Consider the following 270,219-nt stretch of genomic DNA (forward strand, 5'->3'; position numbering starts at 1 on the left):
GACCAGCTACAGACCTGGATTATTTCTCTTTTCCGTTCCCTACACATCTCCAGCTAAAAACTTTTTTCACCTGTTAACGCTCCTGCAAATTCTGATACTCAGTTTCCTGCCAGCGTCTTCATAGCTCCAGTAAGTAAGGTGTCTCTGCAAACACAGCTCCTATTTTTGCCTAAACAATAATGGCCGCGCAAACCTTAAGGTTAATTTGTCCCAAGCCCGAGGACCGCGCCTTCCCACAAGGGAGGCGGGACACCTCCGAGGAGAGAGGAGCTGCAGTGGGCGAGAAGCCTCTAAGGCCGGACCCTGCTGGGCCGCCCAACCGCCCGGGCGCCGTCCGCGCACCCGGGAAAGTCTGTGCTCCCGCCGCCACTTCCGGGTCCGCCTCTCGGCGAGCGTTGGAACTCGCTTTCCCAGGAGGCCCCGCGGGGTCCCCGGCGCCTCGACCCCTTGCTGTGCGGCGCTCAGCACGCTCCGGGTCCTGTCACAACTAGACCCGCAAACGCGGCGTCGGCCCCGCCCACTGCTCCCAGCTCCTTCCCCGACTCCCGCGAGTTCCAGTCCCAGCTTCCAGCTCCCCAGCCCCGCCCTCAGTCCCGCGCGCTCTCCCCGCCCCGCCCACGTCCCCTCGCGTGCGGCCGCCGCAGCCAATGAGGTTCGGGGCCGCGTGCGCAGATTCAAACGGCGGCTCCTGAGGGAGGCTGGGCGCGAGATTCGGCGGTGCGGACAAAACCCTGCAGGAGGCTGCGAGCCCTGCAGAGCTGCTCGCTGCGGAGAGAGGGCGGGGGTCGGCTCCCGGGGCAGAGCCGCTCAGGGCCGGCAGCAGAGGGGCTGAGAAGAGGCGGGAGGGGTCGGCGGCGGGCGGGAGCGCGCCTCCTGACATGTTGGGGGCGTCTCTGACCCGGCCAGGCCAGGGCTAGTGGCGGCGCTCCGGGCCGGGGGCGGGTCGCGGTCCGCCCCTCAGTCCCTCCGTCCGGCCCTACCGGGGACGTGCGTTCCGCGCTCGGCCGCCTGGCAGAGGGAGCTTGGGGAGCGGCGGGAGGGTTGGGGAGAAGGAGCTTTCGCCTGAGGCTGGAGGAGGCTGAACTGCGTCCCCGCCCAGCCCGCGCCTATGCGGTACTGGAAGGATGGCGAAGAGGTCGCGCAGGTGGGTGTGACATCCCTTTCGCCCAGGCCTGTCGGCGCTCTCTCGACTCAGATTCTCTTTCCCTCCCGCCGCTTCCCCAGCAGGCCCTCCCCAGCTGGGGCTGAGGTTTCCCCTCCCGCTGCTCCACAGCAGCTTCGGCCGGTGTGGCCGGAGCGCAGCCGGGAAGTGGGGCGAGCTGGGGACCCGTGTTTAAGACGCAGAAAGTGAGTAACATGCCCAGGTTGCTTTTTTGAGGGGGTTCTCCCCACAGCGCTCGTCCAGACGCTCAGTCTCTACTAGCTACTTCCTGGTGGGAGGTTTCTTGCCAGGTAACCTTGCTGTGAGATTTCAGGGAATGCGCTCTACGGATGGGAGTGATGGTGGCCTGCCTGGGCGACTGGAAAATATTTCGTGTTCAGGGAGGGACTCTTATTTTCTAAGTTACTGTACCAGTTAAAATAAGAGCTCTGTGATGAACTTGGGCGTGACCCCCCCACACCCCTACACCCCCCCCCCTCCTTCCTCCGCCAACTTGCCACCTGGAAAGGTATGGAAAATAATTGAGAGAGGAACTTTTTGATGTTTTCTGTAATTACCGTAACCCTGGGCTCAGCTTTATGTATATGTTTTAAAATATCTTCTACTGGGACGATGTCACACTGTTGCTACCTACCAGTAGTTTGATCCTAAAATAAAACATTGTACTTCATTCACTTACTATTCTGAGTGTCCGTGATTGGCTCTGACTGTATCTAAATATTGCAGAGATAGGGCACTTCCTCCCCACCCCCCAACGTGCGAGGATGATTCGTGTGTCTAATTTATTAATCGCTTTAGTAACTGCTCTTAATGTGTATTAACATCTAGATGATTAGGGTATCTCTTTAATTGTCAATATTGTAAGAAACCTGAAAAGATGTTTGATGGATGTTCCAAATGGTTTTATCTAGATCAGCAGGCTCAAAATCTTAATTGGAGGTTGAAATTTAGTACTTGATTCATTCATTGCAGATTTCTGTTAAAAATTGGCAGTAACTATTCATAGTATTTGATGTCTTATTTATTAAATATCTGCTGTTTGTAAGATATTTTTGCAGAAAACAATATAATTAAGCCTCTGTTCATTATTTTGTGGCAACTACAATATAGGGCAGATTTTTGAGGTGGAACAAATGTATACACACACATCAATCCACCTCTCTAGAAGAGTTTTTAACTTTAGCACTATTGCTATTTTGGATCAGGTAATTCTTTGTAGTGGGAGACTGACATGTGCTATGGAGGACTTGTAGCAACGTCGCTGGCCAGTAGATGCTAACACTATGCTACCTGCATATGACAATTAAAAATGTCTCTAGATACTGTCAAATATCAATTGGGGAGCAAAATCACCGAGGTGAGGATCACTGTTCTCAACCATCAAGAACCCAAGACTCAATTTTCAGGAAAGGTAGATGTTAAAAGCTAGTGTAGTTCTAATTGCTGAGGCTTTTTCTGTAGAATTTTTGAATACACAAAATTTAAAAAATGTCTTCATTAAGCAAGGTGAGAAGTAAATCTATCAATTCAATAACAGATTCATTTATAGTCAATGTGGGGCATGATCTATTTATAAACATTGATGTTAATCTTAAAACAGTTTCTTGGCTAATGCTGTCATCAGCATTTAGTTATGGTTAGACATGGATGTTTGAATATCAGAACCTTATCTTCTCCAAATGGTTTCCTGTCTTTCCATTTCATAATTTGTGTATGCTACATAGTAATAGACTAAGAAGAAGAAATTATTTAATGATGAATTTGCTTGTATAAGTTATTTTCTTTTATTGACATTACTGTGAGCTTTGAGATCTAAGCACTAATTATACTGTTGACCTATTCTTCGTCAGCTATGTAAGTTAATTAAACTGTGTATTATAGAAGGATTTAGAGCCACAGGTCTGGAGTAACTAAACATGGTGGGGTGAAGCTAGAGAATGTAGTGAAAAATCATCTCTGAATGCTATATTTCCTAGGGTCTTCATTCTTGAATGTGTTTCATACTCTGTTAATATTTGTTGTGTAGGTAAATATGACTTATTGCTCTTAGAAGATAATAGAATATGAAATGTTTTGAAGAGGGAAGTATTTTTTGGGCTAAGTCTAGTTTCATATCTTTTGTCTAAATATCAATAATAAATATGAGCCTAATTATAGTTCAAAGAAAAGGGAAATAAATCAATTTAAGAACACTATACAACCATTTAAGTATTTGCGTGAAAACCAGTCTGCTGTAGAAGAGTTTTGCATAAGACCACAGGCATAAATCCTGTACTATTTCTATATTATCTGAAAAGTGAAAAACTGTTAGCTCAGGTATGACACAGCTGATAAATGTTAACTCTTCAGATCTTAAGATAACTGTAGTATCTCTGATCTAGAATTATATAAATAAAAGTCTCATTTAAGATTGTGATTTTAAATAGTTTTAGATCTCACTGGGGGTTATGGTGAAATAACTTTCAGGCAATACTAAAATTGGTGTATCTGTCATTAACATGTATTTGATTTTTAAGCATATTTATGTATCAAGTAGTAAAGATAGTTTTCAAAAGTCCTACCCTTATTTATAAACTTTATAAATGACATTTAGAAATTAGGAAAGTTATCTTAGTAGTAAAAGATTTAGGTATTCACACGTTGAGATAACCTGTGACTGTAGTTTTTACTACAGATAAAAACCAGTTTTTTTAATTAGAAGATCTTTTTCAGTAGTGTGTGTGTGTGTGTGTGTATCGGAGGCAATTTTAGTATGTTGTTTAAAAAAATGGGTGTTATAGATAAAAGAATACTGAAATGTGAAAAGTTATTTTTTAATCAGTTTTGTCATTAGGGATTTTTTTTGAGAAAGCAAGAAAACTTTATATTTCAGCTTTCTCTCTGTTTTGGACCCTTTTGTAATCGGTCATCTTTTCTCATTTAAAAGTATACGCACACTAATGGAATAAAAGATATGTCCTTGCATTGTTTTTATTTATAGGTAGTTATGTAGAACTCCCTTCAGTATTTTTATCAGTATTGGCTATGTATAATGGTTTTTAAAAAAGTCGAATTTGTTCTAATATAATAATGCTAGTTTGCAGTCCAGAATAGGAAACAAAATTGTCATGTATGCAGTACATCATATTAACCACTGGGCGGCCTGATTTCACTTTATTAAATCAACTTGGGAAATTTCACCTTTGAATTCAGTTGGACTTAAAATGCCCGTTACCCTGTCAAGACAGTTTAATGAAGGTGTATTTTTTTATTATGATAAAAGTTTTAGAATTTATGGGTTTATGATTTAAAATGTGATCAAATTGAATTGATTTTATTAAGGCAAGTTTTATGGAACTACTGATATTTCTCTCATTTCAATCTGGTAGTTTCTTTTCAAATAAAAATAAATTAAAAAAATTCTCAAATTCTTACTGTGACTACATTTAACTCCTTTTAGGTGGTATTACTGGTGTCCTAAAACTGAACTTTACCCCACTGTCTTAATGTTGTCAACTGTGAATAGTTTGCATATTATTTCACAGGAAAAGTTATGACTGTCACTTCCTATTTAGCTTACACCCCAGAGCAAAGTTTCTTAGCCATTTTCCTGGCCTGATGAGTCATAAAATTTGTGTGTGTGCACTTATTTTGCTGTTTCATATTCACTCTAATCACTTTTTTCAATCATAATCTACAAAAATCTATTTGAATATAATACTTAGGTTAATATTAGGAAATCGTAGAATAAATATCTTACTTTGACTTAAAAGATTAGATTGGCTGAATGATTATGGAAACCGTATAATGACTTCAGATTTAGAGACCAAATACAACTTGTTTTTTTTTTTATAGAGGCATGTTTTTATTTATTTTTGTTTTGTTTGTTTTATACATGCACTGGGTACAGTCAGAAGCACGGGAGGGTGAGAGAATTCACCAGAGCCAGAGCGGGGAGCAGAGCAGGCAGAAGGACCGAAGTACACTGCTGAGGGGAGCAGCAGGAGGCAGGAGGGGTCTGCATGCCATGTGGGACCCTCTTCCGGTGCAGCTGGGGATTGAACCGGCGCTGCAGAGGCCGCGGGCAGCTTCGCAACCCAGCGCTCAACTGCTGCGCCACCGGGGAGGCCCTACAACTTCTGTTTTTGCTTTGTGATTGGAGAAATAATTTGACCTAGTTTTGCTTTCTTCCAGATTAGTAACCCTAGGCTAGAAGTGGTTTATTTATCTAGAGGTCAGGAAGTTGATTTTACAAAACTAATACATATTACTAGCATTGGTTACTATAATACAGAAGTATTGTAGTCTCATTAAGTAATGAGACTTTTTCATTGTGAAATGATTAAAGTGGAATAGTGCTGATCTTTCTTTTGAGGTTTTATCCTTTTCCTTTTTTCTGGGCAAATTATAGGTAATTGGCGAATGTCGTAGCTAGTGATACTGATCATTTTGTAGGCTCTTTTTCTGCCATGCTTATTTAAAAGTTACATCATCTTTTCAATAAACAAATATTGTAATTTGATGCTAAAACTAAGTAGTAGTTAGCTGGATAAATTCTAGGAAATTCCCAGTGGTAGAGAGATTATTCTAAGAATTCTACTTTACTATACCCTTACATTTACTCACTCAAAAAACCCAGCTTTCTGAACATTGACTGGACTGTATCACTCTAAAACTGATGACTACTGATGCAAACAGAGAGTGACACCTCATGTAGAAATAGAAATTTCTCACAAATCAAGTATGTGGTTAAGGCAGGTTTTAAAGTTAAAATTAACAAGTTTTCAAGAAATTTACACCTTGGAAACTAGTCTTTTGACCAAAGTAACAGTTTTACATTTCTTTCCTTAAAATATTTTGATGAGAACCTTAAGGAGAATTTCATACATATTAGATGTGATATAGATATTTTTCTGAGAACTCTACATAGCCAAGTCCCAAAATTCAAATTGTTTTGATCTCTAAATAACCTAATTTTTAAAGTAGTCTTAAATGTGCTGTTGTGGAAGCTGTTGGGAACTGAAGGGAAGGAAGAAAAGGAGGGGGCCTGTGAAAAGCACAACTGAAGAATCTTTGGGAAGTAGGAAGTGGATGTAGGAAGTGGTAGGGATACTAGGAAAGGTAAGGTAATATTAGGAGGCATCCCACAGAACCCCTCTCTGCTAAATATTGTTTCAGCAGGTGTTGCTTCTTATTCTACCACTTCTTTTGTTTTTGGATTTTGAAGTCCCTTTCTTAACAAATGGGAATACTTTTCACCTCTTCCTAGATGTCTTTTCATTTGCTAAAAAATTTTCATTCACTTGAGATCAACTTTAGTGAGAGAAGTGGAAGTTTTGATTGGGTTGCAAGGGAGTGAGGTAATTGGAAAGCAGTAGATATTTTAGTGACAGGTACAGTTCTTGGTTCTGAAAGATGAACATTTTAGACTTGGTCTTTGTAGTTCTGTCTGAGCTTACTGTTTGGTTAGAAAGGTTGGCAAGGGTGATAAACATTAAGAAGAAATGGTAGATGCCACGAGTTACATACAAATTGGACAGCAAACTTCAGAATGGTGTTTATTTGATTTTAGTAACATTCTTAGAAATTTGTGAAGTCAATGGATCTCCAGTTTATCAGTTTAATCTTGGCTAATTAGGTGATATTTCTGATGGCTGAAGATGACTATAAATAATAAAAATAATTTTCTTTAAATTTTTTTTTTGGGCAGGGAGAGCTTAACAAAACAAGCATATGGAAGTAGGACTGGCATATTGTAACAAGTAGAGATTGGTTTTAAGGAGAGAACTTTGCAATACTGAAGTTATGGAACTAAAGCAGTTAGATAAATATCATAGGTAGGGAAAGGGGATCTTGATGTCTTTTTCACTCTGTCAGGAAGAATTTTGGTTCTCTGGAATGACAAATGAAGGGAAATTAGAAATTTCTGCAAAAGTTGACAGTATATATTAAATCTAGGCCTTTATTTTTTAGTTTTGTAAAATTAAAACTATGTTATTATTAGGAAGTGTGCCCATAATATATATATTTACATATATTACATTATAGTCAAAGAAATCATACTTCTGTTGTTTGAAACCAGAGTGAATTTTTGGAAAAGAGTTGAGTCTATTAAAACAAACTGATTTTTAATATTGTTAGGCATTCAGTCTGTGCACATAATGCTAATATTATGTGTATACATACTCACTAGATTTTGAAGACTACTAAGAAAAAAGTACTTTTTTTCTATGAAGTACTTTTTAAATGTTTTTCTCATTTAGTTTTACCCTTAAAGCAATACAATAAGGTAGGTGGTATTCTCATTTTATAAACAGGTAAACCAAGACCCTGAAAAGTTGGTACATGCAGAGATACAAAGTGAGTGAAGTTAGAACTAGGACATAGCTCTGATTTCAAAATGTACTTCGATTTTTCTTTAGTATCTTCTAGCATGGTAGCCTCTTCCTTGTTTTTCTAGTGTTTGTAGTACAGTGGTTAAGCAGTGGGTTTTGGAGTTCAGTCATGCTATATTTAGGTATCATTGTGAGCAAGAAATTACTTTCTAAGACAAAATTTCCTTTTCTCCAAAATGGGAATACTGTTGCTCTCCTCTGATGATCTGGGGATTTTAAAAGAGAAATTTCAAAGGCTCCCACACTATATAATCCTTGAAAGTTTAAATAAATATTAGCTTATGATATTTTTAGATACTCATATCTGTAATTCTCTACTCAAAATACTTTAATTTATCACTAGAGGATGTCATACTTATGGCTTCTGTTCTTGGTATGCCAGTGATTGATGAAACTGTGTATCTATTCTAGACCTCAGTTGCTTTCTAGATCTATGTTCAATAGGAGAGTCAGTACACATGACCATTAAATTCTTGAAATGTGACTAATCTGAATTGTAACTATAAATATACATTAGATTTTGAAGACTTTACTAAGATAAAAGGAAAGTGAAATATTTGATGATTATGTTGATTATATGCTAAAATGATAATTTTTAATATATTGCGTTAAAACAATATTATTAAAATTACCTTTTCCTGTTTCTATTTTTTATGTGACCTAGGAAATTACATGTATTGCTTGTTACTATGTGTCTATTGGACATTGCTTTTTTAGAATATCTAGATATATTTTTCTCAATATTTAAATATATGTCTCAAGTGCCTTGAAATCAGCTATTCCAAAACTATTCTCCCCATTTGCTCCTTCTTTCCAATGTTGTTTCTCCCTCTGTTCCTTATTTGAGGGAAGAGCTTTATTTAAGCTCCCCAAACCAGAAATTTTGGCATCATCTGTGATTCCTCCTCCCTTGTCTTATATCTTTTGGTTTCTTTTTAATATCTCCCAGTTTCATATTCTTTCCATTGCTGTTACCCTTATCTTAGTCCACTTGTTCTTTCATGGTTTCTTGTATTTTATTACACTTAGAGCTCTTCCAGTCAAGGATGTAAAACATAGAATTCTACCCCATTTTCTTAGTAGTAGTATGGTTTAATATTAAAAAATGAAAATATTGGTTTCATCTGAATTTTTTAAAAATAGTACTCAAGCTTTATTTACTTTTTAAAGATTTATTTATTTATACAAGAGCTGGGGTACAGGCCAGAGGCACGGGAGGGTGAGAGGATTCACCAGAAACAGAGCAGGGAGCAGAACAGGCAGAAGAACTGAAAGCATTGCTGAGGGGAGCAGCAGGTGAGACAGGAGAGGTCTGCCATGCCATGTGGGTATCTCCCTGGCTGGCCGGAAATTGAACCCGTGCTGCAGAGCCTGCGGACAGCTTCACAGTGCTGTGTTCAACCTGCTGCGCCACCGGGGAGGGCCTCAAGCTTTATTTTTAAAAATATCTACTCAGTATCTCAACACCATTTATTAAAAAGTCCATCCAAAGATTTGCTATTTACTACAATAATTTACCAAATTCTGATATGAAATTTTTTATCTCTGAATGAATTCTGTTCCATTGATCTGTTTTCTGTTCAGGTGCCAGTACCATTCTGTTTTATTAATTTTTTCCCCTGCAGTGTATTTTGATATTGGGTAATGCTAATTCTATTTTTCTTTTAAATTTTCTGGCTATTATTGCTGTTTATTTTTTCTTTTTTCATCTGAGTTCTGTTATCTTATTCACTCTGAACTTAGTATTTTTATTCATTTAATTTTAATTTATAAATTAATAGATAACCTTTAATAATTATTTTCCTAACCATAGATCTGGTCTGAATGTTTTTCCATTTAAGTGTTTCTACCTTAATACTATTTTGCTGCTTACTATACCTTAATCTTGTGTGTTCAGATTATTTCTACATATTTTAACCTTTTTTTATAGTATTGTTTATGAATCATTTCTTCTGTCTCTTACCTGACTATATATTGTACTTATACAATATAAATTGTATAAGTATAAAGGCCCTAATAAATTCTTATTGGGTTATTGTGAACAAGTACTAAGTGGTCTTCCTTTGTCCATTTCTCCATATTACTTGCCAGTGGTTGTTTTTAAAAACACAAGATGCTTTGTCTTTTACTCCCTTAGTTAAATAATTGTTGTTGTTTTTAATTCTCTTAACTCTTTATGATAAAGGTCAAAGAATAAATGCCAAAGTCCTTAGTGTGGTATAAAAGTTATCACTTGGTCCCTGGTGGCATATTTAGCCTCATCTTTCTGAGTGAGAACAGCTCTCCATAGTATGACTTAATTATTTTATGTTTTGAATAATCTCATTGAATATATCTTTAAGTCTGAGTGACTTCTTCACTTGTTTTATGATTAAATTCACAAATTTAAATAAGATTCTTGATTTCACAATTATGTTTTTTTTAAGTGAGGATGAGGATGATGACCTTCAATATGCTGATCATGATTATGAAGTACCACAACAAAAAGGACTGAAGAAACTCTGGAATAGAGTAAAGTGGACAAGAGATGAGGTAATCATTTGATAAGATGTACTAATTCACACTTCTATTTATTGACTAAGAACATTATAAATAAGAAAGATAATTTAAAAACAAAACATGAGAACAAGTAATCCATCAAATGACTTGCACATCATTTTTCTTTAACCAGAGGCATGAATAGCTGGCTGGGGGTTCTCACAGAAACTCTGTAGTAAATGGGAGAACTTGTATTATATTGACTTCAGTCCTTCTAAAAATGGCCACTAGATATGACATGAAAGAATTGGAGACTTGTCTATATTCAGGGACACAGGTCTAGGGTAAGGGAGAGCTTTCTTAATTTTCATACCTGTTTTAATAGGATGATAAGTTAAAGAAGTTGGTTGAACAACATGGAACTGATGATTGGACTCTAATTGCTAGTCATCTTCAAGTAAGTGAAATATTGTTTTAATATTTTTAACATGAAAGATTTAGGCCATTGGGTTAATTTGCTGTTTTTCAAAATTGTGTCTGCATTACTTTAGATTTAGATTTCCTTCCTAAGAACATCTCTTTTGTTCTGGTCCTCATGTAGTTGCCAATGGCTTAGAAGTCTCATTTTCTAGTAATTAGTTTATCTAGGGGCCTAAAAGGATTATTATTGTAGAACAAAAGATACTAAGTTTGGATTGGGCTTTATAAATATTTGTTGATATATGTTAACATTTTTTAAGAGATGCGAAGTATACTAAGATATTTTAATAGCTAGTAAAGAAAATTAAAAAAAGATTTGTTGGAAAGTTTGACTTACAGTACTTATTTTGTAACATGTCGATTTAAAAAATAATACCACTCACTGTACTACTGCTTTCAAGTACTATTCATTAGTGTGTAATTTTGTAATTTATAGTGTATTTTCACATGTATTTTAACCTGTTCTTTCTGCAGTGTAAATACTGGGATATAATATTCATATTTGAATTTCTGTATTGATTACTTTGAGTTTCAGAAGCCATGTTATCTATGTTCTTTCTATATTGTCATGAGTCCTTTTAGCATAACTTGAAAATTAAGACCAAATAATGAAAAGAGCATAACTTTCAGAGAAAGTCTGAATTGTGTTCAAATGTTAGCTCTACTAACTGTTTGGTCCCTTTATCTATAATATGTAAATAATCATACTTGTTTTCTAGTAATTTTGAGTGAATTCTAAATAACATAAGATGTTTGGTACAGTTCCTGAGATTGAGCAGGTTTTAGTAAAAGGAAGTTAAATTAGGAAAGGTATTTATATTAGTTGTATCAGCTCAATTTCAATGTTATAACAACAAATAATGTGAACAAAGGCGTGTTACAAGAACACGTAGGAACAACCTGATTATTTTGAAGAACATGGTAACTTTAAACTGGATCGGCATTATTATATAGAAGCCATAAGTGAAGATTCTTAATTTGAAAAAAGAAAAATTATTTGAAGTCCAATAGGTAATAAAGACAGAGAAATTGGTAAACAAAGTACTTGTATTTATCCCTTTATATCTAAACTATCTTTGATCTTCTATATGGACTAATTTTATAACTAATGAGTAAGTATCACTATCAACAGCCTTGTAGTACATAGGAATTAGCAGGTTATTAATTGACTAAAATAAAGCTTCATTTATTAATCATTTTTGAAGTTTGAGATGTTTCTACATTAGGTTTTCTTATCCTGATAAATTCATTTTTCTCTTAAGTTTAAGTGTTTTAACTGATAATATGTGTGTGTGTGTGTATATATATATATATATAAAATATGCACATCTTCTATATATGTATATCTATATATAGTTTTTTCTTGGTAACTTGAGGGACATCATTTATGAACACTCTGTAACTACCATGACAGTAGTCTAGCTTTTTGAATTGTATGGGGTTATGTGATGCTGCACTACAAGAATCCAGACTATTCTGTTCTTTGAATTCTTATGTCTGACACATACTTTTCTGCTGTTCCTCAAGTTTAGATACATTTGTTTATGGCAGAATCTGTATTGCTTTGCTGCTTGCTGTGTTGTAAGGTTTAGTATATAGATACATACCTTAATTTCAAATATATATTGTTTTAAAGCCATGCCAATGACTAATTAAAAAACATAATTGAACACAGGCATATAAAATATATGTTATTGAATGCATTATTTTTGAAGACTTTGTTCTTAAGATTAGAAGACATAAGTTTGGGTTGACTTGCTTTTTCGGTAACAAAAAATGATCTAAATTTTTTCAGAATCGTTCTGATTTTCAATGCCAGCATCGATGGCAGAAAGTTTTAAATCCAGAATTGATAAAAGGCCCCTGGACTAAAGAAGAAGATCAGAGGGTAACATGTTCCTATTCTTTATTTTCACTGTGTAGATGGACTAGCTGTTTTCTTCCTAATGCATTTTTTTTTCTTTATTGAGATGTAATTGACATATAACATTGTATTAGTTTCAGATGTCATAGCATAATGATTTGAAACTTGTATGTGTTGTGAAATGATCACTAAGTCTAAGTCAACATTTCATCACCAGACTTAGTTATATTTTTTTTCTTGTGATGAGAACTTTTAAAATTTACTTTCTCAGCAACTTTCAAATACATAATACAGAATTCTTACCTGTAACTGCCATGCTGTACATTGCATCTCCATGACTGACTGACTTATTTCATCACTGGAAGTTTGTGCCTTTTGACCTCTTCCCGCATTTTACTCACCTTTCTATACACCTTGCCTCTGGCAACCACCAGTCTGTTCTCTATATCTATTAACTTAGCTTTTGTTTTCATATTTCATATGTAATGGAATTTGTCTTTATCTCTCTAATCTATTTTACTTGGCATAATACCTCTAGGTCTCTCCATGTTGTCACAAATGGCAATATTTCAGCTTTTTTTATGACTGAATAATCTCTCTCAATATGTGTGTGTGTGTGTGTGTGTGTGTATACACACATATATATTACATAGATATGTAATTATTTTCTCCTTTATTTATCCTATGATGGACACTTAGGTTGTATCCATGTTTTGGCTATTATAAATAATGCTGCATTGAATATGAGGGCGCAGGTATCTTTAAACTTAGTATTTTGTTTTCTTCTGATAAATAGCCAGAAGTGGAATTGCTGGATCATATTGTAGTTCTAGGTTTAATTTTCTGGAGTATCTCCATTTTGTTCTTCCTCAATGGTTGTGCCAATTCACATTCCCATAAACAGTGTACACACTTTCTCTTTTCTCCACATCCTTACTAACAATTGTTATTTTTTGTCTTATTGATATTAACCATTCTAACAAGTAGGAGATCATAGCTCATTGTGATTGTGATTTGCATTTCTTTGATGATTAGTGATATTGAGCATATTTTCATATACCTATTGGCCATCTGTATATCTTTGGAAAAATGTTCAGATCCTCTGCCCATTTTTTAAATCAGATTTTTTTGTTTGCTATTGAGTTGTATGCGTTCTATATACAATTTGTATATTAACCCTTAACAGCTGTATGATTTGTAGATGCTTTCTCTCATTCAGTCGGTTGCCGTTTCATTTTATTTACGGTTTCCTTTGCTGTGTAGAATCATTTTGGTTTGATAAAGCCCCATTTGTATATTTTTGCTTTTGTTGCCTTTGCTTTTGGTGTAAGAGCCAAAAAATCATTGCTAAGACTAATATTAAAGGAACTTACTGCCTTCGTTTTATTCTAGAATTTTTATGGTTCCAGATCTTTCATTCAAGTCTTCAATTGATTTTGAGTTAATTTTTGTTAATTCAGTAAGATAATGGTCCATCTTCATTTTTTGCAGGCTGACTGTCCAATTTTCCCAGCATCATTTATTGATGAAACTGACCTTTTTCCATTCTCAATTCCTTTGCCATAAATTAACTGTCCATATATGCTTGGGTTTATTTCTGGGCTTTCTATCTGGTTCCATTGATCCATGTGTTCACTTTTATATGAGTTTCATACTGTTGGATTACTGTAGCTTTGAAATGCAGTTTGAAATCAGAGTTTGTGATGTTTCCAGCACTGTTTATCTTTCTCAAGATTGCTTTGGCTATTTGGGGTTTCTGTGGTTCCATGCACATTTTAGGGTTGTTCTGTTTTTGTGAAAAATGTCATTTGAATTTCGATAGGGATTGCATTGAATCTGTAGATGGCTTTGGGTAATATGGACAATTTAACATTTCTTATAATCCATGAGCATACAATATCATTTATTTGTGTTTTCTTTGATTTCTTTCATTAATGTCTTATAATTTTCAGTGTATAGATCTTTTACTTCCTTTGTTAAATTTATTTCTGGGTATTTTATTCCTTTTAATGCACTTTGCACTTTCATAAATAGGATTATCTTCTTGATTTCTCTTTCTGATAGTTATCAGTACATATAAATCCAACATATTTTTGTATATTGATATTGTATTCTGCAGCTTTACTTGAGTTTGTTGATTCAAAATTTTTTTGATAGAGTCTGTAGGATTATCAGTATATAACATCTGTAAAGAGCAACAGTTGTATTTCTTCTTTCCAATTTGGATATCTCCTAATACGTTGTTTTAACTTATAAAACATGTTTAAATCATTTTGGTTTTATTCTCTTAGTACTGCTTGTATAAGAATTGAAAGGTTAGTGTCTTGAATTGTTTTTTCTCAATTGTTAAACCCAATGTTATATATATGAGATTTTTTTTGCATGGACAAAATACTTGTTATCAGTCTGGTTACCATGTTTACAGCTTAGATATAGTTTCTTATTGGAAACTGAGCTAACATTTAGAAAACAGAATTTAATTTTTTTATTTGATAGCATGATATATAGTGTCGGTATTCTTAACTTTCTCTCATGACCTATTATGAACCCTCAAATAAGATATCAGAGCAACTGTACCTAAAGGGTTGGATGATTTCAAAACGATCATAATTCTTTGTGTTATAAAAGCTGAGAATGGGAGAGTTTCTGTCCTCCATTAGGAATAGCCCTTTAGTTCATGCACTTATTTAACATAAAAGTTGTTAATATTTGGGGAATTAGAACATTCTTCCTACTACTCAAAGCAAAACAAGTTACTTCACTAGGCTCACATTTGATCTGATCTTGATGGACAATGACAAATTTTGAAATATTTGATCTGTATCCTTTCAGTTTGAGAAAGGAAGAAATAAAAAGATAGTAACTGTATATCCTTCCTGCTTCCATTTATTTGGCTTTTAGCTGAAGCTCTTTTTTTTTAAGAAAAAAGAATAGAAAATGCATAAATCTCAACAGTTTTACTGTTATTTTAAATTATGAAAACTAAAATTCCAAGTCACTTTAATTAGTATCTTGTATTTTAGATAAATCTGGGATCAGTTTTTGAACTTGGTGAATGTTGAGGTAATATTTATTATTAGAATTGTTTTTATATTAAGTTTATAGTTGTGGCTTGACTTTAATACGTTTTTTAAAAAGTAGTGTCTTAGCAGTGGCAGGAATTGGGACTGGAAATTAAATAGTCAACACATGATTAGTGATTTTATAAGGATATATGAAATTATCATTATAAGGATATATGAAATTAACTTCCTGTAGAAATAGGAAACAGAAACTCATAAGATAATGTAAAAAGTAGTATCTTGGGGTTTTTTTTATATGTTTTAAAATTCTGTTAAGGTAACACTTTTTTAAAAATTGAGATATAATTGACATATTAGTTTCACCTATATAATATAATGATTTGATATTTGTATATTAAGGTAATGCTTTTTTAAACTTTGTTTTTCTGTTTCTTAGGTTATTGAATTAGTTCAGAAATATGGCCCAAAAAGATGGTCTTTAATTGCAAAACATTTAAAGGGAAGAATAGGCAAGCAGTGTAGAGAAAGGTGGCATAATCATCTGAATCCTGAGGTAAAGAAATCTTCCTGGACTGAAGAGGAGGACAGGATCATCTATGAAGCACATAAAAGATTGGGAAATCGTTGGGCAGAAATTGCCAAACTACTTCCTGGAAGGTGCTTATATAAATGTATATATGTTTTTCTGTACTTAATCTTTTTTTTTTAAGATTTATTTATTTATGCACACAAGAGCTGGGGTACAGGCCAGAAATGTGGGGGGTGAGAGGATTCAACAGAGACAGAGTGGGGAACAGAACAGGCAAATTGACTGAAGTACACTGCTAAGGGGAGCAGTGGGCCAGTCAGGAGAGGTCTGCTGTGCCATGTGGGTTGCTCCCTTGCGGGCTGGGGATCGAACTCAGGCTGCAGAGGCTGCGGATTGCTTCATAGTGCGGTGCTTAACCCCTTAAGCCACCAGGGAGGCCCCTGTACTTAATCTTGATCATTATTGTGTCACTATTAAATATATTTACAAGCACCCCGTGATTTTTATTTGTAATTAAATATTAGACTGCATAATACAAGCAACCCATTGGGACTATTTGTAATAAACTATGAGGTGAGGGATAGAATTGCTTTTTAAATGATATATTTTATAGCAGCAATTTAGTCAATAAAATGATGGATTTTTAAATTATATGAACATTTACTACACTCCCAAAATCATGTTTATATATCAAAGCCAATTGTGCAGATCTTTGTATGCACTTGACTGAAATGGAATCTAAATTGACAAGCTTTATTTTGTTTTGGATTTTATGCATAAGATTGGAAAATAACAAGTACACTCACCGAAACAAACTGCTATGAAAGTGATTACAGAAAATTCAATTCTTAATTAATTATGGTATGATCAAGTCATGGAGTAGTTTATTCATCCATGTGGCTGAAAAAAATTTCCCTCACAAGCAGAGATGTATACTACAAGTGTAGTAAGTATACTACACATTGTACTGGTTCAAATATTTCCTAATAGTCTATGATACAGTAGACCAAAAACCTTGGGAAAATCTGTACTTCACTCAGAAATAATGCATTTGTTTTTTATTGCCATAATCTTTATGTGGTATTTCATAGTTTGTAAAGTGCTTTTACATATATTCTTAATCTTTATATGCTTGTGAAATATGCAAACAGTGCTGTTTTTTATTTTTTTATTGTATTTTTTTTTATCGAGGTAACATTGTTTTTTAACACTGTATATGACTGCTGTTTTTGTTTTATAGATAAGGAAATTAGAGCATAGTGTTAAGTTTTCATCTGTTACTGAACCTAATCTGGGCACTTCTGTGTTTCCAATCTCACTTTTCTTACTCTTCATAAAACCTAGCTTAGTACCTTAACATAAAGTAGTTTTTCAGTAATTGTATACTTTATGAAGGGTGGAATTCATACTACAAGTAATTGTAAAGATTTACATTTTTATAAAGGGAGCCATAGGTTATAAAAAGGGAGCCAATGGACTTTTCTTCCATAGATAGTTTGTTCCAAAAAGTAAAAAAAGTATGCTGAGATTCTGTAATTCGTACTTTACTTCTCATGACCATGTTTATTCCTGACTTTTAGCCCTTTACCGTCACTATGACCTTTTTCTACTCTTATATGGCTGACTCATTCTTGTCATTCAGCTTTTAGCTTGACTGTCATCTCACAGATGCCTCCCTGAACCATGTAATCAGAATTACTCTATTTCTCTTATCCTACTTTGCATAATATTTTTCTTTCTTCTTCTTCTTTTTTTTTTTTTTTTTTTTTATTTTTCTGTCCTTCCATGCTGTCATGCTGCTGGTAAGAATGATAGCTACATGAGGAGGGACTTTCTTTGCCTTATTCACTTTTATAAAATCTTCAGTGCTTGCCACTATGCCTGGCATATAGACATACATTAAAAAAGTATCTAATTTCACCACTTAAAATTTGTTTTAAGCACTTTGTATACTTTCTTTTAAAACTATACACTTTCATTTCTTAGGACTGATAATTCTATCAAAAATCATTGGAATTCTACTATGCGAAGAAAAGTGGAACAGGAGGGTTACTTACAAGATGGAATAAAATCAGAACGATCTTCAACTAAACTTCAACACAAACCTTGTGCAACTATGGACCATTTGCAAACCCAGAATCAGTTCTACATACCTGTTCAGGCACATACTTTTTTAATACCTTTATTATTTTAAAATTTTCTTCCTTGCTATATGGAAAGGTGTTTGGTTTCTTAATAGGGCAAATACAACATGTATTAAGGGGGATATAGACTTTTAAATTTCTAAACTGAAAATAAAAACAGGCTATAACTAACAGCTAAACCATTAGTGGAGGTTTATGTCTGTTGTTTTGATTGTTAAATATTTTGGAAACTAACTCATTAAGATGTTTCCTTTCATAATCTTTCATTAGTTAAGAAATGTAGTATGTGCATTTCTTAATACTATCATTCTTTGCGTCTTCATTTAGGATTAAAAACTAATGGTCTTCTGTGCTTTACAATCTATTATAATTTCTTTTTAAAAAGTTTTTGTTTTATTGAAATATTGCCTGTCTTTAACATGTAAATGTATACAAAATGGTTTAAAGGAGGAAATAGTAAATAATCATTCAAGCCATCATTTTGAGAAGTGTGATAAATAATTGGTCTTTGGCATTCTGCTTTGCTTTTCCTTCTAAATACCAATCAGTAGATTGGCTTCAGTCTTTGTTAGGGTCTTTAGAGTAGAGATTACCTAAGCTCAGAATAGGGCAAGCTCTGTTTCCTTAGAGTGAATTTTCCTACCTGCAAGAAATTAGCTTAGGAGTTTTTATAAGGTTCATTATATATTTTCCTGTTTACCTGTTTCATGCCATTTTTCATGTTGAGCATTTCTTGTTTCTTGTCACATAAGATATGAAGAGTGAGTCAAGATTTAATAGTATCTTCCAAAAGATAAAATTTGACTAGGTGTTAAAAATCTGTGTTAGTAGACTTCAGATTCTATGTTAAGTCCACTGATGGACATTATTTTTTAGACATAATTTTAAAAGAACCGCTTAAAAAAAGTAATGGCATTTTTAATTTACAAATTAGAAAATGTGATGACAGTGTGAGTTATCTACTGATACATAATACCTTAAGGTTTTTTATTGTCTGTTTCTTTACATTTTTCTTTAGAGTCCTAGATTTCAGCAGCATAAACTGAAACATTTTCCTTCTAGCTTAGAAAGTTTATTTAAATTTATTTTTTTAACTCATAGAAAGATAATTTTAAAAACTTATTGGGCCAGGGGAGTGTTTCAATGATCTAAAAATATGTTGTAAAGATAAGGATATTTCTTATACTTTAAGAATTGTTTACCTTATTTTACTGATTTTTTGAAAGGTTGATGTTCTAAGGCAAATAACAGAAGAAGCCTCTGTTCTCATTATCTTTCTACCCAGAGATTAGCATGGAGTGGTGGTAGGAGTTGAAAATATGAAATTGAAACACTTGCTTTAGATGTCTTTTTGAGTGCTTCATATGAATCAGATCCTTTTCTGAAAGATAGGAACACAATTGCTTTGTCTTTTCCAATAGATAGAGCAAAATGTCTAATAGTTGATTAAAAAATATTTGATGGCTGTTGTAGGTAGTAGGAAGACTGGTTAATCTAGGTCAAGTAGTTTTCATATTTCATCTGGGAAAAGATAGGTCTTTCTTAAGTGTCAATGACTTTTAATCAGTAAATTCTAAGAAAGATGCAGTTATTGGATATATTATAATAGGTATACATTTTAAAAGTTCATAAGCTACTTTCTGAGTTTTTAATGCTATATTGGTAGAGTTTTTGTGTTTTCCCTCAGAGTCAAAAAATGTATATAATATTGCATGTTATGATGTTTATGTTTTAATTTTTAGATCCCAGGTTACCAATATGTGTCATCTGAAGGCAATTGTGTAGAACATGTTCAGACTTCTGCTTTTATTCAGGTAATTTTTTATTTATAACTACCCCCCCCCCACCAGCCAAAAATGCTTTGGAAATGTATTTTTGAAAGTCTATGCCTCTTTCCTTATTTATAAAACAAAACTAGAACAGAAATAATTCTCTCTGAATATCATCTCAATAAGCACTAAAAGTAAGTAAATAATACCTGTTTACTTTGAATATTATAACCTTACAGGAAAAAGCTGGTAAGTGTGTTTGAGAAACGTAAATTGTACAAATGTAACGTAGTTAAGAGCACCAATAAGGTAGTTTTTTTATTCCAACTTAAAGTTTCATGTTGTGAATGAACACATTTTTGCTAAATTGGATAGAATATGTATGTGTTAAGTTTCAGTAAATTAAAACATACTCCAAACATAACAATATAAGTTTTTAAAAATATATTTAAATTTCCGAAATCTTTTCTTTCAAATTGAAAATATTTACCAGTAGCTCATTAAATAACAAAGGAATTGTGATAGTGCATATTTGGAATTTATCAGTGTTAGACTTTATTCGAGAAAAAATTTTATGTTACATAAAAGAAAATAAAAAATTAAAACACTGATTACTAAGTAGCTAATTAAGTAGCTAACTAATTAGTAACCTGTTTTTGTCTTTTTACTTAATTATTTTAGCAACCCTTTGGTGATGAAGATCCTGATAAGGAAAAAAAAATAAAGGAACTTGAATTGCTTCTTATGTCAGCTGAGAATGAAGTCAGAAGAAAGCGAGTTCCATCAGTAAGAAATAAGTTTAAATGTTTAGGTTTTACTGTTCTATGCTTTATATATTTTTACTGTTTTCATTGACATTGACTTTCATGTTGACAAGTGGAAAGCATATTCAGTATGACTTCAGATTTAATATGGACTTAAAATAGTTTCTGATTTGCAAATTTGAGGTTGCCTGGTAGAATATGCGTCTCTTTGAATGTATTTTACAACATCCTGTATTAAGATGCTTCTTGAGTCATAAATGTCAAGTTGACTTAAGCTGTGGTTTAGATTAGGCTTTGGTTTCTTTTTTTTTGACATTCCATGTAATGATGCCTTTAATAGAAAAAAATGAAGTTTGTAAAAGGATTTAATAGATGAGTACAAATTTATGTGCTCCAAAATTACTTTTGTTGTCTTTGAAAATTTTTTCCTATTTACTATGTTTAGATTTCAGTAAATTGGAAAAAAATTAATAGCAGTATGGTAAAAGGGGACATTTAGATATTAGGCTTTCTAAAGAAATTTTTATATGGATGTTGGGTTTTGGTAACCAGGTTTGAAAATTATTGTCTGAGATTGGGTTGATGAGAGTAGGTAGGAGTATTAAATTAGGGTAAATGGTAATCATTCTACCTCAGTTAAGAAGGCTATGATAGATGGGCCTTTTGCTTTTGAAAGGGAGACAAGTTACCAATCTTTTTAACTTGCTTTCTGAAGCTGATTCTCATCAATATCTGTTTGAAGAAGGAGATTGGAGAGTCTAGTAAAGTTGTTACCCTCAGTAGAATAGACTCCATACACATATAAAGTTTATTCTTCTTAACAATTATGTGAGAACAGTAATTGCTGTTTTAACTGAGTGTCCATTATGTTCCACTATTGTAGGTGTTTTATATGTATTCTTAGTTATTCTTATATTAACTATGTTCTAGCTCGTGGTTTATTGTTAGGGATTCAGATTTAAGTATGTATTGATTGCAACCCTATATTTTTTCCAGTAGGTCCAGTAACGTCTCTCTTTAAATCTTTTTCCCACCTGCAAGTTCAATTAAAATACATGTAATTTGGAAGCTATTTACAGAAAGGGATTGTAAACTCAGAAGACAACTAGGCTTATGATATAAGATTGTTTTAATTTATTTTTAGGAATCTTTCAAACATGTGGAATTTGTTATGCAATAATGTTGAAAACTTTCCACCTTAATTTAAAACATAGTATTTTGTTATTATGAATCTCTAGCACATTCTAGTAATTTTGATTTTTTAATAGTAATAGGTACCATTTACTCAGTGCTTCCTATGGCCTGGGAAATGTGCTTTTTTACATTATGGTAGCTACTAACCACATTTAATTTTAAATAAAATTTTAAAATTCAACTCCCATTTGCACTAGCCACATTTTGATTGCTCATACCTGTGGCCCCATGTTGAGCAGATTTATTTATATATTTTTTCTTTTTCCAATAGTTTCATTGCGATATAATTGACATATACCACTGTATAAGTTTAGGGTGTATAGCATAATTATTTGCTATATATATGTTGTGAAATGTTTGCTATGATAACATCCCATCCATCATCTCATATAGGTAACAAAAAAAGGAAAAAGAAAAAAATGTTTTTTCCCTTATACTGAGAACTCTTAGGGTTCAGTCTTCTTAATAACTTTCAAAATACATGTTGTTTCTCAATCATGGGTCTTTGAGGTCTCTTTTTTAATGAGATATTAGGAAGCTACAATCATATGCTAAGTAAATTGCTCAGTGTACATCTGATACAGATCCTGACTTTAGAGGATTTACTCTGCATTGGGACCATAGACAAGAAACAGGATACAATGTGATAAACTATGTCACAAAGTTATTTGGGAGTACATAGGAGAGTTGTCTAATTAATAATTAGATACTCTGGGGAGGGCCTATGGGGGAATTTGAGCTCAGACTTAAAAGACAGGATATGATTGTGTATTAACAAGGTAGATGAGTTAGGACACTGCTGTAAATGGAACAGGTGAAAGTATATAATCAGATGGAATATTTTCTAATATTGAATTGTATCTTAAAAGTTTCCCTGGTCAATTGGTAGGGGTGAGGGGCATTTTAGATAGGGAATAGCAGTACTTGTACCCCAGAGTCAAAGACTAACTAATCAGGGAATTGCAAGCACTATAGTACGAAGAGGGTTGGAAGATGAAGTTTAAAAGGTAGAAAGAGGCCAGATTCTAGGAATTTATGGTTTATATTGTATATTCATACTTGTTTTATCTCGCCATGATTATAGATTAAAAAAATTAGTTAGAAAAAAGAAGTATGGTCAAGATACAAGGTTTAATGAAAAAAATTTATATCAATTTTGCAAGGGACCATATATTTGTCAGTATATTTTTAGCTGATATATTGTGAAATATGTTGTTCTAGAAAAAAATCTCCTACTTAAAAATCCAAATTTTTGCTTAGGTTGAGAATGACAAAATAATACTCAAATTTCTTTTGTATTTTTAGCAGCCTGGAAGCTTTTCTAGCTGGTCTGGTAGTTTCCTCATGGATGATACCATGTCTAATACTCTAAATAGCCTTGAGGAGCACACTAGTGAGTTTTACAGTATGGATGAAAATCAGACTGTGTCTGCGCAGCAGAATTCACCCACAAAGTTCCTGGCCGTAGAGGCAAATGCTGTGCTGTCCTCTCTACAGACCATCCCAGAATTTGCAGAGACTCTAGAACTTATTGAATCTGTAAGTCTGAAATCACAATTTTCAAAAACTTACTTTTAGTGACATGGTTGATGTTCAGAAACTTTAGTGGACCCTGACCAGTTTTATGGTTAGCATCACTTTGCATACCATACTTAACTTTTGTTCTATTTTGCAGTGACTTCTGGCAAAGGCTTTTTTTTTTTAAATATTCTTTCTCAGTTTTATACCTTGTATAGCATTGTTTTTAACTTTGTACAGATTTTTAAAAATTAAAATTTTAACAATTCACTTTTTTATTTCATAAATCATACAACTATATTAGAGAGGGTTGGAAACTAGAGAAAACTGCAAAGAAGAAAATTAAGATCCTTCATAAACCCAGAGTTAATAATTAGATGTATTTCCTTTTAGGCTGTGTTCGATACATATAAAACACACGTATATGCCTAAATTTTAATTTATTGGTTTTTTTTTTTTTTAAAGCCAATGTTCTTTTTTTTAAAAAAAAAGATTTATTTGTTTATTTATACAAGTACTGGGTACAGTCAGAAGCACAGGAGGGTGAGAGAATTCACCAGAGCCAGAGCAGGGAACAGAATAGGCAGAGGGACTGAAGTACACTGCTGAGGGGAGCAGCGGGCGGCAGAAGAGGTCTGCGCGCCATGTGGGACCCTCGCCAGCAGCCTGGGATCTAACCGGCGCTGCAGAGGCTGTGGGCAGCTTCGCAGCCCAGCGCTCAACCGCTGCACCACCGGGGAGGCCCCTATTATTTTTATTTTTTAAACATCCTTGTTTATTTTTTCACGATATAGGGCTTCTCCCCTCAGGTGAGATTGCTGTAGTTTTTCCACCACCAAAGCACCCACAGTCCTCTACCATATTCCATTGTGTTCCCCTCTCTTCTGTTTTCTACTCTCCCCTCTTCTCTCCCCATCTCTTCTCCTGAATGTCTCATATCTACCATCTACTTTCAAGGGTAGGTCTCTCACAGTTTGTCTTTATCTGATCCTTTGTTTTTTTTTTTTTTTAGATTACACATATAAGTGAAACCATCTTTCTCCATCTGAGTCACTTCACTTAGAATAATCCCTTCTAGTTCTGTCCATGTTAATAAAAATGGCATGAGTTTATCTTTTTTCATAACTGAGTAGTATTCCATTGTGTATATATCTGTATCTATATAGATATAGATATATCATACCTTGATCCACTCATCAGTTCTGGGGCATTTAGGTTGTTTGCATATCTTGTATGCTTATATTTTTAAACCCAATATACATTTATGCATTATGCTTGTAGACTTTTTTCTCCACATTATATCATGAACATGTCTGTGTTCTTGTTTTTTAAGTTTTCAGTGGCTTCATAGTATTCTATGATATGAATGTAACAAAATTTATCCAATATATAGTTATTAATGGACACTTAGGTGGTGTACAGTACAGTTTTTCAGTTTTACAAATTACAGAACATATTACATAAAGCTTTGTGCAAAATCTTAATTATGTCCTGAAATTAAACTAATCTCCTAGATTAAAGTATATGACTGTTTTGAAGGTGTTTCATATACATTACTTAATGATTATGTAGAGTGATAGTATTTTTTCAGATGTGGAATATATGATAATTGTACTCTTTGATAATTATTGAAAATAATGTGTTCCTTTTAATTTAAAATACTTTGGCATTCAGCTTTAGTTACTGGATTAGTTGAAATATTATTTTGGAATGTTGCAAATTGGAGTTTTAGTAAAACTATAATCTCTTCCTCTCAAATGGTCTTGCTTTAAAAATGATGGGCAGGAAAAGTCTATTTCTACTGATAAAAATGAGTAATTAACTATTAATATTATCTTTCTTTCAAGATCAGATTTAAAGAGGTGATAGAATTACTTTAGTTAATAATTTATTGCAGGATCCTGTAGCGTGGAGTGATGTTACCAGTTTTGATCTTTCTGATGCTGCTACTTCTCCTGTGAAATCCACCCCAGTTAAACTAATGCGAATTCAACACAACGAAGGAACCATGGAATGTCAATTTAACGTTAGTCTTGTACTTGAAGGGAAAAAAAACAGTTGTAATGGTTCAGACAGTGAGGCTGTTCCTTTGACATCACCAAACGTGACCAAGTTTAGCACCCCACCAACCATTCTCCGAAAGAAGAGAAAAATGCGAGTGGGTCAGTCCCTAGGCAATGAACTTGGTGACGGGTCATTCAATGACGGCAATAATACAGCACTAAGACACACACCGGTGAAAACACTACCATTTTCTCCTTCACAGGTAGTAGTGTTGTTTTTGTTTATGTTTCCAAATGTGGATAAGATAGATTAAATTAGATCTTTAATATATTAGCAATTTATTGTTTGCTAAATCATAAAGATGAATAATGTGTTTGTATATAATTGCTTACTGTAAGATTTCATGTGTCAGAAGGTTTTCCAGGGATATCTGAAAGTACCTATTTCTCCTGTAGTTATGTCTTTGGGCAGCAGATAGTTATATTAGGGCGATTTACCTGTTAATGAGTGCAGTGTTCCTGGCTGTGTGCTAAACATTTTTAATTCTCTTTCAAAGACCCTTCGGAGGTAGGTGGAATGAAATTCGGAAGTTAAATGGTTTGTCCAAGGTTACAGTTAGTAAGAGATGGAACTGGTATTTATTGAAAGTATCTTGACAGAAGTTAAAAAGTTTTATGGGATAAGAAAATTTAATGGTCAAATAAACTTGGAGGATCCTGGAAATTATTGGAGACAATTACTATTTTGACTTTGGGAAGATGAGTAGGATTTGGCAGTATACAACCACTGTGTTCTCTGAAAATTGCCCCTCCACCCCATGCTTTAGGGGATGCCATTTACATAGACTACAATGTGAATAGTGTTCCCCCAACTCCCACCCCAGCCTCAGAGTTAAAAAGCATCCTCATAAGGAGAATCAGATTTGGGCACACTGCCAACTTTTGCTTAAGTGTAAAGTTTAGGTGTAAAGTGACTGGAAATGTGAGACATGACTACAGAAGATCTATTTACTTGTCAAAGACTTTGGATTGCATCCTATAAATGTGTACCCTTCTGCAGGGTTTTAAGAGAGTGACTGCTAATTTTAGGGTTAAATGTATTGCAGATATCAGGAACCAGAAAGTGATGTTAGAATTCATTCCAGTTATAAGTAACCTTAAAGCAGTTATCACTTCTTCCTACCACTGCTTCTAATTTGTTGGCTACAAAAATAAAGCAGTATTTCACAGTTGTAAGTAAATTAAGATCTAATGAATAACTTGTGTCATTTGGAAAGTGGACTCTGATATCAATTTTGACTGCTCAAAGCTTGTCAGAGCTGTGTTCTAATAAATAGGCAAATTTGCCAGGTAGCTATATTTTTGTCATATAGCACTATATGAAATTTTGAATTCAAAATATTCTCATAGAAAGGGGACTTATGATCGCTTATTAATAAAATAAAACTTAGTACAGCAGCTATTAGTGGTATCTATAGATTCCTATTTGATTATACCCTGTTTAAAAAATTTTGTATTTTGTTTTTTTTTTTTTTAAAGATTTATTTATTTATGCATATAAGGGCAGGGATATAGGCCAGAGGTTGCAGGGCGTGGGTGGGGGAAGGTGGGTGGGTGAGAGGATTCACCAGAGACAGAGTGGGGAGCAGACCAGGCAGACTGACTGAAATACACTGCTGAGGGGAGCAGTGGGTGAGCCATGACCCACACTGCTGGGCCATGTGGGTCAGCTCCCTGGCCAGGGATCAACTCTTGCTGCAGTGGCTGCAGATTGCTTCATAGTGCTGAGACTTAACCCCTTGCACCACCAGGAAGGCCCCTGTATTGTGTTTTATAACAGTAATAAACAAAAAAATTCCTGCCCTTACGGAGTTTAATTTACACTGAGTGAAATATAAATGTAGTATTACCGATAATTCTTTGCCAAGAGGAATGGGGAAATAATTTTTTAAAATTATCAGTTTAATAATTGTGTAGGGATTTTGCCAGCCTAGAAAATATTTCTAAACTCTCTTTTTCAGTTTTTCAATACATGTCCTGGAAATGAACAAATTAATATAGAGAATCCTTCATTTACATCAACCCCTATTTGTGGGCAGAAAGTTCTCATTACAACTCCTCTTCATAAAGAAACAACTCCCAAAGATCAAAAGGAGAATGTGGGGTAAGTAGGTATTAAATAATTTTTAGAGAAAAAGGGAGCACACTTTTAAGAGTAGATTAGCTTTTTTCTGTTTATACACTGATCATAATCCCTATGCATATGGGACTCAGAATAAGAAAAAAAAACACCACCTTTTATTCTATCTCTAGGAGACTGAAAACCAACAAAATGTAATGTAAAACTTTGATCTCAAGCAAAATAACATTTTTAGTACTTTTCCTATATTAGTCTTTTTTGCTGTTTTTTAGATAATTGGGTTGGAATAAGAATTAGTTTTATCAGGCATTCTTTACAATACACTGTAATGTTTAAATAAAGCTTGTATATGTGCAGAAAAATGAGTGTGTACTTTAATCATGATTTTGCTTTCCTTAACTCATGAAATCAAATTTTGACTATAATACCAATATCTAAATGATTGGATAGGTTTAGAACACCTACTATTAGAAGATCTATATTGGGTACCACACCAAGAACTCCTACTCCTTTTAAGAATGCACTTGCTGCTCAGGAGAAAAAATATGGACCTCTTAAAATTGTGGTATGTATACTTTTTTTTTTTAAAGAATATTCCTGATTTTTAATAAAACATAAATTGTGATTTTTCTTAATTTTTCACATTTTAAAGATGTTCTCTGATAAAAAATTTTATCTCTTGATTTATGTGTTTGAATTTATGTTAATCTTTTCCTTTGATTTGTAAATAAATCTTTGCTTGACTTATACTGAATTCTTGTATCATCTAGAGAATGCATATCAAGTGTCACTGTAACCCTTTTTTAATACTAAAACTTTCCATTTAGTAGGTACCTTTAATAGAAACCTACCTTTTAGTTGTGGTTACCTGTAGTAGAATAAAATATTTTAATATTTTGGTATACATATATACTTTCCTAATGATATCGATGAAACTGATTGGTCAGGAGACTTCTCTAAATTTCAGTTTCCTCTTCTATGTGGTAGAGATTATAAAACAATCCTAGAGGGTTGTGAAGATAAATGAAGTAATAGAAATAAAGGAATTGGTGCTGGATTTCAAGTAGTATGTGTTTAGTTGGTGCTATTGTGTAATAGTGGTGGCAGCAATAGTAGTTTATGAATTAATAGAGGTGAGAAGTGTTTTCTGTGGGTGTATGTGTGTATAAAACTTTGAAGTACTTTAGATGAGCCATGGGCATTCAAATTCTAGGCTGATACAGATTTCTGATAAATTAGGCTCATTAGAAATAAAATATATTTAAAATATTGGTTACATCAAGGGTACTTTAGTTATGTTCTATTTTTAGTCACATTTTGAATAGATTAATAAAGTCTGGCTTACTTGATTTAATCAACTTAACACCTAAAGCCATGTCACACTCTCAAATCTTCTAGTCTGTTTTTGGAAGTTTGGTTTTAAATGGTACATACAAGATTGGTCAAGTCTTTTTGTCAGCTTAGCTCTATACTCTTGTGAACAGTCACAATCTCTCTAGCACTCTCGAGATTTTTGTTTATGCATATACACATAACAAAAATGAGATCACATTTTATGTACTCTTTGTAACCTTTTAAATAAGTTATTATTACATTAACAAATGTATATATTTATTCCATAATTTAAAGTTTGTGTAATATTTCATTGCATCAAATTACCTAATTGATTTAACTAAAGTGTTTCAGTATTTTGCTGTTTGTTTTTAAAATTCATCATTAGGGCCTCCCCGGTGGCGCAATGGGTTGAGCACATCACTGTGAAGCTGTCCACAGCCTCTTTAGCACGGGTTCTATTCCCTGCCGGACAGGGAGATTCCCACATGGCAAGGCAGATCTCTCCTGTCTTGCCCGCTGCTCCCCTCAGCAGTGCTTTCTGTCCATCTGCCTGTTCTGCTCCCTGCTCTGTCTCTGGTGAATCCTCTCACCCTCCTGCACCTCTGGCTTGTACCCCAGCTCTTGTAAAAATAAAATAAATCTTTAGAAAAATAAAAAAAAAAATCATCATTAATCCAGCAAATATTGACTGAGTACCTAATAGGTGCCAGGCACTGACTAGGTTTTGAGGATATAATGTTGACTCTGTCTGATATGGTTCCTCCCATAGGGGTGGGTAGCCTAATTGGTGTAAGACAAATAAACAGTTATTTGAAGGCATTTGAAAGTTTCACAGTGCCTCAGGTCATTTGGTCAACATTTAAATTGAATAAAAATGATTATTTTTGGGCCTCCCCGGTGGCACAGCGGTTGAGCGCTGGGTTGCGAAGCTGCCCGCAGCCTTTGCAGTGCCAGTTCGATCCCCGGCTGCTTCCCGGCCACTGGAGGAGGGTCCCGCATGGCGTGCAGACCTCTCCTGCCACCCGCTGCTTCCCTCAGCAGTGTACTTCGGTCCTTCTGCCTGCTCTGCTCCCCGCTCTGGCTCTGGTGAATCCTCTCACCCTCCCGCGCTTCTGACTGTACCCAGTGCTTGTATGAATAAATTAAAAAAAAAATAAATAAATAAAATAAAATAAATCTTTAAAAAAAATGATTATTTTTGCAATAAGACATAAGAAATGAGGTTTTTTTTTAAAGATTTATTTTTATATAGGCATACAAGAACTGGGGTATAGGCCAGACGTGTGGGGGATGAGAGGATTATATATATTTGTTTTTAAGCAGAATTTTGTTATGGTAGTAGGTGTTTGATATAATTTATTTTTTTTTTTAACCTATGGGGTATGCTTAGCTATTTAATATAAAGGTAGATATATAAATTTTGAGACTGTTTAACTATTCAGCTCACACTGAAGTTTCTGTCTTTCAGTAAACCTGCCCTTTCACACTCCAATACAAAGACACATACCCTCCTGTACTCCTACCCTTCCCACCCCTCACATGCGTGCATGCTTGCACTTTTTCAACACTTTGTCTCAGCTCTAAGTTTAAAGCTAGGTGTACAAAGAATGGTACAGATGAAAAAGATGTGATCAGTACTCTTAGGTAGTTCACACTCTTAATGGTAAGAAACATATTAATTAATAATGACACACCTAATGAGTACAGTAAAAGAATAATAGCTAAAGTAGTCCTGATTACTTCTTTATTTCCTATTTTTATATAAAAATGCTTGGTAAGTAATCTCTTGTCTGTTTAATTCTAAAGATCCTGATTGAAGCAGGAACTATAATAGCTTCCCCCAAAATGGAATTTTTTGTTAGTAGCCTGAAGTGAAAGAAGTGCTATGCTTTCTTCACTTTGTCCAGTGCCTATAATGTGTAATATTTTTTTTTATAAAACTGATTATTTAATATAGTTGGGTATCTATAGGAACTGGGAAGAAAATTATATAGAGATGAGAATCTATGAAAAATAGGTTTCTATATATGGGGAGAAAGGAAATTGCTATAAAAGACATAAAAAAATTTTTAAAACAATTTAGTCACAGCCACTTGCCTTCTTGGAAGAAGATATTCGGGAAGTTTTAAAAGAAGAAACTGGAACAGACATATTTCTTAAAGAGGAGGATGAATCTACTTACAAAAGCTGTAAGCAAGAGGTAACTTTTAGTTTTATTGTTAATAGAAGCCATAATGTGTCCAAGTGACATTACCATAAAGTTTCTATTATAAATTGTTTTATTTTAGCATACTCCTGTGAAGAAAGTAAGAAAATCACTAGTCTTAGATAATTGGGAAAAAGAAGAACCAGGTACTCAACTGTTGACTGAAGACATTTCAGAGATGCAGGTTTGTAAAGAATTTTTTAGTTAATAGTTGCTTTAAGTTCTAGTTTGTTACTTGTTATGTGGCCAGTTCATTAGAGACTTATGAAAAGTCCCCTTTAGTAGTATTCTGCCTAATTCATAGAAAAACTATTAGCTATAAAGAATATTTACTTATTGTATTTTATATTTTTTTGTTTTGAGAGGAGTAAGCCCTCTTACGTATGATGTCAAAAAATGGCAATTCTGAAAATGTTAAATTTAACTTATCTCTGATTCATTTATGAAATACTTAATTTTACTACATTACTAGAAGCTATATCAGAGCCAAAAGCTTTCTTGGAGGGAAATGAATAGGGCTTCCACTACCACTTACTCAGTAGCCCCTCAGTTTGTCTCCATTTTAGAAGTAGTTATTTTTTTTCCTCTTTCTTTTTTCCTCTCGTAGTCAGAAAATATATTTACAACATCTTTATTAATGATACCATTATTGGAAATACATGACAATAGGTGCAACCTGACTCCTGAAAAACAAGATATAAATTCAGCAAACAAAACATATACATTTAATAAAAAGAAACCAAACCCTAACACTTCCAAAGTTGTCACATTGGAAAAGAATCTTCAGGTATGGATTTCTGCATTTCTTTTAGTGATTTGATTTTTTTTTTTGTTTATTCAATTATCACTTTGGACTTATTGGTCACAAATTATGCATTTTTTAAAATTCAAAATTGACTACAGTAACTAAATGGTCACCATTATTTTGTCCCTCAAATTAGATTGGAATTTTCAGAGACTCATCATCAGGGTATACATATAAATTAAACTATTTAATTTGTAGCCACAGACTCTTCTGGTGATTTCTTAAGCACAATTTCTTTTTTAAACTGAAAATATCTAAGTCCCTTCTGGAACCTCATCTCCTAATAAGTATTAATAGCCTTAATAGCTATTTAGGAAGAGTAAGTGGTTGGAAGCAGTTTTAGTTTGATTTTGTTGGTATAATTGTTTCCAGTGAATTTTTTGGCTCAGAAATTGTAAAATAAAATCCTTTTTTCCCCCAGAGCTAAGTACCTAGTATGTAGCTGCAAATGAAAGATGGAAATTTTTTTACTTCATTATCTCAAGAGTTCAACCCAGAGAATTTTAGAGTTAATTGAGAAGGGAAGTTTTCTTCTTTATACCGGCAGCATTGGCATTCCTAACATTTAAGCTTTCCTTGAAAACATCTTTAGCTGTCAAATGTGGTCACCTCATCTCTATCTTGAGCTGCTGCTCTTCAAAGAGCCATGTACAACATTCATTTCATGCGTCTAAATTGATTTGATTTCCCAGCATTTAACACAAAACTTTTCAGAAAAATTTGTTACAGAGCAGGTATTATCTATAATGTAGTAACCTTTGTAAGAAGGGAAAAAAATGATGAAACAAATGTAAACTTGACTTTGGTTATGAATTTATTTCCTAATTTGTAAGACATAAAGCATCTTTGGCTCATTTTTTGACATTGCATCCTCTCTTTAAATATTTTGCAAAATGTTGAAGCAATAAAGACATTTCTTTCCGTGTTAAGATTGATTTGATTGGGGGGATGTTGTGGGGGTAAAACTTTTAAACTGCTTTCACAGGCCTTTATACAATATAGATAGCTGAAAAATGAACTTTAAGAAAATTGATTATAAATATTTCAATATGTATTTTTAAATTGTAACATTTAAAAAGAATCAATGCCATTATCAAAATATTTCTACAGTAATTATGATCAAATAAACAAAGTAATTGACTTTTAAAACCCTAATTATGCAGTATTATGGGTAGTTATTTTAGTTAATTTTCACATCACTATTAATATTTTCTTCCTAGTCAAATTGTGAATGGGAAACAGTGGTGTATGGGAAGACAGAAGACCAGCTTATCATGACTGAACAAGCAAGAAGATATTTGAGTACTTATACAGCTACCAGCAGCACTTCAAGAGCTCTAATATTGTAATTGTTATTAAAACTGATGAAATACTCCACTCCCTTAATGTATACGATGCTAAATTAGGTTGCAATGAAATTTTTGTGAATGGTTTTTAAAGTTTTAATACAGCCCTAAAACGGTTTGCATCTTTTTTTCATATTGGGCAGCAGAAAGCCAAGCCACTAAGTAAGGGGAAGGCAGTTTCATAATATATTTTTTAAGAGATAAGATTTTTTAAAATGATTTTTAAAGAACAGGATGGAAAAGTCATATTAGGATGTTTATGAGCTTCTAAAAGTCAATTCTCATATCTTTTCTTCAGAAGATAGGTGTCGCTACTCTTGATGGCTGCGGTTTGGTTACAAATAGGTTTATAAGTATATATGATTTCTGAAATTAGTCTATGTATGGGGAAGCAGCATGGTTTTATGAAGTACTTTTTTGTCCTCATGCTGATCTACATAGGCTACCATTTACAAAGAAACACATAGAAAGGAATTTAAGGAAGGATGGAAAATTGCACTACTAAAGGTATTTTTCAAAAACAGTAAAAGTAACTACAGTGTTAAAATGTATTTATTTGAATGTAGTACTAAACAAAAACATTGAGAAGTGTTTTTTCCTTATTAGTAAAAGAGTCAGTATTTTCATAAATCTCAGAAGAGCTGAGAGTTTTGTTGAATGTATTGTACAGTATGTAGGAGCAGGAAAACTTTGTAAATTGGAAAGAAGTCTGTTTTTATAATTTATTTTCATTTTAAAAGCTTAAATGTAGATATTTATACCTATACAGAGAGTTTCTAGAAGCCAGTATTGTTGCCTCATATTACAACTGACATAGTAAAGAACAATTTTGACTTTTAAGTATGAGACAGTAGTGAGTTATAGCTGCAAAGAATACAAAATCTATACTGTATGTCACATCTACCTAAATATTGCACTATGCCCTTTAAATCATGTTGGTTATAAAGTAGTTCTAAAAATGTACTAAATAATTTAATATTTTCTTTTTAAATTATATGGGGGGTCATATAAATTAATCTGGTGATTTGTATATTTGTTTGAAATTTTTGCATTTTGTTTAAAAATATGGTACTTTAAAAATATGGTCCCTAAAAACAGTCTGCACTTAGTTTACTACATTTACTCAATGTTTCAGAAGTAGAGAACATTATCTTTTATTTATAAAAATATTTTGTCCTTTTGTAAGTGTTTTGTGTTTCTGCACAGGTTACAACAATTGCTTCAGTTGCCTGTTTTAGCTGTTTGCACTTATTTTATTTCTTTTTGAAAGAATATCTTTATTTGCTTTTGTGTAGAGATTTTATGTAATTTTTTTTGAAACATATAATGGTGTGCTGTCAATTTAAACACTGACAGGTAAATAGAATTGTACACTGTAGTTTTAATTATTTATAATTGACACACTCTCTCCCTCTCCACTCCTGAAGTATGCTGCTATAGAAAATAGCAGAATCGGCTTGCTGCTATGAGAGAAGGAAAGAGCGACCACCACTTGCACTGTGTGAAAAGATAAAAAGCAAATGATGGCAAGTTCTCAAGTTAACTTAATGGAATCAACCATTACCAGGCAAATTCTTGCAAATACCAAAATACTATGCCTTAAAAAGAAAACAAAAAAAACAGCTTAAGATTTTCTGATGTTTTATGTTAGTAGAAATGGAAATACTAAGTATTTTAATTCCTAGCTCTTGAACAATAAACCTGAAAAGGGTTTTAAGCTCTTTAAATCCATTTGCTGGTTTTTGCATGTTACATGTAGTGAGAAGTAAGGAAAATGTGTGGTACTAAGATTATGCCTTGTTGATAACAAATGGATGAACCAATTTGAGTCTTAGCATGTTTGTTAAGTATATGTTGATTGCTTCCTAATTAGTGAACTTCTCACAGAAATTTCACTTTGTAAAACCAATGATTGTAGTAAAATCATACTGGATCATTTCAATTTCAGTTACCTTGAACTAATAGTACATAATGGTTTTTTTTTTTTTTTTTTTTTTTTTTTAGTGTAGCCCCTTGCTGGTTTATGTACATAGTCTCCAATCACCAAAGTCTAATATTTTGGAAGAGCTATATATTTTTAAAACATAATTTTGCTTGAGCATTAAGTTATCTCAAATATAATATATTGACAGATAAGCTTGGGCTTTTTGGACATAGTATATATTTGGTATTGGTTGAATCTTCCAGTTAAATGCTTTGTTGCTTTTTGCAAGGAAATTTTTAATGTTAAACATGTCAGGCATCTTAAGTCACCTTTATACTGTTGTGTTCATTTGAATTTCTTTCAGTATGTTATATAAATGCCAGACAAACATGTAGCAGCTATACTTGCATGGAAACTGACTACACATATATAGTACTGCATTTCAGTTAATACAGCAACTACCCTGACTAAATTGAGTTTTTTAATGGATGGAAAACCTTCCCATTGTAAGAAAATCTTGCATTCAATGTTCACATACAAATAAACAGTAAAAATAAAGTATCTGTGTACAACTGATTTGGCATTGCTCATTTCACTTTGTTTTATGATATTGATTGAAACCTTTATGACTTATCCCAACATTTTGTTCTTAAGGCCTAAATTTTTCTCCTTTAGAGTTTTCTTTACAGGTGACTTTATGTTAAAACAAATTGACCTTTTCTCAAAAAATAGCAGTGCTTGTATTTCTTGAGCTCATTCGGAGTTATATTTTCAACTGACTTTTAGATATTTCCATACAATTCTTGTGTCAACACCTTAAGTTGCCTTCCCTTCTATTGCCCAGTGAGAAATCTCCTCCCCCTCCCTAACTTTCTAAACTGAAATCTGTTATAAATTCTCAACTATTGCTCTAATTCCATTCCTTCATCTCTTACTTGGATTATTGCACTAATTGCTCTGATCTCCATTTTATAGAAATACCAGGAAACTGGTGGCATCAAGGTGTCACCTGGGTAAGACCAACTGATTCACCCAGGTGTGTGTGTGTAAAGTATTATTTGCCTTGGTGATTCTTCAACCAGATTTTACCTTTAGCTTCCCAGACTTGGAAATCTGATGAATTAACCCACTAAAGATGAGCATACTTTCAGAAAATGGCTTATATCAAGTTTGTGAAACCAGATACTTGAAACCAGAATGCAAGTCTATTAATTTACAGTGTGAAATATAACCTGAGAAAAAAAGTACATTCTCTCCATATATGTAAGCATGAAGAAAGAAATATAAAAACACACATATCTCTCCTATTTAAGGATTTTTCATAGTTGTTGCCTAAATAATGATTATTCTTTATTTTGTAATCTGGGCCTGGTGACTTGCATCCTAAATTATGCATTCAACAAATATGTTTCATGCCCCCTACTTTTATGCCTGTGTTTATAATGTTCTTCCTACATGGCTGCTTTTATTTATCTCCCTCCTTAGCCTGTTAAAACCTTAACTTTAGCACATATATCTATGAATCATTTCCCCATGATCCTAGGGCTCTGTAAAACTTTCCCACTATACTGTGTGTTTTGAAGAGTAGTGAGTCGCTATTTATAGGTTCTGTGTTAAAGAAATCTTAGTGTTAAACTGAAAGAATTTATTTATTTATGCATACAAGAGCTGGGGTACAGGCCAGAGATGCAGGGATGAGAGGATTCACCAGACACAGGGAGGGGAACAGAAAGGCAGACTGAAGTACAATTCTGAGGGGAATAGCAGGCGAGACAGGAGAGGTCTGCTGCGCATGTGGGTTGTTCCCTGGCTGACTGGGGATTGAACTTGTGCAGCAGAGGCTTCAGATTGCTTCATAGTTTGGTGCTTAACTCCTTGTGCCATCAGGGAGGCACGGGATATTAATTTTGTGCAGAAGATTAGAATAGCTCTTAGTTATCTGCGTGAAACCAGTTTTGTAGTCAACTTACTGTATTTCATTAAAATCTTTTAGCTCATAACTGTAATTTCCTGCTCAATTTATCCATTTGTAGAGTGATAGACTTTGCAGTCAATCAGACCTTTAATTATAATTTAAAACATGATAGTTTTTTAAGATTTTTTTTTAAAGATTTATTTATGCATACAAGAACTTGGGTACAGGCCGAGGTGTGGAGGGTGAGGGGCTAGAGGATTCACCAGAGACAGAGTGGGGAGCTGGCAGACTGAAACACTGCTGAGGGGAGAAGTGGGGGAGACAGGAGAGGTCTGTGGTGCCATATGGGTAGCTCCCTGGCTGGCCAGGGATCCAACTCATGCTGCAGAGGCTGCAGACAGCTTCATAGTGCTGTACTTTACCCCTTGAGCCACCAGAGAGGTCTGAGGATGTTTTGAGATGTGAAAATTTATTTTTAATTAAGTATTGGGGGGTAAAATGAGCCAAGTGGAAATTCCATCAGAACTTTTATTTTTTCCCTTTCCTTGTCACCCCCCCTTTTTTTTTTTTTAAGATTTATGTATTTATTTATACAAGCAGTGGGTACTGTCAGAGGCGCGGGAGGGTGAGAGAATTCACCAGAGCCAGAGCGGGGAGCAGAACAGACAGACTGATGAAATCCACTGCTAAGGGGAGCAGTGGGCGGCAGGAGAGGTCTGCGCGCCATGTGGGACCCTCTTCCGGTGGCCAGGGAGCAGCCGGGGATCGAACCGGCGCTGCAGAGGCTGCGGGCAGCTTCATAACCCAGCGCTCAACCTCTGTTCCACGGGGGAGGCCCTCAACCCCCTTTTATTGATGAAGAGATAATGTTTAAGATGTGAAATATGTGAGTAGAAAACCAAGATCAAATGTACCAGGAAAAAAATTATTCTTGGCTGACTTGTGTTGGGAAGAGTATTTTTTTTTTTTTTAAGATTTATTTATTTATTTATACAAGCACCGGGGCACAGTCAGAAGCGCAGGAGGGTGAGAGAACCCACCAGAGCCAGAGCGAGGAGCAGAACAGGCAGAGGGGAGCAGCAGGCGGCAGGAGAGGTCTGCGAGCCATGTGGGACCCTCGCCCGGCTGCCGGGGATCGAACCAGCGCTGCGGAGGCCGCGGGCAGCTCCACAGCCCAACACCCAACTGCTGCACCACCGGGGAGGCCCGGGAAGAGTATTTTTGAAAACTTTTTAGTATCTTAGCATGAGTACATTAAAAGCTGCTGAATTTTAGCAAACTCAGGATTAATAGCAGCATAGTATATTTCTTATTTCTGAAATTCTTAGACCTGGTGTGCTTACTTAAGCTCCAAGTACAGAATGTTCTGGTTTGAGTGGATTTTCCTGGCCTGCACAGGGAGGGAGGGAGAGAGGGAGCGAGAGGGAGAGAGGGAGGGAAAGATGGAGGGATGGAGGGAGATGGGCTTTATTCTGATTTACTATAATTTTGCCAAATGTAGCCCAAAAGATGTGAGGAGATTCTGATATTTCCTAAGCCCCAATACAGTTAGCACTTTTTCATTCAACTAACAACCAATATTTAATTTTGTGTTTATTGTACCTGGTTCTAGGTATTGGGAATATAATATGATATACAGGACATGACAACTTAAGGAAGATAGGACTTTCTAGAAGGGAAGACTATACACATGTGACAGAAATGGCATCTCTGGCCAAAAGAGATAAATCCAATAGCTAAGATTTGTAGATGCTCCTTTGTGACTAAGGGGATGGGTGGTCACTTCAAAGATATTATGGATTCTGCCCCCCGCACTCCCCATACTATGGAGAATTGTTTGGGCTAGGTGGCTTGTTGGGGTCTTGTACCACCCAGAAAGTTCATAGGCTAAAAGTTTGAGTATACAGTGTAGCAGCTGCAATCATCTGCCAGTGATATACATTATTTTACTTAATCCTTCCAACAAAATTCCTTGTGGAGTGTGTAGCACTTAGCATAGCCCCTGTAACTATACGAAACACAAAGGATGCAGTAGTGCACAAAAATAAGCAGCTTTGCTGCCATGCTTACATTCTAGGAGGGGAATAGCACTTTAAGTGCTATTAAGAAAAGAAAAACAGTCCCAGTAGAAGTCGATACAAAAGAAAATACGTTATGTTTGAAGTGAGAGCATATAGATCGTTAGGTTGGAGACAACTAGGTAAAGAGGGTTGGGGAATCACAGTTACAGACCCCATAGAGGGAGCGAACATTCCGTATTCAAAGACCTTAAGGCAGCCTGACTGCAGTAGCAAGATAGGTGGAGGAAGATGGGGCAGAGAAGGCTCCTGAAGATGGGGTAGACCTGTAGGCCATATATTTTCTAGAAAGCAGACTCTGATGGAGATTAGCTTGCAGGAATGTATTAGGGAGTGCTCTTGTAATCAGCCCCCGAGGAAGAGAAGGAAGCAGGATTGGGCAGAGAGAGAAGCTGGGCTACAAAGCAGTGCCAATGAAGGCCCAGCTACTCCACGGAGAACTCTGAAGCTTGGCTGGTCCTTCTAGTTGTCCAAGTGAGGTGGGGAGACCAGGTCTTTACATAGGTTTATGATTGAAGTGGGTGTAGGGGCAGGAATGGGCACAGTGCAGGTTTTCTGATCCAGCAAACGGGGTAAAGGAGGAATCCTGGAGCCCTCAGTGGCTTTTGCAGGTCTTTAATTTACCAAGCATATTGCAGGTGGGGTGCTGGGGTGCCGGGAGGCTAGCAAGCCTCCTAACCTCCAGCAAGTCTTCACTCTATCTGGGCTCTCCGGCATTTCTTCGTGGCTTTGCTTCTCTGCTCTCTCGTGGTTCTCTCTCTCTCTCTCTCTCTCAGCTTCTGTTCATTCTTGGCTTCTGCTGGTGTCCTGTAGGATAAGGAAAAATGTCAGGTTTTTCTGCCCTCCCGCCATCAGGATAGATGATGGATCCTTGTCCTGAATGCATGCCTGATGGCGGGCACCTGGAGTAGGGTGTGGGCATAGGTAGATGGGATTCACCTGGGCTGAGACTGGGCTTTTAAGGGCGGCGTCACGGGGACTCCAGTAGAAGCCAAAAGAGAAGCCAAGAGAGAAGCAAGAGAAGCAGAAGCTGAGAGAAGGCCGGAGAGCCCAGAGTGAAGACCTGCTGGGGGCTGGGAGGCCTGCCAGCCTCCTGGCCCCCCAGCACCCCTGCCTGCCATATGCCTGGTGAATCCCAATAAAAGACCTGCAAAAACCCCTGAGGGCTCCAGAACTCCTCCTTTACCCAGTCTGCATGGGATCCTAGAAAACCTGCTCAGTGGCCATTCCTGCCCTTAAACGTCCCTGTAGAGCAGGAACGGACACAGTGCAGGTTTTCTAGGATCCCATGCAGACCGGGTAAAGGAGGAGTCAGAGTCCTCAGTGCCTTTTTTTGGAGGTCTTTATTGGGATTACCAGGTACACGGCAGGTAGGGGTGCTGGGAGGCCGGGAGACTGGCAGCCCTCCCAGCCCCCAGCAAATCTGCACTCTCTCGGCTCTCTGGCCTCTGCTTCTGCTTCTTTGCTTCTCTCTCGGCTTCTCTTCGGCTTCTATTTGTTCTTGGCTTCTTGGCTTCTGCTGGTGTCCCCGTGACGCCGACCTTAAAAAGCACAGTCTTAGCCCAGGTGAATCCCATCTACCTATGCCCACACCCTACTCCAGGTGCCCGCCATCAGGCATGCATTCAGGACCACAAGGATCCATCATCTATCCTGATGGCGGGAGGGCAGAAAAGCCTGACACTTTTTACCTTACCCTACAAGAATTATGGCAAGATGGTAGCAGAGTGAAGACACTGGACTCCCCTTCTCCTTTGTCCTGTGTACAACCAGGTTGCAGCAGAATAAATTCAAAAGCTGCTGAAGGAAAAATGCCCAACCAAAGTACACACTAGGAGCAGCAGACTGGTAAAGGAATAGGAAAAGCTGTAAGTGAATTGTGTTTCCAGTACAACCTGCAAGAGAGAGGGACAGCTGCTGTGGGGAACGCAAGAGAGAGGGACACTTGCTGTCTCAGGGGCACGTGCCCTCATGAGGGACTCCTGACACTCAGCACTGCACTGGACAAGGAGGCATGCAGAGTTCCTGCCCAACACAGAGGGCGCACTGTTGGAGAACTGTGGGAGCACATGTGCACAGCAAGGATTACTGGCTTCAGCTTTGGGCTCTCAATACAGAAAATCTGGAACCTAAATTGGTGAGGAGACACAGTTTGGATCACCTGTGCCTCTTCTTAGACGAGACTACTCAAGAAGGCTGGGATAGTCAAAACACCTGTGCCCTCCCCCTCCCCCCTCCTTATAGTTAAAACCAAGGCAACAATTGAACACTTGAGTAAAGCCTCTTAACAACAGGAGTAAACACCCCAGAATAAACCTCTGTGCTGAAAAAGAAGAGAGAACAGTTCCAGGCCTGTGACCCCATATCAACTAAAATCTGTGCCCAGTGCTGCATGCAGTATTCAAAAATATCCTAGCGGTGGAAGCTGACACAGATCATAGAAGATACTTAGACTGAGGAGAGCTGGCCTAGTGGGAGGATCATTGTGGATCAGGGATCACTGTGGATCGCCACTACCCAATTCTGGTACCTATAATACATTAGGAAGCTTGAATCTATGATGCTTACAGGAGGTGATTCTTTGGTACCCTTATTGCCCCAATGCTTTTTTTGAACTTACTAGCTCTTGGTGATTTCAGTTCTCTGAATACATCAACAGGTGCAAAGGCAACATTCTGAAAGTTTATCCTTATTACAACCCAGAGCCTATAGGATATCAGATAAAGTGCAACCATATAAAATTGGTCCCTGGAAGGAACTGTTTTAAACTGTGGAATAAGTGATTTAATGACAACTTTCAGGGTTCATATTTAGACTTTCTGTAGCATTTTGGAAAAATTGCCACAAAAAAGGGTGCCTCTTAGTAAGGAAGTAGTAGCAAGAAATAGTTCATTGAAATTCTTGTGGATTACCAACAAGATAAAAATGACTGTGGCAGAGCCCCTGTGGTATGGAAGAAAGCATTTATATCCTGCTAAACTGGATTTCCCTCAAGAGATTTGTAAAAGCTGAATCATTGAAGGTGGTGAGTCCCGCTGATGAATTAGGCCACCAGAAAGACCAGCCCTGAGCAGTGTGCTTCTCCAGTGGGGCGGAAAACTGACACATCTCCAAGCTTTTGTTTTAACAGAGACCAGCTTGGGCAGGAGATTCAGCTGAGACTGCTCTGAATCAAAAATTACCAAGTTATGAATGGGCCGTCTGCTCACAGGTCAGAGCAGTTGAACCTCTTGAATCCTCTAACATTTTCTAATTGCTTCAATGCATAAAAAAATAAAGTTCTTATTAGACATTGTTTTTAGAAGAAATAATTAAGGGGAAAACCCAGATAAAGTGTAGCTTATCTAATTCCTATTTTAGCTATACATTAACTAGAGGTTTTGTAATACCTAACAAAATCTACCAGTCTAAAAATCCATTATGAGTGACATAAAGAAGGCAGACATAGATTGTTGAGCTATCACAATAAACCTAAGCAGAAGAGAACTGGGCTCCACAAGGAGCCAGAACAGCATGTTCCATACATAGCTTCCACCTCCCCATCATTGGTGTCAAGGGGGTAATAATCAGCCTGTGAGGGGCCCCGTGGATTCTATTGCTGGTTTCTGCATTATTTCATTGCTCCTCAGAGCAATGCTTTGCAAGTAATTATTGTGATTCCATTATAGATGAACAAACTGAGGACCAGAAAAGTTATACAAAGATTTTACTGGCAGAGGTGAGGTGACCTTACTGTAAAGCAAATGCAGCTTGAACTTCAGAATCCCCACTAACATGGATCCCTATGAGTGTAGGAGTCACACAGTGTGTGTGTGTGTGACTGATTTGGGGGGTAGTTAAAAGGGGGACATGAGCATTTCTGGTAAATTGCCTGAAGAAATCTTAGAAGAAAAGATCAAAACCTCCAGATTCCAAAAATGTTTTGTGATTTCCTTCTTCATTCCAAAAAATCTTCGATTCTGCTCTCAATTTTGTATCCTTAAAGAGGGAGCCCCATATTGTAAAAATTATGGGCTCCATAAGACCTTTATCTGCCTTGCAGATAGGTGATAAGTGACAATGTTCTGAACTTGGAATTTTTGATCCCAAGACCTGTTCTATTTTCAGACTATTTAGAAACTCAGGAAAGTATAAATAGAAAATGAGGTGAAAAAATAAAAGCAGAGGATGAGAACTATAATGGCAATAATGTAAAACCTTTGTGCCTGATAAAAGACTGAGAGGAAATACTTTCAAGCTAGCAGTGGTTAAATTAAAATTTGTGAATTATTAGAGACTTTTTTCTTTTTAAAATCTTGCCTTTGAATTTTTACTGATTTAACAAATTATAATATTAGATGTTCAAGTTTTAAGTTTAGGCCAAAGTTTTAAACAATGCCAAATTATCAGTAATAATGATTAAATTCTGGCAAATGGTTTACTTTTTCTTAAAGCATTAGTATCTAATTTATATTCTCTTGGTAGAAGAAGTAAGATTGAAGTTTTTTCCAAATACCACTAGGCTACTTGTATTTGCCAACATATACCAATATCTGCTGCATTTAAATGAGTTTTCTTGTTTAGAGAAATAGAGCTAATATTGTTTATCCTTCCTCTACATTTGGTTTCTGGAGGTGGTGAAGTTAGACAAGGAGTCTGGAGGCCAGAGGCCTCATCCTAAGTTAGATATCAGCCTAAATCGGTTAACTTATAACCCCTCTGAATTGCAGTCTCCTCTTTCATAAAATGGGAACAAGCATATCTTTGTTACTAATCTCTGAGTTAGGACGAAATGAGAAAATGAATACTTATATATATATCAGCTATGGAATTGTCAACAAAGGGGAGGGATTCTTGTTGGCCAAAAGATCAACATTTATTAAACCAGGAAAACAAGATATTCTAAACAGAAACCTGCTCAAATTCTCAGAATAGTGTCCAACTAGCAGAGGGAGGCAAGGATGATGAGGAGGGCAGGAAACCACATCTGTCTCATGCACAGCTGTAGTTCAGCCTTGTAGTGTAGTCCCTGGTATATAGTAGGAACTTAACTATATGCAGAATAAATGTATACATGCATATATGGGAGATCAATTGAATTTTGCTTTACTCCAATGTTGGGTTCCAATGCTTGAGGGTAATTTTGATCAGCGACTATGGAGGAATTGCATTTTAAGCAGGTAAACAAGAATGAGGCAAGGTTGGAGAATGGAAAGTTGAAGATATTCACAGGGAATGACACTTGGCTAACTTTGGTTCAATTGTAGAGTGCAGAATAAGACATAGTACAATGAAAATGCACATCAGGGTCAAACCCTGTGGGTTTTTAAAATCTTGGTAAGACATTGAAATTTATTCTAAAGGAATTGGGAAACTTATATGTGTCTAAAGATGATCAAATAATTATTTTTAATAGAGTAATGTAACATGTAAATATTATATGCACTTGTATTATTCCCCTTAAACAATAGAAGTTTATTTTGGCAACAGAATGATAAAAGCCAGAGATTTGCTCACTCAGTGCCTCTTGACCTCAAGTTGTATTGCAACTAGTAACTCACATTTATTCCCATTTAACCAATCAACAAACACGCTCATTGAGTACATCCTGTGTGGGCCATGAGTTGAAACCACAGGTGCATAAAACAAAAGTAAAGATTTATATTGCTTAAATTTCCCTAAAGAGGCCCTCCCTGGTGGCGCAGGGATTAAAGACGGTGCTATTAGGCTATCACCAGCCACTGCAGCACCAGTTCGATCCCCGGCTGGGCAGGGAGCAACCTATATGGCACAACAGACCTCTCTGGTCTGGCCCACTGCTCCCCTCAGCAGTGTATTTCAGTAGATCTCCCTTTCAGTTCTGCTCCCCATCCTGTCTCTGGTGAATCCTCTTACCCCCGGCACCTCTGGTCTACACCCCAGTTCTTGTATGCATAAATAAATAAATCTTTAAAAAAATAAATTTTCCCAGAAAGATGGACATATATATGTGAAAAACTTAGGAAAAAAACACATGGTATTTCTTTCTGTGTACCAAAATAAGGGGTACAAAGTGCTTTAATAGTTCTGGGAAGATGGGCTGCTGGATCAGAAAAATTTGCAATAAAGTATATTTTGGGGGGCCATAAGTATATTAATAAGTTTGAGCTGCTATAAAAAAAATACCATATAGTGGGTGGTGTAAATGATAGAAAATTATTTTCTTACAATTTTGGAGGCTGGAAAATCCAAGACCAAGGTGCTGGCAAATTCAGTTTCTGCTGAGAGCCTCTTTCTGAGTGAAGAAAACTGCCTTCTGAATGTGTCCTCACATAGCCTTTCTTCTAGCTCGTGCTGAGAGAGAGAGAGAGAGAGAGAGAAAGAGAGAGAGAGAGAGAGAGAAAGAGAGAGAGAGAGAGAGAGAGAGAGAGAGAAAGAGAGAGAGAGAGCAAGCGAGCAAGAGATTCAATAAGATGTGGGGAGACACATTCAGACATTCACTTCATAACAAGGAGCAACACTTGAACAAAATTCATAGATTTGATAACAATTGTATCAATGTTAAATTTCATGATTTTGATCAGTATACTATGGTTATATAAATTATTATCTTTGTTCTAGTAAACACTCACTGAAGTATTTAGGAATAAAAGAACATGTCTTCAACTCTCTTAGATAGTTGAAGGAAAAAGTGTGTGTGTATACGTGTGTGTTTGTGTGTGTGTGTGTGTGTGTGTCTAGGGAGAGAGGGAAAGAGAATGATGATGCAAATGTGGCTAAAATGACAGCTTTGACAAAGCTGGTTTGAATAGCCATATGAAAGTTTCTTATACTATTCTTGCTACTTTTATTTTAGTGCGAAGTCATTAAAAAAATAAAAAACTAAACAAAATATTTGGGGAAGTAAAAGAAGGTTGAGATGTGGATGAGGTAGGAACAAATACAGCCCTCCCTGTTGTTTCCAAACATTGAGCCCCTAGTGGAGCTCTGATTCCTGTGCTTTTGAAGGCCTGTGCTTTGTGTCCTTGTCTCAGCTCCCCTGGAGTTTGCATCAGGTTTGTCTCTGCCTTCTCCCTGGGCCTAGAAGAGCAATAGACCAGGAGCAGGCTGGTCACGTTCCAAACCCCAGAAAATATGTGAGGTCAACAGGGAATCATACCAGAAAGTATATAATGTCAACAGGGAATTATAAATGTATTTGGGGGAGAGGTGTAATGATAATCTCTCCATTTGCTGTAATATCTGAGCACTGCAGATTAGATCTATCAATAGCTTACCTGTGTATTTTGAGTCCTTAAATTGGTTTCTCTTACTATTACTTTTTACCACGTGGTTATAAAGGTGAATTTCTCTCAGGTTTGCTCGTGGAACAAGAGTGGTATAGGAAATTATTTCTCTAGGCCACAAAACAAATTAAGAGTGGGGGACAAAATAAGAACATAGACTCTCTGAAGTTCCTTAGAACATTGCATCATATTTTATTGTCTAGATTCTAGTATTCAGTTTGGGATTGTTTTCATCAATATTTTGAGTTAGGTAAAGAATTAGGAAATTTTTTCTCAGTCCATTGCCTATATGATAGACCATGCCATTTTGAATGAGGATATGCTCTTATTTGAGAAAAATAGGTAGGCATAGTAAGTTTTAAGTAAAACAAAATTGAAATAACTTATAGTCATTTATTTTGAGAATGTTTGGGGGTGTTCAAATAATAATCTTTCTTTTTAAAATAATAAGGATATTCTTATTTGGGAAAATATGCCATACTCTAAACGTATCATTTCTCCAAATTCCCAATATTTTTGAAGAATTATAGGTCTTCCTGGAAATAGAAAAGTTTGGAAATTACTCCTTGAATTCTGAGATCAGAAACTCTGTGTCTATAGCTTTCTGCTAAATGGTTCTAGAAAAGTCTCTAACTTTTACTTTCTTCAGGTACTGCTTTCTATCATTGATTTTGAACATAGACTGTGGCCTGTGATCTAGGACATTAAGCCTGATGAGAAGTTAGTATTTAACATTTGTTGCCATTAATTTGGTTTTTAAAAAAAATTTTTTTGTCTCATTGATATTAGAAATTCCACTTATATTAGTAAGTAGGTATTTAATTATAAGTTAAATCTATTAGAACATGGTGGTAGTAATTTCAGGGCAAGCCATGAGAGTGTCCTTTTTGGGTTCTGTAATGAAGGAGAAATTGACCAGCAAATTTCAGCCCAGAATCCTCATCTAGAATGTTGAGCTGTGGCAAATACCAAAGGGGTCTATGGGAAAACAAGGCCCATTACAGTCCCAGCAGCTGCATGGGTTTTCTTCTCTTGTAATCCATAGAAAATGACTTTAAATGACAAGGTAGGATGTCTACTTAGTAACAACCACAAAGCTTGAGTAGTTGGCTGATGAAGCACAATGCCTGAGGGAGAGTGATAAGAGAAACCTTGGAGGCAGAACTCTGCTGGGCCAGGCTGTGTAATTAAATCATCACATATCAGGTATCATTTTTCTCTTGCATTGTAAGGAGAGAGCAATCTCATCTGTGAACATATTTTCTCCCTTTTCAAGAAAATATAAGATGGAGTGTGTCCTGAAAAAAAAAATACTAAATTACTGTCATATTTGAGAATATAATTATTTTATAACTTCCATTTACATTTTTAAGAGTTTAGATGAAGTAATTTCCTGAGACATATAAATTATTACAAAATTGAAAGAGAGAGACTGAGAGAGAGAAAGGGATTGTATGTTTGGGGATGTGATTGTGTATGTGCATTAAATCATTCATGTTACAGGAAACTCAAGTTATAAATGATTTCTATTATATAAATACAATTAATCCAGCTATTATAATATTGTACGACACTGAATTTACTAAAAAGAAAAAACACTTCAAATGAAAGGATTTCGTGGTATGTAAATTATATCTCAAAGGCTGTTAAAATTAATTTCATTTTACTTGTATGGATAACCAATAAAGTAATAACAAAATTAGAAAATAGGATCAAAATATTTTTAAAAGATATTGCTCAGTTCACACTTCATGTAATACTGTAGGACTGTGGTGGGATGGTCAAAAGCGAGAATCTGATTCTGAACAACTTGAAAAATGTGAAAAAGTTTTGAATTTTCAGCTTGCAGACGGCTCTGAATGCTTTGATTCAAGTAACACCCCCAGTCTGTACTGTGATGAGTTTCAGTTCAGAGGTGCGATGGGAGAGAATTTTCAAGGGTTGTTGTTGACTTGACAGTAGCTATACTGGATGACCATACAACTTAACCATCCAAACAGGAACAGTTCGGACTTGAAATGTGGTGCTATTAATAACCCCCCTGGACAATAAGAACAAGCAAATCATATCCACAGTTTCTCTAGCTCTAATATATGTCCAATAATATAGCAATTATTTACAAATAACTCTTGGTTGGTTTTGGAGTCAGAAGACCTGTATTTACCTTTCTGAGCTCTGTTTTCCTCAATCCTAAAATGAAGAACCTTCTTCCTCCCCTTGCTCCCTTGTTCTCTCCCTTCCTCCCTCTGTTTAACATCTATTTATTAAGCCCCTATTATTTTGTAGATTCTCTAATAAGAATTCAGGAGATAAAACATAGTGGTAACCCATTCCTAGCCCCAAGGAACTCCTGGTTTAATTTTAGAAACAGATACATGTACCCAATTACACTTCTTGTGCTTAGTGACTGCACCTCCCTCAGCTTTCTGGAGGGTGTGATCACTAAGTTAAGTCTTGAAGTTAGAATAGGCTTTAGGCAGGGGTGGGAGAAGCTATTTCCAGCAAGAAACTGAAGCGCATCATGAACAGCATTCTGAGGTGAGAAACTCTGCAGGGCAGCCTTCTCGAACGAAGGTCTTTGGTCGATTCCTACCTCACCTGGGGAAAGTTTCCCACTCTCAGCGCACCCAAGGGTGGCTAGAGGCCAACATGCAAGCACCACTGACTTTGTGTACAATTTGTCTTTGCCACCTTCCTACCTCTCCCCAAACCCCTAGCCACTCCCCTCACTCCAGACCTCTGGACAATTGAGTCTCCCCTCTCTGACCTCTCACTTTCTCTTCTCTCCTCAGATCTCCTTGCACTCCCTGCCTGCTCTGTTTTGTTTTGTTTTCCCCTTCTAGAAATACCTCATCACCTGTATTTTGCTTTCTCCTTGCAGAGGGTGAGCTGTCTGACTTGCTCTGGCTGTCCCTCCTCTTTAGCCCCCTCCTTGTAGCTTTCACCCACACTACTCCTTCCATCCCTTCTCTCCCCCACATCCTTTAAAACGTCATCATTTACTTCATTACTTGATCATTCTCATTGTCCTACAACAGTTTTGAAGTCTCTCCCACCTTAAAACAAAACAAAACAAAACAAAGCAAAGCAAAGCAAAGCAAAGCAAAACAAAATCCTTCCCTGGATGGATACCACCCTCCACACTACATGCTTTTCGTCTATCACAGCAGAACCACACTTCCTCACCTTCCTCTTATTCTGATAAACTTCTATCTTGCCAAAACAATGCCACTTAGCTTTCTAACTTTATTAATTGCCCTCTCACAGGCATGTGAAAAAGCCAGCTCTCTTCTCAGAACTACTCCCTTCACTTGGCCTCTGCAATTCTGGTTTTTCTCCTATTTTACTGGCTGCCCCTTCTGGGTTTCTCTTCCTGTCTCCTTCTTCTCCTGTGTCCAACTTCTAAATACAAGAGTCCCCAGGCCTTGGGCTCTGGAACTCCACTCTTCTCTGTATTTTTGCTCACATGACCTCATGTAGTCTCTGGTTTTAGATGATATAATATCTTCTTTAAGTAAATGATAGAACTGTCTCCAGCATTCATTTTTTTTAAAGATTTGTTTTATTTATTTATGCATACAAGAGCTGGAGTGTAGGCCAGAGGTGTGGGGTGGAGGTGAGAGGAGTCACCAGAGAGAGAGTGGGAAGCAGAGCAGGCAGATCTACTGAAATACACTGCTGAGGGGAGGAGGGGGCCAGGCAGCAGAGGTCTGCTGTGCCATGTGGGATGCTCCCTTGCCAGGGATGGAACTCATGCCTCAGTGGCTGCAGATAGCTTGGTAGTGTGCTGAGACTTAACCCCTTGCACCACCAGGGAGGCCTTCCAGCATTCATTTTAAAATTTCTTATTATACAAGTAACATATGTTCTATTATAGAAAATACGTAAAAATCAGAAAATACAGATCATCAAAAATAGGAAACCAAAATCAGTCATGAACTCAATACGCAGAACTAATCTGTTAGTCTTGGTGCATGTACTTTTCTTCATATACACCTAAATGCACACATATGTATACACAAATGTATACATATGTATACATATATAATGTATACATATATAAAATACCAGAATAGAATCATACCGCACACATTATTTTGAAACCTATTTTGTAACATAGGTCTCCAGCATCATCTTTCATAACAACACTGCATTTTATAGTGTGGCTTTTCCACAATTCTTGTAACCCAGCGCATTCTCAATTATTAGGATTATTTTCCAGCTTTTTGCTGTTATTCTAAAAGGTGGTGCTGGGAATCTGCGGCAGCTTTTTCTCTGGGCCCTCTGGATGGCAGCCCAGGCTGTGTTCCTAGGACGGCGAACTGCCCAGGCAGAGGCGCGCACTTTTGAATTCACGTCGTCAGCTCTCCAGGGGCCCGGAGTCCGCAGTCAGCCTTCGGAGCAGACAGTCCACCGCACCACCTGTCAGTCCCGGGCCCATCCGGGGCGCCCCGTGGCGCGGGGACCTCTGGCCCTCGGCACTGGGCGCGACCTTTGTCCTCCTGCCTGAGCGACAAGGTGCGGGCAGGATCGAGGGGTTGCTGGGCTCCTGGGCCAGCGCCTGCCAGCAGCGTGCCCCGTGGGGCGGCGGGGCCACCTCGGCCTGCACCGCCCAAACGCACAAAACCCTCCTGGAGAAAGGCGGGGGCGGGGCTGGGCCCGCGGCCTTTGTGTGCGCCAGACACCAGATGGGGTGCAATTAGGGACGTGCTGAGCAGGTCAGATGGCAGGCCCCGCGTGGACCTGCTGCTGCTGCTGCTCTAGTGCAGACATTTTGGCGGGAAGAGAAAATTCTTAAAAAAAAAAAAAAAAATCCAATAAACAAAACTCTGTGACAGGCTCTTTGGACAAATGTCTTTTTGACTCTGTGTGTGCTTGGGGGCGGGGTCACCGCTCAGAACTGGGCTCTTTTCCTTCTGAGATAAAAGTCATTTGCTCTGTCAGATTTGGGCCAACAAATGAGGGGGAGTTTCCATATGGCCTTTCAGGGAGCACAGAATGGAGGGAGGATTGCACTCTGGTGAGCACAGGCGGGCCATTGTTGCCAGGACTCTGAATGCAAAGGATGTCAGTGAGGGAAGGATTTGTGCTGGGTGCAGAATGTGTACATGTGCAGAGAGAAAGGAGGATGATGAGAAAGGGGGGACAGCAGGACCCCCAGAGGAAATCCCCCAATTTACATCTTAGCTCAGTGTTCCTGGGCAGAGCAAGACCTGGCAGGTAGGAGATGGGAGAGGCACGCTGACCAGGGGTAGATGTGCTGTATGGGTGATGAGGGGTGGTGAGAAGTAGGGGGGCACAGTGATATTTTGTAGTCACTTGCCCTATGGCCTTTGCCACCTGGGATGGCCCTTTTCTTCAGCTCTGAAGCAGAACTGATTATGTAATGAACAGGATATTCAGGCCTAGGCTTGGGCACCGTTTAGATAAATTGACAAATGCCCTGTTGCGATTTGAAAAGAATGTCTAGTTCCCCAACACAACTAGCCTGGACCAGCAAACATGATGGAGGACTGGATGGAAGTCTCCCTCTGTCTTCTGTACATCTGCTCCACTGACTCACCCTCTTCAAGTCTTCTAGCTGCTACTACAGAAGGCTCCTGTGATATCCACAGTGTTGATGCCAGGTCCGACACATTGGCATATCTTATCACTTAAACAGGGAACAGTGTGTGCAGGTAATGACACTTGGCCCAGTACTATGGGAACATGAACAACTGGGGAGGTCTGTAGTGAGTACAAGAGAGAAGACAGGTAGATCAGGCTGAGAGCCCAGCAGAGGGGCCCTACCGTAAGGCAAAGAGAGGAGGCACTCCAAGAACCACTTTTAAGGGGACTCCAAAAGTCACTTGTGACATGTTTGCTCATAGAAGCCTGCTTGGATTCCACCTTCCTCCCTAGCCCCACATTTCTAAGAAACCATCCTGGATAATATACACAGATGACCCTATATGTTTGGGTGGTGTGTCGTTAGTCTTCTAAAAAGAGAATAAAATCAGTGTGGGACCAGACAGGATAGAGTCATGGCGAGTCCTTTGCAGTTTCAGGAATTGTCTCCTGGAGAGAGGGGCTCTGGGCTTGAGTCCCACATCCACTTTTCTTTCATGGTGTGAACTTGGACCAGCCCTTATTCCACTGATCCTGCTCCCTTATTGTTAACCAGGAGAGAATAATATCAGGTAAAGAAGGATCAAGCTCTGAAAAGACTAGACGATGATGACAGTGGTATTCTTTTCAATACTTATGGTGGTATTTCCTAGGGAATAAATTCCCCCTTCTCCTACTGCAACAGATAGGTACCCCTTCTTTTCAGAATGCTGGTATCCTAGGATTATATTTTCCACTTACTATTTTTTAAAGATTTATTTTTTATTGATTTATGCATAGAAGAACTGGGGTGTAGACCAGATGTGCAGGGGGTGAGAAGATTCACTAGAGACAGAGTGGGGAGCAGAACAGGCAGATCTACTGAAATACCCTGCTGAGGGGAGCAGTGGGCGAGGCAGGAGAGGTCTGCTGCGCCATGTGGGCAGCTCCCTGGCCGGGAATGAAACTCATGCCACAGTGGCTGGTGATAGCTTGATAGCTCTGAGGCTTTAACCCCTGCACCACCAGAGAGGCCTCTTTCCCACTTATTTTTAAATCTCTGACTTTGAAGGGTTCGGTAACCGTTTACCACATGAGGTTACTTATCACTTCACATGTGGCTTGGTTTGAATTGAGATAAGCTCCAAGTGTAAATACACACCAGATTTCAAAGAAAGAACAAAAGAGAAGGTAAAACGTGTCATTAAAAATTTTATATTGGCTACATGTTAAAATAATATTATCAATACATTGAGGCGATTAAAATTAATCACTTTTTGCCCTTTAAAATGCTTCTAGAAAAGTTGAAATTACATATGCAGAGTACGTTAAATTCATCAGACACTGCTGGCCTAAATATTAAGATAAAAACTACTTTCCTATGGTTCAGCCCTCATCCTCTCTCCTAAGGCTGGCTAGGTGGGTGCACAGAGTGATCTGATATGTCTTCATCTTATTCTTGGAAGCGCAGTCTTTCTGGCTTGAGTTCTCTGACATCAGGTTGCTTCAAGTCTTGCTTTGTTCCTGTAAATCAAAAGCCAAAGCATGACTCTGCCCTCAGTTTACTAACTCTGTTCTGGAGACAGGCGCTCCGGCTCTTACACGGTGTATTTTAGCATAGGTAATAGAAAAAGCCAAAGTGTGAAGGCTGATCTGCCAAGGACTTCCAGTGTTTGACACCTTATTTAACTGGCCATCTTGTTTCTCTTTTATAAGTTTAAATCAAAGCACAAGATACTTCAGGCCTGAGGGGATATTTGGATATGGTGAGGCCTATGGTCGTGACTTGGAAAAGGTGACTTCCTTCTTGCTTTGAGCAGCGGAAAGTCCTGAACACTTCATCTGGAGGGACTTGACTCCACATACGGTGACTCTCTGCAACGATTGCAGTGAGAATAACTCCTTCTCACCTCCATGGGAAGCAACTGAGCGTGTCTCACTTAGTTCCCATCGAGGAAGTGATTTCACACCAATCTCTTTGTATTTTAGTGGAGGCCAAGTAGAATAACTTGCATTTTCTTTACTCTAAAATTCTCTTCTAAGCAGTTTAAAGTTCCATTATATTTATGCCTTTTAGAGTGAACACAGGCTCTCGGAATACTGGGTGGGATTCAGGCCAGGTGGGGGGACACCCAGGCTGGGTCCTGTGGTGGGCCTCCTGCTCCTGCCAGCAGAGGTATTATCATGCCCATGACACCCATGAAGGCCCTCTCCTGCCTGCAGCCCACAGTGAGGATGGAGGGGGCCTTTTCTGGGCCGGCAACAACCTGTGGATGTTGGCAACAGAGAAGCCCCCACCAAGGGTGTAAGGGTGCTAGGGACCTTGCTCCACCTTTTACATTTTTTATACACACACACACACACACACACACACACACACACACATATATATGTTTTTAAAAGATTTATTTATTTATGCATACAAGAGCTGGGGTACAGGCCAGAGGTGTGGGGGGTGAGAGAATTCACCAGAGACAGAGTGGAGGACAGAACTGGCAGATTGACCAAAGTACACTGCTGAGGGGAGCAGCAGGCGAGACAGGAGAGATCTACTGAGCCATGTGGGTAGTTCCCTGGCCGGTCGGGGATTGAACTCATGCTGCCGAGGCTACAGATTGCTTCACAGTGTGGTGCTTTAAGCCCTTGTGCCACCAGGGAGGCCCAACTTTTTATATATTTTTTTAAAAGACTCTACTTTAGCTTGACCTACTGTTGCTGGACAAGGCAGGCAGCCTCTGCACTAAGTAAGGGAATTGGCAAAATGGATTCTACTGCTCCATTCAGTTCCAAGTTCTGTGACGCTAACATGAGAAAAAAGAAAGAACGGGCTCAGGGGAACCAGGTTCACAGAAAAGGGGACTGAGAGTTTCTTTTTAGAACAGCATATACCCAGAACTGAGTTCAGGTGAAAAGAAATTGTCAAGTGGGTTTTCTTATCTGATCATCCTCTACTGTCTGATGATAAACATGCCCAGCGATAATCATCACAAACCCAGATTTCGAGAAATCAATGCTTTAATACTTCACATCAAAACACATGTGCTCTGTGGCTATCTTCCTGGGAACAGGAACTTTCAGACATGTCCTCCCTGGGGCCGAAGTCCAATCCAACCTGTTAACTTTGAGATGCTGAGCATCTGCTGATTGCATGGTAGGTGGAAGTTGGGCAGGGGGTGGGGAAATGGAAGGGCATGAAAGAAGAGGATAATAACTATGTCTTCAACAAGGAGTGGTAGGAAGCAACAGGAGCGTAACATAAATTTGTGCCCTTTGCTCTCACTCCCTGACTACAAAGACTACCTGGTATATAAAACTATAAAGCACAGCGATGGTCATGTCACTGCTATACTTAAAAATCTGCAGTGACTTCCTGCTGCTCACATTTGGGCATTTGGGGCATCTCTAACCTAACTCCAAGCCTTCCTTTCCAGCTAGCTCTCTCTTATGTCCCTCAATCAGGTGATCTCATCTCCTCAAAGAAACCCTCATCTCCCACCTTCCCATACTTTCTCTGGGCTAGATGCTCTTTCTAAAATGCTCTATTCCCATAGCTACTCTTGAAAGCATAGGCGTCATTCAAGGCCTACCTGTTTCTGCTGCCTCCTTTATAAAGTCTTCCTGGATTTCCTGAATCAGTAATTTTCTTTGTTTTTTCCCTCGGCCCCCCTGAATCAGTAATTTTCTCTCCCTTTTCCCATCAATGATAGCCTTTGGTTTGTATCTCTCTTGATATTACTTGCTTTCCACCCACTCTTATAATTATTTGTGCACATATATGATCACACATTCATGTACCTTAGAACATTTAACTCATGTAATGCACTTAGTAGGTAATCAACAAATGTTTCTTTTTTTTAAAGATTTATTTTTTTATTTATGTATGCATACAAGAACTGGGGTGAAGGCTGGAGGTGTGGGAGGTGAGAGGACTCACCAGAGACAGAGTGGGGAGCAGAGCAGGCAGATCCACTGAAATACCCTGCTGAGGGAAGCCATGGGCGAGACAGGGGAGTCTGCTGCGCCATGTGGGTAGCTCCCTGACCGGGCATGGAATTCATGCTACAGTGGCTGGTGATAGCCTGGCAGCGCTGAGACATTATTTAGCCCCTGTGCCACCAAGGAGGCCCTCAACAAATGTTTCTTGATCCACATAAATCTGGCACTGTTGGTAAGACAGTGCCATGGGACAGCTGCACAGCAAGGTGAAATGAAGATCTAAGAGCAAATGGCCTCAGATCACCTCAAAGCACAAAGGCTTTATTTTCTAGAAATGAATATGCTGGTTGCTTGCCAGCCCTGTCTCCCTCCCAGAGAGGACCTATGTTTTCTCTTTCTCTTTTCTTCTTTGAGCTCCACACACCTGCATCCCTCTCAGATTGAATAAAGGAAAAACTGGAAATACAATATGCACTTAAGGAAAGTAAGTAGTAATTTTGAAAGATTATTTTTGTGGTTAGGCTAATCTTACAATACAGGGAGTTTAGTTTTTATCACTCTCTCTGTTTATCACTTATTTAAAAACAACAACAACTATATTTAAAGCAATCCTTTGGGTTGCGTGCTCTCAAACCAGTGCTTCTCAAACTTGAAAGTGCACACACACCAGCAGATCTTACTACAGTACAGATGCTGATTGAGTTGGTCTGATTGGAGTCTATAATTTTGCATTTCTAATAAGCTCCCAGGTGAAGCCTAAACCTCACCTGGAGAAGCAGGGATCTAGGCATAATTTTCAAACTGTGTGCAGTAACTAAGTTTCTCAAATAATCTTTCCTACTTCGAATTCTGTTCTTGAGGCTTGTATAGCAGATTTCGCTTTTTTAAAAAAAGATTTATTTATTTATGCATTCAAGAACTGTGGTACAGGCCAGAGGTAAGGGAGGTGAGAGGATTCACTAGAGACAGATTGGGGAACAGAACGGGCAGATGTACTGAAAAACACTGCTGAGGGGAGCAGCAGGTGAGACAGGAGAGGTTTGCTCTGCCATGTGGGTACCTCCCTGCGGATAGCTTCACAGTGCTGTGCTTAACCCTTTGTGCCACCAGGGAGGCCCCAGATTTCACTTTTTAAAAGCTATGCTATATATTACAATAACCTCTTTGAAGACAGAAGCTATCTATATCTCTGTATTTTTGTTTATAACCCTCATACTGCTAGCATACAGTGTATCTTCACTAATATTTGTTTAATGAACAAATGAGTGAATTAATGAGCAAAGCAAAACTAGAAGACTGTAATCTGGGTCAGAGTTGTGTCCCTTAGAGAAAGCTGAGGTGTTCTTTAGAAACTCCCTCAGGAGCTGACCTCATCACCTACAGAGAGAGGATTTTTGAATTGACTGGATCGTATACCCTGCTAGATGCATAGGCACCTGGTCACAGCTTTGGATGTGCAACTATAAAGGATACACTCCATAGCACACAACAGTCACCACACACAAGGTATTAGGATAATTAACTTCTGGGAACTTCTCACTACAATCTGTGTAAGTATTCTGTGGAAAGTATTTTGAGTCAAACAGACTCCATCTTGTCTCTAACTGCCATGTGGAGAATTCTGGATGAATTGCTGAGTGCAGAGTGACTTAGCAACTCCCTGTTTTCTCCTTAATGACCACTAGGAGAGAAACAGGAGGTCCTCTGCTGTCTCTTATGGAAGACCCCGCACTCTAGCTTTCTGTCTGAAGGCTCTTGTCAACCAATCATTAAAAGAAAATGAATTTAAGAAGCAATCCACAATTTCAAAACAAATAGTCCAAACTCAGACCACTTACCCTGCATGACTCTTCAAGATCTCCCTATTTTACTACCTGGTGGAACACTCTTGGTTGTGAACCCACATCAGGATCCCTATTCTCAAACAAATATTTTCTTGATTGTATTACAGCCTGGGGCTTTATCAGTCAACCATTTATTCAAATAATAGTTACAGAATCCTTGAGTTCCAGGCTCTTAGCCTTTCTTTTGTATTTCTCCTTCTTTGTTTCTTTTTGGTCACTTTCAAAAATTTTGGCACCGTCTGTTATATCACATGCAGAGCTGCTATGAGGGTTTTCTGTTCTCTTCAGAACTCTTCTTTCTTCCTAGGGGTCCTGTATCTTCCCCCATAGCGCGGGGGGTGGTGAGAGGAATCACCAGAGACAGAGTGGGGAGCAGATCAGGCAGATTGACTGAAATACACTGCTGAGGGGAGCAGCGGGTGAGGCAGGAGAGGTCTGCTGTGCCACGTGGGTAGCTCCCTGGCCGGCTGGGGATCGAACTCATAGGCTGTGGATTGCTTCCTAGTATGCCCCAGAACTCTCTCAAGATTTTGTCTGTAGACTTGGAGCCCAGACTTTAGTCATATGCTAAAAATTGAGACTCTGGAAGCCTAAGTATGCACTGAAAGCATGTGTCTCCTTAACAAGACTGTCTGGGCTGGGAGGCTGTCAGTGGCACCTGAGTCACTCATTCCTGAAGTAAAACTTGAAATGTTGGATGGAATTTCTCTTTTTTTCACTCATACGACTTAAGTGAAAGGGCACTCATGCCACTCCGTGAGTATGACACTGAGGGTGGGGCTATAACTTTTAACCACCACTAGTCAAATTATTCCCCTTTTCAAGAGGGGTTATTGCTGGTCATGCTCTTATGGGCATCATTTGAGAACATTTCAAGAGCTTTTACCTTTTTGTATTAAATTGAAAAAGTGATTTCATGCTTCCTTGTCTAGTTCTTCAGATACACTGTAGGGGTGGGTCTTGGATGAATCTAGGGTCAATACAGTCACAAACACACCTAGTATTCTGTGTGACCTTAGGTAAGTTACAGAACCTCTCTGAGCCTACTGAGAGGACTACCTGAGAGGACGTATGTGTGAAAACGGGCCTGTGCTATAGGCAGCCACTCCCTTGAGACCTAGCCTTCCCTAACATGGCTTTTTCATCACAGTCCTGTTAGGGTTTTGAAGTGCTTAAGCAATTCTAGAAACAAGTTGAATACATATTACAAGCAAATATTCAGCAATTGCATCTGCATATTTAAATAAAGGTGCCTTTTAGAATTCTTTTTTCTCTCTGGGAAAACATGGGCCACAGGGAAGTGAAGCGAGAGTGAACTTAAAAATGAATGAAACTCACTGGTTGAAGATTTTGAGCTAACTGGACCACTAACATCTGAATGCCCTGTGCTGGTTTATAAAAAATGCCTGCCCCTAACTTATGATGATCTCTGGAGGAGGGGTCCAAATCTGCCCGGTCCCTTCATGGGCGGGGAGTGAGGGTGTGTCTCAAGAAAGGAGATGTAACTTGAAGTTAACTACAAACTAACCAGGCGACTCCTGAAAGGATTTAGACTTTACAGTGACTCAACTGCTTTTCTTAATCCAGTGAGACTTATTGATAACAGATGGTGTGCTGGAGAGCTGGTCTTCCTGCTCAGGTCACAGCTCTTCCCTCAGGACACCCTAGACCCTTTTTGGCATTTGTCACACCTGTTGTTGGTTTCTGCAAACAAACCTTCTTTTAAGCCTGAAGGTAGTTAACTGACATGTCCCCAGGAGATTGGGGAGATTTTAGAATTAAACTCTAATCATATCTGCTTGTGGCCTCAGGGGGTTAAATCACAGTATATGATTAAAAGCAAGCAAGAAGACTGATTTTGATAATTCTGCAACTGATATCTGGCACTGATTATTCAGAAATACTGATGGTCTCTACAGGGAATGCAAAATGAATGAATCTGCTCTGTTAGGGTGGAAAGCATTTAATCCAGGGTACTTGTTTTTTGTAAGAAGTATTGTGGGGACCCCACTATACCTGCGTTTGCCTCTGCTTTTTCTCCTTGGAGCAAGACATACTCTGGTATCCCATTTCAGTCACGGAGAGCACATAGCATTTTGACTATTGGTTTGACACAAGTACATTTGACACAGCCTTTAAAAAAGGCTTTAAAAAGCCATAATGTCCCTTTTAGTATTCTTTTTTTAAAAAAAGATTTATTTTGTTTATTTATATGTGCAAGAGCTGGGGTATAGGCCAGAGGTGCAGGTTGGGAGTTGGGGTGTGTGTGTGTGTGAGAGAGGATTCAGCAGAGACAGAGTAGGGAGCAGAATAGGCAGATCCACTGGAATACACTGCTGAGGCGAGCAGTGGGCCAGACAGGAAAGGTCTGCTGTGCCATGGGCATTAGTTCCCTGATCAAGGATCAAACTCATACTGCAGTGGCTGCTGATAGCTTGATAGTGCTGACTCTTAACCCCTTGCCCCACCAGGGAGGCCCACCCTTTTATTATTCTTCATCTGGTTTATTACCCAAAAAGTAAGACAAAGAGCTTCATTCATCTCAAACTTGTTCAGTCAGTCCTTGAAGCTCACCTCGATGCTAATCTTCTGGATCTCCAATGATTTGGGGATTGGCACTGAGCAGGGTACTAGACAGGCCATGGACAGGCAGTGACTGATGAAAAACCATAAACAACAACACAACAGTTTTACATGTACCCCACGTGTGCTCTCAGGAAGGGCAGTTGCCATCCTTAGTGTGTCTTTTCTCTTCTGAGAATCCACTTGGGTCCTGAGGGTTCTATATCTCATGCCCTCTGGTTTTGCTCTTGGAGTTGCAACATCCATGTTTATGACTTTCCATTAATGGTAGATTGGCAAGCACCTCTGCTTAGTGTTAGTTTCTTGATTATGTCAACTGAAAAATTTTTTAGACACTAGAGGGGATGGAGGGAAAGGAGGGATGGATATTTGACACAATATGATCCTTTTTTCTCACCAACAAGATGTCCAGAAAATGTTTACATTTTGTACATATTTCCAAATTTTTTCCTCAACACAGATCTTATACATGTTTTATCAGTTCTCATATGATGACATTTTGGAGAATCCCCTTGTCATTGGGCAAGGGAAAATGATCCCTGCCCCTTGGCCTGATCCCAACTCCCCCCACAAAACCAGCAGGTAAGCCCCTGTCCACTACTTCACCCTTGTGAGTCAGAGGCATGGAGTGAGGGGTTCCTGCTCCTAGGCTGTGGAGTGGGCTCTTGAGACAACTTTGGGCAAGATTGAAAAGAGGACTCAACAGACTGTAAGGGCAGGCAAGGAGTCAGGGTGTGCTGATTAGCGAAAGAGCAAGGAAAGAGTGTCTGGGAAGATCCCTCTGAGCATGAAGAAGAGGCTCAGGGAGGTGCTGGGGCTGCGAGTCTAGACAGGCTTTAGGAATGGGCTTTGAGAACAGGGGAGTTAAACTTTATTTACTGAGAAAGGAAGGAGAGTGGACTTGACTAAAGTCCCTTTGCTGTTGCTAATTGCGGGCCACGATCAGCTGCAACCCCTGGTGTCCCCGGGCTAATGCCCATCTCCAGTGTGAACCTCTCATAGCTCTGTGCCTACAGCTCCAGGTTGACCCCTTCTGCTCTCAAGATCTGTGACTCCCTTTTTCTTCTGGATCTTTTAACTCACCTTTTTCTCACAGCAGCCAACTTGATAAGCTGTGGAAAGATAGATCAGAAATGCCCTATCCAGGGCCTCCCTGGTGGCGCAGCGGTTGAGTACTGGCTTGCAAAGCTGCCCGCAGCCTCTGCAGCGCTGGTTCGATCCCTGGCCACTGGGTGAGGGTCCCACATGGCGTGCAGACCTCTCCTGCCACCCGCTGCTCTCCTCAGCAGTGTACTTCGGTCCTTCTGCCTGCTCTGCTTCCCGCTCTGGCTCTGGTGAATTCTCTCACCCTCCCGCACTTCTGACTGTACCCAGTGCTTGTATGTATGTATGTATGTATGTATGTATGTATAAATAAATAAATAACTCTTAAAAAAAAAAAAAAAGAAATGCCCTATCCAAATGCCCAAAAATAGATGACTGGATCAAGAAGATGTGGTACATATACACAATGGAGTATTACTCAGCAATCGAAAAAAAGATAAACTCATGCAGTTTGCAGCAACATGGATGGCGCTGGAAGGGATCATGCTCAGCGAAATAAGCCAGAAAGAAAAAGAAAAATACCGGATGGTCTCACTCATAGCAGGAATTAAAAAACCTAAATAAGGGACCAGGAAAAAGACTAATCATAAAAAAGTAAAAATCAAAATCAACAAGCATCTATAAACCAGAGACACACTATGGGGGTAGGGGAGGGGAAGAGGGATTAGTGTCAAAAAAAGGTAGGTGGGAACTGTATGGGGACTATAACCAAGATGAAAATTTATACATGGTGCAAAAATGAAAAGTGATGTAAAAAATACATAAAATAAAAGTAAAAAAAAAAGTTATTAAGAAAAAAGAAAAAAATGCCCTGGCTGGGGTAAATTAGTGAAAAACAAACAAACAAAAAATGAAAGCAATAATCTGAGGAAGTTTATGGCAGCAGGTGTCCAAGCCTAAAGTCACCAGGTATTTTAACTTCTTAATAAAATGAATTAACTTTTTACTGTTTTCCTCTCCATTTATACTCCGCAACTTTTTTCTAACTCCTTTTCTTTTTTGAATTTTCCTGATGGCATCCAATGACAGTCATTTGCTGCTTTTTTTCTTTAAGTTTCCTCTAACTTCATTCTCCATCTGAGTTCGTTATGTGTGGATGGAAACTTGCTTAATGAATAAACATTTTCAAACTGAAAAGCTACAGAAGTTTCAATGAGAAAATTTGAATGTACACTCTCATTTGTGATATTTTAGTATCACCTTGGTATTCTGGGCCCTTTTCAGTGTCAGGATTATTGATACTTACGATGGCATAGGTGACAAATAGACAAGAATATCTTTAATTGTCTAATAGGAAAAGAATAGAGGAGGATGGACTATGTAAATGATGTGCTGGTGCCAATAGAAATATGTAAATGATGTGCTGGTGCCAACAGAAGAGCAGATTGGACAGTGGCTGGTACAATGGAGATTTTGTAAGTTCAGGTAAAAAGTGGGAAAGCTGCAAGCTCTCATCTCTCTAGTGTGATAGCTTTGCTGCTGTGGTCAGTACTGCATTCCTGTTGTATATAGTGAATTATATTCTGCAAAAAGAGTTCAGTGTGTTACTAAAAGCAATAGTGTAATTTGGATTTTACTGGTGCTTCAGTTTTATCTATATTTAATTTTTGTATTCTTGTTTTTCTACCTAATTGTGTGTCTGCACATATTTAAGTTGCCTTAACATAACAATAAATTGAGTCGATGTTGGAGATACAAGTGATTTTTGTTCTTTGAAAGGGGTCTGTGCGTTACTCATGTTCGAAAAATGCTGCAAGTACTACTGAGTCTTTTCCTTGTATCAAAAGGTTCAGGGCCTGCATCTCAATCATTTGGGACTTGACTCCTGCTGAACGCTAATGTGATAATGGATTAACACGAGGATATCTTTGGATAATGTCCACACTTCCCAGACATCTGTCCTTTCCACTCAGAAATGGCCTTGGCAATTCTGGGGCAATGGGCGATCTACTTCAGCCTTGTGGGACTGGGGGTTGGGGTGATGGCTGTCTGTGGGGCCTCTGTCAATGTCTCTTCCTGAGGCAGGTGCTTTCACACAGTTGGTGAGGTGGGAGTGCTGAAAGGGTATTTCGTCTGTACTCAAGAGGGTACAGTACCAACTTCATTTTCTTTCTCTTTTTTTAAATTGAGGTGACATTGGCTTACATTGTTGTTTGTATTTTGGAAGTACAGGATCCCCTTCTTCCGGTGCTGTTACCACAGTGCTCCCACCACCAAAGCACCTCTTGTCCACCGCCAGTGTCCATTGTGCTCCCTCCCCACTTGTGCTGTCCCACCATACCCTCCCCCTCTGAAAGTCTCAGTTCTATAGTTAGCTTTTGAGTTCGACTTTATCTGACCTTTTGTCTTGTTCCTCTGTGTTTTCCATGTAAGTGACACCATTGACATTTGTCTTTCTCCTTCTCACTTAGCATAATTCCCTCTAGCTCCATCTATGTTGCCACAATGGCATGAGTTTATCTTTTCTTGGTTGCTGCCAACTTTACTTTCTCAGGCAATCTAATTTCCAGGAAAGAGATGGATTGTTTTGATTTCTTTTGGGTAAATTGATCTACAATTAACTTTTAACTCGCCAAATATTTTTTGGGTTCCTATTTTAAAAAATGATCATTCTGGCTTATTTTGCTGAGCATGATCCCTTCCAGCTCCATCCATGTTGCTGCAAATTGCATGAGTTTATCTTTTTTGATTGCTGAGTAATATTCCATTGTGTATATGTACCACATCTTCTTGATTCAGTCATCTATTTTTGGGCATTTGTGTTGTTTCCAAAGCTTAGCTACTGTAAATAGTGCTGCTATAAACATAATGGTGCAAGTGCCCTTTTGAATTAATGATTCTGTGTCCCTTGGGTAAATACCTAGGAGTGAAATTGCTGCAGCATATGGAAGCTCCATCTTTAGCAGGTCTCACTCATAGCAGGAATTTAGAAAACCTAAATAAGGGACCAGGAAAAAGACTAATTATAGAAAAGTAAAAATCAAAATCAACAAACAACTATAAACCTATTGGGGGGTGGAGCAGGAGGGATTAGGGTCAAAATAAGGGGGGTGGGAATTGAATGGGGAATATAACCAAGATGAAAATGCATACATTGTGCAAAAATAAAAAATGATGTGAAAATACATAAAATAAAAAAAATTATCGTGTAGTGGAAGGCTCCCCTTGCCAACATGTTGGGTAATTTGCTGTCCTTACCATGTATATTTTTGTACCATAACTTTGCATAACTATGTAGTGCTTATTATCCCCATTTGATAAGAATCTGAAATGAAAGCCTATATACAAATTATAATCAAGATCCTTCTCTCTTCCTCTGCCTGCCATCCCCTTGGTTGACTGGGGCTGACCTGCATTGCCATTCTTCAAACCCATTGCTAAAGGGTCCAGACATCTTGCTCAGGAACGCTCCCTACTCTCCCAGTAAGAGAAATCTCCCTGAACTGGTTTCTTGGTAACTTTTCTTCAAGTCCTTTCTAACTGGCTTATCCTTGGAATGCCTTCAGCCCCTGTTCCTTTTCTTTGCAAGATTTATATGCATCTTTCAATATCCAGCTCAATGTCCCCGAGTTCCCAGGCAGGAACTCACGTTATTATTTTCCCTTAGCAGTTCATAAATGCCTCAACTGTAACCTGGCTCGTGTGTTCTGATGGTTTATGACTTTGCCTTCCACCAGATAGCTATACTTTTTTAGGAGCTGAAACTTTTCATTTTCTATCCCCGGCATCCTGCACAGTCACTGAATAGCCAGTTTATCCTGTTTGAAATCATCCCACTTTCTAATTCTAAGCTTCTTTAAGCTCCTTCTCTTTTGTCCTTTTCTCTCTGACCGCCATTTCCAGTTCTCACATCCAATTCCCAGCTGACTTTTGCTAGCTCAGATTTCCAAACCTCCTCTTCCTCTTGCTTACCCCATCGCTCCCACTGAGGCACTGTTAAATTCTGTGTTTCATTAGGATATTTGCTTTTTGTGGTCATAAGGAAGGCAGGGATTATATTTCAAAACAAAATCTTAAATTGTGAAGGAAGTTGTGCTTCTTAAATCCAAATCTAATTCTGAAATTTCCCAGCACTATACAAGTTACTTGAGTGAGAATTAGATCCCTGGATTTTATTAATTGCATTTCTAGGCAGAGGAAGGTGACTAGAAGTGTTCCAAGGCTGGAAAATGTTCTCCTATCACAGTCTACCTGTTTTGTTTTGTTTTGTTTTGTTTTTTTTTGTCTGTGTTCCTCCCTCTCCCAGAACATATGATGCAGTGATGTTATGTGAGGAGTTCAGGGCATTGACCTCTGCGCCCCCACACTGTTTGTGCTGTTGCCCTGGACACTGGGATCACAACCACTGTCTTTCGCAATCAGATTACTGCTGAGTAATGCACTGGCTCACTCCTCCTGGCTCCCTGGAACATCAGACAGTTTCTTTTTCTTCTGAAAATTAGCTGTAGTTCTTGTCAGGAACACCGAAGGAGTTTCCATCCTTCTCTTGGTACTTAGAATAAAAGACTGTCCAAGTTAGGACATTGCGAATGAAGAAAATACCAGTGCCATTGCTTCCGAGCCCAGAGCAGCAAGGAGGCACAGGCTTCACCATGTCACAGTTGTTTGGAGATGACGCTTTAGAAGCCTGGACATTCCTAGGGTGGTGATGCCACCATCAGGTTGGGCACTTGCTCATACCACCCTCCCACACGTTTTTCCATCAGTATTAACTAGGGCCAAAAAAGCTCCTGCCTTGTGGAGCTGGAACCCAGACTAGAAGAACGATATTTTTCTTTACACTGATTTTCTGTTGCTATGATAAAACATGATGAGACCCTTGCAGGCATTTTTTGTCCTGGGAGTGGTAGGTAGGGGTGGGGTGTGAATGCCTAGCAGTGGAGAACCTATTCTTATGTCACCTTTTCTGCCAAACTCCCAAGCGGAGGTCAGAGGTCGATGGGTGTGAGCAGACCTTGGGTGTGTGGATCCAACAGGAGGAAACTCTCCATACCCAGGGGAGCTCAGAGCATCTGGTATTTTCCAACAGCTTCACTAGGGTGTGGTCAAGCTTACCAAACATTTTTATTTTGGTGCCCATACCAGTAAAAGACCATGAAAATATGCCTGGTAGGTTTCTAACCCAACACCGCATTTTTCTTTTTTGGGAAGACTTCTTTGTGCACTTGTTATTTTAAAAAACATTTAGAAAATAATGCCACACTTTCAGAGAATTGAAAGCTTAGTGCAAAGAACGTTTCTCTCAAACCACTAGTCAATTGCATATATATTTGTTTTTTTCTCCCAAAAGAAACCTATGTTATATTAACTTTTCCTGACTTTAACAACCACTATAATTAAAGTTTAATAATATCACTTCTTTTTTCTTGTTTTTTATAGTGAGGATTTGAAATTTAGATTTTTTTCTTGACAATCTTATCTTTCCCCAGTGTTATTGAGATATAATTGATATAACATTGTATTAATTTCAGGTAAAAAAAGTAATGATTTCATATATGTATATAATGTGAAATGATTGCCACAAATTTTGTTAATATCCATCACCATAATTATAAGGTTTTTCCTTATGATAAGTACTTTGAAAATTAATTCTCTTACCTATTCTGTATACATTTATATTCCATGAAAATACCACCACAATAATAGCAGTGACTTTGGAAAAAAGGATTGAGATCAAAGGCAAGGGAGGAAATGTTCATGTTTTAATGAACAGCTTCTGTAATATTTGATTTTTTTTTTTACAATGAGAATATGTATATATGCATTGCTGGTTTGTTTTAAAATTCAATGAAAAGCTAAAGTGACAACGAAAAAACATTTTTAAAGAATAAGTTCCTGGTAAGATGTCCCCTATAAAGATATTCCTCTACATAACCCCAACAGATCCACTCAATCAGGAAACTAATATGGATTCATGACCACCTTCTATACACATACCCTGTTAAAGTGCCTCCAGCTGTCCCAGGAATGTCTCCTATGAAAAGGACCCAGCCCTCCTCCTCTCTGGGTAACTGTGGCTCTGCCCCTCCTTACTCTGGCCAAAATTTAGAATTCAGTTTACAAATTTAAAGTTAATATGTATATTAACTCCATACACACACACACACACACACACATTAATACACACACGCACACAAATTCAACCAAGTAAATTTAAAGCTGTAATTGGTTTTCTTAGTTAGTAATTGGGTAGCACGCCATGGAACAAGTAGAAAGGAACTCTGGGAAGGTATACAAAATGAAAGGATTTTACAGATAGAAAGGAGGTGAGATAAAGAGGGAATTATTTCAGGTTCCATTACCTTTGGTCACCTTCCCACAGGGGATGGAGGGGTGTGTTAGGCAGATGGTCTTGTTAGTGCTGACCAGGAAATTCCAAGTTGCCTTGGTAAGGGTTATATTTCTGAGAGATGTTGAAACTGTAATCAAGTCCTAGTGTGGTTACATAAAGCCTTACTACAAATGACACCATTTTGGTCCTATTGTGCCTTTTTATTTATTTATTTATTTATTTATTTAGTCATTAAGATTTATTTATTTATGCAAGAACTGGGGTGTAGGCCAGAGGTGCAGGGGGTGAGAGCATTCACCAGAGACGAGTGGGGAGCAAAACAGAACTGAAATACACTGCTGAGGGGAGCAGCGGGCGAGACAGGAGAGGTCTGCTGCACCATGTGGGTCACCTCCCTGGCCGGGGATCAAACTCTTGCTGCAGTATTTGCGATAGCTTCATAGTGCTGCATCTTAACCTCTTGTGCCACCAGGGGGGCCCTTATTGTGTCTTTTTAAAACATATATATTGGTATATATAGGTTAAAGGAAGGGGAGGAGGTTTTTTATTTATTCATTTATTTATTTGTTTGTTTGTTTGTTTTGTTTATACATGCACTGGGTACAGTCAGAAGCGCGGGAGGGCGAGAGAATTCACCAGAGCCAGAGCGGGGAGCAGAGCAGGCAGAAGGACCGAAGTACACTGCTGAGGGGAGCAGCGGGCGGCAGGAGAGGTCTGCGCGCCATGTGGGACCCTCCTCGGGTGGCCGGGGAGCAGCCGGGGATCGAACCGGTGCAGCAGAGGTCGCCGGCAGCTTCACAACCCAGCGCTCAACCGCTGCGCCACCGGGGAGGCCCAAGGGGAGGAGGTTTTATATGTGTGTGTATTTATATATATACACGCATGTATAATACATTATTGCATACAAAATTGTAAATTATATATGTATATGATTTATTATTGTTTTGATATAACACCTCCAAAGAGAGTTCAGGCTTTTTTTTTTTTTTTTTTTTTAAAGATTTGTTTTATTTATTTTATACAAGAATCAGGGTACAGGCCAGATGAGTGGGAGGGTGAGAGGATTCACCAGAGCCAGAGCGGGGAACAGAACAGGCAGACTGACGAAATACACTGCTGAGGGGAACAGCGGGCCCAGCAGGAGAGGTCTGTTGCGACATGTGGGACACTCGCCGGCCAGCCAGGATCGAACTGGTGCTGCAGAGGCTGCGGACAGCTCCATAGAGCGGCGCTCAACCGCCTACACCACCAGGGGAGGCCCGAGAGTTCAGGCTTTAATTGAGATATTTGAGGAAGTTTTGCCCCCCCCCACCCCCAGCAGTTGACTTTTTATGATAAGCTGACAGTGTCCTCATGTGAGGAAGTCCTGGAGCCAGGGTACACGGCACTTGCTGCTAGAAGGGCTTCCAGGACAGGTACCTGCAGTGCACTCTGGCAGCAGACTGCCTGGGTTCATCTCCAGGCCCGCTACCAATAGCTGTGTGACCTCAGGCATGTTAATGAGGTCTTGAAGCCTCTGTAATAGAAGGTGGTACAAATAAGAACTATTTCACATCACTGTTCAGAGCATTGCACAAGTTAAGGCTATTTAAGCACCTAGCACAGTGCCTGCCTCAGGGTAAATGCTCAATAAATGTCGGCTCCTTTTAATAACAGCTGTGTTTATCTAAATGGAAAGAAATCTACTACACCTCAGCCGGTGAGGTCCAGGAAGACGGGTGCTTCAGGCAAACAGCCCTGGGCACCTGCGGGTGTGTATTCCCAGTTTCAGAGGCCAGGATGGCTTTCTGCTCTTCCTCTTCTTAGACTGGGGCAGCAGAGACTACACAGCTAGAATATCCAGGCATCCCTTCTCCCTGTTTCCTGCTTCCTTCCCCACTCTCCACCCCTCACCACATTCTGAGAAAGAACAAAGCAGCAGATGGGGGAAATGAAACAGGACCAGGCTGAGCATGTTCACAACAGCACCCAGCTCCTAGCAGCTGCTGATGCTGAGAGCCTGACCATGCCCCAAAGAGGGATATTACAAATAGCTTTGCCCTTGTTCCTGTTTCTTTATGTTGTGGCAAAGGAGCAGGTCCCTGAGACTGAAAATCCCTGCCACTGCCCCTTCCCTAGCCTTTCTTGGGGAACGGCGATTATCAAGCCAACAGGGAAAAAAAAAGCTCCATCCCTGATCCCAGCCTGCTTCTAGTAACTCCATCCCTGCTCCCAGGCTGCTTCTAGAACTATAGAAATGATCCATGAAAGTATAGTCTTCCAGCCTGCTTCTCAACCAGCAACCTACTCTGTTCCACAGGGCAGTGCCTCTGGGACTTTTCATGACAAACTGAATCCCTGGTTTATTGGGGGATGTAAGGTTTGTGTGAAAGACTGGGGAGCTTGCAATCCTGATGAGGTCACTGTTCTTTGAGTTATTACCTTGCTTTCTTTGGCCTGAGCAAGCAGCAGGAATGCCTGGAGCCATCCCTGTTTATTTGTGAAACATTGAATCTCTGCCTAGTTACGCCCAAGTAGGCCAACTTGCCTCCAGACCCGATCCCTCAGTAGTTCTCCAGCTTTTATTCCTGTGGATACCTGTGCCTGTTACCTGACTCTGAATAAGAGGGGTAGGCAATGGGGGGTAAGGGCAAGCTTCCCTTCTCGGGCCTAGTGCCTACAAGCAGGGCCTCTGATCTCCTGAGCCAATGTGCTTTGTAGGATTTATCTGAGGGCTAATTTTGCTGGCAGGGAATGTTGGCAAGAATCCAGGGGCAGCATTTGTCAGGGAGTTCCAGGAGAGGGAGAGGAGAGTTTGAATTCACAGTGAAGTCAAAGGAGTGGTCACTGCCCTCCACTTCCTGCCTGGGAGCTGAGGACCGTTGACATGCGCTGATGTGGCTGGGCATTAGGCCACCTCAGGCTGCACTGGCCTCACAGGCCACATGGGGGGAGCAGGTAGCCTGGAGCCCCTGCCTGCCAGTCACTGACAGGCCTAGGAACTGGCCCCAGGTTCTATAAATGATTCTATTTTGACTGACTAGCTCTTCAGCCCTCACTCCTGTCTTGAGCTTCCTGAGTCACTTCTCACCCCCAGCTCTTCTTCTTTCTGAATGGACTGAATTATCAAAACACCATATGTTAGAAGAGCAATTCACAATTTATAAAGCCCTTTTATATACCAGCTGTCTTTTGATTTTTCATCAGCATGTAAGGTAGACCAGGCAGGTAATTTAACCCATGCTTCACAGAGAAGGAGAAAGGAGGCTCAAAGAAACTTAAGGAGATTGACTAGGAGACATACACACTACACACACAAAGCCACGTGCAGCCACACACAAACACATGTACACTGCATGTCAGTGAGGGGTTGAGTCTTAGAACCAAGCTTCCTGTTTTGAGTCTGGTGCTCATCTCACCACTCACTAGGCCATGGTATATGGCCCTGTTAGATGGAACCCCACAGGACCACCTACAATGACCATTTCCTTTCTTCTTCATGGAGGATGTTTGCTTGTAGGGAGAATCCAAGGATTCTTGCACCTTGAATCCAAGGAACTTAAAACACCTGTGGGGGTTAAGCAGAACTCTAGACTAAGTACAGAAAGTTGTCTGAAATTGCTTCCCTATTTGGGTCCTTTCTAACCTTCCTTTTTTTAGAATTTCATTCTGTCCTTTCAGCTTACCTCCTGATTCCTAAGAAAACCTCTTGATTCTTCACTCACCTGCTCTAAGGCATTTGTCTGCTAACAGCTTAAATAGGGTTATCCCTCCATAACTTACACTTACATTATGTGGGCTATGCCTCAGCTTTCAAGACAGGCATATTCAAATGCATTGCCTGCAGGAGGAAAATATAAATTTTTAGCAACTGGGATAGTCTAGACAAATGACCAGTAGTTGAAAAGAAAATGTAGTATCTTCCAAGTATCCTAGAAAATATTAAATAATATAATCAGCATTAATATGCAACAGGTATGCACCAGTATAACTATGCATGTGGGGAAATGTTGGAATGTTTCCACACTGGTTGGTAATTCCAGCCCAGAGCTCCATCCCACACCCTTAGCCCTCGTGACCCAGCCTTTCCCCTGGCACTCTTGCAGACCTCCCCATGATGGAGGAGTAATGTTTGGGACTATGGAGGAGCAAGGGGCCTCCAGGAATCACTCAGTGCTATTCCTGGGTGGCACCAGGAATTAATCAGCAGCTCCTGATGAATAAGACACAGCTATATCTAAAATCACATGTCATGTGGTTCAATTACTTCCTAAGTTCTCACAGCCGATGAGCATTCCTGGCAGTCAGGAAAGTTCAGCACATGGGGTTCCCATGAGGGGAGGCCTTTCATGGGGTAGATTTGGTGAGGGACCTGGACTGGCAGAGGATACCGTGAGGGCCCAGAAGTCAAGATGCAGGATGTGGGGAAATGGGCTAAAAGAGCAGAAAGAAAGTCTGTGTGTGTGTGCCCGAGTGTACTGTCTGGGAGAGCGCGGGTGTGAGGGGGTACTGAGAAACTGACAAGTCTGCTCAGCACAGTTTAGCTATAGCCAGTACTAGTCCTGAGTGAAACAAAGAGAGTATTTCCATTGTTTGCTTTGCCTCTTGCTCTATATCTGAGCATTGTCACCCAGAGAATGTGATCATACTTGGAGCACTAGCTGTGACATGTGATTTTAGATATAGCTGTGTCTTATTCATCAGGGGTTGCTGATTAATTCCTGGTGCCTCCCCGCCCCCAGGCCAACATCCAAATTGCTGGGCTGGATAGAATCATGAACTCCATGGAGTCTGTCATGAACAAAGGCTGGCTGATGTTGGAGTGGGTTTTATCCCTGAAGAATGTTAGGGCCCAAGTGATCATGGATTAGAAACTCAATTTGCTCTTCTGTGGATAGAGTCTGTGCAATGTTGGTCAACACTTCCCCAGAATTCCAGGTACTGCTTCTTATTTGGGGCTGGGCAGGATCCGGATCCCCCTCTCCTTCTTGAAAAAGCACAGGCCCCTCTTAGACCAATAGGCCAAGACCTGGGTCCTTGCACTCTGGGGGATGGGAGCTAGACTCTTAGCAACCTGTGCTCTGAGGGCCAGTCCAGAGCTCAGGATAGGTCTCTAGGAGCCTGAGGGAGGTGGGAAGGTTCTATAACATGGGGTGATATGGGCCTCTCTCCTTGGTTCCTCCATAGCCCCAAAGGGCTAGGAATCAGGTTATACAGGCCCAGCTGCCTGTCAGTGTCTGTGTCAGACATCAGATGCCTTCTGTGACCACTCTCTTGGCACATTAGGCCTTTCCCCAACCTACATGCTCCTTTCCAACAAAAGATATTAATTGGTGTGAATCTGTCCCAGGTCCAACGTGACTCCCCCACCTCCATTTCTCCCCCCTAGGCACCGGCCTTGTGTGCTGAACGAGACCTCTCTCCTGTGCACCGTGTGAAGGATTCACAAAAAAGCCTCCCCCAAGAGGCTGGGACTCTTATAAGAAATAAAAAACTAAGCACAATTCCAATCCTTAGGAGAGTCATCTTTTTTATCTGTTTTTCCTTGCTTGTTTCTTGTTGTCTGCCAGTTCAGAGGCAGAGACATGTCACATGATTCCATTTAAAATTGGGCTCTGGCTGGTGCTGTTTTTTCCTACCCACTGCCCATCTGCCTGCTTTATGGGCAATCCAAGTGCTGGGTAGGCTGGGAGACCCAGAGAACACACAAGAAGAACTGAAATATTCAACTGGACTTGGTCCTGACAGAGGTGATTTTATTACCCTCAATGTCCTGGAAACCCCACTGCCTCTAGCTTGAGGAGACTCCAGGCTCTGTCACTATCAAAGGTGTCTGTTAGTTAGCCTCAGTGTCCTTCTGCAAGTGGCTGTGACTTGAGTCATGGGGAGGACCTCCAGGCAGGCAGCTCATGAAGTGGGCACAGAGAGGAAAGGCTGTGTCTTCCCTGCTTGGGCAGGGATGGCAGAGAGATCAGCAGGCTGAGGATGGCCACTGGACCCCCTGCGGTAGGATCTGAAAGGTCAGCATGAGCAGGTAGGAGGGTAATCTCTGAGGGGACAGGCTGTGCCAGGCCTGAGCAGGGCTGATGATATTAAAACCAGACATTAGGATGAAAAGTGCATGCTAGGTTCTCTCTCAAAATCCTTTTAGTTTAGGTAAAGAAGCAATAAAGGCCAGATGCATCATTCTTTCCCTTTGTGAAAGCAGTCTCTCTCATTCGATGAGGAAGCCTCAGGCATATGCTTGTGGTAGTTTATTAATGTCACAAAGTATACTTTATTTTTATTTGAATTTGCCGATTAAAATGTTCTATACAAGGTAAACACTTCATCATAAAATATTTAAATTAAAAATAAATAAGTTCCACTCTACATGAATCTCCAGCTGTCACATACAAATAGGCAATATCAATTATCAATTAAATACATTACAATAAAGTCTTAGGACAGGTCTCTCACAGGTCTGGCAAAAAATCACCTGTCTACTCCCTAACTTTGTTCTGGGCCCCATTTTCTATACAGTACAAGCCTATTAGACAGTTGTTGAGACTTGTTCATCATTGAAAGAGCCCTTGACGCCAGCCTCCAAATCATGTTCTGATGGGAGGATTGGGGGTTCAGTCAAAATAATGGCTGAATGGCAGATATTGGCAACATAAAAGGCCGGAAGCCCAGGTCTCTTACCCACTGCCAGGTCTTCTTATGGTTCATTTGGATATATGGAAACTGGTTGCTTACACAGTAAAAAGTCTCACATGGCCACACAGCAGCAGCATATATATAACAGTTGAGTCTGAAAGTGGTAATGTGACTAAGTTCAAGTTCTTCTTTGTATCAAGACATGACAATTTTCAATCTAGTCTTAGGCTAAATTTCACCATGGAGTCTCTGGTTTTGTTACACAGTTGAATTAATTTAGGCTTCTGAATTATAAAATAAGCCTTTTGTGGGCAGAGTTGCAACTGCAGGTAACAACTATGCGAGGCCTCTAGTCCCCTCTATAGGCCGGAATTACTGTTGACCACATCTTTATCTCAGATTCCATCTCCATACAGCTCCCCAGGAAGCCTCTGCTAATCAACTGTCTTTAACATTTGAGATAAAAATTATTTTCTAACCTCTGTGAAAGAGATGTAACACAGGAATTGAAGCTCGACATTCATATGAGTTAGATGCTTGCAGACTAGTCATTTAAGTGCTTTAAACGGATATCTCTTAATGGGTAAGGCCACCTAATTCGTGAGTTAGAGAGATCAGGATAATGTATGTAAAGTGCTCAGTGTCATACCTGTCGCATAGTAGGCATTTAATAAATGATAGTAATTATTATCATAATTATATTATCATTTTAAGGCTACTGATATTGACACTGGAATTTATGAAAACATTTCCATTGAAAGAAAGACAGTATAATACTAGGTATTAGGTTGAACCATGTGAAATTGACAATTGCTATACCAGCGGTAGGGGCAGTGACTTGGTGGGGCCTATCCTATATCATGTCATAGCCCGTGTTAAATACAATTTACTTATACAACATTCTTTGAATGGCAAGTAATTAGTTAACATTGTATTTTTATAGATATTTATGTAAATACATTGATTTATGCTTTGAAGTCTTTTAAAATACACGAAAACACTTAAAAAAAAAGAAAAAACAAATTTGCCGAGAGAGACTTTCCTACCCCTCAAAACTTTCAAATCAGTTATTAGCAAAAGCAATACAAGTAGTACGGAAAAGTTGAGAACCTAGTTCCATTATATGGCATCTAGTCAACACAGCCTCTTAAGGCCTTGGCTTCTCCTTCTGTAGACTGGGAATATTTGTGCTATTTCTATAGAGATTTTGTGAAGATGAGTGTACATTCAAAAGTTTGAACCATAACACACCCAGGTATTAATTCAACTAGACTATGCCACTTCAGAAAACATTAGCATCCAACATTTCATTTTAATTATGTCTTTTAAAGAAAAACTGGATGTAAAAGACTAGCAAATTCATGCAATCATGCGATCATGCAAATGATTATCAAAACTGATCTTGATAATATTCTCGAGTATTAGAAGGACTAAGTAAATACATAGTGTTTTGTCATTAAAAATCGTACCTTGTCAAGATGAAATGAATGTGACAGCTGGAAGAGTAAGAACCACTGTGTGTACAAGTGCTTCAAACTTCACGATCTTAGGTTTATACCAGAAATCACATATATTAGAACGATTTACAAGGAAGAGAGAAATTGCTCACTTCCTTCCTTGGAAGTCTTTAATATGGGTGGAGAAAATTTTATTTTGGTGTGGTTCTGCTTAAAGACGTGGATATAAACTTTATAGTCTCCTAAAGCCATTTTCAGATCAATGGCTTTAATGATTCTAAGAAGGAACAGTTTTCTTTTGCCTTCAAGGGAAGTTGTTCTCCTGTGATCTACACCAAGGTGATTGGCTAGTAAGGGAGGGTGATGTGTTTGGACCCGCTACTAGTCGAGGTGGTTGTGGCTCAGTTCCAATCTGGAAGATTTTTTCCCTGTGTAGGGAACTTCGGTCAATGCAGGGCACCTGGGGAGGGTCAGCTTTAGTCAGCCTCAAACGCGCTGTTGGTAGCTCCCACATATTCTGACTTCTTCTTGTGCCTTGTCCACATTTTTCGTAGGATGCTAGGGACACCGCAGGAGGCACTTCCTGTCAGTGGAAGGGAGGCTTCTGCTCCTTGGGGAAGTGTTGGATAGTCTTCAGTCATCTTCTTGAGATGTCTGGATCTAAAAGGGTGGGGGTGAAGGGGGCAATCACTTTACTGAGTCAGACTCTTAATTTCTGCCCCTGAGTAGAGTCACCTGAGCTCTACTTCCTCCTGTGACAGGAGCCCTGTGGTAGAATTCTGCTTCCTACTTACTGTGTGACTTCTGGCAAGTAACTTAACTTGATCACCATCAGTTTCTTCATGTGCAAAATGGGGATAATTTCATGTGACTCATGGAACTTTGGGAAGGAGGAAAATGAGATAAATAATCTGATACATTGCAAGCCTCACTAAATGTTCATTTCCATCCTTACTTGCTCTCATTAGATGAAAGACTCAGTCTTTTTTTTTTCCCCCAATAGCCAGGGTCCAGGAACAGATTGAAATGAGACTGTCTGAACTTAGAAAGAAAGGTGTCTTTTAGAATTGTTTGCAATATGGATCCAAGAGATTGATCTCCATTAAGACAGTAAAGTTTTTCTTGGCTTATTTCCATACTCAGCAGCAAGTATTACTGCTCAGAACAATTTGCTACTAGGATTTAATACAATTCAAACAAGTTTTTTGCCTTTATCCAGTGCATTGAGTGACTTGCTTTTTATAATTCTTTCTAGATGACTTTCATCTAGTAGGACTTTACATCAATCTCTCCCTCCCTTGTTCCCACACAAATTTCAATGTGTGTGCCACTGATATTTTAGCCTACGGTCCTCATACATGCACATTTGACATGTTCCCAAATATATATTTTTCTGTCTACTGGATATTAAGTGTTTTTTGAAATATGATAGCATAGTTTGTGCTAAGTTCTTCACACATTACTTCATTCAATGCTGACAATAACCCCTGAGCAAGGGTACTATTAGCATCCTTTCTTTTTTTAATGAAGACATGGAGGTTTAACTAAATTGCCTAAAGTCATAGCAAATTATTAGTAGTGCCAGCCTAGCAAGCAGATCTGAGCCAAGAGTCCACACCCTTCATCATCCCTAAGCCACTTTTCTGCTCCCTGCAGTATACAGGACTGTGGTGAAGCATAAATGCATATGTGAACTGAATTGGAGAGTCTTGCTAGCCATCTTCTTAGTGAGGTGAGGGGGTTACTGGGTGATTTACTCTCTGCTATTTTAGCTGCTGGTTCTGCATTAGAGTAAATAGTAACACAGGGGTTATAAATTTAAAACCCTGTATTTTATGTACTTCTTTACCTTTGGGTAGGGGCACTTACCCTATTTCATAAGGCATTTCTGACTTAGGGTGCCTACAGGAGATTCTGAATATGGTCTGTAATTAGATTCATCTAATTAACCTAAACCCTACCGGATGATGCCTTCCAGGTCTAAAGACCAGCATTAATGAAAGGGAAATCATCAAAACCACTTCCGTATAATCCCGATGCTACAGAGGCCCAGGTTGTTGCCCTCAATAAAAGGTAATTTACAACTAGTATGGATTTTTTTTTTTTAGCATCTTGAGGGTCTGTAAACCCAGCTATCTAGTGCGCTTCTGCCTAAGAGCAGGAGTGGGTGGGGAGCCCTGTGGGTGGCAGGGCTGGGAAGTACAGGTCTTACCCTCTTGTCAGGACTGCTCCATTCTCTGAGCCTGTGGCTGCCGCCTCCTGGAGGGCAGGAGCTTTCACTGAGATCCGGGCAACAGGAGGGATCTGTTTTGTGAGAAGGGGAAGGGAATGTGAGGCTGTAGTTATGTTCCCAGCTCTGGCACTGACTGGAGCCATCTGAAAAGGGGAAGGCTAAACCTACGGCCACAGTCCTCACAATTTTGTGGGCATCAGAATCCCCTGCGGGCTTGTTAACACAGTGCAGGTGCCACTCTAGCTTCTTTTTCTTTAAAGATTTATTTATTTGTTTATTTGTTTGTTTGTTTGTTTATTTATTTATTTATTTATTTATTTATTTATTTATTTATTTATGCAAGCACTGGGTACAGTCAGAAGCGCGGGAGGGTGAGAGAATTCACCAGAGCCAGAGCGGGGAACAGAACAGGCAGACTGATGAAATACACTGCTGAGGGGAGCAGCGGGTATGGCAGGAGAGGTCTGCACGCCATGTGGGACCCTCCCCAGCAGGCGGGGATTGAACCTGCGCTGCAGAGGCTGTGGGCAGCTTCACAGCAGCGCTCAACTGCTGCGCCACAGGGGAGGCCCTGCTCTAGTTTCTGATTCAGCAGTTACAATGTGTGACTACAGGGCAGACTGAGGCTAGGTTGGCAGCCTGTTCTTTAAAAGTCCTAGAAAAAGGACTCCACTTTATCTACCAACGTGGCCTTCTGTACATGTACATGTACCCGCAGTTCCAGTCCCAGCAGGGTAGGTCTTACCTTCCCCAGTGCTCATGCCCAACTTCTCACCTTTACTCAGGTATTCCTTCACTTCATGCTGAGCTTCATCTCTGCCTGCCTTTCAATGCCACTTCCTCCGGGAAGCCTTCCCTCGGGTTGGTGGCCCAAGTTGGTTTCTCTGTCCTCACAGTACTGAGCACTCAAGTGATATGTTCTGGCATCCCACTGATTCTATCCAATTATGGTTCTCCACTTGTTTCACATGCTTGTTCAGTGTCCTAGTCCCCAAAAAGGTCGCAGGACTGTGGCAGTCTGGGACTTAATCCTGCCGGTGGCCCTCCTCAGCTCTCCTAAAGGAGGCGGCAAGTGCTCAAGAAACATGCACTGAATTGAAAATTAACAGATGGCTTAACTAAGTCTAAGTCCAGAGTCCGCTCAGTCAATGAACACAAACTTTGCTTTGTTTCTCTACCCCAAGTCCCATAGAAGGCTTAAGGTTACCACATTCTTGGAATTGCTGGGAAATTCCAGGTCAAGAACCGTGATTAACCATCCCTGTTCTCTCCAGTTAGTCAAAGGTTGTGGGTAGAGTTACTGTGCCACCTTGTGGCCTCTTGGGAGCTCTCCCTCCTCATCAAGCCAATGGGGGGTGGTGGGGTGGTGGAGGGTGTGAGGGGGGTGGGTAGGGGGGTTAGAAAGGGACGTACACCTACGCCCTCCTTAGCTCAGGAGGAAAGACCCGTCTTCCCCACTGCCTGGAATCTAATTTCCTCTAGAGCACTTCCGTATTGAATCAGATTTAGCTGTGCAGGTCCTGCATTGCTCTCCCACCCTGGAATAATAGGGCCTCAATGAACCACAGGATCCTAGCCCTAAGGTCTTGGGTCCCAAGGAAACTGTCAGTCACACTGCCTCTTCATCCACTGTGTTATTATTACCCTCCTCTCTTTGTACCCATGTCCACACCATCACCCTATTGCATCCCAACTCACTCTGGGCTCCCAGCTATAGCTCCCTCTCTGCAAGGGCCCTGAACCCTGTCCAGTGGACAGAAGCAAGTAATTCACCCTCGTCTCCTTAGCCTTGGTCTTCCTCTGGGCTCTGCTGTTCAAGATGTCACAGGCTTACACCCGTCCCTCTGTGGCAACAGCACAGCCACCCTCAGTTTCTTAGTACTAGGTTGGGGCCGGGGCTCCTAACACAACTGTATGCCCCCTTCCTGACCTTTGTGCTGTTTTCCTAGTACATGATGACCTAAATGGAAACCCTGGATTAGAATTCTTGCCTAGGCCAGGCAAAGTGCTCATATATCTGCCCATTTTGTTCCATAAGGATGTGGAAGGGGTTGGCCCAGACAATCTCCCCGGTCTTTCTTAGGTCTCATGTGGTGTGATCCATGAATTTTGAGAGTTAAAGCCCAGGATGGTGGAACCAACTTCACCTACAGCCACAAATCCAGCCTTACTGGGTTTCCCTAGAGGGTGAGGCATTCTTGCACAGAAGAGAGAGATGCATTTTTCCCAGAGGGATGCTGAGCTAGACCTGCATATGGGCCACCTGATCCCCCTTTAGGTAAGGACCAGTGTGGGGCAGGCAGTGAGTGACTCTCAGTTTCTTTTGGTGTGCAGAGACTGTGGAGGGTTACCTGACCCAAGGTCATGAACTTCAGTGTCAACTCACATGTCCTGATAGAGTGAGGAGGAATCATTAAGGCTTAGGCATGTAGGTCCAACTTTGGATGATGAGAGTGGGCCATACTTGCCCCAGGGCTCTCATGGAGGTTTGGGGCCTGCATGGCCATTCAGAGGGTCCCTCTGGCCAAACCCTTCTCCTGTCATGGGTGCTGATCCCTAACATACAGCTCAGTGCCTGCTTCTGGAGAAGCTGGCCTGTAGCAGAGGTCCTCCAGAGATGTCCCTCTTGAGATGGCAGGTGTTTCATGTCACAATGCTTGAAATGCTCACGTCTCTACCCCTGTAGGTGCCTCCTGGAAATTAGTCAAGCATTTGTACCTGGAAGAGGCCTGCCATAGAAGCCACTTCTTTCCCCCCAATACTTGAGGTGTCTGCTAGGTCATACCTCTTTTAGTTCGCCCGAGGAGCTGAGTTTCTGGCAAGAAAGAGAGCAGCAGCTAGTGGTGTGCCACAAGCTGGGAGATTTTAGGAACAAAGAACTATCAGGGATGCTTTCTAATAATCCTCAGCTGAGAACAAAGGACACTTAGTCTCTCTTCCTGGCACAGACAGGGCAAGAAGTTTAAAGCCCAACAGACACAGTTAACCAGGCTCATTTTACTTACCAAAGATTTTCCATATGCTCGATTCCCACACAGATTTGATGATTTGGGTTCAGAAATCCCCACTGCAAAGTTGAAAAAATAAGACATTACTCAGTGGTACTCTGTGTTCTGCCTCCCCCTAGTTTTGCATCAATTATCTTGTTAGCTAATCAATCACATACAGGGAATTTCTAAAGGCCTTTGTACCAAGTAGCAAAATCAGGCAGCAGGGTTAGGCAAAGGAGCAACTGCCTAGTGGGTCACCAGCACCCCAGCACTCTTCTGGGAGGACTAGAACTAAGGTCTAATAATATTATTTGTGGGGAAGCATTTGGCACTTTGTCTGGGCACAGAAGGTGCTCAGAGAAAGTTCCTTCAGGACCTCCTTCCTTTCTAAGCGTTCTAAGATCAAGAATTCAGTCTTCATAGCTGGGCTCAATCATTTAACCTATTGCTCCTGGCTACCCCTCTGTGAAAATGAGCAGAGAAGTCCTGTCTGGAGTGAGAAGCATAGCCTCACAACTGGAAGGATGGAGGTTACCAGAGTTCCTGAGACATTGGCTACACGAGAATCCTATTGATAATGCCATTACAGGTTCCCCCCACCCTAAATACACACCCAAATGTACAGTATTCCTATTTGGTTATGTTTTGGGTGTGGGAATGCTCAAAATTTTTTCTATGTAAATTAATGGTGACAGAGTTCCAGACCCCAAAGATAATCTCCCAAATCATACCAAATAAGAACATGTCACTTTTGAATAGCAGGGAAAGCCAGTATTCCTGATGCCTGAATTGCTTCTGAGACATTTCTATCCTGAAGCCTATAGCTTCTGAGAATCCAGGTGTTGAGCTGAGGGAGCCAGTAATATGTGGGGGAAAGTTGACTTTTAATATAGTCCTCTCTTGGGACAGATGTTCCAGGATGAGCCCTATTTTATCATACTCTGGTATATAGAAATAACTCCCTTCCCTCCATGGCCAAGGAAGACAACATCTTGATACCAGTTAAATGAAAAATTTAAAACTTATCAAGATAAAGTTATGATGTACAGTGTTCTAGCATATGTAATAATAGCTTGCATTGGGAGTACCTGCTAAGAGCACTTAAAATGAATAAACATTGTCTTGTTTAATCCTCACCACAACCCTAACAGGTAGACATCAAAGTAGTGCCCTCTTTCTAGATGTGGAAACTAAAACTCTAGAGATAAGAAAACAATTATGATAAAGCCAGGTATGGACATCCTAACAAATGTCAAATTGACCTATTTCGTGGTCTTGCAGGACTGGGAAAACTTTACTTAGGGACCCTCCCTAACCCAGTATGGGAGGAGTTTGCCAGGTGGAGAGACTAAACAGTGTCAGCAAAGGTTTGAGAAAATAGAATATCATGGGATAGTTATAGCTCAGGGTGTCTCTGGAATGCATTGGCGGGGACAAGAGGGTCCTGGGAGATAACCCTGGAGAAGTGAGCAGAGAATGGGTTTTGGAGGGCTTTGAGCATGATCTGAAGTGGCTGAGAGTGGAGAGGACATAGTATTAAAGCAGAGACTGAAATGGCAGATTTCTGCTTCAAAAGGACTCTTTGTGGGAGATGGCTGGCGGCTGAGGGCCAAGGTTGGCTGCTGCACTCCAGAGTTGAAGGAAGTCCCAGGCCAGGTAGTGTGAGCTGGTACCAACAGGGAGAGAAGAGGCATATCTAGGAATTGACAGTATTTAGTGTGTGAAGTGGCAGGTAAGGACAAGTGGCAAGTAAGGATGTATTAGAAACATCCTGGCAGCTTGCTGAAAAGATGGATTAGTGACTCTTGATGTGAAGGGAAGAGATTTGAAGGTGGAAGACAAGTTCTGTTTGATCAAATTGATGATGAGGACATCAAGGTAGAGAGATCTTGCAGGGACTCAATTCTCCCAGGCCCAGAGGTAGTTGTCCTTTCAGGCGTCAAGGATTGCTGCTCAAGGGCTCACAGTGAAGAGTTTCTCAGCGGGGCCTCTACCTTGAGAGTCCTTGCAATTTCCAAGAGTCCTCAGAGCATTTTTCTTCCCACATGAGAAGGCTACAGCGTCAGGAACTTTCCCTTAGAGCTCAGAAAAGAAACCAGCTCCCAGATCTCACATCCCTGGAGACTCACATCCTTCTGACTTGAGGAATGGAAGGCCCAAGATCAGTGCCAAGCCTTCCCCGTGGAGAAAGAGCAGTGGGTCTGGCTTTGACTCAGAATCCCTCCCTCTCTCCTACTGCCTCTGAAGCCTGTCAGATTGGGGGAACTGATGGAATTGAATCCATGCCCAGCTCAATCTTCTTCTTTTTTTTTTCTTTCTTTCTTTTTTTTTTTAAAACCTGACTGACTAGCACATCCCCTGCATGAGGAACTGACTGTCACGTGTTGGGAAGATTCTCTCTACTTCATAATTTACTGATAAACTAACTCAGTCTAATCTTCCACAAGCTACTTAGAAAGGGAAGAAAGTAGCCCCTAAAACCAGAGCGTTGGGAAGATGTTCTTCTCTGGGAGAAAAAGGCATTAGAGAGGAAATTAGGAGATCTGAGATTTAATTTTCAGTTCTGTTGTGAACGAGCACTGCAATCTTAGTTTCTATGGTTGCAGTTTCCTCTTCTGTAACTTGGCAGGGGGTGATTGCGGATCAGCAGTTCTCTACCTTTAGCATACATTGGCATCACCTGGGAGGTTTGTTAAGCCATAGACTGCTGGGCTCCACCTCAAAGTCTCTGATTCAATAGTTCTGGGGTGGGATCCCAAATTTGCCTTTCCCAGCAATTTCTGTTGTGATTCTGCTGCTTCAGAGACCCTACATTGAGAACCACCCATTATATCATCTCTAAATCCTTACTAATCAATATGTTGTTCTGGGACAACATCTGGAAGTGTCTTGGAAACAAAATCTGGGACTCTAACCAGTCTTATTTAGAATCTGCGTATAAACTCATCAGAATCTGCATACAAACAAGGTTCCTATGTGATTCTTTTGCACATTAAAATTTGAGGTACATGACTCTAAATTCACTTTAAGATTATGTAGGTAAGGAGATTCTCTGATGACTCAAGGGGCTCAGTCTCAGCACTATCAAGCTATCAACTGCCACTGCAGCATAAGTTCGATTCCCAACCAGGGAGCTGACCCACATGGTGCAGCAGACTTCTCCTGTCTGGCCTGCTACTCAGCAGTGTATTTTATTTAACCTGCCTGTTCTGTTCCCCACTCTATCTCTCGCGAACCCTCTCACTGCCCCTGCACCTCTGACCTACACCCTAGCTCTTGTATGCATTAATAAATAAGTCTTAAAAAAAAGATTATGTAGTTAAGATAAATACTCTTTTTCTCTTTCTACATACACATGCACCCACCCACCCACCCAAATATAGAAACAGAGAACATTATATCTCCTTTTAATTTGCAAGGCAGATTGTGGTTTTCCTAATGTTTTCATTCGACTGACATATGTGTATATATAATCACTCAGCTAGAGAATAGATCTTGATTTTTGTGTTCTTATATGTAGGCACATAAGACTAGGATAAGTTGCTAGTGATCAAAGAAACCTTAGCAACCAGTGTCCATGAAGAAAGGAGAAGATGGATGGATGAAGTGACATATTTAAAGGAGCCTTATTATCAGTTCTTGTAACATGCAAAATTGTGAACATCCAAAAACTTTAAGGACATCCTAGGGCTTCCCTGGTGGTGGAAGGGTTTAAGATGCAACCCCTGAAACCACTGCAGCATGAGTTTGATCCCCGGCCCACCAGGGAGCTATCCACATGGTGCAGCAGACCTCTCCTGCCGCGCCTGCTGCTCCCCTCAGCAGTGTATTTCAGTCAGTCTGCCTGTTCTGTTCCTCACTCTGTCTCTGGTGAATCCTCTCACCTCCTGTACCTCTGGCCTGTATCCCAGTTCTTGTATGCATAAATAAATAAATCTTTAAAAAAAAAAAAGAACATTCTAGCTTTCTATTGTGTATCTTTGGAGTTAAAATACACAACGTTAGGCTGGGGGCATAACAGGAGTTATCTAAGCCAGCAATTAAAGCAAAATATCCCAAACTTCAGTGGGCGAGACCCAGATTTTTGTAACTCGGGGTAGAAGTCACTTTTAAAAATAGTGTTCAAGGTAAGATGATCGAGTTTGTAATTTTCAAAACAGATGTGTCCTAAGTTCTTTTTATAGATTGTTGAAATAGACTGTCATTCAAATTTAAAACGGTGAGAATTTAAGATGGCAGTATATGAAGTGTCTGTATAACCACACAACGTACATTCTGCCTGTAAAATAAAATAAAAAAAAATTCAAGCTTCTTTTGCACCCGGAGTCATGTCGTTGCTGCTTTTCTCTTCCCCAGAACAGAGTGGTTTCATCTCCTTCTGAATCCAGTAGGGCTTCCTGTGAGCAAGACGGTAGATGATAACATCTTTGCTCATCGCACACCCAGAAGGGAGTGTTTTATAGGTAGAAAGTGTTATGTGCTGCTGCTGTAGCTGGGGTCGAGAGCAGGTGCTTAGAGTAGGAACCACATCGTCCCAATGCCACCGTGACAGGGACGCCAGCGAGGACACAGCAGAGAACACACAAGCCAGGACATACACCCTACCTGGCTTCTCAAAGTGGATCATCATCCCCTCACTTCCTGCCCCAGCCCCCGGGAGGTTCCTGGCCTCCAGCTGTATGGATGCACTTACCAGACCTGGTGGGGACTTTCGCCTGGTGTGGTCCTGGCTGCCTTGTGGTCTGGAACCTGCTGGACCTGCGGGCCTCTAAGTCGCTGCGGTCCCTACGGTTAGGCAGCAGCTCCAAGGGCCTGGGGGCGTAGAGGTCTGACTCGATCACCACCTGAAGGGGGGAAAAATGCCACTTAGCTGGTTCCCTTCCTTGGTCTCAGGACCCAGGCCCAGGCTGAGGACCAGGACTGCAGCATTTCTGATAGATCTGTACAACCAGGGAATTTTTGAGCCTGCCTTATTCCAGTGAATGTCAGAAGCAGTGAGAAAACTTGGGGGTAGGACACTGGCCAGAAATAGTTGGCTGTTCAAAATGTCAAGTGATGCCATGAAGTAGGAAAATCAAGCTATTGGGGATTTCTCATCAGCAGTTCCTTCTTAGAGTTAGAAACCTGGGCCATAAGACCCCAAATCCAGGGAAGTCATCAGCCCCAGGGGTTGATGTGGCTTCATACAGAGCAGGCTATTTGAAAAGAGGCGTGTTCTGGAAATCTGGATCTCACAGTCTTTGTATCAAAGTGGACTCCCTTGTTTGTTCAGAGGAGGCTTTAGCAGAGGAGGCTTTTGCTCAGAGGAGGCTTTAGGAAGACCTACAGTTTCTGGGTTCTTTAATTTTGAAAAGAAGGAAACTGGTAGCAAAACAGAGCAGTCTCAGTTCCCAAATGATCCTTTTCTTCCACCTTGCAGCAGAGTGCATGGGTCAGGGTGGAGCTGAAAGAGGAATGGCCACTATATGTGATTCAAAAGGTGGAAATCCCTGTAAGCCAGAACAGAGTGCTACATGCCAAGGCATTTTTGGTAATGGCACCTTGTTGAATAGTTATTTAGTGTAGCCTATTAAGAGAAAATATGCTTTTTGTTATGGTCCACCAAAATGGGCCTTAACAATTATAATAAAGTACTCAAATTATTGAAACCATTTAAATGTAAAAACTGGATAATGCTGTATTTTATCTTAGTACAAGGAGTGAGGAAGGGAATCTTTGCAGTTTTTGGCCCCTGGCCTGCTTGTTTTATACATGTTCAGGATATGGGGGTAATTCAAGCTGAATTTCTTCACTCCTTTGAAGCTGGAGGTTAGACGCTCCAATATTACACTGAGGCTTCTTTGAGGTCTGCATTCACATACTGGCTTGCTCTTTTCTTCAGCAGATACCTTGTGAGGCGCCATCTCTGCCAGATCCTGGGCTCTGGGAATGTGTTTGTGAGTGAGGTGAATCCATCTCAGCCCTTACAGTCCAGCCTTTGATGGATCCTTCTCACTAGTACGCAAATAACCATGTGTTACTTTTGGAGGACGCTGAAGCAGGTAAGACTGAATTTTCAAAACCATCATAATAGGGTGATATTTCAATTCAGTGTAGAAAAATGGGCCCTTTAATAAATATTGTCGGAATAAATGTCAGGCCACTGGGAGAAATGGATCCCTCACCACACTTCTCATACCAAAGTGAGTAACAAGTAGATCAAAAATACTTGTAAGAACTGGTCCAACCACTATGGAGAGCTGTGTGGAGATGTCTTGACCTGCTAAACATAGAGCTTCCATATGATCCAGCAATTCCACTCCTAGGTATTTACCCAAAGGACACAGAAACATCAATTCCAAAGAGCATCTGCACCCCTATGTTTATAGCAGCACTGTTTACAATAGCTGAGCTTTGGAAACAGCCCAAATGCCCAAAAATAGATGACTGGATCAAGAAGATGTGGTACATATACACCATGGAATATCACTCAGCATTCAAAAAAGATAAACACATGCAATTTGCAGCAACATGGGTGGTGCTGGAAGGGATCATGCTCAGTGAAATAAGCCAGAAAGAAAAAGAAAAATATTGGATGGTCTCACTCATAGCAGGAATCTAGAAAACCTATATAAGGGACCAGGAAAAAGAATAACTATAAGAAAGAAAATATCAAAATCAACAAACAACTATGAACCTGAGACACTCTATGAGGGGTGGGGGCGGGGAAAGGAGGGCTTGGGGTCAAAATAAGGGGGTTGTAATTGTATGGGGAATATAAAAATAAAATTTAAATAAAAAATACTTGTAAGAGTTAATTCATGAAAACCTGGAATTGAATATAGTCCAATACAATGCTTATTACATATAATGGGAAATTATCTGTATGTACATAGAACCCGTACAAATCAAGAAAGAGGAAAAACCAATAGAAGCCGCCCTCAGTCACTGGGAAAAAAATTTAATAAACATGTCTGGGTATGAATGTTAACTAGAAATATCGTGGTGATTATTTCATAATCTAGATGAACTTCAAACCTTTTAAGTTGTACACATGAAACTAATATAAGGTTATATATCAGTTATACCTCAATAAAAAAGAAATAGAGCAATGGGGACAACATGAGCTAGCAACTGACAGTAGAAGTACATATGACCAAGAAACAGGAAAAGATGCCGAATAGCATCCAAAATTAAATAAATGCCAATTAAACAATAATTGTTTTGTTCCCTTTATCAGGTTGTCAACGAAGAATGACTTCGTTTGGGATCAAGCAGACCTGAACTCAAACCCCAGTTCTGATACTTTGGATTATCTGGACAGGGGTAAGTCCTGCTTATCTTGGCTATATCGGGCTGTAGTAAATGTCTACATTAGTGAAGATTTTAGCAGCACAGCCTGCTCTCTTTCTTCATGCTTCATATTTATCTATAGCATCAACAAGCAGTTCGTGTCTCCCAAAGAGGAAAATAAGAGAAGCTGTCATTCTTAGTTTAGAAAATTAATATCTCAAATTTGGCCTTATCTGGGTTAAAAAATTAACTCTTCTCAGACCGATTTTTGGACCCATACCCAGACTTATTCATTCTGTGCCTTGGAAGAAAGCTGATGATCATTCAGGAACATTTATGATCAGTTCCCTTTCTCTTCTGGGTGCTACAGAAGGTGCTATTTCTGTTAGGTTTTCAGCAAGCCTTCAGGGCAGGCTGGGAGTCTCTCCCCTTTTCCTTCCTTCCTCTTAACACTATGCTCTGCCAGGATATTATGCAGAGGACTGGAATTTCCTGGATTAAAGGTAGTTCATTCTTAGACTGACATACTGCCTGGCCTAAGGGCCCTACCCTTAGGCCTATGAATGTAAATCTCTAGCTTGAGCAGGAAAAATCTGAGCTTCTTTACCTGACACCGAAAGGGTTTTAGATAATGGTCTTTCACAGATATTTCTTATTTCATTTTGATGTTTTCAGGATCCTTTCAAGAAAGGAGGTGTGGGGAATGGTGTGTTTTTAGACCCACTTTGATGAAAGAGAAAGTAAGGTGGATGTGAAGCTGGAGAAGTCCCCGGGGAAGAGCCAGCATTTCCTCTTCTGGAAGGGAAGCAAATGTTTCCTTTCAGGGACAAGAAACACCACTGTTGTAATTCTTTCTCTGCATCTGGGTGTGGGAGAAGAGAGAGGAAGGAATGGGTGGCGAGGCATTAACTGCTCAGCCCAACATCTGGATGTAGGGAGAGGAGGAGAGGAAATGAGGCTGGCTACTTCCCAAGTCATGACTAGTGCGTCTTCAGGGTATCTTCTCCAGACCCCAGAAAGATCCTTATAGAGGGAAAGGAAAAAGGAGAGGGCCTGACTGGGAAATTTTCCTTTCGTAGGTAGCCTGGTGTTTGGTTCTTATTTCCCACAATGATGAGGCTGCTCATGCCAAGGCTCCTGGGCTGTACATTAGACCCACACTAGGGAACAGACAGCTAGAGATGGAACAGTGTGTGGCTGTGCCCTGGGTTCAGTAGAAATTTTTTTTTTTCATAGGATGCTACAGAGAGGGGAATCTCTGACAACAAAGCTGTGCAGAGAGGAAAGAAAATTTGGAATGGAAGAAAACTGACAGAGACATGGTAGCCCAATAGGTAAGAATAGATACTAAGAAGAACTTCAGCCAAAGGAAGTCATAAACGTTGGTCCATTCGAGTACTGAAAAATAGGGGCAATTTTCTTGGGCAAGAAAATCAACCACAATTGCTTTCAGACAACCAAGTTAGAGAAGACAAAAGAGAACTCAAAGGGAAGTGGAGAGCTAGTTGCATGAGGAAAGAAGATCCGAGACAGTATTTCCTCTTTGGGACTTATTTTTCCATCTGCAAAATGATGGTCTCTTCTAATTTGAATATTCTGTGCAGCTGGGGCTGAGATTTATAAGCAAAGGATGCGCTAGGCTGTTAAGGGAAATCAGCTATTCAGAGAAATCAAAGGCTAGAGGGGATTTCTAAACTGTCTCACCTTTGATGATAAAACCCTAGCTTCATATTTTTGTTATTAAAAGCAATTTTTATATGTATTCATATACTAAAGTCATATCTTTTTCTTCTGAGTGAAAGTATTTTTGGGAAGAAAAGTCATAAACTATGAAGATGGCAATCTTCATCAAAAATTTCTGCTCCTGGGATCCTGAGGGTGTGACTCAGGGAGACTGTGCCCCAGGTTTTGTCAGCTTTGTGTATCTAATGCCAGTGACTTCACTGTCACCACTGAGAACTGTCTCTTTTGTTTATATTCAACATCCCCTAGAAATTATAATGATTTTGTTTTCATTTTAAAAGCTTTCCTGGCCATCAGTTTATCCTTATAAAGCCAGTGTTGGGATAATGAGTGATTCAGAGAGGCATGAGGTTAAATATTCAAGGCAAGAACTTGGTAGAGGACTAAATATTCTTATTTCTCAAATTCCTGAGTTGTGAATAATTTGTGCTCCTTCAAATTCAGAATAATGCCAAACTCAAGCTCTTGACCTAAAGTTCTATTGTGAAACTTTTCTTAAATTCTCCATCACTTACAGATAACCCCTTCCCTTTCCTTTCTGTTTCTACCCACTCCCCAAATACTCCCCAAGAGTATTTTTCTTCAAGACTGTGGATTTAAGTTTTCAAGGATCACAAGGAAGATAATTTCTTCCATTACAACAATGTTCCATCCATCAGAAACTCTTTTCTCCTTGTATAAAATATTCCTCACAGCCATTTGAGGAATGGCTTTCAACATGATCAGTAAGTCTATGAAAAGATGAAGAGTCATATTAGTAAGTAAAGAAATGTAAATTAAAACAATGCTTTCACCTATTAGATTGTCAATCATTAACAACGTTGATATGTAACATGTCAATTATATCTCAATTAAAAAAAGAAAGAAGACATTTAGTCAGATGATAGGAACATTAAAAATCTCTATAGCCACTGCCAAATTGCTAGTAACTTCCCCCACCCCCCCACCCCACATCCCTTTTGTTAAGAGGCACTAGCAATTTGGCAATGGCTATAGAAGTTTTAATGGTCACGTCATTTGACTAAATGTCTTCTTTCTTTTGACAGAGACATAGTTGACGTGTTATATTTATTGGTGATATGGTTAAATTATGAATTTAGAGAGCTTCAAATTTGGTTTGGGTAAATAAATTATAGTACATTTATACAATGGTGTATTATATAGCCATTATAAAGAGTGGAGTAGATGTATGTAAAGATGTTCAAGATTTACTGTTTAGTAAAAAAAGCAAATTGTAACAAAGCATGTTATCAAACATAAAGTATAATTTTTTTAGTATATGGAAAATTTTCACTGAAAAATGCCAATGTTATTGAATGCATAGCATGTGTTAGGCTGTGGACTAAGCACTATGTATATGTTAAATCATTCATTTCTTCCAGTGGTTCATGATATATGTGCTCTTATTATCCTCATTTTAATGCTAGGGCAGTTGAGTCACAGAATGGTTAGGTCCAAGGTCACATAGGTAGATATAAACTGGGACTTAATTAAGCTCAGACAGTTTGTCTCAGGAGACAGCATTTCAGGATTTTCTGATGCTATATTTTATATCTTTGTCATGTTTGAGATTTTATAATGGGCACATAGAATTCTGGGAATTTAAAAAGTAATAAATGTATATAAAAACAGCAATGACAGGGCCTCTCTGGTGGCACAAGGGGTTAAGTCTCAGCACAATGAAGCTATCAGCAGCCACTGCAGCACAAGTTCGATTCCTGGACAGGGAGCTGACCCACACGGCCCAGCAGACCTCGCTCATTAGCTGCTCCCCTCAGCAGTGTATTTCAGTCAATCTGCCTGTTCTGGGCCTCCCCTGGTAGTGCAGTGGTTGAGCACTAGGCTGCGAAGCTGCCCCCAGCCTCTGCAGTGCCAGTTCGTTCCCAGGCCACCAGTGAGGGTCCCACATGGGGCGCAGAACTCTCCTGCCACGTCTGCTGCTCCCCTTAGCAGTGTATTTCGTTGGTCTGCCTGTTCTGTTCCCGCTCTGGCTCTGGTGAATTCTCTCACCCTCCCGTGCTTCTGACTGTACCCTGTGCTTGTATAAATAAATAAATAAATCTTTGGGAAAAAAAGGGCAACTGTTAAAAACTAAAATTAAAAAAAAAAAAAATCTGCTGTTCTGCTCCTGGGTCTGTCTCTGGTGAATCCTTTCCCCCTCCCCCACACCTCTGGCCTATACCCCAATTCGTGGATGCATAAATTAAAAAAAAATCAATCTTTGGGGGAAAAAAACAGCAATGACAAGTTTCCATCTAATTACCAGGACACTTAAAAAGATTTTTTTTTTGAAAATGGAGAATAGGATTTTAAAAATTGAGATGCTTATAAGTCAAAACTGTGTTCTATGAAAATTGCCAGAGAAATAGAAACTCCAATATTACCAAGAAGAAACAATAAGCAGTTTAAAATAAATCTTTGAAATTAAAATACAAAGATGCATTAACAACTTTTATAACGCGAAATCTGTATATAAAATGAAAACTTCACAGCATCATTAAGCTCTCAAGACATGCAAATTAATTTAAAGGTAATGCATATGCTTATTAAAATAGCAAAAGATATTGCAAAAAGTAAAAGTTAATGTTGGTGATATTAGACATAAATGGAAAAACATTATTTCAGCAACTGTTCAGAATTCCTAGTAATATGTAAAAAAAAAGTAAGCAGAAATAATTAAAAAAAAATTCCACATCTCGCACAGAATCTCTCATAATAGTAAGAAGGCAAATATTTGATGAATGGGTGGATAAAAGAATGGATAAATGGATGGATGGATGGAATTGTTCTTATTTTTTAACTGTTAATTTTACTTTGAGGTCTATGCATCAAGAAATTAACCCAAAAGAAAAGAATAATATTTTGTACAAATGAATTCATTGCACTGCGATTTAAAATAGTGGGAAAAAATGTAACATTGTAAAGGCCAAAAATAGGAGAACACCTAGGTCAGCGATGCTATAAACACATCATTGACTATGCTTGCATAACAAAAAAAAAAGTGATGGTAGGTATAGATATAGATAGATAGTATAAGATTTAACCTCTGTGTTCAGGGGGAAATGTAGAAGAGGAGGTCCAATTCAGAGCTGTTTGGTGTTTGTTGACATTGGTTAATTATTTTGGTCAACTGGAGGACAGAGAATTTAACAATAATGACATAAGATATAGAAAACTTCCTGGTTATGGAGAGCAGGGAGAGAGAGTGAAGAAACTAGACTTTGCTTTTTTAACTGACTATTATCAAAAGGATCAAAACTGAAGTGCCTTACATTCTTGGTCAAGATGTGTTGAGAACTTTTGACTCTTCTTCTGCCTGGACTGGACACTGCAAAGAGAGAGAAATGGTTTTAGAGAAGGCCTGTGAGGCTGATGTAGCTACAATAACAATCCCAGAATGGGGCAGGAATATAGACAAGGGGGAAAGAACGAAGAGGTGGGGTGCAATGGCAATTTTAGGTGTTACATGGTCAAGTGCACCAAAGTTCATAGCAGCATTATTTGTAAGAGCCAAAATGTGGAAAGAACTCAAAGGTGGTAAGTGGACAAAAAAAAATGTGCCACATACCTAATATTTTCCAGCCTTAGAAAGGAATGAAATTCTGACTCATGTTACAATGTGGATAAACTTTAAACACAATAAGTTAAGTGAAATAAGTCAGATAGGAAAGGACAAATATTCTGAGTCCACTTTTATGAGATACCTAGAGTAGCCCAGGGAAAGACAGAGGAAGTAGAACGGAGGTTACCAGGACCAAGGGGAGGAGTGGGTGGGAAGCTATTGTTGGATAGAGTTTCTGTTAGGGATGATGAAAAAGTTCAGAACTGGATAGTAGTAATGGCTGTGCAACAATGTGAATGTACTTAATGCCACAGACTGTGCACTTAAACCTGGTTAAGTAGTAAGATTTATATCATGTGTATTTTACCACAGTTAAAAAATGCTTAGAATATCAACTGTAAGAATGTAACTTGGTTGGGAAAAGGTGTGTATTTTGTTGAAAATGGAGACACCAGTCATCTCTTTCTAAATTGTTTCTGTATGATTTATTTGGAACTGAAATCTCACAAGGTCACTGCCTTGTCTAGGATGAAAATGACTTCTTATCAGATAGGACATTAGATGAGCATGTGGTGACGTTCCAGAGATCACCTGCAGTCATGAAACCAGGGGCATAGCTAATAGCCAGGGCTTCCTTTGACTTGGATGTGAATCCTAATGTGGCCACTTGCCAGTTATGTGACTCAAGCAAATTACTCACCCTGTCTAAGTCTTGCTTTCCTCATCTGTAAGGCAAGGGCAAGAATGGCATCTACTTCACAGGGCTGTGGCAAGGATTAAATGAACTAACCTTTAGAAACCCTTGGCCAAGTGCCTGGCAAAGTGTAAGTTCTCAGGAACTCATGGTGTTTTTACAATGTCATTTTTTTCTCTGCAACATGAGAGCAGGTGGAAGGAATAGAGACTGTAACATTCTGGAGACTGTAATATTTTGTTAAGATTCTCTTTCTGGAGTTTTCTCCATTTCCTCCTCTGCTTGTCCTGGCCAACCTCTCCTCATAGTTACCTATCCCCAAGGGAATTATTTTGAATGTTGTGGTACTGCCCAGCCTAGAATCAAACCCAAGCTGATGTGCCTCAGGAAATAACTTCTGGTACAACTTCTTGGTAAAACCACAGCTTTTATCTTCATATTTTCTGTGAATTGTGTCTATGAAATCTTTCCCTTAAAGTGCTCTTTTTCTCTCTAGAGAGTAAAAATACACACTTGTCCTCAGTTACAGATGATCTATTTATAGCGTGTGCCTTTAAAATACATAAGAAATACCATAACATTTGCTGTTGCCATGTTTTGGTGAGATATTAAGATGACTTGGATTAAAAAAAAATGTAGATATTAGGTTGAACCCAATACATGTCTGTGTTTGTGTGTTGGAAAGAAGGATATAATACAACAATAATAAATGTAATAATAGCTTTCATGGAGTTTTACTAGGTAATAGTTTGTTTTCTTTGCCTTTCTTTACCTTTCACTCCTCACAGAAGCTCTAGTAAGTAGGTACTCTTCATTAACTCCACTTTCTAGATGGGCATACCGAGGGGTAAAGGGCCACACTGCTGACAGTGAAACAGTCCTATGCTCTCTTTTTCTTTTTTAAAGATTTACTTATGCATACAAGAACTGGGGTACAGGCCAGAGGTACAGGGGGTGAGAGAATTCACCAGAAACAGAGTGGGGAGCAGAACAGGCAGAGTGACTGAAATACACTGCTCAGAGGAGCAGCAGGTGAGACAAGAGAGGTCCTCTGCACCATGTGGGTCACCTCCCTGGCTGGGGATTGAACTTGTGCTGCAATAGTTGGAGACAGCTTCACAGTGCTGACGCTTAACCCCTTGTGCCACCAGGGAGGCCCCAAGTCCTACACTCTTAGCCACTAACCCTCCACGGAACTTTGTACGGAAAATCTTGCGGCCATGGCATGCTGAATAAACATGGTTAAACTAGCATTTGAGAGAGGACTAACCATGAGTTACTAATTCTCCGAGTCGAGAAGTGATAACATTGTTTTCTCTCAGTGACAGTCTTCATCTTCAGCTTGATGGCTTTGGAGAAGGCAAGATGAGGCAAAAACAAGTAGAAAGAGGTGGACTTCATCCACTTACGGTCTAATGTAAAACTACAACTATTCCTTTTCTGAGATAACTTGTGAGCAGTGAAATTTCTACGAATATTGATGAATACTTGGTTTAATATTGGGAGGTGGCCAGGAATAAAAATAGCAAGAAAGGAATATAGAATTAACTAGTCATCTTTAACATATTTATTGTTTATTTATTGTTTTAAATATGGAATAAAAATAAAGCTCATTTTGTAAATGATGTATTTAATGGTGTTTACTTCACGAGGTGCTGTTCTAGATACTTTATATATTAACTGTAGGATGTAAGTTCTCGTTCTACCTTTTATAGAAGTAAAGACTTAGGCTCAGAGAGGTTAAGTAGCCTGCCACAGGTCACACAGCAGAGAAGTGGCAGTATGCTATGCTAAACAAATAGTCAACAGCCCTATTTTGAATGGTTTGATTCAGATGAAGTGTTTCATTGCTTCTGAAATGCACACTAAGTTTTGTTTTAAAAATTCATTTGGCATTGACTTTTTTTCTCCCTTTAAAACAATTTTAAGTGGAAAAATACAGAAAATAAGCATCTTTTAAATTTTCATACTTGCTTCCAATTTGTTTTCTTCTCGTGAAAAAGAAGTAAAACATTACAGGCAAAGTTTCAGTTCCTTTTCTATGCTCCCCAGATCCTGCTTCCCTCCCTCTTTCCTCAGGGTACTAAGATCACTAATATTATCTGTAAGATCGTTGGCCTATGTTTTCATACTTTTCTTTAGATATGATTCATACATAATGTATAATATTGTTCTGAATTTCTAGATTTAATAAATGCTATTCTACATACCCATTCTTTCAGTCTGCCTTGTTTTTCACTTAATATTATGCTTTTGTGACCTGCATCCATACACACAGATCTAGTTCATTCCTGTTGTCTGCTGTGGAGTATTCCATAGGATAACACCACATTTTATCCCTTTCCTTCTTTGTGAACATGTAGAGTATTTTCAGTTTTACCCTAGTAGAATCAAGGTCACTGACCATCCCATGTGAGAGTATTTATCTAGAAGTAGAACTGCTGGGTCAGAGGATCAGCTTTGACTTGCCAGGTATGGTTCAGAGTCTCCAGAGAGAATTTCACTTCCTACATGTGGGAAGATTCCTTGCTTTTTTATCTTTCTATTTGGCAATAGATGCCTAAAGCTTAATTTATGTTTCACTGGCTACCTCTTTGTGGCGAGACTGAGTCTCTCCCTTCCCCCTGAGCAATGGCCCTGTCAGTGGCTGACACAGCAAGAAGAAAGGAATTGTTTGAACAGGGAGTCACAACACCAGCAAACATACAGCCCACTTCATTCAAGTCTGACAATGAGACAGGGGCTAAGCCTGAATTCTGGGCTCTCCCAACAAGACAGGGGCTGCAGGGAGAGGACAGAGCAGCAGGAGAGGAGGCTGAGCTTTGGAGGGGAAGAGGGAACTATCCAGGAAGCTGACACCTGGGGTCAACTGAGCTCTCACAAGAAACCCTTGGGGACTTGATACCCTTCACCTGGGGGCACAAGGACTCACAAACTCACACTTTTGGATAGCATTAGTTCCAGGCTAAATTTGGGAGTGTGGCCCGTGGGCCTGTGTAAAGACTAACCCCAGGTTTGGGCATTATTTGACCACTTCAATGGACTTTAGGCCACTGCTGGGCATATGTCCCTTCACATGTCATGGCACAGTTAGAAATCATACTTTTGAGCCAGCTGGTCCTCCTTTCAGAACCCACTTGCTTGCTGGAGAAGATGAAAGAATCTATCTAGCTGCCCTGGGAATTTCGCTTTCATCTCTGCTTCCTAAAACAATGACTTGCTGTCACTCTCATTTGACATATTAAATTAAATTACGCCAAACAGGGAGTATTTAACTAACCTCCTTTCTTCCTTAATGGATTGTTTCTCAGTGATTGATGTTTATTCATGTGCCTCCTTTTCAGAAACAACAACAAATATCAAAACAGAGAACCCCTCGGAACTCAGAGACCTAAAGGGAGTCCAGAGTAAAATGGCACGTGATGGTCCTCTCCCCGCTGCATAAGGTGTCTCTCTCATTAAGAAAACAGTCAAGGTCAATTTTACTCACCCTTGGAAGGAATCACCGTAGTGAAAACTTCTATATTTTCATCACTGCAGCTGTAAATCTGATGCATCATTTCAACCTTTTTTCCTCCAAAAGTGCCTGGGAACCGGAGGCCTCTCTCTGAACCCCTAGCCGCGAGGTTTCCTAATCCAGTCTGCCTCAGGGATCATTGTGCAGGTCCACAAAAGACAGGCTGGTGCTGTGATCTCATCTCATTCCAGAGTCTTCACTGCAACATTTTCTAATCCCATCTGTCTTTTTTTTTTTTTTTTTATGAATCCTATTATTGCAAACCTTTGATTGAGCGTGGAGGCTACAGTCCCCTCCCAGTCAGGATGTATTTAACATTTTTATTTCGCTGTGTCTGCCGCAGTGAATTTGGAAGTCTTTTGTGAAGTGATGATGAAGTGAAATCGCCTACTCGCCAAGCTTGGCTGGAGAATTTCACCAAAAAGGAAATGTGAATTTTGGTACCAGCTATTCCCCTCTACATTTCAAAATTGAAGGGGCTTTTTTTTTTCTGAAGAACTAGATATTCAGTAGTTTGTCATGTGTTAATTTGGCTTCCGTCAAAGTTTCTATTTTAAACAAAAGGACTGTTTCTCCCGGAGCGTGTTTGCCTCACGCCTGTAATGACAAGGCTGACATTTCTACGGAGCTTCATGCTTAGTCTCCTGGTAGAATCTTCAGGTGCTGGCAGGGACGTGGTACCAGGTAGTAGGGAGACACTCAAAATGCCTATTAGAGAAAGGTGTATTTTTTTTTAATCCTAAACATCCTAATATTTTGGGATTCTGTATTTTGTCCCACATATTCTTTCTATAATATCTATATAATATAATCTATATGTCTATACAAACACAAATAACATGACTGAAACATGTGAATTTTGTCAGTCATTGTCTTTCCTTGCATCATTCAAGATTTTCTTCTTCATATTTATAATGATGATGATGTAATAATAATAATATAGTTGCCATTTAGTAAATGCTTGCTAAGAGTTGGGAAGTTTAATATCTAGTCTAATCTAATGTCTACAACTACCCAATGAAACTAGCTATTTTTTTTTTTTTTTGGCCATCTTTTGTGTGAAGAAACTGAGGCGTGAAGAGATTAACTTGCTCAGGATTAAAATACCTAGTTCATAGCAGAAGTAAGATTTAATCCCTCGCTTGATTCCAACGGCAATACACTTAGTCACTAATTTAATTTTATTTTTCACTTTCAAAGCCTCTGCTCCCAACTCCCACTTTGAACCTGGGGAAACTGAGCATAATATTTTACACTTGGACTTGGGTTTCTATAGCAGAAAAATTGGGGGCATTTATTTATCAGTTAGTTGTCAATATTACACCTATGTCTCTGAGAAGTACACCCAGCCACAGAAGATAGCCTTGGGAGGCCATGTTTAATCTCTGAATTTGGCCTCTTGGGTACATTTCACTGGACCAGAGGGGACTCCTAACTCAAACTGTTGCCCCTTGGAAATGGAAACTGGGCCTTGGTCTGGGACTAGAGGGGTGGCGTAAACTCTCAGGATCCAGGGTGGGACTCAGTGCTAATGCAGATAAAGTTGAGTGGAAGAACTGGAAGGGCCTGAGGCTGAATGCAAATCCAGCATAAAGGGCTTTAGCTGGGGAAGGGGAGCAAGTATTTTCAATGTGGCCCCCATTTGATGGTTTTGTTGCTATGTGCACACTCAGATGAGGGCCAGTGGGAAGGATAGGGGATTGCAGATGAGATGAATGTTGGGAGAGAGAGGGGTGGGTTGTGGGAGATTGAGAAAAGGCAAAAAAAGGGGCAGAGATAAGGGAGGGAGAAAATATTGCCGTATATTGATAGTCTTTTATTTCCTCCCTTGTCTCTTCCTGTCTTAGAGTCAGTGAGATACCTCAGTTTCTATTTAATAAATTTCCCTTTTTGCTTAAGTTTATTTAGGTTTTGGTCATTTAGATAGACTTGTGTCTATAAATTTTATAACCTCCACAGCTATAAGATTTTTAGATAATATAAAATTTAGAGGCATACCTAGGACAATAGAAAGCAATATCCAAAATTATGCTGATAGACTGCTAGTAATAAAACCTACAGATGAAATTTTAGACAACTAAATGTAAACATCACATTTATAATTAAATAATTTTTTATGAAATACAGAATTGGATGACCTGGTTGAGAAGCAATTTATCATAAAGAAACCTGTGGTTTTGCTTCACCCCATCTTCATAAGAGGCTGCATTAATGAGCAAGGGCTAAAAGAGAAACAAATGTAGTTTCAAGGACTTGATACTAAATTGAAATTAAGAATCCTCTGAGGTACTGAGAAGTCAATTAGGGTTACCTGAATTTAATCTCAAAACTGGATTAGGTTTCTCTAAGAAAGCTGAAACCTAATCAATTAGATTTTATTGTATTACGTCTAATGAATACACCTGAAACACAACTAACTGAGCTAATGCAAGGAAACGTAGCAGAGAAAAGTAACTATTAAATCATATTTACTTGTTTGAAATACTTTAAAGATGATACATGCTTATCAGAAATTTAAAAAGATAATACAGAAAAAGTGAATAATACTTCCCCTAATCTAGTCTCACTTCCTAAAAGCAATTGTTTATAAATTAGTGAGCACATTTTCCAGGTTTTGCATATATATATACTTTAAAAAGCAGAAAGGTAGTCACACTGTACATACATAAATGCATGCACTCATGTGTGAACATATATTTTTAAATAACTGTGCAGGAGACCACAGCATTATAAGAATATATCCACTTCTTTCTTGGTAGACCTTCAGTTTATTTGCATTAAAAAAAAAATTGGAAACAATGCTGCAAAGCACTTCTTCAATATGTATCTTTATACCTGTCAATTAACACTTTTATAAGCTACATTTCAATTGAGGGAGTAGGGGTCATTGTATATGCATGCTTATATATTTGAGGGAGTTTTCCATATTGCCTCCAAAAATTTTCATTGGTTGATACTTTCACCAATGACCTTTGAGGAGCTCATCCCCCATACCGTTGGCAATACTGTTATTTGTGGGTGTACGAGGCTCCTTTCAAGTTAGGCAAGAGCAGGACACTTGATGGCCCTAGGTATACATCACAGGTATGACTGGGAACTCCCAGGGGCGGCGAAGGGGTAGGATGGGAGGGGTGGGGGAGGGGAGGTCATCGACTGATCAGTGGATCGCCTTGTTAATAAGATTGAACCATGGGTGGGGGTCGGGAGTATATCAGTGGACTCATCCTCCCTAAAGCCCTAAATCTGGTATTCAGTTTGACTCACCCTTTTCTCAGTTAATAAAAAGGCCAGGATCTTGCACTTGAGCCTCATACTGCATCCTTCAGCCTGCTTCACGACTCCTGTTTCTTTTCGTTATCAGTGAGGTGTTGCTAATGCAACAGTTATTCATCTTTTTAATTTTTTGCACTCTGAGTTAGGAATCCTCATCATATTATATAGTTGAGGTCCTTTTATTTTACAATTGTGGAGGAGTCAAAGGCTGAGTCCTCATTTTGGAATACAAGCTCTATAATCTCTGCACAATAGTATATACTACATTTATGAGTACTGGGGCAACCCTTGTCCAGGATGAGGTTAAACCCAAGGAAGATAGAGTCTGTCCAGGTCTGGGGTCCTTTTCTCCCAGGTTTAAGGAATTAACTGCTGAGGGTTCTATATACTGTTAGCACATGGCTGGCCCCTTACTTCCAATTAAAAATTTTGCTTTTATTCACAAGGCATTCAGTTAATGTCAATGGAACACTCTGTTCCTCTATTGAATATTTGCAAAGTGCCTGGCCGCCTGTTTGGCTAATGGGAAGTGGCACTGCCTCTGTTTTTCTTTAACCAGAGAGCTCCAGTTTTCCCTGTAAAAGCACTAGAAGAAGCCTGTACTGACGAAATTCCATTCAGGCTGAAACCTAGGGAATCTTTTCAGACTTTAATATACATAGGAATCAACATGGGGTCTTGTTTAAATGTGGATTCTGATACTACAGATCTGGGGTAGGATCTGAGAAACTGGGTTTCTAAGGAGCAGCTCCAGAAGTCCTTGTTCCTATTCCCAGGATGCATTTTGGCATTTACTGAAGAGAGCAGATGGATGTATTAGAATTACGAGGAGCTCAAGTCCCCCACCAGATTAATGCAATATGATTCTCCAAGGGCCCAGGCATAAGTATTTAAATATACTACTAATGATATTATCATATGCAACGACGTTTTAGATGGAGTGAGGTGGTTCTCAAATTGTCCCCAGGCAGTAGCATCGGCACAACCCCGGAACTGGTTAATTTACAGATTCTCAGGCCCACTATGCCACTAAATCAGTGATAGAGCCCAGAATTTTTTTTTTTTAAAGATTTATTTATTTATTTATACAAGCACTGGGTATACTCAGAAGTGCAGGAGGGTGAGAGAATTCACCAGAGCAGAGAGCAGAACAGGCAGAAGGACCGAGGTATACTGCTGAGGGGAGCAGCGGGCGGCAGGAGGTCTGTGCGCCATGTGGGACCCTCCTTAGGTGGCCAGGGAGCAGCCAGGGATCGAACTGGTGCTGCAGAGGCTGCGGGCAGCTTTGCAGCCCAGCGCTCAACCGCTGCGCCACCGGGGAGGCCCGCAGCAATTTTTTTAAAGAGCTTTCCAGGGCCTTCTGATCTTGACTAGGTTTGAAAACCCCAGAAGAAAGAGGAGTGCTCTTTCCAGAGCCCTCCTCAAGATCTGGATCCAGGCTCCTTTACCCTGGATGCATATCAGACCTGCTAATATGGGCTGCATGGCTAGGCCCCACCTGCATTTTTTTCTGATTCAAAAGATCTGGAGAAATCACCAGGAGTATGTGGTTTTCAGAACACCAGAAGATGTGGATTTAGTGACTGAGCAGAGGGGCAGCAGCCGCCCAACATGCATGGTGACCTGTGGTCTCCTGGTTTGTACTGCAACATGTCCATTCATTCCACCTTCATCAAACCCCATCATATGCCCGGCACTACACTGATAATATTACTGCATGACTATTATGCACCAGATCCTTTATATGTTAGCTGTAAAAACAATATTGCAAGGCAGCATACTAACACTATATTTCAATAGAAGAGAGTCCCTCACCTGGGTCAGGCATGATTCCAGAACCTGAACTCCCCCAAGATAGTCTTTTTAGTCTTGGGAGGCACCAGGCTATGGGTCTTTGCATTTCATCTTTAGGGGTTTGGTTAGTGAAATTGGAGATAAATCTGTAATTATAGCAGTCATAGTATTCTCCTTTCAGTTCCTCTGAGAGTGAGAAGCAGTGATGATCTTTAACTCATGCAAAATGATGTTTTTTGTGTGTGAAGACTATGCTTCTTATCAGAGGGCAGGTGGTTGGAATGAATGGTGGTCAGATAAAATACAGCATACCTACTTAAGTTTTAATTTAAAATAATTAGCAGTTTTTCCTAGTGTAAGTATGTTTCAAATTTGCATGGGTTATACCTGGACCAAAAATTATTTGTTGCTTACTGAAATTCTAATCTAACTGGGTGTCTTGTATTTTTCTTTGCTAAATCAAGCAAGTCCATTGGTGTGGGCTTTCTGGCTCTGGTAATGAACATTCTCTATTTCCTGTGCCCACTGATGCTCCGAGTCAGAAGCTGGAAGCTAGAGCTTGAAAAGCGGTAGAAGACAAACACACCAGGTCTTATCAGGCTCTGCAGTAGTCAAGATAATCAGACACGACTTAGTCTAATAATATTTTTTTAATAATAGCACTTCTTATGTGCCAAGCACTAAGCTATGGATCTTTTGCTCACTTTTATTTAATTCTCACAACTCTATAATAGGCCTGGTTCTCATATCAATCACAAGGCCTCAAACAGCTTAATGATGATTCTATGCAAGGTTTCTTAACATTTGGGCCAAATAATTCTTCATTGTGGGAACTGACCTGTGCACTGTAGTATGTTTAGCAGCATACCAGACCTTTACTGACTAAGTGCTATTAGCATTCCCTCAGTTATAACAAGTAAACTTATCTCCAGACGTTAACAAATGTTCTCTGGGGGGCAGGGGAGAGGGAAGTGGTTCATCCCTCATTGAAAAGTTTTATACTTATTAAGATGCTGAGCCAGACCAGAGAGGGAGGGTGGGAGTGGCGAGCAAGAGGTCTTATGGACTGTCATGGAAGGTTATTTGTGCTCTGGTGGAAGTAAGGTGCAGTAACATACATCTGAGGGGTGTGATACCCCTAAATTATATATAGTGTTGTAAACCAACGTTACCGCAACAAAATAATCAAAAAAAAAAAAAGTTGAACCAGGATCAGAAACCAGGGAACCTGCCCCAAAGCCTGTGTTTGTAGATCCTGTAACAATTTCATCCAAGAAAAAGTTCGGGAAAAACTTTTGCTATCATATCACATTTATTTGCAATAAATTTTTTTGAAAATGTGCTGTAAAGCTTTTGCATGGCCAATTGTTGCAGCTTATTTTGCTGACACAGAATTGTCTACGGTTCAGCGTGAACACTGCGTGGGACTGTGAAGGCATTTAATGCAGTTGTTGAATTATGGCATAAATGAGAAAGGACCAGGTTTGTTATGGATTGCAGGTCAAGTTCATAGCAAACGGATTTTGAGATGAAATTGGCATGTAGGAAGTTTGCTGGTCAGTGCACTTAGGATCATCACACCTGTGGGAGAAGGAAGGAAGTAGAATCTAAAAAAGGAAGTAGAATTCAGCAAAGGCTTGGTTGCCATGGAACCCCAAGTAGGGATTTAGCCAATCCCATTAAGGAAATCTGAAGCTGGGTAGACCCTTCAGAGTTATCCCAGTTTAGGAGAAGGTGGTATGTTTGTCCTTCCAATTGACCTTCTGCTTCACTGTGACTGGTTGGAGGCCATCGTGGGTTGCCACATTGGACAAAGTGGTCCTCAGTGGAGGGCAAGCAGTAGGGGAACTCATTTGTGAACTATCAGTCACTGACACTTAGTTTGGTCAGGTAGAACCTGGGTATTGACTATACAATCAACTCTGGATCAGGAGAAATTAAATTTTGGATCTATAAAATCTGACATTCAAGGGAGATATTATGTGATCTTGTCCCTTGTCTGCTGACATCTGGGGCCTGCACAGTCTTTCAGTTCCTTTAGGATGGCTTGTAAGACGTACCGTTCCCCAGTTCATGCTAAATCACTATAGCAAAACTGTCCCATATATATATACTCTAGCCACATATGTAATTTAAAATGTTATAGTAGACACACTTAAAGCATTCAAAGAAATAAGTGAGATTGGCTTTAATAATGTATTTTATTTAACCTAATCAATCCAAAATATTATCATTTTAATATATATCAATATAAAAATCATGAAATATATGAAATTTAAAATGCTAAGTCTTCAAAATTGGGTGTGTATTTCACATTTACATTATAGCACATTTTAATTTGTACTACTTACATTTCAAGGATGCAACAGCAATGTGTAGCTAGTGGCCACCACATTGGCCAACACAGATCTACAGTTTCTCTCACCAGCCAAATCTTTACATTGGCTTTTGGATTTTGCACTTGACACTCTCAATATTGGCATCACCTTTTATTGGAAGATTCTGCAGGTGGGGAGCTGCAGTAACATCACACTGAGTACTAAAGGCTTATTTATTTGTCCTTTTGCCTTCAAAAGGCCATGTGGTAACCACAGTGCCCAGCATAGTGTTGTGCAAAAAAAGTAGATTCTCAAGTGGTTTTATCTTGAATAAATTATATCAGTACCCTATTTGCATGTATTTAGGGGGTGGGTGAGGAGGCTGTTAGGGGCATGAATTTTTCTCCCCTCTTCCCTTTAGGTTTTCCAACAATATCAGGATAAATGGAGATAAACCTAGAGTTTCCTCTGGGGAATACAGCTGAACTTGAAAAAGTGCCCTGTGATGTATTAAGAGGATTTACTTAGAAGAAACAAACTGAAACTAGTCCGTTGCAGAAGACATTGTCTCTTCCCTTATTGGTTTTCTGTCCCATTGTCCGTGAATTTTCCTTTTCTTTGATTGCAGCCAATAGATTAAAGTACCTAAAACTGAGCTCATCAGTGAAAAGAAGCCACACAATGTAGAAGTTATGGCACAATAGGCAACTCAGTACAGTGGAAAATAAAAGGGGGGAAAGGTAGCGAAGGTGGGGTCTGTTTATAGTTTTCCAGCACAGTGATTTCTGGGCTCAGGGCGTGGGTTGTAGGTGATGTGGGTTTCTGAAAAGCCACAGTTGGTGTTGTTGATCTTCTCCCTCTGAAATGTGTTACATTCATATTTGGTGATGATGGTCTTTGTTAAATACTTGAACTGTTTGTGAACATAATTTTTTCTTTTTATTTATGATAGAATTAGGCAAAAAATGCTTACGCTAAACCACAGAAGCTCCCATTTTCTAGTTATCTTCAAATTAAAAATATCTCTTCCTGGGGCTCCCTGGTGGTGCAAGGGGTTAAACACCACACTCTGAAGCAATCCACAGACTCTGCAGCACAAGTTCGATCCCCGGCCAGCCAGGGCCAGCCAGGGGAGTTCGATCCCCGGCCAGCCAGGGCCCCGGCCAGCCAGGGGAGCAACCTACATGGCAAAGCAGACCTCTCCTGTCTCGCCCACTGCTCCCCTCAGCAGTGTACTTCAGTCGTCAGTCTCTGTTCTGCTCCACACTCTGTCTCTGGTGGATCCTCTCACCCGCCACCCCACATCTCTGGCCTGCATCCCAGCTCTTGTATGCATAAATAAATAAATCTTAAAAAAATAAAAATATTTTTTCCTTATGAATAATTTAAAACTTATATGAAAATGAAGACTGTAACATAATGAACCCCAGGTTTCCATCCCTCAGTTTTATTAACACGATCAACTCACGGCCAATCTATTTTTTGCCATACTTATACCTACTCTCCCACACACTTTATTTTGAAACAAATTTTGGCCATTATATATTTTATCTGCAAATATTTGAGCATGCACCTGAAAGAGTTTAATTTTTTAGCTTAGAAAATGATTTTTGTCTTCCCTTGCCACCTCTGGTTTCTTGGTGAGATCAGAATTACAAATCAAGTTTCTAGGTTCAAATTTATGGTAAATTCTTAGGTATTTAAACGGTTGGTGAGTTAATGACATGAGCAACCAGAGTTGCTATTAGCCCTTGATTTATGAAGCCACATGTTCAGCTTGTATGACGGATGTCGTTAACATCAGGCAGAGCGGGCCCATTCATCTGTCTCTGCCCAGTGCTTTTCAGTCATGAACACACTCAACAGATGGGGAATTTCATGGCCACAAATGGAATTGTTTATCCTCTCATTGTTCCCATGTCAGCAATCAAACTAAATCCATTACCCACCAATAAAAAGATCAGCTTGCTGCCAGTTCAGCCATGGAAGGAGCCGAAGCTATGTTGAGGGGATTTAGAGTTTTAGAGGGGATAAAAAAGTAATAAGAAGCCAGATAAAATTAAGATCCAGAGAAGAGTTTGAATCTCTTTTTTAAAGCTGAAGGCTTTAAGGGATTTAAAAGGAAAGGCCTAGTAATTCAATATTTTCTTTAGCAAAAAATATACTCTAGAACCCCCTGATTATAAATATTGCATGGTTTTTATCATGTGTTGATGGCTTTATTATCTCATTAAAAAAATCAAAAGCTCTCAAAACAGGTCTTGAGGAAGGAAATATTGGATTCATAATAGAAAAGCTGCTAAAATGTTAATGGTATTACTACTGGTAGGAAGATTTTCTTTTGTACAGATAAATAGTTACCTGTTATTTTTAAAGTCTCTCATTAGCTCAGCTAGGGGGTTTTGAGTACAAATACACGTAAGGGGAGGGTCCTCGTTTGTGTGGACCCCCCAGGCTGTCCTCCCAACATTCTCAAGGGACCATGACTGCAAAAGTGGCTCCTAGAACACTTTTTACTAGGCTGTTTTCATATCAAGATGTAATAGGCAAAAGACAATATTTCTGCCATATGTTGGTTGTAACTGAATATGGTGGGCATGCAGGCTTTGCATTTATTCACTCAAAACATTTGAGACTTTGGCTAATGAAATATATTATCTGAGTAGAAAAAAAAATCAGACTTGTTTTACTCTCTTCTGTCTATTATACTCTGCTAATACTTACTGATAACTTACTGCTGTATATGCCAACAATTGTGCAGGTGATAAAGATGTAGAGATAATTAAGATAAAGTCTTTACCCTCTGTGAACTGATTGGGAGGGAGGAAAAGACAAAATAAATGATTGGACTTAGAGTAAGGCGTATCTACAACACGGAGTGATAGGTAGAGGCATGCAGATGTTTTGGGAGTTCAGATGAGGCTTCCAATGAAGGTTTCTTGACTTTTCTAGAGAGGAGTGTGGCCAGTGAAGGGACTTCCCTGTGGAAGACAGAAGCTTGGGCAGGGAGGCAGAGCTAAGATGATGACAGCCATGCCTGTGGACAATGAGAAGTCACTGAGGATTTTTTTTCCTTTTTTATTAAAATAATATTGGTTTGAATGTTATATAGGTTTCAGCGTATATGGCCTTTTAAATGAACAACTGTGTGTATTTGTACTACATTATGTTTGCCACCAGAGGCCTAAGTTTCCAACCTTCACCATTCAACTGGTTTCTTTTACCTGACTCACCACTGCCCCCCCAAACCACTGTTTTGTTTTTATAGTTTGTTTTTGTTTCAGTTAGTTAAATAGTTTGATTTGTTTCTTTATGTATTACTTATGAGTGAAGTCATAGTTTGTTTGTCTCTTTTCCATCTGACTTATTTCAAGAGAAAGTCATCATTAGACACTGTGTTTTATTGCAACTTAGAGATGAGAATGGATTACAGGGGGTTAAAAAAATGGAGGCAAGGAAACCATTAAGAAGGTGATTGCTGTATTCCAGATGAGCCATGGTGGGCCACGGGATGTGTGTGTGTGTGTGTGTGTGTATTGGGGTAAAGAGGAGAGTATAAGAATAACTCATAAGATTATTGAAATGACAACACTGAAAAATACATAAAGTATTTAGCATAGAACTTGTTGCACAATATGCATTGAGTGTTAACACAGTTTTGTTTTCTCCCCTCTTTGGGAATGTGTAAATCCCAATGGGCATAGATAGCACAAAGTGGGGTGGAAAAAAAAAAACAGGAACAGTAATAAAAGGCAATAGATTACATTTCAGTAATTAAAAAAAGAAGGAACTATTGAAAGACACAACAACCTAGGTGAATCTCCAAATATTTATGCTGAGTGAAAAAAGCCAACCGCGAAAGGTTTCTGAGTTAAAATGTACAAATATTAGAAATGGAGAATAGATTGGTAGTTGGCAGGGACTGAGGAGAAGAGAAGTGTCTCTGGATCTAAAGGGTAGCACTGGGCATCTTTGTGATAAAATGGCCCTGTATGTGGACTCTGGGGGTGCTCACATGAACCTGCGTCTGTGATGATGTTTCCTAGAATTAAGAACACAAACACAAATGAATGCATGTACATTGAAGAAATCTGGATAAAGTGGATGGATTGAGTCATTGTCAATTTCCTGGTTGTGATCTTATAACTGTGCAAGAGTAGGGGAAACTGAGTGAAGGTATTTGGAATCTCTCTGTGTTATTACAAATGCACGTGAATTTTCTACTGGGAAAAAGAGGGGTGCCCAGGGACCCCAAAATGCTGAGGGGAAAAACTCATGTTGCCCATTTTAAGGGTTTGTGCCTATCCGTATGCATAAAAGAAAAGGTTCAAAGGGAATTAGAGAGAGGGAGAACAGTAGGGGGAGAAGGATTTCAAAACAGACACTCTTAATCAAAATCTGAAATCAACAATCCCCTCATGGGCAAACATACAGCCGAACAGGCAGGGCCCAAAACAGAGTGGCTTAGGCCCAAGGGCAGAGCTACCAGGAAAATGAATCCAAGGCAACCTCTCTGCAGGAGACACAAGCAAAAGGCTGTGCAGGGTGCAAAGGGCTGGGATAGGAGGAGAAAATCAAAGTTCATCATGTACCACCCAAACTGAATCCACCAAGAAGTCAGGATGGCAGATGCCATCCTCCCTTGAGAGTGGGATCATCCTACTTGCCAAAGCACTGAAACCAGAAAAAAAAGCGGCAGACAGGTCCCAGCTGAAGGGCTTCTCTTGGGGTCTGAGCAGAAATAGGATCCTCCTGCAGAGGGGCAGACAAAGCCAATAGGAAGCAGAAGTGGGAGACTCCCCGCAAATGCCAGCCAGCTCTGTCTTTTAAAATCTCCCCAGGCTCTGCTTGGCCCCTAGGTTCCAGTTTGTTTGCTTGTTTGTTTATTTATTTATTTTAAAGATTTATTTATTTTTATACAAGAGCTGGGGTGGAGGCCAGAGGCGCAGGAGGGTGAGAGGATTCACCAGAGACAGAGCGGGGAGCAGAACAGGCAGACAACTGAAATACACTGCTGAGGGGAGCAGCAGGCACGACAGGAGAGGTCTGCCACACCATGTGGGAATATCCCTGGCTGGCCGGGAATCGAACCCATGCTGCAGAGGCTGTGGCCAGCCTCACAGCGCTGCGCTCAACCCGCTGAGCCACCGGGGAGGCCCCCCTAGGTTCCAGTTTAAGAAGTCAGGGAAGTGGGGTGTTGAGATTCGTACCTCTCCTACAAATCTATAGTTACCACAAAATAAAATTTTTTTTAAATATAGAGAAATATGAAATATTAGTTTATTTATAATTATCTCTTTCACTATCCTATAATGAATACTTAATCAATTACTACTTAACCTAACTTCTTGTCTAAGTGACCAGTTGACAACACACAAATGTCTCTGACTCCCAGCCCATCCTGATGTTTTTCCAGCATGTTTCTGGATATATTCCAACAAGGCACCAGGCTTGGCGCATCAACATAACCTGACACTCCAAAAACACTGAAGAGTTGAAAACTCTTTGCACACACATATTTTTAATCTGTGCTTTCTTTCATGTTGCTCATTCTTCCTGGATGTCTCCCTGACTTCTTACCTCCCATCTAACCCCAACTTTCTTTAAACATGCAGCCCAGGAGTCACATTATTTATGAAGCTTTCCCTGACTTGGTTTTAAAATGACAACCTTTCTTTTATCTGCAATAGGTCTTGGTTTAATGCTGTGTTTAGCAAAAGCATTACATAAAGTTTGACACATATAAATAACTTTAAAACAATTGTTAGCTTTGACCAAAGAGCACCCTGGAAACCCCTAACTTGCACACGCTGAAGGGGTCTGGACATCCATGTGCACAAAAGCAAAGTGGAAGATCTTTAATAGAATTGGTGTGCATAGAGAGAGAAGAAAGGATGTTCTGAATAAAACACACAGTTACCCAGCCCTCATGGGTAAATGCCCAATGCCCAGCCAAAGAGGTTTGGCCAAAAGCAGGGCCCCTGAGGCCTGAACTCTTGCCACAAGTCTAAGGCACCTTTTGGCGGGGAATGATTTGAAAGGGGCAAAGAGACCAGACAAGTCTGGGATGAAAGGAGTAAAATTAAAGTACAAATCAAGATAATGGCTGCCATTGCTAGCCTCCCCACCTATCTCTCACCCGTGTGTCTTTTTCAAGTTTCCTAAGTCTCCACTCCCCAAATCCCCTTCCCCCTTTAGGAACTTACTATATCTAGGTACTGAGCTATGTACTGAGTAAATAGTGGTTAAATGAGATGTAAAAAAATGAAGGAAAATTAGCCTGTTTTTCTCATTTGGTCACTTCAGTCTGTTGGTAATATTTGGATATCTCTTCATTTATATCTTGACTTACATCGTTTTCTCACACACAATGCTTTGTATAAGGCTCACATGAGTCCCCATAAACGTTACCAAACTTGTTATGAGACTAATGTGCTTAATTTTAAAACTTTGAGAGTCTCCTGCATTAAAGGAGCAACTTAGACCCTAGGAAGGGATCTTGATGGGAGTGGTCCCCTCGTGTCACTGACCTCCTTCCCAGTGAAGCAATTCTTTCAGAGACTCTGATGATTCTAGAACATTCTTAATAGAAAATAACATTTATATGTTGCTCCTTTGAGTCTTTTCTTTTGTTGTTTTCTTAGGCAATACAAATGAGGCCCTTGAATGTGATGATATTAGACCCATAGGCTTAGGGGCCCATAGAAGATCTCAGGAGAAAAAAAATGTGTGGCAAAGAAAGTAGACTGGGTACCTATCTTTCACTTAAGAGGCATTAATATAACACTAAGGTAACTTTCATAATTTTATTTTAAAATTTTAATATGTTCCTGTGAATTCTTAAGATATATTGAAATAAAAGAAAAAACCACAGTTGAAGTTGACAGGTCTGCACAAACAATATAGCCTGGTCCATTCATGTGAACTTTGTCTTATTTTTTGTTGCTCAGCACTCCTATATATTTCGAAGAGAAGTAAGACTGAAGAAGGGAGCAATGCTAAAAACAATAATGAAATACATAGGATTTGACAATGTGAAATTAAGAGCCGAAAAAGTCCATATTCTAATGAAAAATTCAATTCGGGGACTAACCTAACAAATTAATTTATAATATGAAAACAGCAACATACACATTATTCATTTATTCATTCTATGTTATAGGTAGTAAAAATTTGGAAGTAACCTTGATAAAAGATAAATTATTAAATTCCTGTTCAGTAAATTATTTTGTTCCTCTGAATATAATGGTTATTAAGATTATGTGACAACATAATACTTAAAATACTTAAAATACCATGCCTTAAAGGTATGTGCAGAAGACTACACAGCTCAAATGGAAAACACTGAAAGGAAATACATCAAATGGTAACGGCTGGCTTTGGGCAATAGCAGGATGGTAGTTTCTTCTCCTTTTTGTTGATGATTACTTTAATCAGTTTGCAATTTATGAATCGGGAAGCCAATTAAAAACATCCAAACTTAAAAGCCAGTAGTTAAAGCCATAATGAAAGGAACAGAGTTCCGTTAAAATTAACTGTTCTCCACATAGCTCCATGAGGGATTTCACATGGGACAAAAATCACCGTTATCCAAATTTGTGGGGGGGCTGCACTGACTGGGGAGGTTGGAAAGACAGTGGAATAATAGCTTGAGAAATGGGACCCTCCCACTCCCAGCTGCCAGTAATTCAACCTAGGGCTTCAAGAACCAATTTCTGACCATTCAAAGTGTGGCTAGTCCCAGGAGACTGTCTCTCGCAGGCCATTGTGATGGTGATGGCTGGGAAGTGGCCTGCCCTCCTCAACAGCTCCCAGTGGACCTGGGCAGCTGTCTCAGCGTGGGGTTGCTGGTCATCAGAGACAGGGCAGGTTGTGCGCTGTTGACCTGGAGGTGAACAGTCCCCTGTCTCATACACACTCCCCGGAGGCAATAGTCCCTCATTAGAGTACAGTTTCTAATCCAAACAACCATTAATCTTTGTCAGGGTTAAAAGGCCAGAAAAGCAATTTTTGCACACACATTCTCTCTCTGTATGTGTGTAAATATGTATATATGTGCGTGTGTGTTTATTGATATACATATGAACACATACACACATTATTTGATATTGTACTTTTTGTATTTTACAAAATCAGACTTCTTTCAAAGCTCACTTGAAAAACCCCACAACTGTATCCACAGCTATGAAAACAATGCCAAGCCCAACACAACTTTCCCTGCCCATGGAGAAGAGATAACAGTGCAAAAGGAGTTATTTATTGTGGCACCTGACAAAAAATATGGAAACATGACCTACTTCAAACAATTTTTTTTTGCCTTAGGAAGTAAATCAATCTGACTCCTAAGAATTTTTTGATCTTTTAAAGGAAATTGCTTGAAAAATAGTATTTGATTTGGAAAATGCACTTAATTTTTGTCTCAGAAACATCAGTGCTTGATTTACAGATATTAGCCTAATTTCCCATCTCACACTCTTTAAAAGCTAGTAAGTCAAGAACCACATCTTCTCCATAGTTTCAAATTGTAAGGACCAAAATGATTGATAATCAGGGTAAAAAACATGAAGGCTTCCTAAATCTATTTCTGTATGCTTGAACTTTAAATCTTTCCTCTAATAAAATTAAAAAAAAAATCCTTCTTCTCCAGTAGTCATCAGCAGAATGAACACCACTCTTCCTAATGAGTCACATTCAGACATTTGGCTACTGTAAGAAAGGCAATGGACATTTAAGAGATAGAGAATATTTTTTTTCTATCTCAAATTGTTTTTTATTAAATTACACAAACTCAAATACATAAAATCTAATCATAGAATTTTCAAACTGGAAGAGGGCCTTGGTTGAATAATATATGACTCAGCTGGACCGAAGGACTGGCGCATAATCCAAGACCTTTGACTTCTAGCCTAATGGGGCTCTAATGACACTATCTCACCTTGCAGAACGCATTACTAGAGTTCTAGAACTTACCTGGTGGGGGAGGGGCACATATATGTTTTTGCTATACAAAATGTATTCTGAGACATTCATTAACAGCTTTTACTGAAGTTTTCTGAAGGACCTCAGATCTGCAGAGTTTATCTGCCTCTGCTTCATTTACACAGCTTTTGCTCTCAGAATCCATAGTCCTTCTGAAAAGCAGGAGGGAATTTTAGATAGGTATAGATTGCAAGGTATAGCTGAAATTCTGTTGGTACTGTCTTATGCTTGCCTTTTGAATATTCAATATAAAGAATTTGAATGTTACATAGGAATTAAAATTTCTTTAATGATACTATTTTTAAGCAAAAAAGAATACACACACACACATACACACCCCCCATTACTGGGAGAACATATACTAAATTTTGAACAGTGACTGTCTTTTAGGTGGTGTGATATGAACAAATACTTCCTGTTGTGTTTATCTTTGTATTGCCAGCTTTTGGTACTTAACATATTTTACATTTATAGTCAGAGAAAACTCCCAATAAATATACAAGTGCTATTTTTACATCTCAAGGAAATAAGGACCTTTCCAGATAAAGTGGGAAATTTGAATGCCACAGTAATGGACTTCTCACCCATTTTTAAAAATCCTGATGTTATTATCTACACATTACTTATTTGATTACAACTTCAATTTAACTTAATACATGAATCAATCCTCAAGTGCACTGAGATCTAGATTACCAAAACTTGAGCAGACAAACAGTGGGTAACCTTTGTGAGGAAAAATGAGTTGTAGAAGATTGAGTTGTAGAAGATTTTGCAGTAGTGGGCTGGGAAGTCAGATGATCCTACTGGAAGGGTGACATCTGCTAGCTTTAGAAACTGATTTATTCTGAGCACTAGAACTATTTTTTCCAAAGAGGAAATTACCATCAGGATGTTAGTGTTTTTATTAAAAATTTATTCATCGGATGATTGGTTTCTAATATTTTATTCTTTGGGATTTATTTTTCCTTGTTAAATATTAGTTGCTAATATTTTTATAAAATAAGATGAATCTGACCTAATACGATATTTTTCTTTCTTTTCTTGACCTTTTATAAAATGAGATAATATATGCTGTTGTACTAAAGCCGACCAATACAGATGTTTGTAAGATAAAAAGTCAAAGTAGAAAATCAACATTTTCTCTTAATTTCTATACCTCCAATTCCATTTCTTTAATGATAACTTCTAATATTTTGATGTGTATCATTGTTTTTTATATATATATATATAATTTAAAAGCTAAAAGTCAGACCACACTAATATATAATTGCTTTGCAACTTACCTTTCTCCAACTTAACAGTATATCTCTTATTGATAGTGATATAGCATTTCATTATTTAAGTTATTAATATGAGTTATTTATCTATATACTTTTAATGAATATTAAAGTCCTTTCAAATATTTTTATTACTGAGTAAGTGCTACCAGAAACATCCCTGCCATATTTCTTTACATACTTATGATAGCATTTCTATAGGATACATTTCTAAACATGGGGTCAACTGGTATAGGATAAGTACATCAACATTATGGACATTTTTGATAGCTTCACATCTATGGAGTGAGGGTGCAGTGGTGGGTTTTGGGGCAGGAACATGGACCCCTGAAGTCTGCCATAGGATCTGACATAATGGACATTTGTCCAGTCTGTTTTGTGGAAGTAGTTTGACTAACAGGAGAGATCTTTTGCAGCATAAATTTATATCACATTCAAACTAGTAACAGGTAAATTATGTGTGGTGTTGAACAGATAAAACTCTGGCTAGATCAACTTCTGTTTTCAGAACTGCATTGCTTTTGGTCATTCTTTCAGTGAAGAGATGAAAATTAGTATAGCTTCATTGATGCTTCAAATAGAGCAGACAGATCCTCTTCTGACTGAGGGCGTGGTGCAAGCTTGGTGACTCTTTCCTAAAACAGTAAACAAAAGAAATTTCCCAGGGATGTGAAAAGATAGTAGTAGGCTGGTAGTTTGTAAAACCTACCAGATTTTGTATATTAACTTGGTTATAAGAAACAGCGACTTTAGTGATTTTTAAAAAATCATATTTCTTGTTAGCTAATTGACCCCCAACTCCGAGCTTTATGAAGTTATGCCTTCCAGTGAAGAATTCCAAAAGCCATTGCTCTTGCATTATACCCTGGCAATAGCATTTTGCCTAAAACAACCTCGGAAAAGATACCTTTTATAATGGTCAGCAACCTTGGACAGGTTCTCCTGGTGAGAACCCAGCCCTAGTAATCACCTGTGCTGCCAAGGCAAACAGAACCAGGTCATCCCTGACTTCAAAGTTGTCTCTGACTTCAAAGATAGTATATTTTATTTTGCAACTTGGACTTAAGGTATATTCAAAAGAACTTCATTAGGACATTACCTTTCAGGCTATGAGCAACAAGCGGTTGCTTTTTAAATATTAACTGGGGTTTTATCTCTATATTTCCAAATGAATTCAGTGATTTGCCTAATTTTGCTAATAATTATTGAGTTGAGTCATCAAAAACACCCACACTACTACTGCTACTACCTTTACTCTCAGAGGTGACTCCTTGATCCCTTTGGGACAAGGGATTAAAGATGTTATAATGACTATCCTGTGTCCAAATTTCTGAGGCTAAACAAAAATAGGGATTTTGTTTGCCATTTTCCTTGGTCTCTCAGTCCATTTTCTTATCATAAGCATTAATTTGGGAGCATAGCTGGCAGAGGAGGAAGCTCCATGAGGTCAGGGTTAAATATACTTTCTATGCCCATTGTCTACCAGAATGTTCAACATACAGGATATTGGTGCTTATCAGTTATTGAATTAATGAAGATGGTGGGAGGGGGGATACATAGCACTCTGACTTCCATCACTTCCCATTTTCCTTATTTCAGAAATGATACCCAGTCACACAGGCAAAAACCTAGAAGTCATCCTTGATTCCTTTTCCCCTCACTGTACATTTCATTAGCAAGTCTGTCAGATCTATCTCCAAAATGAATTAAAAATATGACCACTTCTCACCTTTTGTCCCACAAAAATCCAAGTCTACTTCATCATCACTCCCCTGTCCTACTTGCAATGATTCTTAAGGGGCTATTTCCATGTTTGCTCCATTTTTGCCCCTTAGGGTTCATCCTCCACACCACAGTCAGAGAGAATTCTCCCCCCAGTATAAATTTGATCTAGTAAGATCCCCTTACTTAATGCTCTCTGATGATTTACATTGCAATTAGAACAGGACCATGACCTCTAGTGCCTGCCAGATCTGCCCTGCTTCTCACCCTGCTCTGACTTTTCTCCCATGGGTTCATTTCACTTAGCCCCATGGTCCCCTTTCAGTCCCATAAAAATGCAAATCTTCACCCTGTCCAGGGCCTTTTCCTTCTACTTGGAATACTTTTTCCAGGTCTTTACATGGTTGCCTCCACCTCCATTCAGAGGCTTACTCTGTCCACTCTCTCTGGAGTTCTCTCCACACTATTTATTACAACTCAGCAACAGCAAAAATCCCCAAATGATCTAGCTCAAAAATAGGCAAATGACTTGGAAAGACATTTTTCCAAAGAAAATATAGACATATCCAATAAGCACATGAAAATATGCTTCCATCATTAGTCACTAGGGAAATGTCAATCAAAACCACAATAAGATCTCACTTCATATTCAGTAGAATGGGTATCAAAAAAATAAAAATAAAAAGGAAAATCACACATTTTGGTGAAGATGTGCAGAAATTAAGCCCTCATGCATTATTGATGGGGATATAAAATGATATAGAAAGCAATTCAGAATTCCACAAAAAAATTAAACATAGAATTATCATATGATCCATTCCTAGGTATATACCTAAATGAATTAAAATGAGGGTCTAAAACAGATACTTGTACATTGTTCATCGCAGTACTATTCACAATAGCAAAAGGTGGAAACAACCCAAGTATTCATCAACAGATGAATGTTGATCATCAACAGATGATCAGCAATGTGGCATATTTATACAATGGAATTCTAGGCAGCCGTACAAAGGAATGACATTCTGACACTTAAAACTAGCATTATGTTAAGTGAAACACAAAAGGACAAATACCGTCTCATTCCACTTATATGAGGTGCCTAGAATAGACAACTTCTTAGAGATAGGAAGTAGAATAGAGTCAATCAGGGGCTAGGGGGAAGGGAGGATGGGGAGTTACTGTTTACCATTAAGCAATAGAGCAGAGTTTCTATTTGGAATGATTAAAAAGTTCTGGAAAAGAATACTGGTAACAGTTACACAACATTGTAAATATACTTAATAACACTGAATTATACACTTAAATATGGTTACCACTATTTGAAAATTAACTTTAACAAAAGGAAGGATGGATAGACAGATTTGGAGAAAGATGGGAGGCAATGTTAATTTGTACAGGTAAAGCCAAGGTAAACTTTTACATACAGGCATATCTTTCAGAAACCCTAAAGAATTTTGAAAAGCCATACTAAGAGCATAATGGGTGGAGGACTATGGGTGCTCGTGGTGGGAGCACACCTGAGGGAGGAACTCCTATGTAGTCAAGGATATAAAACAATGGTAGTTAATTAAAAAAGAAAGAAAATCCATAGTGAGACAGACACTTGTTCATAGTGTTTGGTCAAGAATACAGGTCTGGGGGACTCCCTGGTGGCCTAGAGATTCGGTGTCAGGACTACCACCATTACGGCCCTAGCCCTACAGCGACAAAGCAGCCTAAGTTCGATCCCTGGGGAGGAAGCTAGCCCACATGGCACAGAAGAGCCTCTCTCCCCACCCATTTCGCCCACTGCTCCCCTTAGCAGTGTATTTCCGTGGATCCTGTTCTGCTCCCCACTCTGTCTTTGGCGAATCCTCTCACCTCCCCCTACCTACCCACACTTCTGGTTTACATCCTAGTTCTTCTGCACAAAAATAAAATAAACAAAAATAAAAAAGTCTTATAATAAAGGAACAATTCTTTTTTAAAGTGTTGTTGTTTTTTTTTTTTTTTAATATTTACTTATTTATACAAGCACTGGGGTACAGGCCAGAAGTGTAGGAGGGTGAGAAAATTCACCAGAGACAGAGCAGGGAGCAGAACAGGCAGAAGGACTGAAGTAACTGCTGAGGGGAGCAGTGGGCAAGAAAGGAGAGGTCTGCTTCGCCATGTGGGAATCTCCCTGGCCTGCTGGGAATCAAACTGGTGCTGCAGAGGCTGCAGACAGCTTCACAGCACTGTGCTCAACCTGCTGCGCCACTGGGAGGCCCCTAAAGGAATAATTCTTAAAAAAAAAAAAAAAAAAAATCAGGCCTGGTTGTTTTCCAGAAAAAACTGATCTCTCACTGCTGAATATAAACATCATGTTTGTGGCAGGGTCAAGAATTGAAGTTCAGCTTTTGCTATGGCCATAGATATTTGCCATCCTATTGTGTTTATAATGAGTGTCTTAGGATGAGAGTCTTATCTGATGAACTCAAAGGCCCTAGAAAGATCCTGTTCATCTTTGGTGAAGTAGTTCAGAATGTTCAGAAGTACTTCAGGCCAAGCTGAGCTAGGTTTCTCTTCCACATTTCTAATCCTCAAGAATTGGTTAAACAGGGGCAAGGATGTGCTGTTTGTAAAATATCTCCACACATATCATCTATGCCACATAAAAACTAACCTCTCAGAATTAAAATGTGTTCAGCAATGTGTTATTATTTATAGACATGTACGACTGAAGGACAACTGATTAACATGGGCACTGAAATAAATTCAGACTACTACTTTTAGCACATTCATAAAATAACAACATTTCAGCTGGCCTGTCTGCCAGGGAGTGGAAGTTCTCATTTTGGTAGACAGCTCCCCTCAGTATGAAATGTTTTGATTTGAAATGTAAATGTTTCTTTCCAGAGGTTTCAGAAATCCAGCTTGGAAGATTAATTTATTCTTGCCTGTTCCTCTTCCTGCCTGGTTATGGCAGTTGGCTGCCTCTGTACACAGGGCTGCTATTTGCTGTCACTAGTATGGGCTGTGGTGTTTGGTCAAGAATACAGGCCTGGTTGTTCCTTCCAGAAAAAACTGATCTCTCACTGCTGAACATAAAAGATGCTTTATCAAATCTTGATTACATAAAATAAGCTTTCTGGCAATGTTCTCTGCAGGAAACTGTATATTCCTCTCATTACTTTAAATCCTGTGGATACTAATGAGTGAAGATTAGCCTGCTTGCATGTAAAAAATTCATAAGTTACCATATCATTTCTGTAAAATGTTTACTGCTGCTGCAAAAAAAAAAAATCCACAAACAAAAAACCCCATAGTTGTTCTTCATCTGCAAAACAGACAATTTTATTTCTAAGTTTCTTTCTAAAGTTCTAAGAATCTTTTTCTCTATGCCTCTCTCTTCTTTCTCCCTGCAAAATGGACTTCAAAATGGAACTAGTGCTAGTTAACTAAAGTAATGACTATGTCTTTCCTAATCAGAAAAACATGATCAAAGAAGGAAAAAAGCAGCATACATGTTGGGGGCTGTTTTCTAACTATAGCTTGAGGAAATCCTGGCTTCCTTATTTATAGACTTGAGTTGCATTCAGAAGATTCAATTTACCTCGTGTCTTTCATGAAATGAAGAGATTAGTTTTGTCTAATTAAGGTTTTGCTATCTATGATTTCCCAGTATGACATGTGTACTGAGGCATTCAGAATGATACCTAATTAACTTTCTATTTCAGTGGATGGTCTCAGATATTAGTTTGGATTTGTTGATGTCTGAAACAGTTTTTGAAAAAGAAAGTCTGAGCACAGTAGCATTAAAACAGTAAACACTTGTCAATGTGTGATGGCTGGATGATGCATGGCCACTAGCAAAGATATGACCAAAAATATATAATTTCATCTGAAAATCATAGATACCATTCTTAGAGAGGCTGACAAATGCATATTCCTAAGCACTTTCCGGGGCTGAACCAGCAAAACTTATCAGAAGACCTTTGCAGAGTAGTCACTCTTATTGGCACCATGCTATAAGAACCAGAAGATACATTAAATGTGTGGTGACCATTTTCTCTCTAGTCCCTGGATAGAATTCCATGGATCACTGTCATCAGTTGGGTTCTATTAAGTCTAAGGAAACTTCTCAAAAAGTTATCACCATTCAGGGATAAAGTTCACCTGGACAACAGATTTAGAAGGAGAGGGCTACAGTTGTTGATGTTCATTTCATGTTTGGTGCAACAGAGGATGAATGAGCAAAACAGAGAGGTTCCTGACCTCATAGAACTTAACATTCTGGTAGGCTTGTTTAAAATGACTATAATAGTCATTTTTGGGGAGACTGTTTTAACCCTTGCACTTACGGGTTAGAGCTAAGAGTTTGTGGGTTAGCCCAGGGCTCTGCTACACTGTTAGCTCTGTTCCAATATCAGGGCTACATCCACGAATGCCTGAACTTTGGGTAGATGTACTTTATCCTCATATTGTTTAAGTGATTCTTGCCATTTGGACTAAGTAAGCACTCTGGGAGTGGGGAGCATGGTGTGATCCACACTCTAAGTCCCCATAACTCTGAGCTCTGTATTTTATGCTGAGTTGCAATGAACAAGGTCTTTGACTATTATGATCTAAGGCTCTAGCACAAGAGTTGCTGATCCTAAATGGAAGAGAGATTCAATGGGGAATAAACTTTCTTCAGGAGAACCTCGGGAGGGGAAATTATACATCTATTATGATTTGCCAAATAAAGAATGGCAGCTCATTTTATTTTATTTTATTATTATTTTTTAAAGATTTACTTATTTATTTATACAAACACTGGGTACAGTCAGAAGTGGGGGAGGGTGAGAGAATTCACCAGAGCCAGAGCAGGAAGCAGAGCAGGCAGAAGGACCGAAGTACACTGCTGAGGGGAGCAGCAGGCGGCAGGAGAGGTCTGAGCGCCATGTGGGACCCTCCTCAGGTGGCCGGGGAGCAGCCGGGGATCGAACCGGTGCTGCAGAGACTGCGGGCGGCTTCGCAACCCAGCGCTCAGCCACTGCGCCACCAAGGAGGCCCGGCAGCTCATTTTAAATTCTTCAGCAACTTTTAAATAAATGAAATAACATCCAAAGTGACACAGATATGCATGTTTATGTATGCATGTTTAAAATCAATAAGCTCCCAAATATGTTAAAAAGTGATTTTATATTATTTAAAGGCCATGTCTATTTTCACAAAAGAGTAGGAATTTACAAGTCAATCATAATGGAAAATAATATCAGTGGCCCTTTTGCAATAGCTTCACATATTTCTCAAAAGAGTAGAAATGGAGAAAAGAGAAAATGTGCCTCAGTATAAATTTGACTGTTTGCCTACATTTTTATAAAGGATACTTTTAATTACACCATAAAAGCCATAGATAGCGACGGTTTTGTGGGCAAATACAAAGGTAAGGGAGACTTGGCTCCGCCCTCAGGAGACTAGGAAGCTACTATCTGGAGACACAGACAGCAGGGGGAGATACTGAGGCTCTGCCTGTGCCCTAGGTATCCATTTCCCCCAAAACACCCTAAGTGGACCAGGTCTTCCCTGAAGCTTTGTTTTTAGGATATCGGATGGTTTCACTTATAGGAGGAGGAATACAGGGGGACCAAATAAGGCATCAGGGAAAAAAAATAATAACAATAGAAAACAAAACCAAACCAAAATAAACAGACAACTATAAATCAGAGACATTCTGCAGGGGAAGGGGAGGGAGAGGGATCAAAACGAGGGAGGGAAGAGCACAAGGGACTAAGGTGATGGTGCACGGGTGAATTGGTGGTAGAGATTTTATGAGGACTACACCTGAGAAAAGAAAGCAAACATTGTAAAACAATGAACAATGATGTAAAATATATATAAATAAATTATATAGTTAAAAAAACCCACACCAAAAAAGTATACATCAATAAAGTGATTTCTAATGTTTGTTTCAAAGTAATCCAGTGTGAGAGGGAGTGGAAGGGAGTTAGATTGAAAAAGATTGTCCCTATGTTGATAATTATTAAAGCTAATTGATGAGTAAAGGGGAGAAGTTGCAGGAGTAGGGGGGGAAGGGGGAATGAGACACACTGTGTTTCTTACCTGGGGCAGTGTTCCTTTTACTAGTGCGGGGATATCAGACTTGCAGTAACCAATGGCAGATAGGCCATCATCAACATCCAGATCGAATAACAATTTCCGGAGTGTGTCTGCCAAAACAGGTCCAGCATCTGAGATCCTGGCAGTGCGGGTATCAGCTCCTAGAAGACACAAAGTACTGACTGTCCAGAGAGGAGGAAGCTGGCCCTAATTCAGTCACAAGATAGCTGAATACATAACCTACTGCTGGCTCCCAAACACCCAGGACAAGGGCCCTGCTGTGTCTCCACATGGAGACAGGCCCAGAGGTCAACCCCGCAGATGGGCCAGATCGGCCGGAGGAACCCCCAGAGCCTCTGTGGAGAAGCTGACTGTCGGGCATGCTAACGGGCTCTCACATTTCCAAAGGCCTCCTGGGCCCCTGTGTGGCGGGAAGAAGAGGGAGAGAGCCAAGAAAAGAGTTACAGAAGACCAAGAAAGAAGGCTAGTATTTGGATGAGAGGAATGAACATTTATTTGTAGGAGAAAACACAGCTTATATAACTTTCAAGGCTTGGGATTTGCTGACATCTAGAGGTATACATGTTCAATGTCTTTTTACACAACATCAATGAAGGAAAAGGAAGACAAACCCTTTACCAGCATCTTGAGGCAAAGGCATATAGAAATATAAAAACTCTAGAATTAACTGCTGAAAGGTAGGAAAATTAAGTATGAGAAAAATTGATTTAGTGTAGCCAGGGGAGAATATATTACCTCTTTGTAGCCACAAAATGTCTTGTTTTGGTGTCTATTGCCAAAAGGCAGGATAGTTCCCTCTAAGTAAGTGGGTTAAGCAGACCCAAGTACATGAAGAATCTCAGAAAATAGTAATCAAAATGTAGATAATAACGATATCAATAAAGTGGGAAGAAGGTTGGTAAGGGTTGGAGATGCCTGTTTCCTAACTTCTTGGAAATAATTTCTCCCATTTGTTATGACAAGATTTTGACATAATTAACAATTAATACATGAGATTATGAAGACAGTAAACTGGAAGAACCAGGGGGTTCTGCCCTCAGACAGAGTGGCAGTGAAAGTTCCCAGACAAAGAGGACTGATCCCCAAACCTAGCACCATTCCCAAACCTCTACCCTTTATTCTAGTTGAACACATGCATTGCCTGGCAGGAAGCCCTCTAACAGTGGAATGTAGCATTGCATGTTATCCAAAATGCCACATGCTCCAGCCCAAGCCCACTTTCCCTGTGTTGTTCAAAAGGAGACTAGAATGTGCAGTTCACCTCCATATTGAAATACATTATTAATGTTTTAACCTTTCTCTCCTAAGACAGCAAGGACTGTTTTAGTAATCCAGGGAAAGGTTATAAATAGAACCAGATACAGGCGTAGCTGGGAGTGCCGCTGGATGGAAGTAAACCTTGCTTGATAAGACTTGTCTGTATTACACAGCAGCAGCAAAAATATGGGCTAGGTGGAGAGGCGACATATGATATAAGGTGTTAAAGGTTTTTATGTTTCCAGGATTGTGGCCACAAAACACACCATCCAAACCTCTAGGTTTTCCTATAAAGTGTTTTAGAAAAAAAAAAGAAGGTAGGAAAGAAAATAATTTAATCTAAAGTTAAGTGCCTCCCCTGGTGGTGCAGCAGTTGAGCACTGGGTTGCGAGGCTGCCCGCAGCCTCTGCAGCGCCAGTTCGATCCCCGGCCACCGGCAAGGGTCCCACAAAAAATAAATAAATAAATAAATTAAAAATCTATAGTTAAGAAAATCTGACACTGGGAATCAACTATTTAATTGTCAAGGATGGAATAATATTGAAATCTCTTATGCAAGAAGATAGAATTGGTGGGTTTTTCCTGTCCTGGATTTTGTCTAACAGAGGAATTGCTTTCTTAGTAATTTTGTTGGCTTCCTGGAATATCAACTTTAAGTTTTCTAAGATTTTCCTATTTGCCATACATCTAGCCTACTATTCTGACTCCTTCCTAGTTACACTGTCAGCATATTTACAAAGGCATCTGAGCCCCAAAACATGGCTAAACAACATTCCCAACTGAAAGGGCCATGGGACACCAGGCCCTTGGTAGAGGCAGCACCATGTTTCCAGTGTGCATGCTGGGAAATGTAGCCCACTGCTCCTCCGGTTCTCATCCTTGGCAGTGGCTTCTTTCATTAACATTCCCAGCACAGCACCTGGAACTTGGGAAAGAACAAAGACCAGAGTGTGAGAGAGAAGGAGGGGAAGCAGCTCACACGGAAGGAAGGATGCCTGTGGTCACTCCTACCTTGGAAATAATCTCTCCAATGGCTGGTACGAGAAAAGCATAATAAAGTTTTCTTTTTAGCTATCCCCTCTACCTTGAACACAAGTAAGGGAATAAGATGTTTTGCAAGTTAATCAAATCTCGTGTTTTTGAAAGAGGTCTCAAGTTACAAAAACACCAAAATTTGATTTAAAACTAGAGTTATCCTGTCACAATTTTATTTTGTATAAGATTTAAAAGATACATCTGGTATCTTATAGACATTATTTCTCTTGCAGAACACAAACAAATTCTTTTTTGGGGATTTTTTTAATAAAGTTTTGAATTGTTTAGTTTCTCTATAATTGGGAATTTACCTATTAAACAAATAGCATTGCATTATTTATTACAAAATGGCAAAAGTCATTTGTAATATTAATACTATATAGAGTTTCACTTTTCCTGGGGATGAAAACAGTGGAAATAACATTACTACAAACTTAACATACATGATATGGGTTCATTTCGTTATTGATAAACTATTAGGAATAGAAAGTTATCTAATTTTAGCATTACATAACACTGTGCAGATTACCAACATTTTATTATTAAACTCTCAAAGCAACATTTGGGATTTTTTTAATGTTTTATCTTTAGAAGCAAACCTAGGAAATGCTCCACATATATGTGTCACATATTTATGAGTGATGGTTCATACCTAGTATTTCTGCTGTTTCCAGGTGCCGTTCAGGAGCCATTTGTGCCGTGAAAGTGAACACCGCTGGAGAGGTGAGCACCACAGAAAGGCCATGAGGCTGGAGAGAAACACAGCATGGTGACAAGTGGGGCACAGCTGGCCTTCAATCTGCATATTATAGCTATTAACTTACTTTCACTTATACTCTAAGTAATCAAGATTTGATAAATACATTTATGGAAAGTGTGAGGAGTGCAAGAATTAATGAAACAATTTAGTATGATTTTACCACTAGTGGGTGATCCACATTATAATCCTTTGCTTTATATGTCTTCACTAAGCCAGATATTGGGTAGGACATTCCATGGCTGGAAAAGAAAGAGTCCTTATGTTGACATGTAGCTAGCACAAATTCAAGTTAACAATACAAAGATACTCTTATGAGGAAGCCCTTAACAGTCTCTGCACAATATTGTTATCTCACAAAGTTATACATTCTGTATTCTATGATATTAGGATATGTTACTATATACTTGACATTTAGTGTGTTCATTAATAAAACCTCTCCAGTGTTCAAATTCAAATGCTCATGAAGTTGTATGCCATTAAAAAATGTTGATGCCAACCAAGGTTGCTCCCCAAACACATTGGTTAACTTTATCATCTTGAAGAAATCAAGAATTTCCTTTGAAGTGCCTTTAATAAGCACCAGGGCATGTATCTTCTGTTTTGCTCTGCACTCCCTTGGCAGCCTGCACCTGCACTGGCTCAAGATGTTGATGGGAGTTATGAGCCAAAGCGTGCTGCATTAGACACACAAGTGTGACCTGCCAGCAATCTGTCCTGCCAGTAATTGAGACATTCTTTCAGATGTTACATACTAATGAACTTGAATCATAAGTGATTATTATTCTGTCCTGAAAGACTATCAAGAAAGGAACCATGTTCTCTTTATTTGTGGGGTTATTTTTGTTTGTTTTCTTATAGAGATTTAATCCTCTACTTCAAATATACAACAGCAAGTTAGGAAGTAACTAAGTTAGGAAGTAACTTAGACTCCAAAGGGCATGTGAGTCCACATCCTGTGTCAACATGCATAAGAATAAATAAATGCTTAAGCATCTTTTTGCTTGTCAGTTCTCAAATTTCTTTTTCTTTTTTTTTTTTTTTTCTCCACCACCATTCTTATATCCCCTTATTTTGGTTTGTTTTAATGGGAAAATGCCTTATATTTTCTTGAACTCTTGGTAAGCAAACAGAACAACATTATAGTTTATTAGATGACCCAAAGATAAACATTGTGAAAAGTTAATATATTGAAAAGGAAATGCTTTAGAGTAGTAGTTTGCTACTCTTTTAATGTGGGTTATTGGATGATTATGTGCTCATTCACGAAAAGATTTACATTTCATAGGAGGTTGACTATTTTGGCAAACTGTATGAAAGGTACCCCTTGCCTCTCATCTTTCATGAAGCAGATGGGAAGCTATTGGTTCTCTGAGTTGTTGGGTACTTAGAGAGGTGCTTTAATTTTTTGGGCCTCTAATACTCAGAAAGTTATTGCTTTGTGTGTTTTCATGATGTAAAGTGGTTTATTGTAGCTTTCAAGGCACCGCTCTAACAATACTAAATATTTCAGTTTCATTTCCTTTAACAGTTAAATATGTTCTTTAAAAAATTTAAAAATTATCCATAATTTTATATCAAGATAACCACTATAGAATGTTTCTTTTTTTTGCCCTTTATGCATATCTTTAATTAATGATCATATTGTACATATAATTTTAAACATTGCTTTTGTTATTTAGTAGTCTTTATAAACATTTTCCCATATGACTTTTCTTTTCTTCCAAAACATAGTTTTTAACAACCCTACTTTATTCTCGAGGGCATGTTAACCATGCCCAAACTTGAAATTTAAGTTGCTTTTTCAATCATAAATAACACCTTGGTGACTATGGCTTATAAGGAAATTCTTTGATTATATCATGATTATTTCTTTAGGCTACATTCCTGGAAGTAAAGCTAATGGGTTACTGGGTATAAGTATTTTTTAAGCCCTGGGTAGACTTTGCTTATTTGCTTTAACAAAGGTTTTCAGATCTATGCTCCTCTCAGCAGTAGTTTGCAGATGACACTTCATTGCAGTCTTCCTAGCAAAGACCTGGTCTTAATTCTGTATTCACGAGTTTTCAATTTAAAGGCAAAATACCAATAAAGTTCTGATCAAAGAGGCTAATTCTGAGCTATTGTCAAAGATTCTTATTTTTCTCTTGTGAGAGATTAGGAGGGAAAAAAAATTCTGCATTTGAGATTTAAAAAAATCTATAAAACATGGCAAGGAGACAGAGAAATCAGAATCCTCATCCACTACTGGTCGAAATTGTAGAATCACTGTGAAAACAGTCTGGCAGTTTTTCAAAACTTAAAACATAAAGTACCATATGATCCAGAAATTCCACTCTGAAATATATACTTAACAGAAATAAATCATATGTCTACATATAAACTTGTACACGAACGTCCATAGCAGCATTATTCAAAATAACTAAAATAGAAGTCCAAATGTTCACCATCTGATGAATGGATAAATAAAACATGGTATATCTATGCAATGGAATGTTACTTGGCAATAAAAAAAATGGCGTATTGATATATTCATTGGTGAATAATGCAAAATTAAGTTAAGTCAGACAAAAGGTCACATATTATATAATTCCATTTATATGAAATGTCCAGAATAGGTAAATCTATAGACAGAAAATAGATCAGTAGTTGCTTAACACAGAGGAACATGGGAGGTTTGGTGGGTGATAGTTAAGTGGTATGGTGTTTCTTTTCAGGGTAATAAAATGTTCTCAAATTGCCTGTGGTAATGGTTGTACAACTCTGAGAACTGTATATTTCAAATAGGCAACTTGCAAAGTATGTGATTTATATTTCAATAAAGCTGTTACAAAAAAAAAAAACCCTACAGAAAAATCCAAACCAAAAAATCTTTGACCCAATAAATTATATTTGAAGTAAAATATTTTATGTCTTTAAGCTAAAATTTCTTCTTTCTATAGCATATTTAAATTTTACCACCTGTCTGAAATTAGAAACATTTTTAAAAACTTAAAAACAATAGTCGAGGTGAAGAAATAAAATCTTAACTTGCTCACCACAGATGAACACCAGCATTTCCAAAGCCAATGCCAGCAAAAGCGCTTGCCAAGTGCATATTAGACCTTGCCTCAAGATCATCAGGATTTCTGACAGCCCTGTGGATGACATAAATACCTAACAACACATCAACATTGGCATTTCCTACTAAATAAAGAATCGCCTTAGGGAATGATCTGGAAAAAAAAAGAAATGTTACTTGTTGGGAAGAAAAATTAGGCAAGTTATTCAAATGACATCTCCTCATCTAAACCAAAACCAAAGGGAAACATATTTTTTCATCAACTGTTTTAGCAAAGGCATAATAAATATCCTGTCAGGCTGCTCATGTGATAAAAGTGCCAAGGGAAGAAAAGCATTGACCCTTGGATTGTGGGAGGTGATCTGGAAAAGTGTCCTGAGACTCATTCTTCTTCTTCATTTGTCAATGACTTTGACCACAGCCGTGAGTGGTCCTAGAGTAAACATATATGCAGAATGCATGTGGCCCAACTGTCTCCTCCAGTGAGTCTGTCGCCTGGAGCTACCAGCAGACCAAGGCAGCTGCACAACCATCCATTCTTTTTTAAGATACTGTCCCAATCAGACCCACTAGAGACCGCTTTTGGTATCTGTAGAAACTGCACATGTTATTTTTATACTTATTATTGTGGAAGCGGGATGTATTGCAGGACTAATCTTTGCTTGCTCTGTAAGTCCCTAATGCCACTTTGGAAAAGCAAATTCTCAAAGGCCCCTTTTAGATGCAGCTCAGTCTTTCTGCACTCGCTGCTTGGAAACCCAGGCCCAAGGAGGGAGTCTAAGATAGCTATGTGAACCACTTCTCACTTGCCTTTCTGCAATTTTGCCTCGAGTAAAGTTTCCTGTTATGAAATAAAAGTGCCACAGCCTTTTCCTCCTTTCACTTGGAATAGATGGCTTGGTGTTGGTGTTTCTTTCCAAAGTCCAATGTTAGTTCCTTATTCCCTAAATAACAAGGATGAAATAGCAGATGATGGAGTCTCAGCCTCTATGTCCATTTTACACCCTCACCTCCTGTGGCTGCACTGCCAAGCCTTCTGTCTCTGTCAAACATATTAGTTGACCAACCTGTACCTGCTTCTAACTAGCCAAATGCTTCCATAGTTCCATGTGACCTCCATGAATCTGAAACAGTTCAGTCTTTTCTCCCAGCTTACTCAAAAGCGCAGTGCACATCCACTTCCCAATGCAGCTTTCAGCTGAAGTTCAGAGGAGGCACTATCCTCACATCTAAGCTGCTTGTGCATTTTGTATAACTTTAAAAGTGAGTTTGACTTTGCATATGTCTTCATGTCTCAAGGATCAGCTTTCATCGCTAGCTGTTATCTTTGCTCTCTTAGGAGCCTATTAGGAGATGTCATTCATAAATCTTTCAAAACCTTTGAACTCTATATACATTTCTCTTTTTTTTTTTAAAGATTTATCTAATTTATACAAGATCCGTGGTACAGGCCAGATGCGCGGGAGGGTAAGAGGATTCACCAGAGACAGAGCAGGGAACAGAACAGGCAGAACGATGGAATACACTGCTGAGGGGAGCAGCGGGTGAGGCAGGAGAGGTCTGCTTGCCATGTGGGTTGCTCCGAGGCCAGCGGGGATCAAACTGGCACTTCAGAGTCTGTGTCAGCTTCAGAGCGCTGCGCTCAACTGCCTGCACCACCAGGGAGGCCCTCTATATACATTTCTTAAAATGAGTTCATGTGAGTTTGTTCAATGGGTCGATTGGATGGGCATGGATAGACACAGCTAGCATTTGCCTCTGTGGTTCTCATTTCTTTCCTTAGTAGTCAAATCTCAAAGGACATTGCCCCTCAGCCTAGCTTTGATTCTGAGAAAATCTATCAGTAAGTTAGATTTTCTATTTTGTCTTCTTGCACTCATTGCTTTCAGACAGAAGGATCCAGTATTTATTGTCCTCATGTGGCTTTTTTATCATCCCTGTTCATAACTCGGGAGGGTGCAGATCTCGGTACTTCTTTTCAGTCACTGACTGATCTTTTTAGCAGACTTGCTGAGGATATTCCAGGATCCTGAGCTACATTTTATGTGATGGCAGAATGTAGTTTATCTGTTCTGTTTCAATCCCCTCGGGTTGACCCACCTCTTCAGATACTTTGCCACGATCCGCAGTGCATGAACTGCCCAAATGTCGCTGATTGGGTTGCTGCCCTGGTAGGCTGGCCGACTGATGGGATTTGAAGGACACGGGCTTCGCAGGTGGTAAGGAAGGGCAGTGTAGGACTCCAGGGCATGGCTAACAAGAAATATTTAAAACACACAGATAGAGAGCATCATCTTTCTCTTTCTGTCCATTCAGACTACAAACTACCACTCATTCCATGCTATACAGCACTGATAATCACAAAACAACCTACTAATCAGTCTCTTGTCTACTATAAAAACTCAGTGAGGTTTATATTAACAACACCAGTGTTTTTGACCAGCATGTATAAGATTACATATGGCCCCTTTCCAGTGCAAATAAATTTCTTTTCTTAAGATTTATTTATTTATACAAGCACCGGGTACAGTCAGAAGTGCGGGAGGGTGAGAGAACTCACCAGAGCCCGAGCAGGGAGCAGAACAGGCAGAAGGACTGAAGCACACTGCTGAGGGGAGCAGCGGGTGGCAGGAGAGGTCTGCGCGCCATGTGGGACCCTCGCCAGGCAGCCGGGCATCGAACCAGTGCTGCAGAGGCTGCTGGCAGCTTTGCAGCCGAACACTCAACCACTGCGCCACCGGGGAGGCCCAGTGCAAATAAATTTTAATGATGTGGTATTTTTAAGCATTTCAGTTGTGAAGAAAGCATTGAATCTAAAAAGTGACTTTCAAAATAATATATATTTACTATTTTGTACTGTGCATTGATCTAATACCACACTACCCAAGGTCATAATTATACTAGCCTCCTACTAAAAGTATGGTACAATGGGTGAGAACACAGACCCTGGGGTCAGCTGCCCATGTATAAGTCCTGGCACCAGACTTTCTTGCTGAAGTGCCAGGACTAACCCTTCCTATTACTCAAAGACAGGGATAATGACCATATGTCATCATGTCATCATGAAAATTAAGTGAATTGACATATGCATATACTTAGACTAATGCTCAGTGTATTATAAAATTATCATTCACCTCTATTATTAATTCTTGGCCTAAAAAACAAATTTTTTTCCTTACATGCCTGAAGCTCAGGGCTGGATATTTCAAGAATCAAGCATAGAATTGCCTTCATTTGTTGGGTTGCCACTAATTCTAGCTAATCAGCTGCAGAAAAGGAGAATAGCCATAACCATTTTATTTTATTTTTAAAGATTTATTTATTTATAAAAGAACTGGGGTACAGGCCAGATTTGTGGGAGGGTGAGAGGATTCACCAGAGACAGAACAGGGAGCAGAACAGGCAGATTGATGAAATACACTGATGAGAGGAGCAGTGGGTGCGACAGGAGCAGTCTGCCGCGCCAGGTGGGTCCCTTGCCAGCCAGCCGGGATCAAACCGGTGCTATAGAGGCTGCGGACAGTGTCACAGCACGGCGCTCAACCGCCTGCGCCACCAGGGGAGGCCCAGCCATAACCATTTTATCAGTGATGCATTGGGAACACTATAGAACATGGAATAATTTTTGCATGAATTATAGTTTTCAGTTTTAGAATGGAGAATTTATTCTTTTCTACTTATAAGAAGGTAATATCCTTTGAACAAAGAATTAGAATTCCTTTCATTAGTCAGTAGATAGGTGCTCTGGCTTTGTGGCTTTAAAGAGTGACGCTGGGACATATAAGAATGAAGAGTCTGTGTGGGGAGGGTGGGTGGTGATATGCAGGGTAGGACTTTTGCCCTGCAGGGAGTCTCAATTAAATCCAAGAGCAGATACGTCTCTCAGGAGTAGACTTGCTGAGCTTAGCTTACAGCGACTATGTGTGGAAGCTGGAAGTCAGATTATTGATTTACAATGAGACATGTAACTGCTGAGTGGGACCAACACTAGCCTTTAGATGGAAAATTGCCTCCTTATTGGCAAGTTCTCGCAGTGGCTAATTTATAACCAGAGAGTCTGTGGGGGTCCTTACAAGGGGAATTGCTACTAACAATGAATACATGGATAGGCCCATCTTCAAAACAGGCTGCTGGGCCACAGGGTCAGATTGCTCAGGTCAAATGTTCTGACCCTCAGATAGCATTTGAGCAGCAACCACGCTCCCTCCTCTGATAGACGGTGAAATTTTTAGGCCTGTGAATCATTCACTTAAAGGTGACTGCTTCGGTTCATTTTATATTTATTACACAGTTTACACTTAGGAAGAGTACTCGTATTTCCCTTATTTCTAAGTTATTAGGGTCCAACTCTTCAAAGTATGGACAACATTGATAAGGCTAGAATTGGGCACAATTTTATCCTGTTTCTTGGCAGGCAGCATAATGTAGTGAGAAAAGCAATGAACTTGGATAGACCTAGACATGAATTCTAACTCTGCCATCTCCTGCTTGTGTGAACTTCATTCATCAGGTATTAACTGAGTACTCATAATGTGACAGCCACTGGGTTAAGAGGTAGGGATAGAGAGGTGAATAGCATTATCATGACAAGCTCCCAGTGCAGAGAGGAAGACAGGCATGTGAAGAGAGAGGTGTCTTAGAAGCAATGGGGAAGAGCAAAGGATGGAGTGAGGAAAGGGGACAGTGGGACCTGCAAAGGCTCCATCAATGACACAATGTTCTAGTGGAACTTAAGGATGAGTTCTCCAAAAGATTAAGAGCTGCGTGTTGGGGATATTCTAGGAACAAAGGAATTTGGCCATCTGTCTGTAGGGAGCCACTGAAAGACCTGATAGAGGAGTGTGAATGTGAGTGTGTGCTCATGTACATGTGTGATGGTTACAATGCATTCCGAAAGCTTGTTGAGGTCAGTATGGTGAACAGATGGAAGGACTATGGGATGGGGCCAGGGAAAATGATGAAGATAATAACTGTAATGTTCCAGGGATGATTGGCCTGAACTAGGTAGCAGCAATGAGGCTTGAGAGGGAGCAGTCATGATAGAATTTCAAGCAGGGTAAGAGATAGGATCTGCTGGCTGGATGGGGGCATGAGAAAAGGGGGACATTCATACTGAGTCCTGCTATTTATTAATTTAAGGGACTGATGCAGAGAAGTTATGGAGTATGGTGAGGTTAAGAGACTTATCAGATTTCATCAAATTTAAGATACCATGCATTATAAGGTCTACACTTTCAAAATTGTACCATATACTACTATGTCGCAGATTTTAAGATACGTCTTGAATTTCAGAGATGTTAGAATGTGAAAAAATGTGCTTGTACAAGTGGATGAAATAGGGTCATCTGGGACATATTGAAAGTGAAGTGCCTGTGGGACCTCTGTGAGGCCGCTGAACAAACAGGCTGCAGTTAGGAGTGAAGTCTGCAGTAGAAACATTAATTAGAGTCATTGGCACCTGGCTGCTGAAGCCCAGGGAGGAGTGCATGGCACAACTCTGGGAAAGTTCCCGAACACCTCGAACCCATCTTTCCTTACCCTGCGGCCTAGAGCTATAGTGAAGTGATGTGTGTAAAGCGCTGACCCATTCATTCCCTCCCTGCCCCCTTCTGGGTTGGGGCAACCCTTGGCATTCACTGGTTAGTGTAGCTGTTGGTGTTGTGGGTCTGAGACTGCATGTCAGCTCCACCCGCTTATTTTGCTGTGTCCCTGTGGCAGTAGCTGTGTCTAGAGTGGTGCATCCTGAATAACAGGTTTGTGTCTCACCTGGGACCTCATCTAGTCACCAACCTATACAGCTTCAATATTTTCATCTAGGAAAGGGGATGATGACAGGCAAAATCAGGGTGGGTGTTACACACTCATCAATTAATGCTAAGCAAGTTCTCTCAGCAATAAAGTGCTGTCCAAGTACCGAAAAAGCCCCTTCAGGTGGCACCAGTACCTACCAGAGCACATCGAAGCCACTGTTGGCAACCACCCGGTCAGGCATGTGCAGTGTATGCAGAGGATCAACCAGTCCCAGCGTGGGTTTAATGGCTCGGGAAGCAATGCCTAAGACAGGGATTTTCAACAGAGGTATGGATACCATTTAAAAATGTTAATTAACTTAAGCACAAGAAATTACCCTAAAAATATGAGATAAAATTCATTCTTAGTAGGGAGAATTGCATTGCAAGAAGCAATAGAAAAATGACTTGGAGTTAGAAAGCTGGGTTTTTCAGTGGAGCTGAAGCTTCTTCCAAGTGCCAAATATGTGCATCTCTTCCCAGCTCCAGACTGAGTGATGTCATTGGCTATCGTGGGAGTATTCATAAGGCAGAAATAGACAAATGCTACAAATCAGAGCTTATTTATTTAATAAATTCCAGAGAGTGGGTTTACTAGCACTCTCACAGTGTGGCACCTTGCTCTGATACTCTGTCTTTGGGTAAGTCACTGAGCCTCTCTTTGAATTGTTAAGATTGGGTTATAGTTATACAAGGTCTCCATCTCTCACAGAGCTATTGTAAGGATCACATTAGATAATGTTATGTAAAGTCTTGAAAAAACTCTAAGATAGAATTTTAGTGTCAGTTACCTTATGACTACCTTTAACAACGTTAAAGGATATTGTAATTTAATTAAAAAAAGAGTGTTTACTATACATGTGTGGTTCAATGTTAATTTTTTTTTGTTGTTACAAACACCTGGAAGGATATTGAGTCAGACACAAGGAGAGAGATTTGCTTACACAGTAGCTGAGAGTTAGAGAAGAAAGGATAAAAATGACAAGATGGAAAGTAGAACAGTGATTCCTTGACAATGGAGCTGGAAGGACTGATTTGGAAGGAGCATGAGGGAACTTTCTGGAGGGATAGGAATGTTTTGCATCTTGATTGGGTGGAGTTACCTGGGCGTACATATCTGTCAGAATTAATTAACCCCAACTCCTGAACTTTATTACATATAATTTCATCTCAATTAAATATACAAAAGATGTCTGAGAAAGGGAATAAACATTTATTCCTGATAGTCATTAACTTGGGGAAAAAAATGGCCAGTCAAGATTCATGGCATTTCCAAATGGCCAACAGGCATATGAAAAAATATTCAACTTCCCTTTTAATCAGGGCAATGCAAATTAAAACCACATTGAGATACTACCGTACACCAGTAAGAATGGCACATATCAAAAAAACAAGCAACAACAAATGTTGGAGAGGATGTGGTGAAAAAGGAACTCTCCTACATCGCTAGTGGGAGTACAAACTGGTCCAACCACTGTGGAAAGCTGTCTGAAAGTTCCTCAGTCTACTGAAAATGGAGCTACCATATGACCCGGCAATTCTACTACTAAGGATCTAACCAAAGGACACAAAAACATTGATTCAAAAGACCACCTGTACTCCTATGTTCATTGCAGCGCTATTTACAATAGGTAAAACCTGGAAACAACCTAAATCCCCAAAAATAGACGACTGGATCTAGAAGATGTGGTATATATACACAATGGAATATTATTCAGCAATCAAAAAAGATAAACTCATGCCATTTACAATAATGTGGATGGAGCTAGAAGGAATTATGCTCAGTGAAATAAGCCAGAGGAAAAAGAAAAATATCGGATGGTTTCACTTATAGCAGGAATATAGGGGAACCCAATAAGACATCAGTGTAAAAAAATAATAATAGTACAAAACAAAACAAAACAAAAACAGACAATTATAAATCAGAGACATACTGCAGGGGAGGAGGTGGAAGAGGGATCAGAGGGAGGGAGGGAGAAACAAAGGGGACTGAGGTGATGGTGCACGGGTGCATTGGTGAAGGAAACTCTATGGGGACTACACCTGAGGGGGTGGAGGGAAGCAAATATTATTTAAAGATGAACAATGATTGTAAAAAAATAAAAAAAAGATACAGAAAAAAGATTCATGGCATTTCAATATGCTTTTGAAGGTAATTCTTAGAAACAAGTTTACTAGATTGTTTCACATCTTTTACATATAAAAGAAAGAGAATGTGTATATGTACTCCTTAATTTAAAAATATTATTACTAAAGGATAAGGGGTGAAGGTGAAATGTAAGAGAGAATTAAAAACAAATTTTAAGGGCAAAGTTCTTACCAGTTTTTACTTTCAAGTGTTCATAGTCAAAAATGGCAACTCCAGTAGTCTCACTCCCAGTTCCTGAGGTGGTTGGGACTTGAACAAAATCACATTCATTTTAAAAAAGCATCTGAATAAAGGTGACTGGATAAACTATATTTGGCCTTAGGAAATAAAGAACAAAGTTAGGGAAGGAAGTTTTGCTGCCCTAATTCCTCGTTGATGTTTAAGTCTGTATTAACAAGCATGTATATTTAACATATATGTCTGGTTTGCATTAATATGTGTGTATAACAGGCATGATACCTGTGTTTACATCAACATGTCAGCACACACAATTAACATGCACATTTGATCTCCACCTGCTTTAACACAATGCATATTTGACATGTATGATGTCCACATCATTATGTATGTGTATCTGACACAAGTGTATACTTGATGCTGATGTATGATGTCTACATCTGTGTTAACATGGATATGTGAGGTCTGTATTTGCACTAACTTGTATGTATATGTGTATGATATCAGGTCTGTATTAACACACACATGTGTTTAACATGCAGGTATAATGTTTATTTCTGTATTAACAGCTCAGAGAACCTGAGGCTCCTGTAGCACAGAATTTAAGCAGATGCAGCTGGGTATTCAAATCCAGACTGCTTGGCAGCTCTGGTATGAAAATTCATATTTGCTGTCTCTAAAGGACATCTTTATTCTGTCCTGGCAGTAAGCACAGTAACGTTTTGCCTTTGCTGAGCTCTTTGGTTTTGTAATTCTGTCAAGTTTCTAAACTTTACTAATCACTCCTCTGTGTGATGCTGACACAGTTTCACCAGAGGGGTTCCGTTTGCCAGCCGTCAATTATGTCAATTATGTTGCTCCCTGCTGATTGCTCATTCACATCAAAGTTCATCTGCCATCAACTCATTCCTATCTCATCCCAAGGTACATTCACAAAGGGAAGAAAAGGGTGAAAAGAGAGAAGACAAAACTTTAAACGATATTTTTCAGTTGTCAGTGTATTTTAGCTAAAAACTGAATATAATATATCATCTGTCATAAAATGGGAGGGGAAATGATTGAAAGATCTCAAAGTCTGTGTGGAACAGACACACTATTCTGACTTGGAGATGTGTGTGTGTCCAGGGCAGCCACAGAGCAGATGATAACGGCCACATGTCCCAGGGCAGACAGAGCCCCAGGTCCGCTGAAGAGTCTTCTATGGAAGAAAGGGTTGAGTCAACACCAAAAGATAATAGCAAATGTCCCACTTAAGACTGCACAGCGGCTGGTAAAACTGGGACAAAGGAGAAGGGTTTAGAAGACAAAACTTGCTTATTACAAAGGGATCTAATAGTATGTAAATGATGACCTTTCATCCCCACCCCCACCCCACATAATGACCTCATAGCTTAAATCTGCAAACCTTTCCAACACTGACCAAATTGCCTCTGTGCAATAATGAAGATCAGCATTTTAAACACCAATGACTTGCTGTTTTGTTCTCCAAACAAGGTACTACACCAAAATGAAGAAATCAGAAAGCTGTGGAAACATATACCCCCAAATTATGAACTTGTATCTTCTCTACGGACTTTTGCCAATTGGAAAATAAAATAGTCTTTACCTGCAATCAGAGGCTTAAGAGGCACAGACACAGGCTTTCCCTTCCCAATGGGGGCATTGACATAATCTAGGAAATCAGAGTGAGGGCTGGATGCATACAGATTAGCAGCTTTACATGTGTCCATGGTGGAGCCGCCACCCACAGCAACATAGGCGTCAAAATCTCCCTTTTTGGCAAACTCAATAGCCTCCATGAAGCTTGGAAAAGGGAAAATAAAAACCATTATGTCACATTTTTCAGAAATAAGTTGCCAAGCCATTAAATATGGCCTGGGGCAAGTTCTAAATGCCAATGGTATGTGTTGATTCCACTTAACATAATAACAATGGAAGAATACCTTTTATCAGTGGGTTCCACCCTCACATTATCATAAACCTTAAAGTTTATGCCATTCTTCACTAGGGAATCCATAACTATTTGTACCGGAGAGAGCTGGGAGAGGTTCTTGTCTGTCATCAAACAAACATTTTTAGCACCCATGTTTTGTAGGTCCTACAATAATAAAGATAATTTATAAATTAGGTTTGATTGCACTTGCACTGTAATAGACTCTTATAGCAAACTTAACAATGTATATTTTTCAAAACAACGGACTCAACTGTTCTCAACTTGTACTCTTTTAAAAGATATTTAACCTATCTAGAAGACTAAGAAATCTCAAATACTTGCCATGCCCACTTCCTTTGTTACTCCTGCTCCATATCTAATATTTGAAACAGCCATCTGAAAAAGAAAAAAGACTTAAGGTGTAGGGTGTATTAGAGAGTTGTTCACTCCACTTCTAAAAATCTTAAATGGTTCTCATTGGCCAGAGAATAAAGTTTATTTTCCTTAGCATGGCCTTCCAGCTTGCCCCCACATCCTATTTGGCATCAGACTCATTATACTTCCACAATCAAACCTGGATTCCAGGCACTTTGGAAATACTTATCTTTTCCCAAACACATCATAAAATCTGAGCTTTCAAACCCTTAGATTGAAATGTCTGGTTTCCTTGACTCTACACCTAAATTAATTCTCAAATTACTTACTTTTCAAGTTAAATGTTGCTGTTTCTGTGCATTTTTGCCCCTTCATTTACTCATTCAACCAATCATCTAGCCAATTACCCTTGTATGTGTGTATCCAGCTACCCATTCATTCATTCATTCATGCACTCATCCAGCTTCTCATACAACCAAAGCAACTGAGTGTTTTCTCTGTTCCAAGCAATGTGAGCCTGATCATGGACCCGTTAAACTGTCAAGCTCATAGAGACATTTTAATCTACGACCCTTGAGCTAGGAAAGATAGGGATTTAAACAAATAATTATGTAATTACAATGTGATAAAAGTTCATCAGAATTAATTATTCCTTTATTCTTGTTTCAAAAGGTTACTTGGATCTCTTTTGGGATTGTTATAATTATAAAACTAAATAATATTTAACATTTAACATATGTAAGTTAGAGAGTTTGTAAACTGAAAATCTGTACTAATTTCATGTCTGATTAGAAGACAGTATTCCAGATATTACTCATATTATCATAAAATTTATATTCCATGATCCTAACAAAGTACTTTACTGAAAAAGAGCCCGAAGGAATAATGAAATTAGGGAACATCAATTAACAACAGATTTCAGATGAGATAATAATGTACTGACAAAATACTCTAGTTGTATTTTTTCAGGTCATTCATAGAAGAAGGAATGGATTGATTAAATCTACCTCAAAGGCATATTCTGTTGTTTTCCCAGAAGATGAAAGTCCAGGAGCTGGAAATGTAAAACTCAGCATTAGAGAATGTCTCAAACAGAAAGTAAAACTATTGTGATTTGATACTAAATTAGTATTCTGACAGTTAACATAAACACCTCCCTTGAAGCCTTACCTAAAATATATTTTTCAGGTTTCATTGTTGCATATCAAATTAAAATTAAACTTGCATTTTTTAGAGATATAATGCAAACTTGATGCTGATTGTCATAATAAAGCTATTTAAAACAACTTTCCCATTGAAATAATGTATGCTTTTGAAAATATAATGTTTAAAAATCCTCTAGAAAAACAATCCTTTAAACTCAAGAGTTGGGCTATTGTTGGAGAACAACTATTAGTAATTTCATTAATTGAGTTGCATTTCCCATAGCAACTGTGATCATTTGGATTAAGATTTTTTTTCCATGGAGGTTACTTATCATGGTATGATATTTACATTTCTCAAATTTACACATATAACAAATTTTGTTTTCTCTATGAGATTTAAAAAAATTTTTTATAGGGCCCTCCCTGGTTGTGTAGGCGGTTGAGTGCAACGCTGTGAAGCTGTCTGCAGCCTCTGCAGCACCAGTTCTATCCCCACCGGCCTCGGAGCAACCCACATGGCCAGCAGACCTCTCCTGTCTCGCCCGCTGCTCCCCTCAACAGTGTATTTCGTCAGTCTGCCTATTCTGTTCCCCGCTCTGTCTCTGGTGAATTCTTTCACCCTCCCACGCATCTGGCCTGTACCCTGGCTCTTGTACAAATAAAATAAATATTAAAAAAAAATTTTTATAAACTGCTACTTCTTTGCAAAATAGCAGGATTTAGTTATAGAAGAAATGATTTTGTCATATTGAGGGTCCCATTTAATAATTTTATCCTTGTTCTAATCTATTTATATGAGTCTTGGTCAGTCATAAGATTGAACAAAAAGTCTACAGAGCAATTGTTACTGCCATTTTTTTTCCCAAAGAAAGAAAGGCCCCAACAACATAATAATCTATCTTCAGTTTTCTAAAGCAGTGACATCCTTAATAAAAATTGTAATTTTGTTGACTCCTAGAGGTTTTTTAAAAAGTCTATTATTCCTGTTATTAAATTTCGGAGAAGGTTGAAATTGGATCCCAGAAAACAGAGAGATTATTTTTTTAATTATTAATTTTATTTCCTCAAATAGGAAGTTATTGAATCTTTGTTGAAACCAACTAAAAAGTAGAAAAAAACAGCTGAACATGAATTCTGTATTTGTTCATGAGGGCTTAGAAGTTTGGGCATGCTTCTGCCTATTAGATGGCTATGAATGATTCGGAGGTCCCTTGTCTATCTTGAATTGTGAGACACTCTATGGCCAGGAAAAAGCCCTCATTAAGTAATTTTATCTGTTCTACTCCCCAACAGGCATCTCTGTGGGTTTCTGCTTAGAATCCTGTATAGGCAGGTCTCCTCCTTTCCATCTCTTGCTGTGCTGTTTTCTTCTAAGAGGGGAAATCATTTTTGTGTCGGTAATTCATGTGACATTCTGAGGATACGCTGAAGCTCAATGAGCTTCCTGCTGCTTTGTCGACAATGGAGTTGGTAAGGATTAAGATGTCTGTGGGAACTGAAAACTTCTGTCATGTTTTATTATTAAGAAAATAATTTTATTTAAAAATTGATACAAACCTGCCTCCCTTCTAGAAATAGCCTTGTTTGCTAGTCTCTTCTTTGAGATGTAATGGAATATTTTATCTGTTCAATGAACTCAGACAATCCGAAAGCCCTATCTGTGCCACTATTTTTAGCTTTGACAAATAAATAATTCTATTTAAAATAGAAAAACATTTAAATAGCATTAGATATATATTTGAACCAAATATAATTTCTAGCATACACTCATCTAACATCATATAATTAGAACTACATATTACCAATTTCAAGTGAAAAAGCAACCATTTTCATCAGTCTTCCTCTCACATGCCTTGATTTTTTCACTTTATTCTCTGCCCAAATGTATTACAAGTGCCAACTGTGGAATTAGAAATTGTGGATAGTTTAAAAACACAAAATGTATTTTTACCTTGGGAGTAAGTATGAGAATGGGTTGGGCACTGGCATCTAGGAAAAAGAAAAAAAAATAAAGGAAAAGAAAAAGATATAAAATGAAACTAGAAAACCAGAAGATGAGAACTCATAAGGCATCCTAGTTTTCAGATGTTGTCAAAGTAGGAGCTCTTGGCAAACACTATACAATAGAAAAAACAGAAAGCACCATCCACAACAAGTCTTTCCAGAATTGTAGGATTATTCTTTTACCAATTATTCAAGCAGTATTTTTTTTTGCTTTTTTGGGAAGGATAGGTTGCAAACAGAACTTATTAAATGCCTGCTGGGAGTTGAGATGAGCACCCTGGGAAAGCAAGTAAATTTAAAGAGGGTTCTTCCCTAAAGTCCCAGCAATTAGTAGGTTAGGAGCTTTGACAAAATTGATCCAAGGTTAACAACTCCTGTACCTCATCTCTTCCCATCACCTCTACCCCCTACCCTCAATCCTGGTAATTTCCTCTAATTTTCCCATTGTCTTCAATGTCTTTAATTTTCCTACAAACAGGCACTGGGCCCCCTCCTCCAGGAAGTCCTCAGGGGGTCTGCACCTTCCTGGTCACCACTGTGCCTCTATCCTTGCACTGCCAAGTCCACTGACGAGTCCAGCACCACTCAGGCTCTGCAAACTCCTGGGCTCCTCAGCAGCCAGTCACCCTCACCAGTCACCTAAATTGCGCTCACATCTGTTAGCATTTATCCCCTGCTTTTTCTCAGTTCTCAGTATACTTCTCTATGAGTGAGTATACTTCACTCATCCTTTTTTAAAACCTTCCCTCTCTTGGCTTCTGTACCCCTTCTCTGTATTTATTTCTTGGACAGTCCCTTCTCTGGCTTCCCTTTCTCCTGCTTACTCTCTGATTGAGCTTGCAAAAAGGGTTTTGTCTTTATATTTATTGCCTAGAAAACTTGTCATAGTGCGGTCCCAGTAGATAAGTGAATGGATAATGCCCCCAGCCCCCATCTGGAATTAAAACATCTGAAGAGGAAGAAAGGAAAATGGTTGAATTCAACGCTGGTCAAAATCTCAAAAATTCTGAGAATTTCCAGACACCGGAAGTATGAGCGCATGAATAGAGGCTGCCATCTAGTGGTCACAGCTGAAAATGTCACACACTAAGATTCCCGGGAGCATCCCAGCCCCTCTAACTTGGAAAAATGGAGGCAAGGCCAGGATATTGTTCTTCACAGGTGGACATCCCTTTTGATGACTTTTCCTACTTTATGCCCTGAAAGGATAAGAGAAGAGATGGAAATGGAAGAAATCCAAAATCAAAGCTTTCAACATGCAGGACTGTAGGATTACATGCATCCTTCCACCCTACTTCCCTTTCTCTTTTTGTATTTTTCTAGTTCTGAGGCTACCTCAATTCATGATTTCTGTTCTGCCTTAACTGTGGTTTGAATCCCCACTTTTTATCTTCACGGGGACTCCATTTGTCTTGTACTTAGTCTTACCCCTTATTGGATCCATGATTATATTTAAGAGGTTCATTCTTGAAACTCTCAATCTCTTGTCCCCTTTCTTGCTCATCTTCTGCTCCTTCCCCCTCGAAGTCATTTCCTGGCTCCATTTCCTTGCCTCCCATACATTCCTTGGTGTCCTGAAATCTGGCTACTGCCTCCACAAGTTTCAACTTTCTTTGTGTATCTTCACTTCTCAGACCTCCTTGCATCTTGTCCTCACAGCACTAAACACCCTGAGGCAGCACCTCCCTGCATTCTTGGGCTCCCAGATCACCTGGATTTTCTCTGATGTTTTTTTTTGCCAGCTCCTTTTTCACTCAGACCATCCCTGAAATGTTGCATTGTGTCCTTCATATTTTGGGTTGCTTTCAGCCATTCTGACCCTCCTTGTCCTTTACAACCAACCACATATCAAGGCCCCAAATATTTCTCCACTTTGCTTGGACCTCTACTACTCTCTGGTAAGGGGTCATCTCTCACTGGATTACTATTGTATTCCTAAGAGACTTTTCTTGGCTCTACCTTTGCTGTATCTGTCCCCCACACTGTGGTCAGAGTCATTTCCATCCATATTCACTCCCTTGTTTGAAGGTACTTCGATGTTTCTCCATGGCCCATAGGATAAAGTTCAGACCTGGCCATTGCCTCACAGGCTCTCCTAATCAAGCCACTCCGACTTCTCATCTTATTTCATCTGTAGGGCTCCTAGAACATTATCTTCATTTCTTTCCTTGCATGGGCCCCACATGTTCTTTCTCCATCTTGACTCCAGAACTATGTTCTTGTTTTTCCCTTCTGTCTAGAATATACATTCTGAATAGACTGATGTCTCTTCCAGTGCTAGCTTAGACATCATTTCCCCTGGGTAGCCTTCCCTGGGGCAGGCACCAGGGAATACCATGCCTCCCTCCCCAATGAAGCTGTTATCACACTGTATAGTTGATGCCATTTTCCTGTTTCCATCTGCCTCTGGATTGTACATTTTGTGATAGCAAGGTAAGATCTGCCTCTTCTCACAAGTTTGCTAGCCTTGGGTAATATAATGCCAGACACATATTAAGCTCTAAATACTGATTAAATGAATATGTAAATGAATACATAAATGAATGTAGACATTTGAAATCCCCTGACCTTGTTCTCTCTTTTCCTGGTGTGCCAAAGACAAGGAGTCTGACCTGGACTAGGGAGAACAGGTTGGGGCTCCACCAACTTCATGTGATGACCTGAAACCACTGATGAGCTTCAGCAGAATAAATCACGGTTAGAACGAGGTCTTCATTGACCCACCATCAGGCTCTGGTTCAATTATCTAGGCTTCACTCCTGGTATCACTGATAAGTTGGCCAGGCCCTTCCTTAGCAAAGGCTAAGGGGCTAAGGCCCCTTTCTCTGTGCTCTAAATTTCACCCCTGCTCATCTTCTCAAGGACAATAGTTTTTTCCCTCTTAATCAAAATTTCCCTATTACATCTTACATTAGCATGAAAATGTTATTTTCCCACTTTATATCAAAAAACAACTAACCAAACAACCTTCCCTGTCCCTGTTCCCTCATTTTGCCAACACGTCTGCCTCTCTCCCTCCCTTCAGCTGACTAAACCTGCTCTCTTCAATTTCTCTTCCTATGTTCTTTCTGAACCTCCTCCAGTGGGCCACGGACAATCTCACCAGGTCACTAAGGCCCTCCACTGTGCAAATACACCACTCATTTTAATCCTCTTCTTGCCTGACCTGTCAGTGCCATCCTTCTCCCCTGGAAACTTTTTTTCCTTGACTTTCAGGACACCACATTCAGACGTTCTTTCTAATTGCACTGGCCATTCCTGGCATAGTTTCTTTTCATTCTCTTGATACTGGGTGCAGGTGTACTCAAGTTTGGTCTACGAACCCTTCTCTTTTCTCTCCAAACTCACTCTGAGTGTCCTCTCTTGGCTTACGAGCTTAAATATCTCCTATGCTGATGACTTCCACATTAATCTTTCTGGTTTCGTCCTCTTTCCTGAACTCCAGACTCAACAGTCTACTGCTTGAATGTCTATTAGGCATCTCATATTTTCCCACTAAAATTCAGCTCCTGGGCTCCTCTCAAAGCTTCTTCCTTATCCCAGTTTAATGGCAAATTTATTCTCTCAGTTGTTTATGCTAAGAAACCTTGGGGTCATCTTGGCTGTCCCTACCTGGCTCCCGGTGTCTCTGACCTCATCTCCCTCTTGCTCACGCTGCTATAGTCACTGTGTTCTGAAGCCATGCCAAGCATGTTCCACCCTCAGATCTCTTCCCAGAGGGCCAGGTGGTTCACTCCTTCCCTCCACTGGTCTTCCCCAAATGGTTACCTTCTCAGTCAGTGTGGTTGACTAAGCCTTGCAGATATTCAGGTCTGAAGTCCTGGAACCTTTGAACATTAGTGTACGTGGCAAGAGGGACTCTGCAGATGTGATCTTAAGGATGTTGAGATGGAGAGATTTTCCTGGATTATCTTGGATGGAAGGGCTAAATATAATCATAAGCATCCATTTAAGGAGGTAGGGAAATGTGACATAGAAGGCATTGTGGTCACTGAAGCCAGATGCCATGTTGCTGATAGAGCAGGGCTCCAGGTCACAGAATGCAAGGAGAGTAGCCACAGAAGCTGGAAAATGATCTCTCCCCTAGAGCCTCTGGAAGGCTCTAGGCTCTAAAATCACACCTTGATTTTGGACTTTGGAATTCCAGAACTATAAATGAGTAAATATGTATTGTTTTAAGCCACCAAGTCTGTGGTCATTTGTTATAGCAGCAATAGGATCAGCATAGTGAGGTCTCCTCCAACGATCTTCTCTAAAATTGCACCCCTGCCTTCAAATTCTTTACTTTCTTTTTATTACCTATCAACATCTAATGTAGTCTAAATTTTCCTTAGTAGTTTAGTGCCTGTCCTGTTTGCTCCCCCCAAACACTTAGGTGCTAGAGATATTAGACTATTTTGTCTCCTAGTGAACATTTCAAATCTACGGTGAAAGTGCAGTCCTTCCCTCCTGGGTTTTTCCCTACCTTTGGCCTCATTGCCTATCCTCTACTGCAGGTTTCTTTTCCTCCATTCAAAGTGCAAATTATTTGCAAATCCAGATGCTCAAGGAAATCACCAGGTAATGTAAATGAGAGACCAGAGCTGCTGTGTAGTGAATGGGAAACTGCACTCTCAGGAAGCAGGAGGGCTTGCCCTGTCCAAAGGAGGTAGATGCCGCTACTGGACCTCAGCCTTGGCAGACTTTCCCCGGACAGAACTTGGGTTCCATGATGACATTTACCAGTTTTTAAGGTTTTTATCTGAAATCTTCCTGCTTTTGAAATGCTTACCTAATGAAAAAGTAAACATGTGCAGAACTAAGAAAGCACCATTGCTACTCCTGCTGTAATTCTGTGGTTCCCCAGGACTTCATTTTCACCCTTGTTTCTAGGTTTACAGCTTGCCAAGGCCTGTTTCCACACTCATGATAGCAAAGACCTTCTATACACTTGGGTGAGTCCCAAATTCACTTCTGAGTTTCAGAATAATAAATTCAATTACCTGTTTTTTGGGTGGGGGCAGTGTTTGGTCTCCATCTGGGTGTACCTGAATCATGTATATCTCAAAATAACCTAGACTGAAGTTATCATCTAAAGCTAACCCCCCTACACTTGCTATCTTGGTAAATGGTCCAACTGTTTACTTGACAACCCTAGCAAAAAACCCTCAGCTTCTGTCTCACTAATCAGATATGAAATCCTGCCGATTCCAACCAACTCCTTAGTATCTCCTATTTTTACCCTTTGTACAGGTGGCCTCTCCTAGAAGCCTGAAACCATCAATTTTCAGATGGAGAACTACTAATAGTATTTCCCCTCCACTTCCACTGGAAAATTCTAGTAAGATTAAAATCATGCCGCACTTCCTTGTCATGCAACCATTCCAAAAACTTGTTCTGTGTGACACTGGTTCCATGAATGGTGTTGCTTGATAAAGAGTTCTACAATGCACAGGTTTAGAGCAAAGAGTTTAAATATAGCTAAGCTTTGTCCACCTGCAGGACTTCTCAGGATCCTTCACGTTCTAATGTACATCCTCTCTCCAAGAGTCACATAGCAGTGAGCAGTTTCTCAAACTTTTCTTTTTTTTTTGGGGGGGGGGCGTCTCAAGGTGTTTTTTTCACCGTGAGAACTATTGCTTCAATAACTTTCCATTATTTACACAATACAATTAATATACTTTAGCATAGGACTAAGAATAGAACTATGAAGTCAGAATATCTGGGTTCAAATTATGGCTGTATACATTTACTTAGTGTGACAAATTATTTTCCCCTAGACCTTATTTGTAATATGAGGATTATAATACAGCATAGCATCGGCTTGATAGAAGGATTAGAGTTACTAATAATAGTATATGTAAAGTGTGTAGGGACAGTGCCGGGGTACATGGAAGTACCCAATAAGTGTTAATTATTTTCTTACCGGCTGTCTGGTTTTTTACATTATGTTTATTTTAAAAAATTTTATTTTGGGCCATTGCACAAAATAATACAGACAGATCACATATACTCCTAAACCAGTTTCTTTCAATAACACCATTATTCAAAATTATAGTAAAATATCACAAGGATATTGACATTGATACAATCCACTGATCTTAATGTTTCCACTGATTAATAATTTTCCTTTTATTGAAGTAACATTGATTTACAACATTGTATGTGATTCAGAGGTACAGGATCATACTTTCAGGTGTATGTTTTCATACCACAGGCATCACTATTGGTGATCTTTCATTGTCTTCTCCATCTTCACCCCCATCTATGAAGCTAGGCCCAGACTTTCAGATTGTGAAATTACATCTCTTGCTTTTGGGGCAGCTCTTCCCTTTTTCTGAAATTCCTCTCTAGTCCCTCTCTTTTCTCCCTACTAATCTCCACCTGTTTTCCCAGGCTGACTTGTGCACATGCACACTTAAGAAGAGTCTCGCAGGCAGTTGTTACATGCCCGGCATTTCCGAAGGGGGAGTCAGACATGTCATAACATTTAATATCCTTACTCCCTGCAGATCTCAGAGTGAAGCTCCTGGCGATTTCTCACGTCCATCTTTTAGTTTTACACCCTCAGAAGGCTCATTTAAACCCATCCCCTCATTCGATTCCCCACCAGGCGTTAAAGTGCTCCAGAGGATTTCATCTTTGTATTCCCAGCACATGTGAGTTGACTGGATTCATGAATTTGTCTTGGTCATTGTACCAAGCCCTCCACTGCATGCACGACGTGGGGCAGGGGCTGCCCTCTCTGGGCCTTAGTTTACTAAACGGTGGGACAGAGTAACACCTGCTCGCTGCGCGGAGCCCGGGGGCACCGCACGCTCCACAACACGGCCCGGCCAGGCGCGCGGCCCGGTACATAGCGGCGCGCACTGCGGTATCTCCTAACACAAGTTCGTGCAAGTAACGGGAGGAACGCAGTGGGGACTGCGTGGAGACGGTGGCACCCTCCGGGCTCCCGCCCGCCCGCCGGGCCCCGCACTCACGATGCGCGCTGCAGTTGCCTCAGCAAGTGCGCGACTCGGGCGCGGACGGCGGCGGCCATGGCTGCAGAGTCCTCCTCTCGGCCACGCCCCCTCCGCCGGCCAATCCCCGCCGGCCAATCCCCGCCGCCACCCCCGCCCCGCCCATCCTACGGGGCCCGGTCGCGTCCTAGGGTTTCCCTCACCGGCGCGAGCCTGGGGAGGCGAGGGACTTTTGCCCGAGTCAAAGCCATCACCGCCCAGCAGTCTCACCAAGCACTTTGCAAGTTGCCTAAAGGTAATTGCTCCGTTGGGTCTTTTAACTCTAGACTTATTTCCTCTACTTCACGTCAGGTTTCAGGTTTCAGGTGTACAAATTCTCACCTCAGCAAATGTATGTACCACAAAACACCCACCTACAAAAGTCCGGTCACCCTGCAACGATGGATCCCTCTAGAGGCCCCTTCTTCTCCCCGGACTGGTCACCACCACTCTATTGTCAGCCTAAGGTTTTCGTTTTAGTTTTGTTCTTTTGCACCCCCCACCCCTTTATAGTTCATGTGTGAAATCATGGTGTTTGTCTTTCTTTTTCTGAATGACTTAGCATAATCCCGTCAGATCCACCTTTGTCACAAACTGTTTTGCCTTGAGTATTTTCAGAACAAATCATTGAAACACTGCATAAGTTTTAACAGTAAACAAGAATCTTGCAAATATCCTGCATTTTTTCTTAATATGGACAGTGTTAAGTCCAATTGCTAAATCAATGGCCTAAAAACAAAACTGTAAACCTTCCCTCCCAAGTCGAGAATTTAAATGGTTTTAAAATGATCTGTGAAGAGGCCTCCCCGGTGGCGCAGCGGTTGAGCGCTGGGTTGCGAAGCTGCCGGCGACCTCTGCGGCGCAGCGGTTCGATCCCCAGCTGCTCCCCGGCCACCGGAGGAGGGTCCCACATGGCGCGCAGACCTCTCCTGCCGCCCGCTGCTCCCCTCAGCAGTGTACTTCGGTCCTTCTGCCTGCTCTGCTCCCCGCTCTGGCTCTGGTGAATTCTCTCGCCCTCCCGCGCTTCTGACTGTACCCAGTGCATGTATAAACAAAACAAACAAACAAATAAATAAATAAAAACATGCCTCTATAAATAAAAAAAAAAATGTGAAAAAAAATCTTTAAAAAAAAAAAAATGATCTGTGAATGTCTTGGTTTTTGATGAAATTGTTCAGGATACCATGAAATGATTTCATGAATAGTTGAAAACTTTCCATGGTTACACTGTCCTCTGGGAGGGCCTAACTACCAAATATGCCATTGCTGAGTGGAAACATTGATCAATAATAGCAAAACTCAACTTTATCAGGAAGTGTGCAAAGAGAATAACAACTGAACACCTATGCTTTTAGTAACTTAGGAAATATGAATTCTTTTCATAGCAATTTCTAACCATCTTATGTAAATGACAAGTGAAAAATGAAATAAAAATGAATCCCCAATTTAAACTTCCTCTCAATTGTCAGACCAAAAAACAAAAGTGGCTGTCAACTCTATAATAGCAACATAAAGCCATTTGCTGGAACCCTCTTTCTGCACCAATATGAATTCTTTTCAGGATGTATTTTTAGAGATGAGTTACTGAGATCAGTTAGGGAAGAAACTCAGGGTGGCTATAAACATTTCACTTTACTCAAACCAACTCAGGTCAATCTGCCAAATGAATCAAGAGATAGTAACATTCCAATTAAAGATTTTGTGGGATTCTTTCTCTCATCCTTAAATATCCTACTTGAGGTTAAAAAAAAAAAAAACTGGGGCAAAAAAGCAAAAAACTGGGGACATAAATATTGAAAAGATTTATTTTCTAGATTAATGAAGACTGCCATTATTTGGTAAGGCCCAAATTTTATCATTTACAGCAAATCAATGTTTTCAATGTTGGAAGTATGAAATATTTTTTTCAAAAGACACCAGTTGTACTACTTTCAATATTATATCTGATATCAAAAGAAGTGTGAGTCTTCCTAAAAGTGGTCTTGCTGAAGGCATAACTTATAGTTGCTTTTTAAGAAAGTAAACAAAACCTGTACCCTGTAGCCAAATCACTTAAGATTTCTACCAACAGCCAAAAAGTATAAAGCAATATTAGATAGGTACACTTTTATTAAATAACCTTTACAACAGTTATTTGTAAGTCCAGTTCTGAAAATGTAATCTTCCCTTACTCTCTCTGCCTTGATAATACACAATTGTTATAAAAACGTAGAAATGTATAAATCTGTCTGCACCTCTGAAATATGACCATATCCCTCATCCCACATCCAAAGTAAAAAAAAAAAAAAAAAAAAAAAAGATGGTTGTGGAGGAAACATTAATGTGTAGAGTCCAACATCTACAATATATCTTGAGGGGAGGGGATTCCTGAGTCCCTCGACCTTCAACAAAGGCAGCCAACTCCCTTCAGCAGCTCTCTCCCCCAACCCTATAAATTAACATTTAGTATATAGTCCCAGGTTTACAGGCCAATTCCAGGGTGAAATTTACTTTCTCCTCTTTCCTCCCTGGTGTTGCCCTCCTTTCCTTTTGCCACCCAAGCCAGGTGGTCCCGAATTCATCTTGCCTCCCAAGCCCACTTTCCTCTTCCCTCCCTGGCTGGGAGGACCTCCTCCTCTTCTCTTGCCCCCAGGACCCTGCTGCCTCCCCCCCTTTCTCTTGCCCTTCTGGATCATTTTCCTCCTCTTGGCTGCCTCCTCCTGATCCTCCTCCCTCATTTGTTTATTGGTGGCCCTCGTCACGTCCATCTGAGGCTTTTTGCTGTTCATGACTCGCAGCAACTCTAACTGGCTCTTCTTCTCGGCTGCAAAGTCCCCAAAAAGAGGCTGAAACTTCCTCTTCTTGCCGGAGCCGCGGGGTGCCTTTTCCTTGGGCAGGCGCTCTTGGAAGCGCCCTACGGAGGCCGTGGAGACCTTAGCTACCTGCATGGCGCGGCCGAGCTCCTCCTTACTCTGGTGTCCGGTGGGGTGCATGCCTGCCGAACTGGGCAGCTGCATCTTGTGCGCACGGGCGAGGTTACGAAGCCGGTTCAGCTCGTTCTTGGCCACTCGTTCCTTCTTAGCCTGAATGCGCTTGGCGAACTGGTCCTCCAAGGGGTCGGCACGGTCGGGCACCTCGATCAACCATTCCTTGGTGTTGTCGCGGGCGCGCTGGTACCCCCAGCGGCGCCGCCACTGGCCGCTCACCTCGTCCCACACCAGATTGGTTTTCTTCTTGGGTCGGATGCCCTTGAGGCGCGCGAACTGTTGCCAGCGTGTAAGCGGCCGCGGCTTGGGCACCGGTTTCTCGCGCGGCAGGCGAGTGGTGGGCTCCGGCAGCTGCGCCACCACCGCCTCCTCCACACGTTCCGTGGGCAGCTGCCACAGCTGGTTGATGAGCAGCTGCGTGTTGTCCCGCGCCAAAGCTCGCAGCTCGGCCTCCGGAGCGGGTCCCGCGCGCCGCAGCTCAGTCGGGGGGTTCCGGTCCGAGGCCAGGAGGTTACCCAAGTCGAACTCCAGCTCCAGCTCCTTGTGCACCGTGATGCGCTGCAGCTTCTCTGCCTCGTCCCGCTCCGCCTTTGCCAGCAGGTCCTCCACGCTGTGACCCTCCATCGCTTCGGCTCCGTTCACTACTTCTCAACCAGCGCCGGCTCCGGCCCCGGCAGCACAACCACGTGCACCGCCCAGACGCTGGATCCGGAAGCGAAAGCTTCACTTCCGGGGCACCCGGAACTAGCTCACAACAGGGCGACGCGCGACACGGCCGGCAGAGGGCGGTGTTGGAGAGCGGATGGGATTCGAGGCAGCTCTTTATAGGGGTGCCCGGATGTAGGCGGAGCTGGTGCGAGGAACCCAGACCACAAATCCCGGGCCTAATTGAGTTGGTGTTTCCCAGGATGCGGGGTCCGGGTGGGCAGCGCAGATTCCTGGGGCCGCAGATTGGGGGCTGCAGGAGCGACTGTGTTAACAGTGCCATTGTAACTATTCTGTTAAGATGTTGTCGGCGCGGCCTTAGGTCGTGGGACTAGACAAGTTATTTTTCACCAGAGCTCGGGGAGGATGGAGGGACGGGCTCTGAGAAAGACATTTCCCGCATTTACATAAAGCTGCGTGTAGGAGAAGACTTGGTTTACTTGGGGAGTTCGTCGAACTGTTATAGGGCAGCCCCGATACTAGCAATAAGACGTCTCGGAGTGGGCGCGGGGTGCGCACACCCCAGCGAGCCGAGGGCCGCCGCCCAGAGCTCCGCGACCTCCTGGCGGTTTGAGATCGGAGTGCTGACTCTGGGCTCCCCGGTGGCGCAGTGGGTGAAGCTGTCTGCAGCCTCTGCTGCGTGGGTTCGATCCCGGCCGGCCAGCGAGAATCCCACGTGGCGCCGCAGACCTCTCCTGTCTCAACCACTGCTCCCCTCAGCAGTGTATTTCAGTCAGTCTGCCGGTTCTGCTCCCCACTCTGTCGCTGTAGAATCCTCTCACCCCCACACCTCTGGCCTGTACCGCAGCTCTTGTATAAAAATAAAAAAAGGTAGTGTGCTGACGCTGCAGTTAAAGTGCCCCTGGGCCATTCCTCACTAAGCCCCTGTTTGAGCTAAGCCCCTCTGTTGGGGCCTGCTTAAAAACCTGTAAGGTGAGTGTACGTACAGTACATACCTTCTGGGCGGTAATAAAGATAGATGAGTTAATATACCCCTGGGAGGCTCAGATTAGGGTCTGGAACATGAGTGCTCGGTAAATGTTAACTAAGGCAATTATTATTTAATTGTCATAATGGTTCTGAGAGCGAAATAGAAGAGACAGTCTTATAAAGTGATTAAGAACCAGTTTGCGTCAAATTATCTCAAATTAGATCTTGATTTACTCTACCTACCTTGGACAGGTTAACTCAAGTCCTATTCATAAACTGATAAATATGAAACATTAGTTCCTAGTACACAGTCAACAATCAATGTTAGCTTATTCCACTGGTGACAAACGACGGCTCAAAGGGGTAGAGAGACTTTGTCTAAGGTTGTTTATACAAGTAGGAAATGTGGGAGCCGGTGGTATTTTAACTGAGTTTAAGGCTTAGTGTGTATTCTCTGCAGAGTTCCAAGGTCTTGCTTCTCAACAAAGTTTGCTCTGTTGACCAGCAGAATAGCATCAAGCACCTGCGAACTTATTAAAAATGTGGACTTTCTGGCCTCATCCAAATGTGATGAATCAAAGTTCATTTTAACAAGATTTCTAGGTAATGAGTATTCAGTCAAGTTTGGGAGGCAATACTGATACCAGAGCTCTGACTAGTTCTGGGAGTGGGAGGTGGTGTCTGAGAAAGATACTTCCTTAGATTTACATAAGGCTGTGTGTAGAAGAGGTAGGTAGGTAAAGGGAGGTTGTGGGTAGTGAAGAGGGGGTTATGCTGGAGAATTAATCCATAGAAATGGACATAGTAGCCATTAGGAAATAGATTTAGTTAGGTTTCAAAGAGTGAGGACTTCAGATAAAATCCCATCTGTCATATTTGCCAAATGAGATTGGTCTCTTTTTAAGCTCACTATCTTTCCTCAACTCTCCTTTGCTCAGTCACTGTCAGACATTTAGTGAACACATTTTCTCTATCTGGTATTATGCTAGAATCTTCTTTTTTTCTACATCCATTTTAGGATTTGCTGTTTCTCTGAGTCTTTGCATTTTAACACTTAGTCTTTAATACCAGTCATCCTAAAGGTCCAAGGTTAGAGCAAAGGTCATATTAAAACCTTTAACCTTAAAAACCTGGAATTTGCCAAAGAGAGAGCTAAGGACACTGATGCTTCTGCTCAATGCTTGGTTTAGTTTCCGATTCATTTAACAAACATTTGAATGACTACCTAGTTCCAGATACTAGGTGTGAGAAATTATGGAACAGTGGGGTAGAAAGAAAGGTAAAGAGAAATTTACAGTACTGCATGACTGGGCCTTTAATAGGAAGTGCAACTACAGAATTTAGCTACTCTATCTTCTGAATTAGGGGAGAAAAGAGCAGATGTTGATAGGTATTGAGTGATATGAATTCTCAGTGGATGAAAAGCTATTTGCTTTGAATAACACAGGTCAGTTCTTTTTAAAATAATTTTTAATATCAGTTGCAGTTTTTTTTTTTTTTAGATTTTTATTTATTTATAGAAGAACTGGGGTACAGGTCAGAGGCGCGGGAGGGTGAGAGAATCACCAGAGGCAGAGCGGGTAGCAGAACAGGCAGACAGACCGAAGACACTGCTGAGAGGTGCAGCGGGCAAGGTAGGAGAGGACTGCCACGCCATGTGGGTTTCTCCCTGGCCGGCCGGGAATTGAACCCATGCCACAGAGGCTGTGGACAGCCTTAAAGCGCTGCGCTCAATGTACTGCGCCACCAGGGAGGCCCAACACAGATCAGTTCTTTTTTTTGTTCTTTTTTTTTTTTTTGTCAAATAGGACCTTTTCTTGATTAAAAAATGCATAACAGTGAGTTATGTGGCAAAGCAGGGCATAGTCACACTACTTGGATTATGAACTTAAAACTGGCAAAACATACATGGACAAATATTACATAGACTGTACATTTTAGCTCTTTTCCCTTCAAAATGGGGTTTAAAATAAATCGTCATACAGCTCTATGAGAACTATGGAGACAACTGAAACAGAATGCTAAACAAGGAGCCTCCCTGGTGGCCTAGGCTTTAAGTCTCAGTGCTACCACCTCTAAAGCCCACTTCAGTGGCCTGAGTTCGATCTCTAGGCAGGGAGCTGATCCATATGGTGCAGCAGACCTCTCCTGTCTTGCCTGCTTCTCCCCTTAGCAGTGCATTTCAGTAGATCTGCCTACTCTCCTGTCTCTGGCGAATCCTCTCACTCCCCCCCCAACATCTGGTCTGCACCCCAGTTCTTCTACACAAAAATAAATAAAATCTTAAAAAAAACTTTAAAAAAATGCTTAAGAGTTTGAATTTATAGCATTCACTGAATACCTCTTAAGCTATGAAATCATATTTTTTTTCAGTATATGTATATTTCACATTTACATCTGCTACCATAATATTCTGATCTGAAATTTATGACTTTTTTTTAATATGTTCTTTTTAGTAATTTTATTTAATAAAATAAAATTTTATTTTATTTACTAATTATTTAGTAATTTTATTTATCCAGCTTTATTTATTTATTTATACAAGCACTGGGTACAGTCAGAAGCACGGGAGGGTGAGAGAATTAACCAGAGCCAGAGCGGGGAGCAGAACAGCCAGAAGAACTGAAGTACACTGCTGAGGGGAGCAGCGGGCAGCAGGAGAGGTCTGCGCGCCATGTGGGACCCTTCTCTGGTGGCTGGGGAGCAGTCGGGGATCGAACTGGCGCTGCAGAGGCTGCGGGCAGCTTGCAACCCAGCGTTCAACCGCTGTGCCACCGGGGAGGCCCTGATCTGAAATTTAAGTCAGTCTCCTCAGTCTCTTCAAAGGTGTTTTAACCTTTTATGGATTCCTTTATGTGACTTGCACACTCACAAAAATTATGCCCCCAAACTAACTTGAATAAGTAAATTACTTAATGTTATGATTAAATATCAAGAGAAGGATTCAACACTTTACCCTGGGGATAGACTGCAACTTGTTATTTGTAGCTTGAACTTTGGAGAACAAATCTGGTGTTACATGTTATGGCCATGGTGTTTTAATGACTTGATTTTTTATTTGTTTTCTTTTTCCTTGAATTTAATAGTTGCTATATATAGATGTAATTAAGATCCTTCATTGTTGTGGCCTTTGACAGACTGGAAAGGTACCATCTTAAAAGTTCATTTGAGTGTTGTTTTCTTATATTTTTAAAGTGTTTTAAAATATATTTTTAAAGTGTTTTCCAGACATTGTACTCTGACTACCAAAAATATGACTTTTTATTTTTTTAATATTAATTTTTTTTTTATTTTTTACATCATTGTTCATTTTGAAACAATATTTGCTTACCCCCCACCTCAGGTGTAGTCCCCATAGAGTTTCCTTCACCAATGCACCCGTGCACCATCACCTCAGTTCCCTGTGCTCCTCCTTCCCTCCCTTCTTCCCTCTGATCCCTCTCCCTCCTCCTCCCCTGAAGTAGGTCTCTGATTTATAATTGTCCGTTTTTGCTTTGTTGTGTTTTGTTCTGTCATTATTTTTTTACACTGATGTTTTATTGGGTTCCCCTATGTTCCTGCTATAAGTGAAACCATCCAATATTTTTCTTTTTCCTTCTGGCTTATTTCACTGAACATAATTGCTTCTAGTTCCATCCATGTTGCTGCGCATGGCATGAGTTTATCTTTTTTGATTGTTGAATAATACTCCATTAACACAGGTCAGTTCTTTTTTTTTTTTTAAGATTTTTTTTTTTTCTTTTTAAAGAGGCATGTATTTTCATTTATTTATTTATTTGTTTGTTTGTTTATACAAGCACTGGGTACAGTCAGAAGCGCGGGAGGGTGAGAGAATTCACCAGAGCCAGAGCAGGGAGCAGAGCAGGCAGAAGGGCCGAAACACACTGCTGAGGGGAGCAGCGGGCGGCAGGAGAGGTCTGTGCGCCATGTGGGACCCTCCTCCGGTGGCCGGGGAGCAGCCAGAGATCGAACTGGCGCTGCAGAGGCTGCGGGCAGCTTCGCAACCCAGCGCTCAACCGCTGCGCCACCGGGGAGGCCCCAACACAGGTCAGTTCTTAATTGAATTCTAATTGTTTTATGCTCAATGGTTTTTTTACAGTCTAAGTGGATTTTAATTGATGACTGGAGGCTGATTTTCACATCCGCTTTTCTGATCATAGTACTGGATACATAATAGGTATTGAATACATGATTGTTTGAAAGAATAAGGCTAATAAATTGACTTTTCTAAATTAAAAAAAGATTAATGTTCATTATGTTTGATTCAAGGTAAGAAAAGCTACCAAGATTGAGATTTAGGATTTTAAAAAATCTTAATAAGGCAAGTAGTGTTCTCTAGGTTTGCTTTGTGTCTTTATGTTAGGTAAGACTGGGGAGGGGGGTCAAGAAAAGAACCTACTGGAGATGTGCAATAGGTTTAAATTATTTTAAGAAAATGGTTGGACGTTTTTTCTTTTCCCTTTATGGATTTTTCCCTGTATCTTTTTTCTTTCTTGGTTTCCCTTTCTTTTGTGTCATAATGCGAGGAATCCCATGATTGGTCATTAGGTCTTGGTTCTTTGTTCCTTTTGTCTGTTCTCTGTGCCATTCCATTCATACGTTGGTGTCATTTGCCACTTTTGTGCAGATGGTTTTTAGGGGTATGTCAGTATTTTGTTCCTTTTTAGAACTATAGACTCAATCTCCAACAGGCTCTTCCATCATACTTTAAAATTTAAGTCTATATAACACATCATTTTCTTTCAAATTTATTTCTTTCATCAGTCATCCACTCACATTTCCTCCCTAATGAATGTTTATAGAAGGCCTTTCATGCCCAAGGCACCGTTGGGCATTGAGAAAACAATGCTGGTTAAAGCAGGCTCAGATGTTAACCTTGACTTTTCCTATTTCCAGGTCCTCTCAGTCTTTTTTTTTTTTTTTTAAGATTTATTTATTTTTATACAAGAACTGGGGTACAGACCAGAGGCACGGGAGGGTGAGAGGATTCACCAGAGACAGAGCAGGGAGCAGAACAGGCAGACAGACCGAAATACACTGCTGAGGAGTGCAGCGGGCGCGACAGGAGAGGTCCATGTCATGTGGGAATCTCCCTGGCTGGCTGGGAATCGAACCTGTGCTGCAGAGGCTGCGGACAGCTTCACAGCTCTGAGCTCAACTCGCTGCGCCACCAGGGAGGCCCATCCTCTCAGTCTTAATGTCCTCTTATCTCTGTCTCTGTATTGTACCTTTTACATCTTCACTATCACTGTTATGACCTTACCCCTAGACCAGGTTTTTCTCCCCTACTTGACTAGATCCTTTTTACACTGTTCTCTGTCCCTGGCTTTCAGCTGGGTGTGGCCAGCAGGAAGAAGTGACAGAAGAGCAGAAGGCAAGAAGAAAGTAAGATGAGGGTTCATATCATCCTTTGGTCCCCATCCCCGGGTGCCTTCCCTCCTGAACCACTGTCCTAGTCCCTATCTCTGAACTAGCACTGTGCATATTATGTGGCTTGGCTGTTTTTCTAGAAGACCACAGCTCCAATCAGGTAGCTCTCTCTGGACATCTACTGGCTCCTGCTCCCCTGGTTCCTGCAGACCTGGATGTGGTTTTAGTTCTTGCATACTGTAACACTCTGTGAGATTCCTTAAACCACACCTTAAATCATCTTTGCAATAATCCCTGTTGGTCTTAAATTACTCAGCTTGACTGCTGCCCATTTCCTGCCTTGTAGTTAGAGAGCTATCTCAAGTGAATCCTACCAATTTCCTGCCTCCAATCTTTCTTTAGACCAGTCCTGAAGATTTATCTTCCACGGATTTTGCCAAATCACTCTTCTCCTCCAAACCCCCCATCTCTACTTAACAAAATCATGATTGTTCTCAGTCTTGGATGTTAATGATCTGTTTCCAAAACAGCTCTTTTTACTCACATGGCATGACAATACTTATGCTTGTTTTCCAAATATTTCTTACCCACACCTATTTTTCATTTAAGCTATCTTTCTACAGTCTTAAGAACATTCCTCAAGAAAGTAAAAAAAAAAAAAAAAATGATGCACAGGACAGAAAAAGTAACAATTGTATTTGTGCAGCAACTACTACAAATTTTTTCATTATATTAACAAAAGCAGACCTTTAGAGAGATATTCCTTCCATGCCCCCTCCCCCACCTGAGGCAAAAAAGGTTAAAACATGAAAGTAATACCTATAATGTTCCCTCAAAACAACTACTTTGGATAGCGAAACAGTTCTGTAAGCAATTTCTTTCTTCATACTTTTGATACTGCATTCACTTAGATTTACTTCTTAAATGTTTTTCAGTTGCTTGGTAGTGGAAATTATTAGGAATAATTCAACCATTATTTAATCCTGCTGTGAACGTAGTTGTTTTGAGTATTTTTGTCTAGGAGATTCAGTGTGCCAGTAATTTGATAAATGACCCTTAAAATGCATACATTATTTTTTACATGGTTCATTTTTACTGATTTATAATTTCAATTTGAAAGTACTTGAAGGACAAATTTTGAAAATTTCTTTGTCATAGGCAAAATCTGTATTTCAGTTTTAGTCAGAAATCTTTAATAAAAATCCATTGTAGCATTAAGATTTTGTACAGGTAGTGTAGAAGCAGATAGAATAACTACCAAACATTAGATGTTTGCCTAGAAAGAACTTAGAATTTTAGGGTAGTAAAAATGATTGCATTTTGGGGCCTCCCTGGTGGCACAAGGGGTTAAGACACAATCTGTGAAGCTATCCTCAGCCACTGCAGCACAAGTTTGATTCCCGGCCAGGGAGCTACCCACATGGCGCAGCAGACCTCTCCTGACTCACCTGCTGCACCCCTCAGCAGTGTATTTCAGTAGCTCTGACTGTTCTGCTCCCCACTCTGTCTCTGGTGAATCCTCCCCCCCCAGCCTGTACCCCAATTCTTGTATGCATAAATAAATAAATCTTTAAAAAAAGATTGCATTTTGGAAATGTTTTAAATTATTTTGCTTTCTGTAAAATATACCATAATTTTGTTTTTCAAAAATCAGCAGTTTTCTGCATTTGCCAAAAACCTATCACCACCTCTAAAATATGTAAGTACTACTGATTGATGGTTTTCATTCAAAAGACTTCAGCAGCAAATCCCAAGGGAAGGGGATTGCAGTTAGGCTTTAGCTTTTACTTCTCTCAGGAGATCAATATAAGAATGAATGATTGATATGAAAAGGAAAACTGAAGTTGTAGAATTTAGTGATATCTCACTCAAATAACGCAATAATGGAAAGTTCAGACCCATTTGTTAAACTATCATTTTCTATTTTATCTTAATTTATGATAGTAAAATTGCAGTGAGAAGTTCTTTTTAAATAAAATGTGAATAATTTTTTAAATAACTTTAGATTTATTCCATATTATCTTACTAAATCCTGAATATCTTTCCTCTCAGGAAAGCAGCTTTAGTGCCACATAGTCATTGATTTGTCTTTGTAATCATGACTATGTGTGAAAATAGGTGAATCAAATTTTTGTAAATTTCCCACATAAGCAAATACTAAGAATGAACAGAAAAGTTACTGTTATGCTAAATAATTTTTAATTATTGGTCTCTTTTAATCAAGATTGTTTCTAAACATTATCAACTCATCTATAAATGATAAAACAATGGATAGAAACACAAAAAAATTACAACATACTTGATGAATTCTGTAGCCTACATTTTTCTTTTTCTTGGTATAAAACAGCAAAGGAAAGACTGGCAAGTAAGCAGTCACTCTTTTCTTTGTCAGTATTCAAGAGTGCACTCAGTCTCATCTAGCTCCATGGATCACTCAGGGAAGCAGAAGATAGTTACTTGAGGTTTGTGTACTTCCCCAGAGCCTAAATAGGACTTATTATTTAGAGTGCCTAAGTTATATTATTGGCATCATTTCCCATATTTGTTTCACCTTGTTTCACTAATCAAGTAAGTGTGAATTTTCAGGTGGGGAAGCTGATTTCCTGTGGTAGGTCCTGGGTTCCTTTCTCTGCAAAGTCTGTGGATTTCCAAGCAGATGCATTTCAGGTCTCAGTATTTAATTTTTTCATCTGGAAAATGAAGTGCTTGGACAGAGCAGCCTTTAAGATTCATCTCTATGATCCTTTGCTAAAAACCTATGTTCTTGAGGTGTGCCAATATTATTTTCTTGTAAAGTGCTTTCTTTCTTGGTGGTTGATTGAAGTTTTCAACTGATATATCTCATTTTACTTGACTCCCACTCTTCCTGAGTCATTTATCTCATTTCCTAGGCTAGATATATGACTCCACATTGTGACGTGCTCCCTTTATACACAAGGAGACTATGACTACACAACTGCTAATCAGTTTTTAATGTGGAGATTGATTATTATGTTTTGTACATTATTCATGATGTATTTCTTTTTCCTTTGCTTAACATTAAACTTCTGTGAGAATTGAAAGTTAGGGTAGAGAATGAGCAAAGTTTAGTTCATTTTACTATTTGTTAGTTCTGGAAAAATGTCTTATACAGAAGAAGATGGAAGATGTTTATAAAATATTTACAAAGTCAGGTCTGAGAGAGAAAGATTTTAGATTAGCTTTATTTGTATTTTTCCTTGCCCAAGATCCAGAAATGTTGATGTTGATTATTGCAATTATAGAACTTAAAAAAAATTTTCAAAGTTAACTCCTTGAAATAATAAATAATAAAATTGGGGTAGTTTTGTGTTTCCTAATTTGATGTTGCTTCTGAGAAAGCTAGTGAGAGAATTTAAATACAAGGATGATAAAGTATAATAAAATATAGTTATATTGCTTGTAAGTATCATTCTGTGAATGAGTTTTGGTTTGTGGATTGATAATCTGGGGACAAATAACCCACAGGATTATTGCCTCATCTGAAAAATGTGCTAGCATTATTTCTCAATCTTGGAGTTCTTTGGGTTGGAGATAAATTATTCAAACACACTTTTGCACAGAACCCTGGAGGAATATTGAGGGGACAAGGTTCTAACTTTAGGTCTTGCTACTTCTTAGTTCTTTGTGACTTTGATAAGTCACTTCACCTCTATAAATTAGTTTTCTTATCTTTGAGGTGAGCTTCTCTAATTTCTCTTTGTACCTTTTTTTACCTCCTTGAGGCATTCTGTGCTCTTGTTAAAATGGAATTAGGAGAGAAGAGTGATGATGGTGAAAGAAACTTAAGACAAAGATACTTAACTGGGTTCCGTGGATGAGCTTCAGAGAGACATATAGCCCTTGATGTCTTGTGAAAATGTGTATGTATGCATGCATATATGTTTTTATGAATAGAAGATCCCCCTCCATCAGATTTTCTAAGGTATCTGTGATTGTGTACTCTTCCCCTGCAAACTTAACAGTCACTACAGAAGAGGAAACTAAATGAAGGCTGGAAAGAGTAATTGGTGAAGAAGAGGAACTGAGTAGGCCTTTGAGGCAGAATTTGAATAGATGGGAAGAGAAATAGGCTCCTTTCAGTAGATGGTAACAGAATAAATAAAGGCAGGTCATCAGTGTCAGGCCCCACTTACCTTTATAAATCGTTGCAATAGGCATAATGAGATAGATGCTAACTTTATTCTTAATTCATTCATGAGAAGACTGAAGCTCATAGGATTGAGTAACTCACTCAAGTTCATGCAGTTGGTAAATGATGGAACCAGGATGTGAACTTTTGCTGTCCAATGCCAGAGCTCAGGCCATAAACACTATACATAGCTTCCTCTCTCTGGTCCATTAGTGGTTTGATTTGCCTAGGGTAAGAGACTTCAGTTGTGAACAGAGAAGAAATAAGGTTGGTTAAATAGGTAGGGCAGTACTAAATATAGAACACTTTTGGGATCTAGGATAATTTAGATTTGATGCCATTAGATAATAGAAAGCCATGGAAGAATCTTAATTAGCAAAGATTTAACCAAAATGATATTATCTTAATTGTATTGTTTGAATCTTCCATCGTCTTAGTAATATTTTGTCTTCTCCCTTTTTCCCCCCAGAGATCTGTCAACTACTAAGAGGCATGTTGGAGTTTTCTTCTTTGATATTGACTTATCAATGTATAATTCTGTCAATTTATGTTCTGTAGTTTGATGCTTTGTATTAAGAGCATGAACATTTAGGGAGGTGCGGCAGCAGCTGGAGGGCAGAAGAGACGGTGTGGCCGTCTTGTCCTCCCCATGAAACCTCAGCAGGTGCAGGTATCCTGAAGGGTAGTCATTCATGGAGATTACAGTAATGGCACACACTGCCAATTCCAAACCAAGTTCCCACCAGAGCTGAAAAATTGAATTGATAGGCAGCAATTTGAAGAAACAGTTTGAACTCTAAATAACCTTTATGCAGAAGCAGAGAAGCTTGGGGGCCAATTGTTTGGCTTGTTTAACAGTATATACCATCTTCTTATGCATGCACACTCATTATGAGAAGATTCTGAAGAAAGTTTCCAAATACATTCAAGAGCAGAATGAGAAGATATATGTTCCCCAAGGCCTGCTCTTGAGAGATCTGGTTAAAAAGAGGACCAGATTAGTGAAGTTACCATTTAAAAAAAAATATTATTATTTATACAAGAACTGGGGTACAGGCCAGATGCGTGGAAGGGTGAGAGGATTCACCAGAGACAGAGTGGGAGCAACAGGCAGACAGATGGAAGACACTGCTGAGGGGAGCAGCAGGCAAGACAGGAGAGGTCTGCCGCACCATGTGGGTATCTCCCTGACCGGCCGGGAATGGAACCTGTGCTGCAGAGGCTGCGGACAGCTTCACAGCGCTGTGTTCAACCTGCTGCACCACCGGGGAGGCCCTGAAGTTACCATTTATGAAGGCAGAGGCATGTGTAGAGGAAGATAAACCATCAAATTAAAGAGCCCACCTCTAGTTGGGCTTATCGTAGTGACACCACAGCCATGGTGTCATTTACTCCAAAGACAAATTTTCTAAAATTCCGCACCTGGAGTGACCTCTTATAACTCAGCATCTACTTTTTGTGTCCAAATTGTATGGGACTCTGTAATCTTTTTATTTATTATATATACCCAAAACCTGTAATGTCATCTCTTTCTGTCATATATCATTTTAATGTATACAAAATTATGTTTCTGAGTTTTCAACTGTTTCACTATTTTTTCTAATCCTGTGTCAATATCAAAACTGCCTTACTTATTATAACTTCCAAATCTTACTCTCCAATAGGGAAGATTCCCTATTTCATTCTTACCTTGTCTAGTTTTGGACTTTTGCCTCCTGATACATAATTTAGAATTGACTTAAGAGCTTAAGAAAGCACTGATGAAATTTTCATTGGAATATTTACATTAGTTTAAGATGAAGTCACAACATCTCAACATTATTGAATCTTTCTATATACTAAAATGATACATCTTTCCATTTATTTTAGGCTTTGTTTAATGTCTCAATAATTCTCTATATACATCTTTTCTTAGGTATTTGTTTATATTACAAATTATATTTATAATTTACAAATTAAATTTATTATTAATTTACAAATTATATTTATAATTTACAAATTAAAACTGCATTAGTGTGTAGAAATACAATGGAGTTATAAATATTGATTTTATAGCCAGACACATTAATTATAGTAATTTATTTTTATTTATTATGTATAAAATAACATGATCTGTGAAAATATTTTTGTTTCAAAACCATAAAAACTTTTTATTTTTTCTTACATTATTGTATTTGTTAGGTGAGTCAGTACAATGTTTAGTAAATGTGTAATTATAGCTATATTTACCTGAGTCTTGATTTTCCGAGGAATCCTATAATTGATCTATGTTCCTAGTGAGGTCGGCCTATAATTTTTCCTTTTTGCACTATCCTTCTCTAGTTTGGATATCAATGTTATTATAACTTTACTGGCTAAATTGTGAAGTATTTTTCTTTTTTCTGTCTCTGGGAGACTTGGTATAAAATTGGAACATCTATTTTCTTGAAAGTTTGGTAGAATTCACCTATAAAATCATTTAAGCTTGGTATTTTCTTTGAAAAGAGATTAAAATTCTGACTTTTATTTCTTTTTAAGAATGGTTTTTCAATTTTATTCAGGGGCATGAGTTATTTTTAATATTTCAAGAAGCTTAATGGAAATATATCCATTACCATCATCCAAACTGCATGTAATTACAATATCAACTTTCGTTCCCTTGTTTGGTTAGTATAATAGTATGGTCATTTTAGACTGTCTGGAATATTTATTTATTTATTGTGGTAACATTGGTTTATATTATTGTTTGTATTTTGGAAGTATAGGATCCCCCCCTTTGATGGTGTTACTATAGTGCTCCCACTACAAAAGCACACAAAATTCACAATCATAGTCCATTTCATTTTATTTTTATCACTTGTTCAAATATTATTATGTAATTGAACATAAATAAACATAACTTGATTGATCATGTACAATTTTTCATTTTTAAAAAGTGGCATTATTTTTTATTGAGATAATGTTGGCTTATATTTGTGTATGATTTAGGTGTATGGATTCACACCTCTTCAGATATGTGTTACCATATTACACTCACTACAAAAGCATCAATAAAAAAACTTTATTTTTGTTAAAATAAACTTTGTATATTCTCAATTCCTTTGTTGTACGCTAACTGTTCATATAACTGTAGTTGGCTGCTGGCCTTTCAATTCTATTCCATTGATATGTGTATTTTTCAATTCTATTCCATTGATATGTGTATTTTTATTTCAATACCATACTCTTTAATTGCTATAGTTTTGCAATATAGTTTGAAGTCTGGGAGTCTGATATGTCTGTTTTTTTATTTGTTTTTTGTTTTGGTCTGATTTAGCTATTCAGGTTCTTTCGTAATTTCATATACACTTTAGTAATGTTGTTCTACTTTTTTGAAGAATGATGTTGAAAATTTGATGGGGACTGCACTGAATCAGTATATTGCTTTGGGTAAGATGACATTTTAATAGTGTTAATTCTTCCAATCCATGAGCAAGGATTATCTTCCATTTCTTTGTGTTTTCTTGTATTTCTTTTAACAATGTCTTATAGTTTTTGTTCAAGGTCTTTCATCTCATTTGTTGAGCTTATTCTTTAAATTCTTTAATTTTTTTTGTAAACTGGATTTTCCCCTTAGTTTCTTTCTCTTTTAATTTGTTGTTCACATATCAGAATGCAACAGATTTTTTTTTGTGTGTTGATTTTGTAGCCTCCCACTTCACTGTGCTGATTTATTGTTTTTAGTGGAGCCTTTAGGGTTTTCTAAATTTACTATCAAATCATATGATAGAGGGCAATCTTTCAGTTTTTCATCTTTGAGTATCATGTTAGCTTGATTTGGCATATAGCCTTTATCATGCACCTGGCCCTTTGAGAGCTCTGATTTCAAACTCAGAAGGAGGCTTCCCTCCCTCTCTCCTTCCTTCTCTCCCTCTCTCCTCCCCATTCCTCTTTTCTTCTTTCCTCCTCTCCTTCTTTCCTTCCCTCCTTTCTTGATTTTTTTTCCTTCCCTCCCTCCCTTAAAAGGTGAAGTAATTTCAATTTTTTTCCCTCAAAACAGCATTGTTGAGATATATATTTCTAGAAATTTATTTCTTGTAACTTCAAATTTATTGGCACAAAATTTCATAATAGTCTCTTTTAAAACATTGTCTGAAGTTATCATTTTGCCCTTAATATTGTTTTATATATTATATTATAAAAGTAATATATAAAGACAATGACAATATATTGTGTAATCTGTGTTTTTTCTTGATCTTACCAGATGATTTTCTATTTTATCAGTTTTTGCAAAGATCCATTTTTGGCTTTATTGACTCTTTCCATTGTATCTGCATTTTCTATCTTATTAATTTCAGTTCTTTTATTAATTATCTTTCAATTTAGATTTTATTTTGTTATTTTATTATTCTTTAAAAATAAAACTTTTAGGGTCTCCATGGGGGCCTAGGAGTTAAGTCTCAGTGCTATCACTGCTGCATCAGACCTCTCCTGTCTCACCCGCTGCTCCTCTCAGCAGTGTATTTCAGTAAATCCACCTGTTCTCCTCCCCACTCTGTCTTTGGTGAATCCTCTCACCTCCTGCACCTCTCACCTATACCCTAGTCCTTCTAATCTAAAAAAAAAAAAAAAAAGAAAAAACTTTTATAAGTTCAACTTAAGTTAATATATGTTTTAAAGTTATACCTTTGTCTTTAAGTAATACTTTTATCACTTCTCACAACATTTTGATTTATCATACTTTGATTTTTACTTCATTTCTGTATTTTTATTGTATTTTTCCTTCCTTTTAAATTTAACTTTTCTATGTTTTTATGATTTAGGTATGTTTCTTGTAAGTAGTGTAGCTGGATTTTAAAAAGTCCACCAAATCTATCAGAAAGTGGGAGAAACATGAATAAGCTTATTAGTAACAGACACCCAGAAGCTGTGTCATAAACCATATTTTTATTTTTATTTATTTTATTTTTTAAATAATAAATTTTATTTTTATATTCCCCATACAATTGCAACCCCCCCATTCTGACCCCAATCCCTCCCCTCCCGCCCCCCACCCCCCCCCCCAAAAAGTGTCTCTGGTTTATAGTTTTTTGTTGATTTTGATTTTCACTTTCTTATAGTTATTCATTTTCCTGGTCCCTTATTTAAGTTTTCTAGATTCCTGCTATGAGTGAGACCATTTGGTATTTTTCTTTTTCTTTCTGGCTTATTTCGCTGAGCATGATCCCTTCCAGCGCCACCCATGTTGCTGCAAATTGCATGTGTTTATCTTTTTTTGAATGCTGAGTAATATTCCATGGTATATATGTACCACATCTTCTTGATCCAGTCATCTATTTTTGGGCATTTGGGCTATAAACCATATTTTTATAAGGAAGCAAGGAGACAGAGTCTTATTCAAGTCATATACCTAGTTTTAGTTTGTATTAGGATATTGTGGAATATGAGTTTTGACAGGAAGGAGTGAGACTGGGAGATCAGTGATAATAGGGAAGTCTGCCAGTGAAATGAAGAATACAAGCAAAGCATCTCAGGAGGGTTGTTAGTTCATTTATTCATCAAATACATATGCGTTTGAACTTTGCTAGATGAATTAGGAGGTAACAGCATTGAAGTGGTTGAAAAATATTTTAAACAGAGACTAACTTCAACAAAGATCAGAAATATGAAAAGTGAGTGGATCATTCCTCAGATGGTTGAGGGCTTTACATTATTATGCTTTATTCTATATTCAACCAGTATTTAGTGATGACTTCTCTGTGCCACGAGTCATCTCAGCAATTTGGATATAGGAGCAAGAAAGACAATATTCCTATTTTCTAGAACTATGGGTGTTAGGGATCTATGGACTGAAGTGATTGAAGTCTGTACATAGATGGAATGTTCACTCTAGTGGCAATTCAGGGGGAAGAAACTGGAAGCAGAAAATTTAAATAGGAGGCAGCTGCCTTAGTTTAAGGAAGAAATGATGTGAGTCTGGATTATGGCGAGTGATGGCAGTTGGCAGAGAAGATGTGGTGGAGAGACATGCATGGGTCAGGGACATTGTCAAGGATGCATGGCCCTGAGAGGGAGGTATACCAGTGGCCGCTAGCTGTGTTCTTCCTTGTCTGACTTTAAAGATGGTGGTGATGTTGCTGGGTCTCCGTTCTGCTTCTGCTTTTTATGGGTTCTTGGAGAAAGCCTAACCACCCATCTTACTTTACATCAATATATTCTGTAAACAGAGCATGGTGTTCACCAGGTTAAAGTTCACCCTTCATTATAGTCGACTTATTGGGAATTCCCATAGAAGAATTCTATTACTTCCTATTTTTTCACTAGAGCACTTAGAGATCACTTTGAGGCAGTTCTGTGAATTATCTCGTAGAGGTTGTAGAAGAAATTGCTAAAGAAGGCAATGCTGTAAAATTATAGGCATAAATATATGTAATTTGAAATATTTAGACTATTAGTTTTTGTTGACTCCATTATCTTTTAACAGCTTTAAAAATAGAGGAGAAATGGCAACTGCAATCTTAACAAGTACATCTTAACAAATATCTTTCCCCCCTTTTCCTCCTCTGTTTAAACTTAGCAGTTTAAAGTGTTTTCTTATTCTATGCAACGAAAGGATTTAGTCCCTTGGCAATACATCTAATAACAGTCAATTTAGCAAACACTATTGATACCTTCCAAATAGCAATTTCTCAATTTCTTCTTAGCAAATAAGTGTTGAGAACATTTTGTTACATTATATTTTTCTCAGTGTTTACAGCTCCCAGGTTAGCTATATAGGTAATCTACACACTGCAGTTTTTCTGCTCAACTTCTGTGACAGCATCTCATGCTATTTTCAGTCTTGAAAATGTGAAAATGATAGGATATCTTTATTTTTTCCCTTTTCTAGTTCTCATCTATCATGAGTCAACACATACTTGGTGAATGTCTAATGCAACAGAACATCAAGTGCCATAGAATACAACAGGATGCCTGTAATGCAGGGACTGTTAATCTAACTGAAAAGATAAAATGACATCATGGGAAGGCATATGAAAAGTGTGGTAGACCTTCCCAGATATTGTAATGTACCCCTGGTAACTGTCTTTGCTTTTCTTTGCCATTCTCATGACATCCCCATACTGATTCCAATGTTCTACTTCAATTTTTTTGGGAATAAGAGCCAGTGCTTCCCAGGAGGAAACAAGATCCGAATGAAGTACCACGTAAGTGGGGGACAAGAGTTTGAAAGTTTCTCTCTCTCTCTCTCTCTCTTTTTAAAGATTTATTTATTTATATATACAAAAACTGGGGTACAGGCCAGAGGTGTGGAGGGTGAGAGGATTCACCAGAGAGAGTGGAGAACAGAACAGGCAGAATGACTGAAATACACTGCTGAGGGGAGCAGCGGGCGAATCATGATAGGTCTGCTGCACCATGTGGGCAGCTCCCTGGCCAGGGATAGAACTCGTGCCACAGTGGCTGTGGACAGCCTCATAGGTTGTGTCTCAACCCCTTGCTCCATCTGGAAGGCCCAAAAGTTTATCTGTCTTTATGAAGTCCTTTCCGATATGCTTAATAGTGACCATGGGGAATACAAAATGGTATAGTTGGTGGGACCTCCCTGGTGGCGCAAAGGATTAAGCATAGCACAGTGAAGGTATCCACAGCCACTGCAGCCCGAGTTCCAGCCCAGACCAGCCAGGGAGCTACCTACATGGCATAGCAGACCTCTCCTGTCTTGCCCGCTGCTCCCCTCAGCAGTGTATTTCAGTCAGTCTGCCTGTTCTGCTCCCACTTTGTGTCTGGTGAATTCTCATCCCCCTGCACCTCTGGCCTGTACCCCAGTTATGGTATAACTGGTATACTAGCTGCCTGCCAAGAAAGAGTCGTAAGTTTATGAGTTTAATTAGAAAAAGTCATTGTTTCCTTTTTTGATATTGCTACTCAATTCTGGTTTAAATTGAGAGAAAAGGAGTGACTTACCCAGGGAACTCTATCTTCCTCCTCCTGTCTTTGGTCTGGGGCCTTCACTGTGCCCTCCTTCCATCAGCACCAAGTCAGGGTCATAGTGGATGCTTAGGATGGTCTCACTGAGTCATCAGAGTGGGCACTTTCTGATGGGTGCCATTTGCACTTCCCGCTCCTGGATCCTGTTTTTTTTGAAGGAGGGGGGTTACAAATATTGGATTTGAGCCCATTTGAGTTGGCCAGTGTCTTTTAACCACATAATCATGGTTTCTCATGTGCTCTAATTTCTGTTCTCAGCCCTCGTGCATTGCTGCTCAATTTTGATGGAACCTATCAGCCAAACAGTATAAAATATATGATATCTTTTTAGAATTGAGACAAATGAAATTGACAGCTATAATTTTATTTTTATTTATATCTTTTACATCATTGTGTATTCCCCATAAAAGTCCCTCCACAAGTTCACCTGTGAATCGTTACCATAGTCCCTTGTACTCTTCCCTCCCCTGGTTTGATCCCTTTACCTCCCCCTCTCTTGCAGAATGTCTCTTATTATGGTTGCCTGATAGTTTATTATTATTGTTATTTTTTTCCCTGATCCCTTATTTAGTTCCCCTGTATTCCTCCTATAAGTGAAACCATTCAATATTTTTATTTTTCCTGCTAGAAGGGATCATGCTCAGTGAAATAAGATAGGTATAATTTTTTAAAGATTTATTTTTATTTATTTATTCATACAAGAACTGGAGTGTAGGCCAGAAGTGCAGGGTGTGGGGTGGGTGAGAGGATTCACCAGAGAGAGTGAGGAGCAGACCAGGTGGATCTACTGAGATACACTGCTGTGGGGAGCAGCGGGTAAGACAGGAGAGGTCTGCTGTACCTTGTGGGTTAGCTCCCTGGCTGGAGATCAAACTCATGCCACAGCAGCTGGTGATAGCTTGATAGTGCTGAGACTAACCCCTGCACCACCAGGAAGGCCCAAGACTGCTACAGTTTTAAATGCATTCTTTCCCCCAGCAGAACTGAAATTACAATTACATAGATTTTTGGAAAAAAGACCTAATGATACCACAAATTTTAGTTTTATGATTAAAATGTTTAAGTGCTTCTAAAATTTCTCTAGTGCCATATTCTCCACAGCATACTGATTCAAGTTATTTTTTCTTTCTGATACTGTTAGCAGGCAGACTGAGAGGCATCCTGAGATCCCAAACTTGCATACTCTAAAGGGACTCTACTATTCACTGCATAAAGACAAGGCATATTCTTTTTTTAAAAAAAAAGATTTATTTTATTTTTATTTTTTTAACATTTTTTAAAAATTAATTTATTTATACAAGCACTGGGTACAGTCAGAAGCGTGGGAGGGTGAGAGAATTCACCAGAGCCAGAGCGGGGAGCAGAGCAGGCAGAAGGACCGAAGTACACTGCTGAGGGGAGTAGCGGGTGGCAGGAGAGGTCTGAGCGCCATGTGGGACCCTCGACCGGCGGCCGGGGATCGAACCAGCGCTGCCAGAGGCTGCGGACAGCTTTGCAACCCAGCGCTCAACCACTGCGCCACCGGGGAGGCCCGATTTATTTTATTTTTATACAAGAACCAGGGTATAAGCCAGATGTGTGGGAGGGTGAGAGGATACACCCGAGACAGAGCAGGGAACAGAACAGGCAGGTTGACCAAAGTACACTGCTGAGGGGGCCAGTGGCGAGTCAGGAGAGGTCTGCTGAGCCATGTGGGTTGTTCCCTGGCTGGCCTGGGATCGAACTCGTGCTGCAGAGGCTGCGGATTGCTTCATAGTGCGGTGCTTAACCCCTTGCACCACCAAGGAGGCCCGACAAGGCATACTCTTAATGTATAACATCTTTAATGGAATGATTGTGCATAGAGAAGGAAGAGGAGAGAATAGTTTCCCAGTGAAAATCCAAAGTTACCATCCCCTCATGGGTAAATGTCCAGCCAAACAGAATTGGCCTGAAGTGGGGCCACTGGGGCCCGAAAGCCTGCCATAAGTCTAAGACACTTTCTTGTGGGGAACCATAGGAAAGGGGCAAAGGGACCAGAAAAATCTGGGATGAAAGGAGCAAAATTTAAGTACAAATCAAGATAAAGTTTGCCATTGTCAATCTCCCCACATGTCTCTCTCCCACATGTTTCTTCCAAATATCTCTGCATATTTCCATTCCTCATGTATGCTCCAAGACCCCAAGTCCCTGGGATAAGCTCAAAGCTGAGAATCAAGCCGTCTCTTCTATCTCTGTCTCTTTCCAAGTGTCTCCCCTTTCTGTGTCTCTTCTGTCTCTCAAGCCTCCCTTGCTGCTCAGCTCTGCCCCTCATTAGTTGGGGCAGGAAACATGGACCCTCCTTTTTTTATGGAGATGACTCTGTTACAATATAGTAGATTGAAAATGGCAGCTCCAGACTCTTGAACTCATAAGAACAGTTGATCCAAGTTAGGAATGATAACTCCAGTACCCAGAAGTTGTTAAACAGGAAATTCATGAGGTAAGCCCACAGCTGCCACACATCTTGATAAACTATTTGCAAAAATCTTTGGGTTTACATCTTCCCTAGTCCAGTGATTCAAAAATATTGCTTAGTAACTCTAAGTTAATAATGCCTAAAATAATTACTCAAGAAAACTGTTAGATATGTTTGCACAATGCCCTGGAAACAGTATTTCTGCCAAAGGGAATACTTGGGTAATCTTTTCAAATTCTGCTCTTTTTCTGAGTAAACAGTTGCTTTGTAATGATTATCCAGTTCATCAAATTGTAGTATAATCTCATGTGTTGTAAACTTCAGCAGCAAGCAAAAAATATTGAAAAAATTATCAAAGTTACAAAGAACTAAATGAAATAAACGAGAAAGTGAAACATAATTACTAGATGGTTTCACTCGTATGTGTAATATAAATAAATAAAACAAACTAGCAAGTACAACAAAAATAACTAACTCTAGAAAAATATGATTACTAGGGGTGAAGGGGAAAGGGTGCCAAGAGTGGGTAGAAGGGGTCAATTTGATAGTGGGAATGAAAACCTGCCATGCAATACAGGTTTCTAAATGTTGAAACAAGAGAATCAGATGTGGCTGAGGAACATCTTTCCTGAAAGAGTATGTTCATCATAGCCAAAGTTTTATAACTCATAGCAAGAGAACTCCATCAGGGAGCTCCATTACTATGGCTATGATGTAGGAAATGACTCAGAAGATTACCCAGAAATAAGTTTCCTTTAATAATGATAAATCTTACACAATATGTGTCAATCTATAGTTATTAGAAAAAGAATTGGATATTGGGGATTCCTAGTAAATCTGATGGACTGTGTATATCATGTATAACCCACACTTAGAAGCCATTATAGGTATTCAAGTGGAAACTTCCAAATGAAATTCTATGCCAGTTATTCACATAGAGTGAGTAGTTTTCAGATTTCAGTATGTATGAAAATCACTGAATGTTTATTATGAAACCTGATTTTATTCTGATTCAGTGGATCTGCAGACCATGCTTAACGACATGTTGCTTTAAATGAAGGCTTAGGAAGAAATTTATCATTTCTTGATTCTTGTTCACACGGTTTGGGAGCCATTCTTTCAGCTACAAAATGTTTCCATGAAGAATGGAAAATATGTTTAGAGCACTTTTTTTTCATGTATTCATGATGATTCCAAAGTTTGTACTCCTAATCCAGAACTTATCTTTGTATTCCAAGTGTGTATATCAAACTATCTGCTAGACACCTCTACTTGAATGTCTAATAGACTTCTTGCAGTGCACATGACCATACTCACATCCTTCCTATGATCCTACTCCATTTACAGGTCCATATTTCAAGAATAGCAACACCCTTCCAGATTCCCAGGTGAAAAGTGTGGAATCATCAGGAATTATTTTTTTGAATATTCCATATTCAATTAGGTAATAAATCCCTTTACCTATACTTTCAAGATATATCTCGAATTGGATTATTAACCCCCTCCCCCACTTCCTGATGCATCCTGATCCAAGCTTTTTTTTTTTTTTTAAAGATTTATTTATTTATACAAGAACTGGGGTACAGGCCAGAGGCACAGGAGGGTGAGGGAATTCACCAGAGACAGAGCGGGGAGGAGAACAGTCATACGATCGAAACACTGCTGAGGGGAGCAGCGGGTGAGACAGGAGAGATCTTCCGTGCCATGTGGGTATCTTCCAGGCCGGGATCGAACTCGTGCTGCGGAGACTGTGGACAGCTTCATTGTGCTGCGCTCAACCCACTGTGCTACCGGGGAGGCCCCCTGATCCAAGCTTTTAACCATCTCTTATCCAAATGCTCTCCTTGCTTCCATTCTTCGTTTATAATCCGTTCTCAATAGCAGCCAGTGTTCTTCTATTAAAACCTTATCCTGTCCTTCCTTTGCTTTAAGCCCTGGCATGGTTCCCCATGTCACTCAGAGTAAGAACTGAGATTGACTTACAAAGTTTGTGATCTCCCTGTCCTCTTCTTATATCTCTCTCCTGCCTGCTTATTCTCCTGTAGGTTCAGTGTCTTCCATACTATTCCTTGAAATCATGAGAGCTTTGCACTATCGTTTACTTACTGTAATCATTTCCTGAAAGCTCTTCTTTGATATATCTGAATGGCTCCCTTCTTCACCACTTCTAAGTCTTTGTACAAAAGTTACCTTCTCCAAGAATCAACTCTTCCTCTATTAAAACTCTTCTTTACCATGACTCTCTCAATCCTTTTTATCCTAATCTGATTTTCCATAGCCCTCCTCTCCTGTTAATGTACTGAATTACTTTTTCACTGATTGATTGATTTAATATTTATTTTTTTCTTTCACACTGGAATGTAAATGCCACAATGTAAGGGATACAATTTTTATCTATTTTTTCACTGAGGTGTCCTCAGTGCTTAGAAAGGTGCTTGTGCATACGAGATGCTCAATAAACATTTGCCCAGTTAGCTCAATGAATGAATTTATGGAGTAGTTATTAAAATTCTAGGACTTTTCTAAGCTCTAGGAATATAGGTGTGAGTAGACAGAACATTTTTGCGTTTTTAGAGCCAATGTTCATAGTGGGAACTGACTGCAAAGTAGCAGAACTGCAAGGAACACATTTTGTGGAGAGGACAGCACAAGGGGGATGTTAAAGCAGCCACAGTATTCAGAGATCGAGAAACCCTAGCAGTGGCCCTAAGGAAAGCACAGAATGGATTGCAAAAGATGTGTGTGGAAAAAAAGGTGTGTAGGAAAGCTAAAGCTTCCTATGTTTATTATAGCACTATTTACATAGCCAAGCTATGGAAACAACCTAAGTGCCCAAGGACAGATAAGTGGATTAGAAAAATGTGACCCTCTTTCTTCTCTCTCTCTCTCTTTTCAATGAACTATTACTCAGATAAAAAAAAAAAAAAAAATGAACTCTTGCCATTTGTGACAAATGGATGGAACTTTTGAGAACACCAGAAGGGGGTTATGATAACTGCGACCATTATTGTAGGCAAATTGTTCAGCAGCCCTTAGTAACTTCCCGCTTCAATATGTGGTTTTATAGAGAAACAAAACAGAGAGTCAGACAAATCCAAACCAATACACTACAAATATATACCACAATACAGTACAGATATCACTGTTGAATTGAGGTTATCAGATGGTGAGGGGGAGAAAAGGGGACAAAGACGGGAGAGGGCACAATGGACAATGGTGAAGGACTCTGGGTGCCTTGCTGGTGGTTGTGGTGTGACATGCATCTAAAGTGGTGTGATCACATATAATGTAAACCTATGTTACCTCAAAAAAAACAAAACAAAACCAATCTCCACAACATTAAAGGGCCTTCCTGGTGGTGCAAGGGGTTAAGCACAGCACTGTGAAGCTATCCTCAGCCTCTGCAGCATGAGTTCGATCCCCTGCCTGCCAGGGAGATACCCACATGGTGCAGCAGACCTCTCCTGTCTTGCCTGCTGCTCCCCTCTGCAGTGTATTTCAGTCAATCTGCCTGTTCTTCTCCCCACTCTGTCTCTGGTGAATCCCCTCACCTACCTGCACCTCTGGCCTGTACCCCAGTTCTTGTATGCATAAATAAATAAATCTTAAAAAAAACATTAAAAAAGCTTCCAGAAAATAGAGTATTACAGGAATTACAGAAAAATGAGTACTAAAAAGAAAGACTTTTTATGGGAAAGAGAAAGAAAGCTTATGTAAACCACATCTAACAGAAACTTCAAATAACTGACTTAACTACACATTTGTTTTTCTCCCATATATAGGAAATGCACTGGTGGAGCCAAGTGGTGGATGGAAGCTTCATGATCCCATTAGAGACCCAGCATCCTGTCTCTCCACTCCACCGTTTTCAGCAGATATCTTCTATTCTTAAAATCACTTCCTGAGGGGAAACAAAGGAAAAGGTGAAAGAGGTGCATCTCCTGGTTGAGTTAACTTCCAGAAAATGACAAAATATTTCTCGTAGGTAGGAACTCAGTTGTCTAACTATTTTTAGCTGCAGAGGAGTCTAAGGAAACTTGGTTTTTTAATCTGGGGCATTTGCCACCACAAACACCTCTGCATGTGAAAGTGGATAAATTATAGTTTATTAGAAAAGGACTCAAGATCAAAACAGAACATAAGAGGATCTGATTTAATTATACCTGGGAGGTAGGATTGGTAGTTAAAATTGTATTGTCTGCATAATTTTGTATCATTAATTCTTTATATTTGTGCATTGAAGGGTGACTAATAAGGAGGGAGATAGAAAAGTTAAAATCAATATCCCCAGAATTTATGGTTAGAGTTTCAAATTGAAAGGTGTTTTGGTAGTTATTTAATGAATGCTGCTGACATGAAACATTCACTTTTTATACCCTGTGAATAAAAGTATAGGAGACTAAGATAATCCGTATAGCTTTCAGATCACATTTAGGGAATTTTTGTGAAGAAGATTAGGCATCATTTGTTTAAAAATTTTTAATATTTATATTTTAAACAAAAAAGGAGTAAAAATTCAAGGTAAGAAAAGGAATAAATGTATGGTGAAAAGTAAGTCATTTTTACCCCAGAACATTAGATTCTTCAAGGTCTAGACTTCCAGTGACTCTCCTTAGAAGTAATGACTCTTACCAGCTACTTTTTGTTTTGTAATGAAGTTGTATTTTATGTATTTGCTTATTTATTTACTCAATATTTTTAAATTTTAGTACATTTTCTTTTATCATTGTCAATTTTTGGACGATACGTGATTTCTCCCCTCAAGTGTGGTCTTAACAGTTTCTTATATAAGAAGGGCCATATAAGCCTGGTGAACAATATGAAAACAAATCTTTGCTCCTTATTGTTAACAGTGAAAGCTTTGATTTGTAGGTGTTAAAGGAATAACACTACCTACCTGTAAGACCATCCTCCTTGGTTAAACCAGGCAGATGTCACTGCCTCCTAAAATCCTTCATGTCTTTTTATAGCGATTATTATGTTTTTTTTTGTTATGATAAAACATAGATAAAAAATTGCCATAGCAATTATTTTTAAGCATACAGTTTAGTGGCATTAAATACATTTATGTTGTTCTGTAACCATCACCCCTATCTATTTCCAGAACTTTTTCCTCATTCCAGACAGAAAATACTGTCTTTATTTGCTTTCTTCTTAACCTGTGGTAACTGCCACTCTACACTCTGTTTCTATGAATTTGCATACCTATGTACCTCATATCAGTGGAATCATACAATATCTGTCCTTTTGTGACTGACCTATTTCACTTAGCTTGATGTTTTCAGGGTTCATCCATGATATAGCACAGGTCAGAATTTCCTTCCTTTTTAAGGTTGAATAATATTTCATTGTATTGATATACCACATTTTATTTATACATTTATCTGTTGATTAACTTTTAGTATTGTGAATACTATTTCTATGAACATTGATATATAAGAATCTGTTTGAGTTCCTGATTTAATTCTTTTATATCCTTCATGTCTTTTTATTACATATAGTGATTCACAGATGCTTGACTAGATGCTAATCCTTTGAGAGCCGGTCCATGCTTTTTTTCTTTCATGTATAAAATCACTCATTTGGTGATTCAACATTCTATATTGTGTACCTGCTGAGTTCTGACACTATGCCAGACTTTGGGGACACAGAGTGCAATGACAAATATGTCCTCTACTGCAGCATAGGTCTAATTAGGGATACTGTTTTCTTCATTGTATCTAGAGTAAAATTTGTAGATTTTAAATATTAAACAAATATTTGATTATTTGGTTGACATATTGACTTCAAATGTCCTCAGTGGTTCCTGAGAATGTCATCTCCCTTGACTGAATAGCAATAAGAATATTCAGCACAAATCTAAGCTCTATAATATTAGGAATGATACTTTCATGTTCACTATAGTATTTCTTGCAAATAAGGTGCTATCTAGTGCACTGTATGGGCTTGATAGTTTTTATTTTTTTTATTTTTTATTTTTTTTTAAGATTTTTTTTTTAATAGAGGCATGTTTTTATTTATTTGTTTGTTTGTTTTGTTTATACATGCACTGGGTACAGTCAGAAGCGCGGGAGGGTGAAAGAATTCACCAGAGCCAGAGTAGGGAGCAGAGCAGGCAGAAGGACTGAAGTACACTGCTGAGGGGAGCAGCGGGCGGCAGGAGAGGTCTGCGCGCCATGTGGGACCCTCCTCCGGTGGCCGGGGAGCAGCCGGGGATCGAACCGGCGTCACAGAGGCCGCGGGCAGCTTCGCAACCCAGCGCTCTACCGCTGCGCCACCTTGGAGGCCCTTTATAGTTTTTAAATGAATGATGACATAACTTGTTCTAAAGAACTCTGACAAGTTCTAATGATATCTCTCCATATATTATGGATGGAAAAACTGAAGCATTTAAGAAAAGCCAGGAAAGTAGTGACCAATTCAGAAATAGAACTTGGGTCTTCTGACCTGCACTCTGATGCTTATTCTCTCTATCACACAAGTATATAAAATTAGAACTGATATTCCACCTTTCTGCGAAAGATGTGAACTTTAATTAAGTGTAATCTCACACAGTATGGAGAAGTTTTAAGGTCTTTAAGTTTCCTAAAAATGATAATGGAGCAGATTCTAAAATTAGATTGTTAAATGCTATTCTTAAATAAAAAAGATAGTAGCATATGATGATGAATTGCTATTTCTTCCGTGAGGGATGAGGTGTTACTGTGCTGCCCACTTGGGAAGGCTTCACCAAACTGTTTCCAACTTTACAAATAATTTCTCTGTTCATTCAGTTAACCCCAGTCTTGGGGTTTGGAAACCCATCAATTAATTATTTAGGCCTTTTTGAGAAGCCTGGTTTGGAAACATTTAATCCTATGTTATGTCGTGTTAAAATTCAAATCACTTTATTTCATTAGGAATTCTAAATTTTTCACAAGGGGGAAAGTTGTGACTTTTAATTATTGAGAAAAGTTCTTGGATTTTTTTGTGGATATTACATATAAGATAGTCTACAAATTTCAGCAATCAGAGTTTCAAAATGTCCTCTACTATTTGAAATGTATAAATTCATTTTTATAGCAAAATATAAGAGAAGCACAATTTGTAAACTCAAGGAAACCATAGACTAAATTCACTTTAGTAGATCAAGTCCTAAAACTATCATTCGTCACTGATAGCACAAGGAATAGATAGCCTAAATTCATTAGGCAAACCGTGTGTTTGTGTGTGTGTGTGTGTGTGTGTGTGTGTGTGTATAAATTTTCATGAAAAGTCATGTTAGTATCTGACTCAATTTTGATGTGTTGATTTCTCTGGTGCTACCCTGTTGTGTCCCAGAGAATGATGGGGGCTCTTTCCCCAACATGCCACCTTTTCTCCCTACCCATGCTAGAACAGGAGCTGAAGTGTAAGACTCTCCTTGTTAATGACCTCCTGACAGACAATTGTCAGAGGACATCAGGAGATGTGCCCTTCAGGAGAGGGTTTGACAAAGAATAGAGGCTGGACATGGAAGAAAAAAATGGGAGAACAAATCTAGAGTCAAGTAATCTCTCTAACATTTGAAACATTGAACAGAAAGCTAATGTCTTGGCAGTCCTAGGTACTAACAACATAAATAAATTATTGAGGGTCCATGTACTTTCTGCTTTGCAGTTAACACCTCATAAAAATTTCATAATATCCTATGAGGTAGACATTATCTTGCATCTCCACTTTACAGATAAGAAAACCAAGACCCACAGAGAATATGTAACTTTGCTAAGAGTGTGCAGCAAGAAAAGGCAGAAACTAGAAGTCAAACTCAGGCATAGTTTGACTCTAAATGCCCCTTGACATTCTGTGTCTCTAGGACGAAGTATCCCTTTCTCCAACCCCAGGGCAGCTCTTCAAAAGTCTACGTTTATGTGGTCTCAATACTGCCTTCTTAAGATTCATCTACTGGCTGGCTAGATCCCCAGGCCACTCTTGTGCTGCCAAGGGATCTGGTAGAAATGATGACTGACTAGGTATGAATCCTGAATATCTGAATTTTTTTCATATAGTGGGAATTACTTTACAGCATATTTAGTCTTCTGTTACAAGAGAGAAGTTTGCCGGATCTCTATTTTTACAGCCTCACATATTATTATGCAGTTGTCACTACTTGTTACTTTAATACCACAGTCAATCATATATAATGTTACAGCAAAACACACCTGACATACTCATTAAAACAAATATCACATTTGCATAATCACTGTCAATAGAAAGATACACACGCAGAGGCAGCTAGAAAACTAATGAGGTTGGTTTAAGCAGCAGCCACCCTTCTCATGGCACATGTGGTTCAGGAACTTTTCATGGGACTCCCCAGACTCCCCTTGTCTTCTCATACTCACTTGTCTTAGAAGAGTCTAGACTAGTAACATCAACTGGAAAATTGTAGGGGAGGATGGAAGGAAGCAATCTGATGAAAACTAAAGCTTAAGGTGAGAGAAAGTGACATTACTAGAAAAAGGAGCATTTCAAAGGGTGTAACATTATATAGGAGTGGGCCAAAAGTGTGCTTTCAGGCAGGCCACCATCTGATATGAAGATTTCTTGTCTTTGAAGAAAGGAGTGATTTATTCGTGCTACTGCAGAGTGCAGAATGGAGTTTGCCAAGCTGGTTCCCATCCACAGTAGAATAGGCTGGTAGTCTGATTGAAGCCCACAAGTGGGACATACAGTAAAGACTGGGATATGCAGAATACTCCGTGATTTATAAAGTGCTTTCAATAAATCGTCCATTTGATTATCCTGATCCCACTGTAAGATAGGTGTTATTACCTAACTTTTGCAGAGGAGGACCCCAAGGCTGCAAACAGCAAGCAATCTCCTTGTGCTCACATAGTAAGGAAGTGTCAAAATGGGCACTGGAACTGAGGACTCCTGATTTCAAGACCAAACAGGTTGATATTATGATGGGTATGCTGAACATTGGGCTGCTTTGGGGAGAGGGAGAAACTCAAATAGCAGAAAACAGAGATGCTGCTATGGGACTAGATTTTGGTGGTAGCTCTTGAGACTGTAGAAAGGTCATGGGTGGCAAGTGAGCATCCCAGCACCCTAAGTCCATAAGATCATGGGGCCAAAGCAGGGAGAAGGGGGATAAGACAGTAGTCAAATTGACAAGCACTGTGCTAGACACTTGTTGACAATTCAGGGAAGGTGAGATTATGATCTCCATTTAAAAGGCTGGTTCAGTGTGGGGGCAGGTCTGGATCCACTATTGATAGTAGAGAGGTGGCCTCTGCAACAGGAACAGGGACAAAAGCAGGTCATCCCAGGACTAAGAAGAGGGGTAGGGGTGGAGACTAATCTCCATAACACTCCTGTCTCATAATGAAACCAGCTGCCTTGTATAGCAAGCTGGATGCAGGGAATGCAGTAGAGGGGAAGTTGTTGGGAATGTAGAAGGAGATTACATGATATTGAAGGTCCCTTCCAAATAGTGGCATTATAATTAAATAAATGAAGTGTGCTGGTTAAATCTTTATCAGTGGACTTGTTGGTTGGGCACCTACAGGTGCCTCATCATAAACTTCACCATTCCCTTCCCATACCTAATCACCCCATGGATCCTCGGAGCCTCTCTCACTTTTTCCCAAAATAGTTGTAGCCTCTCCCAAGTCAATAATAGCTTTAATCACTCAGCTTTGTATAAGCCTTTACATCCTGAATGGGGCAATATCCTCTGGTAAGCTTCACCAGGGCTACTACCATGCCCATACCACTGAATTCCCAGTGCCAATCCTAGAGCCTGGTATATAGTTGAATGACTGGAGAGTGATGAATGAATGTATGAATGAGTGAATAAATTGGCACAGTTGTCAAAGAAGACGGGAGAGGAATGAAGTTATCACCATGATTATTTCATCCTACTTACGATGCTGATTAAACCCAAACTCAATGTCTCCGATAAAGCCATAATCACTTCCTACTCAGTCCAGTCTGTGAATGGGGAGGGAGTGAAGGTGAAATTAAACCTAGAAAAAGTCGCCCAAGGTGGTCCTTCCATATACAAACTTTTGCTTTGTGCTCCATGACCTATCATAGCACATAGAATGTGCTCTACAATTGTCTGAGTTGATGACTGAGTGCAAAAGTCCTTGCAGTAGGGCAGTTTCATGAATTTGGTGGTTTCCTTTCCCAGGCTCTGAGAACCCAATATAATAAGACTCTAGGATTTGTTGGAATTGTGAATCATGAAAGTTTGTCCTGTACTTGAAAGAACTAAAAATTCTCTATTGAGGGGTCACTGCACGTGGGGATGCAGAAATGTACTGTAACTTTATTTACAAAATAGTTGGATCTTTAACAAGACTCTATTCAGAATCCATTTTTTTTTTCCTTTTTAAAGTTGATTCATTCAGTTTTCTTGGGTTACTTCCCTTTAAGATTGTTTTGGGATGAATTACATAAAGTTTTAAAAACATGAAATCCCCTCACCTTTATCTTGCTTCTGAGTGAATCATAATCTCAGTAAGATCTCCAGTGATCTCCAATCGTTGTGTTGAATTCTCCTTCCAAGAAATGCTTTTCTCCTTGGCTTCTGTAACACTACATCTGATTTTCTTCTCAGTCATGTGGTTTCTCTCTGCAGTCACTTTTACAGCTCATACCTCTATATTCAGAGGTTAAGTTGTTGGGCCTTCTGTTGGCCCATTCTATACTTGCTTCATAACATGGTTTCAATTTTCTTTTATATACCAATGACATTCAAATTTATGTCTCCAGCTCAGATCCCTTTTTTAAGTTCCAGAACCTACTGCTTTGTCTTCCCATTTGGATATTTGAAAGCACTCAATTTGTCTAAAATAGAAATTGTAAAAATCAAATAGTTTCTCCTAAACCAGTTCTCCAGTGTTTATATTTCAGCCAATGGCCTCACCGACTAGCTGGTTGCATGAACCATTAACTTTGGGGCTGTTTTTGATGAGTTCTTCTCCTTATCTGTCACCTTGAAGTCCTGTAGAGTTTACCTCTTAAGTGCCTCTTAAATCTGTCCCCTTATTTTCATCTTCACTGCCCTCCTTTAGTCTAAACACTTACACTAGTTGACCTGGGCTCCTGGAAGTAGTTTTCTGACTAAAGCGTTCCATGTCTCTGCTGTGATCTTCAATCTAAATGCCTCAATGAACTTTCCAGAAATGCATTTCTGATCATATCAACCCTTTGAGTAAATCCTTCAGTGGATTATATCCTATTTTTCTTAGGGTAAATACCAGAATCTTTGAGAAGACCTACAAGGCATGGTCTGGCCTTTGCCTCTCTGGCCAGACCTCACCTTAGCTTATGATTCATTTCTCCCTCTGTGCTCCAACTGCATTGACTGGGATAATATGCTCCCTTATTTAGTTCAATCCTCCTTATAGATGAAGCAACAGACTAAGGGATATTAAATGGTTTGCCTAAAGTCAAAGAAAACTTTCGTTTTCCAGGCTAGGGATCCTTTTACTACACAGCCTATGCTGGTTCAGTTCAATGGTAGTTATCTTATTGAAATGTGACTGAAAGAGACAGAAAAGGAGACAGAAAGGGAGACAAATAGTGCGTGACTTCTTATTCAATCCTAGTGAAGCCATTATTTTTTCTTAATTAAGTTCTTTTAAAAAAATCCAGGATATAATCAGAATCTAGTAAAGCTAATAATAGTTATTCTTTGGATGAAAACTATTTAGAACATCTTTAGCCCATGAAATCATATTTGAAAAAATACTTGTATATTATCCTTGGCTAACTGGGGTGATAATGTGAAATAAAAATTAAAGGTCAGTTGTCAAATGTAGCTATTATGCAAAAAAAAAAAAAAAAAAAAAAAAAGCCTTTCAGAGGTGTTTCCTGAAGCCTTTTGAGCCCAGACATGGTTGATTATCTGAGTCAGTTTGAGCCATGAATCATCAGCATCTCTTGCCCAAAAATGTTTCCTTGGGTAGCAGGCTGGTGTTCAAGTCCTGAGTTATCTGATGCCTTTTGTTAAAGTGCCTCAGAGTGTTCTCAGTTACCCTATTATTGATGGAAGGCCAGAATGACAGTGCTCATTTGTGAAAAGCTTTGGGGACTATTATGGGAAAGTGTTATTTCATGAATTAATTCCTTCCACTGCCACAAAGACCTGAGTTAATGCTTTCACTCAGTTAGAAAGCTACGGGCAGTCTATAGGAACGGTCTTAAGGTGGGAAATGATGAAGTGATCATTGTCAGAAGTGTAATGGATGTCATATTGTGAATAGCTGTGCTCCAGCCAATGAGTTCATGGTTAGGCATTGAAGAGAAAAAGTCTCTTTATCCTTTAGGACTTTTAGAGTTCTAGAATTAAAAAAAAAAAAAGCCACACACATACACCAAAAAAAAACAAGCATTAGAAATGACCCTTCCACAATGCTTTTCAAGTTTACCAAAGATTACCATGGTAACTAAATTACTGCATGACTAAAGGAAGTATGTTTAATGACTTTTTCAGCTCACGTACAAGTTCCCTGTTTATTAAAGAGGAAATGTTACAGGTTGAGACTCTCATGCTCTTTGTTAAGGAAGAGAATGAATATTCCCTGGAGGAGGGGTATACTCTTAGCAGTGTGATAGAAATGTATCAAAAGCCTCCCCGTTTATCTTCACATAAGTGCCTGGTGACATTAAAAGAATAAAATCATTCAATGGAACTCCCTTTCTCCTTGTTAAACAGCTTAACAAAATACCCACAGCCCTCAGACCAACTCCATTGCTCCATGTAAGAGAGTTAGAAAAGCTGAATTTTAATTACAGGAACTGCTTTGGGATGATCTGGTGGCAGCTTCTTTCTTACATACATTTTTTGTTTTCACCTATGCTTTATGCTAAATTTTATATCCTACTGGGTGATTTTTTTCTCATGATTTAAAAGTAGAAGTAAGACTCAATGTCAAACTGTGTCATATGTTCTTAGAGGACATTATATAATTGTGACTTTTGTATTTTACTTCAAGTTTTATAGATTACTTTTTTGTTATTTGTGTGTATATTTGTAGAAAACGTCCTGCTTCTTTGAATATGTTGAAATTATTATTAAAACACACTAACTATTGGTGAATTAATAGCAACAAAGCTATTTGAAATGGGAGTTTTTGTTTTATTTTCTATGTTAGTTTTATAGCAAGTGCAGGTGTGTATCATTTCAACTTGGACTAATTTATTTATACACCAAAGTGAATTTTCTTCTTTGATCCCATTTGAAATCACCACACCATTATATACTTTAAAATATAGATTCTTATGTTTGGAAGGGATTAAAGGTAATCTCATTTGATTTTTTAGTACCCACCTAGCCTTAGTTCTAACATTTTCACTGACAGGATGATTACCATCCCGAGAAAGCCTACTCCATTACTGAATAGCATCAATGATTAAAAAATATTTCTTTTATTAAGCTGAAAACTGATATCATAAAATATCCACCTGATGATCCTTACCTCTCTCTTAGGATAAATAAAAATACAATATGAGGGCAAAAATACAATATGCCAGTAAAAATAATAGACTTCCAATGGATTAAGTGCTAGTGAGCTAGAAGTTAAAGGCTTGTACAGAATGTGGTGAGATTCATCTAGAAGGAAATTGGGTTTTATTTGGGTTAGATGCTGAAGGAGGTGATAGCCTTGTTTTGTATTCATGGCTTCCTTTCAGTTTTCCCCAAATGAGGAGCAACTTTGGTTATTTCAGTCTTGTATGAGAAGAGGAAGACAATTGGCAAAGGGACCATAGGTCAAGGGTTCAAGGTTGAGATGATTGTGGAACTTGGAGAAACAGGATTTTGGTCATAAGACTTTTGCAACCCTTAATGTAATGAAAGTAAATTGAGGAGATATTCAGACAGAGGCTCCACAGAGTGGAAGAACTTTGGGGAATTTTCATAGATTCACAGACTTTTAGGGTAGCTATGGAGTTTCCCATTACTGTGAAACTCACTAATTCCTGTGATAGCAGCTTTACTTTTGAACTGTTCATTGAACAGTTCCTCATATGGTCAGTTAAAAATGATTTGTCTTTTTGTAATTTGGATTTATTTGTCTTCATTCTTTTGTGTGTGTCACAGCCTTCAAATATTTGAACACAGCAACCCCATGTTCTTTTCAAGATGACTTCTCCCAGCTAAATCCTCCCAGTTCTATTACCATTTTTATCTGAAATGAATTCAAAGAAAATTTATAATACTGTGTCCTTCATTGTACTTAAATATGTTTAAATATTTTTTGAGAATCTTTTGTCTTTAGCTAGACATTGTGGTTGGCATTTTACCTTTAGGGTAAAGTAAATACTACTAGGTATTTTATCATTCTCACAACAATTCCATAATATGTGTTAGTAATGAAACAAAGCAATCCCAGGGGTATGACCCAGTTGGGTCCTTACCCACGTGCTTATGACTGCAGGTTATCATACATGTGAAACAATAACAGGATTTATTTACACAGGGAGTGAGAAAAAGGGATAAAGAGGGTACGGAGAGATAGACAGAGAGAGAGCGAAATCACAGACTGGCATGTGGCCAGATACCATCTATCCTACCTTTGATAGCATCTGCTGAGCAGAGACTGAGGTACAAGCCAAAGCTATATGTGGCAAACTGGCAGCTTCTCCACAGAAATCCCTCCTCATCAGTACCAGAAACCAAGCAGAGTAACTGGTCAAAAGCATTAGCAACCTAGCTGGTAAAAAACCTCAGCAGTTTAACTGCCCCAAACCTCAGCTCTTTCCCCTTTCTTCATCAGCTCCCACTTAGTAGGTGGAGTTTTGAAAGCTCCACCTTCTACCATTGAATTGTATATGAGCACCACCCACTGGCTAAGAGTTTGCTCCTCATTGTTCCTCTTATATCTGCATTTGGCATAAAGTAACTAAAGCCCAGTGAACCAGCATGCCTGAGTTGTGGAGCTGATATTCTAGTTCTCGTTTTTTTTGAACCCTGAATTCTGTTTTAATCATCATAGTAGATAGGTTCTAATTTATCTATGAGTCCATTAAAGGGCCTTTTCTAGAGCCAAATTTATGACTCTAGGTATGATCCTAACTGGAGCAGAGTAGAAACCCCTTTATTTCAGTAACTTTGATTTTGATGATATAGCCAAAATATCATTACTTCTTTGGCAAACACATCATGCTATTGACAATCAATTTGTTGATTCTTATCTGGCATCTAGTGCCTTTATTTTTCTTTATTTCCCATTATAGACTAGAGTTCCTTAGAACTTTGTGTGGTAGGTTCTCTGTTGTGTTTTCATTTTGGTGACTTAACAAATAGGAATAGGGCCTTCCTGTTGGTGCAAGGAGTTAAGTCTCAGCACTGTGAAGCTATCCGCAGCCATTGCAGCAGGAGTTCGATCCTGGCCAGGGAGCTGACTCATACATGGTGCATCAGAGCTCTCCTGTCTGGCCTGCTGCTCCCTTCTGCAGTGTATTTCAGTAGATCTGCCTGTTCTGCTCCCCATTCTGTCTCTGGTGAATCCTCTCACCCCCCTGCATCTCTGGCCTATACCCCAGCTCTTGTATGCATAAATGAATAAAATAAATCTTACAAAAATAGGAAAAAACAGCTTCTAATCTAAATGACTATCTTATTATTAAATACAGACACAAAATCTCAAAGCCTGCCTTTTGCTAATATTTTGTTATAAGCTGATGAGACTAGAATAAGGGAACACAATACCCAAATTTTTCAAATATTTCATTCCAGAAAAAGGTCATATCCATCATGGTGTCCCAAGCAAATTCCAAGTAGGTGGGATATGATGTTAGTATAGGTATGTGACATTCAACCTGTATCATAGCTCAGTATCACATTCATGTTGGCTACTTGGTTTCAACAGAATACCCTGTATCAATTTACATTAATTCAATGTGAATTTTATTTGATTTGTGATAAAGCAATACATCCTATAACTAACATTGACTGATCATTCATTAATACCTTATATAGCTTATTTCATTTAATCCTGAAGCAGATTAAATCCAATAGGAGTTATTATCATTTCTGCTTTACAGGTGAGGAAACTAAAACCTGGAGAAGTTTTGTTTTTTTTTTTTTTAAATTGAAGTAACATTAGAGTTTAAATAACACAAAAGAGTTTAAATAATATTCAAAAATACACAATTATACATGGTGAATTAGTTTGTTTGTTTTTTTAATATTCAAAAGGGAAGGCTTAGTATATGAAAAAGGAAAGGGAAGAACAGGACACTTACATAGACATAAGGGGGGCAGAAAGAGTTGCCCCCAAAAGGGACAGGTTTGTTAGGAAAAGGAGAAAGAGGGAAGCACATGTGTAGACACAGGCAGGCAGCAGAGTTGCTCCTAGTTTAAACCCAGACATTCTGATTTTAACTGTCCAGTCTTTTAGCCATTTTGTTTTATTTATTTTGTAATTTTTTTTCTTTTAAAATTTTATGTGTTATAGAAATCATATTAATTTATGTAAAAGTTCTTTATTAAAAAAATAGTATCCAAGCCCTACTCACAGAGCACAATAGTTCTTATTTTTTCTCTGAATCCATCTAGTCTTTGTTTACAGACTCACTCAAAAAAAATTCAATAAATTTCTACTTAAAGGAAGAATTAGTTCACTCATATAATTCAGTTACATCACTGTCACTTTTTTTTCTAGGAATGCCTGTAAATACAGAATACTTGAAATGCTGAAATTACAGCACATTTCAGATAGAGCTGGAAAGGACCTCAGAGATGATCTGGTTCAACCCCAGCACTGTAGCTGTGGCTGTAATATCAGTCTAGAAGTTATTTTTTTAACTTTTGTAAATTTACTTTGTTTTTAATAGTTGTAAAAGAGTTAAAAAAAGATATATATACATATAGCTAGTTTTGTATCTGTGTATGTTTAATTAATGTATAATAAAAACAATTTAATTTAGCTTTAGGCATTTATAAACAATTTTTTTTCCTCCAGAAGAGGTTAGAGGAAGAGAAAGAGGCTTTGTGGGGTTTACATTTACACATTGTAGCAGAGTGGAGATTACAGGTCCTGATTTTGAATCCTGGGGGCTTACTACTTATTTGACCATAGACAATTTGTTTAACTACTTTCTCCTTCAGTTTCCTCATTTGTACAGTAACAACCCTTTTAGGGTTGTTAGGAGGATTAAATGAACTACTTATTACTGAGTGTTCAGAACAATGGTAACTGAATAATATGTGCTGTTATTATTATTACTAGTAATATTATTATTTGTTCCCGGCTTTTTTTTTAATTTTTATTTTTTATACAAGCACTGGGTACAGTCAGAAGAGCGGGAGGGTGAGAGAATTCACCAGAGCCAGAGCGGGGAGCAGAGCAGGCAGAAGGACCGAAGTACACTGCTGAGGGGAGCAGCGGGCGGCAGGAGAGGTCTGCACGCCATAGGGGACCCTCCTCCGGTGGCCAGGGAGCAGCCGGGGATCGAACCGGCGCTGCAGAGGCTGCGGGCAGCTTCGCAACCCAGCGCTCAACCGCTGCGCCACCGGGGAGGCCCTGTTCCCGCCTTTTTGAGCTCAAACACTACTATTAGGAATACAGAATTTATTGAACCTCAGTCCTGTTTCTGTGCTGGCATAAGCACTATATATGTTGGCCATTTTAAATTTTGGTATATATTTCTCTACTCATTACAGGCATACTAGTGCCGGAATCATTCCCTTTTGTTGACTTAATCATAATTAATTCTGAAGATTTCTGCTGTGTGAATGTGAATGAAGACATCCACATAAATGGATAAAATTACTTTTAAAATGTAATCAAAATCAAATGTGATAGAAGAAGACATCAAGAATGATAGAAGAAATACTAGGAATGAAAAGACTTGGATTTAAACTATCCCTGGCTATTTGCTGAAAGTGAGCAAGTTGGGAGAGCTGGTCTGTTCTCCTTACAAAGTTCCAAGGGAAAGAGTGTGGGTGTTTTCTTGTGCAAGCCATCTCTAGAGCTGAGGAGACTGCTTTCTTTCCAGGGAGGTCGGAGGGCATCATCATTATACTTCTGGTAATGCAGACACTAGTCTCTGGTACTGCATGCTTGAACTCTAGAGGTCTAGCTGAGGTCAGAGGAGATTGTGGACACCCCACTGGGAGAATTTAAGCAATGTTCCCCTCACTAGTGAGAAGAAAGATGTTTCTCCTCAATATTCAATAATACTAAAAACAACCCAGTCTGCTAGGGAGTGGAAGTGCCTGGGAGAAGGAGAGAGAACAGGTGGGATCAGAAAATCAGTGAATCATCAAGGAAAAACCCAGGTAGGGGTGGGATGCTTTTTACTTTTTATTCTGTTTACTTTTGCTCTCACCACCTGGACTTCATTCTTCGCCCTAGCTAATGAAACACAGGAAGAGCCAAAACAAGGAACAGAAAGCCCAAAATGCATGAGGAGTTTAGAAGAGCAAGAAATTATCCCCTTTATCCACTACTTAACAATTTTTTTATTTTCATCTCTTTGGTTGGTTTAACCTCAGGTTTTGGCATGGCTATGGTCATTTCAGTCTAGGAATGATTCTGTATTCCCTTTGAGTTGAGTATCTAATTCCTCTTTCTTTTGCTAGAATATTCCCTAAAACCAGTGATAAAATTCTAGCATAATCAGAACCCGTGTGTTCTATATCTTGGGAGAAGTTCACAGCAGCCCTTTTAAAAAGGAATCATAATTGGGATACTTCATGTTCTTTCCTTGTCACTTGATATTATGTGATCTATACTGCTAGCAGAATGTGCTAATGACCTCTGAGTAATAGAATATTAACAACTCCTGATAAGCTGAACATCATATTCAGACAGTTTAGAAGTGATTTATAAATTATATAATTCTGTTCTTAAGAATTAAGGATTAATGTCTGTATAGTCCCCTCATAAAATAATATTTAAGGATTGATAATATATTTGGTCTTTAACCTTCTAATGATTCATAATGCTAATATCTACTATTTTGTAAGAGTTTTGATGGAAATTTAGGGCCTGCTGGACTTCTTTGGTATCTATAACTTTGAATTTTTTCAAATTTTCTTTGAAAACCAATGAATATATCAAATAAAGCCCTTTAAATTTCATTCATGACTGAATCTGAAAGGATCATGCTCTTATCTGAGAAGTGGCAAATTACTAAAGATGATGATGCTATTGAATTACCAACTAGGGAGAACTGCTGAAGAGAAGGGGATGAGGAGCTGGGAAAAGGAGAATCTGCTAGAAATAAAGACAAATTCTTTCCATCTATTTTTCACTGAAAAACTATTATTTTAGCACCCACTGTGCCTTAGACAGGATGCTGAGTACTGGGATGAATAGAATATGAATCCTTCTTCGGAGGAGCTTAATGATTGATCAATGAGTGATTGCAGTTAGGGAGTGCAGTTGGTGGGTTACATATACAATGTTATAGATATTGTATTAAAGGTAAAAGTGACACTGAGGTGAGAGGCCTGAATTTATGGACTGGCCTTGGAACTGACAAAGAAGGAAGTAATGTAAGAGATACTATGGATGGAGAACAAGAAATACTTGACTGTCAATTTGCTGAGGGAACAGTTCAGAGGACTCAATAAGAGCTAGAGTTTCCAACCCTGGTGGTGGGAAGAATGGGAATATGCTTGGGAAAAATATTTGGGGGGGGGATGATGATAAGTTTGGTTTTAGAAGAGAAAGTGCATTGGAACATCCAGGTAGAAATACCTATCAGGTAGGTATGCAGACTTGTGAGAGAATTCCTGGATCAGAAAAGAAAATAAGGTTGTGTTAATAAAATTAAGACCAAAGCATATAACAAGTAGTTTGAGATAAAATGTGTACTGAAATTCATAAAGTAAGAAATTGAAGATTCTATTATTTACAACATTGAATTTTAGTCATTTGATATGACTGAAATGAGCCATGTAATTATATTCATTAAGCTTCATTTGATAATGTGTATCTGATTTGCTTAATATTTCTCCAAGAGTGGCTAAGCTCAAATGTATGATGCCTGGGCCTCCCCTGGTGGCGCAGGGGTTGAGCGCTGGGCTGCTGGGCTGCCTGCAGCCTCTGCAGCGCTGGTTCTTTCCCTGGCTGCCAGCGGGGGTCCCACAAAAAACAAAACAAAACAAAACAAAAAACAACAACAACAACAAATGTATGATGCCTACTTATCTTTAAAAATATATAAAATATTGGGGCCTCCTTGGTGGCGCAGGGGTTAAAGACAGCTGCTATTAAGCAATTAGTAGCCACAGCAGCAGGAGTTCAATCCCCTGAGGGCTAGGGAGCAACCCACACCGCTGAGCATGCCTTTCCTGCCTCCCTTGCTACCCTCCTGAGGAGTGTATTTCAGTAGATCTGCCTGTTCTGCTCCCCACTCTCTGTGGTGAATCCCTTTGCGCCCCCCCCCCCACCTCTGGCCTATACCCCAGTTCTTGTATGCATACATAAAATAAATCTTAAAAAATATATAAAATATCACCTTCTTGGCAAAATTTGATTAATGGAGAACTTCATAACTTCAAAGAGTGAAAGTTGCTTTCATGAAGCCCCAGCCCATCCTACTCCCCAAAGCTGATGATTGCTAACACTTGTTGGGTATCATTCTGGTCTTTTCAATGCAAATATAATAATGAATTGGTTTGTTTTGTATGAATGCATTCTTATCATATATACTGTCTTGCATCCTATTTTTTGCACAGAGCAATATATTATGTTCTCTTTTCCTTGTTGTACTACATACATCATATTCTTTTAAATTACTACATATTATCTTCCATTACATAGATGAGTTATAATTCATTTAATCATTCCTCTATGGATGTGTTTTCTTTGCTGTTTTTAAAGTTACAAGATGTGTCTGCAAACATCTTTGCATATACATCTTTACACTTGTTCTAGTAAGTATATTAGAAGTGGAATCACTAGTTCAAAAGGAATTTACATTTTAAATTTTGATACATTTGACAAATTGCATCCAAACAAGTTGTGCCAATTTATACTCCATTTAAGGCTGCTGCTTTTTTTCCCAATAGTTATAGTTGGCTTATATTAATTCTTTTGTGTGCAAAGGAATTTGATATAATATTTTATTTGACCCTGAAAAGAGCCCTATGAGATATGTGCTATTGTTATCTTCATTTTGTGGGATTAGGAAACTGAGGCTCAGAGAGATTGAATATGGTACAAAAGCCACTTAGCTAGTAAACAGCAGAGGCAGTTATTTGAAAGCAGTTGGATAATGGAGTTCATGCCCTTAACCATTGTCCTGTCTTGCCTCTGTAAGGATAAAAAGACCACAAATTTACACAGTACAGTGGACTCTAGAGTTCTGTGCCTGATTGTCAAATTTGGTTCTTACCTTGGATGTTAAATGAAAAGGGAGTAGTCAGTTTAGTAGAACTAATGGTAAAGGCTGCTTTTGAATCAGTTTGCCATTGCTTTGTGTCTGTAGCTCTTCAGTCACCTAGTCTTGCATCTGCTTGAGAGAAGCCATATAAAGGCCCTTCATCAAGCCACATCCCTGAAAACCCAACTTCTCGAGGGACAAGGGCTCAGATCAACACTGGCCACATTCTTTGTGACTGTCTTTACCATCTGCTGACAGTGGCAGAGTTTGTGTTCATTATTTTGATGTGATAGACTGTCTGGGCCGGGGGCCGGAGGAGAGGAGCATGGCTGAGACCCCAAATGCTCTTCTAGTGAATATTTAAAAGCTATTTAAATAGATTTCTTTTTATCCCCTAATTTCCTATTGATGACAGCACTGAAACTACTTGTCTCATTTTTCAAATCAAAGCTTCCTAAAGCAAAATGGCCTAGAGACTGAACAGCTCTTGAAGCTCTATTAATCATAAGGGGGTGGGGATAAGAAGTCCAATAATTGTTCAGGGAGTGGAAAAATACTTAAAACTCAAGACCACCTCTCCTTTCAGCCAACCTTTTTGCACTGCTTCTTTGAGGCTGGTTTTTGTGTAATCTTCCTCCTCCCCCACCCCCGAAATGATTTTTTAAGAAACTTCTTTCAACACATACCTATTGCTTTCTGAGAAACCTTTGCTCTGAGCCCAACTGATGTGTCTGACCTCAGAGGATGTGACTCTGAGACAGCATCATAAGGCAGCTCACACTGCCACCATCATCTCCCTTAGCTTTAGGAAATGGAGAGATGTGGGGTTGAAATTCCTGCCTCAGCCATTGTTACCTGGATGACTTTGGGCAAATGATTTAACTTCTCTTCACAGGAGTATCTATAAAATCTCCATATTGGGACAATAACATCTGTCTCCCAGAGTAGCTTTCAGGATGAGTGATAATTCTCTATTTGTTGTTGGCAAATCATATACCAGCTCTGGTTATGTTGCATGGGTTTGGTAGGTATTGAGGTTTAGAGTCCTCTTCAGGACTCTTTTTAAAGTTTGGGGGTAGGTTGCTGATAGATATTATGTGGGGTGGGAGTGGGGACTTTAAAGACTTTATGGGCCCCCTTGGTGCATCCATTGCTCATCAACTTTAGCTCCATAAAACTTCCCTTTTTCCCAAAGTTTTTTTTTTTTTTTACTTATAGAAAGATAGTAACAGTCTCTACTGCATACAGTGCAGTGAGAAATAATAAGAACTTCATATCCCATTGCCTGCTTAATTTTTCTGTTTAGGTACCTTTCAAAAAATTTGTTTGAATTTTCTTACATAGTTATTCATTTTGTACAGCAACAAAATGAATCTTCCCGCAGGTGTAGACCCTATAGTACTGCAACCATATCACCTGTGAACCATCACCATATTCCCTTGTGTTCTTCCTTCCCCTGTTTTGACCCCCTTCCTTTCCTGTCCCTTGCTGTATGACTCAGATCTATGGTCAGCTTACTTGTTTGTATGTTTCTTGACCTTTTGTTCAGTTTCTCTATATTCTGCATATAAGTGAAACCATTGATGTTTATCTTTTCCTTCGGGCTTATTTGGGCTTGCATAATCCCTTCCAGCTCCATCTATGTTGCTGCAAATAGCATGAGCTTATCTTTTTTGATCACTGAGTAATATTCCAGTGTGTGTGTGTGTGTGTGTGTGTGTGTGTGTGTACATATGGTACATAAAAGTTTTATATATATATTATATATATATATATACACCTATAAATTCATATGTTTGGGGACATATGGGTTGTTTCCATATCTTGGCTATTGTAAACAGTGCTGCAATAAACACGGGGGTGCAAGTTTTCTTTAGAATTAGTGTTTTGTGTTCTTTGGTAGATTCCTAGGAGTGGAATTGCTGGATAATATGGTAGATCCATTTTTAGTGTTCTGAGGAACCTTCAAACAGCTTTCCTTAGTGTCTGGACCAGTTTACATTCCCACCAGCAGTGTAAAAGGGGTTCTTTTTCTCCACATCCTCTCCAGCATTTGTTGTTTCCAGTTTTTTTAATGTGGGCCATTCTCACTTGTGTGAGGTGGTATCTCATTATGGTTTTGATTTACATTTCCCTAATAATTAATTAAGTTGAACATTTTTTCATCTGCCTGTTGGCCATTTACATTTATTCTTTGGAGAAGTATCTTTTTAGTTCTTCCCATTTTTTCAACTGGTTGTTTTTGTTGAGTTGTGTAATCTCTTTGTAGATCTTTAATAATAGTCCCTTATACATTGTGTGGTGTGATAATAGCCTGGTTTCATTCTTTCGTGTGTTGCAGCCCAGTTTTCCCAACATCATTTATTGAAAAAGCTTTCCTTGTTGCAGTGTATTATATTTGCTCCTTTGTCATAGCTTAATTGACTATATGTGTGTGTTTTTTTTCCTGCACTTTCAATTTGATTCCATTGGTCTGTGTGTCTTTTTATGTTCCAATACCATGCTATTTTTATTACAATGGCTTTGGAGTATTATTTGAAGTCTGAGAGTGTAATACGTCCATTCTTTCCCCTTTTAGTAAGGAGAGCTTTTGGTGTTTGTGATTTTTTATGATTCCATATGAATTTCACAATTTTGTCCCATTTCTTTGAAGAATGTCATTGATATTTTTATTGGAATTGCATTAAACCTGTAAGTTGCTTTTGGTAGGATGGCCATTTCGATAATGCTCATTCTTTTAATCCATGAGTAGGGGATATCTTTCCATTTCCTTGTGTCTTCTATTTCTTTTGTGTTTGTGTGTTCTATTTCTTTTAACAGTGTTTTGTAGTTTTCCTTGTTTAGGTCTTTCACCTCCTTTGTTAGGTTTATTTTCAGGTATTTACTTTTTTTGGGGGGTGAACTACCTTTCAAAATTTTGCTTATATTGGAGTTACCTTGCTCATCATAAGTGTTCATCTTCCTCAATTTCAGTTCCATGAGATCAGAGGTATTTGTTTTGTCCACTGCTCTATTATCTAGCACACCACCATGAATGTAATAGATACTAAATAAATATTTTGTTGAATAATGAATAATGACTGCATAGAACAGTGCCTGAAATATCTTAAGTGCACATAAATGTGAGCTCCTTAAAAAAAAAAACACACACCAAAAAACCCCATCAGCTAGTATTTATAAACTGGGCATAATAAAATATCTACCTCATAGAATAGGATGAGATGATACAAACAGTGTACCGGGCATAGCATTAAGTAGTCTCTCAGCAAATGGTAACCGGATTATTTATGGGTGACTGTTAATCATTTTCAGCTAAATTATTTTATGAAAAAAGTGCTTGTAATAGTACTCTCCAATTCTGTTTAGCTCATTGTTTTATAAAAAATTTTGACTTCATACTTGGATAAGGAAAAGGGGTACAAGGAGAGATTTGAAAAAGGTAGTGGATGTTAGGAAATGGTAGCTATTTTAAAGTGAATTCAATTCATGCATCCAAATAGTATTTAGTGACTTCTTAACATTTCTGGGCCAAGAGGTAACAATAAAGAAAGATGGGAATGATTTCCTCTCACAATCAGTAATGATTTCCTCTCACAATCAGCAACTTTTCAAAGTGCCTGGGCAGCTGTTGGAAGTACTCTGTCTGGAAAACTTACAGTGACCTATGCTCTAGATATTACCAGTGCCAGTGATATATACAAAGACACACACATTCATCACACCATTAAAAATATTTAAACCAATCTAAATGTCCTAAAAGAAGAGGTTGTTAAAAAATTTATTCTTTGGTCATTAAAGATAATGTGGAAATGTCTTTATGATATGTAAAAACATTCATTTAAAAATGGTTATAGTAGAACATAAGTTTTGAAAGAGGACATGTAGGAATAACTTATAGATACTTAAACACTTTGAAAATTGTTTTCTTTTGTTCTTTTTTTTTAGATATACATAAATATTAAAGACATAGAAATCTGGATTGATATTCATTCAAGTGTTAACAGCCCCAGAGAGATGACTCTGTTGTCTTCTTTTTTTTTTTTTTTTTAAAGATTTATTTATTTATTTATACAAGCACTGGGTACAGTCAGAACCGCGGGAGGGCAAGAGAATTCACCAGAGCCAGAGGGGAGAGCAGAGTAGGTAGAAAGACCGAAGTACACTGCTGAGGGGAGCAGCGGGTGGCAGGAGAGGTCTGCACACCACGTGGGACCCTCACCCAGCAGCCGGGGATTGAACCGGCGCTGCAGGGGCTGCGGGCAGCTTCGCAACCCAGCTCTCAACTGCTGCGCCACGGGGGAGGCCCTGTTGTCTTCTTTTTTTTAAAATTAATTTGTCGGGCCTCCACTGGTGGCGCAGCGGTTGAGCGCTGGGTTGCGAAGCTGCCTATAGCCTCTGCAGTGTGGGCGTAATCCCTGGCGCTGTGAGGGTCCCACATGGCACGCAGACCTTTCCCGCAGCCCGCTGCTCCCCTTAGCAGTGTATTTCAGTAGATCTGCCTGTTCTGCTCTCCGCTCTTGCTCTGGTGAAGTCTCTCACCCTCCCGCACTTCTGACTGTACCCAGTGCTTGTATAAATCAATAAACAAATCTTTTAAAAAAATAAAATTAAATTAAATTTGTTAGTCATTTACATGTTTAGATAATGTTGGGCTTACATTTTTACTTGTCTGTAGGTGCATATGCATCACTCACCTTCCACCAAACCTCCCATGCCAATGCCCTATCTCCTTCCCTCCCCTACTCCTCTCTCCCCCATTTTCCTTATGGTAACCAGTAAATTTCTTTAAATGTAAGATTTGTTTATATATATATATATATATATATATATATATATATATATATATATATACACACACACACATACACACATATATATACACACACACACATACACATACGCTTTTCCCTTTAGCATAATCACCTCAAGTTCCATCATTTTTTTGTCCCAAAAGGCATTATTTAATCTTTTAAAATATCTAAGTAGTATTCCATTGAGTTCATTATTTCATAATTTCTTTATCCAGTCCTCTGGTTCTATGTGGACAGTGCTTCTATGAACATAAGCATACACAAATCTTTTCATGTAGAGTTTTCATAGTCTGGGGTAAAAACACAGCAGAGGTATTGCTGGATCTCAGTCCCCTGTGGGGTATGTCATTCTTTTTTGTGTGATTATAAATGGCATTGGTTTTTAAATTTTCCTTTCCTCTAATACATTGTTTGCATATAGAAATACAACTGACTTTTGTGTATTGATTTTGTATCCTGCCACTTTGTTCATTTATTATTTCCAATTTGTTTTTTTTTAGTCTTTTGGGTTCTCTTTATATATTGTCATGTTATTTGTGAATAGTGATACTTTCATTTCTTTTCCAATTTTGATTCTTTTGTCTTGCTTATTTGCTCTGGCTAGGGCATCTAATACTATGTCAAACAAAGTGGTGACAGTGGACATCCTTGTCTTATTCCTAATCTTAGTGGAAATTCTTTTAGTTTTCCACCGATAAGTATGATGTTGTCTGTGCTTTGTATATATTATACCTATTATATTAGGTTATGATGATTCATTTATTTCCATTTTATTGAGATATTTTATTATAAGTGGATGTTGAATCTTGTTGAATGCTTTTTGGGTGTCTAGTGACATGATCATGTGATTTTTATCTTCCTTTTAGTTGATTCGGTGAGTGACATTGATTGAATTGCATATGTTGAAACAGCCTTGCAACCCTGGGATAAAACCTACTTGATCATGGTGGGTGATTCTCTTAACATGTTGTTGTATTCAGTTTGCTAGGGTTTTATTATCTGTGGTTTTTTGGTATTGTTTTGTATCTGTGTTCATTAGGAATATCAGCTTATAGTTTTCTTTTTTGTACTGTCCATGTTTTGTTTTGGGATGTGTTAGGGAGTTTTTCCATCCTTTTCAATATTTTTGAAGAGTCTGGGTAAGACAGGTATTAGGTTCCCTTTAAAGATATGGTAGAATTCTCTGAAAAAGCTATCCTGTCCTGAGCTTCGTTTGTGGGGAGACTTTTTATTACTCTTTCAAATTCTGCACTTGTGATTGGACCATTTACGCTGTCTATTTCATCCTAGTTCAGTCTTAGAAGCTAATATGAATCAAAGAATTTGTCCATTTCTTCTAGACTGTCCAGCTTGTTTGTATAGAGACATTCAAAATAGGTTCTTATGATCCTTTGTATTTCTACGGAATCTGTCATAATTTCACCCCTTTCATTTTTGATTTTATTTTTGTAGTAAACCTAGCTAAGTGCTTGTCAATTTTGCTTATTTTTTCAAAGAACCAGCTTATCTTTCATGTATGGTAGCTTGTCTCTCAATTTTTATTAGTCTCTAGACCTTTTTCAGTTTCTTCTTTGATTTCTTCATTGACCCAGGAATTGTTCAGAAGTGTTTTGTTTAGTCTTCACGTGCTTTAGTTTATTCTAGGTTTCTTTTTGTGGTTAATTTCTAGCTTTATACAATTGTGATCTGAGAAGATGCTTGGTATAATTTCTATTTTCGTGTTTTTTTTTAAAGATTTATTTTTTATTTATACAATAGCTGGGGTACAGGTCAGAGGCGCCGGAGGCGGAGAGGATTCACCAGAGAAAGAGTGGGGAACAGAACAGGCAGACAGACCGAAAGCACTGCTGAAGGGAGCAGCAGGCACAACAGGAGAGGTCTGCTGTGCCATGTGGGAATCTCCCTGGCCAGCCGGGAATCGAACCCGCGCTGCAAAGGCAGAGGACAGCTTCACAGTGCTGCACTCAACCCGCTGCACCACCAGGAAGGTCCTAGTTTCGTGTATTTTTTGAGACATTTTTGTGTTCCAGCATATGATCTATTCTTGAGAATGTTCCATGTGCACAGAGAAGAAAACATGTTCATCTTTTTGGGGGGATAGAAGGCTCTCTAAGTGTCCATGAAGTCCATCTGGTCTAACACTTCATTTAAGGCCTTAGTTCCTTCTTAATTTTCTGTCTGGATGATCTATTCCTTTGTGTCAGTTGTGTGTTGAAGTCTCCAGTAATAATTGTATTTAAGTCAGGGTGTTTTTTTAGGTCTGTTAATAATTGCTTATATAACAGGGTGGTCTTTGTTTTAGGTGGAAAATATTAATGAAAGTTATATTCTCTTGATGAATTGTTCCCTTGATCATTATGTAGTGTCTATCTTTGTCCCTGATTTTCCCTTTTGGCTGAAATTCTAGTTTATCAGATATGAAAATAGCAGTTCCTGCTTTTCTATCTGTTATTGGCTATCAGCACCCTGCTTCAACCTTCACTTTAAGTTTGTTTTTGTCTTTCAGTTTTAATTAGCTTTCTTTTTTTTTTTAAGATTTATTTATTTATGTATACAAGAACTAGGGTACAGGCCAGAGGTAGGGGGTGGTGAGAGGATTCACCAGAGACAGAGAGGGGAACAGAAGAGGTAGACTGACTGAAATACACTGCAGAGGGGAGCAGCGGGCAAGTTAGGAGAGGTCTGCTGCACCATGTGGGTAACTCCCTGGCCAGGGATCAAACTCATGCTGCAGTGGCTATGGATAGCTTCATAGGTTGTGTCTTAACTGCTTGTGCCACCAGGGAGGCCGTTAAATGGATTTCTTAACAGATGAAGTCTAGATGGTGAAAATTTTCTAACCCAGTTTGTCATTCTGTGCCTTTTAATTGGTGAATGAATTTGGGGGGATGATTATTGCTAAATGCTGTTTATTAACTGTCATTCTTTTTTTGTTAATTTTATTTTTCGATTGTTTTATCTTTCCATTGTTTTTTACCCATTTTTTCCTCTCTTTTCTTTCACTTGGATGTCTTTCTCCTTAGCGATTCTCTCAGTTTCTTAATTTCTTCTTCTGTGTGCCTTTATTTTAGATTTTTGGTTAGTGGTTACCATAGAGGTTATAACAAATTTACTATGTCTAAAAACATCTATAATGAGTAGATGTCACCTATCTGACATTTAACTATATATGTTCTGTCCTTTTCTTCCTCCCCTTTAGTAGTTCTGTTGTTGATTCATACTCTTCTTGTTCATACTTTTGATTTTCATTCCTACTGTCACTTTGCTTAGGGTTTTGTGTTCTGGTTTTTCTTTTATTATATAATTGAACTCCTTTTAACATTTCTTGTAGGGCAGATGTGTTGCTGATAAGAGTTTTCCCAGAGTTCTGTCTTTCTGGGAAAATCTTTATTTCATCTTCATATTTGAATGATAATTTTGCAGGATAAGATATTCTTTTCTTTCCTGGAGACTGACTATGGTGAAATCCAAGGAAAGCCCAATTTGAATACTTTTGTAAATTACTTTCCTTTTCATGTAATTTTTTTAATCTTTGATTTTTGACACTTTAATACTACTATGGCTTTTTTTTGGGGGGGGAAGGTGAGTTGGATTTGTAACCTGTTGAGTTGAATGTACCCATGGAATATGCTGTTTGTGATGGGGTTTGGGACTAGAGGCAGGACTTGAGATGTAGTTTTCACTTATTCATTCATTTGTATAGTGAATATTTATTGAGCATTTAGCATATGTCAGATAATGTATCAGTCATTGGGAATACAAACATGAAAACATAAAACCTGCCCCTGTAAGTTTCCTTTTGCTATATCTAGCTCTGAACAGGATTAAGATGAAGGTATTACTTAATTGATATATTGTATAAATTGAAACCTCAAGATCATATAGTGATTGAAATGTTCACAAATCTTTATGCTTTGTAGTTCTTCTATGATTATAGACTTGTATTAGAAGGAGTTTCATCATGCAACATAAATGTTTATAATTTATAATCTAGGGTTAAGGAAAACCTGATGTGATCACCAGAAGAAAGTTTGAAGATATATATGTCTTTGACTTTGACCCATGATTAAGTCATCTCATCTACGTATCTAACATGGTGAAACAGCACTTGAGAAAGAGCCAAAAATACCTATTCCAATGTGGTGGAATTGGAAGGCTTCTGTTTCTCACTGGAGCTTATCAAAGGGTGTAAATTCTGTGGATAGTTTTAGCAAGAGTGTCAATTTTGTGCCATCTTCAAAAAGGAAACAATACCGCCTACACTCAGTCTCAAAGAAACAGGAATGACTGTTTAATAAGATTCCTGTTATTATTTTTCTGCTGAGAAAGGATGAGGTACTGCAGGCAAGATAAAAAAAGTGTTGGGAGAATTCAGGAGGCATTTGCAGGGTAAGTGGCAGAAGAATCTTGAGAAAAGGGGACACGAGTTAAATTATAATTATGAATTATAATTATCCTATTTCATATCCTTCATTATCCTATTTTATTTGCACAACAGCACCCAGTATTGAAAATTGAACAATAATTATCTTTCCCACGTTAGAGCAGGAAATTGAAGCACAGAAAAGTTGTGATTAATGTTACAGGACTAAGAACTGGCAAAACTGGGGTTTGACCCATGGCTTTGATTCCAAATCTAGGATTGTGTGCACTGCACTGAACTGTTAGGAGATTCTGTATGCTCTAGTACCAGTGCCACACATTGCTCAAGCTTGTAGCTGAATTTAATCATCCTTCTCTCCCTTTGCAAGGTTTAAATCCTAACTATCCTCACACATCAACTTCTCTATGAAACTTTATCAAGTTCTACCAACAAGTACTCAAATCTCTTTTTCTTAACCTCTCATGTGGAGGCTCTCCTTCTCTATCAGTAGCATTACATTTTCTACTAGCATTATAGGATTATTTATCTGTACATTGTATCTCTTCTGGTAAACAATAAACTTTTAAAAGATAAGTCCAGAATCTGATTAATCTTTACTTTCACAGAGTGCTTAGCACAATGCCTTGCAGGTAATTAACAAATATATATTTAATGAGTGAGTCTTCATGTCCCCTGATCTGAACCAGGTATAAATAACTACCCAAAACCTCTTTGTCTCTCCAGTGTAGGACTAATATTATCTAGGTATTATGGAAGTAATAGATTAAAAAAAAAAAAAGAGGGCAAAGTTTATTTTACTTTATGCAGGTAAAAGAGGAAAATGTAAAAATAGTGAATGGGTGGGCTTAGAACTAAGATACAATCTGTGTGATTGTTTGAAGGTCTTAGGGAAAAGCTTCCAATAACTTAGCTTATATAAATTGGAATAATTAACACTCTGGACTGTGCATTTGTGTTATTTGGTACAAAGAGAACAAAAAATGTATTAAGTGTGTACAAGTGAGGTCAAAAAAGATCAAACATAAATTGAGACCATGACTGTTCCAGTCATTTTTACTTTGGGCACATAGCATAATGGGCTGATGTCTGAATTATCCATTTTGGAGTCATATAGTTCAGTCTGCAGCTGGACTTCCTGGTGTGCTTAGAGCAACAGCAATTAATTCAGCAGCTCCTTGGCTCATATCCTGCAGACCATACTGGTGAAGTTTGGCATAGTAGTAAGAAACAATTGAAGATTAAGGATGAAGAAGCAAATGGAACTGCTGCCACTTCCCTGGATGAAATCATCCCTGTGCCAAAGAGGTATTAATAATTCTCTAACAGTCAAAGAGAGGAGGCAAGAAGAGTAACTCAACCTTAGCCTTTTTTGTAACTGCCGTGAAGAGAAATTAAAGACTATTCAAGTTTGGAACTACAATATAGGTTTAAATTTTGAGACCCTGGTGACCATGATTTTAAGGAATCCACATGTATATTATGCAATACCTGTTCTGGAATTTGCTCTCACTGACAGTTTGCTGAAGAACTAAAATTAATTCCCTTATTGGAATGAATGCATAAAGCAGAACTCAGGAAATTTAGACAAAAGTACATTAACACAATTTTGACCAGATAAAATAAACTGGACTTTAAATCTTAAAAAGCTAAACATTTTAGGGCCTCCCTAGTGGTACAAGGGGTTAAGTCGCAGCACTGCGAAGCTATCTGCAGCCACCACAGCACGAGTTCAATCCCTGGCCAGGGATATGACCTGCATGGTGCAGACCTCTCCTGTCTTAGACACTGCTCTCCTCAGCAGTGTATTTCAGTCAATCTGCCTTTTCTGTTCCCTGATCTGTCTTGTGGATCCTCTCACCTTCCGCACCTCTGGCCTGTATCCCAGTTCTTGTATGCATAAATAAACAAATCTTTTTTAAAAAAAAGCTAAATTTGAAAGCAGTTGTTATTTTTTGTTTTTCAGGAAAGCATTCATAAAAGTGACATTGGAGGGGATGGAGGGAAGCAAATATTGTTTAAAAATGAGCAATGATGTAAAAAATAAAAAAAATTAATAAAAAATAAAACAAACAAAAAATGACATTGTAGGCACAGTTGTAAATCAAATACTGTTAGTAGGAATAGGCCTGGCTTCTGCTTTCTATTACTACCAAAAAAGCCAGTAAGTAGAGGCAAGAATTGAATCTATATGCACTTTTATTTTTCAGCTTTCTGGCCATTGATCTGAGAGAACGGAGGGCAGAGGAACAATGGCCACCGATCTGAGAGAATGGAGAGACCATTCTATCATCTCATCTCATTTTTATAATGAGTTAAACAAGCAGTAATAAGCAACAGCTCAACAAAATAAGCAAACAGCCCAACAAAACAGCCTATCATAGTTGCATCAGTTTATCAGAACTGATCTACAGAAAAATTGAATATATAATGATTAACACTGAGAATATCCTGGTGAAGTTATTAAATTTCAAGGTTAAGAAAAGTTTCCCTCACCAACCATGCTAAGGAAGCATCACCTACAAGACAGAAAATATCAGACTGGTCTCAGATTTGTCTACAGCAATATTAAATATCAGAAAAAGAATACTAATTTTTATAAAGCATTAGAAGGTAAAACCTTTATCCAAGTCAAGTTATTTTGAATATGACAGAAAGATATTTTCAATATACAGGATATTAATAAACACTGCTTAGAAAGAGAACTTTGATGATGAAATATGGACAACTAAATGATATATCACAATTAAAAAAAATAGGAATAAGAAAGCCATGGTATGAACTGACTAATATATATTTAAGTATATATAAATATAAAATTTGTTTAAATTACTCACTAAATCTGGGGCCTCCCTGGTGGTGCAGCGAGTCGAGCACAGCACTCTGAAGCTGTCCACAGCCTCTGCAGTCTGGTTCGATTCCAGGCCTGCCAGGGAGATTCCCACATGGCACAGCAGACCTCTCCTGTCTCGCCGGCTCTTCCCCTCAGCAGTGTACTTTTGTTCTTCTGCTTGTTCTGCTCCCTGCTCTGTCTCTGGTGAATTTTCTCACCCTCCTGCACCTCTGGCCTGTACCCTAGTGCTTGTATAAATAAATAAATCTTAAAAAAAAATTACACGCTAATCTTTAAAAAAGAATCCTCAAGTGAAATGAAGTTAGCAATTGTAATTTCATTTTCAAAAGGAAATTAAGCACTGCTTATAGTTATTTAAGGGGTAGATTATTATTAAGTGTAATTTTTTCCTCCTTTATTGAGGTAACATTGGTTAACAACCCTGTATATATGATTTAGGGGAGAAGTATCACACCTCCTCAGATCACTCCAATCCACCATTCAAACACCCGTAGTCCTTTATCAGAGATCCATATGCTCCCTCCTTCCTTTGTTTCTACCCCTGTCTCCTCTCCCTTCTAGGGGATAGATTAATACTGAGAGAAGAGATTCACAAGATTTGTTAAAAACATGCATAAGAAAGGTGTCCACAGATTATATCTTGTATTTATATAACTATTGACCTTTTCTTAACATGATTCTACTCAAAAGTTTAGATTTGTTGTTGAATTTTGCATATTTTTAAAGATACTATGAGAACCAAAGAAACAGAAACAGAGGATAATAAAAATTTCTTCTTGGGCCTCCCTGGTGGCGCAGCGGTTGAGCGCTGGGTTGCGAAGCTGCCCGCGGCCTCTGCGGCGCCGGTTCGATCCCCGGCTGCTCCCAGGCCACCAGAGGCGGGTCCCACATGGCGTGCAGACCTCTCCTGCCGCCCGCTGCTCCCCTCAGCAGTGTACTTCAGTCCTTCTGCCTGCTCTGCTCCCTGCTCTGGCTTGGTGAATTCTCTCACCCTCCCGTGCTTCTGACTGTACCCAGTGCATGTATAAACAAAACAAACAAATAAAACATGCCTCTATTAAAAAAATAAAAATACTTTATAAAAAAATAAAAATTTCTTCTTGCTGAAATTCCCTAGAAAAATCGTTTCGAAACTATTTTTAATGCTGAGCTCACTTTCACAAGTTAGCACTGGAATCTGGTATGTTTACATATAGTAATTTTTCTCGATCTTCTTCTCCGCCACCCACAACACACACACACACACACACACACACACATGCATGCACTGTTGTGAGACAAGCCCCAGTTCAGTTATTGGAAAGAAGGACTGATTACTTTGAATATATCTCAAACAGATAATGGCATTCCAAGATTTCATGACACCTCATTTGGTTTTAAATGACTATTTCTTTGATTCATTTAACACACATAGTAGGCATTTACTATATGACAGGCACAATGCTAAGTGGGAATGACAAGATTGAACTGAAACATACTGTCCCTATCCTGCAGCTCACATTTCACTGGCCCAAACTGGAAAGCTAAGGTTTTTTTTTCCTATTTTGGTGGAAATAGTCATTTGCAGAGAATCTTGAACTTTGAGATTTTTGAAATTACATTCTATATACACATTTTTAATTTAAAAACTTGTCATTAATTTTATATAATATGGGAAATTTGTGCTATTCATTTTTGAGTACTAGCAAGTAAAATTAGATTTTTTTTTAAAAAAGGGAGATATGAGTTAGTTTTTCTTATGCTGGAATATAGTGTTTCACCATTTTGCTGAAGAGTAAACATGGACCATTACTTTTAAAAAAAAATTTATTTTTTAAAATTTATTTATTTGGTAGAAGAACTGAGGTGTATGCCAGAGGTTCGGGGAGGGGTGGTGAGAGGATTCACTGGACACAGTCAGGAGCAGAACAGGGAGATCTGCTGAAATACACCATTAGGGGGAGCAGTGGGTGAGACAGGAAAGGTCTGCTGTGACATATATGGGTTATGCTCCCTGGCCAGGGATCTGACTGAGGCCATAATGGTGATAGCATTGAGACTTAACCCCTAGGCTACCAGGAAGACCCCTAAAAGTGGACCATTTCTGCTAACATATTTGTTAGATTTATCAGTGACTGAAGACAGAGTTGAGAGAGCCTTTGACAAAAAACCTTATACTGTTTTAACTGCTGCATCTGCAAATCTGATTGTAATGTATGTGATTAGTTTTAAAATGGAGAATTCAGAATTTATAATAAAGAATTAGAAAAGAACTTAAAATATTAGAATATAAAATAAAGACAAAACAGGCTAATTTAAAAGGGACCCCGGAATTCATAATCTTGGGCCTCCCCGGTGGCGCAGCGGTTGAGCGCTGGGTTGCGAAGCTGCTCGCGGCCTCTGTGGCGCCGGTTCGATCCCCGGCTGCTCCCCGGCCACTGGAGGAGGGTCCCACATGGCGCGCAGACCTCTCCTGCCGCCCGCTGCTCCCCTCAGCAGTGTACTTCGGTCCTTCTGCCTGCTCTGCTCCCCGCTCTGGCTCTGGTGAATTCTCTCACCCTCCCGCGCTTCTGACTGTACCCAGTGCATGTATAAAACAAAACAACAAACAAATAAATAAATAAATAAAACATGCCTCTATTTAAAAAATAAATAAATAAATAAAAGGGAACCCGGAATTCATAATCTTGTCACAGTACTTTGTCTCAGGCTGGCTGAATTATTCTTTTTATTTTATTTATTTATTTATTTATTTAGAGGCATGTTTTAATTAATTAATTTATTTGTTTGTTTGTTTGTTTGTTTATACATGCACTGGGTACAGTCAGAAGTGTGGGAGAGTGAGAGAATTCACCAGAGCCAGAGCGGGGAGCAGAGCAGGCAGAATGATGAAGTACACTGCTGAGGGGAGCAGCGGGTGGCAGGAGAGGCCTACTCGCCATGTGGGATCCTCACCCGGTGGCCGGGGTGAAGCCGGGATGGAACCATCGGTGCAGAGGCCGCGGGCAGCTTCGCAACCCAGCGCTCAACCGCTGCGCCACCGGCCTGAATGAAGGATGATCTTAAAATAAATGAACAGGACATTGTAGCTTTCCTAAGTTAATGTTGCAGCTATATCAGGATATGTGTAGGAAGTTGTAACAATGCTATGGGGTGAATTTTAATTCAAAATTTATTTAAAAGTATCATGTTAATTCTTCATAAACAGCAGCCAGAATAACAAAGTTATTTTCAGTTTTTATTTTGGTTCTGTGTATTAAAGAAAATTTTAGGAGTCACATATGCAAAATCAAATCAAATCAAATCATTGGAGACCTGTTTGTTTAAAATAATTGATCATGCACAAGATCCATTCTATAGGATTCAGAGAATATTTTCTTGGATGAAATGGAATAGAGATGTTAAATTTCAGTCAATATCAAGGAATTGCTCGAATTAGTGAGATATGTGATTTTGTGTCTATTTTGAGTCTTTTCATCATTGAATTTTTTTTCTGAAATGAAAGTTCAGAGCTCTTATTGGTCTTGTCGATTCTGCCATCTTTTGTGGATTCATCTCAACATGTATTTTTGAGATTATTTTTTACATTCAGTTAGATGTATAGATCTTAAGTGCCCATTTCAATGAATTTTGACAGATGCCTACAACTGTCATCCCAATCAAGAGAGAGAATATTTCTGGTCAGCACGGATGACATAACAAGATGACAATCAAGGAGGCATGGTTTATTGCAGAAAGTATTGTTATAAACATTTCCTGTACCAGTCTTTTTGTGGACGTCTTTCAGTTCTTTTTTTTTTTTTAAATTTATTTATTTATGCATACAAGAACTGGGGTACAGGCCAGAGGTGTGTGTGGGGGGTGAGAGGATTCATCAGAGACAGAGTGAGGAATAGAACAGGCAGACTAACTGAAACACACTGCTGAGGGGAACAGCAGGCAAGACAGGAGAGGTCTGCTTCGCCATGTGGGTTTCTCCCTGGCCAGGGATCGAACTCGTGCTGCAGTGGCTGCGGGTAGCTTCATAGGTTGCATCTTAACCCCTTGCGCCACCAGGGAGACCCTCTTTTTTTTTTTTTAAGATTTATTTATACATACAAGAAATGGGGTGTAAGCCAGAGGTGTGGGGTATGGGAGGATTCACCAGAGACAGTGGGGAACATAACACTGAAATACACTGCTGAGGGGAGCAGTGGGTGAAGCAGGAGAGGTGTGCTGTGCCATGTGGGTTGCTCCCTGGCCAGACAGGATTCAAACTATTGCTGCAGTGACTGGCGACAGCTTGATATCACTGTCTTTAACCCCTGTGCCACCAGGGAGGCACGTGTTTCAGTTCTTTTAAGTAAATACCTAGGAGTGGAATTGGTCAGTTATAGGATAGGTATTATGTTTAACTTTATAAGAAACTGACAAACTATTTTCCAAAATGTTTGTATCATTTTACAGTTCTCTCAGCAATACATGATATTTAAGTTGTTCCATGTCCTTTTTAATATTTGCTACTGGGTTGAATTAGCTTTAATTTTTTATACAAATGAGTAAGTTTAATAAGTTTCTAAAAACAGTTGGAATTTTCATTAGGATTGTATTAATTTTATTTACTCCTTGGTTATTAATGATATGTTTATGATAAAATGTTTTCACATTGAATTATAGTGAAGTAACTTTTATTTATGCAGTGAATCTTCTATTTTTTATTAGAATTTTTTAAATTCAAGCATCATTGGTTTACAATGCTGTATATTATTTAGTTTTTATGCAAATTTTAAGATTTTCTCAATAAATTTCTTGTGTATCCCTGTTTAGTGAGGTAGTAGATATTTACAGTTTTGTTGTTCTGCTGAATGGTATAATTAAAAAAATATCTTTTGACCAACTCAACCATTTCACCAATTCCTCTACTTCCAAGCAATTCTAGGTTAGCTAAGGTTTGTTTTCCATTTTGGTTTCACATGGAAATGAGATCGTACAGTATTGGTCTTTCTCTGTCTGACATATTTCACTTGGCACACAAAGTTTAGAATTGGCACACAAATTTTAGGATTATTCTATTTTTGAGAAAAAATGCATTGGAATTTTGAGAATTGTACTGAATCTGTGGATTGCAACATTTCCACAACATTACTTCTTCCAATATGTGAGCATAGGCTATCTTTCCACTTATATCTTCTTAAGTTTCTTTCATCAGTTTCTCATAGTTTTCATTTCTTTCACCATTTGGTTAAATTTATTCCTAGGTATTTTATTATTTTTGATGCAATTGTAAATAATATTGCTTCCTTAATTCATTTGCTGATACTTTATTTTTAATTATAGAATGCAAATTTTATCCATTTTTCTTTCTGATTAGTTAATTAATAAACCCTATTAATTAATAAACCCTATTAATTAATTAATTAATAAACATTAATAAACCCTATTAATGTTCTAAAAATTATTTTTTTTACTGGTTAATTTTTCATCTTTTTTCCTGAAATTATCTGCTATCTTAACTATTTTCTCAAAGGATAACGTTCCTCTAAATGTTCAGATAGGACTCCCTAAGATGTCTAGAGCAGGTATTTTCTCATATGACCTTGGTGTGTAAGCAAGGTCAATTGAGGAACTGCAGGCTTCAAAAGAAACTGCTACCATTACCTTAACTATGCAAAAGAATGAAGATTACCCAGATTTGTAGAGTTCATCTCTAGAAATAATCTTTGTATTGGAGAAACATGTCATATGGAAGACAACTGTTTGTCACGTTAGTCACCCTTTCCTTACCATGTGAGTCTTCTCTCTTCTCTCCTTGGTTTCTCAGAAAAAAAAATACTCATTATCTCAAGAAAAAGAAACTCTTAGTCTATTTATTTACTATAAAATTTACAGCTAAATTCCATAGACATATCAGTAAACTTGCTCTTTTTTTTCTTAATAATCTTATATTGATTTCTGGACTGGGAAGAGAAAATTTCCCCTCCATCCTTCAACTTCCTTCTTTTCTTTTTGGTTTTGCTTTGTAATGCTCAATTTTTTGAGGTAATCTTTACTTCATCTATTTGATATTTATTTTGTATAAAATATATTTAGTGGTATTAACTTTCTTCAGGTATGGTTAACTGCATTGACTAGGTTTGGTCATGTAGTGTCTTTGTTATCTTTCACTTCTAAATATTTCTTTATTACTGTTTTAGCTAGAGCTATTTAAAAAATCGTAGACTAAGCATATGGAATTTAAAAAAAGTTCATTCTGTTCTTACAGATTTAAAATTTATTGGATTATGGTTAGAAAGTTGAATTTATAAAATATTTATTATTTAAAATGTATTATTTTAAATGGTCTAGCACATGTTCCATTTTTTTTTTACTCTTCTAAGTATGCAAGAAAAGACTAGTGACTTTTCTATCACTATGCTTTTCTCTTTTTTTCATAGGGTTGATTTTGGGATTGGGAGACAGTGGCCCATGCAAACTTAACATCTTGAAAAATAATACTTTCATATTTATATATTTAAACTATTCAATTAGTAAAATGAAATTTTTGGATCATTACAGAAAAAGACTCTCAATGCAGTCAAAGTGTAGATTTAGACCTCTTTCTATTGTTATAGAAAATGTATTTTATTTTTCTCAATTTTATTAGAGAGATATAACTTTGGAAAGTTTAAAACTAAGAATCCTAAGAAAATTCAGTGATAATGATAAGATTTTGATAATTGGACCAATCTTTAGGGAAGGATTTTGCTTCCTTCCCATCTCTATACTTTTCTTCCTGCCTCTCCTCAGGAGTCACATACAATAGAAACTTGGGCATATCCAGATGGCATTTTTTTATTTTAACTTGGAAAACTTATGCAAGTTATAAAAATGGTGGACAATTATTTTCCAAATAGAGAGTTTCTATTAACCAGAAGACTCTGCTCAGCAAAATCTAAGATGTATTTGAATATGCAGATTAAGTGGTAGAAGCTATAGTTCTATTGTATAGTTTTGCAGAATTATGGAGGAATGCCTGAAGTTAGAGGAAGTTAGAGGAAGATGACCCAGAGATAATTGGCTGGAAAAAGGGAATTTAAGGGAACTGAAATATCAAATGGAGATGTTTTAAAGTTGAATGATCTTATGGTGTACCTCCTGTGGTGTAAAGCCTAGTAGCTGACTTTTTTTTCTTGGAATGCAAGTGCCCGGACTTAAGCTCTGATGTTGAGGCATCCACTTCAAATTTGGCTTGCTTTAGGGATACCACAAACATATTGCCAACCACACTACTAAAGAAAGAACTAGGCTTTCTGCTCCCCCTTATTCCTCCCATAAGACTCCTTTGTTTTGCAGATCCTGGTTAAGTTAGATAGTTGGTCAGTTGGTATGGCTTGTTTTTTCCTTCTTTTGTCTTGTCTCTCTTCCTGAGCTTTAAATTCCTACTATTTATGATTTAAATCCATCAATTAAAAAGTTAGCCTGTAGAAACCCTATATACTCCATGCTCAGTTCCAATAAAATCAGGCCCATCTGTTCTTTCTTTTTTCTCTACCTGTAACCTCATTGTGAACCAGATGTTCTGAAAAATTTCTAGGCCTTATAAGTACTAAACATCTATTTAAAATTTTTTTTGATGGTTATTGCTGAAGGGCATTTTGCAACCATAATAAAACCCCAAAGGACTGGTTAAGTCTTAATATTGGTTTAAAAGGGCATATGTCCATGGCAAACTCATTGTGGTCAAGGTAAGTGCCCAGGCACTTCTGGAAGATAATATTATTATCAACAGACTGAAAAAGACCCAAAACACCTATTTTTATTGTAAATTTCTCCTATTAAATTTAAGTGAAATCCACATAAAAGAGGATGTAAGACTAGATGACAAATGGTATTCAATATATCACTGAAACTGTAGGGGAGGAAAAATAACTTTTCTTCTATTCTTTTAGGTTCAGTAACTGGGAGGGGGTATCTATGAATTTAACTGACCAAAGACAGTTTTATAGGAGAAAAGATATACAAACCTTGATTGATACAGTATTTTGATAAAGTATTTTCATATGTACAGGGGCTTCACAGAAAATAAATGAAAAATCCAAAGGTTTGCTAGACCTGGAGACTTACATACCATTTTAACAAAAGGTGATAAATTGTGGAAAAGTAACTAAACAAAGGAAGATAGTTTCTTAGGGGATACATTGTGGAAAGGTGACTAGGAAATATATGTGTAATGTTCATAAAAATGAGAGGTTCCATGTTCCCTGCCTGATGAAGGTTGAAATTGAGTGGGGAGGAGAAACTAGAGAAGACTGGGAGTAGCGTCTTGGAGACTTTGAGGAGGCACATAGAGCAGAGACATGTGAAGAAGTCCTACTTGTTTCTTGACTCTGGACTTGCACCTAGGACTTGGAGTACATGGAAGGAGACACGTGGATTTGAGATATATAATGACACTTGAATAGACTTAGGGGAGAGACCTGTAGGGAGGCTGACAATGGCAGTCTTTAACTTGATTTGAATTTTTATTTTGTTCCTTTCATTCCAGACATGCTGGCTCTTTCTGCTCCTTTCCTTATCTGGTTCCCTGCCAGAAAGTGCCTTAGATTTGTGGCAAGGCAAGTGCCCTCACTTTGGGCCAACCCTGTTTGGCTGGGTGTTCTGCAACCCTCCCAGGCCAGGTAGGTTCACCATCAGTTCAGTCAGCTTGAAAGAGAACCTTGTTGTCCTTGGCATCATCCCCACAGGTTTTCTAATAGTATGCAGGGGAAACAAGCCAGTAGGGACATAGTAACTTGAGCCCCCTTGCAAATCTCTATATGCTCTTTCCTCTGTAACCTTTCTCTGCTGCTCTCCACTGCTCTCCACTGCACTCCCACACATGGTCCTCTGCCGCACACCATCCTCTGTGTGACACCGCCTCTATATGCTCAGTCTCTCAGCTCATCACACCATACTCCAGGTGTCCACCATCAGGTATGCATACCCCAAGCCCATGATCCCAAGCAACTCCTGCATTCAAGGCCACAGCTGATAGCCACAGAGACCAGTGGCACAAAAGCCTGAGCAATCTTCATTTATCCTGCACTGGGCATTTATTCATAAGGGGGTGGGTAACCTGGGAGATTTTATTGGAAAAATCTTTATGCACACTAATCCTATTAAAGTTCTTTCACACTAAGAGAATATGTTGTCTTTATGTGGCAGATGGCAGAACCTATTTAGAGCATGCAGGTTTGGGTTCCTGGGGCTACCCCTCAGTCTGCATACTAACATATAAACTAATGGTAGCTAAGGTTGTTTATGAGGACTTATCTTGTTATCTCCAGTGATAATGTAATAGGGTGGTCCCCAGAAACGGGGGAGATTCCAGGTTTCCTGCCCCACCCAAAAGGAGAGTGGAACTGAGCAGGGAGGAGAAGAAGCTGCAGAGGAGACTGAGGAAGGAAGGAAGCAGGATGGAGAGCCAGGAGACCTGGAGGAGGCACATGGAACCGAGAGACACATGAAGAAACTGCGCTTGCCTTTTGGTCGTGGACTGGGTGACACAGATGTGGGTGAGAGACCTGAGGGGAGGTGACAGTGGTGGTTTTTGTCTTGATTTTGATTTTGCTCTTTTCCCTCCAGACTTGTCTGGTTGTTTCTGATCCTTTTCTGTGGGTCCCCACTCTAAGATGCTTTAGACTTGTGGCAGGCTTTGGGGCCTTGCTCTGGGCCAATCCCATTTGGATGGATTTTTACCCACAAGGGGACGGGTAAGTTTGGGTGCTTGATTTAGAAACTAGATTCTTGGCTTTTCCTGTATTGTTTCCTAATTGTATTAAATTTCCTTCCCATTAAAGTCTCATATGTTTTGTGTTGATGCGGTGGATGGCAGAACCCATTTAGAGTAGGCAGGTTTGCGGGGTCTGGGCTGACCTTCTCCCTGCCCTGTAACAATAAGAGTTGTTCTCTTTCTGTATGGAAGAGGTAGTTACTTTTACCAATCAGTATTTCCTTAGGAAATTTATTCCTGCTTTTAGTCAGGAAAAGGACAGAAGAGTATCTCCTGTGTCTGCTATTTCTCTGTCTTCAGCTCAAAATAATCCTTATGCCAAAGTGGTATATTTTGGGGTGGCATACTTTGATTCCCTTCAATACATTTTACAACCAATAGGTCTTGCAGATTTTTTTTTTGGTAAGAGTTCCTTTGCCTTTATTTATTTTTTTATTTATTTGAAGGCAATCTGCTACTTGAGGCTGACAAATTTTGCTCTACCCTCACTACCCACACCAGTTTTCCAAAAGAGTCAGTATTAAAAGCAAAAGAATAAAGTTATTGGAAATGGATTTCACAAGTGTAGGGAACCTACTTATATGAATTCAATCTGTCTTTTTGTAATGTTACTCAATTATCTCAAGTGATACAAAGATCACTTGCTAAATCAAAGTCAAGTTCACTGCCCATTATAACTGTGTCTTCTTCCCAGTGCTTTCCCATTTGATTAGATTTTATCATATGTACTGAGTCAGGACACCGTCCTGCCAACATATTGAAAAAATTTCTGGGACTCACTCCCCCTCCCTACTCTAGAAGGCAAGAAAGCAAAGCCATCTCCACAAATCTAAACGGGTTCCACCCTGTAGCCTTGTAGAAATCTGTTGCCTGAAGCAAAACAAGTCTTTTCACATCCACTGATGACCAAGAAGCCAGATACAGAAGATTTAACAATGGGTACCCAGGCTTTGTATCTCTGCAGTACATTCTTTAAAAAGAAGAGATTAAATACTTCATTGCCTTTCTCTGTCATCAGCATATCTTTAGGTCCATTTAGAACTGAAAACCCCTCCTGTCAAGAGTAATTACATTCTTATTGATGTCAATGCCTCACTGTCCCTACCTTTATACACTAAATTCAAACTTGTGTTTATTGGAAGAGTTATCACAGAATAAAATCTGTCAGACTGATTCCCAGGTTAAAATCTTTAATTAACTAATAAACTCTTCGCCTAACTATCATTGAGACTTTATTTCCAGTTAACAGTCCCTATGGTCTTAGTGCCCATTGAACAATCACAGTTGATTCACTGAATGGGGAAATGTCATGGTTCCCCATGACATTTTGAATTTCTGAGCTCTTGCATCAACCAAAATATCAGGAGGGAGGAGGGAAAGCCAGTTCTTTGGTTCAGTAACTCATATCCCTTTAGATCTGTGTGGCAAATGGGAAAAGCTTCCACCAAAGCCCGAGACTCTAGAAAAGTCTTCCCTGTCAGTCATGAGCTAAAGCAGTAATCAGGATGGAGACCCAAAACTACCCAGTGCACCCGGGCTGAGTTGCTCTTAACAAGGGAGAAGTATTACAGTCTTCCCTGGTGTAGGAAGAAGATAGAGCCTGGCAGGGATACATCCCGACTTCCTTTCTGTCCTTAAAACTGGGTTCAGCTGTTCAGCCTTTCTTTGTGATATATATCACTTCTCTTACCAGCTGTGAGGGCAGGCGGTAAAGCGATTAAGGGCATTATTAATCACCAGATTCCTACTGAGAAGGGTCAAGTTGCAGCAGGATTTGACAAAATAACAATTCTATCACCAATGAGTTAGAGTAGTAGATGGCGCTATATCTTAGAGCTGTATTTGGGCTTATTTTTTCTTGGCTCTAAAAATCCTTATTGAACGTGAACATCCCTGAGGTGATTAGACACTTACCCACCTTTAAGTGTTGAAATTATTTGAGTTCTAACAATATTTGAGTTTGGAATTCTTTGAGTCTCCTTAGGGAATTTGCAGCAAAATGGATTGGAAAATAGTGTGTGCTTGTACAGACAGAAAGGGAAAGGGAGGGAAAGGGTCTCATTAACTTTTATAAAGTCTATACTAGAGATTCTTCTTCCCTGAAACCATGGGAAGTCAGAAAAACATTTTATGGGATTAATTATGTAAATGCATTTAAAATAACCATTGAAATTCTGTTTATTTTATAGCAGCAAGTTTTGCCATAAGTGAACATTCTGGTTAAGGACGTTTTTTAGAGTGTTGTTGGTAGAATGGGATGTGGGGAAGAAGGAAGAAAACTAAGAATAAAGAAACTTAATTTTATCCCTTCCTGTACGATCCCTTCCAGTTTGCAACATCAACAAAAACTCCTCTAGGCTAAAAAATTTAGGAATAAGCAGATTTAAACCCTAACCACCAGATTGTATTCACTTTTTAGGATTAAGTGTTAACTCAATGAATTGCACTCCCTGTATCTTCTAGAGATTAACTGGCTCCAAATGTATTCCTGGGAATTTGAAAAATTTAGGCTTAAAGAAATAGAGAAATTAAGTTACATTTCTAATAGAAGTCTCTGTGTCCCTCTGAAGCTGATATTGGCATCAGAAACAAACCTTTGAGCGGGAGGTGGGCATAGGGATGATTAATATAATCATTAAAACCAGCTATGCAAATTTCACAAGACCAGGAACTTGCAAGTAGGGGAGTAGTGAGGACTAACAATCTTTATGGCAAACCAACCTAAGTCTGAAATGAGAAATTCCACAAAGCAAGAAATTCCACTGAGAACAATACATAATGCTACCCTGCCCTTTCAAAAACACAGTCTTTGCCTGCTTGTGTCTATGCAAGTATCTTGTTTTTCTTAATGAACTCACCATGTGAGTTAATGTGACTTTGCTGAATTAATTTTAAAAGGGGTAAAAGACTCCTCACTCATCCCTCATCAGATTCAACCCAAATACCCTCAATGCAGACAGGCACAGGAAACACAAGAATGACAAGAAGGGAAATGACAAGCAGGACCAAATAAAACATTCACTGGAGCAGCAACGCTTCCAGGCAGGGAGGAGGAGTTTCAATTTTCCCCAATACCATGCTATTTTCTTTCATTTACCCTAAGTGAATCCTCTTGTCTCAGAGGGGTCCTCCTTAACAGGGCTCTATGAGAAGTAATTTGTATTTAAATAGCATCTTGAGAGCTACCTGAGGAAAATGCTAGGTCAAATGTTAGGGTTTAGAGATGAGATTAACCAGCGACTTAGTTGGGATCATTGGGACAGTCATTGAAAATTACTCAGGAAGGAAAAAGTGTTAACAGAATATTTAGGGTGAAACTCAAAGGATAAAGGGCTAAGTAGATATTTTCAAATCCTAGGAGTATACCTGGATTGTGACTTCCTTTCCAAAGTATCCCAAATCACATCCTTCTTTGTGTTGGGTGAACAGTATGTTCTGAATGAATTCCACCCACTGATGTTTTATGGACCCACTCCCACCTCCATGCCAAAGAGATCCCAGGCACTGAGTTCCCAAAATTGCCACTGTAGTGGCAGAAAGGTCATAGAGCAGGTTCTCTATGATCTGAGCAGATGGGTAGAGGAGAGAGTCCTGGAGCCCTCAGTGGCTTTTTCAGGCTTTTATTGGGATTTTACCAGGCACACGGCAGGCAGGGGTGCAGGGGGCTGGCAGGCCTCCAGGCCTCTGGTGAATCTTCACTCTTTCTGGGCTTTCTGGTATTCTCTCATGGCCTTGTTCTCTCTCTTCTGCTGGTTCCGTTCTCTTCTCTGCTCGTTTCTTCTACCACTGCTACTCTTTCTCTTTGGCTCTCTCACTTGTTCTCCTATCGTTCTGCTTTCTCTTTCATTCTGCTGCTCTTGTTCTCTTCTGATGGTTCCCCATGACGTTGCCCTTATAAACCCAGTCTCAGCCCAGGTGGATCCACCTACATATGCCCATACCCCACTCCAGGTGCCCGCATCAGGCATGCATTCAGGACCGCAGGGATCTATCATCAATGCTAATGGCAGGAGGGCAGAAAAGCCTGATAATCACCCTACAGCCATGAATCTGCCATGATGCTTGTCTTCTTGAAGGGGGAATTGCTGGAAACTGAGGGTGGAGTTGTTATACCAAGCATGGCTGCTTAGTATAAACCTGGACACATATACGCCTGGAGGTAACTTGGTTTTGCCTCAGTGTGTACCTAGGGTCCCAGCTCAGGCAGCATTACCATTAGGTCATATTGAGCAATTAATTTCTCTCTATCTGGGCCTCCCCGGTGGCGCAGCGGTTGAGTGCTGGGTTGCAAAGCTGCCCGCAGCCTCTGCAGCGCTGGTTCAATCCCCGGCCACTGGGCGAGGGTCCCACATGGCGCGCAGACCTCTCCTGCTGCCCGCTGCTCCCCTCAGCAGTGTATTTTTCATCAGTCTGCCTGTTCTCTTCCCCACTCTGGCTCTGGTGAATTCTCTCACCCTCCCGCGTTTCTGACTGTACCCAGTGCTTGTATAAATAAATAAATCTTTTATTTATATAAAAGATAAATATAAATAAATAAATAAAAATAAATAAATCTTTTATAAATTATTTTTAAAATAAATCTTGTACAAATAAATAAATCTTTTACTAGCCTTTCCTTGTGTGCCTGTCCTTGGGTCTTGTTCTGAGGTTTTTTTTTTTCAGTTCCCTTTGGGGTCACCCTGTAACATTCGCCCACTGCTATATAGAGTCAAGCAGAATAACTCATTTCAAAAGTACTTCTCACATTCCTCTTGAAATAATTTTAAAAGGTATTTTAGTTTTGTTCTGATATTTCAAATGCTGCACAACAATCAACAGAAATGGTAAAGATCAGTTAAGTTGGTCTCACACAACCACACTGAAAAGTTATCGAGAAAACATTTACTCTCTGAGAAGACTGACTCCTTTACATTATTAATAAGCAATGAATACTTGCCTTTTATTGGTAAAGAAATTGAATGAGGAATCAAACGAGGTATGATTTATCATAATTTATATTTCATATTATGGAATTATTTAAAGACTGTGTTGTAATGATTAAGGGTATGAACTGCAGAACAGACTGACTCGGTACATGTCTGGCTCTACTATTTCCCAGCTTTGTGACTTTAGGAAAATTGGAGAAGATTGGAGAAGTTTTACAAATAGTGGCCCCAGTGCAAGATAAACTAATAAGGTTTGTGTTGCTCTGTTCTGGAATGTGCATAGCTGTTTTTCAGACTGGATGGGGGAAATATGAGCTATAACTATTGTACTATTGATAGATTCCTGTTCTACCTCAGGGTGAGAAACTGTTCACCTGAACCTATTCAGTGTTATAAACCAACTTACCTTAATTAAAAAATTATTCAGTTTCCCAGTTTTGCTTGTTGTGGGTTCTAACTGTTGGTATTTTCCATGTTGGAAATTAAAACAATTATATAGTAAGTCATTTAAAAATGGTGATAAACCCATTACATATTAATATAATTAGCATACTTTAATGAAAATTAGCTGTATTTTCCAAAACAAAAAAATTATGAGATGTCATCTTGTTTTACATTTTTGCCAGTTTCTTATATTTGCTTTAATAGAAGACAGTTGAGTTTTTCATATCAGCTTCTGCCTTCAACATGTTGTGATATCACACTTTGGAATGGCTACCCTGGGGTAATTTCAAGTTTCATGTGTGAAATGCTTTGGAAATGGTGAAACACCATAAAAATGTTAGGTGTTTGCTATTTCTATACAGGGTTGCTAAAACAGGAAGTTAACAGGAAATTCCTCCTTTGAGGCTTATCACACCTCTTTGACTTAAATACACCCGAATTCAGCCCACCCAAAAATGAGGTGTTTGTTTCTTTATACAGAGTTTTAGAAATAACATTCTCACAGAAACTCATAAAATAAGTCTGTTATTTCACCAAATACCAAAGCAAATATGACTCTATGCTAGACAAACTGTATTTCCCAGAATTTTGTGAGATAAAGTAGGGAAACATTCACGTGATTCCACAGTACATTAAAAAAGTTTTTACGGGGCCTCCCTGGTGGCGCAAGGGGTTAAGACACAACCTATAAAGCTAACCACAGCCACTGCGGCACAAGTTCGATTGCCGGCCAGGGAGCTACCCACATGGCACAGCAGACCTCTCCTGACTCACCCGCTGCTCCCCTCAGCAGTGTATTTCAGTCAGTCTGCCTGTTCTGCTCCCCATTCTGTCTCTGGTGAATCCTCTCACCCCCCGCATCTTTGACCTGTAATCCCGTTCTTATGTGCATAAATAAATAAATCTTAAAAAAAAAGTTTTTATGTACATTTGTTTCACTCGACTCTATACCTTTGTGAGGTAGGTACTCTGAGGCTCAGAAACATTAATGAAAAGTGACTTGCCAAATGTCATAGAATTATGATAAGTGGAAAAACTGAATCCAGCCAGATTTTCTGACTCTAAATTCAATAACATTTTCCCAATACATTGTATTTTTCCAGTTCTTTTAAAGGAGGAACTGTGATTATGGTTATATTTATGGTTATATTTTTAGTGTCTAGCACTGTTTTGGGGATACATTTTAAGTGGCCTTGGGCAAGTGATTAACTTCTTTTTGTGTCTGAAAGTTTACCAAACTGGAAATAGAAATAACACATATCTCATAGCTTCACTCTGATTAGTGTCCATACATTTAAAAACTTAAAGTAGAATACTCAGGGGTTTTCTCAATAAATATGTCTATAAACAAATTCTGTCATGTAACTTTGAAAACCTCCTAACTTGGCTCTCAAAGCCAATATATGGACAGTAGAGCCCAATGGTTAACACATGGATTCTGAAGTCAGGTTGCCTGGTACAAATGTGAGTTCTTTCACCCATCAGTTCTGCAACTATAAAATGGGAATAAAAGTTTTATCTATCCCATAGTCTCTTGTGTCCCTGGCAAATAGTAAAGACATATTATTTTAAATAAAATAAAAAATACAAAGGAGTGAGAGTGTGCAGACGTTAGGCACCATGTGATTAGCAGTGACAGTTGATATGTGATGCTTATAGTTCCCAATTAAATTCCAAAGCAAACCAACCTCAGTGGCTCATTTATTGGCTGTTCATACCTGACAATGTACCTTTTCCAAGAGATTCCCATTTCCTAATGGAATGCAGACTGTTCTCTAGGAGAGTAAAGTATCTATGAAGGGGATGCATGAACACTGATGATTTTCAGGGCAAAATCCACATAATTGCTACAATTTTCAATGTCTATTGTGAACAAATGGCCGTAGGCACAGTGGTTAGGACAGATTTGAAGGGGCCTCAATAGTTGGAAACACAGTTGTGAGCTTTGTGTCTGGGGTTTGACAGACTTTGGGATTATTTCTGACAGTGGGAAGAACAACTGCCCTTTGCCTAAACTCTTGTCACAATGTCTGAAGGGAAATGTTGACATATTTATGATAGCTCAGTTCATTTACCTTGGAAGGCACAAATGTCCATAATTAGCCTGCAATTATTCAACATGTGGCCTTCTCTGCTCTTCTTATTTTCACTGACTGCCTTTTGACAGCTTCTATACTGAGTAGCTCATGTATAAAAAGGCATCAAATCAAACATATCCATTGTACTATTCACTAATAGCCCTGATTGGAGGATTTTAGGCCAGGAAACTACAACCATTGGCCAAAACAGAGTTTGTACTAGTCTTGTGCTATGGATTGAATTTGCTACCCCCACTCCCCTCTCCCTTCCAAAGTTGGAGAATGTGGTCTTATTTGGCGTTAAGGTTTTTACAGAAATAATCAAATTAAGATGAGGCTATTTGAGGGGGCCCTAATCCATTACTAATAGGTATCTTCAAAAAAGGAAATTTGGGCATAGAGAGACATATACATAGGAAACATCCTGTAATGAAGTCAAGAAGAGAGGCCTACAGCAGATCTTTCTCTCATAGCCCACCATCAGAAGGAACCAGTCCCACCAAATCTTGAACTTCTGGCTCCCAGATCTGTGAAACATATATTTCTGTTGTGTAAACCATATAGTTTGTGGTACTTTGTTGTGGCAGCCTTAAAATCTAATACTGGATTTACATTAACACTTTTATGTGAGTCTGGTGGCTTTCCCAGTTGGTGCCTGGGTGAAGATTATCAATGACTATGATTAACAACAGTGATATTTGGCTCTAGCCTCTATCAACAGAATTGCTAGACTCCAGATTCCTTGTCTACCTTGGTAGTCATCAAAGAGGTTTTGCTATAACATTTGGTGCTCATTTCTGCTCAGACCTGTAGTGTTAGCCATTATAATTGACCTAGCTAGGTTCAAAGTAGCCCTGTATAAAAGGAATCTATGTATCTCTGTTTCACCAAATACTTATGAGACTTATTTGACCATGGTACACCTTTTGGGAATTACTACTCATTGCATTTTGATCTTCTATGAATGACTAAAGTGACTTTTCAAGGAGAAATTAGGATTAGACACTGGGTTGGGAGATAGAGGTCTTGGGAATCCCTTGAGGTAGATGTTATAGTCATTAATATGAGGCAGGTGACATTTTAGATTAGATAGTTATTTGTTGTGACGGGCCATGCCATGCTTTATAGGATATTTAGTAGCATCCCTCACTTCTGCCTACTAGATCCACCTCCAACTCATTATAATCTAACTCTGCAGGCTTTTCCAAATGTTCCTTAGGGAGGGAAGGTGCAACTGGTTATAAATCAATAATCTAAGGTACTTTTTCTATATGAAAAAGTTGACATGCTTTTTCTATATGAAAAGTGCCAAGATAGAGGAGTGACCAAAAAAAATTGAATAGAGGGAGGGATGGAGAGAGAGAGAAAAAAAAAAAAGAGGAAGGGAGGGAGAGAGAGAGAAAAAGAGGAAGAGAGAATGAAAAATGTGTCTTGGGGAGGGTTAAGGTAGAAAGATAGGGGCTTTCATGGGATCATTTGCAAAGAGAAACACAGAAGGAGCACTAAGATAACTTAGGGTCATATTTACTCTGTGACTTTTGTGAATTTAGTGGAATCTTTGTAACTTCCCAAGTTTTGCTGGCTTAGTTACTGCTTGGCTATATTCCAAGTGTTAGTGAAACTCTTACAGAAACAAAAAATTATATGCTTTAGAGAACAAACACTATGAGGGAAGGTGCACACACAATGAGCTAGAATTGGTGGGAGACTTGCTTGGGACCTTCACATAGCATCCTCATTCTACTTGGAATACATTATCAAAGGATTTTCTGAAACATTGCTCTCAGGGAAAGACCTTTCTTAATCCCTCTAATACTCTTTAAACCAGATTTTTTTTTTTTATAAATTGCAATGGTTAATTTTCTTCCAGTAAGGAGACAAATATTTTTAATGATTTTATTTTATATGCTTTCCTCCTAATGTTATCTTGTCTGTTGAGAATATGATAATTTTATTAATGTCACAAAAAGTTTAATATCATAAAGTCAAGTGTGAGATAAAGAGAATCATTTTAAATACATATCAGGAGGAAAGGGCCTCACTGGTGGCACAAGGGGTTAAGACGCAACCTATGAAGCTATCCACAGGCACTGCAGCATGAGTTCGATCCCCAGACAGGGAGCAACCCACATGGTACAGCAACCTCTCCTGACTCGCCTGCTGCTCCCCTCAGCAGTATATTTCATTACCTCTGCCTGTTCTGTTCCCCACTCTGTCTCTGATGAATCCTCTCGCCCCCCACACTTCTGGCCTGCACCCCAGTTCTTATATGCATAAATAAATAAATCTTAAAAAAAATTCATTATCAGGGGGAAAATACCAAGTAGGCCATGTAGTAATTTATATACTGTCAATAGACTATACTACAATTTCTGGCTGAGTCAACCATGCCTATTTTTCATAAATTGATAGTTATGAATGTGACAATATTGCTTTTCTTAGAATCAGGCTTAGTGATTTATAAAAATAAGAAATTTGTTAATTTATAATGTTTTCTGTGTATCACTTTGTACCATTTTTGTATTAGTTGTTCTGATATTTCAGTAGATATATGTGACTCATCATAGTCTAATGGCACCAGCATTTTACCACTTTGAGTGTAGTGTTCAAAACTATTTCTTTTTTCACTTTTAAATATCATTGTGTTGAGTAGCAGATGTTAAGCATTTTTGTTTCAATCATCAAATATGATGCAGGATAGTTACAAGAAGAAATTAGTCATTGTGATTGTTCATATTTCTTCTCTTTCTGTTATTCTTTTCCTTTCTCATGCAACAAGTTTCTTTTATCATTACCTTTGTTTGAAAAATCTTCCTTTAGTTATTATTTAATGTTTTATTTTAGTAGGTAGTTACCCTGTTTAGCTTTAGCATGTAAGTCCCGACCTATAGTTTCAATGACAGTTTAATTTTCAGAACCTTTGTGGATATTTTGGCTTGCTTTGATTATCTTGTGCCTTGTGATTTTAATGGATCCCTGCTGGTACACTGAGGAGGTAGAAGGAGATTCCTTAGGTTTGTATGGAAGCCTGGGGGACAAGGGGCACTTTTTGGGTCAAGCTCTTGTATTCGAATCCTGTGACTTCCCACTGCCTCACATCTTATAGAGACAATTGTCTTAGGCCTAGTAGAGTGAGTGGCGCGGAAGGAAAGCCTCTCTATCCTCTTAATGTCAGCAGAGCTCCAGATAGATTCTTCTTGATGGTTATGTTGGGTTTGTTAAATCCAGAAATTTAAATGCCGATTATTTCCTCCCTAGTACTTGCTTTCTGAAATTATTTTATTTATATTTTTGATTTTTCATTATCTGTCTTCCACATTAGAACATAGCTCTGTAAAGGCAGAGATTATTTTTCTTTCTAAAACATTTACTGCTGTATTGTAGTACCTAGACAAAGAAGGTTCTCAATAAATAGTTGAAGGAAAGAAGAAATTGCTCCAGATAGAAAAGATGGTGACAGCTATAAGGAGATTAGAAAAGACTGAATTCTTAAAATATTTTTGTCTATTTAGGCAAACATGCTAAGACTTATTACTACTTTATTTCCAAAATATTTATCAGATTACTCTCCTGAGCCAGAAACTGTATTATGACCTGTGAATTCAGTGAGTAAAATGTAACTTTTGTCACTAAGGGACTCATGGTTCACTTGAGGAGATAGATCCATCAATCTGTGTCTTCTTGTGTATTCTCCAACATTGATAAAGGCCTAGGGTTTGCTATGTGAAACATCTGAAAGATGATAAACTAGCCTGGGGTAGTCTGTCCCACTTCCTCAGTATTGAGCTTACCCAAAGCGGTGACAATGAAATAGGAGTAGCTTTTCTTTTAACATTTAAGCAAGGGCTCCCCTTGCATGAAAAAGACTTTGAAAAAGACTTCTGAAGATCTTAAAGCTTTTTACTTGAGTGCAAGAAATGGTAACCTTATATCCATGTCCCTCAGGAGGAAGACATGTGTGTATTTCTTCCTTCCTGCTGTATTTTTTTTTTTTTAAAGTGTATTTTTTTGTTTGTTTTGTTTTTATTTATTTATTTGTTTGTTTTGTTTATACAAGCACTGGGTACAGTCAGAAGCGCGGGAGGGTGAGAGAATTCACCAGAGCCAGAGCGGGGAGCAGAGCAGGCAGAAGGACCGAAGCACACTGCTGAGGGGAGCAGCGGGCGGCAGGAGAGGTCTGCGCGCCATGTGGGACCCTCCTCCAGTGGCCGGGGAGCAGCCGGGGATCGAACCGGCGCCGCAGAGGCCGCGGGCAGCTTCGCAACCCAGCGCTCAACCGCTGCGCCACCGGGGAGGCCCCCTTCCTGCTGTATTTTCACAAGTGTTTATTGGGTAGCATCATGGGCACCAGGCTAGATACAAAAATACAAGATAAGGTCTTTTCTGAGTTAACTGGGGAGGAAGATGGAAAAAACTTATAAAAAAGGAAGATGGTTACTCTTACCAATGGAGGTAAGGATAGTTGGATGCAAGGGAAAAAATTTCCTCTATCTGCAGTGGAATCAGGGACTTTCTAGGGAAGTGCTTTGAGCTGGGCCATGAAGTATGACAACTTCCCAGATGTCCTGGAGGAGGGCAGCTTTGCTGGACTCAAGAGCCTGAGTAAATTGTCAAGGAGGCATGTTGTGTTTGAAGATTTTCAAGAAGTTTAGTATTTTTGGCAAACACAAATATTTGATAGGGGTAAAATGTGGGAAAAAAAGTGGAACATGATGTCTGGGACCAAACACTGAACAATCCGCTGTGCAGGCAAAGATCCTTTCCTTTTATTGCCTGGAGTACTGGTTTTCTAGCTATAATTATAGTTATCTGGGTAAATGTTATGAAAGATAAATCCTAAAGATTCTGACTTAATAGGTGTGGGATAAGACCTGACCTTCTCTTTTGTTTTCAAACTTTTTATTGGAGTAAAATGTATATAGGTATCTAACCGCTGCTCTATTACCTGGTCCCTGGTTGGTCTCCAAATGTGCTGTTCTTTCCCCACCTGTGTCTCTAATACACATAATGCTCCTAGAATATCTTTCAATTTGACCTTGTTTTCTAATTCTTAATTAGCTATTATGACTCACCTCTAGCATCACTTCCTCTAGGAAGACTTTCCTGATCTTTCCTGGCAGAGTTATGATTCTATCTATAGCACCTTATGACTGGTGTCCAGTTGGGCAGAATACCATGATTAAGCTATTCCTCCTAGATTGCCTCCAAAAGAAGAGGCAAAATTGGGTGTTAATTTCAGAAGGGGTTTGGATACTGGGTACTTTTGAATGTTGTATAAACCTGTATTGTTCCTGAAAATATTTAGAGTAGTTATCTTTCTACTAGTCTATGAGTTTCTTAAGGACAACCATTCTGATATGAATCTTTGAATACTTAGCTTCCAGTCAAGTTCCTGGCTCAGTAACTGTTTGTTGAGTGAATGATTTCTGCCCTCAGTTTTAAAACAGAGGTTTCTGAACTCAAGTTTTAAAATAGAGGTGCCCAAAACATAGAGAATTTATTGATTTGTGGTAGAAAATGTTACTTTAGTTGTTCCCTATGCTGAATTTTCCATAAAGATCTTTTAAAACTTACATTTAAAAATTGGAGGAAGAGAACAGCTGATAGTCAAGGATATTGATATTAAAGTGCTAGTTTATAAATAGTTTTCCTAAGTCCTAGGTCATTTCAAAGTTTCCATTTAATGGGTGTTACACCATTTCCTTGGAAGAAGGAATGTTTTTGATCAAACTCACTGCTTCTTTAGAGATGGACTTGGATTTGGTTTTATGAACAGTAATGATTTTTTGTAAGGAGCATTTTGCTTCTACATAGGGTGGTATGATTCATAAAATAAAGCTCTTATGCCTTAATTATCCCTTCCAGGAATAAACCCCATTTCCTGTGACTATAATTCCTATTGTAAACCTGCTAGGTCCTTGTGTATAATGTCTTTCAATTGGTAGTTATCTCGTGTGGCCCCATTAAATGCCATAAAATGCTTTAGAATAGGAAATGAAAAAAGGAGAAGGAGGAGAGAATAGATGGCAGAATAGCAGCTGGTGGGGTTGAAACTCCTCCTTCTCCCCAAAGAGAATGTTCCAACACCCAAATATCTACTGGGGCTCTGGGGAGGAAGACAGAGCACATGGCTGCACTTTTTTATTGAACTGACCATTTCCATAGAAGTTAGCACAGACTGATCAAAGCACCCTTCCAGTGCTGAAGAATGAAAGATGGACTATTTTCTCCTTCCCTCCTCACTTCCCTTGCTGGTCAACACTTATCTGCACACCTTGGATTACTGGACTAGTTAACTGGCTTAATAGAAATAATAAGTACTATAGTGGTTTGTTTGCAATCCACTCCTTCCTGTTCTCAGGATAGGAACATCTTTATTTTCCTTTGGGGTAAATGTTGGGGGACATGACCAAGAATCCTGCTTACCCCCATTTCTCCTTTTTGGAGGCCTCACGACTGGTTTATAGGAATAAAAATTCTTTGGTATATGATACAAATATGCAGCATAATAAAAATTACATTTTAGGACCAATAATTTGGCAGCAAGGAGGCAAGGGGTAAATGAGCAGCCAATGAGAACAGTTTAGCAGGAAATGGGCCTCTACCAGAACTATTAATTAGAGAGAATTTTGCCAAAGTATATACATATACTGATAGCCTATTAGGAGTCAAGCCCTGTGGTAAGTGCTTTACATAATCTCATTTATGACAAAAGTAATCTCTGAAAATCAAAAGCACCCATACTTTTCTTTTGTGGCACTTTTCATATGGGTAACTGTATTTATTTGCATGATTGCGGGTTTTAACATTTGACTCTAACTACTTAGTTTCCAACTATGGGCCTGACTCATAAGATGGTCCAAAGTTTGTTAAATGATTCAACGATTATGTCTTAGTTAAAACTTTTGTGGGACCTAGATTTTTTAGAAGAAACCTAATGGGATTCTAGGAAAACCTGCATAGCCATTCTGCAGGAAAAGGATAAGCAGGACAGCTGTAGGAACCTTTGCAACTTCACCAAACTGGAGAACTTGGCATTCACATGACAGCTCCCAGTGCTGCTATGGTATGGCTCCTGTAGTTTAAATTCTTGAATAAGAAAGATAACTATTGGTCTTGCTTGGATCAGTAGCCCATTCATGAGTCAATCAGCTCTGACTGAAAAGATGAAATCACATGGCAGGTACATGTCAGCAGGATTCCTCCCTTGAGGGTGTTGGGGAAGGCAGTTCTCAAAGAAAATGCATCACTAGGGGCTGAGAAGTTAACCCAAATGGTATTACCTATACTATGGGAATGGAAGGAAGACTGTGACATAATGTGTGGAGATAGTTTGAAAAGTTGTGCAATATGGCATTGTTTAGATGCCAGGGTTCAAGGTATAGAATCAATACCACATTCCATGTGATACTGGGAAAATTACTTAATTTCTTCATGTTTCAGTATCCTAATTTGCAAAATGAAGATCATAGGAATATTAGCCATGTTGACTTATTGTGAGTTTCTGGCATTATAAGCTCTTGAAGGATAGGCTTCGCAAAGATGTTTAAGTAGGCATTTTTATAACGCATGTCACTTTGGTATGTGGATTATTTATAGCTGAAGTCCTTTCAAGCCCTGCCACCTTATGAGAAACTTTTACCACTCCCTCAGTTACCTAGAAGAGTGAAAATTGGGGGTCTTACCTAGAATTCAGGTTGTTTACAGAATAACATTTATATCAGAGAAGCCTGGCTATGTGACAAGGTGAACGTCTAATTACAGAGATCTAGTCTGCTGCCTGAATCACCCTTGTCTCCTCATGTGAACCTCCTTGATGCCACTGGATCCTATCCCACTCTGTAGCTCAGGATATATGCCCCCATTTTGCCCCACTGCCTTTGGAATTCTAATTTTTTTGGAGATCTCCCATATGTACATAGATGAATTTGTTTTTTTCCCCTCCCAAGCTGTCTCATGTTAATTATTATTTGAAGAGCCCAAGAATAGTGTAGGGGCAATTTTCTCTCTTCTCTGAAACACTCAATAGAGGTTAGGTAGCAGCATCCTTACAAAGGGAGATGAGGAAATTCCATCTAGAACACCTTTTTTCCTCTTTGTAAAATTAAAAAAACCCACCAGGACTCTTTTAGGATAGTCAATTTTGGGGAGTTAGTAGGACTTAGTATGATGAAGAATTTCAAATTTGGAAAGATGATTTGAACAAGGCCAAAGTTTCCGTAAGATCATTTGATCCACAATTTTTGCAGTTTATTAAAACAGTCAAGTTAATTTAATGTTAAGTTCCATACAGACCATTAAAAAAAAAAAAATCAGCTTTGGGCCTCCCCTGGTGGTGCAGCGGTTGAGCACTGGGTTGTGAAGCTGCCCGCAGCCTCTGCAGCACTGGTTCGATCCCCGGCCCCAGGCGAGGGTCCCACATGGCGCGCAGACCTCTCCTGCTGCGCCCGCTGCTCCCCTCAGCAGTGTATTTTCATCAGTCTGCCTGTTCTGCTCCCCGCTCTGGCTCTGGTGAATTCTCTCACCCTCCTGCACTTCTGACTGTACCCAGTGCTTTTATAAATAAATAAATAAATCCTTAAAAAAAAATCAGCTTTTCTGTATTTGCTAGTTGCACTGGTAGTGGAAGACAGAGATTGCATTTCACAATCGTGTTTGTGACAAACTCCAACACAAAAGGCCAGTACTCATAGGCCCGTACTAACAGAGAATCGATGAGTTAACCATTTGACTATAAATCTCCTGACCTAATGACTCTATTAATTTTTCTAATTTTTTAAGGATAATGTAAAAATATTATTATCACTAGATGTTGAAGCAGGCAGAACAGACAATATATGTTTATGGATCTTTAAATCAAAGGTCATTGATTTTCTTTCTTCACATTTAGTAGCACACTAGAACCTGAAACATATATTGCACATATTAACCAATGTTTTTCAAAATTTAATATATTCCTCTACAAAGTGTCCGAAGGGGCAATGAAGATTAGCTTAGAAAAGGATCCTTCAGAAATGTGTGATTTTGTGATTATATTATCAGATGTATGTTTCTCTTTCAATTTAATCATGTTTCCCATTTGGGTCCTTTATGTCTGGGTTCTTTCTTTACATGCTAAGGGATATATTAAGAACAATTCCATTGAAAATCAATCTATGGAAGGAAATACTATATTTTGTTTATAGTTATAATAATTCCTTTGAATTATTATACCTTTTATTGTATGCCTTTGAATTATTTACCTTTTGATTCTATTACTTTCTCTTTTTTTTTTAAAGATTTATTTATTTATTTATACAAGAACTGGGGTACAGGCTGGATGTGCGGGAGGGTGAGAGGGTTCACCAGAGACAGAGTGGGGAACAGAACAGGCAGACTGACGAAATACGCTGCTGAGGGGAGCAGCAGGCACAGCAGGAGAGGTCTGTCGCACCATGTGGGACCCTCGCTGGCAGCCGGGGATTGAACCGGTGCTGCAGAGGCTGTGGGCAGCTTTGCAGCCCAGCGCTCAACCGCTGCGCCACCAGGGGAGGCCCTCTATTACTTTCTTTTGGTTGTCAGGTCATTTGTCATTTAATGAGGATGAATTTTTTAGGTTGAGTCAAAGCGAAGGTTTCTTTTCCTATAAAAACATCTCATTCTGTGTTTCAAGAATCTTAGCACTGGAAAACAATCTGCTGGCCTATACACTATGTATGATAGATGAGAAAACTGGAGGTCAGAGAAGACACATGATTAGTTCAAGGTCACTTATGCAAATAGCAGCAGAGATAGACTCTGATTAATAGATCAAAGTTCTTTCTACTGAATATCAAGAATGAAAAAGAAGTTATACTCCTGCCATTAGTCTTATAGAAAAACTTGTTTCTATGAAGTTTTTTCCTCATTCTTTGTGGTACTGATGTGTTGACAGTTCAACTTTTGAAACCTGTTTTCCAAGGTCCTTAAAGTGCTTGATAGTATACTCCATTAAAAAAAAAAAGAGATAAAATTGCTTTACAACACTGTATATGATTTAGTTGAATAGGTTTATACCTTCTCAGATGCACCTCATCACTCAACACCCACCATCAAAGCACCCATAAAGTATTACTACATCAAGGCATCTATTACAGCCTATTGGGTCCCCTTCCCCCCTTCTTCATACTACCTCCTTTACTATCCCTCTAGACCCTCAATTCTGCAGTTATATTTCTCGGGTTTGTTTTGTTTTTATTTTGTCAGTTTTTTGTTTTATTTCTTTCAAGAACTCCATCAGAACTTTAATAGGGATTACATTGAGTCAATATATTGCTTTGAATAAGATAGATGGCCATTTAACAATGTTAGTTCTTCAAATCTATTAGCATAGAATATCTCTCCATTTTCTGTATCTTCTATTTATTTTAATAATATAGTTTTTGCTGAATAAATCATTTACCTCCTTTATTAGGTATTTATATAGTCTTTTGTATTTAATGTATTTTAATGCTACTGTAAATGGGATTGTTTTCTTTATTTCATAAGGATACAACAGGCTTTCGTGTATTGGTTTGTAGCCTGCCACTTTACTATACTATTTTATTGTTTTTAGTTAGTGGAGTCTTTAAGGTTTTCTATGTATATTATTATGCCATCTAAAATAGAGATAGTTTTACTTATTTGTTTCCAATTTGGATTCCTTTTATAGCTTTCCTTTGCCTAATTGTTCTAGCTAGGACTTCCAGCACTATGGTGAGCAGTAGTTGTGAAAGTGGACATCCTTGTTATACACCCAATCTCAGAGGAAAAGCTTTCAGTTTCTCACCACTGAGTATGATGCTCCTGGGTTTGGCATAAACGGCCTTTATCATGTTGAGGTATATTCCTTCTATTCATATTTTATTTAAGAGCTTTTATCATACAAGGGTGCTGAATCTTGTCAAATGCCTTCTCTGTATCTATTGATATGGTGATATGATTTTTGTCTTTCCTTTTGTTGATATGGTGAATTATATTGATTGATATGCATGTGTTTAACTGTCTTTGCATCCCTGGAATAAATCCCACTTGTTCATGATATATGATCCTTTTAATATACTGTTGAATTTGATTTGCTAAGATTTGGTTGAGGATTTTTTCACTTGTGTTCATCAGGATTTGTAGTTTTATGTTTTTGTGTTCATCTTTTGGCAATTATATGTGTTACAGATAACTTCTCTTACTTTGAGGTTTTTCTTTTCTTTTCTTTTTTTATGGTGACCTATGATAAATAGACAAGAGCAACAACTAGAGATCATGTGGTGAAATCGAAAACATAAAAATGAATTTTTATGAAAAGTATCTTAGTAACTGACTCAATTTTGATGTATTGGTTTCCTTGGTGCTGCCCTGTTTGTGTCCCAGAAAATTATGGGTGTTCTTCCTTCAACATGCCATCTTTCTCCCTACCCATGCAAGAGCAAGAGCTAAAGTATGAGAACCTCTTGTGAATGAGCTCCTGCCAGAAAACTTCCGTCTTTGCTCTTTTTCTGTGAAATTGTCTTGGCTATTTTGGACACTTTGCACTTTTGCATTTCCATAAAGGTTTTAGACAAAGTCATAAATTTCCACACCAAAAAATGATTGTGGTTGGGATTGTAATTTCATTTAACCTTGAGATTAAAACTGGGAATAATTGAAATCTTTACAGTATTTAGTTTTCAAGTCAATGAGCACTGTACTCGCATCCATTTAATTGGTCTTTTTTGGTGTATCTCAATTAAACTTTCTTAATAATCTTGCAATTTTCATGCTTTTATAAATGTTCATTTTCTAATTTTTTGGTTGGCATACAGAAATGCAATTCCTTTATCTCATTTCCTGTGGCCCTAATACTACCATTTCTCATTAAGCATTATACTTTGCTTATTATAGATTTTTCTATGAACAAAATTATATCATCCAATAATGGCAGTTTTGTTCTTTGAAGGCTCTAATTAAGAATATTCTCACTGTAGCCCCCATGTCTTAATCTTTTTGATTTTCCTTGTTTCTCTCTCCCCATTCTGGATGACTTCTTACATATCTTCTAGTTCATTCACTCTATATAATCTAATGTTAAACCAATCCGTTAAAGTTTTTATTTTAATTATTAAAATATTCTGGAAATTTTGTTTGGCTCTTTTTCAAATTTGCTTAGTATCATTTTGTATATTTTCATATTTCTTATAAATATTTAAAAATTTGACTTTTATTTCTTTAGGCCAAACAAATAGATGCATTATATTCCATATCTGTTAACTCCTTTATGAAGGAGTATAATGATTTAAGCTTGTTTCTATTCTATTTTTTTTCTGCTGAATCTCAGTCATGACTTTTCTCACTGTCTGCTTAGTAGTTTTTGACCATGAATGTATGTTTGCATGTATTTAAGTTTTTGAAAAAGTCTTCAATTCTGGGATAAAGGTATATTCTTTTAGAGAGGATTTGTGTTTGTTTTATTGTGTTTGTTTTATAGGCTATCCAGGTCCTGTAGAATGTTAAGGAATTTTATCAAATTCCTTAGCAATGAATTTTATCAAATTCATTTAGCAAATGAAGTAAAATAGCCAAAGTTGCTTACTCCTGGAGGAAAAAAAGGCGAGGTGACATTATTTCAAGTAAAGAACTACCTTTTTTGTTGACTGCTTATTAAGTAACACTAGACTGTAATTTGAGGTGATAAGACTTTGTCATTTCAAAAAAGGAGAGAAATTATCTCTAGGGCTAGGTAACAATTATCTGTCTAAAAGGTGTAGCTCTTGGTATGAAGATTTATTCATATTCTGGGTCATGTCCCATAATTATTACTATGTCTCATTTTCAGAGTAATTTCAGTGAAAAATTATTTTATGCTGCTGCAATTGAGAATAACTGCTGCCTTACTGTCTCCAATCTGTTGCTTGAACATCCCTGAAATATTCTAGTATGAATAAAAGCAACAGGGGCAAGTCTTATTTTTAGGAGTTTGATAATGTTAGGTGAAAATAGTTTTTTTTTCCTTTGAAATTTTCAAATACCAATAGATTTCTATGAGATCACACCATCTTTATGTCCAGGTTCAACTAATTTTACTGAGTACCTGCTAGCATTGTGCTAGGTATTTAAGATAAACCTCCATTTTTCCTCCATCAGTGGTTATACATTTTTTAAATGTACAAAAAAAATGGAAATAATTTCACAATGACCATTCTTACATCCACCACCTATAGTCTACATTTAATATTTTATAATTTTCTCTGTCACGTCACTACCCATATACCCATCTCTCTATTCATCAATCCATCTTGTTTTTGATGCTTTTCAAAGCAAGCCCCTGAATATATCACACAGTATATATATTACCAACTATGCATTACAACATTCAATAAGTTCTGATTAAACCATGCACCCAACCTGTAACAAACTAAGAGCATTACCATCATCTCAAAATTTACTTCAGGCCCCTTCACATTCCCCTTCCTCTGAAGCCACCTCTAGTCTCTTTTTCTTATTGATTAATTTTGCTCTTTCAAGACTTGTACAAATGGATTCATACTGTATATGTTCTTCTTTTTACTTTTTACATTTTATTTTGGAATAATTGTACTATCACAGATGTAAGAAATATCAGAGTTTTTTATATTCATCTTCCAGTTTTACCCAATGTTGCCATCCTGCATCACTATGGTACATTATCACAACCAGGAAATTGATATGAGTACAATCCATCCACCTTATTCAGCTTTCACCCACTCTAAATGCACTTATGTATGTGTGTGTGTGCATATATAGTTCTGCATAATTTTTATTATAAGATTAGATTCATGTGATTACTACCACAGCCAGGACACTGAATAATTCCATCACAGGATCCTTTGCATCACTCTTTCACAGTTACAGCTACCTTCCTCTTTCCCTCACAAATCCTGGCACCACAAATATCTCTATTTATATAGTTTTGCTATTTCAAAGACTATTATATAAATTGAATAATACAGAATGTAGCTTTTTGGGATTTGCTTTTTTTTTCTTTTCCAAAATTCTTTAATGGATAAGCTTAACATTCAGCAATATTCGTGTATAAATACACTAATGAAAAGAGCAACTCATACTGGTCAAAGGTAAAAAAATTATAGAAGTCATTACTTAATGACTTTGCTTACTAGGCTGATAAAATAAGAAAGCCAATTCTGTTTTTCTTTCTCTGGCATCAATTCTTTTGCAATTGCTGAATTTGAGAATAGTGATTTGGAAATTAAATGGTTTCTGATACCAATGTGATATATAAATGTTACATATACCTAGGAAAGATCAATATTGGGTGAAATCCTTATTCTATAATATTCCATAGGCTTTCAAGTTAGTTGTTTTCATTTAAGTAAAAGGTTTTCATTTAAGTAAAAGGTCTCCTGTGAAAGGAGACACAGTTTTAAAAAAAATAACTTATGATGGAGGAAGAGGGATGAAGCTCTTCCTGGGCAAGATGCCTTTGCAAGATCATAGACAATACCTCAAGGAAGTTCAGAACTCTTGTCCTCAGTTAGTACTAGATAATTTTCTGGAACATAAATGTGATGAGGCTTTCATTTGGGGTTATCAACAAGCATCTACTCTTGGACACCCAAGTATAACTCTTGGTAGCCACTTTGAGTCCCAGTCTTGTTTGTACCCCAAAATATGTTGCCAGGTTTTTTTTTTTTAAAAAGATTTTTTTTATTTTTATTTATTTATACAAGCATTGGGTACAGTCAGAGGCGCGGGAGAGTGAGTGAATTCACCAGAGCCAAAGTGGGGAATAGAACATACAGACTGACGAAGTACACTGCTGAGGGGAGCAGCAGGCACAGCAGGAGTGGTCTGTGCGCCATGTGGGACCCTCGCTGGCAGCCGGGGATCGAACCGGTGCTGCAGAGGCTGTGGGCAACTTCGCAACCCAGCGCTCAACGGCTGCGCCACCAGGGAGGCCCCATCTTGCCAGGTTTTGAGTTAACTCTGGCCTTGGAAGAATAAATGATATCAGTCAGAACTGCAGATTCATTGACCTTTTCCTTAAGTCTTACAGATCTATATCACTCTCTGATTCATGGATAATTCACTCATCTGTCTCTAATACTCCATACCCAGCTTCCTACACAATACCTTTGTCTTCATCACTGGCTTTGGGAGGCCTCTGTACTTTCTGCCTGTGGGTACTGCAACTTCATGGGAACAGCAGCTTACTTCCTTGGGATTACTCAGGCTTTAGTGTAGGGATCATATTGAACAAACTGGGCTCCTTTCCTGTTATCTCTCAACCTGCCCTGCACATATATGGGCAGAAGCTGCAGCAGCTACTAACATTCATTTTTCTGGATCCGTATTGACAATTTTTGGTCCATAATATCCCTTGTGTTCCTCCATTACTTCCCCTACTGTGTAGGACCTTCTTCTTGCCATCAAAGTCTTTAAGTGGAAAATCTCATTTTTAGATTCTACTTCCAATATGAAGTACCATCACTGACTGACAAATTTCTTCAATCAGTTTACCTTCTACTGAAATATTATCCCTGCTGAGGCCCACTGAGTCCTGCCTCCTGGTCAGTGCAACACCACACTACAGCTTTCAACTAGCTCCTACAGCTCCTGCAAGTACATCAGGGATCTGATTTTTCCACTTAACATACTTCTTTTGAGAGTCATCTAGGATGTAGTGAGTAGCAGTAGTTCTTTATTGCTGAGTGCTATTTGATGGTATGGTTGTAACGCAGTCTGTTTAATCTTCACCTTTATTTCTTGCATGCTTGGCTTGTCTCCTTTTTTTTTAAAATTTATTTATGCATATAAGAACTGGGGTATAGGCCAAAGATGTGTGTGTGTGTGGTGAGGGGGTGAGAGGATTCACCAGAGACAGAGTGGGGAACAGAACAGGCAGACTGAATGAAATACACTGCTGAGGGGAGCAGCGGGCAAGACAGAAGTCTGCTGTGCCATGTAGGTTGTTCCCTGGCTAGCTGGGGATCCAACTGGTGCTGCAGAGTCTGCAGACAGCTTCACAGCGCTGTGCTTAACCCCTTGCACTACCAGGGAGGCCCCTGGCTTGCCTTCTTTTCTTCACACATTTATTGAGTACCTATTTCCATGCCAGGTACTATTCTAGGCACTGTGGAAAACACGGAAAAATCCTGTTCTCAGGAGCTTGCATTCTAGTAGGATAGATACACAATAAACAAGTAAAGAAATCGGAAAGGAGAAGGGAGGAGAAGAAGAGAGGAAGGGAGGATGGAAAAAAGAGAGTTGAAGGGAGGAAAAGAGAGAAGGAATAAAGAATGTCCATAAATCCAGAAGTTATTAAGTGCTATGAGGGAAGTAATTAAGTGAAGGAGAATGCATGAGGAGAGGGAGGTAGCCCCAACCTGGAGTGTGGATACTGTATACCCACCTCCTGCCAAAGTCCTGCCCTGCCCCTATTTGTTGCAACCATCACTGATCACTGGGGGTGATGGGATTTCTTTCCTCTCTGAACTCATTTCTGATTTTGTGGCACCTGTGCATTGCTGCCATCTATTCCCATCTCTCCTGTGTGGTTGTAAGCTCCTTGAGGACAGGGCCTTGGCTTTTCAAGTTTGCATCTGCTCTAGAACATAGTGCCTTGAAATACATAACCCTTATTTTTAAAATAAATTTTATTTTTTAAAAAAAGTTTTAAAAATTTAGGAAATTATATTTTTCTGTTATTTCTTTTAGATTCCTTCTCAGATTGTGCGCACTAAACATGGTCTCTGTTGCTATGGAATTCTTTTGCTCCTGCTGAGCTGGGCCCACCTGCATCTTCAGTCCTTGTGGTGACAGCCATTGTTCTAATCGAGAAAAGATGAAGGGCCTCTCAGATTGTACTCCTGGCCTCATAATGAGAATTACCAGCAGGACTGGATGGATTCCTAAATAATGTGCGTCTGTTTTCCTGCAAATGTGTTTAATAATAAATGATGAGAAAGGCAGAAGAAGCGATATATTTATTTCTTTAGTATGGAAAGTTCCTGTAGATTTTCAGTGTCCAAATTTAAACCAAAATAGAAAGAAAACTATCTATTCAAGCCTTTGCATATTATGAAACAATTTCAATTTGGAATGGGATAATGACTCTTTCGGAACAGAGAGGTTTCCAGAGATTATGGAGGCACTTCATTTTTTAGGCTTGGTTTGAGCATCAACTTCTCAAGAAATCTTTTTGATGTCCTCATAAGCATCTCCAGCATGCAATGCCACATTTTATTGTAATGGTCTGCTTAGATCTCTTAGCGCTCTCTCTCTCTCTCTCTCTCTCTCTCTCTCTTTCTCCCCACCTCCCGCTTTCCCTTCCCCCTCTCCTTCTCTCCCTGTCCCTCTCTGTCTCTCTCCAGACTGTGAGTTCCTCAACTCTGAACACCATTGCTTCATTGTGCATGTTTAATGATATGTACATAGATTACTGATGGATTATCTCCAAGAGATGACACTGATTACTGTGTCTTATCTTTCTTTTTTTTAAGATTTATTTATGCATACAAGAGCTGGGGTACAGGCCAGAGGTGTGGGGGGGCGGTGAGAGGATTCACCAGAGACAGAGTGGGGAACAGAACAGGCAAATTGACCAAAGTACACTGCTGAGAGAAGCAGTGGGGCAAGTCAGGAGAGGTCTGCTGTGCCATGTGGGTTGCTTGCTGCAGTGGCTGTGGATAGCTCATAGGTTGAGTCTTAATGCTTGCATCACCAGAGAGGCCCTGTGTCTTATCTTTCAACAGACTTTGCTATCTAGGCATTGACTGATGGGCACAACCAGTTTGTTTCTTAGATAGAATAATGCTGGTGTTTAGATAAGTTTTCCATGAACCACCTCTAAACATCACCTCTGTGAAGTCTCTTGGTGCCACTTTGTTGATGAAAGGAGCTCAAGGGAAATGATTTCTGAGTCTCATCATTGAGGACAGCATGAAGCCAATTACTTACCATCTGCCTACACCTGGACATGCCAAACCATGTCTCAAGGCGGGAGCTCCAGAAAGAGCAAGTCCCAGAGAAAATTTGACTCCTTGGGGGTTTTCAAGATCTAGTTTATACAGGAAACTTCTGTAGAATTGTCAGTAGATAAGTATGAGGCTTCTCTCTACAACCAAAAGATAGGAATAAGTGAACTATTTTCTAGAATTCTCAGAAGTTTTTCCCTCTGAGTTTGCTAACATGTTTGCCTAAGTCGTTCTAACTCAGGTTGCTTCTAACATTGGCAACGGCAAGTAGCTTTTCTAGCAACAACAAAGGCATATCCCAAGATAGCAGGATAGGGAGAGAATACTGTAAACGGAACTGAGGTGTCTAGATCCAGAGACCTGGATTGCTCAGGCAACCCAGCAAGTCAGTTAGCAGGGTAACCCAAGGCTACTAGGAGTATGGAAACAGAGAGCATGATTCTGGTAGGAATTAGGGTTCTGCAATGTTAATTTTCATGCTAAATGAGGAATTGAAGTTGGCCACCAAGTTTGTGAAAACACAATTCTGTCAGAATTGTGAAGGAATCCAGGATAAAATAAAAGAAGCAATATCAAATGGAAATAAGGAACTTTAAGATTTTGATATTCTGATCAAAATTAATGGAGGATATGCACATGACATGTGACATAAAAGTAATTCCAAACTATTGAAGTACCTAATAATTGTTAGCCTTCACCCCTTCTCTCCAGCATTGCAATGTGGAAGGCTTTCCTTCTCCTCTGGGAAGGGGCAGTCTTTTCTATTATTCAATTATTGAGTTCTCAGACTGTATTGTAGTAGATTTTAGGGATTTAACATTAAACTAGATAGAGTTTTAAGGTGTTTTTGTCCTTCCTGTTTTCCCTTTATTGCTCTGAAAATTTAGTCCAGCTATTGACCTTGTCTGAATATTCTTTCCTTTGGTGGAGGAGGGATGAATATGTCTGTGTGTGTGTGTGTGTGTGTGTGTGTGTGTGTGTGTGTGTGTATGTTAGGCACTGAGGCAGGTGAATGATGAGAGACCAGGGTACTTTCTTATTAACTTGGGAGTCAACAGCAGACTTGAAGGGAGAGAAGACTTGTTTTCCTTTGGATAAAAAAGTGCCTCTGAGGCCTGGTTGGACTGCACTGTTGTCAGAGTCAAGTTACCACATACAAGCGTATTTGATCACTAGTTGCATCAGTTAGACCCTAGTAGGAAATATGTACATGGTCAAGTAAGAGAGTTTAATAAATGGATTTTTACAGAGATATGAGCAGTGCTAAGGAAATCAGCAACGGATAGCACCCAAGGAATAGCAAGTGTGGAGAATGCCTTCTGATTAAAATTTGACAATCCCATGGGGCTGTCACTTGGAGACAATGAACCAGCTGAGGACTCAAGCATCTCATAATTGCAATGCATCATTTCCTTTTCATTGGAACACCTACATGTATTATTAAACCCATTTTACAGATGAGTCATGTTAAGAAATTTGCCAAATACCACACTTCAGTAAGCGGGGGAAGTGAGATTTGAATTCAGATTTATTGGAATCTAAACACTATGTACTTTCTGGTGACAGCCATTACAGCTCTCAGTCAAGGCAATAAGAAATTGGGGGAGAGGTAACACCATTCTTATCTGTCCCTTTTAGTAAGAAAGAGAAAACTGTGATAGACACACCTGGAAGACTTCTGCTTATTTCTCATTGGGCAGATGTTATATGTTATATGACCACATTATGTGGTTCCTTACATGATCCCCTTCATTCCTGCTTCTTCCTCCTCTAGCTGAAAAAAAGGCTGGGAAAGCAAGTATTTGGCTTTTCCTTCCTATATAGTGGAAATTGACAATGGGGCAGAAGTTGAGAATGATTCAGTTGTTGATATCTTTTTTCTATTGCTTTTGTGGCAATCCTGTCTTTAGATAACTTTACATTTTCTATCTGTTTTTGGCAATTAATGTAAGACTTTTTGCTGTGTCAGTATTTAATGTAACAGCAGATTCCTGATATGATAGATATTCATTTTATAGTTTAACTCAATACATTTTTATTTTATTTATTTATTTTTTTATAAAGATTTATTTTTATTTTTATACAAGAATTGGGGTACAGGCCAGAGATGCAGGGGGTGAGAGGATTCACCAGAGACAGAGCGGGGAACAGAACAGACAGACGGACTGAAGTACACTGCTGAGGGGAGCAGCGGACGAGACAGGAGAGGTCTGTCCCGCCATGTGGGTTTCTCCCTGGCCGGCTGGGAATCGAACTCGGGCTGCAGTGGCTGCAGATTGCTTCATAGGTTGCGCCTTAACCCCTGCGCCACCAGGGAGGCCCAATACATTTTTATTTTTCCTGTCTCTGGGTGTATGGGGGACACTTCATAGGAAAGACTGTGGGTACTAATAATATTGCCTATTGTACTGGGATTAGAGTGGAAAGCCTTGAACACACACACAGACACACACACATACATACACACACATACACACACAGAGAGAGACAGACAGAGAGAGAGAGAGAGAGAGAGAGAGAGAGAATTAATACAGGTAACCCATAATTCAAACAATGAGGTGCTTCCATACTGTCTCTACCCTATTTTAAGAAGTATGTTAACAATCCTGATCTTTTTTTCTTGGTGTGTGTTGCAATTTTTAATGAGCCATTCCATTACCACCTGATAGTATTTTTTGGCATCCTTGTAGCTTATAATGACCACAAAAAAATTTCTCACAGGACAGTGGAGCACAGGCTATCAGGAACTCAGCAATCGCATATGAGATCCATCCATGTGAGCAAATATAAGCTGGGAGTTACTACAAATAAAGGGACTCTCACCTGCTGCTAGTGGCAGTATTCTGAGACCAGTACCCTAGGAAGGATTCTGGTGATGCTTCATCTTTCTGGTCTGTTTTGTGATTTTTGTGAAGACATACAAGGTAAATTATCAAATACAAAGACCTGGTAAATATTGAAAAGTTTTCATGTTGGAGAGTGGTTTCATATGTTCTGATTCTTTGAGTTGAGCTCATAGAAATCAGTTGCACTTGGGGTCTCATGATGTGATGTGAGGGGAAGGAGGAGCATAGGGCTGGCCTATGGAATGTAATCAGGCAGCTGCGTCTTCAGAGCTCAGAGTGAGAAAACACAGGAAAGAATGTGATTAAGGGCATTAAGGGAATGTGCACTAAGATGTGTTTATGGCAGGAGGGAAGTAAGAAAATGGGCCCTAGGTGTGGACTACTATAGAGTAAGAGGTGAAAAAACCAGGGTGCCCCAGTAGACAAGACCAATGATTTCTCTGGGAATTATGAAGAAACCTGCTATTCCCAGTGTGCTAGGAACCAAATCACTCTGGTATGTAGAATTTATGAGGTCTGTGATAAGCTCATTTACATTTTATTAGTAGGTATAGGGTGTGTGGATACCTCAAAGCTGTTCCACAGTTCCTGCCCAACTGTTCCTAGCAAGTTTCTAGTCTATGTCCTTCAAATTTTGATTCATGTGAATTTTTGGGTTTGGGCTTGGAAAATTGACTTTCTCTAAAGGAGCAATTTTCAAATTTATTTTTTTAAACCCACTGTAAGAAATACATATTCATCATAATACAGTATACCTACACTGAGATATATACATCTTTCATATATTACATGAAACTGAAACAAGTTTCATGAAATTTACCTTTACCATATTTGATTTTTAAAAATTTTTATTTTATTTTATATATTTTGTACATCATTTTTCATTTTTGTACAATGTATGCATTTTCATCTTGGTTATAGTCCCTATACAATTCCCACCCCCCTTATTTTGACCCTACTCCCTTCTCCCCCCTGTAGTGTGTCTCTAGTTTATAGTTGCTTTGTTGATTTTGATTTTTACTTTATTATAATTAGTCTTTTTCCTGGTCCCTTATTTAGGTTTTCTAAATTCCTGCTATGAGTTAGACCATCTGGTATTTTTCTTTTTCTTTCTGGCTTATTTCGCTGAGCATGATCCCTTTCAGCGCCATCCATGTTGCTGGAAATTGCATGAGTTTATCTTTTTTGATTGCTGAGTATTATTCCATTGTGTATATGCACCACATCTTCTTGATCCAGTCATCTATTTTGGGGCATTTGGATTGTTTCCATAGCTTATCCATTGTAAATAGTGCCACTATAAACATAGGGGTGCAGGTGCCCTTTTGAATTAATGATTCTGTGTCCTTTGGGTAAATATTCAGGAGTGGAATTGCTGGATCATATGGAAGCTCCATCTTTAGCAGACTGAGGAATCTCCACACAGCTCTCCATAGTGGTTAGACCAGTTTGCACTCCCACCAGCAGTGCAGGAGAGTTCCTTTTTCTCCACATCCTCGATAACATTTGTTGTTGCTAGTTTTTTTAATATGTGCCATTCTCACTGGTGTAAGATGGTATCTCATGGTAGTTTTGATTTGCATTTCCCTGATTACAAGTGATGTTGAACATTTTTTTCATATGCCTGTCGGCCATTTGCATTTCCTCTTTGGAGAAGTTTCTTTTTAGCTCTTTTGCCCATTTTTTGACTGGGTTATTTACTTTGTTTTTGTTGAGTCTCATCAGCTCTTTGCAGATTTTTGTGATCAGTCCTTTATCATTAGTGTTGTGTGCAAAAATTTTCTCCCAGTCGGTGGGGTGTCTGTTTTGATTACTGTCTCTTTTGCTGTATAGAATCTCTGTAATTTGATGTAGTCCCAGCTGTTTATCTTTACCTTCACTATCACTGCTTTCGGTGATGTGTCTTTAAAGACGTTATGGAGGTCTATGTCATGTAGTGTTTTGCCTGTATTTCCTTGTATATATTTTGTGGTTTCAGGTCTTATGTCTAGTTCTTTAATCCATTTTGAGTTGTTTTTTGTGCATCGTGTGAGATAGTAGTCAAGCTGCATTCTTTTGCATGTAGCAATCCAGTTTTTCCAGCACCATTTATTGAACAAACTTTCTCTGCTCCATTGCTTATTCTTTGCTCCTTTGTCAAAGATTAGTTGACTGTAAATCTGTGGGTTTATTTCTGGATTTTCTATTCAGTTCCATTGGTCCGTGAGTCTGTTCTTGTTCCAATACCATGCAGTTTTGATGATTATGGCTTTGTAGTGTAGTTTGAAGTCTGGGAGTGTGATACCTCCATTCCCTTCTATTTTTTTTCAGGTGTGCTTTGGCTATTCGGGGTTTTTGGTGGCTCCATATGAATTTCATCAAGAATTTGCTCTATTTCTTTGAAGAATGTCATTGAAATTTTTTATTGTAATAATATTGAATCTGTAAATTGCTTTTGGTAGGATGGCCATTTTGATAATGTTAATTCTTCCAATCCATGAGCAGGAGAAATGTCTTTCCATTTTTTTGTGTCTCCTTCTAGTTCTTTTAACAGTGTTTTATAGTTTTCTTTGTATGGGTCCTTTACCTCTTTTGTTAGATTTATTCCCAAGTATTTGTTTTTTTTTTTTTGTTTCAATAATAAAAGGGATGGTTTTCTTGATTTCTTCTTCTTCAGATTATTGTTTGTTTATAAGAAGGCTACTGATTTTTGTGTGTTGATTTTGTACCCTACTACTTTATTAAACTGATTAATTAGTTTGATTAGTTTTTCTGTGAAGTGTTTGGGGTTCTCTATGTATATTATCGTATCATCTGTGAATAGTGATAGTTTTACTTCTTCCTTCCCTATTTGGATTCCTTGTATGTCTTTCTCTTGTCTTATTGCTTTGGCTAGGACTTCCAGTATTATATTGAAAAGCAGTGGTGAGAGTGGACATCCTTGTCTTGTTCCAGATCTTAATGGGAATGCTTTCAACTTTTCACCATTGAGAATGATATTGACTATGGGCTTGTCATATATGGCCTTTATGATGTTGAGGTATGTTCCTTGTATCTTGAGAATTTTAAGGGCCTTTATCATAAATGGGTGTTGTACTTTGTCGATAGTTTTCTCAGCATCATTGATATTATCATATGGTTTTTATACTTCTTTTTGTTGATGTGTTGGATTACATTGATTGATTTTCAGATGTTGAACCATCCTTTTGTCCCTGGAATAAATCCTACTTTTACCTTTACCATATTTGAAGAATGCTAATGTAGTTCATTCTATTCAACTTGAAAAAATGCTAATCACAACATTATGCGTTGATGCATATTCCACTAGTGGGTCATGACCCATAGTTGGAAAAAACAGTGTTGGAAGATTCAGGCTTGACTTTTGTCTGTTAGGGTCATGTGCCACCTTGGGTAGCAACCTCTTTCCTATCTAATTCCATGGTTGGGCTACCAGGACAAGGTACCTCTCCTCTGAACCAATAAGATTCTTGTATAGCAACTCTGGAGACTGAATTTCCTTTCCATTTTCCTCTCCGAATCCCAAATACTCTTTTTGCTATATATGCCACTGGAATAACTTGAGGGTAAAGAGTTTGTAGCAAACTTTTTTTTTTGTCTTGTACACATATGTTTTGTGTCTGTCCTTTGTGTCTGTTCTGTGGATCACAGTATATATAACTTTGTCTTACATCACAAATATTCCTTAGCAATGTTTTGACTATGCAAGAGCTGGCATTGCAGAAGCAGCTGTCTGTTGTCTTCATGACATGTGACAATCTCACTCATTAATTAGGAACAAGATATATGTATGATTTATACCTTCAGTTTATGCCTCTCCAACAGGTGAAGTCTCAGTTGTTAGTATGTGAAATATTCCTTTATAAAGCCTAAAGTTAATACAATAGAATGTGAATGGCAAAAATGACACACACACTAGGCACTGGTAAATATTCCTTATTTTGTATATCTTCTTTAAATGTGAAATTAGTGTGCCAATATAAGCACCTAGAGATTTCTAGAGTCAAAATTTTAAAGCTTCAGTGAATTTTGTTCAAATTTAGGATCAGTATCTTTGTGTTTGAAGGATATTTTCAAATGGTTTTGGGGAGATGGTTTTATTGCTACAAAGGACATGAATCATGCATAAATAAGTGGAAAAAGATCTTACAATTATTTCAAGAAAGTAGAAACTTGGTGAATTAAAAATACATTTATCTTTAGTTATGAAACAAAATCATTTATTGTTGACAATTTACAAAAAATACATATAAAATAGAAAATAGCATACTCTTAATACCCCAGTTGAACTGTCAAGATTTTAAGTATATCTTCCTCCAGTCTTTTTCAACATATCTCAAATAAACATGTGTACTCATATGTTTATAAAATTGAGACCAAACTCATCATACTGCAATATAGTTACATATATCTCTGCTTTAAAAAATATTGTCTATTAGAGAAAAGCAAGACTCCCGGAGACCTACACACAGCCCCAGGCCAGCGGTAAGCTTGTGCAGAAAAGCGGCACGCTTGAAAAGGATACACGGATCGTGGCTGCCCAGGTCCTTGTGCCTGCGAGGCCCCTTCTGGCCTGCAGTCCGAGCCCAGAGGGGGAGCGGGAACCCACCACCGGAGCAGACAAGGCACGCAGGGGAGCATGTCCCCACATTGACATTTTAGAATAGGGACCTTTCTTCAGTAAAGACTGCTTGAAACTGACAGATGGCTCCCGGAGGAGCCAGAGGGGAGTGGAGAAGATCACCCAAGATGCTGGCCAGTCCCAGCAACACAGTATCCCAATGCATGCGGCAAATTAGAAAACAGACAGTAGGGAGTAGAAGAATCACACTCAACCTAGCAACTCCTCAGGAAAAAAGCATACCACAAAAAGAAAACCACCCCCCAGATTGCAATGACAGTAACTTGGCAGAACTTCTGAGCCTTCCAGAAAGAGAATTTAAAATTGCCATGATTAAAAATATGACAGCAGTCATAAAGGAAAACAATGATAAGGGAAAAATAATCAATGATCAGAAGAATGAAATTGAGTCCCTAAAGAGGGAAGTAAAAGAAATGCAGGAGATCAAAGAATTAATGGAGGCACTAAAGAACTCTGGAAAAAGCAATGAAAGCAGAATAGATGAAATGGAAGAATGAATAAGTACTCTTGAAGACACAGAAATAAAAGGAACCAAAACAAAAAAGAAAAGAGAAGTACGAAGGAAAAAGACAGAAGAAAGACTTCGGGAACTATCTGACTCCATGAGGAAAGGAAATATAAGATATAGTGATAGGAATACCAGAAGGAGAGGAGAGAGATGTAGGAAGAGAGAAAAAATTGAAGAGAACTTTCCAAACGTGAAGAAGGAGCTGAAAATTGATATACAAGAAGCAAGAAGAACACCAAACTTCCACGACGAAAGGAAAATACAGCAAGACACTTAATAATAAAGCTCCCAAGAATCCAGGACAAGCAAAAAATAATGAAGCTGACAAGAGGGAAGAAACAGATAACATTCAAAGGAAAACCAATCAGGCTGACATCAGACTTCTTCAAAGAAACGCTATGGGCAAGGAGAGAGTGGAGGGACATAGTCAACAGACTCCAAGAAAACAGATGCCAACCAAGAATACTCTATCCCGCAAAGCTCTCCTTCCTCTATGAAGAAAGAATAAGGACCTTCCCAGACAAACAGAAACTCTGGAATTTCATTACAACTAAACCCCCACTCCAAAAAATACTACAAGGAATCCTAAAGCCAGAACCTCAGAGGGACGAATAACAACGAAAGAAGGCCAAAAAAAAAAAGTTATAAAAAGAATAAATAAATAAAATCAAAGGAAAGACAAACACAATGGCAAATACAGATGCTAACATATCAATATTAACTCTAAATGTAAATGGACTAAACTCTTCAATAAAAAGACACAGAGTCGCAGGCTGGATTAAGAAACAAAACCCAAACTTTTGCTGTCTCCAGGAAACACATTTAGCTACAAAAGATAAAAATAGACTCAAAGTTAAAGGATGGAAAATAATCCTACAAGCAAATGGACCAAAAAAGAAAGCAGGAACAGCTATACTTATATCAGATAAAACAGATTTCAAACTCAAAAATATAAAAAGAGACCCCAACGGTCACTACATTATGATCAAGGGGACAATACTTCAAGAAGAAATAACCCTCATTAACATATATTCACCAAACGAAGGAGCACCAAAATATATCACACAACTATTGTCATCTCTGAAAACAGACATCAGAGAAAACACATACGTAGTAGGAGATTTCAACACACCACTATCAACAATGGATAGATCAACGAGACAAAAAATAAGTAAAGACACTAAATCTCTAAATAAGGATCTAGAGTGCTTGGGCTTAACAGACATCTATAGAACACTAAACCCCCAAAAAAAGGGAGTACACATTTTTCTCAAGTGCACACTGATCATTCTCCAGGATCGATCATATACTGGGACACAAGACAAACATCAACAGATACACCATGATCGAAATCATACCAAGCATCTTTTCTGACCATGAAGGCATCAAACTAGAAATAAACCATAAAAAGAAGGCAAGGAACTCTCCTACCTCATGGAGATTGAAAACCACACTACTGGAAGACCACTGGACTAATGAGGAGATCAAAGAAGAAATTAAAAAATTCTTTGAATTGAATGACAAGGAGGACACAAATTTCCTAAAGGTATGGGATGCAGCAAAAGCAGTAATAAGAGGAAAATATATAGCAATAGAGGCTGACATCAAGAAACAAGAAAGAACTCAAAGAAACAACCTAATCTCGAAGCTCAAAGATCTAGAAAAAGAACAACAAAAAAACCCCAAAACCAGTAGAAAAAAAGAAATAATAAAAACCAAAGCAGAAATAAAGGAAATTGAAACTAAAAAAATAATCCAAAAGATCAATGAAACCAAGAGCTGGTTCTTCGAAAAAATCAATAAAATAGACAAACCCCTAGCCAGGCTCACAAAGGAAAAAAGGGAGAAAGCACAAATAAACAGGATCATTAATGAAAGAGGAGAAATCACAACGGACACAGCAGAAATCAAAGGAATTATCAGTAACTACTATGAAGAGTTATATGGAAACAAGTTCAACAATCTGGAGGAGATGGACAAATTCCTACAACTCTACAATCACCCAAAGCTAGATAAAGAAGAAATAGAACACCTAAACAGACCAATTACAAGCAGCGAAATTGAAATGGTAATCAAAAACCTCCCCAAAAACAAAAGCCCAGGACCTGATGGATTTACAAATGAATTCTACCAAACATTCAGAGACGAATTAGTGCCTATCCTTCACAAACTCTTCCAAAAAATTGAGAAGGAAGGGACAATACCAAACACGTTCTATGAAGCCAACATTACACTAATACCAAAACCGAACAAGGACAACACAAAAAAGGAAAACTACAGGCCAATCTCCCTAATGAACACTGATGCAAAAATCCGCAATAAAATTTTAGCTACCAGAATCCAACAATGTATCCATAAGATAATTCACCATGACCAAGTAGGATTCATGCCAGGGACACAAGGATGGTTCAACATCCAAAAATCAATCAACGTTATCCAACACATCAACAAAAAGAAATATAAAAACCATATGATAATATCAATAAATGCGGAGAAAGCTTTCGACAAAGTGCAACACCCATTCATGATAAAAGCCCTTGAAATTCTTGGGATACAAGGAACATACCTCAACATCATAAAGGCCATCTATGACAAGCCAACAGCCAGTATCATGCTCAATGGTGAAAAGTTGAAAGCATTTCCATTAAGATCTGGAACAAGACAAGGATGTCCACTCTCACCATTGCTTTTCAATATAATACTGGAAGTCCTAGCCAGAGCAATAAGACAAGAGAAAGACATACAAGGAATCCAAATAGGAAAAGAAGAAGTCAAACTATCACTATTTGCAGATGATATGATAATATACATAGAGAACCCCAAAAACTCCACAGAAAAACTAATTCAACTCATCAGTTCAGTAAAGTGGCAGGATACAAAATCAACACGCAAAAGTCAGTAGCCTTCCTATACACAAACAATAAATTTGATGAAGAAGAAATCAAAAAAACCATCCCTTTATTATCAAAACAAAAAAAATCAAATACTTGGGAATAAATCTAACAAAAGAGGTAAAGGACCTATACAAAGAACACTATAAAACACTGTTAAAAGAAATAGAAGAAGACACAAAGAAATGGAAAGACATCCCCTGCTCATGGATCGGAAGAATAAACATTATCAAAAAGGCCATCCTACCAAAAGCAATATACAGATTCAATGCTATTCCAGTCAAAATTTCAATGTCATTCTTCAAAGAAATAGAACAATTATTGATGAAATTCATATGGAATCACCAAAAACCCCAAATAGCCCCCAAAGCTCTCCTGAAAAAAAAAAGGGAATGGAGGCATCACACTCCCAGACTTCAAACTATACTACAAAGCCATAATCATCAAAGCTGCATGGTATTGGCACAAGAACAGACACACAGACCAATGGAATCGAATAGAAAATCCAGAAATAAATCCACAGATTTATGGTCAAGTAATCTTTGACAAAGGAGCAAAGACTATGCATTGGAGCAAAGAAAGTTTGTTCAATAAATGGTGCTGGGAAAACTGGGTCGCTACATGCAAAAGAATGAAGCTTGACCACTACCTCACACCATACACAAAAATCAACTCAAAATGGATTAAAGAACTAGACATAAGACCTGAAACCATAAAATACATAGAAGGAAATATAGGTGAAACACTACATGATATGCACATCAAAGATATCTTTACAGACACATCACCCAAAGCAGTGATAGTGAAGGCAAAGATAAACAGCTGGGACTACATCAAATTAAAGAGCTTCTGCACAGAAAAAAGACAATAACAAAAACAAAGAGAAACCCCACCGACTGGGAGAACATTTTTGCACCCAACACTAATGATAAAGGACTGATCACAAAAATCTGCAAAGAGCTGATGAGACTCAACAACAACAAAGAAAATAATCCAGTCCAAAAATGGGCAGAAGAGCTAAAAAGAAACTTCTCTGAAGAGGAAATGCAAATGGCCAACAGGCATATGAAAAAATGTTCAACATCACTTGTAATCAGGGAAATGCAAATCAAAACTACCATGAGATACCATCTTACATCAGTGAGAATGGCACATATTAAAAAAACTAGCAACAACAAATGTTATCGAGGATGTGGAGAAAAAGGAACTCTCCTGCACTGTTGGTGGGAGTGCAAACTGGTCCAACCACTATGGAGAGCTGTGTGGAGATTCCTCAGTCTGCTAAAGATGGAGCTTCCATATGATCCAGCAATTCCACTCCTAGGTATTTACCCAAAGGACACAGAAACATCAATTCCAAAGAGCACCTGCACCCCTATGTTTATAGCAGCACTGTTTACAATAGCTAAGCTTTGGAAACAACCCAAATGCCCAAAAATAGATGACTGGATCAAGAAGATGTGGTACATATACACCATGGAATATTACTCAGCATTCAAAAAAGATAAACACATGCAATTTGCAGCAACATGGATGGCGCTGGAAGGGATCATGCTCAGCGAAATAAGCCAGAAAGAAAAAGAAAAATACTGGATGGTCTCACTCATAGCAGGAATCTAGAAAACTTAAATAAGGGACCAGGAAAATGAATAACTATAAGAAAGTGAAAATCAAAATCAACAAAAAACTATGAACCAGAGACACTCTATGGGGGGTGGGGCCCAGGGAGGGGAGGGATTGGGGTCAGAAGGGGGGGGGGTTGCAATTGTATGGGGAATATAAAAATAAAATTTATTTAGCAAAATAAAATAAAAAATAATATTGTCTAAAGAAATTCCTTTTTTGGACATTCTGATTTGTTTTTAGTCATACATTGCTATGTTTTTACATGCAAAATCCTAAAATCTCTACATGCTGGAAAAGCACTGCAAGAAGTTGAAAAATAAAAACATAAATATTTCATGTAAAAGCAATGTTAACATTAACATTATTGGTTTGGAATGATTTGGTTAATGAGGAATCATCAGGTACACTGCAGGTTTGGTTTTTTGACAGCAGAGGTACTTTTTATTCTACATTTGACTTTACCCAGCACAATTCCTCTAAACCCCTCCCTTCCATGTTGATTGGGATGCTCCCCACTTCCCTTTGGTTAGTGGTGTTAGCTAAAGGTGCTGATCAATTAAATTATTATGCCAACTTCAGAATGAATGCCTTTTATTTATGGCATTCTTTGACTAATAGATTTCTCTTTAAATGTCATCTTTCCATAGTAAGATGTTTCAATAAGACCTGAGATATTTCAGTAAATTACTGTTTTTGAAAAGATTATTTCATAAAGAAAGAACTTGAAAGTATGAAGAGCCTTGACTTTTCCTACATTCCCATTCACCTCATAACTCAAAGAGGCAGGAGGTGAAGATTTCCCAAGTTTCCTGAGAGGTTGTTAAATATACTGGTTTTGAACTTTAATTCTAGAGATTCTATGAGTTTGGGATATAGTCCACATTTTGAAAACCACCTTCCTGGGGAGAGGATTGGGTAGTAGTAAGATGGATGGATTTTAATAATTCCTTCACCTGTTCTAACAGAAAATTTTTTTAAAGTGAAAAAACAGAATGTTGTACTTACCACACCTTATTATAAGCTTCAGAAAATCAATGGCTTTCAGAAACATATACTGAACCAGGGGATTACAAGAGGTCACTCTATAAGGCCAAGTGGTTACTAGCTGCTTTCCTTCTAGAAAAACTACAAAATGCTTTGCCTGGTATTTCTTTCTCCTGTTCTTTACTCCTCGATGATTGAATAAACATATCTATGATGTGTAGAATGATGCTAATGAATATTTTCAGACAAATGAGAAAAGGAGCAAAAATAGGTATTTAGCTTTTGCAATACCAGAAAATTTTCAGTGGGCAATATGATGGCCATTAATTTTTACATTATTTGATGAATATCTTTATATCTTCCAAATTTTGACATGTTAACAGCTGTAATAGTTATTACTTCTCTCAATTATTACATTATCTTAGATTATGTTTGGGACTCCTAGTGTGGTTTCTCATGATTAACTGAATAATAATTGGACAAAAGGCAGAGTTGACTCTTAGTTTCCCACCTGCTACCTGCACACCTCATATTCCAGCCATGAATCCAAAGGAAATGTGTGGCTGGATATATATACATCTGTAACACGAAATATCTCTGGAAACCCCACTAAATTCTCAGTACCAGACTTACTGAAGAGGACTGGGGTGACCCTCATTGCTCCCATGCTATCAGACAAGACAAGTATGGTACAGAGAGAACAAAAATTCCTCTAGGGGTTGTTTAGAGTGTCTGGGTCCTGAGAGTCCTTTGTGTTCTACCTGGTCACCAAGCATCTCTTGATTCTCACCTAACCTCCAAATCCAATAATGGTTCCAGGGATTTCTTTGCCTGTTGATGTAACTACCAGTGTGATTCCTCCCCCACAGTGTCACCCTCATAGGGAAAACTTCCCTAATCAGATGTTGGTCCAAATCAAGCCCGTAGCATTCAAAACCCCAAACAATTCATTAACAGTATATTTCTAACAGGGGAAGGATAGTGGTTTTGAAGCAAGGGAGGGCATTTAGTATGCACTATCTGCCTGATTGCTTTTCAACCCTGGGGGGCTGGGCTGTTGCTAATTTGTCTGGCTGTCCTAGTGTCTTAAGCTCTAAGAGTGAGAAGTACTGTGTACTGGGTTGGAAAGGTCACTTGCCAGAAAGAGATTCTATCCTTGTTAACATCTTGGCATGATTAATCTCTGCTGTTTCTATCTATCCCAGCAATTTTTGTTCACTGAGATTAGTTCACCATTCTTTTATTTATTGAAATTTGAAAGGAGGAAACACAAGAGGAGAAGGTTTTAAACTTTAATTTCTCACTATTTGGAGTCAAGCAAAACTTTTTCAGTTTGGAATTGTTTGGATAAAGCCAATCTTTAATTTTCTCTTTGGTAGATTATCCTGGATATTTTATTTTATTCTATCATTCATAGTTACTAATAGTTTGTATGGAACAAGATAGTTTTATATTACATGATTCTACAGGCATGAATAGAGATTACACAGATGATTATATTCAGCATTCATAATGCACACATAGATACTTAGTCATTTATGATGATAAAAGTTTTTTAGAATGTGGGGTGATATAATGTTTGTAATGGAAAATTTTTGTTGGTGGAAAATAAACTTCATTTTTATAGTAATAAAACATCAAAAACAAAACCACCTTCAATGCCTATTTCTAAACTATAATTCCTTGTAGGATCCTATTCTTAAACAATAATGGGAAGAAAAATAGAAATTAGAACCTGCTCCCCTTGAGAGTTTCCTTTTTTTACTCACCTTTCCCAGACCGGAAGCTTCAAATTTTTAATGATGAGTTTTTAGAAGAACTTTGTTTTGCATTTCCTGGGCAATATATCATGCAGTGACTCATGGAGCTGGTCTGTGCAGGCAGGTACATTGGGTTGCTGTAACTGAGAACAAGACAATATGATGTCGTAGAGTCAGCTCCGTATAATGCGTCATCTACACAGTATTACCAAACATCTCTTGATTCTGAATCTCAGAAGATGCTGCAAAATGCTGGAGGGAAATATATGGCTTTATGGGACTGTCTATTTGCAGGCATAAAATAATAATCAATTTGATCCTTTGAAGGTACCTTCACACCCAAAGGATCCTAGTGTACTCAGCTTCTGCCCCAGGAGTATTAGTCATACATCTGTGAAACATTGCCTCCTCTGTGCTAGAAAAGGCAGCCCCCCCGCCCCCCCTTAGGCAGCCCTCTTTTGCAACAGGTTTTAATTTGAGTGTGATGTTAAATAGTGTTTCTAATTAAAATGACAGCAGAAATTGTAGGAAGGTAAAATATAATTTCCCATGTTGGAATTTGATCTAGACACAGTAGTTAATAATACTCTTTTTTTAAATAGTACTGTGTTACCTAAAGAGAAAGCCCCCTTTTATTGCAGAGGATATAGTGTGAATCCATAGGGATCTAGATAGGATCTGAGCAGGTCAATACTAGTCAGCAACATGTTTTTATTGATAAAGAATATATAGTATATTTTAAATTCAATCAAAAAGATAAATATACATCTAAATGACATAGAAAAATTTTATTAATTTCTCTCAACCATCTAAGTAAGCTTCAGCCTGTCTGTGCAATTCTTATCTTGCTACCCAGTAGTCCTCTTTGTTTCTTAGACATGCTCTTTGGGTATCCAAAGGCAATTTTTCAGAATGAGTATAGCTTGGTGTCCCTGAATTGCTGGGCCCACATCATTCTCATTTCCTGGTGCCAACAGCAAGATCAACTCTGTTATTGATGATGGCAGGCTTGGCCTTTGGTGTTTGATGGATGGAGGTTTGGCCTAGGCTTATGGATTATATTTTTAATGGGACCCAGCCAAAACCAAAGGACCTTCTTAGAAAGACCCTGTCTACAAGATGAAAGGAGTCTATTTTTAGAGTAGATGGATGAGGTCTCTCAGGGGCAGAAGGAATATATCAAGCTTTATCCCTGTATTCATCTACTCCATTCATTTATAAGCTCATGATTTTAACACAATATTGTCCACTTGATGCACAGTATTGATATAATAATCCGGACCCTACACTCAGGGAGCTTTCCATCTAGTTGCAAACAATTTCCATCAGCGCTGGTGCTTTGGTTAGGGAGGAGAGGTGTTAGAAGAGAACTTAGGAAATATACTGTCCTGCACCTCTGGTGTCATACATTTCTTTTTTTTTTTTTTTTTTTTTAATAAATTTTATTGTTATATTCCCCATACAATTGCAGCCCCCCCATTCTGACCCCAATCCCTCCCCTCCCACCCCCGCCCCCCTAAAAGTGTCTCTGGTTCATAGTTTTTTGTTGATTTTGATTTTCACTTTCTTATAGTTATTCATTTTCCTGGTCCCTTATTTAAGTTTTCTAGATTCCTGCTATGAGTGAGACCATCCGGTATTTTTCTTTTTCTTTTTGGCTTATTTCGCTGAGCATGATCCCTTCCAGTGCCATCCATGTTGCTGCAAATTGCATGTGTTTATCTTTTTTGAATGCTGAGTAATATTCCATGGTATATATGTACCACATCTTCTTGATCCAGTCATCTATTTTTGGGCATTTGGGTTGTTTCCAAAGCTTAGCTATTGTAAACAGTGCTGCTATAAACATAGGGGTGCAGGTGTTCTTTGGAATTGATGTTTCTGTGTCCTTTGGGTAAATACCTAGGAGTGGAATTGCTGGATCATATGGAAGCTCTATGTTTAGTAGGTCCAGAAATCTCCATACAGTTTTCCACAGTGGTTGGACCAGTTTGCACTCCCACCAACAGTGCAGAAGAGTTCCTTTTTCTCCACACCCTCGCCAACATTTGTTGTTGCTAGTTTTTTTAATATGTGCCATTCTCACTGGTGTAAGATGGTATCTCATGGTAGTTTTCATTTGCATTTCCCTGATGACAAGTGATGTTGAACATTTTTTCATATGCCTGTTGGCCATTTGCATTTCCTCTTCAGAGAAGTTTCTTTTAAGCTCTTCTGCCCATTTTTTGACTGGATTATTTTCTTTGTTGTTGTTGAGTCTCATCAGCTCTTTGCAGATTTTTGTGATCAGTCCTTTATCATTAGTGTTGGGTGCAAAAATGTTCTCCCAGTTGGTGGGGTTTCTCTTTGTTTTTGTTATTGTCTCTTTTGCTGTGCAGAAGCTCTTTAATTTGATGTAGTCCCAGCTGTTTATCTTTGCCTTCACTATCACTGCTTTGGGTGATGTGTCTGTAAAGATGTCTTTGATGTGCAAATCACGTAGTGTTTCGCCTATATTTCCTTCTATATATTTTATGGTTTCAGGTCTTATGTCTAGTTCTTTAATCCATTTTGAGTTGATTTTTGTGTATGGTGTGAGGTGGTGGTCAAGCTTCATTCTTTTGCATGTAGCGACCCAGTTTTCCCAGCACCATTTATTGAACAAACTTTCTTTGCTCCAATGCATATTCTTTGCTCCTTTGTCAAAGATTAGTTGACCATAAATCTGTGGGTTTATTTCTGGATTTTCTATTCGATTCCATTGGTCTGTATGTCTGTTCTTGTTCCAATACCATGCAGTTTTGATGATTATGGCTTTGTAGTATAGTTTGAAGTCTGGGAGTCTGATGCCTCCATTCCCTTCTTTTTTTTTCAGGAGAGCTTTGGCTATTCGGGGTTTTTGGTGATTCCATATGAATTTCATCAATAATTGTTCTATTTCTTTGAAGAATGACATTGAAATTTTGATTGGAATAGCATTGAATCTGTATATTGCTTTTGGTAGGATGGCCATTTTAATAATGTTTATTCTTCCAATCCATGAGCAGGGGATGTCTCTCCATTTCTTTGTGTCTTCTTCTATTTCTTTTAACAGTGTTTTATAGTTTTCTTTGTATAGGTCCTTTACCTCTTTTGTTAGATTTATTCCCAAATATTTGATTTTTTTTGTTTCAATAACAAAAGGGATGGTCTTTTTGATTTCTTCTTCTTCAGATTTATTGTTTGTGTATAGGAAGGCTACTGACTTTTGCGTGTTGATTTTGTATCCTGCCACTTTACTGAACTGATTGATGAGTTGAATTAGCTTTTCTGTGGAGTTTTTGGGGTTCTCTATGTATAATATCATATCGTCTGCAAATAGTGATAGTTTGACTTCTTCTTTTCCTATTTGGATTCCTTGGATGTCTTTCTCTTGTCTTATTGCCCTGGCTAGGACTTCCAGTATTATATTGAAAAGCAATGGTGAGAGTGGACATCCTTGTCTTGTTCCAGATCTTAATGGAATTGCTTTCAGCTTTTCACCATTGAGAATGATACTGGCTGTTGGCTTGTCATAGATGGCCTTTATGATGTTGAGGTATGTTCCTTGTATCCCCAGAATTTCAAGGGCTTTTATCATGAATGGGTGTTGCACTTTGTCGAAAGCTTTCTCAGCATCTATTGATATTATCATATGGTTTTTATATTTCTTTTTGTTGATGTGTTGGATAACGTTGATTGATTTTCGGATGTTAAACCATCCTTGTGCCCCTGGAATGAATCCAACTTGGTCGTGGTGAATTATCTTATGGATACATTGTTGGATTCTGATAGCTAAAATTTTATTGAGGATTTTTGCATCAGTGTTCATTAGGGAGATTGGCCTGTAGTTTTCCTTTTTTGTGTTGTCCTTGTTCGGTTTTGGTATTAGTGTAATGTTGGCTTCATAAAACGTGTTTGGTATTGTCCCTTCCTTCTCAATTTTTTGGAAGAGTTTGTGAAGGATAGGCACTAATTCGTCTCTGAATGTTTGGTAGAATTCATTTGTAAATCCACCAGGTCCTGGGCTTTTGTTTTTGGGGAGGTTTTTTATTACCATTTCAATTTCGCTAATTGTAATTGGTCTGTTTAGGTGTTCTATTTCTTCTTTATCTAGCTTTGGGTGATTGTAGAGTTGTAGGAATTTGTCCATCTCCTCTAGATTGTTAAACTTGTTTCCATATAACTGTTCATAGTAGTTACTGATTATTCTTTTGATTTCTGCTGTGTCCGTTGTGATTTCTCCTCTTTCATTGATGATCCTGTTTATTTGTGCTTTCTCCCTTTTTCCTTTGTGAGCCTGGCTAGGGGTTTGTCTATTTTATTGATTTTTTCAAAAAACCAGCTCTTGGTTTCATTGATCTTTTGGATTGTTTTTTTAGTTTCAATTTCATTTATTTCTGCTTTGGTTTTTATTATTTCTTTTCTTCTACTGGTTTTGGGGTTTTTTTGTTGTTCTTTTTCTAGATCTTTGAGCTTCGAGATGAGGTTGTTTCTTTGCGTTCTTTCTTTTTTCTTGATGTGAGCTTCTATTGCTATATATTTTCCTCTTATTACTGCTTTTGCTGCATCCCATACATTTAGGATATTAGTGTCCTCCTTGTCGTTCAATTCAAAAAATTTTTTAATTTCTTCTTTGATCTCCTCATTAGTCCAATGGTCTTCCAGTAGTGTGGTTTTTAATCTCCATGAGGTAGGAAAGTTCCTTGCCTTCTTTTTATGGTTTATTTCTAGTTTGATGCCTTCATGGTCAGAAAAGATAGTTGATATGATTTCAATCTTGGTGTATCTGTTGATGTTTGTCTTGTGCCCCAGTATGTGATCGATCCTGGAGAATGATCCGTGTGCGCTTGAGAAAAATGTGTACTCCGTTTTTTTTGGGTTTAGTGTTCTATAGATGTCTGTTAAGCCTAATTGCTCTAGGTCCTTATTTAGAGCTTTGGTTTCTTTACTTATTTTTTGTCTTGTTGATCTATCCATTGTTGATAGTGGTGTGTTGAAGTCTCCCACTACGTATGTGTTTTCTCTGATGTCTGTTTTCAGAGAGGACAACAGTTGTCTGATATATTTTGGTGCTCCTTCGTTTGGTGAGTATATGTTAATGAGTGTTATTTCTTCTTGAAGTATTGTCCCCTTGATCATAATGTAGTGACCATTGGGGTCTCTTTTTATCTTTTTGAGTTTGAAATCTGTTTTATCTGATATAAGTATAGCTGTTCCTGCTTTCTTTTTTGGTCCATTTGCTTGTAGGATTGTTTTCCATCCTTTAACTTTGAGCCTATTTTTATCTTTTGTAGCTAGATGTGTTTCCTGGAGACAGCAAAAGGTTGGGTTTTGTTTCTTAATCCAGGCTGCCACTCCGTGTCTTTTTATTGAAGAGTTTAGTCCATTTACATTTAGAGTTAATATTGATATGTTAACATCTGTATTTGCCATTGTGTTTGTCTTTCCTTTGATTTTATTTATTTATTCTTTTAATAACTTTTTTTTTTTTTTTTGGCCTTCTTTCATTGTTATTCGTCCCTCTGAGGTTCTGGCTTTAGGACTCCTTGTAGTATTTTTTGGAGTGGGGGTTTAGTTGCAATGAAATTCCGGAGTTTCTGTTTGTCTGGGAAGGTCCATATTCTTTCTTCAAAGAGGAAGGAGAGCTTTGCGGGATAGAGTATTCTTGGTTGGCATCTGTTTTCTTGGAGTCTGTTGACTATGTCCCTCCACTCTCTCCTTGCCCTTAGTGTTTCTTCGGAGAAGTCTGATGTCAGCCTGATTGGTTTTCCTTTGAATGTTATCTGTTTCTTCCCTCTTGCCAGCTTCATTATTTTTTCCTTGTCCTGGATTCTTGGGAGCTTTACTATTATGTGTCTTGCTGTATTTTTCCTTTCGTCGTGGAAGTTTGGTGTTCTTCTTGCTTCTTGTATATCAATTTTCAGCTCCTTCTTCACATTTGGGAAGTTCTCTTCAATTATCTCTTTGAATATTTTCTCTGTTCCTACATCTCTCTCCTCTCCTTCTGGTATTCCTATAACTCTTATATTTCCTTTCCTCATGGAGTCAGATAGTTCCCGAAGTCTTTCTTCGTTCTTTTTCCTTCGTACTTCTCTTTCCTTTTCTGTTTTGGTTCTTTGTATTTCTGTGTCTTCAAGATTACTTATTCGTTCTTCCATTTCATCTATTCTGCTTTCATTGCTTTTCCCAGAATTCTTTAGTTCTTCCATTAATTCTTTGATCTCCTGCATTTCTTTTACTTCCCTCTTTAGGGACTCAATTTCTTTCTTCTGACCATTGTTTTCCCTCCCTAGGGACTCAATTGCATTCTTCTGATCGTTGATTATTTTTCCCTTATCATTGTTTTCCTTTATGACTTCTGTCAGTTTTTTAATCACGGCAATTTTAAATTCTCTTTCTGGAAGGCTCAGAAATTCTTCCAAGTTATTGTCTTTGCAATCTGGGGGCTGGCTTTCTTTTTGTGGTGTGCTTTTTCTCTGGAGAGTTGCTAGGTTGCGTGTGGTTCTTCTCCTCCCTACTGTCTGTTTTCTAATTTGCCGTATGCGTTGGGACACTGTGTTGTTGGGACTGGCCGGCATCTTGGGTGGGCTTCTCTGTTCCCCTCTGGTTCTTCCAGGAGTCATCTGTCAGTTTCAAGCAGCCTTTAATGGAGAAAGGTCCCTGTTCTAAAATGCCGATGTGGGGACACACTCCCCTGTGCGCCTGGTCTGCCCCGGCGGTGGGTTCCTGCTCCCCTCTGGGCTTGGACTGCAGGCCAGAGGGGGTCTGGCGTGGGCGAACTTCCCCCGCTCACCTCTGGCTCCTGAGGAAGCCTTCTGCAGGTAGTCTTTACTGAAGAAATGTCCCTGTTCTAAAATGGTGATGTGGGACACACTCCCTGCGCGTCTGGTCTCAGGCACACTCTTCTGCGTGCCTGGTCTGCCCCGGCTGTGGGTGCTCGCTCTCCCTGTGGGCTCAGACTACTTGTTCGGAAGGAGCCAGGTGTGGGCTAACTCCCCAGCTGGCCACTAGCTCCTTCAGTAGCCTGTGCTGGGGTCAAGTCGCTAGGTGGCGCCAGAGATCTCTCCTAGAGCCCTTGGGGAGCTGATTTTCCACCCCGTGGGACAGGGAGCAGAGCGGGGATGGTAGGGTACACCTCAACGGCTTTGGGGTGCTGTGTCTGCCTTGTGCCCCACCGTCGTGGGGAACCCACGCCCCTAATTTCGTGCCCCGGGTCTCAGTTCCAAAGCCCTCAGTTCAAGGACGCGGGCTGTAGCCCAGATCAGTGGCGCGGGAATGGCGCCTTTTGAATCCCGCTCCCCTGCCTGGGCGCCTTGTTCCTGCTCACTCAGGGAGGGCCTCCGCCGTCTCCCCGCAAGCCTCGGTCGCAGGCGCGGGGACCTGGGCAGCTGCGATCCGGTCTGGATCCGCGCCACTTTCCGCGCAAGCTTACCGGGCGGCCGGGGCTGTGTGCTGGTGCTGGTCTCCTCCTGGGGGGCGGGGCTTTCTTTAATGGCGCCTGGAGCTCACCTCCGCGGCGGATCCTGCAGGGTTCGCCTCAGCTCCCGTTCACGGGGTGTGGTGGCTGCAATAGTTCCTTTCCACTCACAGTCCCGCTTGCTGTGTCCGTTTTTCTTGTTGGCCGTTTTGGTTTGTTGTTTCCTCCTCTCTGCCGGTCGGAGAGTGCCGCCTCTGTGGGCGGGGGAGGGGAGCAGGGTTCTGAGCTTCCCTCCCTTCTGGTCCTCTTTTATGGCCACTTTCTTCTTCGGGCAGTTTGCTGGAGTCGTCCGTTTATCTTCCGTGTCCTGGTTCTCACTGGGACCTGTCGCTTTTCCTCCCTATTAACTTTTTTTAATGGGAGATCTTACTCGCAGCGTCTCCTCGCCGCCATGTTGCTCCGCCCACCCCATATTGATTCTTATTCTGGTGTCATACATTTCTTAAGAAGCATGTGTGAGTAAGTGGAGATGTGAAGGAAGAGTAAGTGTCAGCTGGTAAGGAGAATATAGAAATACTGTTCTAGGTATAGGTCACAACTACTTTGGAGACTGAGAGAAAGGTGTGTGAGAGGCTCTACAAGAGTCCTAGAGCACAGGCATGGGGTGGGAGTGCCCTGGGGTTGGGGCAGGAGCCATGCAGTGCAAACCTTAAAACTCACCAAGATAGGGCCTCCCTCATGGTGCAGGTGGTTGAGCACAGCACTGTGAAGCTGTCCGCAGCCTCTGCAGCACGGGTTCGATCCCGGCTGGCCAGAGAGATACCCACATGGCGCGACAGACGTCTCCTGTCTTGCCGCTGCTCTCCTCAGCAGTGTATTTCAGTCAGTCTGCCTATTCTGCTCCCTACTCTGTCTCTGGTGAATCCTCTCACCCTCCTGCACATCTGGCCTGTACCCCAGTTCTTGTAAGCATGAATAAATAAATGTTTAAAAAATTTATCAATAAAAACCCCCCAAAACCAAAACTCACCAAGATACCTGGACTTCCTCCCAAAGAGAATGGGAGCCTCTGGAAAACTTTAAGTGGAGGAGTATGATCGCTCTTCTCCCTTAGCAATTTCCAGCTCCTCTTGCAGGATCAATAATATTTTAATTATATGTCCTGTGTCAAGTTTTGTAAATGTTTCCTAGACCCATATTTCATTTTATTCATGTGCAAGAATTAGAAGTAAATACAAAATGAAGAAAATACATGTGTTCTATTCTGTCTCTGGGGTCAATTGTAGCCTTTCTCAGCTTCCTGTCTCTATGTGCCTAGTTCTTGCAAATCCTTGTGACTCAGTCCTGGACTACTGTCCAGCAAGTCCTCTTGTTTGGTACAGGAAGTGAGTTCTGTAGGGAGTGGCAGGGAGTGAGTTCTGTTGTTGCAAGTGGCAGGGTTTTCTTTTCTTTTTTATGGTTTATTTATCAATATAATAATATTCATTCTTTCTATCTATTGATGGATCTATCTATCTCCTATTATCAATCTATCTCATATCTTTCTGTTGAAGAACACTTAGGTCTTGGCTATTATAAATAATGCTGTCATGACCAAGGCAAGTGGAGCAGGTATCACCCAAGATAGTGATTTTACTTCCTTTGTATATATATCCAGAAGTGGGATTGTGGGATCAAATTAAAAAAACTCTTGTTTTTAATTTTTTGAGGACTGTCCACACTGTTTTCTGTGGTGGTTGGGCCAATTCCTATCACTACATTCCTATCAACAAGAGTTGCCTTTCCTCCACCTCCTTTTTAATAATATCCATTGGAATGGAGGTGAAGTGGTAATTTATTGTAGTTTTGATTTGCGTTTCCCTGATGACTAGTGGTATTGAGCATCTTTGCATGTTCTTGCGGCTATTGCTATGTCTTATTTGAAAGTATCTGTTCAGATCCTCTGCCCAGTTAATCAGATTTTTTTTTGTCTTTCTAGCTATTGTGTTGCATGATGTGAATTCCTTATATGTTTTGAATATAAACTCCTTCTCTGAGATATAGTTTGTAGATATTTTCTTATGTTCATATTTTCTTATGTAGATATTTTCTTAGGTTCCTATTGAAACTTCTGTTCATTGATTTTATTTTGAGCTCATTAATTTGTCCTAAATTTTGTTGTTTTTTCTTTGATTAGTTTTTCTGAATAGTATTTCTTTAACTAGGCTTCCTGAATTCTATTATTTCTTTTACTTGCCTTTCTGAATTTTTTTTCTATTGATTTTCTTTGATTATTGTTGATTATTTCTTTTGCTGTGTATCAAACTTTCTAGTTTGATGTAGTCTGACTTGTTTATTTTTGTTTTTGTCATCCGAACTGTGATTTTGTGCCTTTTTATTGGTGAGTTCAGTGCATTTACATTTAGAGTGATAATTCATATATGAGGATTTGCTACTGCCATTTTGTTTTTGGAGTCTCCTTTCTCCATTTATTTTATCAGGAGTGCTTTGACTTAGTTAGGAGTGCCTCTTACAACCCTTCTTGAATGGGGGGACAGACTTTGTTTTTCTTAGAAAGCTTTAATTTCTACCTCATAATTGAAGGAGAGCCTTACAGGATATAGTATTCTTGGTTACAATTTTCATCTTTAAGTATTTTGAATATATCATTTCATTTTCTCCTTGCACATAGGGTTTCCTCAGCTAAGTCAAATATAGGCCAACTCAAATTGTACCTTTATAGGTTATCTGCTCTCCCCACTCCCCACCTTCAATATTCTATCATTGTCTTGAAATTTTTCTAGTCTTGAACTACGTGTCTTTGTGTGGTCTGTTTACTTAGGTAACCAGATGTTCTTTTAGTTTCACATGTTTACATATTTAATTCCTTCCATATGTGAGGGAAATTTTCCTCTATTATTTCCTTGAATAGGATTTCTGTTGCCCTCTCTCTTTTCCCCCTTGGGATACTCATTATTCTTATGTTGTTTTTCTTAATGGTTTCATATGGTCATCAAATTGCCTTTTTTTTTTTTTAATATCTTGTTTCCCCCTTTTCTTCCACCTAGGTCCTTAGTGCATTACTAGTTTCAAGATCACTGATTTGATTTTCCACTTGATCTATGCTTTACCACTGACTTTCTCTAGAGTTCTTGACCTCATTTATCATGTTCTTTATCTCCTAAATTTCTTATTATTTAAAACTTCAATTTCCACCCTCTGTTCATTGATTTTATTTTGAGCTCATTAATTTGTCCTAAATTTTGTTGTTTTTTCTTTGATTAGTTTTTCTGAATTGTATTTCTTTAACTAGCCTACCTGAATTCTCTTATTTCTTTTACTTGCCTTTCTGAGTTTTTTCCTATCTCCTTGAGTTTCTTTGTTATAGCAGTTTTGAATTCCCTGACAGGGAGATGTAATCTTCCATCTTTTTGTGTTTTGATTTTGGAGAGTTGTCCACAATTTGCAATATGCTCTCTTAGAGTCTTATATTTCCATGTGTCACATATTTTTGTCTGCCTATTTTGCTATTTGAGGTCTATATTATTACTATTTTTAATATCTTTACCAGTTTCTTAAAGTGCTAAATTGTTTTACTTTTCCCGTAGGCAGCAATATGGATTTGTTTAGTAACTAGAGGCTGGGGTTGGCCAGCTCTGGCCACTGACTACTGGAGACCCAGAGCTTTTAGACTCTCATTCAGACAACTGGCAGATGAAGGCAGTATTCTGGTTAGTGGTAGGAGGTTAGAGGCAGGATCCCTTGCTGGCAACTGGAGTCTGGGATTGCCCAGTTCTTGCTGATATAGCTGGTGGCATGAGGTTGAGCTCCCATCCTGGTAATAGATGCCATGGATGGTCTGGCTTTCACTGCTGGAAGTTGGAGACAGGAGTCCCTTGGTTAGCAACTGGAGGCTATGTTCCTATACCTGGTAACTGGATGGTGAAAGCAATCTAGCTCTCACTTTCATAGCTGCCAGCTTATGACCAGCCACCCTTGGATGGTAGCTGGTAGCTGGGAGTAGCCAGGCTTAGGGTCAAGCTGGTGGCCAGGCTCCTGTGGTGGCTGATGGCTGGACTAGGCCCACCCTCTATGGTTGTTGCTCCCAGTGTACACTGCAGCCCTCTGTCTTACGTTTAGAAATTATTGACTTTGTTCTTCTTCACTGGAGCTGAAAGTACAAGGAGGCAAGCCTGTATCTTCATTCTGCTACCATTTTGCCCCTATCTTCAATTTCTTTCATCATTGCCTTATAGTTTTCTTTGTACAGATCTTTCACTCCTATTTAAATTTATTCCTATATGTTTCATTGGTTTGGGTGCTATTGTAAATAGTAATTTATACATCGATGTTACTATATTCCTTCTTTTTCAGATATTTCAGAGTTAGTATATAAAAATGCAACTGATTTTTGTATGTTGATTTTGTATCCTGCAATGTTACTAAGTTTATTAGTTCTAAGAGGTTTTTGGTGGAGTCTTTGGGGTTTTATTCATATAAGACCATATCATCTGCAAACAAACAATAGCGTTCTTTTTCTATTTGGATGACTTTTCTTTCTTGCCCAATTGTTCTAGGTAGGACTATTATGAAAGTTTAATGGTACTTAGGAAGTACTCAAAAATGATAAAAATTATTATTAACAAATTGACATATAATTCAAAGCTAGCTATTATAAATATAACCACCAGGGATGGAAAGCAAGCACTTTAGGAAACTCCTATCTGTGAGAACATTAAGAATCTCTGCATAGTAGAAGTAGCAGGA

At 38.9% G+C, this 270,219-nt stretch overlaps 4 protein-coding genes and 1 long non-coding RNA gene across 10 annotated transcripts; 2 read left to right on the top strand and 3 right to left on the bottom strand.

Moving 5' to 3' along the window:
* Positions 1-751: 751 nt before the first annotated feature.
* Positions 752-35,634, top strand: MYBL1 (MYB proto-oncogene like 1). Of its 4 annotated transcripts, none has more exons than XM_037505893.2 (16): positions 752-1,144; positions 9,963-10,068; positions 10,400-10,471; positions 12,290-12,382; positions 15,818-16,038; positions 17,897-18,071; positions 19,797-19,868; positions 20,505-20,609; positions 23,087-23,320; positions 25,197-25,565; positions 27,324-27,466; positions 27,893-28,007; positions 30,861-30,977; positions 31,066-31,167; positions 31,591-31,770; positions 33,009-35,634. In XM_037505893.2, the coding sequence occupies exons 1-16, from the start codon at positions 1,125-1,127 to the stop codon at positions 33,135-33,137; spliced, it is 2,253 nt and encodes a 750-aa protein (XP_037361790.1). In that variant the 5' UTR covers positions 752-1,124; the 3' UTR covers positions 33,138-35,634. The 4 variants fall into 4 exon arrangements, with proteins under 4 accessions (XP_037361790.1, XP_054548193.1, XP_054548191.1 ...); XM_054692216.1 differs by having other exon boundaries at positions 969-1,144; positions 9,967-10,068; positions 33,009-35,628; XM_054692218.1 differs by lacking the exon at positions 31,591-31,770.
* Positions 35,635-75,620: 39,986 nt separating this feature from the next.
* Positions 75,621-97,769, bottom strand: VXN (vexin). Its single transcript, XM_037506631.1, has 6 exons — positions 97,700-97,769; positions 93,226-93,281; positions 85,632-85,782; positions 80,954-81,015; positions 77,928-78,019; positions 75,621-76,375 (listed from the first exon to the last, which is right to left on the bottom strand). Exons 1-6 carry the CDS (start codon positions 97,767-97,769, stop codon positions 76,192-76,194), a joined length of 615 nt encoding a protein of 204 aa, XP_037362528.1. The 3' UTR covers positions 75,621-76,191.
* A 16,603-nt stretch (positions 97,770-114,372) lies between these two features.
* Positions 114,373-149,888, bottom strand: ADHFE1 (alcohol dehydrogenase iron containing 1). 3 transcript variants are annotated; one of them, XM_037505900.2, is made up of 14 exons: positions 149,818-149,888; positions 142,803-142,840; positions 140,714-140,760; positions 139,674-139,727; positions 139,342-139,496; positions 139,005-139,201; positions 137,393-137,470; positions 135,232-135,337; positions 131,384-131,536; positions 129,261-129,359; positions 126,386-126,464; positions 126,118-126,214; positions 123,156-123,313; positions 114,373-116,002 (listed from the first exon to the last, which is right to left on the bottom strand). In XM_037505900.2, exons 1-14 carry the CDS (start codon positions 149,874-149,876, stop codon positions 115,919-115,921), a joined length of 1,404 nt encoding a protein of 467 aa, XP_037361797.1. In that variant the 5' UTR covers positions 149,877-149,888; the 3' UTR covers positions 114,373-115,918. The 3 variants fall into 3 exon arrangements, with proteins under 3 accessions (XP_037361797.1, XP_037361806.1, XP_054548194.1); XM_037505909.2 differs by lacking the exon at positions 131,384-131,536 and having other exon boundaries at positions 149,818-149,880; XM_054692219.1 differs by lacking the exon at positions 142,803-142,840 and having other exon boundaries at positions 149,818-149,857.
* Positions 149,889-149,993: 105 nt separating this feature from the next.
* On the top strand, positions 149,994-217,539 carry LOC129145300 (uncharacterized). The gene is made up of 4 exons (XR_008550644.1): positions 149,994-150,091; positions 178,123-178,263; positions 216,187-216,319; positions 216,968-217,539. It is a non-coding gene; the product is annotated as an uncharacterized LOC129145300 (long non-coding RNA).
* On the bottom strand, positions 151,591-153,516 carry RRS1 (ribosome biogenesis regulator 1 homolog). The gene has a single exon (XM_037505922.2). The coding sequence runs from the start codon at positions 153,423-153,425 to the stop codon at positions 152,322-152,324; it is 1,104 nt and encodes a 367-aa protein (XP_037361819.1). The 5' UTR covers positions 153,426-153,516; the 3' UTR covers positions 151,591-152,321.
* Positions 217,540-270,219: the final 52,680 nt, after the last annotated feature.

Source organism: Talpa occidentalis, unplaced genomic scaffold (genome assembly GCF_014898055.3).
Source record: "Talpa occidentalis isolate TD23 unplaced genomic scaffold, MPIMG_talOcc4v2.1, whole genome shotgun sequence".
Taxonomy (NCBI): Eukaryota; Metazoa; Chordata; class Mammalia; order Eulipotyphla; family Talpidae; genus Talpa; species Talpa occidentalis.

Coding starts and splice junctions, on each gene's coding strand:
- RRS1 (XM_037505922.2), bottom strand. CDS start 153,425: ATGGAGGGTCACAGCGTGGAGGACCTGCTGGCAAAGGCGGAGCGGGAC.
- MYBL1 (XM_054692216.1), top strand. CDS start 1,109: ATGCGGTACTGGAAGGATGGCGAAGAGGTCGCGCAG. Junction 16,039..17,896: donor GCCAAACTACTTCCTGGAAG/GTGCTTATATAA, acceptor TTCATTTCTTAG/GACTGATAATTCTATCAAAA. Junction 25,566..27,323: donor TACCATTTTCTCCTTCACAG/GTAGTAGTGTTG, acceptor TCTCTTTTTCAG/TTTTTCAATACATGTCCTGG.
- VXN (XM_037506631.1), bottom strand. CDS start 97,769: ATGATGCATCAGATTTACAGCTGCAGTGATGAAAATATAGAAGTTTTC. Junction 93,282..97,699: donor TACGGTGATTCCTTCCAAGG/GTGAGTAAAATT, acceptor CTCTCTTTGCAG/TGTCCAGTCCAGGCAGAAGA. Junction 76,376..77,927: donor GGAGCAGTCCTGACAAGAGG/GTAAGACCTGTA, acceptor CCACCCTTTTAG/ATCCAGACATCTCAAGAAGA.
- ADHFE1 (XM_037505900.2), bottom strand. CDS start 149,876: ATGGCCGCCGCCGTCCGCGCCCGAGTCGCGCACTTGCTGAGGCAACTG. Junction 139,202..139,341: donor GTGGAACCCACTGATAAAAG/GTATTCTTCCAT, acceptor CCCTTTTCCAAG/CTTCATGGAGGCTATTGAGT. Junction 135,338..137,392: donor ACACTTGAAAGTAAAAACTG/GTAAGAACTTTG, acceptor TCCCTGTCTTAG/GCATTGCTTCCCGAGCCATT.